General features: G+C 47.7%; 1 long non-coding RNA gene across 1 annotated transcript; it reads right to left on the reverse strand.

Annotated features, from left to right (window-relative positions):
- Positions 1 to 258,920: 258,920 nt before the first annotated feature.
- On the reverse strand, positions 258,921 to 263,599 carry LOC125940576 (uncharacterized). The gene is made up of 3 exons (XR_007463766.1): positions 262,946 to 263,599; positions 260,960 to 261,063; positions 258,921 to 259,355 (listed from the first exon to the last, which is right to left on the reverse strand). It is a non-coding gene; the product is annotated as an uncharacterized LOC125940576 (long non-coding RNA).
- Positions 263,600 to 288,358: the final 24,759 nt, after the last annotated feature.

A 288,358-nucleotide genomic window follows, 5' to 3' on the forward strand; every position in this document is an offset into this window, starting at 1 on the left:
TGCGTGGCATTGAAGTCTCCCCCGATTATGAGCATGTGGTCCCCTGCAATTTTGCTCGCGCGCTGAAAGAGGACCTGAAATGTAGTTTGCGTGTTTCTGGGTGTACTATATACGTTAAGAATAAAACTGACTGTTTAAGCTTTGAATTTGGGATTAACTCTATCATAATGTGTTCGTCTTTGAGATCGGGGCGGACCTCGTGGCGAACATATGCGTACTTCTTGGAGATGAGCGTTCGCTATCCCTCGCGTTCCCACTCGATGGTCCGCTTCAGCGATAGGCACGCAAAACGGGGTCGGCGGTTAGCGTTTCTTGTAAGAGAATTACGGCAGGCCCGATTGTCGCTAGATTGAATGAATTGTTGCAAAGCTGCCTTCCGCTTGGGAAGCTGAAGCAATTCCATTGCCAAATTACAAGTTGCTTGTGTTAGCCATGATTACTGCATAGGGGTTGCGCACGAACCGCCGCGTGCTGTCCTTCTAATATTTTGTAACCGCGCGTGGAGCTCGGTGAGCCTGGAGGGTGTGTGAGTCATATCGGCAGCTCGGTCTCCGCAATGTCTGCGCGGAGGCGGGCGAGTGCCTCCATGAAGTTATACATAGTAACGGGCTCGTCGGCCGGGTCCTCGCCGCGCGACGCTTCGCGGCGCGATTGGCGTTCGGCGAGGTAGTGGGGGCGGGTTCAACGGCCGGAGCGACGGGCGTCGGTGCCTCGACAACGCTTTCTCTCGGCTGCTGCGGTTCGAATAATGCTTTGAATTCTGCGTTTTCTTTGCGCAGAAACGCTAGCTCGCGTTTGAGCTCTTGAATCTCATCTTTCTCATGCTGGGCAAGTTACCTGCGCGCGGAACCGCGAGTCTCACCTTTACCGGGACTCGTCGGCCCAGGTAGGTGTTGCAGTCGGACTCTTGGTGGTGGTAGGCAGGTGCTTCGTCGGTTGACTCGGGGCTGGTTGCTTGGGCGTCGGCTGTTGCTTGGCCGAGCCTCCTTGGGTCTGTTGGTTGTTGTTGCGCCGGCGTCTGCGGCGGCGTCGATGTCGAACGACGTAAGGGATTTGATAGCGATTTCGGCATGTGCGGTCGCCCGTAATATGGGCCTCGCCGCACAACGCGCACTTGGGTGTAACGCACACATGGTCGGGTCCGGTGGGTTTGATACCGCAGTGTTCACAGACTTCTCAATGGAGTAGGGCAGACGTCTTGTCGATGCCCGACTCGGCCGCAGTTGCGGCAGGTGTCGATCTGTCGCTTGTAGAGCGTGCAACGCAGCAGAAGCATGCCGCAGCCGCACATAGTTGGGGACTTTGTGTCCGTCGAAGAGAAGGATGATGGTGGTTGTATCCTTGATTCGTCGTACCCCCATTACGTGGGGTTGTGTGATGAGACGAACAGGCGTTGTAGCTCTGAGTCTGGAAGTCACAGCGTCGACCCCTCGGACTACGCCTCGGCTGGTGGTGCCAGAGGCGACTACGTAAGCGGATACTGGATGCGCTCGCTCCATGAGAACAATTTCTCGTACTTTAGCGTACGCTTCGGCCGTTTGTAAGCTCGACGTGCTGATTACAAAGATATTCTGTGTCGTTAGTGCAAACGATATCTTCCTCTGCCGCCGTTGGCGGAGTCGTGCAGCGAATAGTAGCTTGTAAGAACTTAAGCTTGTTGCACTTACGCACATCCAGTCCACCTCCGGGGCGGACGATGACACGGTGATGATCCGTTGGCAGCGGGGGAGCCGGCTGGCGGCTGCAACCCTCGTCGCAGCTCCGGTTCGCAGGGCGCCAATGCGGGCGCCGGCTGGCTTGCCGGTGGTAGTAGTTGAAGATGTTGCTCGACGTCGAATTGCTTCGATCCCCAGCGCGCTGGCTTCCTCTTGAGTGATTAGTTCTCCCTCCACCATGGCCTCAGGCATGATAGCGGCGCCGCGCGGGACGCGCCGGCGCAGGGGTACGTAGTCGTGTTCAGCACACTTGAGGCCTAGCGAGCGAGGCGAAACGTTGGTCGAAAAAGGAAAAAACTCTGGGTGGCCCGGGCCAAAACTGGTATCCGGGTGTTCCCCTAGACGTAGCGAAAACGTTGGTGACAAATTAGGGAAGATTTCACACAGTAGACCGGCAAAAAGCATATCAGAAGGCGGAGCCGATGCGGAGACGTCCGCTCGTCTCGACGCCCACGACAGTCCGACAGGGGTAAACAGGACTGGTTAAACAGGACAGGACTGAACAGGGCCAAACGGGAGTGGACTAAACGTGGGACAAACTGGTCTGGGCTAAACGGATTCAAACGGGGACCAACTGGTCTGGACTAAACAGGTTCAAACAGGGGCAACAGGTCTGGACTAAACAGGTTCAAACGGGGTCCCGTTCCATAATCCTATTTGATGAAACCCGTTTGAAATCAAATAGGATTTTTTAGTAGGGTCACCTTTACTGAGATAGCAATAACTGAGACAACGTAGGCGTGTTGGCGCCGCGGTCGCTGTGCTGTCCAGGTATCGACGGCGCACGTGCGTGCCCCGCGCTACGAGCAATTAGCAGGCCTCGAGAGACACTAGTGCGCTTGGTTGCAAAAGTGACTACCCTCGCCGACGCACGCTCGCGCTGCACTCAGCGCATCGGCCGGAAGCAGCAGGGCAGTGTTCCGCAGCTTCCCTGCTGGCGTGAGCACAGTTTAGCCATGCTGAATAGTGGCTGCGCACACACCACGCCGTGGTGCATCATGCGCACCACCGGTATGGATTAGCAACGAAAAGGTAAATCTATATTGTCATGGAGATCACCACAGCTCGTAGTTTTTCTTGTGTTCCTCAGCTGTACGAGCCATGTTTGAAACAACCAGACCGTTTTAAGTACGAATCACCTTTAGGGGCACGGGCTGTCGGTGCCCGTTCGCACAAGATCCGTCGTCATCACGCTCAAAAACAAGTGCTCAAAACAGGGTCAAAACAAGTGCAGAATTCAGTAAAACTGCGTCAAAATGAACTAACGTGATGCATAATAATTGAAAGAAACGAATAATCAAGAATTAGGCACATAATTAGCAGAAACTTGTTAAAATCGGTTCCGAAACGCCAGACTGGTACGAGCGCAGCGCAAGTCTTGTTTGCCACCACCCCACAAGCGCTCGATTTGTACAGCGAAGCTGCTAAGGGCTCACCTTTTGATCGTCGTGTCCGGCAATAGAAAAAAAAATTACAGCATCTTCCGTAGGGGAACCCTGAGTAGTATGCGAAGCAGCCATGGGGTCGACTCAAGGTAGTTTTATCAGCTGTATAAACTTGGACATGCAGCAGCACCAGCAACGCGCAGAACTGTAGTCGACGCCGCCGGCGTTTTGCCCGCGTTCGCACCGAACGCGCGCGGCGTTGGTGACTGTTGCCGGTGCCTCTAGGGCGCCTGCCGTCGCGCGCCTTTAACCTAAGCTGCTTCGCATTATCGCGCGCGGAGCCGCAGGTGTTGCCATTCGTTGCGCAATCCGGAGAGGAGCGTCGGAGAGAAGAAGAGGAATGCCGAGAGGAGAGGAGTTGAGACAAGGAGAGGAGGGGGAGGAGGATGCGCATGCGCAGTAGAGATGTGGACGCCGCACGGCGGAGGGAGCAAGGGAGGGAGTGACATAGCCCCGACCACAAGCTGCTTCGCATCTAAAAAAAGTTGCAGTGGCTTAGCTCGGCTATGCCAGGATATACGTAGCGTTAGCAAAGGTTCAGCTGATTATTCTTAGCTTTCCTGGTTGTCTCCTACGCTCAACCGCTAATTGCCAGGCAACTACTTCGGGATCCGATGAGTCAAGCTTCTCCGTTCTTCTGCGCTGTTGAGCATCATTTGCGCTCTCCTTCTCCATGGCTATACCACACTGGCAAACGCCAGTCAGAAGCGCAGCGGCTCCAGCGCAGTGTCAGACGGCGACTGCACAGCGAGCGCGCGCCGCGCCAGTGCGTCTACCACGGCTACGACGTCACCCCTCTGGAATGCGCAGCCCGGCGGCGGTGAGTCGCGCGCGGCGGCGGCGGAGTGCGCGAGAGGTGCCGGCTACGGTCGCTCCGGTGCTCAAGCCGTGTGACATCACTAATCCTTGCGCATGCGCAGCACGGCTCTTGATGTGCCGCGCGAAACGGGCTTGGCTAGGCCACTGTAGCTAACGCTACAAACTCTCTCTGGCCGTATGCTGTATGTGCGAGTAAAAGCGAGCGAGGGCGAGGGACGCGCGCTTTCACGGGGAGCGAATGCACGCCGGAGGCCCGGAGAGCAAACGCGACTTATGTGCGAGTGAAAGCGCGCGATTGCGAGGGACGCGCGTTTTCACGGGGAGCGAACGCACGGCGGAAAGCAAACGCGACTTCCCAGTGGAACGGGAATGGTGGGCGAGGAGGGCATTCAGGCACCCTAGACTCTGCTTGTGCGTGCCCGTTCTTCTTTCGCTCCCACTTACCCCTCCCCGTTGGCGCTGAGCCGTGCTCCCTTAAGGGCTGCAGAAGATAGCGCCAACCTTTCCCTTTTCCTCAAGAACCACTTATCAGATCCCACTGCGGCGCATGCGCGCAACCCTGCCGGCCTCGCCGCCAATTCTCTCTGGGCTCTCGTCCACCTCTCCCCTAACAGTGTCGACAACGGCGTGTAGCCGTTCCTCACGAAGCCAGCGTTCTGACAGCGGCTGTGTGCGGTCACACAAACTACGCGCACAACTATTGTCGACGGCGGCGGCATTTTGCCCGCGTTCGCAACGAACGCGCGCGGCGCTGGTGACGTGTTTATGAAGAGCGTGCCAACCTTTGCCGTACCCTTATGGCGGTGTACCGTAGCGACCATAAGGCCATGGTCCCTGCATGTGGTAACTAAATAAATTAAAACCACCGGATCATATATATTTCTAATTCTTTAATAGTTCAAATAACCAAATACACCATCACATCTTAATAGTCATAATTGGAAATACATAATTCCCACCATATAGTACAGTTTCCCTGGTCTTCCATCTCCACCCCAATGGAAGGGCTGACAGTGTTTGTTATATGTACCAACTCCTGCCACGCCGCCGGATAGTCCGTTTCATGAGCCATTAATGCTTTAGCATTAATACGTAAGTCGTCGTAGCATCGTTGCCGTCGCGACACACACGCACGCACACGCTCGCACGCACGCACACACACACACACACACCCACGCACAAACGCGCTCACGCACACGCACGCACACGCATAGGCTACACGCACACACACGCACGCACAGTTACTTCCTGTAAACGGACATATTGCACCATCCGGTAACCCTTTGCGGGCCCTGCTAGTATCAGCAAAATGCATCGCATTTATTGTAGCAGGGCGTGGGAAATGTATAATTTTCTTCGGTGTTTGTTTCTACAAAAGACCTCACCTTCATGAGAGACCGTGTCTCCTACTGTCGTAATGGCTGTCAGGCGTAAACGATACTACAATAAAGCGAGAGAAAAAAAAATAAAAAAAATCGAAGTTGCCAAGCTGTGTTAACGAAGCCCAACAAGGCAACAGAAAATCATCTGTAGATAACAGCATTTCACTGTCTATTAGCATTTCGGAAGCTCAGTTCGAATTCTTTGCAGAACTTGTTCGGTATGATTGCTTTGTTAGGTTCACCTCCAAAGATGTAAGTACCGTGCAGTACTTGGTGCAGTCAACCGTTAACCATTGCTTTCCCGGGAAAGTCACGCATGCAGTGGCCATCTGTCATGTCATGCGAAGGAAGCGAGGGAGCTGGTGAGAGTGTATAAGAGTGAACAACGTATGGAGGTCGTGAGATATCAAACTCCGGGCGTTATCAAAACCACGAGAAATTACTCTAAAAAAAGGAATCCAGGTTTAATGTGCTTGCTCTCCCAGGGACAGGTGCTTTATTCTTCCGACGGTACGCTGCTGGCAGCGTGACAAAAGAAAGAAAGACCAAAAAGAATCGAGGCAGAAAATAGCGGCCCATCTGAATACATTTTAAGTGCGAAGCCCTTTATGGACCCGGGCTGTCGGCGGGGTCCGTCCCGTGTGATCTGTCGTGATCACGATAAAAAAAACGCTCAAAACAGGGTCGAGACAGTTGCAGAATTCATAAAAAACGCTTCAAAATAAACTCACATGATGCAGAATATTTTGAAAGACCGGAATAATCAAGCATTAGGCGCATTAATTAACAGAAATTAGTTAAAATTGCTTTTATCTTCAGCAAAGCTTTGGCTCCATGTGAATGGTGGTTTGGCTCCATGTACGTGGCGGTTTCCTACCAGTCGTGCCGTAGCACATGCGTCAAAACGGATGATGGATTACTAAACACAAGATAAACAAAGGATAAAGCAAGATAAACAGAAGGAAAACACAAGGTAAAGAAGAGAAACACCGGCGCATCACTGCTTCTCACTTCCCCAGGTTTCACGTGAGGGGAGCTGCATTACCGCTGGACTTGCATTTGCGCTTTCTCTTTGCAGGTTTTCAATGAAGTCTCTTTTAGATGTTTTCATTGGTTGGGGTGGGGTATTCATGCAGCGGTGCAGCTATCACTGCAAGTGGCCCTTTTCGGCAGGAATCCATCATTACAGCAAGTCCGTGCAGTGCAGTGAACGCTTCGGGCTCTGCCAGCCAACGAGAAAAGAGAACCAAGTGAAGGGCGCTCCACTGCGTGCAGATGATCGCCCGACGCCAACCAATTTACAGATTCACGGCAGGATTATTAGCGTGCAGTGGGCGAACCCTGTTCTTTTCTACGGAACGCGATGCCATATAATGACTGGCTGTCAAGATCGAGCTCTATGCTTAGCTGTACTACACTTCATTTGTGAGGCAGAGTATAACCTCGCAAATACTGCTGTGCAAAGAATGCAGGCTTTCACGAAAAGACACGCGCTCTGAAAAACAGTAAAAATAATAAAAAGGTCAAGAAAAAAGTAACAAGTGCGTGAGAGAGAGAGAGAGCGCGCGGTAGTCAATAAGGGCGCTTGTACCTGCCTGGCCTGTAATGAGGTTTAACGTAAATCTGTGAAGCCGTGTCGGAAGCTGAAGAGCTGCCCAACTGTGAACACAGGAAAGACAGCGCGCAATGCACGAATGGCTTAGAAAACGTTAGAAATCGCGTGGCTCATTCCGATCTACCACAGCGATCGTTGCATATTTGACAACCATTAGATTATGCGGTGATGTCAGAGAACAAAAGCCTTCAAGAAATTTGCTTGAACTTGGATTGCGTTCAAATAAAACGTACGAAGGCGCATATATGTGTTCATGACAGATGTAAAGTGTGCAGACTATTATAAATTTATCATGTCACTGAGAAACACATGGATGCTGGATAAAGTGTAACTGCAGAGCGCATTTAATAAACACTGACGCGGCGTAAGTTCGCGACGAGTTCGTGAATTTAAACGGGCAACCATGTAAAAGAACAGTGTAGACGGGAAACTGAGTAGATTTTCTCTGTAGGAAGGCGAAAAGTGAGGCGTGGCGCTATTAGGAAGATTTAGAAAAGGTTTATATAAGATAAGGTTAGATGACATTTAGATAAGGCGCAAGGCGCTTGCGTTCCGCTTCTGTACGCAAGCCGCTTGAGTCTCAGCAGATATGCTTTGCAGGCTACACAAGCCTCTTGCGTCCCTTGAACTAAATTTCTGCGTCCGGCGATGTGGCGTATAGAGCAACACGAGGGAGGCATACGCTGAGCGGGCAGTGCACATGCCCGACCTGCCGAACAAGCCGTCTACTCTAAGTTGGAGGCTGGGCCTGGGCTAGCTGGGTGGAGAATGGGGAGATAGAAGAGAAAAGTTCAACATCATGCGGCCCGTGATGGGGATATTCAGAACTATAGGGCGCGATAATTGCATCGACTGCACCGACTGGCCGCTCGAGGCACTTTGCGTCTATTCGCGGGCTTCTTTCGCACTCAGAGAAACACTTTTATGTATCCCGTATTGAGCAACAGGAAGCTGTATAGGGAGGATTTCATGTTGCTCTACAATTTTCTCATTGCCACTTTCAATCGAAGTCTATTATTTGAGAAGTCGAATAAATAAATAAATAAGACTAATTATGCAATTAGGAGGAATGGAAGAAATAATATGAATATCTCCAAGTGACGCCGAACATTACCTTGGCTCTGTCAAGCTACCTGACTTTTGCATACGTTTAAATCTTGGTGTATAATACTTGAGACACCCTGGATATAATCGGGGATGAACGCACCCCGCAACTCAGTTGCGCATGCTCTGTTTGCATCGGAGGTGAAAGTCTGACCACCGAACAACGAAAATGGGCGACAGAACCCAAGAAAGTTAATCGCTTGAAGAAGAAAAAAGGTGTAGCGCTGACTGAATTGTTTTTTGTGTCACAGTCTGTCCTAACGGCGTCTGGCGGGAAAATAGCGAAGCGGCTGTGGAGAACTTCGCGAAGAAGCATTGCTGTAATATGGTTGCCGTGCAGAACACATCCACGCAACGTCTAACTTAGCATGAAAAATCGAGCACATGTATGTAGTACGTGTGCGCTAGGTCACGTTTCCTTAATATTTGAAGAGAATGCCTTCATTGGCGAGTTACCGCCACTTTCCCGTATGAGGTATATGCTGTTTCGGACGTCTGCTTCCAGCCTATTTCGTGGGCCGATCCCGGCGATAGTGCAGTCCAAATATCAGTGCCACTGGAGCCACCGCGTAAAGTGCCTCTGCGTATGTGGCGCTGCGTATGCGTAACTCGGTTTGTGGTACTAGCTATGTACAACAGGAGCAAGTAGATATGTGATTACTATGATAATGATGGTAATTATGAAGCAGAACATTAGGATTTCGGTGAGGATGATGATGGCGACGACGACAATTTTGACAATGACAATGATGATGATTATGATGATGATAACAAAAAGTGGGTGATTCAGCCTCTAGTTGACGTCGGTCAAACCTCATCGCTCCCAGCGCGGCTCAATATAAACTCTACGGCTAATACACTCCATTCTTACTCCCAACTAGATCAGGAAGACATTGTCTTCCATGGACTTTAACAAGAGCTTGAATCTCGTTCCATATTTTTTTTTTTTTCGTTCAGTCCTTCGTGATTCTGGCGACTCTCTCCTTTTGATTCACAACATTCCATATTATTCTTCCTGGTTAATCGGTATTCATGTTCAATAACCCATCGTCTTAATGTGGTGCAAAAATTTCGCTCAGTGCTGCGTGTTTAAAACATCGGCTCTCTAACGCCACGCTTTTCTTTTTTTCGCGATAGCAATTATACGGTAGCTCGGGTTCGCACCGTCGGCGTTGTTGTGCTGCCATGATATCAACGCGCATGGGCGGACCACGCGTGGAAAGTTATCGCAATACAAGCAAGGCACAAAGCTGCACCCACTCACAAAGCGTCAGGCCTTCGCAAGTCTGCCAAGTTTTATTGCGATAGCAATTATATGGACACTCAAAAGCAGATTTCTGCCGTCGGCGTCGCCGTCGCCGTGAGGTTCCGTATGACGTCATTTGGAGATGAAATCGTCGCCGCGCGCCGAACGCTGTATGTGCGAGTGAAAGGGCGCGAGGGGCGCGTCTTTCACGGGGAGTGAACGCACGGCGGAGAACAAACGCGCGTTCTGCGCCGTGCTCGCTTAAGGGCTGCAGAAGTAGGCGTCTCTTTTCTCCTTTACAATGACCATATATGTAGAGCAAACGCGCCTTCTTCAGACACGCGAGAGTCCGTGGGGGAGGGGGAGGGAAGGGAGCCGACTTTTAGCTGCGGCACCAAGTGCCTATTTATATCAGAGGCTCCAGCAACAGTCACCAACGCCGCACGCATTTTGAGCTGACGCGGGCAAAACGCCGATGGCGTCGACAACAGTTCTGCGTGTTGTTGCTACCAAAGCCGCTCACCTTACTTCGTATGACATTGCTGTGTTGCTATCGCATTCATTGCTTCACCCTTAGGGCGAAACTGTGACATTTTTTGACCACCTCCATTGTAAGGGAAACGTAAATGAAAGTGAGGGAGACCTGCACCACAGAGGTATCCCAGGTTTAAAACAATTAAATAAAAATGAAGAGGGGTATAAACCCAAGACAGGTTTTAGAAAAAAGCCAATTAACAAATAATCTGTCTGCCCTTCCACTGGGGTGGAGATGGAAGGCCAGCAAAGCTGTACTATGGTGGGAATTATGTATATTCAATTATGACTAATAAGATGTGATGGTGTAATTAGTTATTTGAACTATTAAAGAATGAGAAATATATGATACGGTGGTTTTTATTTATTTTGTGACCACAGGGACCATGGCCTTATGGTCGCTACGGTACACAGCCATAGGGTGTACGGCAAAGATTGCCAGTATCTTCGTAAACACGTCACCCACGCCGCGCGCGTTCGTTGCAAACGCGGGCAACACGCCGCCGCCGTCGACAACAGTTCGGCGCGTTGTTTGTGTGACCGCACATTACCGCTGTGAAAATGCTGGCGTGAGCAAGCGTGCCAGCAGCAGCGAGCGCAGGTTCATGCGGTCTATCGCTTCAACAGAAACTGAGCGGCGAAAGCACAGCGCATAAAAAGGTAGGAGCCATGTTACAGACCCCTTTGAGAATATGGTGCGCACGACCGTCTGGAGCCGCGCAGAGTGCAAGTTGCTCGCAGAGCAGAAGCCGCACCCCCTCCCTCCCCCGCTGCCTTCCAGCTGTCCTCCTTTCACGTCGGTGATTGAGTCGCCAGTTCCCCGTCGCTCGTTGCGTTGTTCCTCCGAACGAACGGCACGCGGCCGGGCTGTGCGAGTCGTAAGGGCAACTGATAAGAGCGCTATGGCGATGTCTGCGTGATGGAACGGCTAAACGCTGTTGTCGACACTGTTAGAGGAGAGACGGCCGAGAGCCCAGAGAGAGTCGGTGGCACAGGCAGCCGAGGCCGGCAGAGCTGCGAGCATGCGCCACAGTGGGAGGGTGGGCACGCACACGCACACTCTAGGGTGCCTGGATGCCCTCCTCTTCCACCGCTCCGCTTCCATTGGGAAGTCGGGTTTGCTGTCCGCTGTGTGTTCGCTCTCCGTAAAAGCGCGCGTCCTTCGTCTTCGCGCGCTTTCACTCGCACATACAGCATACGGACAATGACAGTTGTTTTCTACAGCCGGACGTGACCATCGAACAGTGAGCCCTTAACAGCTTCGCTGTAATAGAAAACTGTCCAAGTCGTAGAGACAATTCGCCATGAACAGAGGCCAGGCAGGTTCGGCATGAGGGCAAGCAGGTAACCCAAGTTGGCGAAGCAGCATTGTTATACTCAGCAGTGACGGGACTCTAAGGGCAGAACTGAAGTGAGAGAAACGAAGAGGGAAAGGTAGGCAGGTTAACCAAGGACGTGCCCAGTTGGCTACCCTACACTTGAGGGGGGGAAAGGGAAGAATAGATAAGGAGAGAAAAAAATTGGAGTCAGTCATTCGCAGAACTGAAGGACTGAGGATGAGGGCAATGCCAAATTGATGGATAAAAAGCTGTGTGCAATGCAGAGTGCGGGAGAAACAAAACCGAGAACAAAAGTATACGGGCGTAGGCGCGGAGTGATAGGATAAATGGTGACGTCAAGTATGAGGAATGACGTCACACATTCCGTAAATAGTGTCCTCGGAGCATGGCTCCACCATAGTTGGCACAACCAAGGAAACTATAGAGTCAAAGCTGAAAATGTAGATGAAGTAAAGAAAGAGCAAGAAAAGAAGCGAAAATAAAAAAAAATCCATTACAAAACTAAGAGTATATGAGGATGCAAAAGAAAATGAAATCATGCACTCCAAATGTAAAGGATCAAGAAGAAGCAGGAGGAAAAAAGAAGGAATGGCAGGGAGGTCAATCAGACGCAAGTCCGGTTTGGTACCCTACATGGACGAAGGGGTTTAAAGGGATGAGCATAAGGAAATGAGAGAAAGGGAAGGAGGTACTTTCAGTGTGAACACGTGCGGTTGTCCAACAATTCACAATCGGTCACAGAGGCCAGTCGAGTTCGTGAATCGTAGCAATGCCCGCGTAGCTTTGTAGGCAGGGAAAGTAACTTGATAAGGTGGAAGCTTGGGCGAGTTGGTGAATCAATACCGACATGTGTGTACAGCGCAAGTATCTGGCTGTGATGCAATAGGGGTTCATGTGTGACATTATGCAAAAGTTGTTTTTATCACTTTTTCTCATGTATACAAAGATCAGTTGAAGTCAGCGCCTGTGTCGTGTTCTTCCTTCAGTACTCGTCTTATGCGCTGTGCACACATGTCGACATGGAAATTAAAACATGAAATGAGGCGATAAAGACGTATTAACAGTGGTCTCTTCCGTTGCTCAAGTAATAGTGAATTATAGTGAGCGGGCGTCAATGTAATGTCGCGGTGGTCTTTAAGCAAATCGGCAATCTCTAAGCTCAACGAGAAATGATTAAAGAAATGGTGCAAATCTGTGCATGTTTCACCGCAGGCACAATTACTATGTGGAGATAAATGAAAGTGAAAATAATAAAAAGGCAACCGGGCGTGAGCAGTGATGAGGTGTGCTATTGGTTTTTGTGGCGGGAAAAAGCCCTATATGCCTTGGATATTCGGAACTCATTTGTAGAGTTCTGTGTCCGCGTCATCACGTGACCAAGCGACACTACACTGCGCGTAAGAAGAGGCTGGAAACTTCGTTTTATTGGAACTCGGTGTAGCTAAAATAAAGTGCGATATTCCGCCTGAGGAAGCGGAGTTGGCAATGTTGTCGCCAAGTTCATTGCCGTCAACACCCTTATGCGCGGGCGCACGGCATATTTCGACACGATGCAATGACATATTTGAGAGGAGCAGCTCTTTGATGTCGTGGACGTAGTTGTTATTAGTGGTCAAATTCGCTAATGCGTTAAGTAGCGAGAGACAGTCAGAAGAAATGTGTAGGGGGGTGACATGAGGCAATGTGCGCATGTATGTGAGTGCCCTTAATAGCGTGATAGTTTCGGTAGGTTAGGCGCTGGTGGCCCAATAATCCTGCACCCTCCGACTTTAGTGTAATGGCCATGAGGGTGAAAAAGCACAAAAGCAGAACCAGCAGAGTGATAAATATATGAGCCATCTGTATACACAAATTATGAACAGGTAAGGTCGTCACCACGCGGACCTGATGAAGTAGGAGAGGGTCAAAAGGGAAGCGGAATTTAAGGCTAGAATGAATATTCCAAGGATTGAATGAGTATTGAGTGTCCAAGGGATTGTACGTGGTAGGGCCATAGAAAGTGAGGACTTTAGGGGGGAATGGAGAAAACTGGGCATCTAAATGATCCAATTCAATTACGAAGAGGGAGAGTATGAGCAAGAATCTGTAGGGAGGATGTTCGCGTTGCTCGAAATGGCCCAGTCAGACTGAGTAAGAGAGGGCGCTGTATGGAATTAATTTTAAGTTTGAATTGTGATGTGGGAAAGGTCGGCCGAGGGAAGAATCACCTGACTACATATAAGACGGAGAACAAGAGACAGCGAATAGTGCGTGCGAAAGAACAGCAGTAGACGGGAGGAGAGAAGATCAGATTTGGTGTGAAGATAGGTTAAATGATCGTTGAAGGTGAGATTAGTATCGAAAACAACTCTGGGAATTTTAATGCTGGGTTGTGATTTAAGTGTCGTACAGTTGACACGGACTGTGGGTTGACAGGTTCGTGAGGAGGAGGATGAGTGGCAGTTAGGGAAATACAGGAAGTACGATTTATCGGTGCTAATGGTGACATTAGATGTATGAACCCAAGCAGAGATTAGTCTAAGAGAATGCGAAGGTTTTGATTCGAGCTCTGAGCGGCTGGCGTCCGACATTACGAGCACCGTATCGTCGGCATAGGCCTGAGTGAGCACATCGGTTGGAAAGGATAGTTCCAACAAGCCATAAATTACAATTTTCCACAAAAGTGGGCTGATGGGCGAACCTTGGGGGCTGCTGATGTGGGAGCGGCGGATACTTCGCCGGCCTGCGACCGAAAAGTGACAGTGCAATCGCTGGGGAATGATCGGAGAGAGAGAAACGAGAAGGGAAAGGTAGGGAGGTTAACCAAGGACGTGCCCGGTTGGCTACTCTACGCTTGGGGAGAAGCAAGGGGGAAGAATAGATAAGGAGCGTGAATATAAAAAAATAATAAAGAGTCAGTCATTCACACAGTCAGTCGCAGAGGAAGGTCCATTGTCACAACCACTCATACAGTCCAGTCTCCTTCAAGAAGTGAAGAAGGGCTTTTGTGCCCTTTCGCATGCAAGAATGCGTAAGCCATGGTCCCAGAATCTTTTCCTCTGAGAGCACGCTGCTATCTAACATGCTGAGTTCAGCTTGTAGAATCCGTCGTTGAGCGTCAAAAGCTGGGCAATGACACAGAAGGTGCTCTAGCGTCTCATCGCACGCGCACGAATTGCATGCCGCACTGTTAGCCATTCCTATTAGGAATGAGTAGGCATTTGTAAATCCGACGCCCAATCACACGCGACACAGTAAAGTTGCTTCGCTACGAGAGAGTCCAGGTGGTAGGCGAAGTCGCACTTCAGGGTCGAGAGAGTGCAAGCGTGAGTTGCTGAAACTTGGTGAATTTCATCTTAGCAGTGTGATGTGGCGAGGAAGTGATTGAAGTTGCCGTGCAGCGTCCGCTCTTGAGAGCGGTATAGGCACTCACTGATGTTTTTGATGAGCCGAGCGAGCAGCTTTATCGGCGCTGTCATTGCCGACAATTCCGCAGTGGCTCGGCAACCACTGAAATACAATCTCGTGTCATTTGTCGATCGCGTGGTGATGAGCTTGCCTTATTTCGTACACCCATGACGTAACCCATGACGTAGGACAAACTGCAGAGTTTGTAGGGCTGCTTTCTAATCGCAGAAAATGGCCCAACGATTTGGTGGTTGCTGGAGCACGCAATGGATTGCACCTGGAAGAGCCGCAAGTTCTGCTGCTGTCGACGTGGTGTTGTGAGAGTAACGTGCAAAGAGACAGCGTCCGATGGAAGAACCAGTGCTCCGGTAGAGCTGTTGGAATTGGTGGAGCCGTCCGTGTAAATATGTACTCAGTCAAGATAAGACTCGTGTAGGCAAAGCAAGGGAAAACTGCTTCAGGGCTAAGGGAGAAGATAGTACAAGTTCAGGGGGTAGTTGTGGGATCATAAAAAGTGGAGAACTAACGGGTTCTAGACGCTATCGAAGGTGCCCCCCCGCAGGGGCGTCTGCGTGAGCAGGCCCCTCCCGCGTTTAACCGTCCGTGGCTTTGCCGTGTCCGGGGAAAGGGGGATCCTGGGGTTGAGCCGATGCCGGGTGTTGGACCTTTACGGCCCCTCGGCGGAGGCAACACGCCCCTTTGGCCTCGGCTTCACGTAGACGGCACCCCCGGACTGACCCACCCGGGGGAAATCGGTGGTCGCCTTTTCCTGTCCCTCTCCTCAATCTATTGCTTCCCTATCAACTTTCCTTATCTGTCCCGTCATCTCCTTTCTTCCTACTTTTTCTGTCTCTTCTAGGCGGCTTGGGTTAACCTCGTGCTCTATATCCCACCTTGAGTATGGCGGATTGGGTTATAGCAGCGATGCACGGCTGCTTATGCAAGTCGTTGCTCTATCAAACTTGTAGCGTACCCTTGTTGGGCTCCGTGGTGGGTGGCTGCCATTGCTGCCTGAAGTAACTACATCCAGCATGCACAGAGCATCATTTCCTCTGCTACCCGATCGTACCTGCTGCAAAGCGCGTACGCACCGAAGTCTTCCTGAACTTTTTCGCTCCACGCAAAGAATCTTTCCCACGCTACCACTTCATCCACAGCGACAAATCTGAAAAACCAGTAAGCGTTATTTCACATTTTGAATTGTCTCAAGATCCCTGACAGACACCATTGGACCAGGCTATAAAGCTAGCAAGATGGCAAGCGGTGACCTCCTCCTTGAGGTTCGTGACAAGCTGCAACATGAAAAACTCGCAAATCTCACAACCTTTGCAGACATCCCAATAACAGTGACACCACATCCGGGGCCTGATTTCAGATTCTGACCTCTTAGAACTAATCGAAGCAGAACTGTTGGAAGGTTGGCAAGACCAAAAAGTCATTGAGGTAAAAAGACTAAAAATCAGGCGAGACAACAAAGAAATTCCCACAAAACATCTGATCATTACATTTGCCTCTAGTGTGCTACCAGAAGCACTCGAGACAGGCTATACCAAAATCCGTGTAAGACCATACATTCCCAACCCTCGCCGACGTTTTAAGTGCCAAAAGTACGGCCACGGCCCACAAAGCTGCCGAGGTCAACTCACTTGCGAAAAATGTGGTGACAAAGACCACACTTCCGAAAACTGTTCCGGAACACCCCATTAGTGTGAACTGCGAAGGTGAGCACCCTGCATATTTCCAATCCTGTGAAACCTGGAAAAGAGAAGAAGTAATCACATTGAAAATCAAAGAAAACTTATCGTTTCAGGAAGCGTGAAAACGTGTTTCTGTTTTTCATACCGCAAGGTATGCTGGTGCGGTGCACAAGGGGGCAGCGTCGCCGCAGACTCCGGCATCGGCCCGGCCCACAAACAGTGTGGCTGGGCCACCAGCCCCCTTGGCGAAAGCAGCTGACGCTGCTTCGCCGTCCGCGAAGGGGGGCCCGTCAACCTCCAGGTTGGTGGCCCCATAGGTCTCGTCCGACGTGTCGAGGACTTCACACCCAAAACAGCGCTCTCAAGGGCGCGTGTCCAGCGCCTCACAAGAGGCAATAGACACAACACCTATTCAGACGGCGCAGTCTGCGCCTAAGGAGCGGCGGGATTCTCTCGACCGCTCCAAAAAAGACAAAACTCGCGTCACGGCGCCTGGAAAGGGCCTCGTGAGCTAATCTTAGTCTCTTAAACACACAGCACAAACACTTTTTTCATCATGGAGACACAAATATTACAGTGGAATGTTAGAGGACTCCTTCATAACCTCGACGACATTACAGACCTCCTATACAAATATAATCCAAAATTACTGTGTGTTCAAGAGACGCATTCAGTATACCAGTTTCAGTTCAAGAAACTTTCAGTATACCGCGTATCGTAAAGACCGAGACGACGCTGTTGCGTCGTCCGGTGGTGTAGCAATAGTTGCCGAGAAGTCGGTGGCTTGTCGACATGTGGCCCTTCAGACGGCCCTTGAGGCGGTGTCAGTTCGGGCCATTCTATTTAACAGACTAGTAACTGTCTGTTCCATTTATATACCCCCCAACCAATACCTTGAAAAAACATACTTTTATAACCTCATTGACCAGCTTCCCGAACCTTACATTCTCGTGGGAGATTTTATTGGTCACAACACGTTGTGGAGAGACTCGCGATGCGACGCGAGAGGTCGACTCATTGAAAAATGTTCTTCTGACCTCTGGTGCCTGCCTTTTTAATAAGAAGGAGCCGACCTACTATAACGCCCAACATGATTTGTATTCATCGATAGATCTAGCAATTGGATCTCCTTCTCTTCTGCCTGACCTCGAATGGAATGTCACTAACAATCCCTTTGGAAGTGACCACTTCCCCGTAACTCTAAACTTAATAACGCAGCATGATAATCCTCCCAGTATTCCTCGATGGAAATTAGCATCGGCTGACTGGTAGCATTTTAAAGAATCAACTTATTTACCACGAGATTTTATAAACAATTTTAGTATCGACGATGCTGTTGCATATTTTACTGCTTTTATTATTAATGCTGCTGAAAAGTTTATACCACAAACAAATGGTGGTTCACTTAAAAGACGTGTTCCCTGGTGGAACGAAGTCTGCAGAGAGGCGCGAAAGAGACAGAATAAGGCATGGGGCATATTGCGTACATCGCCAAACGCAGAAAATCTAATTCAATTTAAACACGTTAAATCGTAGGGAAGGCGGACACGACGTCAGGCAAAGAGAGAAAGCTGGGTGAGGTTTCTATCCGGTATAAATTTATACACACCGGAGGCAAAAGTGTGGAACGGCTTAAGGAAGCTAAAGGGGCAACAAATTCATCCGTTGCCTCTGGTGAATGACCAAGCGAATACCTTGCAGGACCAGGCAGACTGTATTGGGGAGCATTTTGAGCGCGTTTCAAGCTCAATCAATTATTCGTAACCCTTTCCTAAATATAAACCGATAGAAGAATGTAAGCAATTCGTACGCAAATGTCGACAGAACGAACCGTATAACCTTCCTTTCAGTATTGCCGAGTTGAGAGCTGCCTTGATCGCATGTAAGAGCTCTGCACCGGGACCAGACAGAGTGATGTATGACATGATTAAGAACGTACACCCCGATACACAACTGCCACTACTCGCACTTTTCAACACTATTTGGGTGGCCGGATATCTTCCGTCCGCATGGAAAGAAGCGACTGTGGTCCCTGTATTGAAGCAAGGTAAAGATCCTTCCTCGGCGGCAGGTTACCGCCCCCCCCCCCCCCCCATAGCTCTCACAAGTTGCGTATGTCAGCTATTTGAAAAAATGGTTAATCGACGACTCGTACATTTCCTTGAACTGAACAAAATGCTTGATCCCTATCAGTGTGGCTTTAGCGAAGGGCGATCCATAACTGATCACCTTGTGCGCATTGAAGGAAATATCCGAGACGCATTTGTACATAAACAGTTTTTCTTATCGGTATTCCTCGATATGGAGAAGGCGTATGACACAACATGGCGTTACGGAATCCTGAGAGACTTGTCGCGAATGGGCATTCATGGCAATATGCTAAGCCTAATAGAAAGCTATTTCTCTTATCGTACCTTCCGTGTCAGAATCGGCAATGCACCCGAGCACACCTCCTTGCCGTGTCAATCGGCAAGGAGGTGTGCTCGGGTGCACACTCTTTATCGTTAAGATGAACACACTCCGTGCCTCATTACCACCGGCTATTTTTATTCCGTCTACGTAGACGACATACACATAGGCTTCAAGTCATGTAACCTCGCAGTGTGCGAGAGACAGGTACAGCAGGGCTTGAACAAGGTGTCCAAGTGGGCAGACGAAAACGGGTTTAAAGTTAACCCCCCAAAAGTTCTTGTGTTCTTTTTACAAGAAAGAGAGGCCTGGTTCCAGATCCTTGTGTTGAACTGTATGGGCAACAAATACCTGTGAACAAAGAACACAAGGTTTTAGGCATCATACTTGACTTAAGGCTAACTTTCATTCCCTACATAAAATATCTCAAAGCAAAATGCCTAAAACAATGAACCTAATGAAGATTCTATCTCACACAACATGGGGCAGCGACAGAAAATGTTTAATGAATCTTTACATGAGCCTCATTAGATCGCGAATGGATTATGGTGCTGTAGTGTATCACTCTGCTTGCCCGAGCGCGCTAAAGATGCTAGATCCCGTTCAACATTTCGGTATTCGCCTGGCCACCGGTGCTTTCAGAACAAGCCCTATTGAAAGCCTATATGTACGATCGAATGAATGGTCACTTCATCTGCAGAGATCATACATGCAGCTTCACATACTTCCTCAAAGTCCACTCTAATCATGAACATCCGTGTTCTAAGACCGTTAACGATTTGACGTGTACTACACTTTTCCATAATCGACCCTCTGTGAGACAGCGTTTTTCACTGCATGTGAGGGAGCTTAGCGTTGAAATGGATGTCCCACTGCTCGAACATCGCATAATGTCTCCAGCTAAGCTGCCACCGCCTTGGGAGTGGAAGCTGATAGAATGCGATATATCTTTTCTAAAAGTTACAAAGTATGCAGCAGACCTCGAAATTCTAATGCATTTCCGTGAACTACAATCTAAGTATTCGTGTACTGAATTCTACACATCGTGTACTGAATTCTACGCATCAAAGTCGCACGCTGGCGTATCTTACGCGGCAATTGGTCCCTCTTTCTCCGAATCGGATGTATTTAACCCTCTCTACTGCAGAAGCCTATGCAGTGCTGTCTGCGGTTAAACACAATAAGAAATTAAAACTACAGAATGCAATAATATTCACGGACTCCTTAAGTGTCGTAAAGGCACTAATATCTATAAGAATACACAAAAATCCTGTTTTTTAGCTTCACACATACTTATGCAATATTTATTGATGTGGTAGACATGTGACAATATGCTGGGTTCCTGGCCATAGGGGCATTGACGGTAATGAGCTAGCAGACCTAGTGGCCACATCAATTACATCTCAAGCTATTATTCTTACCGCTGCTATTCCTGGCACAGATCTCAAGCCTTTTTTGCGAACGAAACTGCGAAACCACTGGCAACGCTTGTGGGACGCCTAAACAAATAATAAACTCCACTTGATTAAGCCACAGTTAGGTTTCTGGCCCTGTGCAACGAAAACACGACGAACTGATGTCCTATTCTGTCGTCTCAGAATAGGACACAGATATGGTACCCACAATTTTCTCTTGACTGGTAACGAGCCTCCAACCTGCGGTCGATGTGGTGAGAGGCTGACCGTCCACCATGTCCTCCTGGAGTGTTGGGAAGCCGAAGCGGAGAGAAGTAAACATTTTCCTCATGCATACAGCTATTGTGTCCCGCTCCATCCCTCCGTGTTTCTTGGGAAAGATCCACTTTTTAAAACCAAAGCAGTCCTCGCTTTTTTAAACGATGTTGTCTTACATGTCATAAGCCCAATAAATTCGTAGCGCATCCTCTCTCCGGAGGATGCCGCTGTGACAGTAGTTCAGTATAGCACCTGCCTCCAGGCCTTTGTGGTTCAAGGGCTCTGTTTAGGCAGTAGTAGTGCTTTTGCCAATTACTACATCTGAAATAATTTGTATATCTTATCACTCTTTTTAATGTATTCTTCATTTCTGTAGTACGCGTCATTAATCATTGTCATAACCTTATTACATGTAGATTTTACGGACTTTACAGCGACTATTTTTAGGCCCCTTTACAGCCACGCCTCAACTAATGTTTTATCCACGCTTCATAATTCACTATTCAAGTACCACTGACACGACATTATCATCGCCTTGGAGCTCTTTGGCCACATCTGGCCCTTGCGCCAATAAACCCCACTAATCAACATCATCGAAGGTGCCTTTGAAGCGCAAGGATATGAGTAAGGCGTAGCGTTCCTTATCCTTGCAGGTGTCGACAGTTTGCCGCAGGTGGTAGAGAGCGACTGCGCACTCTTCGCGTGGGTAAAGCGGAATTGATTTTTATTAAGGTGGGTGGGTGGAATGTGGGAAATAATAAAGACAGGAATTTAGTAAACGTTAAAAAAATTGCCGAATAATGAATTCATAACGATTGGTCAATAGGAAGAAGGAGAGTCGGGAGGGCGGTTGGGTTTCGCAATAAAAATAATACGTCCTTTATCCAATGGGTAGAGAAACGTGATAAATTTAGACACTGATTGAAAAGGAAGGCGAAAAAGGTCGCACGGTAGGTGAAAACAGCTTTTAACAACATGGTCAAAGTGAGCCCATCGAGCTCTGTTGAAGCATTTATATTACCTGAATTACGTGCGTGAGAAATCTGACCACTAGTGAACGGAAGGTCAGTTATTGTATTGTAATAAGGGGTTTGAGTGATAACGCGAAGGCGAGTGTGAAAATCGTCATCCGTTGAGGGTGAGTCCAGTGAAATATGTGCTGTGAGTAAGTAAGTCAGGCACGCTCGACGTAAAACAACCATTGGGAAGGGGGAAAACAGGGGAGCTGATTAGTTACATCAAATGAAAGTTTATCAAATGAAATGCGGAAAGGAAGACCGAAAATGTTGCGATTGGAAAGGTCGGTACAAAGTGATTTAGAGGTAGACGTTTTGGAGCGTCGTAATATTGGCTTTTGAAAGTCTGGCGAAGTAGGGAGTCAGTGGTTCTCTGGAAACGTCGGCCTAAGGCAGGAATGCTCGTTTACGTTCAAGTGGGAGTTCCGCTGTTCACCATGAGTTGTTAGATCGCTGCTGCGGTGTAACCCATCGCGAGTGAGTACGATAAAGGTCGTGAAACGTAAGACAGAACTTTGCGGTCAACGGCGTCAGAGGAATGGAGCGTCGCGGATGCTATCCTGTCGAACGAAGGCGAATGCACGAGCCAATCTGATAGTTTAGAAGTTCATGGTTTTGTCAAACGTTTTCAAGTTTTGGTTTACCTTGGCCGAAAAGTGAAACCTGGATAAACTGATGGTCCGAGAGCGTTTCGCAGTCATCAACTGACCAGCTGAAGCCGCATTTTTATTTATTACAAATACCTACAGCGCCCGAGTTGGGCATTATCGTAGGGGGGTTAATTACAAACATAAAGGTCATATATTGAACTTCAAGAAAAAGAGCATCATATCATTTATGGTATTACAAATACAATAATCGAAATTACAGAGAAAGACAACACATCGAAAAAAAAACTATTCGAGGTTTGACTGACCGTGCGCCGGGTAATGCGTCCTCTCTAGGGCGACCCGAGCCTCTCTGCTCATACAACGAGATATGCAAGCACAATTACTTATCAAGAAGACTTCTGCCTCTGCCGCACTCCTCACTGTGCAGGGCCTAGGCAGTGACTCTCAGACTTCTACAAACCAGCACTTACCCAAGCCCTGCAGCACTGCACACAATGTACCCCGAACAGTTCCCAAGCCCGGACTGCCCCCTGTGTGGTGGTTATGCGGACTTCGAGCATGTCCTGTGGGGCTGCGCATTTGCCGGTCCCCCTTTCACCCAAGAGGAAATGACTGTAGATGCGACAGAGTTCTCAGAACTGCAATGGTATGATTGCAGACACTGCGGCCTGCTGCAGAATTGCACTCAGTGCTCTTCACAGACCCCTCTGTTGTACATATCTCAAGAAATATTGTGGATGGAGATGCATTTTTCTTTTTCTTCTGAAGCACGATGCTTTCAGGTAGACTGCTATCACTGCGGAGTAAAACACAAGCAAACATTCGAAGGGTTGCTCTGATGATCTGATATATCTGATGTGACACTTTAATATTTTGGAGTCACAGGTCAGGCATTTCGCTAGACTATCAGTAAATTTGTATTGAAGAAAATAAACTTTATGTAGGGCGATATACAGGCATTGGTGGCAATAAGAAAACGCACAATGCATCAGCCCACAGCGTTAGAACCACAGCGTTAGGGCCACGATAGTCTAGAAACATTTATTCTTTCTTTGACAGGGCAATACATAGCTGGATTACACAGGACTGCAGTTTCCTTGTCGATATAAGCGGCGAGAAGTTGGAGTGGCGCCCTCTACAAGTGACGTCACGGCCAGGACGGCGCTCGCTCGGCGGCTGTGCGCGCTCGTTCCATTCGTGCATGCTTGGGGTACAGTACTTGGGGTATTGGTGGCTCGAGCCGTACTTATTGAAGGATATGTCGGCTTCTTTTTACTGTCATGCTCGAACGGAAGTCTCTTCTTCAAAAGCGCCAGTCGTGAAAATTTGTGGCGTGGATATCGCAAGCTATGTAGCATTGAAGGGGTCTACTGGTTTTGCAATGCGTATATGCGCAGTGTCTGTCCATAAACTTTGCGTGAAAATAATGTCTGCCATTTCAACTCACGAAGTGATGAATGATGCTCCACAATACACTTAAGATACCCTTAGTGCTTAGCTATGAGAGACACTGTATTTTACAAAAAAGAACAATCTTGGTATTGGTATTTGATGTCAATATTATAAATGCGTGTTAGAAGGAAACTAAGTTATGCGGTGTTACGTGCCAAAACCACAATCTGATAATGAGGCGCGCCGTAGTGGGGGACTCCGGAAATTTGGACCACCTGGGGTTCCTTAACGTGCACCTAAATCTAAGTACATGGGTATTTTCGCATTTCGCCCCCATTAAAATGCGGCTGCCGTGGCCGGGATTCGATCCCGCGATGTTAGAAGGAAACTGCCCAGCGAATCTTTTATGATGATTCTCATTACTATGGTGAGTTGTTCTAGTCAAATATGGCAACTTTATTAATCCGTAAAAGGAAGAGTTAGGCGCGCATTTTGCATGAAAACGTTTGCTAATACTCTCACCGTTCTCTGAAACAGGCACCCAGAAAACGCATCGTTCATGGCCGTTAACACGACGGCGCGTCACGTATTGTACGTATATACTTCACGAATACCATAACAGCAATCACTTGAAAGAACAATTTCGTGGTTAAGATAGAGAGCCTATCAATTGCACGCGAGAAAATGTTTCATAGTGACCTTGAGTTGCCTTTATAGACATCATGGCACAGCCCTTACGCAACTAAATCTACCGACTATGGTTATGGCGAGGCACGCATTATTCGCAAACCCATGAGTTCACTACAACTTCGAATTGAAACCATGAAGCAGTTCTTTAGGCGCCAATTGTAATGCCTAAGGTATACTCGAGGCTATACAGCGCAGCTTGGGCTGCGCTCAAGAGGGAAATTCAAACGCCTTCTACCTCACCATGTCTCAATCCTGCGTTGTTTAAATACACAAACTGAGAACGATTCGCTTCGTGAGTACACAAAAAAGAACCTCACATACCCGCCTCATAGAGAAGACACCACAAGCCTCAAATGAATTCCCTTGATTTTTCATCCCCACAGGGGAATAATGATATCTTCAATAAGCCTCATACTGCTAATGAATGAGGCTTCGGCTTCTTTCTAGCTACAGCCATAAGGTCCAAAAGGCATAGTTCACTAAAACATTTGGGCCGAGCTGCCTGTGTCAGTTCGCCAAACAGACTCGTGATGTCTGTTCCTCAAGAAACAAGCAGCAGTAAATTGCACAAGTGAGTTGAACGTGCAGCACGGAACAGTGAATAAATATTGGTACATTCATTTGCGCATTCTGCAAATAGCTGTTAGCCTCTATTAGCTTTACTTCAAATTACCGCCACTTGAAATTAACCGGGGAAGAACGGCCTAATTTTGAGAAGCAGTTAAAGGAATAAGTGGTCCTCGTGTTACTGCCGAGCGTTTCTGTGAAGAAATGAAAAATGAGATATTATACCATGAGGTACTTGTCATAAGCAAACACGTTTTAATGGGTTAAAGTCTAGGTAAATGTAGCAGTCTTATGTAGCAGACATAGTGCAATGCTCGTTGCAGCAGTTCAGATATGGTATCCTAACTGGATTTTTATGTGCTATATGTTTATGCGTTTATGCTTTTATTAGTCACGTGCTATTTCAGATTTTTCTATTCGTCCCTCAATTTGCAAAGTCTAGATCCGCGCATGAAAAACACGCAATGGGCTGGCTTGAGCTTCTTTGGCTGGCACTGCAGCGTTGCCTTTGAGAAATACATTTTAGTCTAGGAAATAAGCTATTTGAGTAAGTTTGCGCGAATCACGACGTCGTAAAAATGTATTTCAAATGACCGCCATAAGTATACAAGCAGAAGGAACGACAGCGAACAAACGAAAACACTGCAGAAAGCGCCCGGACAACGCCCGAACGGCAGCAGACGACAGGCGCGAGTCCGTGCCCTGACGTCACTCGAGCCGCGCTCGCAGCGCCCCTGTAGGTCGTTCTCGGGGCTAGTAGTAAGCCTCGATAAGTTACCATATGGTTCGATTTCATGCCTGTGCAATATTATGGTGTCAAAGAAAGGTACATGTGTATGTATATATATATATATATATATATATATATATATATATATATTCACGGTTACCCGAAGGATCCCCCGGTGCTTCGCCCACTCATCATCATTCACTTCGTAGATACGCGGACCTTTTTTTTTTTTTTGGTGAGAACGCCACTGCTACAGTACGCAAGGCAGACGCCGGTTCGTGCTACAATGTGCTTGCCTCAGGATTTATGCGTGTTGGTGTGCTCTTTCGTGCGCATTCTCATGTGCTTTTTTGTGTGATCGCAAGTGTGAGCAGCTTGCCTCATGTTTCTTGTGCTTGCGTACGGTTCTTCGGTGTGCGTGCAACTCGAACGCGAGAAGAGATGCTACTGTGAAGTACCACGAATTCCCCTGCGATATACAGCGTCGGGAAGCGTGGCTGAAGAATATCTCTTGCCAAGGGCCGTCAGGGAAAGGAAGCAAGTGGGAGCCAAGCGACAGGTCGCTGGCATGTTCATAGATTTTTACTGAGAATGACTATAAAAAGAACACGAAGATTAGGCTTTTGCTTCGGACTGTGGTCCCGACTGTGTTTCCCGGTTATCCGCAGTACATGCACAAAAATAATATAAGAAACACGGGCAAGATGTAAGATGAGCAGCGCGTAAAAAAAAACGGAGGCAGAAGGTAGAAACGTACACAGAACAAGCGCTTGTCATTTCTGCGTATGTTATTTTGCCACCATTTCCTTCCGCGCTACTGATTTCAAGTCATGCATCTTTACCAACCTGCCCAACCTGCCGCACTCGTCAGATTGCAGAGAACAGAGAGATAGAGGAAAAGTTAAATTCCAGGAGAAAAGGCGTCAGGGCCCTTTGGCCACCATTCTCAGTCTTCGTCTTGAAGAAACACGCAAATCCACTCCCGTATATTCGTAATAGAGTACATCTTTTTATTTCAGGTGAGTCGAGCGGGCAGCCTTTATGAGGAGCATTGAGGTCCACTCTACAAAAGATTGGCACTCCTAGGGCATACGTTTCACATATGTAGGACAATCGGCACTTATAATAACGACTTCAATATTCAACTTCTAATGTGCAACTATAAAATGCGTATTTTACGGCCTCATTAGAGTCACTGACGCGCGTACCAACGCGGCTGTGGAAGCGCTTCTCCGTCAACGGCTGTACCAGAGTAGTAGCGCCAGAGCGGGCGCGATAACTAGGCCCGAGACGCCGTTTCGGTGCCACGAAGCAGGCCGCACCTCTGTTTTTATGTAGCGGCCATGCTCACAGAATCTTAAAGTTTTCAATGACCCCCGCTCGCCACCAACCTTTCAGTCCAACTTTGCCGAAAGCTGGATTAATGGTTCTTTTGCTTCCGTTCCCTTCATCTCATGGAATCGATAAGAACATATATTTAAAGCCACCTCATTATCAGTCTAAGAGACGCGACAATTCCAAGAAAACAAGGGCCTACCAAATTCGAATTAATGTATTTAAATTTTCATTCTTTCCGCGAACAATTGCGGAATGGAATTTGCTCCCGGATGAGATAGTGTCTGCACCCAATTTTTCATCTGCCATAGAGAACTTTACATGAATCTGTTGTAGACAATATTTTCTAGTGTACCGTTTCATGCACTGTGTAGCAAATTTTATAATCGAATAGTCTTTTTTTCGATGTGTTGTCTTTCTCTGTAATTACGATTATTGTATTTGTAACACCATAAATGATATGATGCTGTTTTTCTTGAAGTTCAATATATGACCTTTATGTTTGTAATTAACCCCCCTACGATAATGCCCAACTCGGGCACTGTAGGTATTTGTAATAAATAAAAATGCGGCTACAGCTGGTCAGTTGAGGACTGCGAAACGCTCTCGGACCATAAGTTCATGCAGGTTTCACTTTTCGGCCAAGGTAAACCAAAACTTAAAAACGTTTGACAAAACCATGAACATCTAAACTCTCAGATTGGCTCGTGCATTCGCCTTCGTTCGACAGGATAGCATCCGCGACGCTCCATTCCTCTGACGCCGTTGACCGCAAAGTTCTGTCTTATGTTTCACGACCTTTATCGTACTCACTCGCGATGGGTTATACCGCAGCAGCGATATAACAACTCATGGTGGACAGCCGAACTCCCACTTGAACGTAAACAAGAATTCCTGCCTTACACCGACGTTTCCAGAGAACCACTGACTCCCTACTTCGCCAGACTTTCAAAAGCCAATATTACGACGCTCCAAAACGTCTACCTCTAAATCACTTTGTACCGACCTTTCCAAACGGAACGTTTGCGGTCTTCCTTTCCGTATTTCATTTGATAAACTTTCATTTGATGTAACTAATCAGCTCTCCTGTTTTCCCCCTTCCCAATGGTTGTTTTACGTCGAGCGTGCCTGACTTACTCACAGAACAGATTTCACTGGACTCGCCCTCAACGAATGACGATTTTCACACTCGCCTTCGCGTTATCACTCAAACCCCTTATAACAATACAATAAATGACCTTCCGTTCACTTGTGGCCAAATTTATCACGCACCTAATTCAGGTAATATAAATGCTTCAACAGAGCTTGATAGGCTCACTTTGACCATGTTGTTAAAAGCCCTTTTCACCTACCATGCGAGCTTTTTCGTCTTCCTTTTCAATTAGTGTCTAAATTTATCACGTTTCCCCACACATTGGAGTAAAGGACGTATTATTTTGATTGCAAAACCCAACCTCCCTCCCGACTCTCCTTCTTCCTATTGACTCATCGTTATGAATTCATTATTCGGAAATTTTTTTAACGTTTACTAAATTCCTGCCTTTATTATTTCCCACATTGCACCCACCCACCTTCATAAAAATCAATTCCGCTTTACCCACGGGAAAAGTACGCCCGTCGCTCTCTACCACCTGCGGCAAACTGTCGACACTTTCAAGGATATGGAACGCTACGCCTTACTCACGTCCTCGCACTTCAAAGGCACCTTCGATAGCGTCTGGCACCCGGTAGTTCTCCACTTTTTATGGTCCCACAACTACCCCCTCAACTTGTACTATCTTCTCCCTTAGCCCTGAAGTCTTATCTACACGAGTCTTATCTTGACCGAATACATATTTACACGGACGGTACCACTAATTCCAACAGCTCTACCGGAGCAGTGGTTGTTCCATCGGACGCTGTCTCTTTGCACGTTAAATACTCTCACAACACCACGTCGCAGCAGCAGAACTTGCGGCTCTTCAAGGTGCAATACATTGCGTGCTCCAGCAACCACCAAATCGTTGGGCCATTTTCTGTGATTAGAAAGCAGCCCTACAAACTCTGCAGTTTGTGCTACGTCATGGGTTACAAGAACAGCTAGTGTACGAAATAAGGCAAGCTAATCAACACGCGATCGATAAATGACACGACATTTATCGTGTCATTGTATTTCAGTGGTTGCCGAGCCACTGCGGAATTGTTGGCAACGACAACGCCTATGAAGCTGCTCGCTCGGCTCATGAAAGACATCAGCGAGTGCCTATACCACTCTCAAGAGCGGACGCTTCGCGGCAACTTCAATGACTTGCTCGCCACATCACACTTCTAAGATGGAATTCACCAGGTTTCAGCAACTCACGCTTGCACTCTCTCGACCCTAAATTGCGACTTCGCCTACCACCTGGACTCTCCCGTATCGAAGCAACTTTACTGTGTCGCATGTGGTTGGGCGTCACACTTACAAATTCCTATTCATTCCTAATAGGAATGGCTAATAGTGCGGCATGCAATTCGTGCGGGTGCGATGAGACGCTATAGCACCTTCTGCGTCATTGCCCAGCTTTTGACACTCAACGACGGATTCTACAAGCTGAACACAGCATGTTAGATAGCAGAGTGCTCTCAGAGGAAAAGATTCACCATGGCTTACGCACTCTTGCATACGAAAGGCACAAAAGCTCTTCTTCACTTCTTCAAGGAGACTGGACTGTATGAGCGGTTGTGACAGTGGACCTTCCTCTGCGACTGAGTGTGTGAATGACTGACTCTTTATTATTTCTTTATATTCTCGCTCCTTATCTGTTCTTCCCCCTTCCTTCTCCCGAAGCGTAGAGTAGCCAACCGGGCACGTCCTTGGTTAACCTCCCTACCTTTCCCTTTTCGTTTCTCTCTCTCCGATCATTCCCCAGCGATTGCACTGTCACTTTTCGGTCGCAGGCCGGCAAAGTATCCGTCGCTCCCACATCAGCAGCCCCCAAGGTTCGCCCATCAGCCCACATTTGTGGAAAATTGTAATTCATGGCTTGTTGGAACTACCCTTTCCAACCGATGTGTTCACTCAGGCCTATGCCGACGATACGGTGCTCGTAATGTCGGACGCCAGCCGCTTAGAGCTCGAATAAAAACCTTCGCATTCTCTAAGACTAATCTCTGCTTGGGCTCATATATCTAATGTCACCATTAGCACCGAAAAATCATACTTCCTGTATTTCCCTAACTGCCACTCATCCTCCTCCTCACGCACCTGTCAACCCACAGTCCGTGTCAACTGTGCGACACTTAAATCAGAACCCAGCATTAAAATTCCCAGAGTTGTTTTCGATACTAATCTCACCTTCAACGATAATTTAACTTATCTTCGCACCAAATCTGATCTTCTCTCCTCCCGTCTACTGCTGTTCTTTCGCACGCACTATTCGCTGTCTCCTCTTGTTCTCTGTCTCATTTAAAATCAAGTGCTTCTTCCCTCGGCCGACCTTTCCCATGTCACAATTCAAACTTAAAATTAATTCCATACAGCGCACTCTCTTACTCAGTCTGACTGGGGCATTTCGAGCAACGCGAACATCCTCCCTACAGATTCTTGCTCATACTCTCCCCCTTCCTATTGATTTGGATCATTTAAATACCCAGTATTCTCCATTCGCTCCTAAAGTCCTCACTTTCTATGGCCCCACCACGTACAATCCCTTGGACACTCAATACTCATTCAATCCTTGGAGTATTCATTCTAGCCTTAAATTCAGCTTCCCTTTTGACCCTCTCCTACTTCATCAGGTCCGCGTGGTGACGACCTTACCTGTTCATAATTTGTGTATACAGATGGCTCTTATACTTATCACTCTGCTGGTTCTGCTTTTGTGCTTTTTCACCCTCATGGCCATTACACTAAAGTCGGAGGGTACAGAATTATTGGGCCACCAGCCCCTAAGCTACCGAAACTATCACGCTATTAAGGGCACTCACATACATACGCACCTTAACTCATGCAACCCCACTCCATTTTTATTCGGACTGCCTCTTGCTACTTAACGCATTAGCGAATTTCACCACTAATAACAACTACGTCCACGACATCAAAGAGCTGCTCCTCCCAACTATGTCATTGCATCGCGTCGAAGTATGCCGTGTGCCCGCGCATAAGGGCATTGTCGGCAATGAACTTGGCGACATTGCCAACTCCGCTTCCTCAGGCGGAATATCGCGCTTTATTTTAGCTACACCGAGTTCCATTAAAACTAAGTTTCCCGCGTCTTCTTACGCGCAGTCGAGTGTCGCTTGGTCACGTGATGACGCGGACACAGAACTCTACAAATGAGTTCCGAATATCCAAGGCATACCGGGCTTTTTTCCGCCACAAAAACCAATAGCACACCTCATCACTGCTCAAGCCCGGTTGCCTTTTTATTATTTTCACTTTCATTTATCTCCACATAGTAATTGTGCCTCCGGTGAAACATTCACACATTTGCACCATTTCTTTAATTATTTCCCGTTGAGCTTAGATATTGCCGGTTTGCTTAAAGACCACCGCGACATTACATTGACGCCCGCTCACTATAATTCACTATTACTTGAGCAACGGAAGAGACCACTGTTAATACGTCTTTATCGCCTCATTTCATGTTTTACTTTCCATGTCGACATGTGTGCATAGCGCATAAGACGAGTACTGAAGGAAGAACAAAACACAGGCGCTGACTTCAACTGATCTTTGTTTACATGAGAAAAAGTGCTAAAAAAGCCACTTTTGCATAATGTCACACATGAACCCCTATTGTATCACAGCCAGATACTTGCGCTGTGCACACATGTCGGTGTTGATTCACCAACTCGCCCAACCTTCCACCTTATCAAGTTACTTTCCCTGCCTACAAAGCTACGTGGGCATTGCTACGGTTCACGAACTCTATTGGCCTGTGTGACCGATTGTGAATTGTTGGACAACCGCACGTGTTCACACTGAAAGTACCTTCTTCCGTCTCTCTCATTTCCTTATATTCATCCCTTTAAACCCCTTCGTCCATGTAGGGTACCAAACCGGACGTGCGTCTGATTGACCTCCCTTCATTCCTTCCTTCTTTTTTCCTCCTGCTTCTTCTTGATCCTGTACATTTGGAGTGCATTATTTTATTTTATTTTGCATCCTCATATATTCTTAGTTTCGTAATTTTTTTATTATTTTCTCTGCTTTTCTTGCTCTTTCTTTACTTCATCTATATTTTTAGCTTTGACTCTATAGATTCCTTGGTTGTGCCAACTACGGTGGAGCGATGCTACGAGGACACTATTGACGTAATGTGTGACGTCATTCCTCATACTTGACGTCATCATTTATCCTCTCACTCCGCGCCTACACCCGTATACTTCTGTTCTCGGTTTTGTTTCTCCCGCAATTTGCATTGCACACAGCTTTTTATCAATAAATTTGGCCTTGGCCTAATCCTCAGTTCTTCAGTTCTGCGAATGACTGAGTACAATTTTTTTCTCTCCTTATCTATTCTTCCCTTTCCCCCCTCAAGTGTAGGGTAGCCTACTGAGCACGTCCTTGGTTAACCTCCCTACCTTCCCCTCTTCGTTTCTCTCGCTTCAGTTCTGCCCTTAGAGTCCCGTCACTGCCGAGTATAACAATGCTGCTCCGCCAACCTGGGTTACCTGCCTGCCCCCATGCCGAACCTGCCTGGCCTCTGTTCATGGCGAATTGTCTCGACGACTTGGACAGTTTTCTATTACAGCGAAGCTGTTAAGGGCTCACTGTTCGATGGCCACGTCCGGCTGTAGAAAACAACTGTCATTGGCCGTATGCTGTGTGTGCGAGTGAAAACGCGCGAAGGCGAAGGACGCGCGCTCTTACGGAGCGAACACACAGCGGACAGCAAACCCGACTTCCTAATGGAAGGGGAGCGGTGGACGAGGAGGGCATCGAGGCCCCCTAGACTGTGCGTGCGCGTGCCCACTCTCCCACTGGGGCGCATGGTCGCAGCTCTGCCGGCCTCGGCTGCCTGTACCACCGACTCTCTCTGGGCTCTCGGCCGTCTCTCCCCTAACAGTGTTGACAACAGCGTTTAGCCGTTTCATCATGTAGACATCGCTATAGCGCTCTTATCAGTTGCCCTTACGACTCGCACAGCCCGGCCGCGTGCCGTTCGTTCGGAGGAACAACGCAACGAGCGACAGGGAACTGGCGACTCAATCACCGACGTGAAAGGAGGACAGCGGGAAGGCAGCGGGGGAGGGAGGGGGTGCGGTTTCTGCTCTGCGAGCAACTTGTACTCTGCGCGGCGCCAGATGGTCGTGCGTACCATATCTTCAAAGTGGTCTGTAACACGGCTCCTACCTTTTTATGCGCTGTGCTTTCGCCGCTCAGTTTCTGTTGAAGCGATAGACCGCATGAACCTGCGCTCGCTGCTGCTGGCGCGCTTGCTCACGCCAGCATTTTCACAGCGGTAATGTGCGGTCACACAAACAACGCGCAGAACTGTTGTCGACGGCGGCGGCGTGTTGCCCGCGTTTGCAACGAACGCGCGCGGCGTGGGTGACGTGTTTACGAAGAACTTGTCAACCTTTGCCGTACACCCTATGACTGTGTACCGTAGCGACCATAAGGCCATGGTCCCTGTGGTCACGAAATAAATAAAAACCACCGTATCATATATATTTCTCATTCTTTATTAGTTCAAATAACTAATTACACCATCACATCTTATTAGTCATAATTGAAAATACATAATTCCCACCATAGTACAGCTTCGCTGGCTTTCCATATCCACCCCAGTGGAAGGGCAGACAGATTATTTGTTAATTGGCTTTTTTCTAAAACCTATCTTGGGTTTATACCCCTCTTCATTTTTATTTAATTGTTGTAAACCTGCGATACCTCTGTGGTGCAGGTCTCCCTCACTTTCATTTACGTTTCCCTTACATTCTAGGTGGCCAAAAACTTGCCAGACTTGCGAAGGCTTGACGCTTTGTGAGTGTGTGCGGCTTTGCGCCTTGCTTCTATTACGATAACTTTCCACGCGTGGACCGCCCATGCGCGTTGATATCCTGACAGCACGACAACGCCGACGGTGCGAACCCGAGCTACCGTATAATTGCTATCGCGAAAAAAAGAAAAGCGTGGCGTTACAGAGCCGATGTTTTAAACACGCAGCACTGAGCGAAATTTTTGCACCACATTAAGGCGATGGGTTATTGAACATGAATACCGATTAATCAGGAAGAATAACATGGAATGTTGCGAATCAAAAGGAGGGAGTCGCCAGAATCACGAAAGACTGAAGGTGTCATACGGCTCTTAAGGAAGTGTCCCACTAAGTAGAGCTAAGTTGCACTAAAAAAAAAAAAGATGGAACGAGATTCAAGCTCTTGTTGAAGTCCATGGAAGACAATGTCTTCCTGATCTAGTTGGGAGTAAGAATGGAGTGTATTAGCCGTAGTGTTTATATTGAGCCGCGCTGGGAGCGATGACGTTTTACCGACGTCAACTAGAGGCTGAATCACCCACTTTTTGTTATCATCATCATAATTATCATCATTGTCATTATCAAAATTGTCGTCGTCGCCATCATCATCCTCACCGAAATCCTAATGTTCTGCTTCATAATTACCATCATTATCATAGTAATCACATATCTACTTGCTCCTGTTGTACATAGCTAGTACCACAAACCGAGTTACGCATACGCAGCGCCACATACGCAGAGGCACTTTACGCGGTGGCTCCAGTGGCACTGATATTTGGACTGCACTATCGCCGGGATCGGCCCACGAAATAGGCTGGAAGCAGACGTCCGAAACAGCATATACCTCATACGGGAAAGTGGCGGTAACTCGCCAATGAAGGCATTCTCTTCAAATATTAAGGAAACGTGACCTACCGCACACGTGCTACATACATGTGCTCGATTTTTCATGCTAAGTTAGACGTTGCGTGGATGTGTTCTGCACGGCAACCATAGTACAGCAATGCTTCTTCGCGAAGTTCCCCACAGCCGCTTCTCTATTTTCCCGCCAGACTGTGACACAAAAAACAATTCAGTCAGCGCTACACCTTTTCTCTTCTTCAAGCGATTAACTTTCTTGGGTTCTGTCGCCCATTTTCGTTGTTCGGTGGTCAGACTTTCACCTCCGATGCAAACAGAGCATGCGCAACTGAGTTGCAGGGTGCGTTCATCCCCGATTATATCCAGGGTGTCTCAAGTATTATACACCAAGATTTAAAAGTATGCAGAAGTCAGGTAGCTTGACAGAGCCAAGGTAATGTTCGGCGTCACTTGGAGATATTCATATTATTTCTTCCATTACTCCTAATTGCATAATTAGTCTTATTTATTTATTTATTCGACTTCTCAAATAATAGAATTCGATTGAAAGTGGCAATGAGAAAATTGTAGAGCAACATGAAATCCTCCCTATACAGCTTCCTGTTGCTCAATACGGGCTACATAAAAGTGTTTCTCTGAGTGTGAAAGAAGCCCGCGAATAGACGCAAAGTGCCTCGAGCGGCCAGTCGGTGCTGTCGATGCAATTCTCGCGCCCTATAGTTCTGAATATCCCGACCACGGTCCGCATGATGTTGAACTTTTCTCTTCTATCTCCCTATTCTCCGCCCAGCTAGCCCAGGCCCAGCCTCCAACTTAGAGTAGGCGGCTTGTTCGGCAGGTCGGGCATGTGCACTGCCCGCTCAACTTATGCCTCCCTCGTGTTGCTCTATACGCCACATCGCCGGACGCAGAAGTTTAGTTCAAGGGACGCAAGAGGCTTGTGTAGTCTGCAAAGCATATCTGCTGAGACTCAAGCGGCTTGCGTACAGAAGCGGAACGCAAGCGCCTTGCGCCTTATCTAAATGTCGTCTAACCTTATCTTATATAAACCTTCTCTAAATCTTCCTAATAGCGCCACGCCTCACTTTTCGCCTTCCTATAGAGAAAATCTACTCAGTTTCCCGTCTACACGTTCTTTTACAGAGTTGCGCGTTTAAATTCACGAACTCGTCGCGAACTTACGCCGCGTCAGTGTTTATTAAATGCGCTCTGCAGTTACACTTTATCCAGCATCCATGTGTTTCTCAGTGACATTATAAATTTATAATAGTCTGCACACTTTACATATGTCATGAACACATATATGCACCTTCGTACGTTTTATTTGAACGCAATCCAAGTTCAAGCCAATTTCTTGAAGGCTTTTGTTCTCTGACATCACCGCATAATCTAATGGTTGTCAAATATGCAACGATCGCTGTGGTAGATCGGAATTAGCCACGCGATTTCTAACGTTTTCTAAGCCATTCGTGCATTGCGCGCTGTCTTTCCTGTGTTCACAGTTGGGCAGCTCTTCAGCTTCCGACACGGCTTCACAGATTACGTTAAACCTCATTAACAGGCCAGGCAGGTACAAGCGCCCTTATTGACTACCGCGCGCTCTCTCTCTCTCTCACGCACTTGTTACTTTTTTCTTGACCTTTTTTATTATTTTTTACTGTTTTTCAGAGCGCGTGTCTTTTCGTGAAAACCTGCATTCTTTGCACAGCAGTATTTGCGAGGTTATACTCTGCCTCACAAATGAAGTGTAGTACAGCTAATCATAGAGCTCGATCTTGACAGCCAGTCATTATATGGCATCGCGTTCCGTAGAAAAGAACAGGGTTCGCCCACTGCACGCTAATAATCCTGCCGTGAATCTGTAGATTGGTTGGCGTCGGGCGATCATATACGCACAGTGGAGAGCCCTTCTCTTGGTTCTCGTTTCTCGTTGGCTGGCAGGGCCCGAAGCGTTCACTGCACTGCACGGACTTGCTGTAATGATGGATTCCTGCCGAAAAGGGCCACCTGCAGTGATAGCTGCACCGCTGCATCAATACCCCACCCCAACCAATGAAAACATATATAAGAGACTTCATTAAAAACCTGCAAAGAGAAAGCGCAAATGCAAGTCCAGCGGTAATGCAGCGGTAACCCAACGTGAAACCTGGGGAAGTGAGAAGCAGTGATGCGCCGGTGTTTCTCTTCTTTTTCCTTGTGTTTTCCTTCTGTTTATCTTGCTTTATCCTTTGTTTATCTTGTGTTTAGTAATCCATCATCCGTTTTGACGCATGTGCTACGGCACGACTGGTAGGAAACCGCCACGTACATGGAGCCAAACCACCACTCACATGGAGCCAAAGCTTTCCTGAAGATAAAAGCGATTTTAACTAATTTCTGTTAATTAATGCGCCTAATGCTTGATTATTCCGGTCTTTCAAAATATTCTGCATCATGTGAGTTTATTCTGGAGCGGTTTTTATGAATTCTGCTACTGTCTCGACCCTGTTTTGAGCGTTTTTTTTATCGTGATCACGACAGATCACACGGTACGGACCCCGCCGACAGCCCGGGTCCATAAAGGGCTTCGCACTTAAAATGAATTCAGATGGGCCGCTATTTTCTGCCTCAATTCTTTTTGGTCTTTCTTTCTTTTGTCACGCTGCCAGCAGCGTACTGTCGGAAGAATAAAGCACCTGTCCCTGGGAGAGCAAGCGCATTAAACCTGGATTCCTTTTTTTAGAGTAATTTCTCGTGGTTTTGATAACGCCCGGAGTTTGATATCTCACGACCCCCATACGTTGTTCACTCTTATACACTCTCACCAGCTCCCTCGCTTCCTCCTCATGACATGACAGATGGCCACTGCATGCGTGACTTTCCCGGGAAAGCAATGGTTAACGGTAGACTGCACCAAGTACTGCACGGTACTTACATCTTTGGAGTTGAACCTAACAAAGCAATCATACCGAACAAGTTCTGCAAACAATTCGAACTGAGTTTCCGAATTGCTAATAGACAGTGAAATGCTGTTATCTACAGATGATTTTCTGTTGCCTTGTTGGGCTTCGTTAACACAGCTTGGCAACTTCGATTTTTTTTTCTTTTTTTTTTCTCTCGCTTTATTGTAGTATCGTTTACGCCTGACTGCCATTACGACAGTAGGAGACACGGTCTCTCATGAAGGTGAGGTCTTTTGTAGAAACAAACACCGAAGAAAATTATACGTTTCCCACGCCCTGCTACAATAAATGCGATGCATTTTGCTGATACTAGCAGGTCCCGCAAAGGGTTACCGGATGGTGCAATATGTCCGTTTACAGGAAGTAACTGTGCGTGCGTGTGCGTGAGCGCGTTTGTGCGTGCGTGTGTGCGTGCGCGTATGCATATGCGTGCGTGTGTGTGTGTGCGTGCGTGCGAGCGTGTGCGTGCGTGCGTGTGTGTCGCGACGGCAACGATGCTACGACGACTTACGTATTAATGCTAAAGCATTAATGGCTCATGAAACGGACTATGCGGCGGCGTGGCAGGAGTTGGTACATATAACAAAAACTGTCAACCCTTCCATTGAGGTGGAGATGGAAGACCAGGGAAACTGTACTATATGGTGGGAATTATGTATTTCCAATTATGACTATTAAGATGTGATGGTGTATTTGGTTATTTGAACTATTAAAGAATTAGAAATATATATGATCCGGTGGTTTTAATTTATTTAGTTACCACATGCAGGGACCATGGCCTTATGGTCGCTACGGTACACCGCCATAAGGGTACGGCAAAGGTTGGCACGCTCTTCATAAACACGTCACCAACGCCGCGCGCCTTCGTTGCGAACGCGGGCAAAACGCCGCCGCCGTCGACAATAGTTGTGCGCGTAGTTTGTGTGACCGCACACAACCGCTGTCAGAACGCTGGCTTCGTGAGGAACGGCTACACGCAACACCCTCTAGACTATAAGGCCAGAAGGCTGCCGCCGTGACGTCACGAAGCGGCGGCGGAGGCTGCTCGCCACCGAGCAGTGAACGAACTGCGCGAACATGTTTTTGGTCAAGAAAGCCCAGATATTTTAACATCTTTTTTTCCCGGCCTTATTATCCCGGCCCTATTACGGCCTTATATTTACTGTTCCGTAGTAAGCAGAAATAGATATATGTGATTCATACTTAATGTTAGGGCGAAAACGCGTACTCTTACTTTCCACACATTTCTCACCCCGAGTTGCGCTTGCCAGCAGTTAGGAAACTAATGGTCAGGCATTTAATAAATAAAAGAGCGGAAATCTCATAACAGGTCGCGTGACATTGCGCGCGTCTTAGAAATTAGGATAGGAGACTGATGACATGCTTTCTGAAGAACTTTATTTACAGAAAAGCCACGTCAAGAGCTACTTCTTGCTCAGCGTTTCGAGCTTTCTCTTCTTTGATTTAGAATGGGATTCCAAAATCTTGTCATTCATTCTGCAACAAAAATTTTTCAGAAGAATGTTAGTGCTGCACCATAACACGTACTTCAGCAACAGTTCACAAGAGTGTCCGTCGTCGCAGGCATCGAAATCTGACGACTCGTCGTTGTTTAGTAGCTCCACGGTGAGGTCTGTTACCACCTGGCGCTGGTTTGAGAGCTTTAAAAACACTTCTTGTTTTGACAGTTGCTCCACTACTGCATAATTATGGGCAACAGCATTTACAACAAACATTGTTGGATGAACAAGGCCTTCACGGTCCATGGCTCTGATGAGGTCATAGTGCGTATCAGCGACAGAAACTGAAAGTTCTTTGTTCAGTGTCAACGCTTCTCTGCATTTTTGACACTTGAGCTTCTTCAGTGCTGCATACACAGCATACCCTGCCACGTACACCAACACCGGGATGATGTCCTTCATCTTTGTCAGTGTTTCTTCCGTAACAACAACGTTGCACTTCGGCCGTAAGCTGTTAGCGTTCCCATCAAGGTCTTGCCACTGTTCGTCTTCTTCATTCACACTCCTAGAAGTGGCGACCGTCGGCAGTGTGCTTTGCAAGCGCAGCTTGTTTTCACATTCATACACTTGTCTTATCGACACGTGATAATGAGATCCAGCGAGCTGTCGGTATTTACCGAACCGGTCTTCCAGGCAGTCGGTCTGAATTTTGCCAAGCAACACATAGGATAGCTTCAATTCGTCCAAACAGTACCTGACGATTTCAATGAGCCCTTGAGTTGTTTGGTGAAGGCCAGCATGTGTCTCTTTAGTCAACGTCCCACTGTCGCAATCTTTCGTTCTTTTCTTCCACTCTTCCATCCAGTCCAGGAAGTTGTACAGGAAATGTATTTTGCGATCCTCCACCGAAAACACGGGCTCTAGGAACTCATCTCTCAATCTTGCTCCTTTGGACGGAGTTTTGACGTTCACAACTTTCCGCCTTTTTGCTATTATCTCGATGAACATCGCGGTGCCTTCTACATGGTAGAGATTGTGCTTGTTCCCAATTTCTCGAAGAGCCGGAGGGACGGTTTCGTTTAGCACCTGCAAAGCAAGCTTGACATTCTGCTTTTCGATGTCTGTCGGAAAAAGCGCTTTTCGCGACAGTGTGTAGGCGTGCCTTAGTAGTTGGCCGACCTCGATGTTATACATGTCTACAATAGTACCAAAAGATCCCGAAAGCATGCGCCTTTCCGATGTGGCGCGCTGCTCGAATTCAGGGAAATAGAAACACTGTTTGTGGTTGCGCTGTCTTATCCAGTTGTTTCGGACGCATTTTAAAATGTGCACTGGATCAATCACAAAAAATAAAGGCCTTTTGGGATCGCATGGATGCGGGCTAAACCAAGGAGGACGAATCGCTGATTGGTCCTGACGCGAACTGTTCCATTGTCTTTCGGTTCACTTTATTGTTGTCAGTTACCACACAAATAACTCTGTACCCGATCCTCTCTAGACCACAAATGACCTCCCTGAGCGAGTTGTGCAGCATAATCCCTGTGGCTCCACGTACAGGTACAATATGCGCAACTTCTTTAAAATTACAGCAAATGCTCTGTACCATAAAAACCATGGCGCTGGTAGCTGCCTCAGTGGAGTTCTGCGCTATGCCGGCGATGTTGCCGCCTTTGTAGTCAAAAAAGGGTTTAATGTGGATCTCGTCTAGCATGAGAGTAACAGCGCGTTGACGCTCGTCCAGGTCAGATATCCTAGTCTTCATGTACCGGAGGAAAGTAGAATCTTCATTTTCTAACTGCGGATTCATTCCGTGTGAGGAACATATTGACCTGATAGTCATTGGATGAGGCATTGTGATAGTGCCATAACTGCGCATATATTTGTACGCATGGGGCGATATCGTAAACAGAAGACAGCAAAACACCATGAATTCGGTTGAGTAACGCCTTCGCTCCTTATTCTTAGAAAGCAGCTTCAACAGTTCCGTCAGGAATTGTATTGCATGGCCGTTGTCCTCTTCCGTCGGTGTTGATAGCTTACTGAGCAGAAACGAAATGGCTTCAACAATCTCGTCGGTATGTCTCTTCGTAGGCGAATACGCCACGTTGGTGTCCCAGGCCTCAACACTGTCAAGGAATTCCGTTACAACCCTCTTGCTGCTTGCAGTAGGAGGAACGCAAAAATTGCGCCCCAACTTATTTGTCGGCCTCTTCATGAAGTGGAATGTTGTCGTCAAGTCAGCTTTTACTACAAGCGAGTATTTGATGGAAGGCGCTTCGTCTTCGACGATGTGGAAGAGCAGAAGGCGCTCGCCGCTCTCAATGCAGTGCCAGAAAGTGGACTTTCTGCTTCTGATGTGGGAGGCTATGTCTGAAATGCACTGTACAGTGTCTGCCTCTTGGTCACGGCGAGATGTTTCCGCTGATTCCGCAATGGCTGCCTGGATAGCTGCCGCTTCCAACCGTTTTCGCTTGGAGTCGGGGCTTTCTCTTCTTGCGCACTCTTTAGAAAGGTAAGCCGGGCAACTCAGAAATTTGGATGGAATTACACCTGGCAGAATGCGCTGACTGAGCAATGGTGCAGTCACCGTGCGTCCCGTTTTTTCGTCAATGTACGAAGCCTCTTGTGTTATGTCTTCGGGCGCGAAGTGCAGCTCGCACACCTACAAAAAGAAATAATAATAAATAAATAAAACGAGTTTATCCGCAATCTTTCGGCAAGACGACCAATATTATGTACTATTTGAAGCTGAAACACTGCGTACTTGTGATCGCGCTGTGAAGTATAAGAAAATTCTGCAGGACAACTCACCCGGGAGTACTGCGAAGGAACGAAGCTGTCTCGTGGAATTGCGCGCAGCCATTTTCTGCGCAGCTCGTCGTCTTGCGGAAATCTGAAAACGCGCACTTTGCACGTCGAGTCGTAATTTCCACGGCACTGAGGGACACAACACTTGTTCGGCATAATGAAGTCAATGCACCGCACACAATACAGCACTCACAACGTCGCAAAAACGGGACATTGCACTTAGAGGACCGACATACCTCGTGTGACACCAAGAAGCAAACTGAGATGCATGGTGTGCCACCGCAATACCTGTCCTCCGTCAATGAAAATAGTCCTTCTGACTACAGCGTTTCCCGGCTGAAAGCTAATATTTCACTGAACTATATCTTTCGTATGTTTAACGCAGCTTTGTTTGGCCTTTTGTGTTCCATTATTCAGACAAATGCAGGGAGTGTCTAAATGACTACTAGTGCACGTGCACTGCAGGTGTCTCAATTGGTATCCATCCGCTCCTGACCACGTTTCCTAAAAACGAGTCCCCGGAAAAGCCGGTTTTCCCCGCCGCCGCCGGTTAGTGACGTCAGCACTCGGAATGCAGAGAGCCCTTCGGCCTTTTAGTCTAGAGGGTGTTGCTACACGCCGTTGTCGACACTGTTAGGGGAGAGGCGGACGAGAGCCCAGAGAGAATTGGCGGCGAGGCCGGCAGGGTTGCGGCAATGCGCCGCAGTGGGAGAGCGGGCACGCACACGCAGATTCTAGGCAACACCCTCTAGAAAAATATGTTTTTTTTCTAGAGGGTGTTGGTCTAGGGTGCCTGAATGCCCTCCTCGCCCACCACTCCCGTTCCACTGGGAAGTAGCGTTTGCTTTCCGCCGTGCGTTCGCTCCCCGTGAAAACGCGCGTCCCTCGCCAACGCGCGCTTTCACTCGCACATAAGTCGCGTTTGCTCTCCGGGCCTCCGGCGTGCATTCGCTCCCCGTGAAAGCGCGCGTCCCTCGCCCTCGCTCGCTTTTACTCGCACATACAGCATACGGCCAATGAGAGTTTTGTAGCGTTAGCTACACTGGCCTAGCCAAGCCCGTTTCGCGCGGCACGTCAAGAGCCGTGCTGCGCATGCGCAAGGATCAGTGACGCACTCCGCCGCCGCGCGCGACTCACCGCCGCCGGTCTGCGCATTCCAGAGGAGTGACGTCGTAGCCGTGGTAGACGCACTGGCGCCGGCGCGCGCTCGCTGTGCAGTCGCCGTCTGACACTGCGCTCGAGCCGCTGCGCTTCTGACTGGCGTTTGCCAGTGGGGTATAGCCATGGAGAAGGAGAGCGCAAATGCTGCTCAACAGCGCAGAAGAACGGAGAAGCTTGACTCATCGGATCCCGAACTAGTTGCCTGGCAATTAGCGGTTGAGCGTAGGAGACAACCAGGAAAGCTAAGAATAATCAGCTGAACCTTTGCTAACGCTACGTATATCCTGGCATAGCCGAGCTAAGCCACTGCAACTTTTTTTTTAGATGCGAAGCAGCTTGTGGTCGGGGCTATGCCACTCCCTCCCTTGCTCCCTCCGCCGTGCGGCGTCCACATCTCTACTGCGCATGCGCATCCTCCTCCCCCTCCTCTCCTTGTCTCAACTCCTCTCCTCTCGGCATTCCTCTTCTTCTCTCCGACGCTCCTCTCATCTCCGGATTGCGCAACGAATGGCAACACCTGCGGCTCCGCGCGCGATAATGCGAAGCAGCTTAATTTAAAGGCGCGCGACGGTAGGCGCCCTAGAGGCACCGGCAACAGTCACCAACGCCGCGCGCGTTCGGTGCGAACGCGGGCAAAACGCCGGCGGCGTCGACTACAGTTCTGCGCGTTGCTGGTGCTGCTGCATGTCCAAGTTTATACAGCTGATAAAACTAACTTGAGTCGACCCCATGACTGCCTCGCATACTACTCAGGGTTCCCCTACGGGAAGATGCTGTAGTTTTTTTTTCTATTGCAGGACACGACGATCAAAAGGTGAGCCCTTAGCAGCTTCGCTGTACAAATCGAGCGCTTGTGGGGTGGTGGCAAACAAGACTTGCGCTGCGCTCGTACCAGTCTGGCGTTTCGGAACCGATTTTAACAAGTTTCTGCTAATTATGTGCCTAATTCTTGATTATTCGTTTCTTTCAAATTATTATGCATCACGTTAGTTCATTTTGACGCAGTTTTACTGAATTCTGCACTTGTTTTGACCCTCTTTTGAGCACTTGTTTTTGAGCGTGATGACGACGGATCTTGTGCGACGGGCACCGACAGCCCGTGCCCCTAAAGTGATTCGTACTTAAAACGGTCTTGTTGTTTCAAAACATGGCTCGTACAGCTGAGGAACACAAGAAAACATCGAGCTTGTGGTGATCTCCATGACAATATAGATTTACCTTTTCGTTTGCTAATCCATACTGGTGGTGCGCATGATGCACCACGGCGTGGTTTGCGCGCAGCCGCTATTCAGCATGGCTAACTGTGCTCACGCCAGCAAGGGAAGCTGCTGAACACTGCCCTGCTGCTCCGGCCGATGCGACTGAGTGCAACGCGAGCGTGCGTCGGCGAGGGTATGTCACTTTTCCAACCAAGCGCACTAAGTGTCTCTCGAGGCCTGCTAATTGCTCTGAGCGCGGGGCACGCACGTGCGCCGTCGATACCTGGACAGCACGGCGACCGCGGCGCCAACACGCCTACGTTGTCTCAGTTATTGCTATCTCAGTAAAGGTGACCCTACTAAAAAATCCTATTTGATTTCAAACGGGTTTCATCAATAGGATTATGGAACGGGACCCCGTTTGAACCTGTTTAGTCCAGACCTGTTTGTCCCCGTTTAGTCCACTCCCGTTTGGCCCTGTTCAGTCCTGTCCTGTTTAACCCAGTCCTGTTTACCCCTGTTCGAACCTATTTATTTCCCTATTTGGGCGAGGTTCCGTTAGATGGGTCCGATGTCACTTAACATAAGTCACTCTTTAAATCTATTTGGTGCACTTATGGATTTGAGATCAGCCTTGAACGATTTTTGTGTGGCCTATGAGTGCGCTTGACATGTATGACCAATAAGAGTATGCAACCTGAAAAAGATTGGTAGCTCATTTTCATATGTACAACAAGTATGCAAATGTAATACTTGCAGGTGTACTGCATGCTTTATCATTTGTACTCATCTTACTGCAGTGTTGTGTTTCTGTCATGGTTTCTGCATAAAACAAATGTACAGCAAAGCGTAATTTTAAGTTGGAAAAATGTCGGGTGAAGAGCACTTGTAAAAGAAAGACATAAGTATACTTTACGTATGTTTTTATGTACACCCATTCAAACATTAATACTGAAGCGCTCCAATTTTAAGACTGGGCATGTCGCACATCTGACAAGCATAGTTTATTCGAAATCCTAATGGTACTCTGACAGAAGACCAGGGGAATGTGTTGCTTTGGTGAGAGCTTGCAGGGCACCTGAAAAAGTAAAGAAAAGCCAACAATTTCTTTTCACTTAAGCAACAGGTTCACACAAAGGCAAAAGCAGTTATGTTCACACAGATAAGAATGGGTAAGCATTCAGAACATAGGAGATACTAACAAATCTCATTCTAAGGTAACTGGTTTCAGGCAATTTGGCTACGATTCTAAGGGAACATGCATTACTGTGGTAGAATAAACTGTCACAATTAGCGGGCCACTGAAACAAGTGTTATAATCAAAAAGACAACCTATTCGATTAACAATAGTATTGAAGCAACAGAAGTAGTACAAGCATAAAATGCACATTTAAAAAGCAGCATGGACACGTCAAGCTAATAAATTACTCAGAAGCTACCGTTCTGCCAGCAAAGTAAATATCGTAGTGGAATAGTGGTTTTAGCATCCACCGTGTTTGGCTGGTTTATCCGATATTGATAATTAAGCTAGTTGGTTTGTTAGCAAGATAATGGTGTTTGTAGTAAATGCTGCTTCATTCTACGCCATGATCTCATTGGTAATTCAGACAGAGTGTTCCTCTGACCCCTGACAAAGTGCAATGAGCATGAGAAGGTACCACCTCCTGCTTTTTAACTATATTGCCCGAGAACACTATAATATGGTCGTGCGTCGTCCTGAAGGGAACATCACCTTAGACGACTCTTGCACAGGAGTGTGCTTGGTGCACCTGAGTACTTCTGCCGGTCTCGCTGATTATTGTCCCTTAAAGGCACTAAAATGACGCGCGAGGGACGCTCGCGCAATATAGCTAGAAATGGGGGAGGCTGTACAGCTGGCCTCCAAAACATGCATGCTCATGTTTACGCATAGAGTTGTCAGCTTGCTTATTTCCCGTGCTCTGTGTTTCTGTGTGGACCTGCGTGCTAGGCCATGCCACGGGCTGCTTCGAATGTTTGGTATGTTATTGGTATTTTCTTCATTAACAAGTTCAGAGCCACGATCTTGTAGCAACGCATTGCTACAAGATCATGGCCTGGTGCTGTATCTGTAGCAACGCATTGCTATAGATACAGCACGATTAGAAATGGCATCAGACAACGCATTGCTACATGATCGTGGCCCTGAACTTATTAATGAAGAAAATACCAATAACATACCAAACATTCGGCGCAGCACGCGGTACGGCCTAGCGCACAGATCCACACAGAAACACAGAGCACAGGAAATAAGCAAACTGACAACTCTATGCGTACACATGAGCATGCATGTTGTGGTGCTCAGGTGTACAGCCTCCCGCATTTTTAGCCATATCGTGCGAGCGTCCATCACGCATAATTTTAGCACCTATAAGGCGCAATAATCAGCGAGACATGTAGAAGTACTCTCAGGTGCACCAAGCACTATCCTGTGGAAGAGTCGTCTAATGCGATGTCCCGTTCAGGATGATGCACAACCATATTATAGTGTTCTCATGTAATATAGTTAAAAAGCAGGAGGCAGTACCTTATCATGCTCATTGCATTTTGTCAGGGGTCAGAGAAAAATTCTGCCCGGATTACCAATGGGATCTCTGCCGGCCGTGAACAGTGGATGACAAGAGAGGCATGGAATGAAGCAGAATTTGCTACAAACTTGCGATCTTGCAAATTTTGGAGATATCGCAGCTGCGTACAACGTATGGAAACCTTTGGGTGATAACATTTTCTCTACAGTGTTGCAGTCAAGATTACGAGATATCCGGAGCACAGCACAGAAGCATTGCTAGATAAGAGGTCAAATATACATAAAGTCGATACCGAGCCACGAAAAAATTTTCGACTTAACTGATATATTGAGATATCAGAGTTTGAGTTAACAAGGGTTCAAGGGATAATCCGGAGTACCCTACTACAGCGTGCCTCATAATCATATCGTGGTTTTAGCATGTGAAACTCAAGAATTAAATTTTTTTAGAGCAAACAGTGTATGCATAAGACCAAATGCTAATATATAATATGCTGACAGCAGCTACATAAACAAAAATTTCATACTTTCAAGAAATTGTCGGGTGGTCTGAGCAAAGATCTACTAATGCCAAAATAATGGCCATTAGTTTTAAATGGCCTATTCTGCAATACCGTACTTACATTTAACTCAAATTATACGTGCAGTCTACATACATGGTGCTAACTACAGCTGAAAAAGATTGGCACTATTCCTTGAAGTACTAAGTGCATGGTACTTTTTCACACAATTACAGCAGTTTGCGTTGCGATTGTTAGCCTACGCAAATGGATTTAAAACTTCTTGACGTCCCTGTCCCCTGGACAGGTTCAATAGTCGCATTGTGCATCCTTTCATGAGTTTTTGTCCACAAAGTCATGCAGATAAAAACGTTACCGAGTTTGAACCTGTTAATGCATTCCGTTTCATAATTATGAAATTGTGATCACTGAAAAAAAAGCTCAAGTTGCGGAGCAGAAACAGATTCCAGGGTTACACCATGGCAGCTACACATGTGGACCTTTTCTTTTACTTCAGAAGGAGCTGACTGAACGCATGTTCCACGGTGCAGGTTACTTTCCCCAGCATATCGTGAAGTATCCTGCAGTGTTGAAGTTCAGTCCTTTGCACAAAACAAGCCAAATGTATAAATGGCCGGCTGCGTGACCATGCAAACTTGATGTGTGGGTCAGTTAGCATTAGTATTGCACTGCTCTCAGTGCAAGTGTACCCATATTTAAAAACCACTTGATTGTGGCAAAATATAAGGACCAGAGTGCTTCAGAGATATGTGAAGCTTTCCTCATTCAAATGACGGGGAACCAGTGTGTTAGCTCCCCATAAATAGCATTATTAGACATTGAGACTGCTTATCATCACTGTAAAACAAATTGCGCAAGCCATTCCATGCGCCCTTTTTGTATCTGTGTCAGCAACATGCATTCAGATTGATCTATTCCAACCCTTTCGTTCTTTGCACCATATCGCTGTGCGAGTAAAAAAAAAAACACCGCATACCCACGGCGTGAATGATGATGAGTGGGCGAAGCTCCGGAGGGAATCATCGGTAAACCGTGAATCTTCCGTGTAATTCGCCCAGTCTCGCCGCACTAAATCGAACGAATGACTTCCACCAATGACACGCGCCATATGTGACGTCATTCCTATTTTATAACAGCACCCTTCATTATAATTGCACCATCCCCCACTTAAGGGGACGCTAGCACAAACGCGTTAGAAACGTGCAGTACTCTCTAGTAAGGGGGAGAGGCCACAGCGTCTTACGCAGCCGTTTACACATGCCGGAACGTGCACCGCGTTTGCCGACGCCATCACATGACTGCTGAGAGAGTATAACCCCCGTATTCATAAACGCTCCTCGACTTGAACTTGACTTGTCACCACCTTCAACGCGTTTCGAACGCGCTGCTCAAGGCGGTGGCAAGTCAAGTTCAAGTCGAGGAGCGTTTATGAATACGGGGGTAAGGCGGAGAGGCCACAGCGTCTTACACCAGCTTCTTACACGGGCCGTAACGCGCTAGCACAAACGCGTTAGAAACGCGCAGTCTTTCGTTAATGTTGTGTATTTATTGTCATCGTGGTGCGTGTGTCCATGTGCGCTTCGTGGCGTAGTGATTCTGCTCCTGGACGCCGTGCGGTACAGACGCAGAATGGAGGGCTGCTCGAGAGCTGCGACAGCGGCCGATGTTGGCCGTGGTGCACCGTGCTCTGCGTTGCCCAAGGATTACCGTGTCATCTTGCCTCCGTTACCAACAGGTGAAGGACAAAGGCGCGCAGTTGTATTACACTGCGACGTTACTGGACGCCCGTATAGAATCGACGACTTCCAGAAGCCCTTGAAGCATCCTAGAATAATTCAGCAGGTATTGGTGCATACCAAATGTCTCACGTGTGGCTGCTGAACTTGAAGACAGATGATGCAAAGCAAGCGCTGCTAGACGCCGGACCGCTACTGGTGAAGAATCGGCCGTGCCTCATTATTGACCCTGCACGGGAAGAGCTCAGGATCAAGCTACACTGGGTCGCTTTCGATGTCACTTCTGACACCATACGACGAGCCTTTCGAGAGTATGGTGAGGTAAAGGAAGTCATCAGCGATCGGTGGAATTCGGAGGACTTTGAAGGTGCCGAGTCAACCACTCGTCTCGTGCGTCTTTTTCTGCGTGAGGGTGTCACACCAGACCGCGTCCCGCATCAGATGCGCCTTGGTAGTGGCACTGCGCTTGTGGTTGTACCTGGACGTGCGCCGTTATGCCTTCGTTGCCACAATACTGGACACATCCGACGTGAATGCCGAGTGCCCAGGTGCGCAGCTTGCCGAGTGTTCGGGCATGAGCAGGCTAATTGTACTAGCTCGTACGCCAGAGTTGCCAGCGCAGGCGGAGACGTGGATCGGAGCGAGATGCTCATGGACGAAGAAGCGGAGAGCGTGGCTGCAGTGGCGGCGTCTACCAGCGACGCGGCCACGGCGGTCGCGTCCACCAGAGACGCCGTCTCGCAAGAGAACACGGCCGCAGACGCTCGGGCAGGAGACGTCACTCAGGCAGGCGCATCAACAGTGCAGCACGAAGAAGAGAAAGTTTCGCCAGAACGCACTTCGGAAACAGACTTTTCAAAGCAGCAGCCGCCAACAAGCGTGTCTGGGACTGATGGGAAAACAGATGCACTCAGAACTGCAGCAAGAGAAGCCGTCGCGCCGCTGGGAGACAATGACTCCACGGACGAAGCTGCAATGGACGCCGTGGCAACACCTGCGAAGCGTCGACTCAACGAAGCAGGCAAGACATCAGAAGACACGCGGCTGCGAGCAATGGAGAGGCGTGAGAACGTGCCCGGAACCAAGAAGCCTCGTGTGGCCAGCCAACAGCGGTCGGCGTCGCTTACACGCGGCGGCGGCGGCAAATCGACGCCCTAGGTGTCGACTGGACTGTGGGATACTATACGGCAAGGTATATGGAGGGAACGCCGTAGGCTTGGTCTGGTATCACTCACCAATATGGAGTCCTTGGAGAGGGCGATAAAAATTGCTACACTTAACGTCCGTGGGCTTAGTGCCAAGAGGCGGCAAAATCAACTTTACCGCCTAGGAACGGAGCACGACCTCGATATTGTAGCCATTCAGGAGACCAAAGTGGAGGGAGAGGACCAGACGGAGCGTATGGTGCGTCCTTTTGCGAGACGCTATGAAGTTTGTGTTGCCCATGCGGTAGGCTTGTCTTCGGGGTGCATTTTGTTAATTCGGCAGAGCCTTGGTGCTGTAGTGCAGTCGGTGAATACCTGTGAGTCAGGCCGTTTCATTGTATGTGACTTTTCCCTGTCATCAGAAAATTGGCGTGTAATTTGTCTGTACGCACCAACTAAGGCTCAAGAGCGAAGGGAATTTTTTGAAGAAATTGAGTCATACTTGAAGTGTGAGCGCAGACTAATTTTAGCGGGAGATTTCAATTGTGTCTGTCTGGGCCGTGACAAAACCAGTGGGAAGAAACACAATGATGCGAGTACTGCCGTTTTGAGAGATACGACCGCCGAATTTCATCTAGAAGATGTGGGTGAATGTCTTTGCAGCGAAAAATCTGTCATTTTTACTTACTTTCAGGGTACGAGCAATGCTAGACTTGACAGAGTGAACGTGTCAGCTGAGTTTATTCCTTTGTGTCGGGATTACAGTGTCACACCTGTTGCGTTTAGTGATCAGTGTTTGGTTTCTTTCTGCGTTGGAAAACAAAGAAGGAATAACAAAGTATTTTCTTGGGATCTCTGGAAATTTAATGCAAACTTGCTGGAAGATGACGAGTTCTGTAAGCAGTTTCTCGAGGCTATAGATAAAATAACAACTCAAAACTTAGATAGTTGGGAACATAAATGGGAAGTTTGTAAGCAAACAACTAAATTAAAAGCACTTGAAAGTGCCAGTGTTTTGAGACACGCGGAAAAAGAAATTGAGTCCCGTCTTAGATGGAATCTGCAGCAATTATTGGAAGCGGAATGTACACAACCCGGTTACTTCTCAGAAGACATAAGAAGCATAAAGCAAAAACTTGAGTTGATAGACCAAGAGCGATACAAGGGAGCATTGATTCGTGCCAGAGCTGAGTACTTGTGCACAGGTGAAATGCCAACAAAACGTGCCCTGGGAGTCGAAAAGAAATATGCTTCACAAAATGAAATAACAGAAATAGAGCATAATAGGTCATTGCTTACCAACACGGAAAAAATAGCAAGTTCTTTTTTCGAATATTACAAATTACTGTTTTCTCGTGGTCAAGTTGACGCTGATCGATTCAAAAATGACTTCGTTTCACTGATGCCAACATTAGACGACGAAACCAAGGAAATATTAGAAGTACCCATAACAGTAGATGAGGTTAAGGAGGCGATTGATCATTTAAATAATGGCAAGTCACCGAGGCCGGATGGCTTAGGCGCTGCATTGTACAAGGCGTTTAGGGGGGTTATCGCACCAGTTTTGAGTGAAGTATACAACGAGGCTTATGAGAAAAAACATCTTTCGCCGTCCTTTCTGTCAGCACACACGGTCTTGATACCAAAAACTGAAGACCCAATCAAATTGCGTGATGTTACATCGTATAGACCCATTAGTCTGACAAACATAGATTATAAAATATTAATGAAAGTATTGGCTAACAGGTTGCAGACAGCAATGAAAGATTTAGTCGGTCCGCACCAAACGTGCGGAATAAAAGGAAGGACAATTATTACAAACATACACATAGCACGATCAATCCTTGAATGCTGTGACGCAATGCAACGCAGTGTCGCAATGCTGCAGGTTGACCTTGAGAAGGCATTCGAACGCGTGCCGCATGACTTGCTTCTATCTATACTTGATTATGTGAATATAGGCAATGTGATCAGCGAAGGTGTGTGGATGGATTACGCCGGATGTACAACGAGGCTGATAATAAACAAATCAGTAGGAGAGCGCTTACCGGTACAGCGCTCAATAAGACAAGGGTGCCCGTTATCACCGCTTCTCTTTTGTATATATATTGAACCTTTTTGTCTAAGCGTAATTAGGAACGAATCGATACGAGGATTCAACTTATATAAAGCCGAGGTCAGCCTTCTTGCTTACGCTGATGACATTGCAGTTTTCTGTGTTGATCATGAAAGTGTAATGCACACTGTCAATGCTGTAAAAAGTTTTTGTCAGGCAAGTGGTAGTGCTGTAAACTGGGACAAATGCCTTGGGTTTTGGCATGGGGAATGGGACGTTGCTCCCAGGGTGTTTATGAACATTAAATGGCAAGAAACACCGACAAAATACTTGGGTGTGCCCCTGCAGTACTACTGTGACAGCGAGCCTTATTGGAAAAACAAACAGAAGTGTTTCGCGAAAAAGCACAGAAATAGAAAGGCTGGGATAACTCCAGTTTCGCACGGGCCACGACTTGCAACATATTTCTCGTAAGCAAGCTATGGTATGTAGTGCAGGTCTTACATTGCAGGAGGTTAAATGTACAATAAATGCACAGAGTGTTCGCGGTCTTTATTTGGAGCTCTGTATGGGAAAAAACGAGCCGTACAAATCTGTTTAAAAGAGTGCGTGATGGTGGGCTTGGTTTAGTACATCTGTATGTAAGACAACTTGTCAGTCGATATGTTTTTCTCCGAGATGTAGATGACACGTTTCTCAGAACTATGATTCAACTAAGGCTGGGTAAAGTGCTACCGGAATTTGTTGTGTCTTCGGTCTGTGAGCAAGGACCAGTACGGGGATATCTAAAAGAAGTAGTTACATCTTTCCGTTTCTTATCGGTACGCTTTTCTTTGCAATACTTGACCGAGGTGTCACGTAAGAAACTGTATAAAGACCTCGTTGATGTGTTATTTCCAGTGCCATTGTACCGTGAATTATACTGTGTAGGCCCAGGAAAAGATGTCTTGAAACGCGTTAAAAGGATGCTTGTTGCGCCAGGGGTTAAAACATTTTTTTTAAGTTGCACACGGGAACCTTACCCGTTAAAACATGGTTAGAAGACAGGGGTTTATTTGTTCCATGGGGTACTAACTGTTTATTATGCAAAAAAACCAGAAACCATTCAACACTTGTTTTTAGATTGCTGGAGCGGAGTGTTCTTCTGGGACATCTTACAGAGAACTCTGAAAAAAGAGTTGCCATTAAATCCGCATGGAATCCGTTATCTCTCGGTTGAAAACGATGATGGCGTGCCTTTTGATCTTGTCATGCTCCTGGGCCTGCACAGCCTACGGCGAACGCAGGACGGCTGCACACAATGCAGATATTGATGTGCGACCCGTTCGCGAACATTTTTGTGAATCTGTGTCCCATTTTGTCGAAGTGCAGAAGGTGCAGACGTTTGTACCGGATTGGGTTCCTAGATTGGAACTTTTGTTGCATATGCCGAAATACTGATTACATGTAGTCAGCAAACAGCTGACGGTTCACCGATATAAGATCCTGTTAGTGTGTTCTTCTGCGCTCGTCAGATCTGTGACATACGAGGCAATAAGGAAAAAAAAAGCTTCGTGGCGTAGTGGTTAGCGCCGCGCGTTCGGAAGCGAGGGGTCCCTGGTTCGATTCCGCGCTACGGAGACAACTTTCGGAATTTTTTTTTCATAAAAGTAGACGTGGCAACCTACTACTACTACATACTACAGAGGAGGGACAGACCCACACCCTAAGGAGCTTCGCCCCTAAAACTGGACTTTTTCTTGGTGAAAGAGTGCTAGTTTAACACATAAACTAGCTACACGGCAGTTTGCAATAAAGGAGTATAAGCATCCTCCGGAAACGTGACCATAAATAACAGTGCTAAAAGAGCTGTTTAAAAAAAAAGAACATGAGTGTATCTGTCATAAAGGCCAACTCTTGTGTCTTTTACTTAACATATTTTTCAATACCAATATTGAGGTTCAAGCTAACCATATTATATTACCTTGCCAATGAAGCAAATCACAGTGGTGCTTGACTGTCGTGGGAACAACTAGGATGTCAAGATTGGCACCAATGCGCAGCATAGCATGGTCTGCTTACACTTCATCTCCAGGCCGAGCCATACCTATAGCAGCATTAAAACAAGTGATCTCAGTGCCATAAGAGAAACAATATAGAAAGTGACACTGTGAACAAAGCAACCTTCATTAGGCATCAACAGTTTTTGTGTAAAAGAATTAAATTACATTATGGGGTTTTACATGCCAGAACCAGTCTGATCATGAAGCACGCCGTAGTGAGGGACTCCGGAATAATTTGGACCACCTCGGCTTCTTTAACGTGCGCCTAAATCCAAGTACACAGGTGTTTTCGCATTTCACTCCTTTGGAAAGGCAGCCGCCATGGCCACGATTTCATCCCGAGACCTCAGTGCTTAGAAGCTCAACGCCATAGCCACTAAGCAACCATGGCAGGTATGCAAAAAAAAAGAAAGCATACAGTCAACTCCACAGATCAGGCTAGGTATAAATAAGCAACAGTCAACAAGCTGAACCTTTGCATTATTCCTTTGCATAATGGTTGAGGTAAAAACAATTGCCGAAACATTCCAGATGCACTCAACACGATTTGGAGAAACAGAATATGAGAGTTAAAAATGTTGAAAGGGAAATGTTTAGAGTAGTGCTTTAATGCTGCAATGGTGTTTGTTAGTGCGCCAGTGAGCACAGTATGACTGAGGTAGCTGCTGAAAATAATAGATCCTCGATCGTTATGACTTTTTAGGGACTGATTTGCATGGTTTGTTGCATGCCTCAGGAATTTACTTATTTATTTATAAACATACCTCATAGGCTCCAGTTCGAGTATCGCGTGAGGTGGTAGGAAAAAATTTCTGAACTAAAAAGGAGAACATTCAACAAAAAAGAACTCAAACAAAAGAAGAAAAAAACATACTCTCTCACAATGTGGCTGCAAATCAGGCAGCCAGCTTATAAAAACAAAGCAATTAGAAACAGTTTCATACTGGTAGTGCTTTAGGAGACAGAATGTTAAATTCTGAGCTTCGAACACTTGAAGCCACCTTTTGTGGCCTTTTGTTCTGAGGTCCCGTTCTCTCTAGTATTATGGGAATCAATAACCCCGCTCCCCCCCAATTTTCTAAAAAATGTAATACACAATTAATACAACTTACAGAAATATAATTAAGAACACAGAATTTGCACATGCACGTATGTTAGAAGAGAGAGAAACAGAAGTCTACAAGAATGCGTAATAACAAAGGTAACCAAAGCAGTGCTGCTTTTGTCGGGCAAATCATAGCAAGACATGAAAGGATATGCGTGCCTCACAAGATGTTCTCTAAAAAAATTGTCACAATGCAGTCAGTAGGGAGCACATCATGCATTTCTACAATAGCCTTCAACTACATATAACTCAGAGGAGGCTACTTAAATGAATTGATTAAACTGAAGGTAGGCCAGATTCCAAATATGCGATTCAAGTAGACCGAAACTGCAGGTTATGAATATAGCATATTCATAGCAACAGTGCTGTCATACATGGCAACCTGTGAAGTTTATATTTTGTAAAAATTCTGCAGACAAACATTTTTTATTGGCGAGATAGCACACATTTTTTTAAAGCTTCCTCTCAGCACCCACACTGTTGCATTGATACACACATAATTAACCATTATTTAACTTGAGATATAGCACACAAAGCAGCAGCGAACTTGAAACACCAGAACTGACAACACTGTTTTATATCACAGAGCGCATTTTCAGTGTTCTTGCTGCTGCCGATTTAGACTGTTTAAGAAATTTATCTGAACAAACTCGCCTAAAGCAAGTGCCCCCTCTGGTATACTCCATAGAGATCTTCACGGAAATTCAGGAGAGTTGACAGGTATGAATTATATCAACAAAACCTACAGCTTGTGTAAGTGCAGGGACCGTTTTGTACACACCTTGTCGCAGCATGCAGATCAGATGCTTTGCCGTGCTGTTCCAGCTGCAGAAATGTCTTAGGTTCCTATGCAGTGTAGAGATGCCTCTAGTTCACGAAATCTTGACATCCCTAAACAATAACAAATGTTCAATTTACTGTAATCGCTGCTGAAACTGCAAGCTTGCAAGTTAACAAGATCATGTTACATTCTGAAAAGTCTCATACAACCAACTACACGAAGCTGCATCTGGTTGTGCAAACATCTGATTGTTACATCACGGGCGGTTATTTAACATGAAATGAAGCTGCAGCAAACATAAATCTACTATCAAAAGCTTCACGCCAACGCACATCTGTAGTAAGTGAAATGTGAATTGTACTACGAAGAAAATTCCTTAGCACATGAAAAGTGTTCCAAAATCGAATTTCTTTATGCGGTGGAACAAAAGCATTGTCTCGAAGGACGATGCACTGGAAATTACAAGAACAAACGCCTTGTTTTTCAGCAGAAACAAAAAATTTGATGAAAAAGAAACACTGCTGTTGTAATCTCCGTTTCTGTGAAATAATCAAACATTTACAAACACACGAAAACACACAGGACACCCAACACAAGAAATACAGCCTGTCTGGCGACACTATATGTAGAATTCGCATACAAGCTAAAATCTGGCCATGCGTCAGACACAATCTCGCGCAGCCGTTAGCTGACGTACAGCCTCCCGCATTTTTAACTATAACGCACCAGCATACTATGAAATGGGCGTGCGTCGTCCTGAGAAGAGCAGCTTAGCAGATGACGCTTGCGCTGGAGAGTTCTTTATGCGCATCTGCTTACTTTTGTCGGTCTCGCTAAGTATCGCCGTCGAAGGCGCTAAAATGACCCATGACACTCGCGCAATATAGTTACAAATGCGGAAGGCTGTACTTCTAGAAATACCTATACAGAAATTATGTACACAAGCAGTAACTTTCCTGGTTGAATTCTTTCTTTACCATTCAGGTCAAACAATCACCGGCGCTAGCATACGTTATAGCAGAAAGCAAATACATGATAACGCTCCTGGCAACGTCCAATAAGTTTCAGGAGATTTTTCGTGAAACTGTTCGCTAAATGTGCACTGCGACATGAACAACGAACATTCGAAAAAAAGACATTTATCATTGTGGTCGCTTTAATAATCATCTGGTGATCCGTATAACAATTCACAATTCACGAACCACTGACTACAAAACTGCGCGCAAGCGCCGGACTTACCTTTCTAGGCGTAGTCGGCAAACGCTCCTTCATGTCAGGTCCCGGCGTCGACTGCACGACGATCCTTCCGGCGTAAACATTGTTGAATTGCCGATGAACTACAGCACGTAATACCTCAACAAATTCTTCCGTGCACTGTGATCCGATGCGATATTATCAGAGGCTTTTTCATGAGCCGGGAACAAAGAAAGCGCGAGCGGGCCATAATTACGATAATCGACATCGGCGAACCACACGATACTGCGAGCTACGTTACGCGGTCCCAGGGGCTAAGTGATCATCAAAGCACACAAGGGGCACGACATTTTCTCTCGGCACAGCGTACACACGAATAAACATCCACATCGACCTGCCTCAATGCAGCGCGCACGCACAGCAACAGGGAGCAGCAGCAGAAGACGGGAAAATAATATCATATGCAATTTTACCGGTCATGCCCCTGGGGCAGTGGCAGCGCCTCCTGGGGGGCACCGAAAGCGACCATGCTTTCGTGCTTTCGCCCACTATCGGCCCTTTGGTGACCGCATGTATCGTGACGGCGTAGTATGTGGTAGTTTGTATGGGTGTTCTGTGGCAGTATTTCGATATTATGCGTTCGAGTTCGAGCTCGAGCTCGCTGGCCGCCGGTTCCGTGGCGCGTATATTGCTTTCCGCGGATGATTGCACACGCGAGAGAGAAAAAAAGGAGGGCGAGGACGATGGCGCGACCTTTTTTCGACGACGACGCACGAAAGCAATCGTATGGCTTCTATGAATACGTGGGCTGGAAGCGGGTCTGTCTGGCCTAGTGGTTACGGCGTTTGCACAGAGATCTGGGGTACGCGGGTTCGAATCCCGCTTCGGCTTATGTTTTTTTTTTGCATTACCATTTTCTTTTTTTTTCCTCCCCTCTCTGACGGCGCCGTCGGTTGTGCGCCGGTGCCACGGTGTCACCGTGGCCGGTGCCGGGCGCCGACGCGAAGCGGCTGTCGTTGGGGTGTTGCGGAGCGCTCGCGCGTGTGTGCCAATTTCAAATCGAATTTTACCGTAAATCTGTTCAAGCATTAAATTGCGTGGTATGACTTAATCCAGTACGACAGCTACAAAGGTCCCGTTCTAACTAGTTTTTGTGCCGAGTAGGCCCCTGTGTAGACCTTTTTGGTGCCAGTGGGACCAGTATGAGCCAGTTAACTACCAAACGGATCCCCTGTTTAGACCCACTTCTGTGTCGGAGATTCCTGTTTAAACCTGTCTGCGGGCCAAATAGGCCCCTGTTTTGTGCCAGTGCCCGGTATGAACCAGTTTGTTCGCCAAACGGGGCCCCTGTTTAGACCTATTTGTGTGTGTGTGTGTGGGGGGGGGGGGGTCCTGTTTAAACCTATTTGCAAGCCAAACAGGACCCCGTTCAGACCCGTTTGTGTGTAAACGGGTCCTGTTTACACCTGTTTGTTGACAAACAGGTCCCTGTTAAAACCAGTTTAAACCTGTATAACGCTGTTTGAATTTAAATAGGATTTTTTAGTAGGGGAAGTCTTGATCACTTCATGGGGTTCCGAGCCACAAGTGGCTCTAACATCACTTTAAGAAAGACTACCTACGGCCGCTATATAAAAACGTTACAGGCCTGCGCGGCACACACAGCACAGTCACAGCGTAATCTGGTGGAGCGGCTCAAGAGTAGCTCGAGTTTAGGCACCGCGCACAAGAGTCGCGGCAGTCTGTTCGCCTCGTTTTGACGAGAACGATCTGAACTGTCCGCCCGGCGTTCAGATCGGGCGGACAGTTGGAGATGGGCCCTTACGCCTTTTCTCCTGGAATTTAACTTTTACTCTATCTCTCTGTTCTCTGCAATCTGACAAGTGTGACAGGTTGGGCAGGTTAGTAAAGATGCATGACTTGAAATCAGTAGCCCGTAAAGAAACGGTGGCAAAATAAGATACGCAGAAATGACAAGTGCTTGTTCTGTGTACGTTTCTTACTTTTTCCTCCATTTTTCTCATTTTTTTTTCGCGCTGCTCATCTTAGATCTTGCCCGTGTTTCTGATGGGCATGTCTGTCCCAACAGCTCCACCCACCCCCGCGCTTGGCATGAAACTCACCTTGTTAAATCTCTCGTGCACCCCCCTGCCCCCAAGAAAAATGTTTTGGCTACGTACATGGGTGTACGTTATTAAGTCAGGAATTGGAAACCACACATGAATGTACGTGAACGTGTGGAACATTTATAACTGTATGGGCAGGCGAAAGAAGTGTGAAATTATTCGACGAACACCTTCGCACTTTTACTGCAACTTTATTGTAAATAACGAAGAGCTTGCTTGTTCACAGGCAGAAAACCTTCCTTGACAGAGGCTTATGCGACAGCATCAAAACTCGCTCTACAGTTGCATTTGCATTCCCAACCCAATTCGCTAGAAGAGGCCGCAGCAAATTTTTAAATAATACTTTGAAAAGATCCTCAGTGTAAGCGTGGTCGTTCCTTTCACATAAGAATTGTTGACAGTTAGTGAGATGTGGAAGCAAGGCTGACCTCAGAAGGTGGAACAACTTGCTGCTTTTAGGGGCGAAGCAACTTAGGGCCGAGCCTTGTCCCTCGTAGTTGTCCGTTGTCCGTAGCTCTGGTTTGCATGTATACTATGTATACCAGAGCATGTACATGTGTACTGCACACACGTACAATATATATATATATATATATATATATATATATATATATATATATATATATATATATAATGTCACGAGATGTTCTTGCAAGTCCACAGGGCGTCTGACTGAAGTACAAGAAGACGGAGCAGTCTCCGCTGGCCACCGATCGAGCGCGCACTCCTAGTTCGTCGACTTCCTCTTTCACACTTCACCGTGCCGGCACCGATAATCTCCAGTACAATCACCCCCCGCACAGAAAGAAGCCATCCTGGCGACCTAGGGAAAAGACAGCATCGGTGGGTCGTAACACGGTTTAAGCCGTGCTATATGAACTATTTCGCGCCCTCGGCAACGGCGATCAGAAGACGGCGCGAGCGGCTCGATGACATAGTTCACAGGTGATGCTTGCTGCAGTACATGGTAGGGACCGTGGTAGTTGGACAAAAAGTTAGTGGATTGGCCGGGGGAAGTAGCCGCGACCCGAAGCCAAACAAGCATTCCGGGAGAATAGCGGGCACTAGGAGCGGATGCGTCATGGCGTGATTTTTGGCGCCACTGATCTTGGGTGGTGAACGAGCGGGCTAGTTGGCGACATTCTTCAGCATAAGCAGCTGCTTCTGAAACAGGTGTCACTTCAGAAGCGTCAGGACGGTAGGTGAGAATGGTGTCCAAGAGGCAGGAAGGTTCTCGGCCATAGAGAAGAAAGAAAGGAGAGAAGCCGGTGGTAGTTTGCGGGGCAGAGTTATAGGCGTAAGTGACAAAAGGAAGAACCCGGTCCCAACTGGAGTGATCGCCAGACACATACATGGCAAGCATGTCGCCAAGCGTACGATTCAAATGTTCCGTCATGCCATTAGTTTGTGGATTGTAGGCGGAAGCGGTGCGATGAATGATGTTGCACTCCTTTAGCAGGGCCGCGATGACATTGGAGAGAAAGACGCGCCCACGGTCACTTAATAATTCACGTGGAGCACCGTGTCGCAGAATGAGGTGGCGAAGAAGGAAGCAAGCGACGTCTTTCGCGGTGGACGCTGGCAGCGCAGTTGTTTCGGCGTACCGTGTGAGGTGGTCTACGGCAACAATGATCCACCGGTTACCATCCGGAGTGCTTGGAAGGGGGCCGTAAAGATCAATTCCAACACGGTCGAATGGTCGAGCAGGGCAGGGTAAAGGTTGCAGGGGACCTGCAGAACTCTGAGGAGGGGTATTGCGGCGTTGACACGTAGCGCATGAACGGACGTACTGATGAACGAATCTGTACATGCCTCGCCAGTATAGAATCGAAGACAAAGACGGGAATACGTTTTGAAGACGCCGGCGTGGCCACATTGGGTGTCATCGTGGAAAGCGGCGCAGATGTGTGAGCGCAGGTGACGGGGAATAACGAGCAGCCATCGACGGCCTGTCGGTGAGGTAATTCCGTCGATACAAAAGGTCGTCGCGGATGGCAAAGTGGTGTGCTTGACGACGCACGGCACGTGAGACAGACGCAGGTGAGCGGTGAGACAGGAAGTCCAGCAGTAGAGAGATCCAGGGATCTTTACGCTGCTCGGCCGGCATGTCGTTGAAGCTAAGAGCTGACAAATCGCAGGTGGGAGTTAAGGAGCAAACAGAGGCAGGAGGTAGCGGAGAACGGGATAGGGCGTCGGCATCTATTGCGTCCAGAGCGAAAAATGACACTTATTTCATACTCTTGAAGCCGTAAGGCCCAACGAGCGAGGCGGCCACTGGGATCTTTCAAGGACGATAACCAGCATAAGGCATGGTGATCAGTGACAACGTCAAACTGATGGCCATAAAGATAAGTACGAAATTTGCTGATTGCCCAAACAATCCCCAAACATTCTTTTTCCGTCACAGAATAGTTTGATTCTGCCTTCGTTAGGGTGCGGCTGGCATATGCGACAACGTACTCGTCAAAGCCATCTTTGCGTTGGGCGAGAATGGCGCCAAGTCCGACACCGCTAGCATCCGTATGTATCTCAGTAGGCGCATTTAGGAAGAAGTGGCGCAGTACTGTAGGGCACGTGAGGAGCCGGCGGAGCCTCATAAATGATTCGTCACACTCCGAGTTCCAAGCCGACAGGTCTGACGTGCCATTAAGAAGCTGCGTCAAGGGAGCGATGATCGAGGCAAAATTACGGATGAAACGCCGGAAATAGGAAGACAAACCGATGAAGCTCTGTAGTTCCTTTAGAGTAGTGGGCTTAGGGTACTCAGCAACGGCGCGAAGTTTGGCAGGATCAGGCAGAATTCCCTCTTTGGAGACGACGTGGCCTACGATCGTAAGCTTACGGGCACCAAAATGACATTTTTTTTTCAAATTGAGTTGCAACCCAGCTGACGTGAGACAGGCAAGACTTGCTCAAGGCGGGCGAGATGCGTATCGAAATCGGTAGAAAAGACCACAATGTCGTCTAAGTAGCAAAGGCATGTGTGCCATTTAAGACCCCTGAGAATAGCGTCCATCATTCTCTCGAAAGTTGCAGGCGCGTTGCAAAGGCCGAAATGCATTACATTGAACTCGTATAATCGATCAGGAGTTACAAAAGCCGTTTTTGGACGGTCGGCTTCAGCCATCGGCACTTGCCAGTACCCGGAGCGCAGATCCAGAGAAGAGAAGAACTCAGCTCCCTTTAGGCAATCCAGGGCGTTGTTGATGCGTGGTAGGGGATAAACATCCTTGCGGGTAATCTTGTTGAGTCGGCGGTAATCGACGCAAAACCTGATTGAGCCATCCTTTTTCCGCACCAGCACGACCGGAGACGCCCAAGGACTGTAGGAGGGCTGGATCACACCTCGTTTCAGCATGTCGTCAACGTGTTCGTCAATGACACGGCGCTCGGCTGCGGAAACACGGTATGGACGTTGGCGCAGCGGAACATGGTGACCGGTGTCAATACGGTGAACAACCGTTGTCGTGCGCCCCAAGAAAGGTTGGCCGAGGTCGAAAGAAGCACTAAAACGATCAAGAAGTTCAACAACTTCACTGCGTTGAGCGGCCGTAAGCGCGTCGTCGATGGTATGCAAGAAAACATCGGGGAAACGCGAGGCTGGTGCGGTAGCAGAAGTGATGGCACCGATAGGCAGTGGCGACCTATCGGAAGGTAGGTCAAATGGACTAATGACGTAAACAGTGTCTAGGCGCGCCACACATTCACCGTGTAAGAGAGTTGAAGGACGTGGAAATGGATTGCACGCATAAATAGCAGCGTAACCATCGGTGAGTGTGACGACTGCAAACGGGAGTAGAAGGTTCAGTCGACGCGCACAATCTTCAGATGGTGTAAAAAGAGCTGTCGTGGCGGGGGCAGAGTCACAAGAGACGGGCACCAAGGTGGCAGAAAAAGAAGCGATAATGACGTCAGCGGTGACGATCACTTTAGGAGAACGGTTCAGGAGGTCGACGGTAGTGTCACGGAACGGAGACAAAGCCAGTTGCGCGCGAGCGCAGTCGACAACAGCATGATGTGCGGAAAGGAAGTCCCAACCCAGAATAACGTCATGCGAAGCACGGCATAGAACGACGAATTCTACAAAATATAGTTCATCCTGAATCATAACACGAGCGGTACATGCGGCCGAAGGCTTGACTTGCTGCGAGCTTGCCGTGCGTAGGGAAATATCTGGTACAGGAATCGTTACTTTCTTGAGTTTGCCGCAGAGGTCTTCACTTATGACAGAAACGGCAGCCCCCGTATCGACAAGACCTGTTGTCGGGACGCTTTCCACAAATACTGCGATTTCGTTAGGAGAAGAAAGATGAGGCCTTGAAAATTTCGACGATGGCGCAGTTCTTGCCTCGGGAACTGCGGCTGTCAGTTTTCTTCCTGACCAGAGCTGGAACGGCGAAGCATGGGTGAAAGGGAACGGCGGCGAGGGGAAGGAGACCGACGAGAGTTGAAGGCGGCGCGACGAGAATGCGAGTCCGAGGGATCGGGGATAGAACGATGCGAAGGCTCTTGGGGAAGGTAGCCGAGGTTCGGCGTGTCACAACGAAAATAAAGTCCACGGCTGCGACAGAAACGCGCAACATGTCCCAGAATACCGCATGCGAAACACATAGCGCGGTTGTCCGGAGTATGCCAAGGGTTAAGAGAAGGTCCGGAAGGCGATAAGGGCACGTGAACCGGGCGTACCGGAAGTGGCCACGAGTAGAAACTAGCGGCGGGTCTGGCGGTAGTAGGCATCGGACGCGGAGGAGGTCGGTTGAGAGCGGCAGCGTAAGTCAGAGGCGCAGTCACAGGCGGAGACGCCTGTGACTGCGCCTCTGAGGGTCTCGGTGAAAGCTGACCAGGTTGTAAATTCGGCTTCGTGGTTTCTAAACCACAGATTTGCCACATCAGTCAGATAAAAGATGACGTTGGTCAGCTTGTCGCGATCAACCCACTTGTTATGCGCGCTAACGCGGTCATACTCTCAAGTCAGTCCTCCACGTCGTTATCGTCGGTACCGCTGAAGATGGCAGGGTCGCGCTGACGTACCGCACCAGAACACACAACAGCCGGGGGGTGGGAGCGGATTGCGAAGGGCCGGCGTCGTCGGTCATTGTGGCCGCAGATGGCAACGTACGGCTGCGGAGCTCCAGGTCGGGGAAGACGTTAACCCAGCACCTCCACCAAATGTCACGGGATGTTCTTGCAAGTGCACAGGGCGTCTGACTGAAGTACAAGAAGACGGAGCAGTCTCAGCTGGACACCGATCGAGCGCGCACTCCTAGTTCGTGGACTTCCTCTGTCACACTTCACCGTGCCGGCACCGATAATCTCCAGTACAATCTATATATATATATATATATATATATATATATATATATATATATATATGTGTGTGTGTGTGTGTGTGTGTGTACATGTACAGTATATCCGGAGTATTCCGGAGAACTCTTCCGGAGTTTTGCCCGAATGATCCCCCGGTGCTTCGCCCACTCATCATCATTCACTTCAGTGGATATGCTGTGTTTTTTTCTGACATCGTCTGCCTTCATGACGCGATGAACAAAGCTGCAGGAGAGCTTGCGATGCCCGACCACTTCCATTCGTGGGTACGCCAAACCTCCATTGTCCGTCTTTTTGATGAGACCGTGGAGTGGTCCTGTTGCTTCTGGTGTTTGCAGCAGGGCATTGCATGTACTGCGGATAACCGGAAAACACAGTCGGGACCCCAGTCGGAAGCAAAAGCCTAATCTTCGTGTTCTTTTTATCGTCATTCTCAGTAAAATGTAATCACCACACCAGCGACCTGTCACTTGGCTCCAACTTGCTTCCTTTCCCTGACGGCCCTTGGCGAGGAATATTCTTCTGTCACGCTTCCCGACGCTGTATATCGCAGGGGAATTCGTGGTACTTCACAGTAGCGTCTCTTCTAGCGTTCCAGTTGCACAGCGGCACACAACAGTTTCGCGGCATCACACCGCTAGTAAAAACCACCTGCCACACACGCGCACACCAAAGAACCGCGCGGCATCAGGTAAGCTGCTCACACACACGACCATACAAAAAAGCACAAGAGAAAGCGCACGAAAAAGCACACCAACACGCATTAATCCTGAGGCAACCAGGCTGTAGCACGAACCGGCGTCTGCCTTGCGTACCGTAGCAGTGGCGTCCTCACCAAAAACAGCGGCCGCAACTGTCAACTCAGCCGAGACCCGCTCCCCCATTCACGGCGACGCGACGCAGCAGACCGCACCTTTTTTAGATGCGAAGCAGCTTATGGTCGGGGCTATGTCCCTCCCTCCGCCGTGCAGCGTCCACACCCCTACTGCGCATGCGCAAGTTCCGGCTTCCGGAAGCCGGAAGCAGGCTTCTGCTTCCGGTTCCGCTTCTGTTTCCACTTCCGGTTCCTCTTCCGGTTCCGGAAGCCAGATTCCGGCTTCCGGAGAACGCTTCCGGCGTTTTGCCCGAATGATCCCCCGGTGCTTCGCCTACTCATCATCATTCGCTTCGTTCTCTCATTCTCCTTACGCAACGCCATGATGAGTGCCACAGACAGCACCAGCGTCAACGCCAGTGTCAGCGCCGTGGACAGCGCCGCGGAGAAGAGGGCTCGAGCCGCTGCCACGAAACGGCAGCGGTGACAGGCCGATCTGAAAACTAATGGGAACTTGAGTCGACTCCATGGCTGCTTCGCATACTACTCAGGATTCCCCTACTTGAAGATGGCGTAATTTTTTAAAAGACGATAGTCTTTCTTGGGGAACTTAAACGCTGAAAATTTGGTCTGTCTGTCTGTCTGTCTGTCTGTCTTTCTGTTTGTCTGTCTGTCAACCGATTCAGCCAGCCGGCCAAAGTTGGACCACTTGCTTACCGCCCACACTACTTAAACTGGTACGGCTGTTCATACTTGTGAACGTTATCGATCAAAAAGTAAATATTACGCATATCTGAGGCGCAACATCACTAGGTAAATACATAGATACGTAACTCTAAAGACCCTAGTTTCTTAAGCTGCGCTGAAAATGCCATGCTATGCGCGCCAACGAACGACGTCTGCCACGAAGGGAGGGAACCCTCTGCACAAGCTCGTGTTTCCCCGAATGCGCGCCGACGAGCGCCCTCTGCCATGGAGGAAGGACACCCTCTGCACAAGCTCATGTTTCCCGATGTATTGCCAGATGGCGTCGCCATCTACATCCAAGAAATGGGACACATTGCCCTCTGCACGACCCGCGCCGACCTAATCTTTGACAACTCTATGGATCCTAGTGTTGATGCTCGCCATATAGGTGACATCTGCGCAGTTTACATGCGCCTAGAGTGCACGCCACTGCTAGTGGTAGCTGTGTATGTGTCGCCCGGCCACACTCACGAGGCCATCAAGGCGTTCCTCCGAACGCGCCTTTGGGCCCATTCGAAGCTGCCTGCTCAGAAACAACATTTCGAGGGCACCCACCGCACGCTTGCGGACATGCCAATGATAATCACTGGCGATTTCAACGTCAACTTGCGTAATGGCCAAAACCAATGGCTACCAAACTTCATGCGTGACCTCTTCGGCATGAGCTTGGCAAGCGAAAGCGAAGTGCCTACAACCCGGTTTGGAACGGCTCTCGACCACGTCTTCCTACGCGGGCTAAAGAACGTGGAAGTACTGAAGTACGCCTCCTACTTCAGCGTACAAAGACCTCTGCTCTGCTTGGTTGCCAATGCGTCGGACGACGAGGGATGTCATGGTGACACTCAGTGTGCCAGTGGTACCAGTGCCACTGTGGAACGGGATCGTGCCTCACACCCTGGCGTCACCGGAGACGGGAAGGCGTCTACTTCGGCGCACCAGTAGTACATGCGCACAGCCATTGACCCTTCCACGCAATAAAATACATTCATGTCTCACAAATGGTTCTTCTTTGCAAACTATCATGCTATACAGTATACCGAAACATTGCTGACATATCGTGGAGGTACGAACACATGGCATGCCAGCAGTGATAATGCGGTAAAATGAAATCTGTTCAAACAAACCTCCATTGCATTTATCATGCCAGGTACGGAAATGGTACGAGAACAGCATCACGGGTGGCCGCGGATCAGACCAGCACTCATGTAGTACGGCCGGCAGTTGGCCGCGGATCAGACCAGCACTCATGTAGTACGGCCGGCAGAAGACTATCGTCTTTCGACGACATTTGCAGCGAAGCACGCAGATACGCGGCCATTTTTTTATGTAGAGGCCGTGGACTGGCTCAAGCAGTGCTTAGTTTAGGCAGGTAAATGTAACAAATTGAGCATTTAGTATTTTGCTTCGCTGTTGTTATAGACATTGGTTTAAAAGACGCCTGCCTGAGACATATACTTCCGTAAATATTCCTGATTCTTTCGAGACGGGTTTATGTTCATAAAATATTTAATCGAGAACTTCAGATGTCGCCAGAGTGATATTGCAGGTTCCTTAATGTGGCGTGCACGAATGATCGCTTGTTAAGCTTTGGCTCCATTGGCAGCAATGGGTGAACAGGATAAGCGCGACCTACTGCCCACGTACTGTAATAATGTGCGCGATATTCCATCGTTAAGTTAGACGTTCAGTGGAAGTGTGGGCAGCAATATGCCAATGCCTCTCTGAGTAGACGGGTTGCCGGGCAGGTCGGACAGGTGCACGACCCGCTCGGCTTGCCTGCCTCATGTTCCTCTATACGCCACGCCACCGGCCGGAGAGAGACAACTTTAGATCAAGGGATGCAAGAGGCTTGCGTAGCCTTCATGGCATAGCCTGCATGGTTGGCTTCTGCTGAGACTCCAGCGCCTTGCATATGCAAGCGGAACGCAAGCCCCTTGCGTCTTATCTCAATGTTGTCAAACCTTATCTTATCTAAACCCTATCTAAATCTCCTTAATAGCGCCATGCCTCTCGCTTCACTCCTGTACAGAGAAAAGCCACTCAGTTTCCCGTCCTTGTCTCTTTAAAGGTATCGCGCTTAAATTTACGAATTAATCGCGAACCACTCCGCATCAGTGTTTATTTAATGCGCTCACCAGTTACTCTTTATCAAGGATCCATGTGTTTCTCAGTGACGTTGGAAATTTATAATACTCTGTACATTTTACACCTGCCGTGAACGCACATGCGCCTTATTTTTTAAACATACATATTTAAACTTATGAAACACCATTCCAGCGCAAAAATAAACACGGCCGAGATGAGAAAGACAACAAGAACGCCGGTTGTTGTTGTCTTTTTCTTATCATCTATGTGTATTTGTGCGCTGGAATGATGTTTGATAATGCTCATAACAACCAACTAGCCCAGCTGGCCGCGCTTAGCATATTTAAACGTTCACTCTGTCATAAGCCTGCCATCACTTTGGAACCAACGCAGACACTCACGCTACCTACCCTCACCTGTACACGCAACAAATCGGATGTTCTTTTTCTCCACAAATTGATACATAGAAAAATCTGCCGGTCGGACCTGCTTTCTAATGTGAGCTTTTGCTTTCCGCAGAAATGCACAAGGACACAGCGCGCCTTTCAGCCTTCCTTTCAGCCTTCCGGCACAGGCCGGGCCCGGGGCATTCGGGTAAGCCCGAGCCCATGCAGTGCTCTAAACCCTCTGTCTAGAATACATGCGACATATAACGCCCATTGAGATTGCCTGGACATCTTCATACCCAATTTTAATATTTCTCTGAAAGGAGTTGCAGACGTGTTCCGATAAGTGAATAAAAACTCTCATCTGTTGTATGTTCCGTCATTTCTTGTTCTCTTCTGTTTCTATACTTTTACTTGGTATGCTCTTCATATACGCATTTTATGCCCTTTTATAATCTGCATCGGGAAATAATTAAAGTGCAATGTTTTTCTTGTGCATTGCTTTTGCCGAGTGCGCCAGCACCAAGACACCCAAGGATGTTCCTGGGTACTTAATAAACGCAATTGATTGACTGATTTATTGATTGATTGTCCTGCACAGTTCCGCAAGTTGTAGACAACTATCTGTCTTCCTCAACTCGAATATGCGTTGGTCTTCTGGAATGGCATTTCTAGGTACAACAGTGACGTTATCGATCGGGTCCAGAAAAGGTTTCTAAGCATATACATTGTATAATCACTGCTTTGCTAACACGGACACTAGACCATGCTCTAGCACTATTTGATTATTGACATTGCCCTTACTTCGCAGCCGACGTAATCACTCAGACCATCTGTTTCATTTCAAACTCCTTCACGCTATGCTCATGTGTCCATAACTCTTCAATTGTATCATGTTTCGTATTCCGCGCAAGATCACCAGAGTACACAGACGTTTCCATGTTCCGGCCTGTCACCACCAACACCCAACCGTTACGAATCTGTGACGCGATCCTGCGTGACCAATCCTGAATCGTTTCTTGTCCTTTCGCCGATGTGAGCACGTGTCTTCCCGCAGAAAGTGTCGGCTGCGATTGAGTCGTTCGCTACTGGAATAGGAATAAGCCCCGTTTACATGAATGCGACAGTGGCGCATCGCATTTGCAAGCGCATGTGGGAAAGGCGATGCGACGCCGTTTACATGTAGCGACGGTGTCGTTAGAGGCCCCCCTCGGCTCTCGCTTGCTTCTCGGTAGCGTCTTCGCGGTTGTCATCGAAGGTATAGGCACCGGGCGGCCGTCGTAAGGCGCCAGCGGCGCGCCGGCGATTTGCTGGCGAACAGCGCCGCGAACGGCAGCTGTCAGAGCACTGGCATGTGAAGCAGACGACGGGACGACGGCGCTCGGTGCTTCCAGTGATTTGGCACTCCGGTTTTTAGGGGCTGACGCACCGGAAAACGCATTTTCGTGTGTCTGCTTTTGAGAAAGGTAGTCACTTGTACGAAGCAGATCACATTCGTGGCATCAGGTAGTATATAAAGCAGAAAACGAGCGCAAATTGCGATGCAAATGCACCATGCACGCGAACGGAGCTCACAGCGGCAAGCCATGACGTGGAACTCCAGCAGTTATATTCCAGATGTTATTTTGCTGTGCGAGTTAACATTGTCGCGTATTTAATCATGTAAATAGGCGAAGAACACAAAAATTATGGCCAGAAAAAAAAGGAGACATACGTCTTCCTTATTCTGTTTCTTGAGCTGCTTCGCCGATCGTACATGTGTCAGTAAGTTCCCGTTCTCTGTCCGTTGTAGTTCTTTTATCTTTGCAATGCTTCCCCAGTCTTAATTGATCATAAACTAGTCCAATCTTCAGTAACGGCCGTTTTTATATAGCTTAGCGCGACGGCAGCCGTCGGTGGCGGCGAGTGTGAACACGCCTCTGCGTTGGCGTTGGCAGTCGATGCACAGCACAGTCATGTGCCGGACGCAACCAGAGTTGGGAATTGTTACGAAGGAAAATGTACATTAAAAGGAAGACTGATACACTGATAAGATGGCAAAATGACGACAAATCTGAGTGTTCGCCTTCGGTTCCCAAGCTCCGGAGCCGTTACACTGCGGAGGCGAAGACAGGCAAGTGGGACACGAAGCTCTTGCGTATGAACGGCTCTTTTATTAGCGTTAGAACAACTAGACTATAGCAAATCAGCGTCGGAAATGTACAGTGCCCAGCGATTGAAGCGCTGGCAGCGCGCGGCTGCCGCCGTTTTTTTTTTTTCGCGCCACAGGTGCGCGCCGTGGGACCAAATGCACTCATAATGCGTTACGAAGGTTCTCGCTTTCACTCTACACCACAATGCATCAGTTTGGTGTTTTGCATCAGTCAGTGCAAAAAGCGCTGGCGACCATGCGATTCGAGTATAGCGTTTCAATTGCTGAGCATTGATCGCGCTGCTGCCTATATACAGACCGCACATATACAGACTTTCCGCCTGAAAACGGATGTCGCGATGAACAACGATTAAAATGAATGGCCTAACCAACTTCAGTCATGTTTCAGTAACTGTTGGTGCATCCAAAAACGCAAGATGTTTGATCAGATTTGGTTTCACGGCAGCGCCACCTGCGCGCGGCCCGGCCGCCACATGCCATTACTTTCGCGACGCCGCCGCATGAAGGCGCCACCGGTCCAAATTCATCCCTCGCCCAGTCCCTATTGTTAGACGCCCCCGCCTCCGTTCTCCCCTCTCAGTAGCGTCGCCTCTCAGTAGCTTCACGGTTGACATCGAAGGTCTTGTTAGGCGCCCCCGCCTCCGCTATCGACGATCCTGCGTTTACATGCTCCGCGAGAGTCGACTAGCCCCGTAAATCTACCTCGCCTGGCGCATTACCGCTGTTTACATGAATGCGATACGCTAGAAATGCGATGCGATGGGACACTGTCGCATTCATGTAAACGGGGCTTATATAGACTAGAATTCAGAGCCGTTCTCCGGAGCAGCCATTTTTACGTGACGGTGCCGCGGTGCGAGCATTGGCTGTGGACAGCGGGCACCGCGAAACGCTGAACTGGCGGAAGCAGAAATGGTGGCAATGAATTGTTTTCAAGCGGACCGTTGACGCTTAAAATTGTTAAGTGCATTTCATTTCACTTCCGCATTATGTACTCATGACGAACGCAGGAGAACACGCGTGGGATAGAGGGCACGCTTGACTTTTCTAAAGTTTCGCGGTATCGTTGTCGCAATGAGGGCCACTCATTTTTGTTTGCGGAAGACGTATGCATTGGTTTCCGCGCGTCGTAAAGCGAGATATTTTGCTAGATTAAGTGCTCTGGGAAGTGCCAGTCATGGTGCAAGATAATTAGCGCCAATAAGCATGCTACAGCTGTACGAAACTTCGCTATGCGCTCTTACAGAGCCTTTGCAGTGACATGGCACTGTGCTGTGACGAAGCTTTAGTTGACAAAAGTAAAACAAGGTATAAAACTAGATTTTATTGCGCAATTGTATGACACTTAAACTGGATTTCTGCCGTCGGCGTCGCCGTCGTCGTCGCCGTGAGGTTCCGTACAGATTCCGAGGGCGATAAAATCGTCGCCGCGCGCCGTATATATGCGCGAGCAAAAGCGCGCGCGGGGGGGGGGGGGGGACGCGCGCGCTATCACGGAGAGCGAACGCACGGCCGAAAGCAGACGCGACCGTCGCGCGAAAGGCCGTCGGGGTATGGGAGAGAGGGAGGCGGGGCGACGCTGTGCTCCGGCACCAAAGGCGTATCTTGCAATCGGGCGTAAGGGGAACTTGCCCCTCTATCTCCCACGCGAAAGCAACAAAGCGGTAAGGCAGCGCGGGAGGGAGGGGGGGGGGCAGCTTCTACTCTGCCAACAACTCCGTTCGTACTTTGCCCGGCTGTGGCCGTCGCCCGCACGGTCTCTTATCGCCACACGGCTCTGACCTTTGTATGCGCTTGGCATCCGCCACTCAGTTTCCCTTGAAGCAATAGACCGCACGAACCTTGCCCGCTACGGCGGCTGCGATTGCTGCCAGCGTTTTGACAGTCCTTGTGTGCGGTCATTCAATGTGATCTATTCATGTTTGCTTGTGCTCGCTGACACCACGCTTGTTAATTCAGTTAGTAAGCGGATGTGTCGAAGTTTATGCAGCCGATAAAACTACTAGCCCTACTTCGAATAGCTCTCTACTAATTTGCTATCGCAAGTGATGCTTCGCCTTTCGGGCGAAACTGCGACTTTTTTATTCTTACCTCGAAAAACTTATCCAAAGAGTGTAGCGGTTCTCAAAATGCGTTTTACACCTCGTGTAATGTTATTGAGTGAAGGATGCTATGAAAGTAACAATGTTGCCGCGAAGCACTGTTTCTTTTCTTTTGCACCACCTCTGAAAGCTTCTCCAACAGCCTCGTTGGCTAAGCGTTACGACACCAAAGCGCGCTTGCTTGAACTTGGGCAACCCTTCTGCCATGCAACAATAATCATGATCTGGTTTCCTAGCGTTACATTTCTTGCAAACTGATCGCTCGGCGCCGCCGCGTTGGTGCAGTGCATGGTAACGGTGTTCGGCTGCTGACGCGAAAGACGCGGATTCGATCCCGGCCGCGGCAGTCGCATTTCAACGGAGGCGGAATCCTAGAAGCCCGTGTACTGTGAGATGTCAGTGCACGTTAAGGAGCCACATTTGGCAGAAATTTCCAGGACCGTCCACTAGGGCGTGCATAATAATCACATGGTGGTTTTGGCACGTAAAACCCCAGTAGTTATTAAGACGAAACTTTTATGTGTCTCATGCGGAGGTGCCCTTTAAAGAGTTGGCAATGGCCTTGTAGAAAACCCGGAGTCGCCGCGGATAGCAAAAAAAAAAAAATGTAACGTGGCCCTATAGAAATGCATATACGTGATTTCGTGTGGCGCACACCTCCATACCCAAGGCCGGGATATGCGGGTATGCGGAACAGGGGGTTTTACATGTAGCGAAAGCCAATCATTTGGCAATGTAATGTGCAACTTAATGTATAACTCAATGGATGACTACATTTGCACCAGACTTTCGCCTTGAAGTGTTACAAAAAGTGTAACGCCGAGCAGAATTTTTTAAAATTGGCGCTTGCCACATTCCTATCAAGAATGCCGACGACGGCACAATGCCGCCCTGATGAGTAGCTTTTGTACATCGTTGCCACTCACTCAAACCGTGAGTAGCAATGACACAAACAAACGCCACGCACAAATAAACACAGGCAAGTCCACCGATTCCCGCACTGCACGCCGAGAGGTGGCGCCTGGTGTCGAGAGAGAGCGCCCGCAGCCTGCATGAGAGGGTAAAATAATCTGGTCTATAGACCTTATTACGGTGGCTAGATGGGTAGGTGTGCCGACCGGTGCGTCTGGAGCGTAGTTCATCGCTTCTCCGCGTCATGACGCAAAATTGGCGCTGCGGTCAGTAGAACGGTTGCGCAGCGCGCGTCGTCTGCTACAGGTGGCAGGCGGCGAGCAAGAAAAAAGCAAAATAAAAATAAAGCCGGTATTGGAATAGTTCTATGTCGTCTGTTCGTGTCAGTTTCAAAGGCGAAGAGCTCCAGGTGTCTTGTACTGTTCGCAAATTCCTAATCGATGTGGAATGTTCCAGGTCGGAAGAATGACCGACGAGATTTGCGGCGGCATTGCTCCACCAAAGAAAACCACCAAGGAGACTAACTGCTTCTCTCCCAACTGCAAGTCGGACTGTAAATTTCTGAGAAAGACAGCGGAAATATGACACCGGAAATGTTCGCCCCGGGCTGCTGAGTAGGTTGCTCAGTATCGGCGACGTTAATGAGCAAGCGGTACACCGAAAAGCGTACGTCGATGAGCTCCTCGATCGAAATTGGAAACTTGCAAGCCGCACATGAGGTGCTCAGCGCCTGCGACATCGAGCACCGCTGCGCTAGTACAGGTAAAAGGAAAGTAACCCTAGGCTTACATTCTATATAGCAGGTTATGTAGCAAGGAAGTTCCTGCATAGAAGCAAGTGCTCTGATTGCTCAGGGTTATTACTGAATTCAACAGAATAAGTAGGTCAGGGCAGTCGCTCCCTTCTGAAGCGGTAAAAAAACTGGTAGCATCGCTCGAAGACGCCTTCACGCTGTTCTTCAGTTTAAATGACTTACGAAGGAACAGTATCGCCGACTTTGCATCCTTTCTGCAGCTAAATCATCCGAATTTGATCGGCTGTGAGCGGTACAAGAGCTCACAAACGGTGTTGTGAAGTTCTATTCAATTACACGCCTTTACTTGTCAAGGGCAAGAGCATGGCACACGAAAGCAACAGGGAGAAAAGGAAGCACCTGAAGCGGAGGCGTGTGCTGTAAATAATGTTATGATGTGGTGGGCCAAAGTTGCGACCTTGTTGGCTCTAGGCTACTTATGTTGGTGCGTCTGCTGACTGAAGTTACGAGAGCTTTTCTTGTATTTTAAATATATTCATGAATCTAGCCCAAGACATATTGCTTTCTTTTATTGCAACCAAACAGCGAACCATATGCACTAACCAACACAATTCGTCTCGTAAAAATTTAAATACCGTAACTATAAGGGAGGAATAAATACAATAGCTGCATTTCTCGAAATTGAAGCATTAGACCTCACTAAATATCACGTAAACACGTGTACATATAGCGTATAAAACCATTGCAGTATTGTGTTATGCATGGAAAAAATGCATCTACGTCTTTAATGCAATGGTCTGGAGCGCTGCGTTTATACCAATATATGTGACCAATCGCCATCCTAGAAAATTGACTTCAGCATATTGTGTCTTCTGACAGGACGACAGTAACAAATTCCCCATTCTGGCTTCGCCTACACTCCTAAAAACGACATTATACAACGCGTACTTCAAAGCTAGAGCAGAGGGAGCGATACTATCAAATACGCTGTTCGTCAACACAGCGCAACCGACGTTGCGCGCGGCTGAACCGTTATACTGTCCGCAGCGCCACTTCTGCGTCATGATGCGGAGAAGTGATGAACTACGCTCGGTCGGCACACCTACCCATCTAGCCACTGTTACAGGCACTGTACCACCGTAACCTTTTCACAAACCAACGTTTCAGTAGCGCCATTGCCCGACACGGGCGACGTCTAGTTGCAGAACATGTTATGCCGCCATTCTCGACTGTGAGCCTTGCGAGAGCAGGCCGGCCGCACTGCGGTTGTGTTATCCTCGCCGAGCATCATTAACAGCGAAGCTGTTTAGGCCAGCCGTAATTTGTGGTGCGTAGCCGAGGTAACCATGGCAACCCGGAGGAGGAGGAGACCGCGTGCATGAGCACGCAGCATCCTCGTCGCCAGCTCCCTGCTTTCCCGACCCCTTCCTCTCTTCTCTCCGCGGCACCCTGAGCCAGGAGAAAAAAGAAAGCTTGCACTAGGCCGCGCAAAGGTCAAGACTGGTATCGAGCGGCTAAGCCTTCAACGCGTTCAGCGTCGGCAAGCTGCAGCGTTCTTTGCACTGTACCAAACTTGGTTACCCTGCCTGCGTTTGTGGCATGCCAGGAGGGCTGTCGCTCGTATACGCCCACGTAGCGCTAGTCACGCGAAATGTCGCGAAAGGGAAGGTACCTCCATCTTTTTTTAATATACTGCACCACAGTCATTTATTCAACTTTGTGTTGAAATATACAAAATGTGGCCACCCAGTGAGACAGCCAGCAGGATTGGCAAAAAATAAGATGCAGATCCAATTCACTTGCTTGAATCGACATCAGGCGAAGCTTTCACACAACTGTCAGTTAAAGTCCACGAAACTAACTACAGTGTGTACTGTTGTCCTTATTTCATCCGATGCAACACGTACTCATATACAATGTTTGCTTATGCACCGCACAGATCACATAATGTAATGTATATATAGCTCGGTGAACTCACTCAGAACGTCGGCTATGACTTCGAAATAACCATGAGTCTGAGTTCGTGTGAGCCTGGCTGAGTAGAATTCTTTGTGAATACGAGTAAGAGTAAGCTGGATTGAGTAAACTTTTAGGGAATATTGTCACGTGGTAGCCAGGACAAGCTCATTTGAGTATAATTTTGGTGAATATGAGTCAAAGCAAGCTCAGCTAAGTAGATTTTTTGGGAATATGACTCAGTGCAAGCTCGCCTGAGTAGAATTTTGATGAATATAAGTCAGATCAAGCTCATCTGAGTATAATTTTGGTGAATGAGTCCGAGCAAGCTCGGCTAAGTAGATTTTTGGCAAATATGATTCAATGCAACCTCGCCTGAGTAGAATCTTTGTGAACATGAGTCGGAGCAAGCTCGGTCGTGTATAATTTTGATGAATATGAGTGAGAGCAAGCTCAGCTAAGTAGATTTTCTGTGAACATGACTCAGTGAAAGCTCACCTGAGTAAAATTTTGATGAATGAGTCAGAGCAAGCTCGGCTGAGTAGATTTTTGGTGAATATGACTCAATGCAACCTCGCCTGAGTAGAATCTTTGTGAATATGAGCCAGAGCAAGCCCGGCCGAGTATTATTTTGGTGAATATGAGTCAAAGCAAGCTCGGCTAAGTAAATTTTTTGCGAATATGACTCAGTGCAAGCTCGCCTGAGAAGAATTTTGATGAATGTGTCATAGCAAGCACGGCTGAGTAGATTTTTGGTGAATATGACTCAGTGCAAGCTCGCCTCAATAGAATTTTGATGAATATAAGTCACAGCAAGCTCATCTGAGTATAATTTTGGTGAATATGAGTCAGACCAAGCTCGGCTTAGTAGATTTTTTGTGAATATAACTCTGTACAAGCTCGCCTGAGTACAATTTTGATGAACGAGTCAGAGCAAGCTCGGCCATGTAGATTTTTGCTGAATATGACTCAATGCATCCTCGCCTGAGTACAATCTTTGTTAATATGAGTCAGAGCAAGCTCGGATAAGTAGAATTTTGGTGAATATGACTCTGAGCAAGCTCGGCTGAGTAATGATGGGATATGGTTATACGAGTTTATGCAGTAATACATGCAATTGCAGACTCACTAGCAACATTGCGTCCATCTTAATGGGCATGACCTATGCCTCGTGATCAGTCTGCACAAGAACCACTCACACTTGAAAATATGCTCTCATTCACAGGAAGGAATGCAACCGGCTGACTTCACTGCACAAGTTTGACCTGTTTTTGTTTAATGTGTTATCTACTGCTTATAAAAACAAGGTGTTTGCCTGCGTTTCTCATTATTGCATGGGTTTTACAGTAAGTAGAGACAGAGAAGCAAGAAAAGGCAGGGATGTCTATGGCGAACTAGTTTTTTGAGAAAGTATTCTCAAAAAACGATATATTACAACCAGCATAAACGAAAGTAATTCGATGCTCTGAAGTAAGCGAAATATGCAATTACCTTTAATGTGAGGGTTAATACAGATGCAATAAGGATACGAAGTCTGCAACACATTGAAGGTTTGTTGGTTTTTGTGCAGGAGAAAAATGATACATCAGACAATGAAAAAAAGCTGTTTAAATATTGCTTCGAAAAGAAATTGGCAAGACTGTTTATTCCCAGTCAAAGCGTTAAATATGGTATTGTAGAACATTCATTACGATATATAGTTTGCACGTTCGCTTTGCGAGCTCGATAAGCAGTCGCGTCTGGCAGCGGAAGTAACAGAACCTTGAAATTAGATAGTTCATTGGGAAAATTGCGCATGAGAGCCCAAACCAACCGAATGCAAATAAATGGTCGCGCGTATAGCGTGACCTATTGACCATAGCATTTCTCCGTAGTTGCATATTCTTTAAATTGTTCCGTCCGTAAAATCATACCGCGCTGCAGCTGTGGCGTTTTCGTATATAGCGAGTAGTTTCTACAACCAGAAAATCGGGACGACATTTGAAGGCCATGCCTTCCCATGAGGAACACTTCGTAGTATTTACCAACTCGCAGCGCGTGTGACTAACGGGGAGTCACGCAGAAGTACGTACTATCAGCACCCGAAGCCAACCTAAAAAAAACGTCGCGTGATAAGCAACGTAGCGTGTCAACAAACGCATAGAAATCAGAGAACCGAATCTGACCTACGAGTTTTTATCTGCACTGTTCGCGTGTCGGTGCTGATGTTACGTACCGATTGCGCAAATCAAGGTTCCACTCAATTAGTTGCACTGTTCAAGGCTTGTTGAGCCAATATTCGTCGAGAAAAAAGTATCTATAAACGTTGCGTTGAGCGACCGCCGCCATTTTACAAAACAGACCGAGAGATAGCTCTCGGCTCAATTTCGACTGAAGATCGCAGCGATCGCTGCGACCAACCGGTTGGTCGCAGCCGGTTGGTCGCAGCCAGTTGGTCGGTTGGTCGCAGCCGAAAATCGCAGAATCGGCCCTGCGACTGCGATTTACGTAGCATGCGACGGAAATCGCACTTCCGGTGCGATGAAAGTCGCACCATGTGAAACGGCCTTAACACGTTTGATCCGTTTGTGCGTACAGAACTTTCGTCGCAGAGGTCAGACAATGGCAGTCAGAGCACGCTGGAAAGAAAAATATATATATATATATATATATATATATATATATATATAAGCGCAACGCATTCTTCCACGTGACCCGGATAGGCCAACGGGGGAGCGGAGGAGGCTGGGGTGACAGGAGGCGGCGAGGAGGAAACGCCGACGAGAGCGCGGTTGCGGCAAGATCTAAAATGGCGCTACTTTTATAGATAGAGGGGTTTCAGGTGAGATCGCTGGATAATAGCTGGGTCCCACAGGATGAGACGCTGGTTACCCTGCTATGACGCTTGGCGCACTGGTGTGCGCTGTACACGTGCTGGTTGTCGATAGAGTTTGCTGGCTCATACTGGTAACTGCGACACTTGCGTTTCTGCCACACTGCTTCCAGTACGCAATGCGTTTGCTGAGTATTAAATCCTTGATACAATTTTATGGGCAGGTACGTACTAATCTCCTGTCCTTAATAACCAATAATTTGGGACCATAAATGTCTGTTTCGTGTCGGCGGTGCTGCAGCTTGGAATAAAGGTGCGCAATACTTAAAGTCAGGAGGGGCCCCGGCCCCCTCTCCATTTCTGAAGAAGGGGCTACCCCCCCCCCCCCTTAGCAGGTCAACTTTAGCACTGCGGTACCAATTTGATAAGTGCTGGAAGTGATTTTATTACGAGTGGTGCCTTGTGCGGGAAAATTCTAACCCTCAAACTTTTCTATTATTGCTTTACTTTGCAATAAATCAGCTCATGCGAAATTAGTAAAACCAAGAAAGCACGTATTCTCGTACTGCTGCTTGCATGACCCCAAAACAATGTACATGACGGCCATCCTTGTTCGACTAAGGTTCTTGGTACAGAATACTCTTTCATGAGTCACCTACGCGTAAAGCTACCTGCTCGTGAATTTGTGAGGATTCACGTTTGTTTATTTAAAAAAATTAAATTATGAGGCTTTATGTCCCAAAACCACTATCTTATTATGAGGCACGCCGTAGTTTGGGACTCCGGAAATTTGGACCACCTGGGGTTCTTTAACATGCACCTAAATATAAGTACACGGGTGATTTCGCATTTCGCCCCCATCGAAAAGCGGTTGGTTTATGCAGGTTACCAGTTAACTTTCATTCCATTATTTGTGCATTATGAGTGCAGTGTTATACGAAAGACGCATGCACATTGTCCACTTATATATATATATATATGGCTTTGCGTCACAAAAGAGCGCATAATCACGCGCCCTGAATAACTCAAGTCACTAGGGAACCAAGACGGCCCCGCAGCAGCTTCGACAGACGGAGAGAGCGCATACGCCGCAGACAACCAGCGCGATCAACGAACACTAGAAGCTTCGAGCAGATACTCTAAGGTTACGGCATCAAGAGAGAGGAGAGAGAGAGAGCGCGCGCCAGAAGACCCTTTCAGACAGCGAGTCGAGAGAGAGAAAGAGAGAGAGCGAGGCAGTACTACGGCGTCAGTGGGCGCCTACGGATGAGTCACCACCCTGCCTCAACGACACTCCGACGGCCGTGGTCTAAAACGCGAGAAATATCTAGAAGATTCGCAGGCTTTGTTATTGCTACGGGAGCACGACTCCGTCGGAAGGTTCTAGAAGTGCCGGCTAAGGCAATAAAAGCTCCGTGCGGGAATCAGAAGTGGTATCAGACCGCGCCGGTGAAGAGATTTGACGTGAAGACTGACCCTATGCGGAAGAAGGAGATCCCCTGGCAAGCTAGTCGACGAGTTCATCGAGCGTCTGCATTTCCGGAAGTTCCTTCTTCGAGATTTGCCTCGAGCTACGCCGACATCGTCTGGCTCAAGGCCAGCACAGGTGAGTACGAGCGGACACTTTGTGTTCATATTCATTCTGTATTGTAGGTGTTGGACTCTTAGTGCTTGTCGTTAATTAGTTTTCTTTGTTTTGTTAACACCCATCTGATTTGTATTGTGTTCGTGCCTAGCCGAAGTGTGTATGTGTGTATGTAGCTGCCTTGTTTGAAGAATGTATTTTGTTGTTTGGAAAACTGTGGGCTCTGACTCGGTCTTTGGACCATAACCGGAGTTCACTGGCGCACCAGAGGGCCCCTTATTAATTTTCCGAGCTTTCTTGGAGTTATTTTCCGAAGCTGATAGGTCTGCTTTGGAATTTTCTTGGGATGAGTAGCTCAGATGGTTGAATCCTTGTGGTTGTTTTTTTATATTAAAACGCTCTCTGTTGTTTCTATGTTAAAAAAATAGATACGCTAGCCAGACACCGCGTATTTCGGCTCTAGAGATGCATTTCACACCAGTAGCCCGCACCCAGCGCCTCCCAGTATGCCACGCCTTGCCAACGTCCCAGTATCCAGCGCGCGACACTGGGCCCATAATCAGGCAAGGCATTGGGACTGCATACTTAGTTTTGCAATAGGGATTACACGACTATAGACAGTAATTACAGGCAAGTTTCACTAATTAGAAGGTTGGAGGGTGATTCAAATTCTCATTAAAGTCGATGGCAGACAGTGTCTTCCTGGTCGAGTTGGGGGCATGAATGTAGTGTGTGAGCCGTACAATTTATCGTGAGCCGCGCTGGAAGCGGCGACGTTTGACCAACATCAACTAGAGGCTGAATTGCCTTGCAACATTTTGTCATCAGTTATCATCACCATTATCATTATTGTCGCCGTTGCCATCATCATCATCAGCGAATTTCTAATCGTCCCCTTCTTCATAATTAGCATCATTATCATAATTATCACATACCCGCTTGCCTCAGTAATAGATACCCATATATCCACTTGCTCCAGTCGTACATACAGATTTCATCGCTAAGTTCGATGTTGAGTGAAAGTGTTCTCCACGGCAACAATATTAGAGCAGTGCTTCTTCCCGACGATCTCCACAGCAGCTCTCCCATATTCAAGTAAGACGCCGTTAGGACAGAGTGTGTCAGAAAAAAGAATCCAGTCAGCGCTACGCATTGCCGATGTCTAGCCGATGTCTCGGGCCAAGAACAGCGACCTGATATTCTTTATAAGGTGGCACTGGTCAAAGGCAACGAACAGCCTTCGGGCAGGATCTTCAGGATGCTTTATAGAATGCTCTAGTTTCCCATTGCAAAGCAGCTCCAAAGCAAGGACATTAATTTTATGGTTGTCTGTGACTATGCGTGCTACCAAGAATCCGGCTGTCTCCACTTCCTTTAGTACATAATTCATCAGTGTGAACAGCTGCTGGCCAGTGCAGTTCTTCGTGAAAAAATACCCCACAGGTATTCGAATGCGCACAGAGAGTCCCGTCAAAACAAAGCACAACAATGAATTTGCCAGGACTGGTTCACCTTTCGTTGGAGTTCCAAAATCCTGACCCAAGTCAACTTCTCCAACAAAGGTGTCTGTTTGCTTGTTGTATTGGAGGCGTTGTCGTATCCTCATTTCGTCAACAACGAGTGAGCACACTTTTGCTTGCTGTGGCTGCGTGGTCAGATTTTCCAGTTCTGCTTTGAGACGCTCTTTCACAAGACTTGTGAATCCCACTTCACCAGTCGTCACTCCCAGAAACCTCTGCAAGGTCGCTCGGCTTGGAAGCTTCAGGAGATTCTTACTTCTTATGAATTCATAAGCTTTTGCTGATAAATTTCTTAAGACAATGCAGTTACGAACTGTAACTTCTGAGTATGTAGGTCTGACTTTGGAGAAATTAGTCACCTGGTCAACAAGGATGCAGGCTCCTACATGTTTTTCTTGTGCTGCTTCAAGTACTTTGACAAAAGCAGTCAAATTGCAATCTTCTTTTAGTTGCTTGACTTCTTCTTTGTATTTATCGACAGTTTGTCGCAGCCGCTGTATCTGTCCCTTTAAATCGCGCTCCTTACGTCGCAATTTCCGGCGTTCCAAAACCGAAATGCTGCTGCGAACTTGAGTGGCTTGGTGTTTCAAGATAGGTTCAGTAGTAGCATGCACCTCAGCTTGCTCTGGAAGGCCGAAACACTCAAGTTCTGTGGTACCTGGATAGCTAAAACTTGGGGAAGGTCCGTCCCGGCGTACCGAGTCTTCGTCAGCTCCAACAAAAAGGCTGGTTGATGTCCGTTTCTTGAGAGGCCGTGTAGCAGCGATGTCAACAGCGACCGCCCGTTTCCTCACAGCCGCATCGCCCCGAGATTTCTTCGGCTTCGGTTGCATGTATTCAGGGTAGTCGTCAAAAACGCTGGGAGTTGCTCCCCTCTTGAGTTTCCTTGTTTTACATCCTTCTTTGTAGTCCGTGGGTAGAAAATGACGGCTACACACAACCGAGTAAAGTGATGTCGTATTCGGCGTCCAGTCTTTCCTAGCGATGGCTTTTAACCAAGGTGCTCTCGCTTCACTGTCGCTAGGAATCTCGTGAAACGAAATGCCAGGTAACTTACGTTTACCATCCGAATTGCACTTTGGAACACCACAGTAGGCCATGGCATCACGAGAACAAATAAAAATCTCCAGTCGCGGCAGCACAACACACGTTTTGACAAACAAGCTTGTGGCGAATTCCGTGCACACTACCCAGGGCTGGTGGCGCCACCTTGTGGGAAACAGCGTCAGCCGGCTAGCGAGAGCGGACGGTGGCTACGCCGCCATCGAGCAGTCATAGAAAGTATATAGGAGGTTATGGGCTGACACACGGAGAGCGCGCGTTCCAATACGCACTTCGTCCTTCTCGTTCCAGCGGCCGGCAGCCGCACGTGCCAGCCTATCTCGCGTCATTTCTCCCTTCTCAGAAACGACCGTCCCGGTCGGCTCGTTAAAATAAAGTGCATAAGGTGGCAAGACAGCTCTAATGGCAAATGTGGTCACAGAGAACAAAGGACAACCACAACAGTGCGTAGGACGGCGAAGAGTTTGAAAGCTGCACTTCACTCGCGGGTGTAGTACGGCTTCATCCGTACTACTTGTACAACTTCGGGGCGGGGACGTCGTCGGCTCAAGCGAGGATCAACACTTTGGGGCACGATCTCGTAATTCACATCTCTAAGCCGGCGCACAACCTCGTATGGTCTGAAGGATCATCGCAATACTTTCTCCGAGAGCCCATGGAGACGGACAGGTGTCCACACCCACACGTGGTCAATGGGGTTGTACTGGACATTCCGTCGGCTCTGGCTGTAACGACTGGCGTCGGCACTCTGCTGGCTGCGGATACGGTTCCGAGCAAGCTGGCGAGCTTCCTCTGCTTTCTCGATAAAGTCATCAGCGCCCTCGCTTGCCGTGGTACCGTCGTCTACTGGAAGCATGGCGTCTAAAAGTGTCGTGACGCGACGTCCATAGACAAGTTCAAATGAGGTGAGCTGGGTGGTCTCCTGCACAGCTGTATGATAGGCAAATGTCACGTATGGCAGAATTTCGTCCCATGTCTTGTGCTCTACATCAACATACATCGAGAGCATATCGGCCAGTCTTCTGTTTAGGCGTTCTGTCAATTTGTTAGTTTGCGGTTGATAAGCCGTGGTTTTCCGATGGTTGCTGTGCGTCAACGTGAAGACTTCTTGTATTAAATAAGCAGTAAATGCTGCACCGGATCAGTAATGAGGACAGCGGGTGCTCCATGACGCAGTACAATGTTGAGGACGAAAAACTTTGCGACTTCAGCAGCGGTTGCCCGGGGTGCAGCTTTCGTCTCGGCGAAAGTCGGCTTAGGTAGTCGGTTGCGATGATTATCCATTTGTTTTCCGAAGATGACGTAGGGAACTGACCTAGCAGATCTATGCTTACTTGTTGGAACGGCACTGGAGGTGGTTCCAGAGGTCGGAGCAGACCGGCGGGCTTGACGGGTGCTACTTTACGCAGCTGGCAGTCAGGACAGGTTTTCACATAGTGCTGAACAGACGAGAATAGCCGTGGCCAGTATTATCGCTGGCGTATGCGCGCTAGTGTCCTGGTGAAGCCTAAGCGTCCGGCACAGGGGTCTTCGTGACATGCCTGCAAAACTTCGTGGCGCAGGGCCGTAGGGACGATGAGAAGGAACGTTTCCTGACTATTATCAAAGTTTTTCTAGTAAAGTACATTGCTCCGCTGGCAGTACGACGTCAGCCCTCGTGACCGCGGACGCGGGATAACAACGTCACCTCCTTGAAGGTACTGGATAAGAGCATTTACGGAAGAATAAAATTGGGTTGTAGTGTATAGGGCAGGCATTGCCAAATCCTGACTGGGAGCTTACCACTGTCGTTGAAAACAAAAGTGTACAGTCATTGCATTCTACCGGTGCTGACATATGGGGTAGAAACTTGAAGGTTAACAAAGAAGCTTGAGAACAAGTTAAGGACCGCACAAACAGCAATGGAACGAAAAATGTTAGGCCTAACGTTAAGAAACAGTAAGAGAGCGGTTGTGGATCAGAGAGCAAACAGGGATAGCTAATATTCTAATTGACATTAAGAGAAAAAAGTCGAGCTGGGCAGGCCATGTAATGTGTAGGATGGATAACCGGTAGACCATTAGAGTTACAGAATGGATACCAAGAGAAGGGAAGCACTGTCGAGGACGGCAGAAAAGGAGGTGGGGTGATTAAGTGAGGAAATTTGCAGGTGCAAGTTGTAATAAGCTAGCGCAAGAAAGGGGTAATTGGACATAGCTGGGAGAGGCCTTCGTCCTGCAGTGGATATAAATATAGACTGATGATATATATATATTATATATATATATATATATATATTACAGAGAGAAAGAGTGAGAAAGGGGGCGGGTGAAGGAGTGGAAACAGTGGTAGTTGCCGGTAGAGAACACACGCACATGCGCCGTCGATATTGGACAGCACGGCAGTGGCGGCTACTGTCATTAATGAGAAGTCTTGGTCACTTCACGGGGTTTGGACCCCTGAGTAGATCTCTCAACACTTTAACAAACAGTAGCTCAAAGAGTGCTTATTCAGGCAGATAAATGTGACAAACTGCCTCATTTAGTATTTTGCTTCGCTGTTGTTACAGACATTACTTTTTTAAAAAGACGCGTGCCTGCAACAAATATTTGCACAAATATTCTTAACTGTTTCGAAATGTGGTTATGTTCCTAAAACATTCCGTCGAGTCCTTCCTATATTGCCAGAGTGATATTGCAGGTTCCTTAATGTGGCATGCACGAACGATCGCTCCGTAAGCGTTGGCACCATTGGCAGTCTGATGCACTCGACTCCAGCAGCGTATTAGATGCAAGTGCGTTATTAATGTTGCGGTGGCTGTAGGCCTGCCGGTCTTGCGAAGGACTATCGCTTTAAGCGTGCAGCCGTGTACCTCGCTTTTAATGTCACAAGTTTCCATGCGTTGACCGCACATCTGAGCCGTTGTCATGACAGCACGATAACGCCGACGGTGCTAACCTTAGTGACCGTATATTTACGATCGCAAAAAATAAAAATAAAAGCGTGGCATTACATCGTGCAGCACTGAGCGAAATTTTTTCACCAAATTAAGGCGCTGAGTTGTTAAACATGGATAGCGATATATCAGGAATAATAATATGGAATATGGAGGGGACCCTAAATAAAGCAACCACACGGAGCGTGTTCTGCAAACAATTCAAACTGAGCTTCTGAATTTCTAGCAGAAATTGAAATGCTGTTTTCTACAGGTGTCGTTCTGTGGCCTCGTTGGTCTAGGTAAAAACAACTTGGTATCTTACTCTTTTTTCGCTTTGTTGTGATATTTTACGCCTGACAGCAAGTGCGACAGTAGAAGACACTGTAACTGCTGAAGGTGATGTCTCTTGCAGGAACAAAGAATGTAGACAATTATACAGTTCCCACGCCCAGCAAGAAAATATGCGAAGAATTTTGCTGATAGCTGGCCATCTAGCATCGTTTAGGGTCTATAGCAAAATAACGACGTTGATTAGATCCGGACCCAGACGTCTGACTCGTTCATCATCTGGCAGCAACCGAGCGAGTCAGACGTCCGGGTCCAGGTTGTTTTGATACAAGTTGGTACTCGAACCTGCCTTATCGTCTGTCCCTCGCGTTCCGGCAATGGAGCAACTCCGCACCAAGGGCGGCTTCGTCCGGAGGGCCATCACCAAGGCCATTCTACGATCGACGCCCTGCTCCCAGATGAGGCCGCCCCTGTGCATGTGCTGCATCAGCACCTCGAGCTGGTCTTGGCGAAGCAGGCCGAGCTCCTCGAGTTCGACCGCGCAATACAATATACGCTCACAGATGCAGACGTGGAAGCAGACCAGACCACATCTTTTGAGTACTAACAAAAGGTTAGCTTCACCAAGACAAGCGTGCGCCTCGCAACTGAGCCGCGTCCACCGATTCTTCTTGGTCCTACCACGCAACTTCCCGCTCCACTGTACCCAGCGGCCCCTTCCGCCGCGCCCAGTGTTGCCGGCGACGTCTTTCTCCCGCGTTGCCCTGCCAAAGCTGCACATCGCGAGCTTTTCGGGGGAGCGACATGACTGGCAAGCTTTTTGGGACCAGTACCAGGCAAGCATTCACGGCAAACACTCGCTATTGAAGATAGGCAAATTTCAATATCTGCTGACGTACCTCTCCGGGTCAGCTAAGATAGCTATTCAGGGTATCCGCCTTGCCGAGGCAAACTACGATGTCGCCATGAAGGTACTGTCTGACCGGTTCAGCCGCCGCGACATGCTGGTCGATGACCATCTGGACCACCTACTCGAAATGGCACCTATTCGTAGTTCCGCCGATCTAAACAAGCTTGGAGATCTCTATGACGAGATCACGTTCCGCACCAGCGCACTGGAGGGCCTTGGCGTTTCACCAGATGAGTATACTGCTGTTCAGCGACGCGTCATCATGAAGGCCTTACCACCTGACCTTGGTATCCTGTACCGTCAGCGGCTGCAGCAGGCTTCTTCGTCGAACCACGATGACACGGCAGCGATTACAGAAGACAAGTCCAAGCTAGTAAAACATGTTTTGACTTTCCTGCGCTTTCAAGTCGAGGCGAGGGAGGAAAGCAATTTCGGCAAAGACAGCTTATGTGCAAGCCAGCGGCTTCATCGACGTGAATCGTGACCTATGGAGCTAAACCCGCCCTATGCAGCGGCTATATCAATTGAAGTAAGAACGCCGTACACACTAATAAAAAAGAGTATCGTTTACTCTTTTCGCGGAGTCTGGTCTCGCCACATGTATGACACACTTTGGGGGAGACAACCGAACTCTCTTTTGCCAGAGAGTCCCAAGACTATCTGTGATGTATACAAGGTGGTTACTTAACTCCTCACGCAATAGTCACGCACACTCTTTTCTGGTAATCCCCTGGACCCTTTCAGGAGGGTTGCAAGACTACTGTTGACGGAGTCTGTTAACTCTTTTAGATGAGTGAGATGACTGAAGATAAAGGGTCACATGACTACTGTTGAGGGAGTCTGTTAACTATTATAGATGAGTGAAGAGAAAGGGTCCCATGCCTACTTCTGAATGAGCCAGGTAACTGTTCTTGACGAGTCTGATGACTCCGTTAGTGTGCGTCGCATTACGCATGGTGCAGGACTCTTGCAAATAGAGTAAACTAACTAATCCATTCAGGTCATTCGACTCTTGGCTGGCAGTGTCGAGCCGCTTTTCAAAATGAGTAAAAACATTTGCTGACACTGCAATGTCACTATTGTGAAAAAACAACATAGAATAATAACGAATCCATGCTAATCTGCTAAGAAGCATGTGGCAGGTTAGCAACAAAAAGTGAATATTTCAACACTTTGTTGTTGTCTTCTGGAAGCGTCAAATGTCTCATTCAGCAGAGAATCACCATGTACACAATACAGTTTTCTTTACTATTAAACTGGAATCAATGGCCGACCAAGCAAACATTTTTAAAGAAACACCCAATATGCACCTTGCAGCTGTATGTGTATGACACAGCAATGTCACTCTGAGCCATAATGACACCCCAAAATAGTATGTCACTCCTGAAAAAGTTAGTTCACCCCAACACAAGTCATAAAGTTATAATATGTCAATAGGTTCTTAAGCTAAACCTATTTCACTGTTCTCACATGCGTATTTTTATTTAGAACTTAATTTAACCTCCTATGCAAATAAAGTACACATAAATATAACGAAGGACTACACTGGTGCAAAAAGGAGAACCAGATAATGAAGTGCAATAAGAACAACATTCCAACTTAGATTTCCTAATCTATGTATTACAAAATGCAGACATCAACAGGTTGGCAATCGATAATCCAATTTAACAGTAAAAACAGCTGTCTTACCGTATGGTACTCTTGTTGGCACTTTTCCCACACAACTCATGCATGTTTCTTAGCTTGAATTGAAAACTGATCTGAAAAACACCATATTAAAAAGTTGTGCATCAATTTTATTCTTTCAAACAATCTGCAACAATGCATAAAAACTTCACTCACAATATTGCAGATAACATAGAGCAATGTTTAAGCTAAACTTTTATTTACAATGACAAATATTTTTTAGCTAAGTTTTTTAAGACACCAACAATTTCACTGATTGCAATAAGCACTAATACAAGACTTGCCATAAACCAAACACGCTGGCAAAATATGTAGCACAGGCAGCTGTATTTTGTTACGACAAAGATAGCGCATGAATGACGAGGATAAGGAAGGAAGCAGACCAGGTGATAACTAAACTTTACCGAGCTACACACATGCAGCTGTAACAACACAATACACATTGTGCATGAAGAGCCAAAAGACACATACAGAGAGTGGAGACGTGAGGAAGGCTTCTTCTACTCATCACATGTCACCCTGTAAGAGCATATTAGGTACAGGTTGTAATCTACCCTAAATAAATGCATTAAGTTACATTAGGTGCCACCCTTTGCATGTCACTCATATAAAGTTCTCGTGAGTTTTCTTTTTCTGATTTTTAACTGACTGATTCTAAATGACTGAGTTACGTAAAGCCTACCTATGGCTTGGCACATATTGAACAAATGGGTTTAACACTAATTTTTAATTCTTTTGTCTTTGTGATGTGAATTCTTTTGTCTTTTGTCTTTGTGAAAAGACTACCACTGTAGTCTTTTGTACAGTGAAAACATCCACACAATGCACAGTAGGCAGCCAAGTGTGAATATCTGTTTTTGATTTCTACCTTTCTCTGGTGTCCCCTTAAGGTAACTTTGGTGCGATGGCTAGTCTACTCAACATATGCATTCCCACACAATAGGAGCAGCTGATAAGCCACATTAATGGTGCATGAAATAAAACATTTTCTGTGCTGAACTTTCCACTTCCGCTCCTATCTATAGTGACTTTATGCTTTGTTGTGTACTCTAGCAAATAGGCTACGCAATTCATTTGATGCCGAAAGCAACTCTCACACCATAGGTGGATGTCACAATCTGTAAAAATTGTATACAAACTTTTGAATATACAGCTTGTTATCTTTATCTTTTCGTCTACCTTTAACTTTGGCCAGTTTGCTACTTTTGCAGGTGCAGACAGGCCATTGCACCAATGCTAAGCTAAGAAAACACCAGAGCAAGGTAGAAAGAAAGAACAAATATTCATAATTTGGGTGCCCTACTGTGCAATGGGTGAATATGTTTCAATGTACGACAAAACGACTTGGTAGATAAACATAACACCAAACATACGAAAATTAAACGTGAAGCCTGCGATATTAGTAACCGGGAAAGTTATGTGTATATTAACTTTCGTGACTCGAAGTGATGAGGAAACAATCTTTAGAATATGCGTCGAGGCAACCTACATCACTCATGCTCACAAAGAAAACATAATAAAGACAAGCAAGATCACAAGATCTTCACACTTGCAACAGTAAAATTAAGACACCTCACATAACTGATTTATGTATTTACTGACGATAAATTACATCTGACAAATAATCTGCTCTTAAAAGATGACACTCAACGAGTAAAAGCCTTGGGTGGTCATTACTTTTTATCTGTGGTGTTCAGCTCTTCTGAGCACATGCACATTGTATGGTACAGCTGCTTGGATGTAGCTGGGCACAGTTGTGAGTCAACGCCAATCCTATTATGGTCCTACAGTATCATCGTTATAATTTATAATAACAAATAGCCTAACTATCTGGACTATCAACAGTATTTTAAACAAGACATACTGACAGATTTCACTATACATTGCTAAGGAGGCGAGTGCATCATTTCAGATTTCAAGAAACAGTTGTGGGGCAGAAAAAATGCTGAATACAAAAAATGTACGGATGACTAGTACCTGGATAATTAAATACAATGTACTAGCTCTTTCTGCAATGAATATCTCTACTACCAAGAATCATAGGCTGAAAAAATAATTGGCAAGTATTTACAAAACTGACAGAGATTACAAGTGCGTGATAATTGCCAATGCCTTCTTAAACAAGATCACAATAATTAAAGTAGAATAACTTCAGCAAATAAACAACTTTAGAAGAATGCTGACAATGCACTATTGAGGCTAGTCAGTGCTGAACGTATGGCTAGTTGGTAAGAGAACTCAGACTGGCAGCCCTGAAATAGTTGTTACCACACGTGGTGGAGCATGCTTTGCTGTTTCAGATATTACTTTGCCACAAAGCCTTTTGTAAGCCCTGTAGCACGATTTTGTGTGGAACAGAAATGTGTTCTCTCATTGCTTTTGGAGATGTGTTTCTGAGAACTGGCACTAGTCTATTTCTTACAAAGCAAAAATTCTTGAGTACTGCCATTGTAATGCCTGACACTGCTATAAATTTTTATCAGCAAGAACTGCCACACTGTCTTGAAGCAGTTATGTTCAATAATTACAAGCAGTTTACACTGAAACACTCAGTACAAAACACAAAACAAAGATGTGGATTCAACATAAATGTCGAACAAAGTGATAGTCTTATCTGCCTTTCAGGGAACTTTTTCCCCTTGTTAGGGCACATTCACAAAATTTTTAGTATTGTACTTCTGGAGAATGCAGGAAAACTCAGTGCTTAAGAGCAGCCCATGAAGACAGCCCGGAGTTTCTTAGACAAGAGAACTTGCCTTCAACTTTGAAGGCAAGTGCACTTGTCTAAGCGACTCTGGGCTGTCTTCCCAGCTGTTTTATAGGTGAGTATAGCAAGGGGCGCGTTTTCTTTAATAAATCTTGTGTTCAAGGCAGATGCTACTCGAAATGTTTTTAAAATTTTTTTGCACTAGAGGCTTGAAAATTAAGCCAACTAGAGAGTTCTTCAAGCCGATTTCATATATGTTATTTTTTAGCTGCTACATTTCTTCAGTTATGTCTTAAACAATGGCACAATGTACAGTGATCTTTGCGGGCACTTCCTTCTGTATAAAATTTTCGCAAAAAGCATTGTGCAAACTTAGTCTTTGTAGATGGCAAAGTGCCGATATCTATCCAAATAACATGCAAACTTAGTGGGACTAGGCAAGTAAAGCTCAGTACACTGTGATTATTTTTCCCAGTCCCATGAGAATAACCTTGTGCCCTTACAATTGTCCGATACTAACGAAATTTGGCATACATGCTTTTCAAGATATGTAGAATGCTAATATCTACTTGAAATTGCAATGTAATGCGTAGGATGGATAACCGGTGGGCCATTAGAGTTACAGAATGGATACCAAGAGAAGGGAAGTGCAGTCGAGGATGGCAAAAAACTAGATGGGGCGATGAACTTAGGAAATTTGCAGGCGCAAGTTGGAATCAGCTAGTGCAAGACAGGAGTAATTGGAGATTACAGCGATTTATGTCCACTGCTTTCATCCTGCAGTGGACATAAATATAGACTAATGACGATGCATTTTTTGTATAGTTTCCGTAATTTTACATTCTGTTTGGATAGATATCGGCACTTTGTGGTCTACAATGAGCTAAATAAGATACAGCACGATGATTCTTGTGAAACTATTATAGACAATAAAGTGGCCGCAGATACTTTGCCATTGTGTAGGACAAACTAAAACAATATAGCAGCTACACAAAAACCACTGACCTATTTAAAATCTACAAAACTCTATGCAGCAGTTTGTTTTCAAATTTCTCGCAGAAATAATTTTAAAAATTTGCTTCGAGGAGCATTTCCCCTCAATAAGTGGCTGCCAATGTATTCAGCCAAAGCGTTAGACAATGCCTTCAGGCAGACCGTAGGGAGCTTTAGAAATAGTACACCAAAGCGTAAGCCCCATGCCCTACTTGCATTCCTTTGTTCTTTCTTGCATTCTGTTCTATGCCACCATTTGAATCCCTTAACATTTAGTGCGCAAAACTTAAACACCCCATTAATACATAGAATTTCAAGCCTGTAAAGGCATGGTGAGCAAATGAGTGCCATCAACTGTGTTGACAATAAACAAATATTTGTTCTCACATTAGTGAAGCCAGTCATACAAAATATACAACAAATTTGGAAATGAATTCCGAAAGAACCTTGCTGATTGTCAAATTGGTGTCATGAACAAGATATTTTCATGTTTATGATTCTTACTTTAATTCACTTCCCTCTAGTACAGGGACTCTGGCCTAGAATCCTTAATGTAGTAGACTAACCCATGCCTGGAAGGCAATATTTAAATCTGAAATAAAGACATACATCCCGCCACCACCTGTCGTTGCTATGTCATCAGAAGAAGCATGTATCTATGTATCTATGGGCATATAGTTTCTAAAATAATTTTTACATGAGTTGTACCATAACTCTTGCATTCATAAATTCTGAAAATTAGGAAATATATTTGTCATTCAAAGCACTGCTGTAAACCTTCATGCTCGAGAAATGCATTACTCATAAGGTGTAACACAACCAATCTCTGCATGAAACCTACAATACCGTTGGCATTCTTAAATGTGGCAAGCCCATTTGCCACGCTGACGAATGCCAAGGGTATCATGGGTTTCATGCCTCAAACTTTGTCCACAAGTGCCACTGGTATCATTGCAGGGAAAGGAAGTCACATCTTTTATGATGGGCAGCCAGGTTTCCATACTTTAATAGTGTTTTCTTTTTCACGCTTATGTTCTTTCCTTTTTTCAAAAATAATGGGTGCTTGAAATAAGTGCCCAATGTTCCTCTTCAATTTATCCTGCCATAGCGCCCTAGTTAAGTTAAAATTTTTTAACCTTCTACAGTGCTGCATTTTAATAAATGAACAAAACATGACGTAAGTCAGCATTTTAGCCTTATGCGTTACAAGAGTTAAAAACCTATCAATTACATACACCAGTGCAAAATAACTACTAGAAACTGGGCATAAATACAGTTATAATACAACGAAATGATGCTAAGAATTCCAAGAAAAAGGAAATATTAAAAAGTGGGTACTAAAAACACATAAATTATAAAAGGAGTATTTGCTAAGAATTTTAAGGAGCAAATAGAATGTTAAGCTCAGGAAACACTCCACGCCAATATTTGCTTATGGTTCGATAAGTGGTCACAGCTGGCGATGCTGTTTGGATAGATGGCAGCCGAGCTACAGCTGTGTGTTAGGTGAAACATGTAGAGGGGTCACCAAGTCTTGAATGCTGGGGCACAACAGGTTGCCTTGATCCCTGGCATCATCTGACATCAACGCGTAGAGTCTGGTTATATATGTCCTTTCCAAGAGGCCTGGCTCAAGTGTGTGGCGCAGCTTGGGTAGAATTTCGCGGAAACCTGGAAAACAGAAACCACATCTATAAGCACCAAAATATTCTTCACCATAGGACAAATCTGAAGCTTACCATCTATGATGGTAAGCTAATAATGAAAATTGACACAGGCCACCAGACTGAAGGTAAATAAATGTGCAAAAAGTATAAATAAATGTGAGGAACTACTTGTAGGATGGAATGCTTGTCATCTTGTCTTGCGTGTATCAATAATTGCACCTTAACGTAATGTCAAAGGTACCTTACTTGGCCTTCCGTATGCCGCATTTCTATACGAAGCATGCCAACTGTCCCAACCTGGCGCTTGACCATTTGGGATTTCCTTTTGAAAAATTGGAGGCCCTTCAATATAAGAACAAATCATCATTTGATGAAATATTTCATGGTGAAACATTTTTTTTACTGGCGTAAGTTCTATGTGAGTCTTGTGCTAAGGTACCAAAAGGCATAGCCAAGGTACCGGTTCATTCAATATGAGAGCAGAACAAATTTTTCTCATGAGAATGAAGAGGTCTTACACATAAAATTGTATTCCTTGAGCATTGGCCATTGTTCAATTTATTATGGGCCGTTAAAACGGGCAAAATGGCCCATTCTTTATTTTCAGAGAAATGGCTTCTATCAAAAGCTGTCCACTAGCTTGGTCCAAAGGCTCAGGACATGTGCTGAGTACACAAAATGGTTTCAGAATTACATATCTTATGCAGAAGTGCACAAAGATGAGGATGACCTTGCAGAAAACTCAGTTATGGTAACTCAGTAACTCCGCAGGTTTAACAATGAAGCGGTCCTAGGAAAAATATGCCAAATACCATATCGGAGAGCACATTGTATTGCTTTCAAATTGGTGAAGCTTTATCAACAAAGTTTTTGTGTTAAGCAAGAAAAAAATTGTATAAGTGGTCCCACTAGTATCAAAATGTACATCGTGGTTCGTCTAATCCACATAGCCTTTTGGTGGCTAAAGCAAATTGCGTGGACTTGAGCATTGCTGCACCAATAGTGAGGCATCTAAACTACATGGAAGGTAATTCATTGCCGAGTGCAAACAAGTTGCTTCAGTCAAGAAGACGGTGCTGGATTACATGTATCTACCTGCATCTTGCTGTCTGCCGTCGGCCTGCTTGGCATCATATCTAAGGCTGTCAAATCTCTAGTGGACGCAGTCGCGACAGGGTAGTGGCGGAGGGCAGGAGCAGGAGCCGCCAAGTTGTACCTGCAACAAATTTGCACAAATGTTCGAAGTTCTACTATGTCGTAATTTACAAAAATACAGCAGTTGCTTGTGTAACATGGTTACCAATACAAATCAAGGTAAACAGTTAGGTCGTACAACACAATTAGAACCCCGACAAAAACGAAGACACAATTATGTATATGAAAATGCCAGCAAAGACAAAAAAGAGTGTGCAACTCGAACCTGAGCTCACACCATGAAGTGATGTGCCTGTCAACTGCAAGCCTGCCATCTTAAAATGTCAATGTATAATTTTAACCTGCATTATTCAAAGTTCAACGTCTCTTGACATAAGTAGATCATCAAGCTACTTCAATAAACAAATTTCTATGGTCATTTAGGCAGTAAAGTGCTAGGTGCGAATGAAGCTGGCCAACCGGGTAGTGAAGAATAACAGTGTGCTTCTCTAAATCTTATTTTTGTTTTTCCGCCTGCGTCTTGGCTCTAGCATTAGAATAAAGAAAAATTTTCACACTCTTGACATTTCACACTGCCAATTTTTATTCCATAACGCATAATACTTGAGCATGATCAACAATGGTTCCTTTTAACAGTAAATTGTGGTAGAACAAGCAATGCAGCGGGAGCCAACGCGTCGACAAGAGGACTTGTCTCCTACTCCTTCTTCAAACATTGGCTCCAGCAATGCTTCTTGTTCTATGGCTCTTCATCATTTGAAGAATCCCTCTTCCTGTGTGTGTACGTATGTCTTTTCAATGTTGTGTAAATGAAATTGGAATAAAAGAGAATTAGTAAACGTACCTGACGAGAAATTTTGGCTTGTTGGTAGATAACGACAGAGAAACTGCGCAACATTGAGAAACGGACAAATGAGGCTTGTGTCTTGTCTCCTCCAGCCATGTCTCGTCCTTGAGAGATAACTCTGTCTCTATGTAAACGTATTGCCGTTTGCACAATAATACTAAAATGAATGACAGGAATGAGGACAAAAAGTTACACCAAATAGCATGAGACTGCTAAGGAGAAATTCCAAAGTGCCTGTGCGATTTCTCACCCATAACGTGCTGGATAATATGGCTACTTCCTGTGGCTGTTGCGGCTTCTTCAATACCTAAAATAAAATACATTTCAAAATGAGAAAAATATGCGGGAAAACAGCAGTAGAGTAGGAGATAACACAGCATTTTCTGCATGAAGGTGAACTAATCTCTTACACATGACAGACGAAATTTTTAAAAATTAAATTAGTAAAAAAGTACACCACACCTCCTTATATTTCATTCAACACTGTCAGAGTAAAATAATACCAAGAATTCTACTTTTACAATAAAATATCCTACAGCGATTAAGCCAACTACAGCTGTATTTCAAATTTTTACACGTATATTACAATAGCCAAGACAGGTTTAACCTGGGTGTGTTCATATGCAGCTCACTGGGAGGTACAACTTTGAAATGAACTCACTTCTGCTTGCCGAATATACAAATACAAATATACTAACATAAAATAAAAATGAAAGGACCCTTTTTTCCATAAAACACAAGACACAAAATAGGAAATCCAGTAATAATATTACAAATTCACCACAGAACACACCTCGCTTTTGAAACCCTAGTAAGTTTCACTATATAAAGGTTGCAGCAAAGTCATGCTTTAAATAGTAAGTGAAAATAAAGATTACTTGAGAAATAATACATTCTATATCGGTTTAGATTGTTAGCTAATGTTTCTGACCTGCAGCCAAAAAGACATTAAATTTATTTTGTTTGAATGCTCATACAGCATTGTAGTGATTTTATTGTTATCGGTAATGTAAGTACCTGAAGCGCTAGCGAATCTTCAAGATACACAAGCTGTCTTCAATGTTTTCGCCGACTTGTCTTCGGCAGCGAATGTCACACTCGCGCTACTATTTTTTTCTACACTTCAAGCTATGCAGTACTTGTTATTCTGCGGATTTTTCAATGCGACAGGCCGCTCATTACTAGGATCGATAAAAACGGTGTTTCTTCTAGCAGTACACCTCTGTTATAATATGAAATGCTCTCCTGAAGCCTCCTTCCGCCACTAGTATTTTCGCATGCATCCGCGCGCATATGTCTGTAACTGCCAGGAGAAACGCCGCGAAAAATGTAGCCAAACCGGAAGGGCCGAGCACGCGCCGTTTGTAAACTCCAACAAAAGCTTATATACTCATCTGAGGCGGTAAGGAAAAAATGGCACAATCACTTCATGCTGGCAGGCTTTCATATGCATCTGGCCGTCTTTGTGCGTTACTATCTCTCACATCACAATGAAAGACAACGCAGTGCAGACCACAACACTTCGGGTGCTTGCCACGGTCCGGTGAGCTGTACTTGTTCGATGTCGGCAAAGACGATATCGGCGACACGCTGCTGCTGGCCGTCCTTGTCGTCGCAATCACGTAGCACGGAAAGAAGTTCCCACCGTAACTTGCGGTAACGTTCGGTTGCAGCCACCCCTAACGCAGTGATTTCAGAGCCATTAAAAGACGGCAGCGTGCTCGCACATGATGCAACACAACTACAAAATGGCGCCAGGCTTTTGATGGCTTCGGCTTTGGATCACTTTGGGGCCGCACGGCACATGCACTAGTTTCGGTTTTCTTTCCTCGCGTTGAAAAAATATTGTTTTGCTCACTGATAATTTTTCTTCACGTAAATAATGTTGACGAATGAAACAGCCGTGAATTTACGTTATTGACGTTTATATGTGATAGCGACTATATGGACACAACCGGTGAAATTTATCTGTTGGCGTTGCCGCGAGCTTACGTATGAAGTCCAGGTGCGATAAGATGCTATAAGAAGTCTATTTTGCCTTCACTGTCCCTAAACCCCAATGCTTTGAAAAAATCAGCCCCGTTGCCCCGTTGCTTTGCACTGTAGGGTTAAGCCCTTTACAGAAAAGTATGAGGTCAGAGCGCGGCAGCGCCACACTTCGGTAAACAAGTGAACGTAGAGCCTCCGAGATCTACATTCGCTTCTAGAAAATGCTGTTCGCAAAAGCACAGCCTTCTATATTTAATTTTGTTACGCCGAGGAAGTCGTAGCTGGAAAGAAGGCCGGTATTTAAACAGCATTTATTAAGTTCAAAGTGCCTGGGTGTGCTGTCTTTTTTATAAAGCATATGCATGGATTTTAGGTGAACCATGTGCGAACTATTGCTGGCGGACACGAGCCAATCAGCGCTCAGCCCATGCACCTCTGCTCCGTCTGCTTGCAATGGCGGACGGCCTTCCGGCAGCTGCGAGAACCACCGAGGCCAAATTTGTGATCACCGCCCATATACACGCTTCTTATGGCGCCAAGTGTCGTGTTTTAGAGAATATGTGACCTCATCTTGAATCGCTGGAACCATATTTCCTCGTAGCGTAAGGAATAAACACGACAAAACGTGCCGATGGCTTGCATGCTGCGGCAGCTGGAGCTTCGGTCGAAGTGAAACAGGCGTACTGCTTGCATGCACGCGTAAACACACAAATATGGCCATGTTCCGTTCATAAATTTCACTACTCAGCCAACTGACAATTAAAAATTATTGAGTTGTGCGCCAACGTAAGCAATTACGGGATCCGCGCTGCCGTACTTAAACAGCCTGCGAATGTCAACACAGCAATCACACGCAGTTTTGAGAAGACAGGCATTTTTAGCAGCGAATTTGTTAGTGAGCGAATTCACGTTTTGAATTTGTTAGTGAGCGAATTTCAGCGTGTAATTTGCGGAGAGTTGAAAAGGAACGGTCGCTTGACAAAGTAGAAGTCCGAAAAAGCATGAATTCAAAGTTCTCCCTTTTGGTTTGTGCTCCGCCCCAGCCACGTTTCAAAGGCTAGTGGATACTGTTCTCTCAGACGTTAAGTAGAAGACTTGCCTAGTTTACCTAGACGATGTGAGTGTTTATTATGCCACATTGGGTGGACATCTCAGACGGCTACGGTAAGTTCTTCAAGCCATACGGTCCGCTGGGCTTACTTTAAAACCTGAAAAGTGTCACTTTGGCTACAGTTGTTGGGCCACGTTGTGAGTCACACAGGTGTCAGACCTGATCCTGAGAAAATCGCAGCTGTCGCATAGTTTTCAAGGCCTACGGACAAGAGGGTAGTCAGACGCTTCGTGGGCCTATGCGCATATTACGGGCGATTTCTTGCGGGTTTGGCACGCATCGCCTCACCACTCACCTGCCTAACCAGAGAAGATGTCTTGTTTGTGTGGGGCGAGGAGCAGGAAGCGGCATTTAACGAGTTGCAGCACCGTCTAGAAACTCCACCTGTTTGCACACTTTGACGTCGATGCGCCCACAATGATCCAGACCGATGCCAGCAACGTTGGTCTAGGCGCCGTCCTTGTTCAGCGTCAAGGCGGCGCTGAGCGAGTCATCGCTTACGCGACTAGAACACTGTCACGTGCCGAGTCAAACTACTCCACCGCAGAGAAGGAATGCTTGGCTGTAGTATGGGCAGTTACCGAGTTCCGCCCGTACATATACGGCCGCCCATTTCAAGTCATAAGTGACCACCATTCTCTCTGTTGGTTGACCAACAAGAAAGATCCATCTGCGCGTTTGTCACGCTGGAGCCTACGGCTTCAAAAGTATGACATGACAGTGGTCTATAAATCGGGGAACGCAGCACTTAGATGTTGACTGCATTTCCAAGTCACCGATCGAGTCGTCAGGCGGAGATGATGACGAATCCACAGGTTTTTTAGGAGTTGGTGATGCGGCCACCATCTCTCAACGACAGCAAGAGGACCAGGAGCTCGCTTCACTAATTGATTTCTTAGAAGGCCGCACCCCATACAAGCCTGGATTGTTCTCATGGGACCTATCATCATTCTGCATACGCAACAGTGTTCTTTTTAGAAAGACCTTCTCTTCAACAGGGAGCAGATATCTACTAGTTGTCCCTAAAACTCTCCGCACTGAAATATTGCAGGCCTGTCACGATGAAGCTACCTCAGGCCACCTAGGGTACGCAGGAACATTAGCACGGGTCAAAGAGAAGTACTACTGCCCACGGCTCGCAGCACAGGTGAAGTACTACGTTCGAACCTGCCTTGACAGCCAGCGACAAAAAGTGCCACCTGCGAAACCTGCCGGACTATTACATCCCGTTCCAGTGCCGGAAACGCCCTTTGCAGAAATTGGGATGGACCTTTTGGGCCCATTCGCAATATCTGCCGCCGGAAATAAGTGGATCATGGTTGCGACAGACTACCTCACGCGAACATGCTTTTATAAAGGGGGAATGATGTTGGCTGACTTTTGCATGCACTAACATGCCTTTAAAGTTTCTGTAGTGACGATCTATACTGAACACTGTAGGCACAGACGGGAAGTGTATAGGGAGCTTCGATATCGGCCACGATGACGTCATGACGTTGACATATCAGGATATGGTTTTATTGCTGCTACACACAATTGGTTGAATATGTACAAGCACAAGGGCTTTTCACATCCCGACCATTCACTGCATTACTGAACTAATAAAACCCATGAGTGAAGGAATTCAAGCCGTGTTGAAGTCAATCGCCGTCAATCCTCTAGCGCATGCTCCTGAAGTTTACCTCTCACTTCTCGCGTTAGTTTTCACACTCAATTATTTAGAATTCGATTGTATTCACGGCCTACAAACTTACATACAAGTACTAAAGAAAAGCGTTTCCGGATGTACCAAGGGTTACCAATCGTCACTACAGAAACTTTAAAGGCATGTTAGTGCATGCAAAAGTCAGCCAACATCATTCCCCCTTTATAAAAGCATGTTCTCGACCCAGGTGCAAAACCTCCAGGCATATGCAGAGACCAAGGCAAGTCCGAGCAGCACAGCAGCCGAGTGCGCACAGTTCTTCATCGAAAACGCCGTCATGAGGCACGGTACTCCAGCGGTCATCGTAACCGACAGGGGAACCGCGTTCATGGCTGCAACTTTTGCAAACTGTACTCACGCTCAGTGGCACGGCACACATCAGGACGACAGCATATCACCTGCAAAGCAATGGACTTACGGAGCACCTCAACAGGGCTCTCGCAGAGATGCTGTGTATGTATGTCGATGTGGAGCACAAGAATTGGGACCAAATATTACACTACGTCACGTTTGCTTATAATACCGCTTGGCAAGAAACAACAAGAATGTCGCCATTCAGTCTTCTCCACGGTCGAGAAGTCAGTACAATGCTGGACGCTATGCTGCCTCATGATTCCAGCGATTCTGAAACCGACGCCACTGATTTTACAGAGTGCGCCGAAGAAGCAAGACAGCTCGCGCGCGTTGGCATAACTAGCCAGCAAGACCGTGATGCCCGACGTTACAATCAACACCATCGATGCGTCGTCTACCAGCCCGGCCAAGGAGTCTGGGCTTGGACTCCAGTACGCCGCCGGGGCCTCGCGGAGAAACTTCTACGCCGACACTTCGGACTATACAAGGTTCTACGACGCCTTAGCGACGTCAACTACGAAGTCCTTCTTGACAGCCCATCCTGCTCCAGGTGCCGTCGGGACCTGCCTAAGACTGTGCACGTGGTGCGCATGAAACCTTATTTTTCTGAATGACATGGGCACTCTCTGGTTTGTTGATCACCGGGTGCTACCCGTCCAGCATCGGGACGATGCTCCTTCTGAAGGGGGGCAAATGCCGTGACGCTATTTGTGCCCAAGCACGCTGACGAGGAAGACGACGACCTCGAGCGTGCAAGCGAGGTGATAGAGAAGAACAAGCTTGAACTGAGCGCTTGTTCCTAATTGTCTCAATTAAATACCGCTCTCCGCTCTTGTCTCCAGTGAGCCGTGACAATATGCTGTCTTCGGCACACCATATATAGGTACAATTCTTCTAATAGGGAGAGAAGGTTAGGTGGGTGGGTGGGTGAGGTAATGAGCGTGAGTGTGTTAGCAGCCAGGGTGTAGAATTGAAAACAAAGATAACGCGCTATGATATTCGGTGGAAGAATTTGGGGCAGCGCCGCGTGTTAGCCGGTTGACGTGTCATTGTAGGTTCCGCTTTTCGTGGAAGGGGCCTGGACAACGGGGAGGGAGGGGGGGGGAGGTATCTGCTCCGCTTGAGGTCAGTAAACTATTGTGTCAGAAAGACAAAATTAAAGTCGCGGCAGAAAAAATGGTGCTCGAGACAAAAAGGACAAAACTATAAATAAAACAGTGATAGGAATGAGTGAAAGGGAAGGAAGGTTGGAATATTATTGACAATCGAATTACAATAAAAAAAAGAAAACTAAGCAGCTCAATGAAACCTAAGTGATGTTGCCTATGCTTTAAAGTTTAGCATAGCGAAGCGATTCTAATACTCCCTTTGAATTGTTCATGCCTATTGGTTGCAATATCTTGAACTCTGAATGAGGTACGATTCTCCATATTTTCTGCCTCGCGCCGAACGGAAATTGGCTTGTAGTATGTAGAGTTAAGTTCATCAAAGTTATGACCTGTTTGATTGAAATAGTCGGCGTTGGTTTTGGGAAGCTCTTTTGCTATGTCGGCGCGATTTCCGTCCTGACGATCACTGATTGTCCCGTTTCGACAATGTATTGTTTTTTTACAGAAGGAACACTCAAGAATATGTATTACACCGGAACTAGTGCAAGTAAAGCTAGTTTTCCCTTCGTGTTTACAGCTAGTTGCTGTGCTTTTACCTTTAAGGTCACTTTGAAGGTGCCTGGAGGTTTTGCACCTGGGTCGAGAACATGCTTTTATAAAGGGGGAATGATGTTGGCTGACTTTTGCATGCACTAACATGCCTTTAAAGTTTCTGTAGTGACGATTGGTAACCCTTGGTACATCCGGAAACGCTTTTCTTTAGTACTTGTATGTAAGTTTGTAGGCCGTGAATACAATCGAATTCTAAATAATTGAGTGTGAAAACTAACGCGAGAAGTGAGAGGTAAACTTCAGGAGCATGCGCTAGAGGATTGACGGCGATTGCCTTCAACACGGCTTGAATTCCTTCACTCATGGGTTTTATTAGTTCAGTAATGCAGTGAATGGTCGGGATGTGAAAAGCCCTTGTGCTTGTACATATTCAACCAATTGTGTGTAGCAGCAGTAAAACCATATCCTGATATGTCAACGTCATGACGTCATCGTGGCCGATATCGAAGCTCCCATATACACTTCCCGTCTGTGCCTACAGTGTTCAGTATAGATTCGACTTCCTCGTGTGTGTGCTTAATTAAGAGTTGATATTGACACGCGTATACATGTTTATCTTTCACCGGTGGTCGCTTTCCACCGGCTAACAAATGTTAAACGTTATCGCTCGGCGCAGGACGCGCATGCATCGGAAGCTTCTCGAACGTTATCGATGCTTCTATCCGTCGTCTGTGGTCCCCGAGGCTCATATAATCTGATTGTATGAGCGACGCGAATTGTCTAGAACTTCATGGAAGACATGCGGGCACCAGGGATTAATCTGGAACCTTCGAAACTCACGTATAAAAGCCAACGCGTTTCGCCGCAGATCATATTTTCGCCGATCGCCGACTGTGTTCGCCGCTATCGTTGTGCTTTGAATGTAGCTTGCTTTTGTGGGCACAGGTTCGCCCAATAAAGAACCAGTTTCGTCATACACAGTTTTACGACTGTTTACTTTAGCGTCACTACTATATACGTGACATCTGATGGAGGTGCTTTTGTGTTCATGCACTGAACGCCTCCGCAAAGCCGCGACCCAAGCCCGAAACCGGAGGACGAGACCAACGTTGCCAAGGACCAGTGAGCTAGCCGTAGGCAGCAAGGACTTTTGCCAGAATACGGACTTCTTCTCGACAAGACCACAGCGATCAAGGCCACGTTGACGACCGCAATGGCAGCCCCAGCATCCTCCATCCTGCTGCAACAACCTCGGGAGCCACCGACGTTCCGTGGATTACCGGCTGAAGACCCTGAAACCTGGCTGGAGACATACGAGAGGACCGCGACGTTCAACAAATGGAGCGACGAAGACAAGCTACGCCATGTCTATTTTTCGTTGGATGACGCTAGTCGAACCTCGTTTGAGAACAGAGACCACCCTGGTGACGTGGGACCTATTTCGTGAGAACTTTGTGAGGACCTTCACGAGTGTCGTGCGCAAGGAAAAGGCCGAAGTTCTCCTAGAAGCCCCGGTGCAACTGCCCAACGAGAATGTCAAGATTTTCATGGAGCAGATTATTCGCCTGTTCAAGCATGCCGACCCCAACATGCCAGACGAGAAAAAAGTTCGCTTCTTGATGAGGGGTGTCAAGCAAGAGCTCTTCACCGGATTGATACGCAACCCGCCCAAGACTTGCTAAATTTGTTTCCAAGGCCACAACAATTGAGAAGACACTCGACATGCGGACAAGGCAATATAACCGCCTAACACTGGTCGCGAACAACACCGACGGTCAAGCACTTGGCCGCGACGACCTGCGCGAGACCACCAGAGCAGTTGTTCGCGAGGAACTGCAAAAGTTCTTTCCCAGATCGCAGCCGCAAGTGGCATCAATCGCCGATATTCTCAAAGAAGAAGTTCAGCGCTCACTAGGAGTTCCCAATGTGCAGCCGCAATCGCCGCAACCCCAGCTGGAAGCGATGACCTACGCCGCCGTCGCCCATAGTCAAGCCCCCCCCCCCGCGCTCACGCCAGGGCCCCGTAACGCCGCAGTTCCGTCGTCCACTGCCGCCACCGCCAGCTCGCCCGCCCGTGGCCCAGCACAGCTACCAGAGGAAGACAGACATTTGGCGCTCCCCGACCTCCTTCCGCTCTGCTATCACTGCGGGGAAGCCGGCCATGTCTACCGCCGATGCCCATACCGCGAGCTGGGCCTAGGAGGGTTCGCCGTCAACGCGCCCCGTCCACAGCTTGGCGAGTGACCACGTAACATCATTGACTACCTTGCCGCAGCCCAGCGGCAACCACGACGACCCTCACGCTCGCCGTCACCAGGCCACTACATCTCGCCGCATCACCGGCTGCATGCCGGCCCAACGCGGTGCCGATCTCCCAGCCCTTACCCGGGAAACTAAAAGCAGCAACCGATGGAGGTGCGGTTGCTGCACGACGCAATGCCGAAGATCCTCCGCTGCCGACGACGGCGACGATTTGCGAATCATCACGACGAGATATCAGCACGCCGCCTAGCAACAGCCTTGACAACACATCGCCGCCCAAAGAAGACCTTCCGACGCGACGTAGCAGCTGCAGAGCAAGCCGACGCAGCCGTGATCCGACGCCCCGAATTAACCGCAACGCCAGACGCCGGTCTACCGATCTAGACGTGCTAATTGATGGTCATAACGTCACCGTTTTCCTCGACACTGGCGCCGACTATTCCGTATTCAGTGGCGCGTTCGCCGCCAAGTTGAAGAAGGTGAAGAAGGCCTGGCCAGGACCCGATATCCGTGCAGCGGGCGGCCACCTAATAACGCCGGCTGGAATCTGCACAGCGCGAGTCATGGCAAAGAACCGCACTTACCCGGCGAGCTCCGTAATCCTTCAGCACTGCTCTAGGGATGTCATCCTAGGCATGGACTTTCTAATCCAACACGGTGCAGTCATCGACTTACGGTCAGAGTCGATAACGCTTTCAACGCACAAAGCGACACCACCGGATACAAACATCAGTTACCATGCCTTGAATGTGCTTAAAGAACAAGTCACCGTTCCACCTCGCTCCAGCGTAATGATTTCCGTCGGTACCGAAGTGCCTGCAGACATGGAGGGCGTCATCGAGGGCGATCATCACTTACTGCTCGACCGTGAAATTTGCGTAGCTAGAGGCATAGCAGAGCTACGTGAAGGGAAAGCAAAAGTGATGCTCACGAACTTCAGCCACGAATACTTACACATTAACAAAGGCACCACGGTCGCCTACATCGACGGAATAGTACGAGCCAGCAGTGCTTTCGCCATCACGGATTCTAGTGCACCTGTAACGACGTCCGTAGTACCTGAAGCAACTTTCGACGTCCATCAGAACCTTCCCAGGCATAAGAAAGAACAGCTAAAAGCTCTGCTCCTGCAATACAAGGACTGCTTCTCGTCGTCGTCAAAAGTTCGACAAACCCCTGTCGCCAAGCACCGCAACATAACCGACGAATATGTCCGCCCACTCCGTCAGAGCCCATACCGAGTTTCGGCGCGCGAACGCGAAGCCGTAAAAGGCAACAAGTCGACGAAATGCTACGCGACAACATCATCCAGCCCTCCAAGAGTCCGTGGTCGTCCCCTGTGGTGTTAGTGAACAAGAAGGAAGGAACCCTACGTTTCTGCGTTGATTACCGTCGCCTCAATAAAATCACGAAGAAGGACCTATACCCTCTGCCACGTTTTGACGACGCCTTGGATCGACTCTACAACGCAAAGTATTTTTCGTCATGGACCTCAAAACCGGCTACTGGCAAATCGGAGTCGACGAGAGGGACCGGGAGAAGACTGCCTTTATAACACCAGATGGACTGTTCGAGTTCAAGGTCATGCCCTTTGGTCTTTGTTCGGCACCTGCGACTTTCCAACGCGTCATGGATACAGTACTAGCAGGCTTGAAGTGGCAGACTTGCCTCGTCTGCTAGGACGACTTCGTTGTGTTTGCCTCAAGCTTCGAAGAATACCTGCGGCGCCTTGAAACTGTTCTTCAAGCAATCAAGACATCCGGACTCACGTTGAAGCCAGAAAAGTGCTGCTTCGCATACGAGGAGCTCTTGTTTTTGGTCCACGTCATCAACAAGTCTGGAGGGCGCCCTGACCCTCAGACAACTAGGGTCATGTCTGACTTTCCTCCGCCCGCCGACAAGAAGGCCGTGCGTAAGTTTCTTGGACTGTGCGCCTATTATAGGTGCTTCGTCAAGGACTTTTCACGGATCGCTGACCCACTGACGTACCTCACGAAGGCCGACGTCGAGTTCAAGTGGGAGACGCCGCAAGTCGAAGCATTTGAAGAACTGAAGCGACGCCTGCAATCGCCGTCAATACTTGCGCATTTCGCCCAAAACGCTGATACCGAAGTACACACCGACGCAAGCAGCGTAGGACTCGGCGCCGTGCTTGTGCAGAGGACTGACGGACTAGAAAGGGTTGTAAGTTACGCTAGCCGGTCGCTGTCGCAGGCGGAAGCGAATTATTCCACAACAGAAAAGGAGTGCCTCGCCATCATCTGGGCTACATCAAAGTTTCGACCCTACTTCTATGGCAGGCCCTTCAAAGTTGTGAGCGACCATCACGCCTTGTGTTGGCTAGCTAACTTCAAGGATCCTTCAGGTCGCCTCGCACGATGGAGTCTGAGACTTCAAGCATTCGACATCACCGTCGTTTACAAGTCCGGGCGAAAGCATTCTGACGCCGACTGCTTGTCTCGCGCCCCCGTCGAACCGCCACCACAGGATGACCAGGATGACGACACTTTCTTAGGACCCATCAGCGCCGACGAATTCGCCGAACAGCGAGCCGACCCGGACCTAAGGAGCCTTGTAGACTACCTGAAAGGCAATACCGTCATTGTGCCGGAGGTGTTCAGGCGAGGATTGGCGTCGTTTTTCTTGGAAAACGACATTCTCCTAAAGAAGAACTTCTCGCCACTCCGAGCCAACTACCTCCTCGTGGCACCCTCAGAATTGCATCCATAGGTTCTGCAAGCCCTCCATGACGACCCAACGGCTGGACACCTCCGTTTTTCCCGCACGCTCGCGAGGATACAAGAAAAATACTACTGGCCTGGCCTTTCTGCCGACGTCGCCCATTACGTAAGGACAAGCCGAGACTGTCAGCAACGCAAAACACCGCCGACAAGGCCAGCCGGACTTCTACAGCCGATCGAGCCACCTCGCCGACCGTGGCAGCACATCGGGATGGACTTACTGAGGCCTTTTCCGACGTCGACGTCGGGGAATAAATGGATCGTCGTAGCTACGGACTATTTCGCCCGATACGCCGAAACAAAAGCCTTGCCCAAAGGCAGTGCCGCTGAGGTAGCCCGATTCGTTGTTGAGAACATCCTCCTGCGTCACGGTGCCCCAGAAGTCCTCATCACTGACAGAGGCACGGCCTTTACGGCAGAACTAACTCAAGCCATCCTGCGATACAGCTAGACAAGCCATCGCCGGACCACCGCCTACCACCCGCAGACGAATAGCCTCACGGAGCGCCTAAATAAGACCATCGCCGACATGCTGGCAATGTACGTCGACGTCGACCACAAGACGTGGGATGCCATCCTGCCGTACGTGACCTTCGCATACAACACGGCCGTGCAAGAAACGACGCACATGGCGCCGTTCAACCTGGTCTACGGATGGAACCCGGCAGCGACGCTTGACGCCATGCTACCGGACGTCACCGACGAAGAAAATCTCGACGTTGCCACCTATTTGCAGCGTGCCGAAGAAGGTAGACAGCTCGCCCGCTTGCACATAAAGAACCAGCAGAGGACCGAGAGCCGACACAACAATCTTCGACGACGCTACGTCGAGTACCTGACCGGCGATCGTGTTTGGGTCTGGACTCCGATACGCCGACGAGGACTTAGCGAGAAACAGTTACGTCGCTATTTCGGACCCTATAAGATCATCCGACGTATTGCCGCACTGGACTATGAGGTCGTGCCAGACGGCATTTCGCAATCACAGCGACGCCTCGCACGTCCTGAAGTCATCCACGTGGTGCTTCTTAAGCCTTTCTACGCCCGCTGACGAGCTTAGGTACTTTGTTACTTTGTTATTTTCTTTCTTTATTACGCGTCGTTTAGTTTTAGCTTTCGCGTTTGTTTGTAGCATCGGGACGATGCTTTTTAAGGGGAGGGTATTGACACGTATACATGTTTATCTTTCACCGGTGGCCGCTTTCCACCGGCTAACAAATGTTGATCGTTATCGCTCGGCGGAGGACGCGCCTGCATCGGAAGCTTCTCGAACGTTATCTATGCTTCTATCCGTCGTCTGTGGTCACCGACGCTCATGTAATCTGATTGTATGAGCGACGCGAATTGTCTAGAACTTCCTGGAAGACACGCGGGCTCCAGGGAATAATCTGGAACTTTCGATGACTCACGCATAAAAGCCGACGCGTTTCGCCGCAGATCAGATTTTCGACGATCGCCGACTGTGTTCGCCGCTATCGTTGCGCTTTGAGTGTAGCTTGCTTTTGTGGGCACAGGTTCGCCCAATAAACAGGCAGTTTCGTCATACACAGTTTTACGACTGTTTACTTCAGCGTCACTACTACGTGACAATATGTTATGCCTAGTGCACAAGCGCGGCTGTTTTACAGCATCTCCCACATCTGCATTCCGCGAGTTAGGTTGAGCATCTAGATTTTGTAGCTTTTATTGCAAGTATTCTGAACTGCCGCGTAATTTCTCGACACGTTTTATGTAGTCGTTCTTCTTTAAATTGGTCTGTTCAGAAATCAGACTTTCGACCTTGTGTAAAGTGAAGTAAGTGTTCGCAATCTGACACGAATGCTCGAGTCAAGGACACAAATAAAAAATAAAGATGACTATCGCTATTTGCTCCTCTATTCTCAATCCCCCCCCCCCCCCCTGCCCCTACAAACTTAGACAAGTCCCCCAATTTCGATTCCTGGGGAAACCTCTGCCGGCGGTTCTGTAGTTACAACGTCATGCGCGTCGGAGGTGCCGGTGCCTGCAGCAGCGGTTGCCACAGATGCATGGGATGTGCGGTGACTGCGGTGGCGCTTGTGTCGACGTAGTGTGGTGTCGTATGAAAAACATTTATGACTTCATAATGCATGCAGCCCTTGTATGCAGACCATGTATGCAGCCTAGACTGCTTCGCTGTAATCCATCTCCACTTGCCACGCGTTAGTAACGCTATAGAACGAGGACGAAGAAGTGTTGTTGGCTGCTGCGGCCAAAACAGTAAACAGGCGTTCGCTCGGAACTAACTGCCTGCCTTTTCCTCTCGCGACAAACTGGTGGAGGTGCGGGGTACACATACGCCCTATGCCTGCTGGTGATGATGATGATATATGGATTTTATTGGCGCAAGGGCCAGGGCTGGCCAAAGAGCGCCAAGAAAGATAGTATGAAGTAGCCTATGAAGTGGTAAATGGCAGATGGTGATTGCACATTATAGAGGCCTAAAACATACGCTGTAAATGGCGTGAAATATATAGACACTAAAATAATGAGAATGACAAGTGATATGGGCTATGATCATAAAACATATTCTATGTCTGAGTAATACAATTAAATGTGGCAACCCAATGGCACAGCTGCCTCACCAGAGCCCTTGAGCACAAGGGACCAGAGGCCTGTGCCTTGCAGTACTGCTATCGCAGCTGCACCCTCTATAGAGAGGGCGTGCTACAAATCTCTAGGGCTAATAATGTGCAACACAACATCGTTTAAAAAATTAAGCACCGCTTTAGGCCCGAAGAATGGTTCTGCGCCAAGGAACAGTGCGGGATGGAGGGGGATACACTGCTGGTAAGCTTGAGGAAAATGCTTTTTTCGTTCAGGTTCTGCTTCCCGACACTCCACCAAGACGTGGAGGACGGTCAGCCTCTCGCCACATCTACCACAGCTGGGAGGTTCAGCACCAGTTAAAAGATAAGAATGGGTACCATAGGTGTGCCCTATTCTCAGTCGGCAAAAGAGCACATCACATCGTCGTGACTTTGATAGTGATGACCAATTTCCTAACTTGGGTTTGATTGCGTGCAGCTTGTTCAAGCATTCGGCATCCCACAAGTGTTGCCAATAGCTCCTGAGCTTTTTACAAAGGAACGGCTTCAGGTCTGTGGCTGGGACTCCTATGGACAAATTGCTAACTTTCGTTACCATGGCTTTAGCCATTTCATCTACTAGCACATTTCCCTCGATGCCTCTGTGCCCAGGCACCCAGCATAATACAACATGTTGGTTAGACATATAGGTTGTGCAGAGCAGTGCGTAAAGGTCATTGATTATAGGATTTTTGCGTTTCTGTAGTGATTTTAAAGCTTTCACTACACTTAGGGAGTCTGTGAATATAATCGCTTTTGGAAGGTGTGTTTTTCTAATATGTTTCACAGCCGCCATCACTGCATAGGCTTCTGCAGTGAAGATGCTGGTTTCGCGGTGCAGGACGTCGGATTCTGAAAATGATGGACCAGCAGCTGCATATGAGACGCCGGAGTGTGACTTCGATGCGTCTGTGTAGAATTGTGGGCAAGAGTACTTGCCCTGGAGCTCAAGGAAGTGCATACGAATGTGTACTTCTGAAGCGTGTTTAGTGATCTCTTCAAATGACAAGTCACAGACTATCTCCTGCCACAGCCATAGCGAAAGCGGCGTTGCTGGAGCCATTATTTCATGTGTAGGGAGCGGAATACCCATGTCCTCGCTCAATTTCCTTACACGCAGTGAAAAGGGCTGTCTCACCGAAGGTCGGTTGCGAAAAAGTGTACTAGATGTTGTATCGTTTATCGTAGAATAGCATGGATGTTCACAGTTCGAGAATACTTTCAGAAAGTATAAGAAACTAGAGTATGTCCTCTGCAGATCAAGAGACCACACATTTGATTCTACATAGAGACTCTGTATGGAACTTGTTCTGAAGGCACCGGTCGCGAGGCGGATACCTAAATGGTGCACAGGATCTAGCATCTTCAGGGCGCTGGGTGAAGCAGATTGGTAGACTACAGCACCGTAGTCTAAACGCGAGCATATAAGGCTTTTGTGCAGAGTCATGAGGCACTTCCTGTCACTACACCACGTTGTGTGCGACAGGATTTTAAGGATATTTAGTGTTCTTAGGCATTTACTTTTAATGTACTTTATGTGAGAAATGAAGGTGAGCTTTGAGTCTAGTATGATACCTAAGAATTTGTGTTCTTTATTCACAGGTACGCGTTCTCCATGGAGTTCAATAATTGGCTCTGGGACCAAGCATCTTTTCCTTGTAAACAGGACACAGGAGCTCTTTTGGGGATTGAACTTAAATCCATTCTCATTAGCCCACTTAGACAGTTTGTTCAGGCCTAGCTGAACTTGTCGCTCACAGATGGACAGGTTACATGACTTGAATCCTATCTGGACGTCATCAACATATGCACAATAAAATAGACTTCGTGGTATACAGGAGCGCAATGAATTCATTTTAACAATAAAAAGGGTGCAACTAAGGACGCCACCCTGAGGCACTCCGGTTTCCTGCACAAATTGCCTTGACAAAGTGTTTCCAATTCTAACACGGAATGTCCGGTTAGAAAGGCAGCTTTCAATTAAGCTAAACATGTTTCCACGGATTCCCATTTCGGAAAGGTCTCTTAATATTCCGTAACGCCAGGTAGTGTCGTATGCTTTTTCCATATCGAGGAATACCGATAGAAAGAATTGTTTATGAATGAAGGCATCACTAATAATGCCCTCAATGCGTACGAGATGGTCAGTCGTCGACCGGCCTTCCCTAAAGCCACACTGGCACGCATCAAGTAGTTTGTTCTATTCCAGAAAATGCAGAAGACGGCAATTAACCATTTTTTCGAAGAGCTTACAAAGGCAACTCGTAAGCTCTATTGGACGGTAGCTTGTTACAAAGGAGCGATCTTTACCCTGCTTTAGAACTGGAACAACAATACCTTCTTTCCATGCAGCTGGAAGGTACCCGGCAGTAAACATTTTATTAAAAAGTACTAGGAGCGTCCTTAATGTGTCTGTGTGGAAGTTTTTAATCATGTCATACATGAGTCTGTCGGCCCCCGGGGCAGAGCTTTTGCACACGTTCAAAGAAGCTTTAACTCAGCGATAGTAAAAGGAAGGTTATAAGCGTTGTTCTGTGTGCACTTACGGTCGAGTGGCTTGCGTTCAGCTATCTGTTTGTGTTTAAGAAATGATTCGGAGTACTGGGTCGGGCTAGACACACGCTCAAAGTGTTCACCAAGAGCGTTCGCCTGGTCCTCCAAGCCGTTCCCTTGTTCATTGACAAGCGGTAATGGAAGGGTTTCCTGCCCCTTTAGCCTTCTAAGGCCATTCCATACTTTAGACTCTTGTGTGTAAGATGTTATGCCAGACAGAAACCTCTCCTAGCTAGCCCTCCTTGCCTGTCGCCGCGTCCGTCTACCCTGTGATTTTACCAGTTTAAATTCTATGAGATTTTCCGCAGTCGGGAAGCGACGCAGTACACCCTATGCTTTGTTCTGTTTCTTTCGTGCCAGTCTGCACTCCTCATTCCACCAGGGGACCCGTCTTTTACATGAGAGACCTTTTGTTTGTGGAATGAATTTTTCGGCTGCGTCAATTATAAAACCAGTAAAATAAGCTACAGCGTCTTCAATACTAAAATTATTCATAAAATCTTGTGATAAGCATGTTGACTCTTTGAAACTTTTCCAATCAGCCGACGGTATTTTCCAACGGGGGGCGTGGGGTGGACTGTCATGTTCCTGTAATAAGTTAAGCATTACAGGAAAGTGGTCACTCCCAAATGTGTTCTTGACAACATTCCAGTCTATGTAAGGAAGGAGGCTCGCAGTGCCGATCGCTAAATCTATAGACGAATATGAATTGTTATGGATATTGTAATAGGTGGGCTCTTTTTTATTAAAGAGGCACACACCAGATGTTACCAAAAAGTTTTCTATAAGTCGACCCCTGGCATCACACCGGGAGTCTCCCCATAAAGTGCTGTGAGCGTTAAAATCACCAGTTATAATATAGGGCTCCGGGAGCTGGTCAATCAGCTTGTAGAAATCGGTTTTGCTAAGTTGGTAATGAGGCGGTATGTAAATGCAACGGATTGTTATTAATTTGTTAAAGAGAATTGCTCGCACAGACACCGCCTCAAGGGGCGTCTGAAGAGAAAGGTTCTGGCAAGGAACAGACTTATCTACAGTTACTGCTACTCCACCGGACGGGGTAACAGCGTCGTCACGGTCCCTCCGGAAGATAGCATATTGCCTGAGGAAGTTTCTTTGTTGGGGTTTCAAATGCGTTTCCTGAACACACAGCACTTTTGGCTTATATTTATGGAGGAGTTCTGTGATATCGTCGAGATTGTGGAGAAGTCCTCTCACATTCCATTGTAGGATCTGTGTATCCATTTGTATAGTGTTTTATGCTGTGTGTTCAAGAATGCAGTGTTAGCTCACGGGCCTTTTCCAGGCGCCGTGACACGAGATTTTTCTTTTTTGGAGCGGTCGATTGAATCGCGCCGCTCCTTAGGCGCTGGCTGCGCCCTGACACTCGGTGTTGTGTCCATGTCCTCTTGCGAGGCGCTGGACACGCGCTCTGGCGAGCGGTTAGTTTGACGTGAAGGCCTCGTCTCGAGGGACGAGACCTTGGAGGCCACCAGCCCGGAGGTCGATGGCCCCTTGTTCTGAGATGGCGGAGCAACGCTAGCTGCAGCCGCCGAGGGGGCGGATGGCGTCACCGCCGGCTCACTACGCGTGTGCCAGACAGCCGCCGGGGGCCGTTGTGGCGCTGCCCCCTGACGCGCCACTTCGGCAAAGCTGGTTTTCGGCAGGTACGATACCCGCCTGCGTGCCTCCTTGAAAGTTATGTTTTCCTTTACCTTAATTGTCACTATTTCTTTTTCTTTTTTCCAGGATGGGCACGACCGCGAGTATGCGGCGTGCTCCCCATCACAGTTAACACAATGTAGAGAACTTTCACAAGACTCAGAGGAGTGTTCATGACCACTGCATTTCGCACAAGTTTGGCGGCCTCGGCAGTTCTGGGAACTATGGCCGAACCGCTGGCATTTGAAACATCGAAGAGGATTTGGCACGTATGGCCTAACACGAAGCTTGATGTACCCGGCCTCAATGGACTCGGACAGAACACTTGAGTTGAAAGTAAGTATTAGATGCTTGTTCTGGAGTTCTTTGCCATCTCGCCTCATTTTAATCCGTTTAACATTGATGACATTTTGGTCACTGAAACCCTCAAGGAGTTCAGCCTCACTCAGCTTCAACAGATCATCATCTGAGATAACGCCACGGGTGGTATTCATAGTACGGTGTGGGGTTACTGTTAATTGGGCATTTCCAAATGAATCTAGATTGGGCAATTTCTCGTATTGTTTGAGATCACGGAGTTCCAAGAGGAGATCCCCGCTTGTCATCCTGGATGCTTTATAGCCTGGTCTAAAAATAACAGTCAAAGTCTTTGACACAAGAAAAGGTGAAATCGTCCGCACTGGATTGTCTGGTTTTTCTGAGTGGATCACATGAAATCGGGGGGAGTTCTGTATTTGGCGTCCAAAAAACTGGAAAACATCTTCGGTGCGCCCTCGTTTCAGACGGCGATCAGGGAGTGGGGGGAAAGAACTTGCCATACGTATAGGTGAATGTTCGGCAGCGGCACCAGCCACCCACCATGGAGCCCAACGAGGGGACGCTGCAATACCTGGGAAAGATTGGTCCTGCAAACGCCAGCTGTACGCCACTACTATAACCAAATATGGAATATCCAAGGTTGGCTACCCACACAAGGTTAACCCTAGCTGCCTGGGAAAACGGAAGTAAAAGGAAGTGAAAAGAAGACAGGATAGATTGAAAGTGAGAGAGAAAGACGAAGATTAAAGAGGAGGACAGGAAAAGGCAACTGCCGATTTCCCCTGGGTGGGTCAGCCCAGGGGTGCCGTCTATGCGAAGCAGAGGCCGAAGAGGTGTGTTGCCTCTGCAGGGGGGCCTTAAAGGTCCGAACACCCGGCATCGGCTCAACCCCCAGGATCCCCCTTTCCCCAGACACGGCTCAGCCGCGCACGGCTACACGCGGGAGGGTCCGACCCTCATGGGCTCGGGTCCGTGGTGGCGCAACTCACCAAACGCCTGCTTGCGCAGACGCCCCTGCGGGGATGCCTGCTGGTCCTGAACCAGAAGCTACCAACGCCAGTACCTCAGAGACTGCAGAAATCCATCGAAGCAGCCGTCGCCTCCAAGGCCTTCCACCGCAGTACAGTCCCCTGGCAAACTCTGCGAGGAAGATGGCAACAATAACCGCAAGCCAAACCGAGGAGATCCCAAATGCTGCTGTACCTTGCATTGTCAACGCGCCTCGCACGCCTAACCCGTTCCACGGCGACGCCTTTGAGGACGTAGAAGACTGGTTAGACCATTTCGACCGGGTCGCCACCTTTACTGACTGGGATGATCGCCGTAAGTTGAAGAATGTCTACTTTTCCCTTTTAGACGCGGCAAGGGTATGGTACGAGAACCACGAAGCTTCGTTTACCAGCTGGCAGGAGTTTTACCGCCTGCTTCGTGACGCCTTCAGTACCCCCGAAAGGAAAGAAAGAGCCGAACAGGCACTATCTTCCAGGTTCCAAATGCCGAACGAAACCGTCGCCATGTTCGTGGAAGACATGACACGATTGTTCCGTCGGGCCGACCCACTAATGACAGAAGATAAGAAGGTGCGCATGTTAATGCGAGGCGTAAAAGAACAGCTTTTCGCGGGCCTCGTGCGCAATCCTCCTACAACGGTGTCTCAGTTCGTCCGTGAGGCAACAGTCATGGAGCGCATGCTTCGGCAGCGGCTATCGCAGTATGAACGCCAGACCACCATGACTGCGGCATGCTCGCTTGTACCTGCAAGAGATGACAGGGAGTCCCTTACCGAACTAATACGGCAGGTTGTTCGAGAGAACTCCAGAGGTATTACGGATCGGCACCTCCGAGTGCCACGGCTCTTACGGACGTCATTCGGGAGGAAATCAGGCAGGTGGTTCATCCCTCGCCACCAACGCGAACCGAACCTCCCACGCTCTCGTACGCCGATGCTCTTCGGGTTTCTACGCCGTAGACGGCCCGTTTCCCGCATCCACCTACAGGGCCTCCTCGACGCTTCCCAAGCCCAAGCCACCGCACGACTCTCCAATCAGACTTTCGTCCTGGTCCGCGGAAGTCAACGGTATGGCGCGCTCCCGACAACAGTCCGTTGTGTTATCACTGTGGGGAGGCTGGACACTTCTATCGCGACTGCCATTACCGACCGATTGGTTTGCGGGGATACCATCCGGACGCCCGTTGCCCGCGCTATGGCGAACGCCCACAGGAAATCGAGGAGTACATGGAAAACAACCGTCTTCCTCCTGTCCTTCAGCGAAGACAGTCGCGGTCGCCGTCACCTCGTCGGCACACATCACCAAACCGCGCTCGAACCGCCTTTGATTCCACTGGAGTCACCGGCGGAATCCCGCGCCGGGGAAACTGAAAACGGCGACCTCCGGGGGTGAGGCCGCTGTCATGCGAACCGTGAAATATCCTCCGCCGACGCCACCCCCTCGCGACGTACCGCTGACGCCTTCCTTCGAAACCGCTAAAAGAGCTTCTGCTGTTATTACTGTTTCCGTCGACTGTTATCCGGTGACTGCACTTGTCGATACGGGAGCTGATTACTCGGTTATGTGTCCCTCGCTGGCCAATCGGTTACGCAAAGTGCTGACAGCGTGGGACGGCCCACATCTGGTCAAGGCTGGAGGACACCTCGTGTCACCCATTGGACGATGCACCGCCAGACTTACAATTTATACTTCGACCTTCGTAGCGTCTTTCCTTGTGCTGCCCAAGTGTTCTCGACTGGTGATATTGGGCATGGATTTTCTTCAGGAATATGGGGCGATCATTAATCTGCGTGACTTGTTCGTGACTTTTTCGAAGAATGTTTCTTCGGATTCTGATGTTAAGGATGAACATCATCGCGCGGTTTACGCGTGGTCGATGACTGCGTAACGTTACCGCCTCGAAGTAGCATCTTCGTCCTTGTTGAGTGCCCTCAAGACCACCTAGATATGGGCATCGCCGAAGGTAACCTCGCCATTTTGCTGGATCGAGAAGTCGGCGTCGCACGAGGTCTCGTAGAGCTCCAAAATAGGCAAACCACGATCCTAGTTACTAACTTCAGCGCCGAATACAAGCACTTTGCGAAGCATACCACCATTGCCTACTTTGAAACAGTGGACGAGTCCAACGCATGTGCTTCGGTAACGACAATTTCGATGCAGGAAAACAGCGATGTGGACTTGACCAGTCACATCAACGTCAATCCACAGCTGAAACAACCCCAACAGGAGAGGCTCCTCAGCCTACTATCATCATTTAACGACTGTTTTGCCACCACCTCGAAGGTCAAGCAGACTCCTCTAACCAAGCACACAATCATCACTGAACCGACCGTCCAACCTGTTCGCCAACACGCTTACCATGTGTCACAGAGAGAACAGGATGCTATTCGTCATCAAGTTAAGCAAATGCTGGATGATGATGTCATTCAACCATCGACAAGTCCTTGGGCATCACCTGTTGTACTAGTTAAGAAGTAAGACGGTTCACTACGATTCTGTGTAGATTATCGCAAACTGAACAAGATCACGAAAAAGGACGTTTATCCACTTCCTCGGATTGCCGGCTCCTTGGATCGTCTGCGGCATGCCCGTTACTTTTCTTCAATGGATCTACGTAGCGGGTACTGGCAGATTGAAGTTGACGAACGGGACCGGGAAAAAACGGCGTTTATAACACCGGACGGGTTCTATGAATTTAAGGTCCTCCCTTTTGGACTGTGCTCCGCTCCGGCCACATTTCAACGCATGATGGACACAGTTTTATCCGACCTCAAGTGGCACTCGTGTTTAGTCTACTTAGACGATGTAGTTGTTTTTTCAACCACGTTTGAGCAGCACATCGAGAGGCTTGAGGCTGTTCTTCAGGCCATCCGCACCGCAGGCCTGTCTCTGAAGCGCGAAAAATGTCACTTCGGATACGAGGAGCTTAAATTTCTGGGTCATATTGTCGGCAACACCGGTATTCGCCCTGACCCTGACAAAGCCACGGCAGTTCGTTTGTTCCCGATACCGAAGACAAATCACGATGTACGCCGATTTCTAGGGCTTTGTGCTTATTACCGCCGTTTTGTGCCAAATTTTTCTGAGATTTCCGAACCTTTGCAACGACTCATCAAGAACGACGTGACATTTATTTGGGGCCCGGTTCAATCCGACGCTTTCCACGACCTTCAACGACGTCTACAGGCACCACCGATCCTTGGTCATTTTGACACAGAGGCCGACACAGAAGTGCATACTGATGCTAGCAACGTTGGTCTCGGAGCCACACTCGTACAATTTCAAGCTGGTGTTGAGCGCGTTATTGCCTATGCCAGCCGCACGTTGTCTGCTGCTGAAAAAAACTACTCAGCAACTGAAAAAGAATGTCTGGCGGTCGTGTGGGCTATCCAGAAGTTCCGGCCATACTTGTACAGACGCGCCTTCCGAGTCGTCAGCGATCACCACTCTCTCTATTGGCTAGCGAATCTCAAGGATCCTTCGGGACGTCTCGCAAGATGGAGCCTTCGGCTACAGGAATTTGACATGAAAATTGTCTATAAGTCTGGTCAGAAACACACCGACGCCGATTCCCTCTCCCGCGCCCCCGTCGAACCCGCACCAACAAATACTGACGAGGACTGCGGTTTTCTTTGTAGTCTTCCATCTCCAAACCTAGCTCAACAGCAACGCCAGGATTCAGAGCTGCAACCCCTGATTGAATACCTTGAACGACGCCGCCAACAACCCCCGCGGCAGTTCGCGCGTCACGTGTCCTCTTCCTGCCTACGCAGCGACATCCTCTACAAGCGGAACTTTCATCCCACGGAAACCGTTTTATTGCGATAGCAATTATATGGACACTCAAAAGCAGATTTCTGCCGTCGGCGTCGCCGTCGCCGTCGCTGTCGCCGTCGCCGTGAGGTTCCGTATGACGTCAATGGAGATGAAATCGTCGCCGCGCGCCGCCGAACGCTGTATATGCGAGTGAAAGGGCGCGAGGGACGCGCGCTTTCACGGGGAGTGAACGCACGGCGGAGAACAAACGCGCGTTCTGCGCTGTGCTCCCTTAAGGGCTGCAGAAGTAGGCGTCTCCTTCCTCCTCTACAATCACCATATATGTAGAGTAAACGTACCTTCTTCCGACGCGCGAAAGGCTGTGGGGGAGGGGGGGAGGGGCAGGGAAGGGAGGTGACGTTTAGCTGCGGCACCAAGTGCCTATTTATATCAGAGGCTCCGGCAACAGTCACCAACGCCGCACGCATTTTGAGCGAACGCGGGCAAAACGCCGGCGGCGTCGACAACAGTTCTGCGTGTTGCCGGTGCTGCTGCAAGTCCAAGTTTATACAGCTGATAAAGCTGCTATCATTACTCCGTATAGCTCTCTTCAAATTTGCTATCGCAATTGATGCTTCGCCTTTCAGGTGAAACTGCGACAACTTTTTCTACTCGTTGTTCCCGCTTCTCTCCGCGACGACATTTTACGTGCATGCCACGACGAACCCACGTCCGGGCATCTTGGTTTCACGCGTACTCTGGCAAGGATCAAGAAGAAGTACTACTGGCGAAAACTCACAAAAAGCATGAAGCAGTACGTCCGAACTTGTCGTGATTGCCAACGTCGCAAAGTTCCACCAATGAAACCAGCCGGTCTGCTTCAGCCTGTACGACCTCCTTGCTCACCTTTTGAACAGGTCGGGATGGATTTACTCGGCCCGTTTCCCAAGTCTTCAGCTGATAAGCGCTGGATTTTTGTCGCCACCGATTACTTGACCAGATATTGCGAAACCCAAGCCGTTCAACGAGCTACTGCTTCGGATGTGGCCAACTTCTTCGTCAAAAATATCGTCCTGCGACATGGTGCACCAGCTGTCGTCATCACAGACCGTGGTACGGCCTTCACCGCGCAGTTGGTCAGAGATATTCTGCAGCTGAGTGGTACAACGCACCGTACGGCAACTGCGTATACCAATGGGTTGACTGAGCGTCTCAACAAAACGATTGCAGATATGCTTTCCATGGATGTCGCCACGGATCACAAGAATTGGGACGAACTGCTCCCGTATGTGACATTTGCGTATAACACTGCACTTCAAGAAACCACTGGGTTTCCTCCTTTTCGTTTGGTCTATGGACGCGACGTCGTTACTATGCTCGACGTGATGCTTCCACCAACTTCGTCTGATACGACCGCCTCAGATACAGACGCTTTTGTTCAGCGTGCTGAAGCAGCGCGGCAGCTTGCACGGCAACGAATTCTATCTCGGCAAAGTCAAGACGCTCGTCGATACAACATACGCCACCGAGTCGTAACATACAAGCCAGGAGATCTCGTGTGGATTTGGACCCCTATACGTCTACGAGCCCGCTCAGAAAAATTATTGCGCCGTTACTTTGGGCCCTACATAGTTCTTCATCGCATAAGTCAACTACGAAGTTGTCCCAGCAGAATCATCGCACCAATCGCGTAGCCCACGCTCCTCCGACATTGTTCACGTCTCCAGGATGAAGCCCTACCACTCGCGCTGACGCCAGTTCACAAACTTTGTGGAGCGGTGCCTGTGCTCACGTCCGTTGTCTTTTTCATTTCTTTTATTTTCTCCCTGTGGTATTTAACCCGTCACCCAATTTCGTGGCTTAACTTTCATTGTTCTTTCGTGCAGCGGCATCGAGACGATGCCTCTTTTTTTTTTTGGAGGGAGGGGTAATGCCACGCGTTAGTAACGCTAGAGAACGAAGACGAAGAAGTGTTGGCTGCTGCGGCCAAAACAGTAAACTCCGTCTCGCTGATTACACTCCAATATTTCTTGCAGAATTTCTGGCAGTTATTCTTGCCATCCGAAAATTGGGTCCACATAATTCTAAGGTAATAGTTGTTACAGATGCGCTTTCGGTCTGTACACATTTAACTTCCAATGATCAGTCACACCTACTGAGTATATTTTCGACTCTTGCCCCAGAAAATTTATCCGAAGTCCGCTTTGTCTGGGTCCCCGGACATAGTGGAATCTTTTTAAATGAATCAGCTGACTCGCTCGCTTCGACATCACTAAATGGTCCGGTCATAAATATTCTTCCTGATTTCTCTTTTATAACAGGAGCTAGATTTAAACGCCTTTTATTGCTGAGTTGCCATGACTCGTCCATACTTTCTTCAGACGATTTTCAACATTTAAAATTTCGGTGGAACACGAGCAAGTGCCTTTCACGCCAATGTGAGGTGACGCTGTCAACTTTCGCTGCAGAGTTCCCCGCCTAAATTTTTATCTTCATAGATCCGGTTTATCAATCACTGATCTCTGCTCGTTTTGTAATCAACCGGAGACTATTGACCATTTCTTTCTTTCTTGCCACCGCTTCTCCTCCCTCCGTAGAATGTTTCTGTTATTTCCAAGCAGTAATCTGGGTTTGTCACTTACAACGCCAAACATTTTGTCTTTTGGGGCCTGTCAATTAGGCACAAGTCAGGGCTCTATGATCACTGCTGTTCACAAATTTATTGAAGCATCCGGAAGGTTACGCTGCTAGGGCACCGACCGTGGGACATGTTACCTTGTTATTTTTGTAGTTAGTTTTCTCTTAATTTTTATTAAGTTAATTTCAGTATAGGACATCTTAAAATCTGTGTTAAGGAGTTACCAAAATCTTCATTTTGATTATTCACCTTTACCATTTTGTTCGTTGTTAGGTGCATGTTTTATTTTATCCAGTGTGGCCAATCCCCCTCGTGGGTACGAGCCATGTTTTGAGGCAACAACAACAACAACAACAGTAAACAGCCGTTCGCTCCGAACTGACTGCCTGCCTTTTCCTCTCGCGACAATATGAATGTCGCGGCCCCACGAATCTTTTATACAAACAAGAGCTTAATCATAATTAGGTATGAAGAGGCATGCTAAGTATGAATGTCTTAGGATTGCCACTCGATCTTTACAATATTCTGAAGCACTAAAGGAAATGTTGAGCGAAAGTAAGAATAATACTTAGAGCCGGCAAGGGGGTTACTCATTACGACTTGCAGGCAGTGATGCTCTGTTCATTTGGCTCCATTGCGGATGTGCTCAGCGTGTGGCTGACATCAGGATGTTTATTATAATAATCGTAAAAAAAGCTCCGTCGCATGCCCCCGCGCGAGGGACACGTGTAAATGCAGAGCATAGTGGGGTTCCGTGTGGTGGTGGTGGTATGGGTTGTGAGAGAAGAGAGAATCGTAAGTAGGCAACTTAAAGTTGTTACGCCGACGGTTGATGTTGACGTCGATGGCCGCGTCTTCGGGTACCCTCCGGGGCAGCTGGAGCACGACCTCGGGGACCTCGATCGGCACGTTGACCACCTGCCCCCTGATGCCGTACTGCCCCGTCGCCCGCGTCAACCGCCGGATGCTCATGAACGGCAGTCGAGGCGAGATCAGCCGTTCTTCCACCGCGTTGAGTTCCGGCAGGTGCGCAGGACGCGGAGGGTACCTGTAGCCGTAGGCGACGCACATCGAAGGGACGACGCCGCGGACCAGCGAGTCCTTGCACGAGGCGCACACCACGAACGCCCGGAACCGTTCCAGCGAAGCGGCGTCCGCGTCGTCGATGTTGCTGACGACGGGGATGACGCGCGCCAACGCGACGGTGCCGTCCAGGCATCCGCCGCCGTTGTTGCCGTTGTTGTTGCCGGTGCCGTTGTCGCAGCCGCCGTTGACGACGAAGCCGCTGAACCCGTCGTTATCGTTGACGCCGTCGCTGACGTTATCGCCGGTGTTGTCGGGCTTGTTGTTGGCGGCGTCGACGACGAACGCGCTCCAAAGAACCCGCATGGCGTTCGTGCGATGCGCCGCGTTACGCATGTTGCCGACCATGGTTAAGTTGTTGTCGAACCACAGCCGGTCGCACACGTCGCAGCTGTGCCCGAAGCTCCGGTCCAGGAACTCGCGTTTGAAGTGCGCGTCGGCACCCCCAAAATCCCGTTGACGTTGCCCGACGGCTTTCCGCACCAGCGCCCTCCGGGGCGACGGGCTCCGCGGCGGCGGCGGCAGCGGCCTCCAGACGACGACGCTTGCTCGCCGCCGCCTCTCGTTCCCGTACGCCGGGATCCGCGGCCCGACGCTGACGTGTCGCAGCCGCGTGTCGTTCTCGACTCGAAGGGTCCGCGGCCCGACGCTGACGCCTGCCCGCAGCTTCTCGTGCACGCTGCTCGGGATCCGCTTGTCGACGTTGACGCCTGGCCGCGGATTCTCGTTCACGAAGTTCGGCGTCGGCAGTACGCTTACGACGCTTGCGTTCGGCGTCGGCAGCGCGCCGCCTCGCCGCCTTGTCTTCTGCCGACGTTGACGCCTGGCCGCGGATTCTCGTTCACGAAGTTCGGCGTCGGCAGTACGCTTACGACGCTTGCGTTCGGCGTCGGCAGCGCGCCGCCTCGCCGCCTTGTCTTCTGCCGCCGTCGACGAAGACGATGGTACGATGTCTTGAACTGGTGCTTCAGCGCTGATGTTGGATTGCGTCTAGGTACTAGTTGAAGGTCTTGCTTCCATCGCTTATCAACTGCGACCGCCGACGAACACAAGAGAATAGAGCGCAGGAGTTGACGAGTGGAGCACAGAACACCCATACAAACTTAGAGAAGGGAAACTGTACCTTCCACAGTGCAACGGAAATAAGCGTAGCGGTGGCGTTGTGAACTAAAGTATGCGACCGAGAGATGGCGGTGGCAGAATCGAAACTAACATCATCATCATTACGTAGTGAGCAATATGGCCGCTACGGTAGCGGTTCGCAGGGCTGGTCGCGCTGCTCGCTCGCTGGTTTTGGACGTTTTGTTACCGCTTTCGGGGCGGTATTCGTGTGTACTGTACTATAACATGACCACAGATATCTGTATATGTCGCCAGGTGACCGAGAGGCCTCAACTGGCAATAAAACACTTCAAACAAGTAAGCTTACATTGTTTATTGTCAATGGTGAATGAGGCAGTACATGCTCACAATTTTCGTACAGCTCAGGTGGACTTAATGTTGTCCGTCACCGAGTTTACAACATACAGAAACACAGATAACCATCTATTTAACGGAACGCAAAGCTGAAATCGAGCGAAGTTTTGTCATCGTGTTCGGCGTGCCGTAAAGCAGGGCGAACGAAGGTTCAGACAGTGATATGTACGCTGAGCTGCCCTCGTACTTGTATTACGTGCAGTGCTGCTTGACGTTTTACATTCTCTGCGTTCGACGATTTCAGCTAGAGTAAAGAAAGGAACATAAAAAATGCTCGGCAAAAATGTACTGTCAGCAAGGTAAGTTCGAGCTGCAATGTCCCATTGCTCTCGTAGCACGAAGTGTAGGAGGAGGGGGAGCGTTATGCTAAATTTTACACCACATATTTTCTGCTCTGGATATTCTGCTGCACATTTAGTGCTCAGGTGCGGCAGTAAAGGCTTTGACACAAGTGGAGTACTCGTAGGGAAACCAAGGAACGTTATAGAGACAGCAGTGCTTAGAAGGACTTCTAGAAATATTGTGTGAATAAACAAGGACACTAAATCAACATATAAGCAAGCCCAATTAATGCTCACAGATCCTTGGAAAATGGAATTTGTGGTTTCATGTTGAAAAAGCATCTCGGTATATGTATTCAAACAGGGCAAAGAGGTTGCAAGGAGATGAACACTTCAGTTGAGTAACAGGTGAGCAAGGGAAGCCTCAGCTTGGAGCCAGCGTTTCACCAAGCAAACATAATTGTGAGGGTCGAGACGAAGACAAGTTCCCACGCTGAGGTTTCCCGTGCTCGTCCACTGTTGATTAGCTGAATGTTAAGCTGAATTTATTCTGCGAGTACATTTCAAAATCTTTTCGGGAGCACACTGCGCTCAGGTTTGTCATCTGCTGTTTGAAGAGAAACAATATTTGTTTTTAGTGATTTCTCAAGTTTGTGAAGTGTGAAATAGGCTGTCCGGTTGTGTGAGCTTGCCTTTTCTAGATATCTCTTATGGTGCAGTACTAGCCTAGTTATTGATTTCATGCAAACTGTATATGAGCCTCTTTTAGTAAACAAATGTAAAATAATGCGTATTTCCAGATCTAATTCTAATCCTAGCACTTGCCATGTTAACGTTCCCTTAGATTTTGTCATGCCATATAAATATATCGGTGTAAACGTTACAAATAACTTAAATTGGACCATTAATATAGAGTGCATCATTAGCAATGCTAATCACATGCTCGGGTACTTATGGCACAACTTTTCCAAAGCACTGTCTACTTTAGAACTACAGCTTTACAAGACTAATTCGCTCGAAACTTGAATATGCATCTGCAATACGGGATGCCAGTCGCGTTAATCTTATTACTTCACTTGAACTAGTACACAGTAACTCTACTCGTTTCATTATTTCTAATTATAACCGTACCGCAAGTATAACTTCAATGTAAACTAGTCTAGCACTCATTCCACTCGCTAATCGCCGCAAATTCGGCCATCTTTTGCTATTTCACAAAATTTTTTATCGCACCACACTTCATGACGACTTCATACTGCGGCCTCAGTGCATTTCAAATTGCGTCGATCATCGCAGTAAGGTAGGAATTGATTCATGTAACACGAAGTCTTTCTTTCATGCCCCGTACATCTCAGAAATGTAACCAACAAGTATCGTAGCCATCACAGATAACAAACTTTTTGCAAAACATTAGCTAACATTGTATAATCAGGAGAATCATTATGTTACAAGAACTCACTGCATTTGTTGGTTTTACTCTACTACTTTGTAACCACTCCCCTCTTTAATGCCAGGTGGCCCTGAGGGTACTTTAAACAAGAAATAAAATGAAGAGTGACTGCCAGAGTTTCAGTCAACATGAAGTGTCATTTCCTTAAAATTGCATTAGGCACTTTTGATCATTTTAAAATTCTTTGCATTTTCATGTAACAAAGTATCGTTGTGAGGGAGCATGTGATACTTCATGGTACTAATGCCTGTCAAATTGATTTGCAAAGAGCAGATGACAGAGTTTGTGCATTAGCAAGTAGGAGCTTGCTACATTGTTTCTGTTCTGGTCGTCACGGCTATAATGACTGGAAAAGAAACAAGTTGGGACTCAACATGTTACTTCCCCTATTGTCATAAAACGCCCTTAAAAGCAACTAAGCTTGTATGTCAAACCCGCTTTGTATGTCAAACCCGTATGTCAAACCCAACCCGCTTTATATTCCTAGCGCGCGCGTTAGAGGAAGAGCGGGTGGAGAGAGGGCGCGCTATCACGCCAGAACCTGCTGTTGCTACGGTGCTTGCAGGGCCGGAGCGCGACTCAACTACGCCGCTTCGCGCGCTGCACATGTGCTGCAAGCGTGATGCGGGAGAGGAGTGGGGGAGAGGGCGCACCTGTGCTCGAGCTGTTGCGGACGGACGGCGCACGCTACATGTGAGTTAAAGAAATGCTCTGCATTTAAAACTGTCAGCCACGGAGTGGGGATGGAAGTCTAGCGAAGCGGTACTATGGTGGGAATTATGTATTTCCAATTATGACTATTAAGATGTGATGGCGTAATTGGTTATTTGAACTAATAAAGAATGAGAAATACATATGATGACCCGGTGGGTTTCATTTATTTAGTCACGGACCATGGCCTTATGGTCGCTACGGTACGCCGCCATAAGGTGTACGGCAAAGGTTGGCACGTTCTTAATAAACGCGTCACCAACGCCGCGCGCCTGCGGTGGGAACGCAGGCAAAACGCCGCCGCCGTCGACAACAGTTTTGCGCTTTGTTTGTGTGAACCCATACAACCGCTGTCAAAACGCTGGCTGCCTGACGAAAAGGCTAAACGCCGTCGTGTCGATTGTTAGGGGAGAGGCGGGCGAGAGCCCAGAGAGTGTCGGCATAGAGAAAGGAATTGTGTCGGCGACACAGGTGGCAGATGCCGGCAGGGCTGCGCGCATGCGCCGCAATTGGAAAGCGGGCACGCACACGCACAGTCTAGGGTGCCTCGATGCCCTCCTCGCCCACTGCTCCCCTTCCACTGTGAAGTCGCTTTTGCTCCCTGCCGTGCGTGCGCTCCCCGTGAAAGCCCGCGACGCTCGCCCTCGCGCGATTCAACTTGCACATACAACATACGAGCAATGGGAGTTCTTTTTCTATTGCCGGAAGCGACCAACGAAGAGTGAGCCCTTAACAGCTTCGCTGTAAAGGTTTCCGCCCCCAGGAAGTGGATCCATCAAGGTGGGGAAGGGTAAAGGAGGAGGTTAGTGCAAATATTATGCATCATTTTTTTACTCTTCTAGAAATTGAAGTAACGACTGGAATATGAGGCGCCGTCTCTAGGGGGGACCAGTGGGAAGGCGCCAGTCGTACAAATCCTAAGGCCTCAGAGTAGGGGGGAGGGGGGCTATCGCTTTTCCCCGGGGCTCGGCGAGAGCTGAGCAGCCCCAGAGTATATGATACTGATCCAAAGTGAGTAGCGCGCAAACGCCGGCAACGCCGCCGGCAAACGTTGCGGCGGTTGCTAGGCAACGGCTCTGCTCCCGTTGTAGCCACCGACGAAAGCGATACGGCGGCAATACGGCGAGTGTAGCTCTCGCTACAAAATGTATGATTTCATAATGTGTGCAGCCCTTGTATGCAGACCTTGCATGCAGCTTAAACTGCTTGGCTAGTAATCCGTCCCCATATGAATGTGGCGGCCCCACGCACTTTTTGTACAAACAAGAGCTTAATCATAATTAGGTATGAAGAGACATGCTAAGAACGAATTTCTTAGGATTGCCACTCGAGCTTTACAATATTCTCAAGCACTTAAGGAAAAGTTGAGCGAAAGTAAGAATAATACTTAGAGCTGGCAAGGGGGTTACTCATTATGACTGGCGGGCAGTGATGCAGTACATTTGGCTCCAGTGCGATGGAGATGAATTGATTGTTGTTGTGAGAAGGTTTATTAAAATAATCATAAAAACCTTGCACTCGTCCGCGCAACGCTTGGAACAGCGAAGCGGGGCGATCGTAGCCGAGCATTTTCCGGTAGTGCGCGCGAACTTTTCATGCTATTACTCACGAATTTGAAAATTTGTTTTCGCTCGTCTCGGACTTACGACCGTCACTGCGCGTTGCATAGCGCAGCTTGCAACACCGACCCCGCGTTCCAATGTCGACACTGCGTTCCAGGAGACCCGTTCCGTGAATGCGTCTCTCGCTCGCTCTCAGAGCGCGCAAAACCTCTTCAACTCGCAGAGAACGAGCGTACGAACGCGCCAGCTGTGGACGAAGACGACGACGCTCGAACGCAATCATATGGTTCGCATAAATGCATGCTCTGCAGGAGTGGCTGTATAGCCTAGTTTACACTGAAGGACGGAGTCTCTGCCAGTAATCTGCCTCACCTATTGAGCATATACGGACAACAGTGTCTCGTCTTGGTTCCTGGCCGACCACCACTTTTCCTACGGTGCAACAGAGTCGGGCATATCCGGCGACATTGTAGGACACCACGCTGCAGTAACTGTCACCGCTACGGTCACATAGCAGATGCATGCGTAGGCACCTACGCTGACAAACTTCGTGGAAATAGACCAGCTGTGGATGAGACCATCACCGATCATCTAATGGATGTGAGTGAGGTTGTGGATGCAACGGGTGAAACACCCGCTGAAGCTCATCGACAGGGAGAGACAAAGCCTTCATCGGCGGACGATAGCCTTAGCCCGAAGTCTGCCGCTGTGGAGGACACTCAGTTGCCTGACGACGAACCAACTATGTCATTCGCTGAATTACCACCAGTTCAAGACCGCACGCCATCAGTGGAATCTGAATCGATGTGTGAGGCTACTAAGAAGCGTCCAGCGCCAGCTGACAACCCATCGCCCGCGGGAAAGGAGGCCCCGGTTCCCAAAGTGTCAAAGTTGACGAAACCGCTCCGGGGAACGCCTACACCCGCAGATATTGACCCTTTTCGCGGAGCAGTTTGTCTTAGAGAAACGAGATGGCGCTCACGGCGGCGCGCCATACCTCTCCTCAGCGACCGCGCACGAATACTAAACCATTACCGCTTCTACCTTGCTTCTGTGCGATCAGCTGTCGGAAATGCAATTGAGTTTTCGCTAACACACTGTGCTCCAATCATGGTAGATGGAATCATGTGAATTGAAGACGTGTGCAGTAGTTGGCTGCAAAAATAATGACTGTCATGTTAAGGAATAGAATGAATCTGTATGGCCAAGTTCGCGGACCGCTGCTGCAACTGTCCGAGCGTGTTACCGGTACTACGTGATGTACGGCTTTCCTCGAGGATACAGAAATTTGCTCATCCACCAGCCTTGTATCGTTAACATTCAAAGAAAGGGCTTCATCCCCAGAACGTCGGCAAGAGTGAGTACCACTCGTTAAACAATGACAAAGGGAGTAGCGCCACTTCCTGTCATTGTAAGTTTCACGCACGTTATCTATACACATCAATCCCGGGCACGGCGGCTGCATTTCGATGGGGGCGAAATGCGAAAACACCCGTGTATTTAGGTTTAGGTGCATGTTAAAGAACCACAGGTGGTCCACATTTCCGGAGTCCCCCACTACGGCGTGCCTCATAATCAGATCGTGGTTTTGGCATGTATAACCCCATGATTAATTAATTATTATCTATACACATCTGTCCCAAATGGCAGGAAAACTTACGCCCATTCTATCGCCGACGTATCAAGAATAAGTGAATGGACGCATACTTGAATATATGCGCACTGTGTACGCACAATAAATGACGGACTACACCTATGGCGCACGAATGGTCGAAGCTGAATGTTTCGTGACGGTCCACACGAGTAAGCGAGTTACTAGCTGTAATATATATTTGCTACAAGGTATTACAATGTACAATACAGCTACGTTTCAAGCCTTGTGCGTAGCAAGAACAAATCTATAGGAACTGAGCACACCCGCGAGCGATTAGGCAGAAACTGACAAGCCACTGCTTCAAAATATTTGCCGAATATAGAACAAAAAGCAAAACACACTAATCCGGACTGAATTTATAATCGGAAAGCTTGGAATACATATTTAGCCCCGCTTTTAGAATAAGCACCATATACGCTGCTTGCGCCGTTCGGACATAGCTTAATCAGCTCCGAAAGCGCTTTTGCGTGTTCTCTGAAGCTGTGATTAAAGCTTCGTGTCGTCCACCTAGTCACCGTCTACAATATCTCCGAAAACAGAGGTTTTCTAAGCCGCGCCGGCGTCATACACTTTCATTGTAAACAAGGAGGCAACGGAGGCAGTTGAGGCAAGCAATGCAAGTCCAGCAATCTGGGACATCGACTACTGCGGTGAAGCCGACCCTGGGGCGATGCGGTCGGCGTAACTCTATGGGCAGCATTTTTTTAAAAATCGATTGCTGAGCAATGGGTCGTTTTTCGCGATTTGCACTTTAGGCACTCAATCCTGACAACGTTCTCAAGCTATATGTCGAGTGTAGTTTCATTCCGCCGGCTGTATTTTTTTCCTGGAGCACTTTTGTAGACCCATTTAAAATGCATGGGGTGATTTTTAAAACGTCATTTGCAGCACAGTAAAAACTAATCCGCTAATTGCACTGTAGTGGCACATACTGTAGGTCTCTCTGTATATGTAGGTCCAGTTTGGTTTTATTCCGCTGGCTGGATTTTTTTCCTGGGGCGATTTTGTTTGGCTACTATGCGGCAAAGCATCTTTACAGGGGCAAAAGATTCGTCCGCCATTGAATTGATGGCAAAGAGCTTGTGGACCATGCTAAAAATGGACACGAATGTGCAGCTGTGATGCATATTTGCGCCCTGGCGTATAAGGAAAGATGATGGTGTCAGATTCTGCAAGAAGGAGCGGGCCAAATGGCTTTATGGAGTGCCATCGAAGCACTAAGAACGGCTGCGCGTGCCCCTTTTTCTCAAGTTTCGGCGCATGGTAAAGTGTTTCATTTGGTATTTAGAAAGATAAGGTATTTAGAAAGATTTACTATTACGCAAATTTTAACACAAAAGGACATCGCCAAATAGAGCACTTGTTACTTGTGTTTACTTGACAGCGCAATGTGCCAACAATGCGAAGGCTTGTATTATCAGTGTAAAAAAAATTGAAAGGGAAAACTTATGATCTATAGAACGCGTGACGGAACGAAATAAAGAGGAAAAGAGAGTCCCCGTGTTACAGCGAAAATCAGCAGCTTCGTCTCGATTAATAAACGATGCCATTTTAGTTTTAAATGCATAAGCATTTCTATGCCTACCAAATGAGAAATTTGGCCGTCCGTCACGTAAGACGAATGCAATGGCTCATAACCACGTAAGGCAGAGGCTACAAGCGCTCAGCGAAGTGAAGCGAACAGCGCATACATTCATTGAGGTCACCCATACAATGCACAGAACAGCACATATTTCAATAAAGAACAAGTTCAAAACAAGCATCCGAACCATGAATAAAACATTGCATGCTCCCCTCACCAATTGTAGTGGTAGTTTAACAGCTTAGCTGGACATCCAGGTTGATAAGGACCGATAATAGTTGATAAGGGTCGGATCGTGTTCGATAAGGTTGATAACGATCGATAAGGGTTAATAAGGGTTTATGCTGGTCGAATCAAATTTCATAACATTGATAATGACACCGGGCTGCGTGGCGATTAACAAGCGGCACAATGCTTGTGCATACTTAGGCAACTTCCAGAGGAGTTTCTGCGTGATTTCTTTTTTCAGTTCGGAAGTATAACTAAAATAACCCGTGCCTGTTAAGTGCACGCAAATCTCGCACGTTATACGCGAAGGCAAGGTTGTGAAGGTTTGAGAAAGTGGAACCGCAACCGCTGAACTACACCGGGTCAATTGTTGTAGGGCCTGCTGTGAGCCACAAGCTTGCTTAGCTGCGCAAATAGGTAATCGCTTGACAATACTTCTCGGAGCCCCGACTTGTCGGGAATATTTCCTCTCGTAAGATGACTCTTACGATGTCCTCGTAGCGCAACAAAACACTGGTCTGACAGTCGTTCGGACATGAATAACCCGATTACGGGCTTTTAAATGCTGTCGCACCAAATCGCTTGGAAATCCGAATAAAACATACAATGCGTTTGTTTCTCCACAAAGTCAGTCATAGTGTGGGGAAACAAGCTTCTAGTTTATGGCAGCGGTAATTCCCGTACACAACTTTTTTTTTTTGTGAAAGCAATTATATGTACACTCCAGGCGCATTTACGCCGACGTCATCCGCGTCTCCTTCGCTGTCGCCGCGATGGTCTGTGTGAAGTCCGAGTGCGATAACATCGCGGCCGGATGCCGTATGTTGCCGGTGCGAGTGGAAGCGTGCCAGATTCATCTGAGAAGCCTGGTGGCTCAATCTCGAAGGTTATGAAAAACGGCGCTATGTATTGTGGGTATTACACGGACAAACAAGTGCACGCAGGGTAACGTTTAACATCAACTCACCACTCTCTCATTGCAATAAATGCTGAAGAAATTAAACATTAACTGTTAACATCACCGCGTACTATCGTCAGTCAAAGCAAACAGCAGAGAAAGCTTCGCTTACTCTCTTCCCACACTGACTCGGATCCACATAATTTTATTGCGATTGCAAATATATGGACACTCCAGGCACATTTACGCCGTCGTCGTCGACGTGATGTTTCGTATAATGTCCAAGTGCGATAACATCGTGGTCACGCGCCGTATGGTGTGGGTAAAGTGAAAGCGTGAGAGGGTGAGCAGAGAATGGTTGCTCAGTCTCGCGTGCGCAAAGGAGGAATGCGGGGAAAAAGCGCTTCGTCTTCCATCGCGCGCAAGGCCGCAGGGAAAGTGGGGGACGTTTTACTCCCGTGGTGGCTACGTATGACGTGGGTGAGCGCGGCCACGCGGCCTCGATCGAGAAAGCGATCTGCGCTGGGTACAAAGTCTAAACGGGCCGATGGCTGGGGCCCTATAACGTAAAGCTATTCCAATCTGTTTTCCTTCAAATCTCCTGATGTACAATTTACGTAACCGCCAACGCACGCATCGGGCGGTGACTCGCAGCGTTGTTTGAGAAGGCTATTGAAACGCTCTCCTATTTTATAGGAGGTCACTGTTGTTTGCTTTCAAAAGGAATAGCATTGCCTAACTTGGCATATATTTCTTACCTGATTGGCTGACCAAGGGCGATGAGCACGCCGAACTGTAGGCGGTAAGGTGGGGCCGGGCTAGCGCAGTGAAAGTAGATAACCTGTTGAGGAGGGTGTTGCCGGCGTCTGCGTTTGCCCTGCTTCTTCTTACTTAGCTTTCGGTGTCTGCTAGAAAATCACGTCGGCGTGCAACGGAAACGTGACACTGCAGCTCAAACGAATCTTCAGTGAAGAAAATTTGACATAGCGATGTCGTTTACGTGCTGAAAGGACTCGACAACCATATAATGTCACGCAAAATTTTTAATATAGGCAAATTAATCCATTCGCCACGGCAGCTCCGACTAGCCAGTGCCAGAGCGATCGGCGGGTACCCACCTTCTATTCAGGTCGGAACGGGGCAGTGTCCGGCTATTAAAAAGAAAATGAAGTTTTGATCGGCGTAATAATGCATGTTTAATGCGTACACGCCACTTTGACGCAGTGATTTTTCATGGTTTTTGGACGTCAGGTGACAGACAGGCGAAGTGGACGCAGCCCGAAAACTTTTGACCAATTGCGGATGGCTGATGGTAAAAAGGCATAGAATCGAAAAATAATATTTTTCTGTTGTTCGGTCTCACATGCATAATTAGTGTGCACACGTCATATAACAGTGAGTAGCTCTCGCGGTTTTTTAACAGCGGAGCTGTTTAAGCCGAGCGTAGTCCGTAACCTGCGAACAGAAATTGTGGGCCTATCCTGGCGGTAGTGCAGAAAGGGTAAAAGTGCAATGACACATACCTCTGTGAACTGGCGAAGCTGGTTAAGTCTAGCTAAGCATGGTTGGGACTACTTAAGCTTAGTCTGTCATCAATAGACAATTGATAGTCAACCAGCAGCTAATCGATAATCGATAAATGATCAATAAATTCCGGAATGTGCTGGGGATGACTTGGTAGTGCTTAGGCTAGCCCAAAAGCCAGGCCAAGCTAAGTGCCCATCAGCTCCGCTTTCTCTGTAGCATTGCGCCTCCCGTGCAAGCTCCGCTAATATTTTTCCTTTAGGTTGCGTGAAAGACAACTGAAGTTGGGCAATCATGGAGGCCTGATTGCAAAAATAGAATAGAAGTAGTTTGGAATAGCTTTTCGTTAAAGCGCCCCTGATGCCTTCGTGTGCGGTGTATTCTCGGCGCAATTAGTTCGCGTTGAAGCTAGAACTAGCACGATGGACAATTAGCTCGCTGTTGCTGCCGCTCTCCCCCACGCCATCATTTTGACAGCAAGTGTCCGCGCTTATCGAGAGAGATGTGTTCGTGTGTGATTGTGCGCGCGTGACTACGTGCAGGTTAATTTAGTTAGTAAGCGAATTTTTACAGCAGTTTATGCAGCTGATAAAACGCCTAACCTTAGTTTGCACAGCTGTCTAATAAATTTCTGTCGCAATCAGTGATTCGCCTGTCGGGCGAAATAGACCTTATTGGTAATATTATCTGTAGTTAATATTATTATTACTTATTACGCTCAAGCCAGGCGCAATAGACATACAAGTTTCGAATACAGGCGCAGTTCTGTCTTATTGCGACTGAGTGCCGATAATTTTTTTCGAGTAAATGGGGCACAGCGTGTCGTTTACAAAAAGCAGCTTGGTGTCTGCCACTGCGGATACGGTGGCATAGACATGTTGTAAATCCGGTTTTCTATTGGATGGCGCAAATCAGCACACAGAAAGAGAATTTCGGGTGGTGGGTCGATTCCTTGTTGGAAAAATGGATATATTTACTCGCGCAAGCCGTAGCTTTAAAATTGAATTCAAAGTACAAGTGCCCAAAAATGGTGGTATTAGGTAGTGTGCGCTCTTTCCCGTCTCTTGTTGTTTTCTTCCTCAATACATTAACATAACGTCACTGTCTCGTTCGACGGAAACACCTAAACATTTTTGCAGTAGGTAGAGTCATCTGCGTTCGGTGTTCTTGGAAGTAGTCCCCTTCCGAGGTGATCAAAAAGCGCAGTGCTACTTCATCTTTCTTTTCCTTTTATTAAACGTGCGACATTTAACGGTCGTGCGCGAAGGCGAGTATTACAAGCTTTTGCGCTGTAGTCGTTTTTTGTTGAGAGTTGCACACGTGGCTCCACTCTCGTGCGGCCGAGACATGGACTGTCAGGGTATGGTCATTTATCGGACAGTGTCAGGGCTACTACTTTGTTTTCTCGCCAAAAAACCGTCCCACCCCCCTACTCGGTCAAATAAAAGTTATAACCTTACCACAAAAAAGACAAATTGGCTTTGTGCTTTTGAAAGCGGATAGTGACAGTCTATCAACTCTCTGTCTTTGGATCTTAGTGCTTGGGTTCTTCTAGCCCATGCTGCGCAAGAAAAAAGTCGGCAGAAAATTTTTTTTCTGGTTACAATAAGCATTCTCAATATGAAGTTGTTAAAATTTTCGACAGTATTCGTCTTTTCCCGCAATGCGACGTGTGTGGCGGCGCTGTGTAGAGCTTCGGGAAAAAAACGGTCAAATACGATATTCAGCAGCTGATTGATGCACTCTCGTTAAAGGCTAAAAGCTTTTTGAGTGGCATGACACAATTTACACGCCCTCACGTTGTCATTTTCTTGGCACATGAAAAATTTGTGCTCTCCAAATGAATGTTCAATGGTGTAAGTGCTGCATTGATTTGCTTCCTTTATTTAATCTACTAACCTTGAAAATGCCGCTAGTCAGACATAATAGAGCACAGAGAAAAGGCAGAACTGCATGCGGCATGGTCTTATCCTTACAATAAATTCGCTAACGAGACAGATCATGAATCCAACTACAAAATGATATCTCGCACCAAAGAAATGAGGGAAAACCACTAGGACACACTAAGTTCGACAATCTTATTGTTAACAGGTGATTCAAGGGTCACGCAAATCGACAACTGTTGCATATGACGGCGTGCATACGACTAGGCCATCAATAGAATAACATGACTTTAGTGAACCAAGAACCAATATGCAGGCCATGCGGTAAAACGTTATTATAGCAACACATTTTCAGCATTGTTCGTACAACTCAACGCTTGAAGCCTGTGTATATTTGCGGCGGTACGTATATGTTTTACTGCTGCTTGGCCCACTTTGGTTATTAGCCAGCGTAACAACGTGACTAAATTTCGCCTCATCGCACGCACATTTAAGCCTTCTTGAAAACAGAACCAGGACGATTCAGTCACTGGAACAACCTTTCATTTATTTTTCACACAGTCCCATATTCGCTCGAGGAGGATTATAGCGGGGTATATACGCATTAAAGCTTTTTTTCAAAGTAACATTAAAACAAGTGATACCCAAACCAAACAACATCTAAAACAGAGAAACAAAGCACCAGGGGCCGAATTCACAAAGCTTTTCGATCGTAAGTGCTGCAGCACGATTGGTTGACACCTGCTTCTGCGAACAGTTTTAGCGTGAGAACGTTTTTGTGAATCCGAATACAGTAGTCACAATGAGCCTGAAAGAAAGATATATTGAAATTAAAGGCGTGTAAAATTTTATACGTTACCAGGAATTTGGGACATCGCCGAACAGCGCCTCTAGCGGCCGCCTCGGCAAACATACGCGTTTTCTATGGGAGAGCCTCGTTTTTTCCAAATAACTAATCATAGAAGCCATCTTTTAAAATATTCCCGTGGAAATAGGCTCTAGGCGCTTAGCCCGAAATACCATGTAAGTGGTACCATTACTTACGGCATAAAACCCGTTCCAAATTGCGGGCGAAGTTTCAAGTATGGGAGTCTATTGAAAAGCCAAAATTTTGGAGGCTTTCTTGGCCAGTAAAAAGCAATTTGCGATGAACCTATCGCATCGATTGACGTATTCCTGGGGATTTATCAACTTCAATGAATCAGCTTTCAGTTAGTTGCAGCAGCAGCTCTTGAAATGGCAAAGAAGTCGTTCCAAAATCGCAGTTTTCATAACAAGGTCGCGGAATTTATTTTGGTACATACATAAACCTAGTTTTCGCCAACAGCAGCGCTTCGAAACGGTAGCCGAGCGTGTTCGACCACAGATCAAGATCACTGATAACAAGATCGTGAGTTCGCAGGTTCGAAGCCAGCTGCGCCGCACTTCTTCTTATCACTTTGTCGCTGCTTAGTTTGGCGGCTTTCCGCCAGATGGCATATTCCGACATGCAGGTCATTTGGTTACGGTTCTTGTTTGGTTTCTTTCAACTGTACCAACGTCTTCGTAAAAAAATAGCTGGCTGGTTTCGAGAACATGCGAACGTGCTTCCAAACATCTTTTGCACTTTAGGTATATTGTATTTTGGAGAATAAACCCAGGTAACGTGTTTTGTCAGTTCATTTCTTTCTTAATGTGAATATTTATGAAGACATTACTAAGAAATATTTTGCCTTTTCAGCTATGTCTTGGGAAAGGCGTGTTTGTGCGACTCTTGTGCGGCTTGAAACGTACCACAAAAATAAATAGCGTCCAGTCTGTGCAATTAAAAGACACAGAAGTAGAAAAGTTGATTGTAGCCCCAGACCTAGTATTTTTACAAATGAATACAGTTGAAGCTATTTGACTGAGTATATTTGCATTATATCAAAACAGAATTTTTGCGTATACCTGATCTTCGGTGCAAATGAAGGCTGTCCGAATATTATTGCACAAGCTTGTTTGCTTAGTACAAATCAGTACCTCGAAACATAAACATTCTACCCTAAATATGCCGCGCACGTGGCTTATCATTTGAACCATTTCCATATACCTTCACAAAATTCCAGAAATACTAAAGGTCTTCATATCATTTTACCCTTTTACCACAACTTACGCAGAGGAGTATTCGAAATTATGCGAAAAGACTCTGGGACGTGTTAATGTAGCCTGTCGTGTAAAAATAGAGAACGACTCCAATCACAGACCACACCCTTTTGGAGTTATGCCCACAAAGTTGTGCAAGAAGACACTGCGTTCGACTACAATTACCGAAGTTGCCATATAGCATTCTGCTGTTCTGCTCTTCACTAACTCTATTGCTGAATCAGGTCACAGCACCAGGATATAATTACTGGTTCAATTCTTTAATAATTCTGTGAGAATATTCTCCTACCCTAAATTTACCATGTTTGAACAATTGAAGAAACATGAGAAAGGACCGTGAGGATTTGCAGAAATGTTCCTTTATTAGAATCGTTGATGACCCATATCGGTACGGTCGTTTTGTCATGACCACGCCAGCGTGCCCTGAGCATCATTTATCATTTTGTCTACTGCCTATAAATAAAATACAAAAGTGTCGTTCCTTGTGTGTGAGTAGCACAATGGCAGCTGAACCTTTCATATGGTCCCACTAAGCCAAACCTTCCCTTTACCGTCATGGTGCCACAGGACATGTCAATTTCACACTTGATTTTCGCCCTTTCACCTTCCTAGAAAGCATAGGGAGGTACACAAGACGAACAGGCGAAGTTTTGAAGTTGTCCTGAGATTTTAGTAAAATTTCATAGGGCAATGTTATTATCGTTCACTTGTTTACAAATTTATTACACCTCATTGGTGACCATAATGACGTACTACATAGTAGTTTAGTTCTTATACTTAATACATCATGTCTGAGATGGCTGCCCTGAAAATTAACCAGGTGTAAGCATTGCATGACGTTGGCTGGAAGGCCATTCATTAAAAAATGTGTGCAGAATAAAGAAAATACAGGTGTTCAATGGCACAGTCACCGTCAAAAGTTTACGCGGCCGAGATTCTGCGAATAAGTTCATTTTCAACGCAGCTACGCCCGCAGCCAGTAAAGGTGTGCAAAACTTCTGTTTACCCTAGACCAGTATACGCTGTAAATCCGAATACCACGATGCGTGCCTCAGGCGTAGAAATATATTTTTTCAGCTTCAGGCGTGCGAAAGCTTTGGACGCTGACTATACGTTCTGAAGGCCAGGCTGCTTTTTAGCCTATACGTGATGACAAGCGCCGAGCTCTTGATGATGGAATATTAGAGCGTAGAATTGTACAACTTGTGCAAGGTCAGGTGACTTCACGACGCAAACCTAGCGATAGAAGCTCAGCATGCTTTTTGTTTATTAACACTGAAGATAAATGAATAGTCAGAGTAAATTAATGTTACTGTCCGTTTCTGGACAGACACGAGTGTAATGCATACGTTCTATATCACTGAAGGTTCCATGCTAATTCCATACAGGGCATTCATATTCGAATTTTGGCCTGTCTTCCGCCTACCGCAACTTTAGCAATGAGAAGAGGTAGGCAATTGCTTCTTGGGATGTAGCCGAGGCCATGGTAGATGTGACTAGTAATGCGGTATATATGTGAGTAGGCTGACTGGGATTATTACATGAAGCACGCCAACGTACCTAGGTTAAGTCACGGTGGAAATTACAGAGCCCTTTATTGTATATATGTTGAAGTCATGTGAGAGTATCTCTGCTAAAAAGTAATAAGTTTAATAATATGACGACTGAATAGCCTTCTGTTAAGCTGTTGGTAAAAATACTGTGTACGAAGTTCTATTGTGGTTTAAACTGCAACGTTACCAGCGTTTCCAAAAGAAAGTGACTACAAGTCCATCATTCTCGGGCGTTCATTTCACCTAGGTACCACCTCCTGACTCGTGACCTTTATATTTTTAAATCTGCCCCGATGACGTAAGTTACGTTGGGAAAAAAATAAATACCCTTTCTAAAGAATGAACCATCACAGTTTCCCGACAAAGCGCGGTACGTTGGCGCAAGTCGTCATGTGTGATCACGATAAGAACGACAGCCTGTCGTTAAAAATGACTTGTCACTCCCCGGTTTTTCTTTTTTTGTCAAGGACGCGACTAACCCGTAGAAGGGTAATCCCGACCTTGGCATGATGCTTGCGACTTTTCTGGTTCCGGACGAGCGCGTTCTTTGTGTATAATTCAGGCGCCCGGCATCGAAAGGCTTACACCTTTGAACAGCGAAAGGCTTTCAGTTACTTCGGTAGCTCCACGGAAAGCGTGGACAATCAGTCCACTTTCAGCACAAGCGCTCTGAACCAAAGCACATATTTGAGAGAAAGGAGATCCTATATTACCCATAGCGAGAAATGTATCCACAAATTACACCTCATTATACCGATGTGTTTATGAGCCGCACTCTGGTGCCTGTGTTCCGTATTATGACAAAAAATATAGTTTGTGCAGTGTCAGTAGCCTAAACGTAAAACAGGAAATTGAAGTCATCACAAAGACTTTCATATATCATCAATTGCAAGAAAAAAATTGAAACTGTACTTCATAATACTCGCAATGCAAACTTTGAAGCATGTGATTCATTTCAATTTCCTATCTGTTCCGACCCGCCGTGGTTTCAGAGTGGCTATGGTGTTGGGTTGCTGAGCACGAGGTCGCGGGATAGAATCCCGGCCACGGCGGCCGCATTTCGATGTGGGCGAAATGTGAAAACACCCGTGTACTTAGATTTAGGTGCACGGTAAAGAACCCCAGGTGGTCCAAATTATTCCGGAGTCCCTAACTACGGCGTGCCTCATAATCAGATCGTGGTTTTGGCACGTAAAAGCCTATAATTTAATGTAATTTTTTAACCTAGATGTTGCTAATCGTAGTGGTTAAGGGGAAATAAACATGCACTCTTAGCGCGCGCAGAAACTACGCCGGTTTCTAGCGAGGAGAGCTTCGCGCCGTGACGCAGCAGACCCCTTCTAGCATTGAAAGTGCAGCATGCTGCCGGCGGAAGTATACGGGCGGTGGGGTGCAACTCGGATGTGGCGGGGGCTGCCGTTGCAACGCGAGGATAATTGGATGTGACGGACGTTCGCGCCGAAGATTAAAAAGATTATTGATATTAAAGCGATAGCTGTGCACTATGACGTAGCCAAACATGGCGGGTTTTAATGGTGGATCATGAACGCTATCACAGAGAAGGTTTACTGCAAAGACTTATATGGCGGGTAGAGGTGCGGTGGGGTTTAAAGCGATAGCCCTGTGGCGGCCCATGCGCAAAAAAAATTGTACCTTAAGTATCCTTAGGTGATTTGATTGCGAAAGCATTATGACTTCTCTTAGTCCTTACCAATAAAGACTTCTTAAGTATTACAACCTGTTTGCGATCCTTCCTTCGCTTTCTTTTCTCTGCGTTCATTAATCACCAGACCACAACCATTCAGAACTCATCGCCAAGTAGCTACGAGTTAATATGGTGATCCACTTTATTCCACCTTAACCAAATTTATTTCATTGTAATTTAGTTTACTTCACCTTAATTCACTTGACTCCAGCTTAAGTCACCCTACTCTAACTTGTAATTTTAATTAACTTCACTGTAATTCACCTTAATTCACAATAACCACCCATAATTACTCTTAATTAACGCTGTCATACCATTTCCTATCTTCTCTATTACTACTGATCTCATTCAAGACGCTGATGACGTCACACTAACTTTTGATACCACTCGTTGTAGGACGACGCCGGCTTTTCTACCTCACCGCATATGTAGTCCTTTCGCATTAATGACTACTGTAGACGACAACGGTCCGTCTGCACGGCACAGAGTAAGCAGCTTTCGCATTTTCATTGCGATTTGCGCAGCCCCGGTGCGCGGCGTCCCGTCATGCTCAGAGTTGCTACGGATAGTTCTTGCTCGGCGGCGAGGGTGAGCGTGTGTACTGATCGAGTGCACGCGATAGGAATGAGACCACTGCTCCGGCCTAAGCGGCCAGGGGCGCGATCTTGTACGCGTTCCAAAATGGAACGTAGGCGGTCCGTTCCATCGAGCCGCACACGATTGGTCAATTTGATCATCACGGTTCAAATTCACCAATCGTGTGCGGCTCACGGTTCAAATTGACCAATCGTGTGCGGCTCGATGGAACGGACCGCCTCCGTTCCATTTTGGAACGCGTACAAGATTGCGCCCCTGATGTGCTTCCTGACGCCGTGGTGGGAACGCGCCTTTGCCGATACGGATGGCACAAGAGCTGAAGCAAGTGGTATACCGACGTTGCTTCCGCCATGTTCTCTGCTCTGTGCCGAGTAGAACGACTTAAGTCACTTGTCACGGCGTGACGACGCTCGGCCAACGGCGGTGCCGGTGGCGCGACGAAAAGAGAGGCCCTGCGTATACAGGGGCACTATCCCTCACTAGTACACGGGAGCCCAAGCCCAGAGTCCACTAAAGTTTGCTTAAGAGATTTAATAGTGGAGATGTGGTTTATGGTAAATGAAAAAAAATAATAATCACGGTAAGTAAGCCAGAGAATGTTGATTCCATTGTCAATCTGCATCAAATCGACAGATTTAACACATGAAAACTTTTCTATATACGCAATGGAACATTCGCATCACTTATGCTAAAACCCTGCGTTGGATCTCATGTAAAGCTTTCATTGTTGTTGTACTGCCTCTATAATATTTATTAATAATAATGTAATAGTAGTAGCAGTAGGGGTAGTAGTAGCAGTAGTAGCACTGATGGGGCTTCAGACCCCCCCCCCCCCCCCCCGCGAAATTATTTCGTGCTGGCATGCACCGCCGACCAAAACAACCACCGGCGCCGGGAATCATTCTCGATTTTGTCTACAATGTCTTTTTCACGCTCGAACAGACATTTCGGCACGCACATTGCGAACTCGGGCTGGCTTTCGTGGCAACGCCCTTGCACCTGGAGTCACGTAACGCAAGGAGCCCCATCCGAGCACAAACTTTCAAGGGCTTTTCGATAGCGAGCGGACGCGTTGCGGCATCTCGCAGCGGCCGCGGAATTCAATTCCGAAACTTTATAGGTATAAAGTTCTCATAAACTTATGACGCGAAAGGTGCACTGACATTTCCAAAGGCGTGCTTTAGATTTTCAATTCTGGAACTCTATGGGTTTAATGTTCTTATAAACTTGAGCTAACATGCGCGCACTGGAGCCCTCGTGTCCAAGCCGTTTCAGAAATGGAAGCCCGCGCTCGCAATCTTCCACACGCACGAAAATACTAAATATGACCGTGACTGCCAGCTGGCAGCTGATAATTTTCTCCAAACAATTTCAGGAAGGGCGGCCGATGTGGTCAATCAGCTGGACCAGGGCAGGCAAAGTAAAATAAAAGAAAACAGAAGAAAGTTAACGGCCTATTATTGAGGCGGTTATTTTTTGCGGACGACAAAGTCTGGCTCTCCGTGGCCATAGGGACAGTGGTCCTATGGATTTAGGCAAATCCCCTCTGAAAATATTGGTATTTTCAGAGCGCTTCTTCACTTGCGAGCTGATTCTGGAGATACATATTTGAAGAACCATTTGGATGTTGCCCCAGTAATACCTCGGATTTAAGCCCAGATGTACAAAACCAAATTATAGAAATTTGTGGTGAAATTATCAATGAAAGCCTAGATGCAAAAGTAAATGGTGCAGGCTGCTTCTCCATATTTGCTGACGAAACGACGGATATTGCCGGTATCCAACAGTTTACTGTTTGTGCAAGGGACCTAAACAAGGATGCCAACGACATCGAAGAAGTACATTTAGGTTTTAGCACCGGAACAGATGCCCTCTCTCATTGCGACAGCAGGTTCTATGTAAATGTGTAGAAACGGCTTCAGATTCTAGTCACCCTTCTAGTGACCACTTCAAGCGCAGACAGTATATTTTTAACATGAGCTTACTAAAAAACTACCTGCGCTCTACAATGTCTGAAGAACACATGGTTAGGCAGGCGCTTATAAACGTCGACAGAGACGTCGGCATCAACGTGTCCGAAGTCATTGACCGCTTCACTAAACTTCCCCGCCGAGTGAAGCTTGTCCTTTAGATAGCGAAGCGGCAAAAATCAATGCAAGTAAAAGTTCTGTTCCTTCAGTTCCACAAACTCGTAATTATGAAAACGTATGACTGTTCATTAGTTTCTAGAACCGCAGAAATTTTCGCCGTTTATTAAAACAGTTAGCATCATGATCAAAATTATGGTGTGAAAACGAAAATTAGGAGGACATCAATTACCAATTTTTACCGACCTTGCTTATTGAAAGCCCGGCCCTCGCGGCGTTTGCCAACAAACACACTCGGATATTGGGTAGTTTAACTTGCCGCGTCATCTGTGGCTTTCGTTTGTTTTTTTTTTCCTTTTTAGCTACCCGCTTTCACTTCTTTTTTGAGCCGAAGCAATACCCTTCCTTAATTTTGGGTGCAGAAAATTTGTCGCCGCACTGCAGGCAGTTAAATTGCACATTTTCGTACTGATTTCTGCATTATTCCTCTATTATCTACCCATATGGTGCTGTCACCACCGCCGCATGGCCCAAGTACATATCACGACTTACTTTCAGACATAGCGCAAAAATGTAGTCACAGCACCCACGAAGACACGACAGACGCGGACGAGCGCTACTACCAACAGTTTATTTCAGTCAAGAAACCCTCCGATTTATAAGGTGAACCACGTACACCAGTGTCACGCCCCTTTCCCATGCGAGGTGATAAAAAGAAATCTAAAAAAGTTAACAGTACTATCTGCCTCAGGCAACAGAGTTCAAATAGTTCTGTTCGGCACTGTGCAAAAGAATTGACACTTCGCTTATACAAATATATGAGTTCTTGTGGATGTAGAATGCTTCTAGAGCCACTCGAGCCGTGTAGTTTGTTGATTTGCCTAAGATAGTGGCCTCATAAAATCGTGCCTCGCAACCATCCGTAATGATGTGGACAACCAAATGTGCACACTTGTCCTCTTTTTTCTTAACTTTTAGCGCTTGCTCCCTGAGCCGGTCGTTTATGCACCGTTCGGTTTGGCCGATGTACACCTTCCCGCACAACAAGGGGACGGAGTATACCACTCCTGTCGCTCACACCACGAAGCGGCTATCATGGCTGGTTTGGCAACCTCCTTTCCTGTCACCGCAAATTCGAGGGAAGAGCCTGGATAGCTTATTAGGAGCCGTGAAGACCACAGGAATACGATGCCTGTTCGCGACCTTCTTCAGGTTGTGCGAGACCTGGGCCGGTATTTTCTACCGATGCCTTTAAATTAATAATGCCTTTTCGCGCTTATCGCGCTTTGTCAGCGGTCAGAGCGACGGTCCGCTCGCGTTATCAACGTTGATATCGTGAGCGGACCGTCGCTCTGACCACTGACAAAGCGCGATAAGCGCGAAAAGGCATCATTACTTTAAAGGCATCGCTACAAAATACCGGCCCTGATGCATATAAGGCATGGCTACGGGTCTCGCCATCCATCGCTGGGTCTCAGCCCTTTCCGCTCCAGCTCTGTTTTTTACCCTCTGCAGGATAGACTCGGCCACCGCAAAAACAAGCAACAGAGGGAATCCCGCTGCTAGAAGGCGACCAATCTGATTGTCAAAGCTATGCTGCATTGAATGCGGGCATGACTTACGGAGCGCAGCATCCAGACATTGTAATGCGATGCCCCTTTTTACTATTTTAGGGTGGGCAGAGTCAAAAGGCAGGGGACACTTCTTAACCCGTGGGAAGTACTCTCAGCAAACATGGCCTAGACTAAATTTTAGCCTGAGATCCAGGAATTGTAACCCCTCAGTTCCAAGCAATTCATGAGTGAAACTCAAACCCTGCCCAGCTTGAATAAAAACATCTAAAATACTCCCAGGCGTAGTGAAACCGTCCTCTTTCTTTAAACGAATTAAAAAGTCATCGACGTACCAAAACACTTTGAATACCTTACCCCATTAAAAGCCAAATCAAGCGCGCTGTCAATCTCAGCTAAAGATATGTCGCATAGAATCGGAGCCACGCAAGACCCAATACACACTCCTCTACGTTGCAGAAAAGGCTGCTCGTTAAAAATAATAAATGTTACACTAAGATAAAATTCTAAAAGCGTTAAATTATGAACCGACAAGCAAGTGGAGTTTTGGAAATCGCATTCCCCACTCTGTTCAATGCACTTCCTAACAGCAACTAAAAGCTTATCATGAGGTACTGAATAAAACAACTCCTCAACGTCGACAGACAAGCCATAATCTATACTCTCGTTGTGCTTCACATATTCAGTGACTTCTTCAGATTTCCTCACGCCGCAAGGATCAAGAACCGTGAGTCACTTAAGGCTCCTCAGTAAAAACTAACATTCTTTTGCCAAGCCCCCCCCCCCTCCCCCTTCGCTCACAATGGTTCTGAAAGGAACATCTACCTTATTTGTTTTTGCAGAAAAGAAAACCTTCAGACTGTTCCCCTTACTATTTCTAATATTTCACTAGCAAGAGGATTCCATTCCAAGTCCTTAATAAATTTGAGGAACTTAGGCTTAACCCTCACAGCACTTTTCTAAACAGCCACAAAGTTCTAGTGCACTGCCGCTTGGGCTTTTTCATTAAACATGCCTTTCGGCATCACAACAAATCCACCTTCCTTGTCAGCTTCTAGGAGAACCAAACTGTTCTGCCAAACTGAAAGTAACTATGTTAAACCAACTAGCCCAACAGGCGGTCCTTCCGAAACATATCACGATTTCTGCGATCATAGTTTTGTTCTTGCCTGGATCGTCTGTCTTTCTATGCGTAAAGCTACTACTTTGTGTGACTGCGCAACATGTCTGTTTGTCTTGTTTGACGCATTACATAGAGTGACGTTTGCTTAAATTCGTGATTTATTGAATACTTATACATATATTTAAACATCTTGTTGCGAGGCTTTGTGTATACAAACAGTGCATTTTGTTACCAGTGACACTTTTGTGCCCTTTATCAACTTGTATCTTCGCACTTGTATATTCCATTCTATTTTCGCATTTCTAATGTACATCTTGCAGAACTCCTGCTTCTTATATGCACTCACTGTTGCGACTATATTATCGGTGTAATTACAATACACGACCGGTAACAACTGCTCATGCGCAATCTATTGCAACGAAGGACAGCGTCATTGAGGTTTTTCCCTGGCCGTTGCATATGTACAGTCACGAGCAAAAGTTTGTGGACCAAAGGTATGGTATGATGGTATGATAAAACTTTATTACGGTCCCTCGGAACGAGCGTCAGCACGTAGCGGGTCGCTCCACACGTCGGTACAGAAAGGCCGAGCCTCTCTGCTGCCACGATGTTATTTTTTTTCTTTCGCAGCCTGGGCATTCCGGCTGAAATCAAGAGCGGAAGCCTACGTGCGCGTGTTGGACCAATACAACGTATTAAGCCAATTCGGGGCCGCGCAGCTGCGCTTGAATATATTTAAATCTTTTGCTGATGTCATGGTCTCCAAACTTCTGCTCGCGACTGTACAAAAAAGTAAACAAGGTTCTTGAATGACAAAGATTTATCAAAATATTTGTGCTCAACTTGTTCTTTTCATGGCCTTTACGTTTTTTACACCAGCTGTATGCACTGCTTTGCTGGTTTCGAACTGATTTAGTTCTAAAGTACGTGTGATATTTGCTTTACTTATTAAATGGACAAAAAAAAGCAAACGCCGAAGCATTGATATCAGTTATTTATGCCACAATTTTTGGGACATACGAATATATTCTTTTGTGAAAAAATACATATTTCACTTGACAGTTAATTAGCATTCAGTATATAGTTCGTTCGCAGCCTCTAATATACAATGACATTGTCAATGGCAATGCAGTTATTATTGATGTATTTGATCCCTCGACAAATTCTATAAGGAGGAGGCCGCGCTGCAACGTGAGCCTCCCCTCTCCGAACAAAATTTCTGGCTATGCCACTGTGTAGTGAAGCAGGTCTTTGAATCCTAACCAGTTACAGATGATTTTCTGCATTTACACCCGTCGCTTACCAAGAGCGCAGAAAAGGTGTTCGGCTGAAATGTAGCAAATTTTCTTTACAAAGCCAATTAATTTACTTTGTTCACAGGAACCTCCCTGAGAAAACTGACGTCAATCCGAGCATTTGTTGACGTGATTTTACTCTTTGCGGCGTCGCCCATTTTCGTTACAGTGCGGTTTCGCCAAGGTCACTGCCAATGGCACCGAAAATATAGCCATGCACCTAAGGCTTTCGCCCTCGAAAAACAATTTCCGTGGCAGTGAACATAGCTCTACCAGGCACCTGCACGCAAATGCGCAAATGGACTCGTAAACTGAGGCCAACCGACATTAAGGGTGTCAATCATGCGACTGCATATCCTTAAACATGCACCCATCGCAACCATTTAGCAAGCTTACATTATTGTTTTAGCATCAGCTTTCGAGAAATGAGGCGACAAAAGGGCATTTTTGCTTTTTTTTATTCGATCGGACAAAAAGTTGGACGAGGAAAAGATGGACGGAAAAGGGAGGGGGGGGGGGGGCGGAGGCCGCTCTTTAAAGATTCTGCACCCGCTTTCTCGAAGCGGGGCTGAGCCTCTAAACGCGTATCAATAGCAGCAAAACTGCTGATTCACAGTAGACTAGCTGGCCGCTCGTCTTATACGCGCGGCGGTTATCAGATCAGCCATTCCTGACTCGCGCTCGTCCATGCTCGACGGTGAAAGCTGTTGGCGTGGTCATTTTTTTTCTTTTTTCTTTTATTGTTAAAACGTGTATTCTGTGATCGTCCAGTACACTTCGTGCGTCATTGCGCGAATTTCGAATCTTAAAAGTCCGTACGCCACGTAGTGTAAAAACTGTGAACTAAACGCGATGTCCGGAATTGCTGGGGTTGGATGCGTCACCACGTGATCAAACATGGCAGCGCCCACGGGATCTCCGCGAAAAGGGTCAATATCATGTGTTGAAGTGCAGCAAAAGGTCGCCAGTGCATCACCTCATCAAAAAGGGAGTGATGCACCCCTAGAGCAGCGTGTGAACGCTGCACCAACATAGGGAGTCATGGCGGGCGCTCTTCCCTTCCACTTTGGTACTTTAAATGTCCGTGGCTTACGCAGTACGCGACGGCAAGTTCAACTCCTTTGTTTGCTACGCAATAGGAAATTAGATATTGCTGCTATCCAAGAAACAAAGATTTAATCCGATGAAAACACAGAAGTAGCTCTAACTCCATTTCTATCTGACTATAATGTTTGTGTAAGCTATTCAATAGGAGTTTCCGCTGGTTGTATGTTATTCGTTAGAAGACAATTAGAATGTGATGTGCTGCATTTGTTCACAGATAGGGAAGGGCACCTAATATGGTGTGATATTGATATCAGTGGTATTAGCTTTAGATTTGTGTGTGTTTGTGCTCCGAACAAGCTACGTGAACGAGAGTGTTTCTTTTTATCTCTAGGACATCATATGTCTACTGATCGTGCATTGGTCCTTTTTGGGGACTTTAATTGTGTATGTAATGTGCAAGATCGTACGTCATTGAGGCTGAGACGTGATCCAAGTGGTGATGCGTTGCAACACCTGATGTGTGATTATCAGCTTGTGGACATTGGGGAACATGAAAAAGCGGGGTGTCGCTACACGCATTTCCAAAGTATCTCGCATGCAAGGCTTGATCAAATTTATGTTTCGCTTAGCGTCCTATCTCTTATTCATGGTTACACTGTGCAGCCTGTGTTCTTTAGTGACCATTGCCTAGTCTCAGCATCTTTTGGTAGTCGTCGATACCAAAGCCGGCGTATGTGCTGGGAGTTGCGGAAATTTAATAACCAACTAATTTCGTGTGAGTGCTTCCTAAAGCGTGTTACCGAGCTCATCTGTCATGCCGCAAGGACTTGCCTCTTTTTGCTGTGTGGGAATTAATCAAACAGGAAGTTAAACTAATAGCTATCGAAGAATCATCAATATCGGCCTTTGAAGAAAAGAATAATTACAAAGAATTGTATAGACTTCTGAGGGAATTACATGAGCTTGAATGTCTACATGCGGGTGAATGTATTGATGATATTCATAACACCAAGGCGCAGTTAGAAGATTTGTACACAGAAAAATACAGAGGTGCACTAGTGCCTGTGCGAGCGCAGCGTTTTCTGGAAGAACAGCCATGCAGTAGGCCCCTCGGTGATGAGCGCCGACACGCGCTGTCTAAACAAATCCTAGATATAGACTATGGTGGAATCGTTGTGAATGAGCCGACCCTAATAACTAAAGTGTTTTTTTAACATTACCAAAAATTATTTCGAAGCCATAAGCCATTGAATACAGGTGTGTTTAACACCAAATTTGTATTGTTGCTGCCTCAGTTAAATCAGGATGATTATGATTATACAAATGATGACATTGATATTAATGAGATAACTGTATACATAGATTTATTAGCGAAACGCAAGACGCCCGGCCCTGATGGCCTTAGTGCCGAATTTTATCAGTGTTTTCGTCCCCATTATTACTTCAGGTGTAATGTGAGGCCTTGGAGGCAGGGTACCTACCTGCCACAATGTACGAGGGGTACACTGCCCTAATAGACAAAAGCAATGATGAAACTAAATTACAAAAAGTGGACGGATACCGGCCTATTTCCTTATGCAATGTGGATTATAACATTTTTGCAAGAGTATTAGCTGACCGTTCACAAGTCGTGATAAGATCTGTGGTAGGTGACCATCAAAGATGTGGCATCAGAGGTCGGTCCATTGAGACCAACATTCATGTTGCGAGATCGGTGCTAGAGTGTGTAGCTGAGGGGATTGGACAGGTAGTAATGGTGCAGTTACGCTAAGGCGTTCGACAGGGTAAATGACTCGTTCCTGTTTAGTGTACTAGAGCACATAAATGTCGGATCCCGATTCCTTAAAGGTGTCAAAATATGTTATGCTAATGGTTCAACGAGGTTGATAGTGAATGGTTCTCTTTCCGATCCGATTAAGCTTTTATCATCAGTAAGACAAGGCTGCCCTTTGTCACCACTTCTCTTCTGCCTGTATTTGGAGCCACTTTGTATGAGCATCCTCAAAGAAGAAAATTTCCAAGGGTTTAAACTGCCGTCGAGTGAGATTCGGGTTCTTGCATATGCAGACGACGTCGCCTTTTTTGTACTGACAAAAGGAGTGTAAAGACTGCTCTCGCAATTACAGAAGAAGAACTTTGTGCGGCTTCTGGTGATAGCATTAACTTTGAAAAAAGTTCAGGTTTTTGGTTTCGACTATGGGCCACAATGCCATCACATTACGCAGGAATTCAATGGAAAAAGATCTGCGCTATTTAGGTGTACCTCTCTCACAGTATAGAAATAGCAACAGTCATGGGTCGGGAGAAGTAGAAAAAATACAAAGTAAAGGGAATTCATGGCGAGGACGGAATTAGTCAATGTTCAGTCGCTCTGAAGTGGGCAACGTGTTCTTAGTTTCCCGTCTCATGTATGTGCTGCAAGTACTGCACTGCTCAAGACTTCGTATTCAGGCACTGCATCGCGTATTTGCAACATTTAATTGGAGGTTGAGTTGCGAATCGATGCGGCGCGGTAATCTGTTCGTCCCTCTTGCAAGAGGTGGTCTAGGATTAGTCCATCTCTTCGTCAGGCAAATTGTTTCTCGTCCGTTTTTCTTTCGAGACAGTGACCATCCTTTTTTGCGTGAAATGTTACAGCTCCGATTACTTCATTATCTTCCTGATATAGTAGTGTCATAAGATGTCAAAGATGTCACACAGGCTCCTTGGGGCTTTCTCAAGGAGGTCATTGATTCATTCCTGTTCTTGAAAGTTAGGTTCAGCCTCGAGTACATTTTCACTGCGAGTCGAAAAGCAATTTCTGCTGCACTGGTTGATTCGATTTTCCCAGATCCTTTGTATCCTGCACCTTATTTATATCAGCTATATCAGGATGTACTTAGGCGGGTCCGTAAAATGTGTATACCTCTTGGAGCTAAAACATTTTTCTTTAAATTGCATACGGAAACACTTCCTGTTCAAACCTGGTTGAACGCGACGGGCTGCTTCGTGCCATGGTTCACGAACTGTCGACTGTGTCCACGTGCTAAAACCATAGATCACTGTTTTATAGACTGTACGGATGCTATATTTTTTGGGACATTCACTAACGGACGCTTAAAAAGGACATTGACATTACTCCATACGCAATTAGGTTCCTACCGTTTAAGTTTACTGGCGGTCCTCTCTATGACATGTTCATAGTACTGGGTTTGTATAGCCTATGGAGAGCTGGAATGTGTGATCGCCATGCCGAAAGCCCGCGATCTACAAGATCATTCTTTCAAGAAAGTGCAGCTTATATAAGAAGTGTCTACGCTGCGCAGGAACATCCGCCGGACTGGATGCACTTTTTGGACGCATGTGTGTGTTTGCCCGAGTTTTAAGTGTGTAGCGATGTCCGCACTGTAATATACCTTCAGCTTTATTTTCCATGCACTAATGAAAAAAATAGTGGCTGTATAGCCTAGTGGTTACGATACTCGCGTTAGGACCGGGAGTATGCGGGTTCGAATCCCGCCTCGGCATGAAAGTTTCTTTTCTTTCTTGGCAGTTTCCTTGCTACGCACCACAAATTACGGCTGGCTTAATCAGCTTCGCTGTTAAAAGTTTCCGCCATCAGGAAGTGGATCCATCAGGGTGGGGAGAGGGGTAAAGGAGGAGGTTAGTGCAAATATTATGCATAATTTTTGACTGCTCTAGAAATTGAAGTAACGACTGGAATATGAGGCGCCGTCTCTCGGGGGTCCCAGTGGGACGGCGCCAGTTGAACAAATCCTGAAGCCTCAGAGTACGGGGGAGGGTGGCTATCGCTTTTCTCCGGTGCTCGGCGAGAGCCCAGCAGCCACACATTATATGCTGCTGATCCAGCAGCTGGTTCCCTGGACAGGAGTGGCAAGTGGCTGATTGCCAGGTCTGGAGGCGTGTCATGGTGCGGCGGGCTGGTCTCACGGCTGTCTCCGTGACGATGGGCCGCAGGCGTGTGGCTTCAGCACGGGTAAACTTCCCCGGCAGTGGTGTAGGACTTTCCGGGAGCGCGGCCCTCCGAGCCGCCTTAACCTCTGCGAGGACTGTGTCCGGGTCGATGGGGCAGCGTCTCTGAGGGGCAGGTGTGAACTTCAATAATTTTCCTTTTAGGTTCGGTTGTTGGTTCCCATGGCCCCTCAGCGATAAAAACGCTGTAACAGTGCAACAACATTTCACTTTTGGAATCTAGCCATGTCGCGGGTACCTGAAGAAGAAATAGCAGTTTCCTACATCACGTAAAGCCACCCACAAACACCTACGCGCAACAATAAAGGGACATTAAAGGCAAATATTAAGTCACGCAATAGGGATAGAAAATTCGCGAGAACGTCTAAGGAGTCAATGTTATAACGAACAGAGATTTATTATTCCAGAAATTGAGGTAAATGCAGGACACGATCTGCGACTCCCCCGCGACGTTCAGGTATACTAGCCCCAGGACGAAGGCACTCCTAGTTATAATTATGTCACGAATGCTCAACCATTCGTAATAAGAAGATAATTACATTGAATAATAAGGCGGAGTAAAATGCTAGTTGTCCAGTTATATGCGATGTGTGGAAAATATATGTCATAGCCCTTGTCCTTGACAACGACGCGGGCGGTCGAAAGATGTCGCTCTCGCTCGACGCCGGCGTCGCCCGCGCTTTCGCGTTTGAGTAGTTTCGCTATCACTTACTGCTGCGCTCAACCTCGCCCGCTCCCCCCGATTTAAAGGCTCGGTAAAATCACACAAACTTCATGTAACAGTGACCTTGCTACGCCCTCGTGAATGCGGGGGCTTCCCGAACGGTCCACGCCGCTGGACCAAGAGCAGCTACAGTGTCTCGGTTTTGCCAACGCAAAGCGTTTGCATGTTGCGCAAAAAACCGTAGCGCCGTCTGTCGGGCGCCGTTTTACTCGCTCAACGGTGGTGATGGCGTATGCAACGCCACCACCACCGGCCCAGAGCGGTTAGATTTGCATTTCGCTAAAGGTCATCATCATCATCAGCCTATACTCATGTCCACTGCAGGACGAAGGCCTCGCCCTGCGATCTCCAATCACCTTTCTCTTGCGCTAGCTGATTCCAACTTGCGCTTGCAAATTTCCTAACTTCATCACCCCACCAAGTTTTCTGCCGTCCTCGACTGCGCTTGGCTAAAGGTATGCCAACCCTTCAGACGTAATTTTCTTTTATGCAAGACGACCACGCTGTGAGGTTTTTGGAATTGTATTTTAACACTCCACGTCGACTTAGTATTTGCCTTTAGTGTCCCTTTAACATGGCACTAAGAGAGCCACGGAGAAGCGGATATCACACCTAAGTTACTGAAGGTCGATTTTTCGGAGTACGGTCCCTTCTTTCTACGGTCCACAGCCACAGCCTTTCACGTGTGGCCCACAGCCTTTCGGTCCGTACGGTACGGTCCACAGCCTTTCATAATGGTAGAATCAATAACAAACATGATCAAAATATATATGCACGAATGAACAACAGCTCTCTAATTCACTGCGAACTATATGGTGGGTGTTAGTCCTTCTCATTAGTCTACTAACAAAATTCGTTATAGCATCAACGGATGCGCGAAACTGCGCGGCAAGCTCATCACGTCACGCCTCCAAACATGAAAAGCGCCCCTGATGGGTTCTTCTGATGAACTGCACCAATACTTGTGGTAGTAAACTAAAATGGCCCCAGCCTAATTAAGAGCGCGCAAGCAATAACCGTTTGTTCTATTACCCTCTAACAAAAAATGCTAAGCCGTCTATGTGCTGAAAAGCTTGCTTCTGTTTGTGCATATCGACTACGCAGGCTGTTAAGCTGTAGACAAAACCAGCCGGAAAATGTTCCAGCAAATGAAGCGCGCTTTCCCGTAACGCCTTCTCGGGCGCTCTGTCGCCTGCGTTTAGTGAGCTGTACATCACAACAAAGCAAGAGTGGCGCACTCCAGTGCTGTAGCAGACGACGCGAAGCACCTCCCCTAGGTCCCTGAGCGCATGCGCCGCTTCACTTCGATGCGCGGCCGAACCGGACGCACTGGCGCTCCGCGGAGTGCGACCACGCTGAGCCGTGTTCACCTTAACAGTGGACGACCCTGTACGTCTGAAGAAGTTCATCGATGAAGCTCTGAAACTGTGTTTTGGAAAGTTAATAGCAAGGGTGATGTAGATAGAAGTAATTGTGACCACCTTACCAAACAGCATTGCTCGGACAGCAACTCCTTCAAAGGTAGTTCGGAGTTTTAATTGCTGACAAGCAACACCTTTATCAACTATTATTTCGACACCACCCGACAAGGCGAGGCCGTTGTTGCGTCTTCGCGGACAGTGGCATATTGCGGTAGGAAGTTGGTTTTCGTTGATTGTAAGCTTGATTCCTGAAGACACATCACGTTTGGACTGAATTTACGAATGAGTCGTTAACATCCTCCGGACTGTGAAGACGTCGTCTCAAGTTGCTTTCTGTATCCATTGTTGTGTATCCATTGTTTTATTTATCTCTTTGTTTTGTACATCCATAACGAGAAATGAGCTAGTGTTCTTTGTCTAGAGAATAAAAGTTACCTTAAGGCCCCTGTGCCAGCTCCGTAATGCGAGGTTTCTCATTTAGGAGCGGTTGAGAGATACCCACCGCTCCTTAGGCGCTCCCGGTGCCGTCTGGCTGGAAGCTGTGTCTATCGCCTCTTCCGGCTCGCTGGACACCCGCTCGTTCGAGCAGTTTGTTTGCTTTGAAGACCTCGGCTTGAGGAACGAGAAACTTGAGTCCACCAGCCCGTTCCAGGATGGACAGGACCGCGAGTATGTGGTGTGCTCCGCATCACAGTTCACACAGTGGAGCGTATTTTCACATGATTCAGAGGACTGCTCACTATGACGGCATCTTGGCACAAGTTTGACGACCTCGGCAGTTCCGTGAACTGTGGCCAAATAGCTGGCATTTGAGGCATCGCAGATAGTTTGGGACATACGGTCTGACCCGAATCTTAACGTACCCTGTTTGTATTAGATGCTTTGTATTATGTAAGTATTAGGTGCGTTATCTTGATCTCTGCCGTCGCGCCTTAACATAATTCGTTTAACATTGATTACTGTTTGTTCGCTAGAGTATTTAATAGTTGAACTTCTGTCAGCTCCATCTTTCGGGTGTTCATCGCGCGGTGCTAGGATGTTGTCGCTGGGATGTACCCGAATGCCATGAGGTTGGCAGCTTCTTATGTTGTTTCTCATCGCGCAGTTCCAAAAGATCATCGCTGGCCATCTTCGATCCTTTGTAGGCTGCCCCAAATACTTTAGTAGAGCATCTTGAAACTAGGAAAGGTGAGATCACACTCACGGTCTTTTCGGTTTTATCACCATGGATAACGTAGAATGGGGGCAAGCTTTCTGTTTGCTGCTAAAAAAATAGCGCAGCTTGCACTAGTGGCGCAAGGCTAAAGAAACAGCGGCGCTGATCGGTACCTAGCTTATTCTAGCCTTACGGGTTATGTTCTTTGCGGAATTTATTGATTGTTTATCGATTATCGATTACCGATTTATTTAACTATTATAATCCTCAGGGCCAAAGGCATTAAAGAGGGGAGTGGGTTACAGCAAATGAAGGTAAAAAAATAATATGAGCAGTTAGAAGTACAATGGCTTCTGATCGTACAGTTTTAGCTAGGGTTGAAACGTCATAAAAATTTGTAGCAAAGTAACGCAGTAAAGCGGTAAATACAAAATGCACTTAGGTTACAAATATATCGTAGGAAAAATGCTTCGATTACACAATGTTAGCTAAAGCGGCTCGAAGCCTGTGGTTATCGGGAATGGATACGACTTCAGCAGGCAGGTTGTTCCACTCCGTGGATGACCGAAGGAAAAGTGACTGCACAAAATTTTAGTGTAACATGATTCGAGACCTACCTTATAACGATGGTTGATTCGAGGCGATACGTATCATGGCTGAACAATGAGATCATTGCGGAGTGTTGAATGGTGGTATAGCTTGTGAAAAAGAACTAAACGTGAGATTTTGCGACGAGAAAAAGTGGACTAAGTGAAAGGTTAGTTTTCATGGCAGACAAACGTAGAGTTCTATTGTAAATACGTAAGATGAAACGAACTCAATTACTTTGAACGAGTTCTAATGAATTATTTATAATATTTGATTAGTGGCAGGATCCCAAACAGCGCATGCATATTCTAGTTTCGCATGTATAAGGGTAGTATAAAGAAGCATTTTTTAAGATCAAGGGGCAGTTGAAAAGTTACGGCGCAGGAAGCCAAGCATGTGGTTAGCATTGCTAGTTACGTAGTCGGTATGGGCATTCCGAGATAAGTTAGCAGACATGCACACTTAGGTATTTGTAAAAGTTAGTCATTTCCAAGGGAACATTATTTAGGTAATATGTATGCATTCTGTTAGGTATTCCGGATACATGCATCACATTACATTGGCGAACGTTTAGTTCCATTATCCAATTGTTGCATCAATTAGCTACAGTAGTTAGATCAGACTGCAGGTGGTTAGGATCTTCTGCATTAGTTATTTCACGAAAAATAACAAAATCACCAGCAAATACGAGAATGTTAGATGATAGAGAGGAAGGGAAGTCGTTAATATAAAGGAGAAACAAAAGAGGCCCGTGCACTGAACCTTGTGTTACACCGGAAGTAACGCTTCGGAGTGGTGAGTTATGACCGTTTGCGGTTACAAATTGAGTGCGATTACATAGGAAGCATTCAATACACTTCAGAATGTTTGTGACAAGGTTCAGCTGACTTAGTTTATAAAGTAAAAGCTTAAGACAGACATTATGAAATGTTTTAGCGCAGTCTAACAAAATGCAATCTGCAAATGATGAACGACCGAGAATACGATGTAATTTATGCGTAATTTATGCGTAAGTTTCACATGAAAATGTTTTTCAATAATCCATGCTGAGCTGGTGTGAAAAATGCATTTGATTCAAGGAAGTTAACAAGATATTTGAAAATTATATGTTCGAGCAACTTACAGCAAGTACTTGAGACTGAGATGGGGCGTTAAGTTGGCTGTTATATTTTTGTTTCCTGACTTATGCAGTGGGAACCACCTTCCCGATTTTCCATTGGCTAGGTTGCGCAGACGTATCCTGTGACTGCTGAAAAAATTTTTGTTGGGATAACAGAACTAACGGCTTTCGTATTTTTTAGAGGTTTTGCGTTAATACAGACGTAACCAGGCGATGAGTGTTGATTCACGGAATCAATTAGTTTTGCAACGCCAGAAATTTCAACTATCACTGCAGGCATAACTGCGCAATCGTACTGGCGAGTAGCAGGTAGGCGGTCATTGCAGGAAACGGAAATATTTTGCACGAATGTCATTAAGGGAGGCAGCGCACTGTTCGTTAGGTACATGGATGCCCAAAGGGTTTCCAGAGTTATGTGAGCATTACTCAAGGGCTTAGTTACACTCCAAAAGTTTTTGGAGGGTAACTAATCCAAAATCCAAAAACTAGTCCAAAAAAAGATTTAGCGTTCTTTAGTGCTGTTACGTACCTGTCGAATGCGGACTTATAAGCAGACAAGCGTGTGTCATTTGGCGAGTGTTTTGCAGACAGATATAGGCGTTTTTTGCGGTTATATAGGCGTTTTAGATGGGCATTTAACCAAGCAGTATCAGAATTGGAGGTAATGATGTTAGATGGGATGTACAGCCCTCATCTTTAGGAAAGGGAAGACGTGAGCGCGTGGCAGATAGCCTTGAAGCCCACATGTGGCGCGGCGTCGCGGCTAGACGTGAAACGAATAGGAGAGAGTGGTGCCGTTCTTTTTACTGCCTACACCCCTTCTGGTTGTTTTCCTTCTTTTTTTTGAGTTCATGCCGTTATGGCAGACGACCGGGCAAGAGCGCTTTGTTCGTAACTTATAGCGCGACCACGGCATCGAATCATCCTGAATTAATCGGCGCAAACTACGACAACAGCTGAACCTGCGTAGATCTGTTATGTCTGTCTTGCGTTTTGTGCTGCTGTAAAGGAACGCCGTATAACAGATGTAAATGGTGTCCCAACTACCATGCAAAAGATTTAAAAATATGCAAACGTCAAGTAGCTGGACAGAACAAAGGTAATGTCGCTTGGAGATACTAAGATTATTTTTTGCATTCCGCCTAATTACATCATTAGTCTTAGTTAATTAATTAGTTTCTGGAGCAATATGAAAAACTCCTGATACACCTTTCTGTTGCTCAATACGAGCTACATAAAAGTGTCTTTTCCGAGCGTGATAGAAGCCCGCGAACACACGCAAAGGGCGTCGAGCGGCCGGTCACCCGACATCTTCACGTGGGATAATAAGCGCTCTTGTTATATGATTTTGACGTGATAGCGTTAAGGGCCCCCTGTCGCAGAAAATCTGGCGTCGGCGTCGTTGTTTGCGTCCGTGGCGGAAAAAATCCCCAACCACCCCTACTGCACAGGCCCTACGCGTGGCGCAAGGTGTTAGCGAAGGATAGGGAGTTAAATGCAAGCGCTGTTTTAACATGCATGTACGCTCCCTAGCGAAGGAGAAAATCATCCCTAACCACCCCGATCGCGCAGGCCCTCCACATGGAGTGCCTTTATCATAGGGCTAGTACCTGAGTGTCGCGGGGGAATCATAAACCGTGCTCAGCATTAATCTCAATTTCTCGATTATGAAGGTCTTTGTTCGCCAAAATATTGACGGCTTAGACGTTCTCGTGCATTAACCTATAACTTTATAATGACTTAATATTTGCCTTTAGTGTCTCTTTAATGTCGCTCGTAGGTGTCCGTGGATCGCTTTACGTGATGTAGGAAACTGCTCTTTCGTTTTCCGGTACCCGCGACGAGGCTAGTTTCCAGAGTTTCACAGACAACATGAAATGCTCTTGCACTGCCACGCTGGTTTTATCGCCGAGGGGCCATGGGAACCAGTAACCGAAGCATAAAGGAAAACAACGATATCAACCCAAGTATTTCTGAAATGGCGCCAAACGAAACTGTGCATCAGTACTTGGAAGTCATAAAGTGTAACCACTTGTCTGCTCTAAGTATTAATCCTAATTTCCCTCAATTTTTCGTTCTGTGTTTAAGAATATTGTACAGTTCGATTGTAAATCCTAAGAAAATTATTCTTAGCATGTCTCTTCATACCTAGTTATGGTTAAGCTCTTGTTTATAAAAAAAAAAAAAGCTGGGGCTGGATTACCATGAAGCTGTTTAGGCTGCATGGATGGGCTGCATACATTATGAAATGATACATTTCTACGTGCAAAGCACCTTATGCACCCGGGCTGTTGTCGTCTCCTGTCGTCGTCGTAGTCACGGTAAGCAAGGGGCTCGCGCTCGCGCTCGGCACGCACTCGTCCCACTGCTCCCGCGTTCGTCGTCGTCGTCGTCTTCCACAGCTGGCTACCTTGCCGCTCATCATTCCTGCGTAGAATGTCACTTCTCTTCTGTCGTCGCTATGGGGAGGCCACGTTTACGGGTTTATGAGCCATTGCTTAAGGTAGTATGAGCCCATTAGCGGTGCATGACTGCATGCTTCGCACTTCCCTAGGTTTCACGTTAGTGGAGCTGCACTTAACTCAATGGGTCATTTGAAACTTAAGCATCAAATGTAAGTCACCGCTCAAACCAAGCCTACGACTTAACTCGTGCTAACTTTAGTAATAAAAACTCAAACAGTAAGAAAAGCGTCCGTAAGGACAAACTTTTCTTTTTTTTAAAGACGATAGCTTTTCTTGGGCTACCGAAACACGAAAAACTTTGTCTGTCACTCGGAATCAACCGCCCGGCCAAAACCAAGCAGTTAAAGGCATGCTTGCTACTAGCACTGGTTGCACGGGGCCATACACGTCAACATTATACAGCGTAGAGGAAAGCTCAGGCCTATTTGAGGCAAAATATGTGTCCATAACCGTGATCCGCAGCGTTCATTTAATTAATACACATTGCACTGGTTTTCGCGTTTGTAAGTGAAAAATGAACGCGTTAATAATGGTGTGAGTAGCCTGCTTACTAAATATGCATAAACGGAAACAAGCTTCTCAGCACGAGCATGAGCAGCAACGGAACCAGCTGTGGAAGAAGACGACGGCGACGAATGCGGGAGCAGTGGCAGTAGTAGCGCGTGCCGAGCACGAACACAAGCGGAACCTGAGGGGCGCCAACGAGCCAACTGCGGAAGAAGACGACGACACTCTAGCCAATGTTAATGATGATAATTTTCATCGTCTTCTTCTTCCACAGCTGGCTCCGTTGCCGCTCATCATTCCAGCGTACAATTTCACTTTTCTGTCGTCTTAATGGGGAAGCCGCGTTTACGGGGGTATGAGCCATTTCTTAAGGGGTATGAGCCATTCATTGTCTTACGTAACGGACCGCGGCTGTGCACGCGGCCTGCTCTTCTGTGGTTAGAACGTCATGTGCGTCGGTGGTACCGGCACGGCTGCAGCAGCGGTTGCGGCAGATGCGTGGGAGGTGAGGTGGCCGCGGCGGCGATTGCGTCGACGTTGTGTGGTGCTGTATGAAAAATGTGCCGCATATCTGCTCGTTTCGCTGCAAACGACGTCTTCTGCCGCGTCTAATACAGAACACCCTCTGTTCTCCCCCACCCACCCCTCTCTTCTCCCGCTCCCACCCCTCACGTCAGTGATCTGGAATGACCTCTGTCTCTGAACTCTGCAACACTAGAGGCGCGGAAAGACAGCCCGGCAAGGAACACAGTGCCCGTGAAGTTAACAGTCATCCCTGCTCGCCCTTAATATTACACCCACCAATGATTCCCAAAAATTATATTTGGCACGCGGGCCACATAAGCGTCTGGTGCGCACAGTCATTAACAGCTACGGGAAGGCTAGAGGAGAAGACGCGTGCTCTCCTTTCCATTGGCGTTTGATTACATGACCTACAACTAACCCGAATATTGAGCGAGTGGAAAGATAAGGCCCATCAAGCCGCTATCCTTTTCGACTCACTGTTACGTGCTTTTTCCCGCACCCACAGTGTATGGGCCGCTCAATTATAAAGCTTTTGGGTTTAATACCGAACGTCACGGTGACGACAAAAGCGAACATTTGCCTAGAGTGTCGACACAATTGTATTCGCCATAAAGCGGGAAATAGAAAAATTGTGCGAGCAATAGAAAGTTCTTAGAAAGGATATACATACATACATACATACATACATACATACATACATACATACATACATGCATGCATGCATGCATACATACATACATACATACATACATACATACATACATACATACATACATACATACATACATACATACATACATACGTACGTACATACATACATAGGTAGGTTTCGAAAGCTGGTCGGGCCACAACCCCCTTCCCCCCCACTCGAAAAATGAAAGCTTACCGCCTATGGCATAGCGTCTCTTCGATACCACATTTAACGCGTTCATTTTTCATTCACACACGGAAAAACCAGTGCAATGTGTATTCTTAATTGAATGAACACTGTGGATCACGGTTATGTACATATATTTTGCCTCAAAATGCCTGAGGTTTCCGTTCCTCTGTGTGATGTTGACGTGTATGGCCCCGTGCCACTAGCGCTAGTAGCAAGCATGCCTTTAACTGCAGGGTTTTGGCCTGGTGGTTGAATCAAGTGACAGACAGTTTTTCGTGTTTAGGTAGCCCAAGAAAGGCTATCGTTGAAGGAAATCAAGCCTCCCGTTCCATAGGAAAAGGGTTTATTATGAATAAACCGAGAAACGACTCCGTGGGTATAGCTGCTGTTGCGCGTGGGCCCAAGCACGAGAGCTTCGTCCTCTTCTTTGTCGTGCTTGTTCCAACAAACTGCCCCGCGCGCAGAAGTTCACAAAAAGTTTGATTCCAGGGGGTACAGGTGTTGAACGACCCGTTTAACGGTAGATCCGCCCGGTAGTCTCAAGGTAAAGGTTCTTGTCTTGCATTCCCTTCCTTTATGGAGCTCCTCTATTCGAACAATGCTCCATAGTTGCCGGGGCTTGTTGGGCTCTTGTAAAAGGACGAGGTCACCTTTCTTAATTCTGTCGAACGGTTTCGTTGACTTGGAGCTTGACATTGTTCCTAACTCCGAGAGGTATTCTTTGGACCAACGTTCCCAGAAAGTTCTTCGAGTTTTTTCTCGTTGTTCCCACATAGGTAGTATATGGCGACCATCGGCTGTGATCTCGCCGTGTGTTAGGTCGGGAATTGCAGATATTCGCCTTCCAATGAGAAAGTGAGTCGGGGAGATGGGTTCCAGATCACGATAGTCGCTATAAACGTATGTGATTGGCCGGGAATTGATCACAGCTTCTACTTCAGTTAAAGTTGTTTGTAGCTGTTTCTCCGTAAGATGTCCCTTGCCGATGCACTTCTTCAACGTCAGCTTGACCGACCGGATAAGTCTCTCGTAAAAACCGCCCCACCACGGTGCATGATCGGCGATCAATTTCCATTTTATGTGATGGTTCGCGATGAAGTTACAAACTTCTTCGTTTCTAAATGACTACCACAATCTCGAAAGCTCTCTCTTGCTCTTCTTGAAGGCTAAGGCGTTGTCGGAATATATAACAGAAGGAAGTCCCCGCCACGACACAAAGCGTCGGAAAACGTTGAGAAATCTTGTGGCAGTCGTGTCTTCTACTAGTTCGAGGTGAACAGCTTTAATCACGGCGCACGTGAACAGGCAAATATACACTTTGGCGTAGTCATTTCGATGTTTAACGTAGAGGGGACGGGCAAAATCTAGTCCTGTTACTTGAAAGGCTTCCGAAGCGGTTACTCTTTCAGGTGGTAACGGTGCAGTCACTTCGGAGAAAGCTTTGATGTTGTAACGTTGGCACACGATGCACCCTCTGATGACCTTCTTGACTAGCCGCCGTCCTCGTAATATCCAAAATCTTTCCCTTATTTGTACAAGTGTATCCCGAACTCCTGCATGAAGAAGTTGCCGATGGTGCTGCATGACGAGGAGCTCGCAGTAATAGTGGTTCTTTGGTAAGACGATTGGATGTTTTTCATCGTATGATTTCTTACTGTATTGTAGGCGTCCTGCGACTCGAAGAACTCCATTGTCGAGGAAGCATGTCACGTCCCGCAGTATAGAATCCTTTATATGTGGAGCTCCTTTGGAGACGCGGTCAATTTCAGGAGAAAAGGCTGAGCTTTGAACCTTCTTTATCCAGTATAGTTCGCCGACTTGTACTTCCTCTGCATTCAGGGCTCCCCGGGACACACTTTTCCGCTTCAACTTCGAGGTAAATCGCAGTATCCAAGCTGTAGCACGGTGTAGTCGAGTAAGAGAGCTGTAGTTGTGAATGTCCATAATAGGTGGTTCGGTTTGCATGGTGACTTGCAAGCATGGTACCCGATGAGTACGCTCCTCCGTGACACTCGGTGGAAGATCAGTTGAGTTCGGTCTACGGTGTGGTGGCCATTCATTCTCTTTACAAGTAAGCCAATGGAGTCCTGTCCACCAGGCTGAGTTTGTTGTCAATTCACGGGCCGAAACTCCTCTTGTCAAAAAATCAGCAGGATTTTGCTTTGCAGGGTAGTGTCTCCACAATGGGATGTCCGTTTTACTCTGAATCTCCGTTACCCTATGGCGAATGAAGCCTTTCCATCTCTTAGGATCGCCGGTAATCCAGTACAGTGCTATCATTGAGTCAGTCCAAAACTGCACTGATGTAATGTCCTCGGATAGCTCTTGACGCACGTACTCGTAGATTCGTGCTGAGACGAGACAGGCTAGTAGTTCGAGTCAGGCAATGCTTGTATCTTTCATTGGGGCCAACCCTGGACTTGCACAAGACTATCGTTGAGCTTTTGTCGTTCGTACTGCCTGCTGTGCAAATGTAGCAAACGGCACCGTAGGCTGATTTACTGGCGTCAGCGAAAAAATGGAGTACGTATTTGTCGCCAAGCCCATGTTCGCCCTCTCGGTAGTACCGAGGAATTTCAATGTCACAGAGCTGTGGAAGTTCATTGCACCAACTCTTCCATTCGTGTAGAGCGTCCAGTGGCAAAGGTTCTTCCCAGTCAACGCCTTTTCTGCAAAGGTTTTGAAAACATATCTTCATCCTTATTGTAAAAGGAGTCAGCATACCGAGAGGGTCGTATAGGCGAGAGGTCGTTTGTAGCATGAACCGCTTGGTATCAGTTCTTTGTTGAACAAACTCTATAGCGTTTCCCGGACTAAACGACAGTACGTCGGTGTCAGGATACCATACCAATCCCAGGACTTTCAGTACTTCTGTCAGTTGTTCGAGAGGTAACTCCGGAGGTTGCGTCGATTGTGTGTCAAGAACACGTGGGTCGTTCGAAGCCCACTTGTGTAGCTTCATAGAGGCACTTGCGAATATCTCAGTGGCTTCTGACCGCAGTCTGGACGCGTCTTCAACGGATTCCGCTCCTGTTAAAATGTCATCAACGTATATATGGAACCCCACAGCCCTTTTGTAGTTTCGGGGGTAAGCAGACGACGCTTGATCCAGATGATAGTCGCCGCCAAAAGAAAGGGACTACAGGACATGCCGAATGGTACTCTGGTCATACGCCAGATGCCAACGTTAGACAACGGTTGATCTGGCTTGGGTGATTTCTCCAACCACAGGTAGCGCAAAGCGTCTCGGTCTGTGCTGGTGATGCTTATTTGCAGAAACGCTTTTTCGATGTCTTCTACTAAAGCAATGCGATGCTTTCTAAAGCGAAGTAGCAGTCCTATGAGATCGGCATTAAGGTTTGGTTCGGAGTACAGGCTGTCGTTGAGCGAGAGCTCTCCTTTTTCATGGGAAGAAGCATCGAAGACCACCCTTACTCTTGTAGTACGGTCCTCGCGGATTACTGCATGGTGTGGCATATAATACACTAGGTTTTCTGTATTATCGTCAGTGACCTTCTCGGCTACACCATCGTTAGCGCATTTACGTATGGCAGCATCATATTCTTGCAGAAGTTGAGGGCATCGGCGTACCTTTCGAAGAAGTAGATTTAAACGCATCTGTGCGTTTTCTCGATTGTTGTGGTTGAGAATTGTCGGGTTCCATGGAAGGTGAAACTACGTAGCGACGATTCTCCATCTTGACTGTGCTTTTGAAGAAGTCCAAAACTGTGTCTCCATCCTGTGTCTTGTTATGTCCCTCTGGTTTAATCCCCATAATTTCTAGGTCCCAGTAATTATCTGTGGTGATCTTAAATTCTTCCACTGCCGCTTTCAGTACTATTGTCTCGTTGCAGTGTGTGACGGTAACACAAGAGGCTACTGGTCCGTGCAGAGTCCAGCCTAAGGATGTCTCGACAGCTTTAAGTCCGTTCTCCCGATTCCGTACGTTGCCCATGACAAATGACCAGTAATAGTCACTGCCGATTAAGACATCGACAGCTTTTGGGCTTTCAGGTTGATCATTATCGGTGAAGTAATTACCTTGGTGCTCGAGCTTGTCAGTAAATTCTCCACTCGGTCGCGGAATGGATTGGTCGCAGATCTTGGTCGCGACGAGCGCTTCGATCAACAGTCTCTTGCAACTATGCACTGAACTCAGAGCGATAGACACTCGTCGGAAAGTCTTCTCGTCATGATGCCCTCCAAAATGTCCTACCGTAAGACACTCGCGATCGAGAACTTTACAATTAAGTTTCTCAGCCAATTGCTCGGTCACAAAAGTGGGCTGGCTGCCTCCATCCAATAAAACGTGAACCAGCATTTTACTATCCCGGCCGGCTGCCCAAGCAACAGCTGTTTGGAGGTATATGAGCTGTTTGGACGTGCCAGTTCCAGTAATCTCGAGTTGTACCTGTTTAGGGAATGTCTGGGGTCCGGCGGTCGATTTCATCAACCTTGGATCACACATTGTTTCCCCATGGCGCCGATTGCACTTTCCACATTTTACCTTTCTTATGCAATTTTTCGCTACTTGATGCTCCAGGGTACAACGGAAGCAGCGACGTGTACCTAGAAGGCGTTTTTTCTTTTCCTCGAGAGGAATTGCCGAGTCGCACTGCTCTGTAGAATGGGTCGTCGATTCGCAGAAAAAGCAGTCCTTTTTTGACGAACGGGTTTAGTGGATGAGATCAAGACTCTGTGGTTGAGCGTTGATGGAACGGCTGTTTCGTTAAGGATAAAGGTCCCGATGGGGATGTCGCGGTAGTGCGAAATTCTTTAACTTCGCTCTTCAACGCATCCTCTTGTACAGAAACATTCAGGACTGTTCGTTCGCGAGACTCTATTTCTGTTTGAATAAAAAGCAGCAAAGACTTAATGCTCGCCTTCTGTTGCTGGATGCGCTGTGCTTGTTCGCCAGTGTTTCCAGCTCCTCCCCTTTCCTCGGAACTCTGGCGTGCGATGGTCTTGTTGAAATCTAGGACAATATCGTGAGGAAGCGATTTCAGGAGAATGGAGTAGAGCATTGAAGAATAATTATCTTCCGATATCCAGAGAGTCTTGAGGGAACGTGTCTGGGACTGCACAGTGTCGTAGAGGCTTCGAAGGCCACGAAGGTCATTGGGGGATCGAACGGGTTGCAAGTCGATGAGTCGCTGCATGTGATCCTGAATGATCAAGTCGTCCTTAGCAAAGCGCCGCTTTAGAATGTCCAGGGCATCACTGTAGCAGCTCGCAGTTGCTGGAAGTCCCGCGATCGCCAATGCCGCGTCACTGGTCAAGACTGAGCGTAGATAGGTGAACTTGTCGACGTCGGTGAGGCCACCGTTGTTGTGGATCACTTGGTTGACCTGTTCCCAAAAAGGTGGCCACATTGATGATCGACCACTGAACTTTATAAGTTCGATCTTCGGAAGATGAACACCGGGTTGCATCGTGCGTTGAACGGGTTCGTTTGACGTCGACGGTGACGTACGATTGAGTGATTCCTGAAGCTGACGTATACGGTATTTGAGCTTCGCGGACGTCGCGGTGGCTCGATCATTGTAGTCGACAACCCGATCAAACTCTGCTTCAGCTTCCGTAGCAGAAAGCAGAGGTACGATGTCGGAGTCAGTTGCCCTCAAGTCGGTGTGAAGATGATTGAGGCGTTCGCTAAGGATGCAAAGCTGCTCTTCCGTAGTACTGTCTTGGCTAAGCGTTGATTCGATGCCGTTAATAAGCCGCGTTAGCTGCGATCTCTCGGCTTTGCGTTTGAGCTTGAGCGGTTCCATGCTTTTGACTCCGCGGTGAGCAGCCAAACGTCAGTACGATGAATTGGTAGGCCGGAAGGCGATTACCTAGGTACCATCGATGTGGTTTGCTGGTCCGATGAGTTTCGGCACCACTTGAAGGAAATCAAGCCTCCCGTTCCATAGGAAAAGGGTTTATTATGAATAAACCAAGAAACGACTCCGTGGGTATAGCTGCTGTTGCGCGTGAGCCCAAGCACCAGAGCTTCGTCCTCTTCTTTGTCGTGCTTGTTCCAACAATCGTATTTAAAAAAAGGAAATCTTTGTCCATTATGGACGCCTTTCGTACTTTTTGAGTTTTTATTATTACAGTTAGCACGAGTTAAGCCATAGGCTTGGTTTGCGCAGGGAATTACATTTTATGCGCAAGTGTCAAATGACCCATTGAGCGAAATGCAGCGCCACTAACGGGAAACCTGGAGAGGTGCGTAGCATGCAGTCATGCACCGCTAATGGGCTCATACTACCTTAAGCAATGGCTCATAAACGCGCAAACGCGGCCTCCCTATTGCGACGACAGAAGAGAAGTGACATTCTACGCTGGAATGATGAGCAGCAACGCAGCCAGCTGTGGAAGACGACGACGACGACGAATGCGGGAGCAGTGGCACGAGCGCGTGCCGAGCGCGAGCACGAGCAGCTTCCTTACCGTGACTAGGACGACAGAAGACAAAAACAACCCGGGCGCGTAAGGTGCTTCGCACCTTATGCGCCCGGGCTGTATGAGAAATGTATGATTTCATAATGTATGCAGCCCATGTAGGCAACCTGAACAGCTTCGATTTTAATCTAGCCCCATATGAATGTTGCGACACCAACAATTTTTGTACAAACAAGAGCTTAACCATTATTAGGTATGAAGAGACAAGCTAAGAATCAATTTCTTAAGATTGCCACTCGTACTTTACAATATTCTCAAGCACAGAAGGAAAAATTGACGGAGACTAAGAATAACACTTAGAGCAGACAAGGGAGTTAGACTTTATGACTTGCAGGTAGTGATGCGCTGTTTCGTTTGGCTCCATTGCAGAAATAATCGGGTCGACATTAGGTTCCTTTTTGGTTCGGTTCCTGGTTCCTATTTCTTATCGGCGATAAAACCAGTGTGACAGTGCAAGACCATTTCATTTCGCTGGTGAAACTCCGGAAACTAGCCTCGTCGCGGGTACCGGAAAACGAAAGAGGCGTTTCTTGCATCACGTAAATCGATGCACGGACACCTACAAGCGACATTAAAGGGACACTAAAGGCAAATAATAAGTCATGCTAAAGTTATACATAAATGCAAGAGAACGTCTAAGCCGTCAATATTTTTGCGAACAGAGAGAGAGAGAGAGGTTTATTTGAAGAAAGGCAGAGAGGTTGGCTTGAGCGTTAATTTTCTCTGGCCTGCTACTCTACACTGGGGAAGGGGGGGGGAGGGCAAAATAGCGATGAATGATGATGTGATAAGGAGGTGCGTATATACATGTCCATCCCGTTGGGGTCATACTAGAGTCGTGCATCGTGTCCAGTGGCTTGAAGGAAGGCTAAAGTCGCTTCGATGACCACAGCTGCGCTTGAAGCGTCAGGCCAAGGACCTAATACAATCTCGTCAGATGTTGGTCATTTAGTCACTCGTTGAATAGTGGAATTGAGGCTCTGGAATTCTCGCGCGTACGCTGGGCATGAGCAAAATATGTGCTCAAGTGTTTCTGGCACATGGCAGTGATCGCAGTTGGGACCAGTGTCACTGCAGCCGATGATATGCCTATAACGCCTCGCGAGTGCAACACCAAGACGAAACCAGTGTAACATATTTGTTATGCTCCTCTTCAGTTTATGAGGCATGCGGAACTTCATTTCTGGGTCCCATTTGGGCAGTCGCCTGTGTTGTCGTTTAGGATTGGTCCAGTACTCACGTGTAGAGTTCCGCATAACGCACCGAAGCAGGGCATTCGCGTCTGTTCGTGAGAACGCAATGCTTACTTCTTTGTCATTTGTGAATCAGGTCACTGACCAAGGTCAAAATGAAAATAAAATGACGTTTCGGGACCCGTACGTATTCCTTGTTCAGAATGGAATGGCGGCTGTGCAAAATGTTCTTAAGTAGTGTTGAGCGCATGACTCAAAGTCCGGGAGTACACGTGATTTAAAGTGCCAGATGATCTGTAATAGCATTACTTGTCCTTTGAATTATTAGCGATTCAAGATTGAGCCCTGTCATCACGTTCTTCTCTGCGGCCACGATGCGTGCGTTGTCCCAGTTTATCTCGTGGCCCGTCTTCTAAGCGTGCTCTGCGAGGGCATTTGTCACTGTGTGGCCTTTGGCGACATCATTATTGTGCTGCTTGAGGCTCCTGCAGAAATTTCCGCTTTCACCGATGTACACAGATTCACAATCGGCGCACGGAATTTTGTAAACCACGCCAGGGAAACGCTCCCGAGGGAGAGGATCCTACACGTTCATCAAGTCACCTTTGAGTTTGCTCGCTGGCACATGGGCGATCTATACACCATGTTTCCTAAGGACACGCGCTAGAGCCTCGCTCACCCCTCAAATGTACGGGACAGTGGCGCGCTTTTTTCTTGATGCTTCAGCATCCATGGCTTGCCTTTCTGTAGGCTTATTCTTCATCAGGGATTTCGTTGTCTTCCGAATAAAATGCCTGGGGTACCCATTCCTCGTTAGTTCGCCTTCAATGATCTCAAGCTCTTCTTGCAGGCTGCTTGTAACGGAATAGGTGCGACAGGCCCGTTCAAATGAAGAACGCACCACTGAGCGTTTGTGGACCGTCAGATGAACCGACTCAAAGCCGAGGTATCAGCCAGAGTGAGTTGGCTTTCGGTACACGCTGAAGCTGAGGCCGGAGGGAGCCCGTTTTACCAGTGCCTCCAAGAAAGGCAGGTATCCGTCTTTTTCTTCTTCCGCCGTAAACTTGAAGGACGGTTCGACGCCATTTAGGCAGTCAAGGAAACGTTGCATGTCCTTCTTGTCTATGACGCCGAAGCAATCATCAACGTATCTCAAGAAGACTTTTGGTCTGGGCTGAAATGACTCCAAGGCCTTGGCTTCAAGTGCTTCCATAGTCAAGTTTGCCGTCCTGACTGAAACGGATGCTCCCATAGCGGTACCGAAAACTTGCTTGTAGAGTGCGCAATTGTATGAGAAGTACGCGTTAGACAAGCAAAACCGTAATAAGGCGCAGAGCTCAGTGACGTCCCACGACGTGCGATCTTGCAATGTCGGGTCACCGTGGAGCAAGCGTCTCGAGGTTTCTACGGCAAGATCGACCGGAATGCTTGTGAACAGAAAGCATACCTCGAACGACACGATTAATTCGTCTTCATCCACGCTGATGCATTTCACCTTACTTATTAAGTCGCTTGTGTTCCGGAGGGGAGTTTCCGTCTTACCGGCGACGGGAGCTAGGATCCTATGAATATACCGTGAGAGGCGGTTCAGGGGCGACCTCGTGAATTCGACGATGGGCCTAAGAGGCGTCTCGTTCTTGTGGATTTCTGGCAATCCGTAGATGGCGGGAGCAGAACCATTCGTGCTGAGAAGTTGATAGTATATCCTCCTCTCTGAAGCCGGACGTCCCAGGAAGATGTCCGATAGAAGCCTTTGCAAGCATGTTTGAACTTTCGGGGTCGGATCCTTGTCAACCTTGGCGTACGTCGTGGTGTCCTCAAGTATCTTCTCCATTTTCGACTGGTATGCCGAACGGTCGAGCACCACCGTGACGTTACCCTTGTCGGCAGGGAGAACGGCAGTCCTCTTGTTCTGGCGTAAGACCTTGACCGCTTTTCGCTCGTCTTCTGAGAGAGCTTAATCAGCGCCAGACTTTCGAATCCTAGAGAGTGTACCTATTGCTCTTGTGCGGATTTCGTCTTGCATATCTTTTTCAACAAGGCCTATCGCACCTTCGACCGTGCACACGACCTTTCGGTTGTCTTGTTGCTTGTCTTGTTTAAAGTTAAGGTCTCAACCTAGAACTTTCTCTTCCGCAGTAGTAAGCTTGTAGGAAGACATGTTCCTGACCTCGAAGCTGGGTGCCGATTGTTTCAGGCCTTTTTCCAGCAAGGCATTCAGCTTCCTCTCTTGTGACACTTCCTGCTTTACCATTGCTCGTCGCGTTTCCTGGTTGGAAACAAGGTGTGCCAGTGTCACTGCAGCCGATGATATGCGTATAACGTCTCGTGAGTGCAACACCAAGACGAATCCGGTGTAACATACTAGTCATGCTCCTCTTCAGTTTATGAGGCATGCGGAACTTCATTTCTGGGTCCCATTTGTGCAGTTTCCTGTGTCGTCGATGAGGATTGGTCCAGTACTCAAGTGTAGAGTTCCGCATAACGCACCGAAGCCGGGCATTCGTTTCTGTTCGTGAGAACGCGATGCTTACTTCTGGCGCATTATTTACAGCTATTTTAGCTTCAGCATCTGCTTCTTCATTTCCTATCATGCCACAGTGTGCAGATATCCACTGAAAGGTGACGTGGTGGCCGCTTTTGGTCACAATGTCGAGAAGCTCTGCGATTGCTAGAGCTAAAATATAATAAGAGCCTTGTCTCATAACGCACTCAATGGCTTGAAGAGCGGGTTTGGCGTCGCAAAATAAAGTCCGTATGCGAGGAGGCTCTCTTGCAAGGAATCGTATTGCCTCGAGGATAGCAACAAGTTCTGCGGCAGTTGAAGTGGTCTTGTGGTCTAATTTAAGCCGTCGAGCGATGGACATTTGCGGAATGACCAAGGCTGCGGCGGAGGCACATGGCGTAACAGAGCCATTGGTGTACACGTGTGAAGTACCACTGTATGCTGTAAAAATGTGCAATAGGGTACGTTGCTTAAGGCCAATGGATGAAATACAGCATTTCCTCGTGATTCCAGAGACTTGAAGTTTAACAAGCGGCTTAGGGAGGACCCATGCAGGTGCTCCAGGAATGCATGGGGTGTAGAATCTAAACGGCAGAATGTTCTCATGACGCAATATAGTTCTTGAAAAAGTGAAGTTTGGGTGTGTGGCAGGGAGTGTTGATAGGGGATGTTGCCTATGTCGTGTTAACAAGCGTAGGTGCACAAGAAGAGCTTCGCAGAGCCTATATACGTTGATGTTACGAGCCCGAGGTTCCGCGATGGTTCCATTGGTTGAGGTGCAGCGTGGCAGGCCCAAGCACTTGCGCAATCCTTGAGCTTGTATGCTCTTTAACGTCCGCACACAGCTGGGTCTCATGTTCGAGAGTACCGGCATGCTGTATCTTATATAGCCTACGAATAGGGCTTGGTACAATTGAAGAAGAGACGATTCCGACGTGCCCCATCTTACACCTGCCACCACCCGAAGCACAAGGACAAAACTGTTCAGTTTTGACTTCACTGCAGTGATGTGCCTTGACCAGTATAGTTCACGGTCGATGGTTACACCAAAGAACTTCTGGTGTGTTACATAAGGTATCGCTGTTCTTTTAACGACTGCCGGGTATTTAGTCATTTGTTTACGCGGGATGGCAAGCACTTCACATTTTTCAATTGAAAGTGTGAGGCCTTGATGTCGTAAGTACGTGGCTGTAATTGTCATTGCACGTTGCACACGCGCACGCAGTTGTCGACGCGTAGCTCCAGATGCCCACATGCATATGTCATCGGCATATGCGCTAATCTTTACCATGTTGGGGTGCTCAGACGCAAGTCCAATCAATGTCACATTGAAGAGAGTTGGACTGAGAACTCCTCCTTGGGGAACACCGCGGTGAATATTATATTGGCCGGTGTCCCCATCGCTTGTCGACATATATACGGTACCGCCATTGAGGTAACTAACGATCCAATTATATAGTCGGCCACCAATGCCAAAATCGTCTAGCGCATCAAGGATTACATAATGCAGAACATTGTCATAGGCGCCCTTAATGTCAAGGAATACTGCCCCCACTAATGTGCGTCGACTTCTTTCTTGTACAAAATCGCAGATCAAGTTGACCACACCGTCAATGGCAGATCGGCCTCCTTTAAACCCATGCATAATTTGGGGGAAGTAGTTATTGCCTTCTAAGAACCACTTTCACCTGGAGAGTAACATCCTTTCCATTACTTTGCCGACGCAGCTGGCTAAGGCGATCGGCCTGTGGGAGGAAAGTTGATTAAGGCACTTCCCTGGTTTGAGCACTGCAATATAGCGGCTGCATTTTCAATTGGCAAGAACTTTTCCTGATTCCCATCAGATGTAACAAGAGGACAACAGGATATGTCGTGCTTCTGTGCCAAGATGACGGAGTGCAGCGTACGTGATTCCGTCTGGACCTGGAGCCGATGAGCGTCGGGAGACAGAAATTGCAGCGTCAAGTTCTTGCGTCGTAAAAAGCACCTCGAGACGCTCATCAGGGGACGGGGGCGCAATGGTGGTAAGAGCTTCAATTTCGGTATTAGAGGTAGCCAACACAAGTTTGCAGTAGTCATTGGCCATCTCCAATTCGTTCCGGCCTTGATGTAGAACCATGGTACGGAATGGGTGGCTTTGTTGTGGACTCGTCTGCAGACTTCGTACTAACCGCCAGATCTTAGATAAAGGCTGTCTTGGGTCCAGAGAGCCGCAGAACATCCGCCACCGCTGCCTGTCAAGCTTGTCGAGATGCCTAAGAACGTGTCGTTGTGCTCGGTGACTGACTGAACGGTCTGACGGATACTTCGTTCTTCTGTATCGTCGTTCTGCGCGGTGGCGGATTGCACGAAGGGCCTCGCATTGTGAATCGATCGCTGATCTGCGCATCGGTAAGTTAACTTGTCTCATTGTGTCACGCAGAGAAGTAGCAATGATGTCCTCAACCTCGGATGGTGTAGGCGTTCACTGACATCTGGTTTTGATAGATGCCTTAAATAAAGTCCAGTCTGTATGGCGTGTGCATCGTGAGGCTGAGCGGCGGAACCAGCTAAATTTAACGTAGGTTGGGAGGCGGTCACTTCCATGAGCTTCTACATCCGTGGACCAAGATGCAGTTGACAGAAGGCTTCTGGACACAAAAGTAAGGTCAAAGCATCTGTAATAAGTTCCACGTATGAATGTAGGTGACCATTCGTTGAGCACGCTTAGTTCCTGATTACATGTTAGGTCGGCCAAATCTCTGCCACGACAGTTCAGTGCAGCGCTACCCCATAGGGGATGATGTGCGTTAAAGTCACCAATCACAACGTGCGGACCTCTTGCGGTTTGTAGCACAGACATCAGGTAGGAGCAGTCAATTTTCACTCTTGGATGGATGTATCCAACAATTAACGAGAATGTTCGCCTTTTATGTGTTATAGTCAGCATACGTAATCATTGGTAGTATGCGACGTGATGTCATGTCTAAAGTACGTCAGATCGCCGCGTATACACACTAGTACTTTGCTTGCACGTCGGTCGCTGCGAGACTATTCCTGGATATACCCAGAGATACGGAACATGGAACCCATGTTTGGCTCACATATAACAATAACTGCAAATTGGTGCTTAAACACCCACTGTCTGAAATCCGACAGACGACCACGCAGACCTCTAGCATAACAAGCGACTGACGTATGCGTTCCTCAAACATCATTGCCATATTCGCTTATTGAAGAACCACTAGAAGTGACTCCAACACCTCAAGTAGCTGTACGGCAGCCTTAGCAGCCGGGCTGTTCAGGTTGCCAAGGATCTTGCGCATTGAACCCATCAAATTTTTTAACATAGCCTTGACGTCAACGTCATCCGTCTTTCGGTTCTCTTCATTGCAAGCAGCAGCGCTGTGCGACGGGGGCGTACATGTGAGTCTCGATGGTAACAATGGCCATTCTGCCTCCGATGTATTCGGGGCTAATGACTGGTGACGTTGCACTTTTGTGTTCTGTAAAGGCATTGAAGTACGCATGTCTTCTTTTCTGGCCGGCAAGATCGGGCGAGGAGGTGATGAAGACGGTACTTTGGGGTTGGTTTTTCTACTTGATGAGCGCTGCTGCCTCGTCTGCGTCGGTTGTCGTGAACGACGCCTACAGCGCTGGACAGCCCTTGCAGCTTCTCTGTGTGTGGAACGGTCTCTAACCATATTCTTCATAATACTTATTTCGTTCATCATTTTGGGACATTCCTTTGATGTAGCATCATGGGCGCCCGAACAGTTCGGACATTTTGCAGCAACGCTGCAGTTACCATGTTCGTGAGATCCACCACATCGTTTGCATGTTACCACACCCTTGCAAACTGCACTTAGATGCCAAATTTTACGCATTTATGACATTGTAGGGGCCTCGGTGCGTAAGGACGTACCGAATGCCTCAAGTATCTTGACTACCTCAAGTACACCTTGACGTGTGTAGGCAAGGTCTCCGACTGAAACACTACTTTCACACATCAGGACCGGCCAAATCGGTGAATGAAAAGTACTTTGAGCCGACGATGAGAGCAATTTTTCAAGGCTGTAGTCAGGAATCTCTTCGTCCACATCGTAGATGACGCCTGTTGTAGTTTCCTTGTCATACGCGGATAATGCGCGGACTGGAATATTGCCCAACTTAACAACTGCTTTTAGTGTGTCCAGTATGGTATTTACATTGACTTCCACAGAAAGCATGTTCTTTTGAGCATTTATACGTATCTCTTCAACTTGGCCAGGGGCGACAAGTTCAAAATACTCCGTCAAGCTCTGCCTATTCAGAGAGTTCAAGATGTCTGTCATCGTCGTCGGAACATACGAGATTGTGCATGATCGCATGCCACTCGCCTTTTTCGGTGGCTGTCGACCGGTTGGTGATGTCCCTCTGATCTTCCCCTTCAAACGGCGGCTTGAGACAACGGTGAAGTCGCTATCCGAGACCATATCTTCAGTGGAATAGCCATTGGAAGTATCAATGTCGACCACGCTGGGGCCGAAGCGTTCCCCCAGTGTTCTTGTCTCTGATTGCAGAAATCTCGAGAAAATCACATGAATACACTGAGAGATCGGAGCTGAGGCAGATCGCTACGATCACTTCTTCCTCGCTCGCGAACAGAGATTTCATAATCGAGAAATTGAGATAAGTGCAGGGCACGGTTTGTGAATCCCCCGCGACATTGGGGTACTAGCCTGATGACGAAGGCACTCCTCATCACAATTCTGTCATTAATGCTCAGCCATTCGTAATAAATGGATAATTATAATGTATATTAAGACGGAATAAAATGCCAGTTGTCCAGTTATATCCCATTTGTAGAATAAAAAATTGCCCTCACGCTTGACAACGACGCGGGTGGTAGAAAGGTTTCGTTTTCTCTCGACACCGGCGCCACCCGTGCTTTCGCGTTTCAGTAGTTTCACTATCACATAGTGCTGCGCTCGTTTTGCTGGCTGGCTGAAAAAAATCACCACCGCTTCTACTCCGTAAAGATAGTCGAACTGCGAAACTGTGTTATAGTTGCACCGAATGTCACACCATGCAAGTCTAACTTCCCAAGTAGTCTATATTGTAAAAGCTTTTGTTTCACCATTCTTTCACCCCATTTTCACTTTTGCGTGCTTCGCATGGTGATCATGATTTAAAGAAAAGGTACTGGCCTGCCGCGTCAGGCGAGCTGCAATGGGAACGAGCGTCCGAGCCGTAGTAGCACTCGCGTCCGCTCGGCTGGCCCGAACGATGCTACTTGTGGTAGTTGTGACGCGTCGGCGTTCACGGGCGACGCCATTCCTCACGCTTTTTTACGACGTTTCCAAAAAAGAGTACTTGACCAACGCTCCGTATATACATTCAACGCTAAGGCGAACTCCTCTCACACCTCACTCCTCCGCTGACATACTTTTTCCGACACCGCCATTGGTTGGCGTGCCTCACGCTCGCACCCTCCAACGCGAGCATTTTACGGCGAGACTTACGTCAACCCCCTCCCCGTTCTCCTTTTCATCTTCACGCTATCACAGCATTCTCACAGGGAGAAATGGGTCAGTCCAACGCCTTTCCCCTTATTGAGCTATTCTTTTCGAAGGTACGTCTCGGCAGTCACGACAAGACAGTGTCGAGTGTCTACATCCGTCCACAATCGACGTGGGACCCCACTAGTCTCGTCCAGCTGGTTGTGCGCCTCGGCGGGCAGGCAGTCGTGTGCGGAGGCTTTAACGCCCATCACAAAAGACTGGGAAAGTCGCCGCTGCTCCCGCCGAGGCAAAGCCCTTACCGAGGCTATCAACCGATCGGGTCTGCTCATCCTCAACAGCGGAGGAGCCACCTACGTCTGTCGTGGAGTGAGAACAGCCATCGACCTCACACTCACCACAGAGCGGTGCTCCTACGCCTGGGCCACAGCTGCAGACACATGGGGATCGGACCATTTTCCCATTGCGATCAGCCCGGTGTCTGGGTGCAGGCCACGGTCAAGAACATTCCACATCACAGACTGGTCCCTGTTCAGGAAGAACTGGGACCAGTCGATGGCTTTGACTTCTTGAGTGCCATCGCTAAGTGCGCACAGGCAGCCACTGTTGAGTGCTCTGCCCAACCACATACCCCTGCTCCAGACCGGTATCTGCTGAACATTCGTGCCTCCAGACGCCGTGCCGAGCGCAGATCAATCCTGACGGGTAAGGCAGAGCACTGGAGCGACTACAGACGGGTGGATGCCTGCTGCAGACGGCAGGCCCGGCGCAGGAGGAGCCAGAGTTGAAGCAGCATCTGCTCCTCCATCGAGGACAGGTGCCGGGGCCCCCTGGCCTGGCGAGTCCTAAAATCTCTCACCAACAGGAGGACGAGCCGCCAACCGGTCCTTGCCGTGACCATCATGCTGGGGATCAGTGAAAAGGCTCTCGCGGAGCTTCTGGTAGACCGCTTTGCTCCCCCTGTTCCCCAGCCTGCTGCCATCCTGCCGGTCGGACTGCCCCTGTCGACCAGCCTACCTCCCTTCAATGCCTCCACCCAGAGTGGGCATGTCGCCAGGTGGCCACTATGTGCGACGAGCCACTGACACTTCACGAACTCGAGGAAGCTCTACGGAGAGGTAAGCGTCGCAGAGCACCAGGAGCTTCCGGAGTCACAACGCAGATGCTCCAGAACCTGGCCGCCAGCGACCCGCAGCGCCTGCTCGACTGATCCAATGAGATCTGGCGGTCAGGGCAGCTGCCCGAGTCCTGGCGCACAGAGATCGTGGGCCCCATCCTGAAGGCCAGGAAGCCGGCCGGGGACCTGACACTCTACCGGCCGGTCTCCCTCACTTCTGCTGCCTGCAAGGTGATGGAGCCCATTGCTCTCGTCCGGCTGGACTGGGTGGCTCGCGCCAAGGGCTTCCTGGCCGACCAACACACAGGCTTCTGGTGCCAACGATCCACCACAGGCTCCATCGCGAACGGGGTCTCCACACTGGAGGAAGCCGAGGCCCACGTTGACGTCGTGCTCTTAGTGCTCATCGACATCAAGGGGGCTTTGGACGGCCTGCCCCATCCAGTCATCCAGCAGGCCCTGGACCTCCTCGGCATTGGCGGAAACCTGCGGCGCTTCATCACCTCGTTCTTGAAGGAACGCACCCTCCAGGTACGCGTGGGCAAAACAAAGAGCACTCCTCGCGCAGTGGCTGCAGGCGTCCCGCAGGGGTTAGTGGTGAGCCCCTTCTTGTTCCACCTGGCCTTGGCTCGGCTGCCTGGCGCCCTTCCGATCGACCCTCGCTTTCCCGTCCCGTGCTCAATCTACGCAGATGACATCGCCCTGTGGGTTTGAGGGTGACCGCAGTCCCTCCGCAGTGCGCGCAAGGCCCTGCAGAGAGCCTTGGACACTGCGGCAGCCTACACAAGCTGCATCGGCCTGGACATCTCCGCCAAGAAGACGGAGGCCATGTTGCTCCACCCGAGAGCAGCCGCTCGTAGCCATGCTGCCCCGCTGCACCTGGAGCATGTCGGCATCTCCTGGAGCACGGTATTCACGTACCTTGGGCTGCGACATGTGGATCGCCTCTACCATGCTGCAGACGGCGGTGGCTTGTTACCCGCCTGCGCCCTTCTTCGCAGCTGGGGCGGCTGTTCTGCCTGTACGAGAATAGGAAACCCCCCGGCAAACACAGTGCAGCTGCCCCCACCCCAGAGACCTCCAATCTCCATCACCATGGAACTATCGGGCGTCACCAAGCGGCGCTCCCCGACCTGTGCACCGCAGCAGACGGCGGCCTCCCTCCTCCACGAGGACCTTGAGGGCCACCTGCAGGTCCTCGTCGACAGCTCGATCGTTCCCGGCACAGGCTCATCGACCGCAGCGTGCATGGCACCTGCCCGGCGGAGGAGTAAGCAGTGTCGCCTCCCAGCACATGCGAGCACAACTGCAGCGGAGATAGCAGGTCTCCACCTCGCCGTCGACCTGATCACGGAGGAACCCTCAGATACACCAGCAGCCATCTGCTGCAAATGGAAGGCAGATCTCCTGGGCCTACAGAGGCCGGAAAGGGCGAGTCGGGGGGTCGCCCTCCTCTTAACACGACTGGCGGCACTTCAGGATGCAGGTTTCCCGGAAGCCCTTCACTGGATTCCTGCTCATGTAGGCATCCCGGACAACGAGGAGGCTGATGCCCTGGCCAAGAGTATCCACCACGGCGACGTCCCCCTGAGTACAGCAGTCACAGCCGCGGACTTCACCAGGCACCGGCTGCAGCGGCACCTCCAGGCGTCCCATCCCGACAAGCGCGTGTCTCTGGGACACCCCCACAACATCTCCCACAGCGCGGCCTTGCACGGAGGGAGACCTCGCTCCTGCTCCGGCTGCGGATTGGCTGCTGCTGGACAGCAGCACAGCGTCACCGGCTTGAACTCATCGTCTCGCCTGCCTGCGCCTCCGGCGGTGAGCCAGAGATGCTGGAGTACCTCCTGCTGGCCTGCCCGGCGCAGAGCCAGCCCCGTGGACTGCTCCTACAGGAGTTCCGCCGCCTCGGACTTCCTACCGCGCGACAGGAGGATATCCTCCCCCCCCCCCCCCCGAAACCACATCTCGGCCCTGCTCAGCGTAGTTGAGCACCTTGAATCGTCAGGACTCTCTACAACCCTCTAACAACCCCAGCACACGTGGGTAGCCGAAAGGCTACCTGCCTGCCGATTTGCTTCGCTCCTGCCATGGCGACATTTACACCCTTTCCCCTCCTTTCTACTTGCTCTCCCACTCTCCCCTCCCCGTTGGCGCTGAGCCTTGCTCTCCCAAGGGCTGCAGAAGATAGCGCCAACCTTCCCCTTTCGAACAAACCACTTAGTGGCCAGCTAGTCCATTGGCCCCTTTTCAGCGACGTCCTACAACGACGGCACATGGTCCGCGTAAACAGCTTCGCTGTAAAATCACCAATACTATAAGAAGCAGTGAATGCCACGTCCATGTGATGTCGGGGGATTCCCGAACGGTCCACGCCGCTTGACCAAGAGGAGCTGCTGCGGCTCGGTTTCTTCAAGGCCGCGCGTTTGCATTTTGCGCGAGCAGACCAGCGCCGTCTGCCGGGATCCAATTTACTCACTCACGGGTGGTGGCGGCGTATGCAGGGTGCGACTGTTTTCACAACAAATCCGCGCAGGGGCGGGGCCTCGCCTCGATGACGTATCACCATTTTCTTTTTTTTTTCTTCCTCTCTGTTTGGCGGCGTTCCGCCGTTGGAACGGACAACACGCTGGGCTGGTGGTGACTAGGCAAAACACTGTGGCTTCTGCTAAGAGATCGATGGTATTCCTAAATGAACGCATCACTGTTTTGATGGCCTAAATATATTCTCATTATCAGGAAGGGAGCAGTCTACCTCACTGGAGCAGTATTTTTTAATTGGGGGGTTGCTACGCTGCGCGCTGCAACACCCCAACGACCGCCGCTTCGCGTCGGCACCCGGCACCGCCGCTGCCGCCGCGGCATCGGGGTATAACCGACCGCACCGCCAAACAGAGAGGCAAAAAAGAGAAAATGGTGATATCATGAAAAAAAGCTTCTTGACAAGGCGGGAATTGACCCCGCGTGCCCCCTCTCTCAAAGCGAGCGTCGTAACCTCTAAACGAGACAGCCACACTTCCAGAGAATGCATCCATGCGAACCATATGATTGCGTTCGAGCGTCGCTACGTCATCGAAGCGAGGCTCCGCCCATGCCCGTATTTGTTGTGAAAACAGTCCACACGCGTATGCAACGATACCACTCCGACGCTCGGGAGCGGTTCGAATTGAATTTCGCTAAAGGTATGCGGACCCTCCAGACGCGATTTTCTCTTGGACTAAGTCCTTTCTTGGCACGAAACAAGCGCTGGAAGGTTTCTTGTATTCTACTTTAGCACTCCACGTGCGTCGACTTTGTATTTGCCTTTAGTGTTCTTTTAACATGACAATAATGGAGCCGCAGAGAAGCGGATATCACTCAGTTACTTAGCGTAGATTTGTCGAAGTACTGTATTTTAGCCCTTCATAATGGTAGAATCAATGACAAACATGATGAAAATATATATGCACGAAAGAACAACCGCTCTATAATTTCTTGTGAAATTTATGGCGAGTGTTGGTCCTTTTTATTAGTCAACAAACAAAATTCGTTATAGCAACAACGGATGCGCGAAACTGCGCGTTAGGCGCATCACGTCATCACTCCAATCATGAAAAGCGTTCCGGTGCCAGCTCCGTAATGCGAGGTTTCTCATTTTGGAGAGATCTAGAGATTCGCATCGCTCCTTGTCGCTCCCGTCTGGCTGGAAGATGTGTCTATCGCCTCTTGCGGCATACTAGGCGCCAACTCTTTCGAGCAGTTTGTTTGCCTTGAAGGGCTTGTCACGGGGGATGAAATCCTTGAGGGACGATCGAGGTCCGTTTGTCGATGTGTACTTCTCTTTAGAGGGGGAGGTGCGCTACATGCAGCCGCCAAGGGGGCAGATGGCGTCACCGCAGGCTCAGTGTGTGTGCCGCACAGCCGTTGATGGATGGGTGGATGGATGGATGCTTTGAGCGTCCCTTTTGAAACGAGATGGTGGGTTGCGCCCCAAGCTCGTGTTATTATTTTGTCTAATGTCCTAACTTCATTTTTGAGAAACAGATAAATATAAAGATTTCCAAGCATCAAACGTTTTGAACCATTACTGGGAACTCTGTTTCTGTACACCTCCGTTATTTGTGGTCTCCCTACTTTTCTGCCACCAGACCTCCAACCGCCTAAACTCTATAGCGGACATTGTTACTTTGCACCTTGCTATCCCTGAACCCAAGGGCTTCAAGAAGGTCAGAGGAGCCTAGACTTGCAGCTGGGTAGTTTTGTTCACATTCTAATAAAACATGCTCCACCATTTCCCTAGCTTTACCACAGCTAGCTCATGCGTCTTCGTCCTTGGTGTACCTCGCCTTATAACTGCGCGTTCTAAGGCATCGTGATCTAGCTCCGAAAAGTAAGGATCTTCCCTTTGAGTTATCATAAATTGTTTCTTTACCGATTTTGTTTTTTCCTTTGAGGTAGTTAGTCATTGCAAGTTTCGTTTCCATTGCCGCCACCCATAACCTTGTCGCAGCCTCCCTCACTTTGCGTTTGACGTTCTTTGTTGCCGTGTTGCTGGTCATACCGGTGGCGTATTCGCTGGTAAGGTTCCTAGTTCTTTTCCTCCACTGAAAGCCGTTGTGGCGCTGCCACCTGGCGAACCACGTGCACAACGACCGCCAGGGGGCAACGCTATACAAAAACAGAGACAAAAATGCTACAGAAGAAACATGTATAGCATAGCTGAATAAATCAAGCAGGCTCTTCCTGTCCCCACCCCACTTCGAATGCGATCCCAATAAATCTTGCCATTAAAGCTGCTCTTTGTTAGTTATGATCCCCCCTTCGTGCCTCCCTGATTGATATATTAAGCGAAGCTTTATAGACTCACAAATGTCGACGGTGGTGGTGGTGGTGGTGGCGGTGTCGTGCTGAGAAGTGGGCCGATTCTACGCAGCCCCAACCTCGAAGAACACTTATGGGCTGTACAACGGGCCCGCGACGCGGCGGAGAGGCTCGATCGGCCTCTCTGTCCCGACGTGGGAGCGGGACGATAGAGCAGAACGGGTCCAAGCTCAATGGCATATACCAGGGGCAAAAAGAAAGAGAAACAGAGAAAAAAGGAGAAAAAAGAGAGACAGAAAGAAACAGAGAGAGGAAGGAAGAAAGAGAGAAAAAGAGGGAAAAGAGAAAGAAAGTGAACGGGAGAGAGAGAGCACAAAGAACAAAGAGAGAGAGAGAACAAATAGAGAGAGAGCTAGGAAGAGAAAGAAAAAAGGGAGAGAAAAGAGAGAAGGAGAGAAAGAAAGAAAGATAGAGAGGAAAGAGAGAAAAACAGAAGGACAGAGCGAAATATAAATAGAGAAAGAGAAAGAAAGGAACAAAGAAAATCATCAGGAAGGTCAGATACACACATGACAAGCTTTTAAGCGAAGCTTTATAAGCTCACAAGTATCGGCGGCGGTGGTGGTGCTGTCACGCTGAAAAGTGGATCGATCCTGGCGATAATGCAGAAAGGGTCCAGGCTCAATGGCACATACCAGGTACAAAAAAGAAAGAGAGGAAGAAAGAAAGAGAGATAAACAAATGAAGAGAGAGAGAAAGAGAAAGAGAGCGAGAGAAAGTAAGAAGTGAAGCGGAGGTCGAAGATGTGTGTGGCCTCCGCGGAGGGGCGATATTGATCCACACACCCGGCATCGGCTCAAGCCCCAGGATCTCCTTTTACTTGGACACGGCTAAACGCGAGACGTTCCAACCACCGTGTGCTCGGGCCCGTGGTGTCGCAACACACCAAACGCCTGCTGACGCAGACGCCCCTGCGGGGAACTTATTAATTGCATTTCGCTTTATTATGCTAGTGATCTCCCCCTCTTCGAGAAAAACAGTTCAACGATTAAAATTGCACTATACTTGATACATGTAACTTTTAATGTAATGACCGATATGTTTTTTCTCCACGTCGAAGCAGTTCCTTGCTACGTACAGAACAAAAAAAAAACGTGGCGTTTCGTATCGTGCTCTGTGAAGAAGTTTTCTTTTGAAAAACATGGCACATCCAGAAAAAACAGGCAGATCCCACGTCCCGTGGGAATCGAAGTGTGCTTGTAGCCTACCAAGTTATGGAAACGACCATAAGAGCACCAAGACTTAGGTGGCGGTTTTATGACCTACACGACACGCATGCCATGACATGCATGTCTTGAGTCCTCAGGGGTCCGTTTAGCCACGCTTAAAGGGACCCCTTTTCAGCCTGTTCCTTCACTTACTACCACACCCAAACCCATTCCACTGGTTTTTCAGTGTTGATCTTTTTTCGCTGAGTCATTGTCATTTCTGCTGAGTCATGCTCATTACTATGACTTCTACCATTATGCTTTAGCGTTTCCTTCACTTAGTACCCACGTCAGAAACCATTTCTGTGGTTCTTGAGTGTTAAAATTTTTTGCTGAGTCATTGTCATTTTTGATGAGTGAAGCTCACGACTACGTCTTCTACCATCATATTATAGCCTTTTCCTTCACTTATTTTTTACGTCCGAACCCATTTCAGTGGTTCTCGAGCTTAAATTATTTTTGCTGAGTCATGCTCATGGCTACGGCTTCTACCACCATCGTTTAGTGTTTATTTCACTTAGCAAGCACGTCAGAACTCATTTCAGTGGCTTTTGAGTGTTATTCTTAGTTGCTGGGTCATTGTAATTTTTGCTCAGTCATGCTCATGACTATCACTTCTACCATCATTCTTTAGTGTTTCCTTCACTTACTACTCACGTACCGAACCAATTTCAGTGCTTTTTGAGTGTTAATATTTTTTTCGCTGGATCATTGCCATTTTAAGCAGCCTGTTTCATGACCTATATGACACGCATGTCACGAAATTCATGTCATGACCTATCATTTATGTTCGCCATACAATGTTGTCATACTATGCCAATTTTGGTAGCTACCAATTTAACGAAACTGCCATGAGAGCACCAAGACGTAGGCAGCTGTTTCATGAGCTACATTGCCATCCATGTCATGATATTCATGTCATAACCTATCATTTATGTTCGTCAAATACTCTTGTCATACTTTGCCAATTTTCGTAAATGCAAAGTTAACGGCACGACCACGAGAGCACCAACATGGAGGCAGCTAGATAGACAGATTGATAGATAGATAGATAGATCCATCCTACCTTTGTATGCGCTGTGCCTTTCGCCTTTCAGTTTCTGTTGAAGCTATAGACCGCACGAGCCTTCGCTCGCTACTGCGCCGCGCTTGCTCAAGCTAGCGTTCTGACAGCGGTTGTCTGCGGTCATCGAGTGGGATCTATTCATGTTTGCTTCTGCGCGCTGACACCATGTTTGTTAATTCAGTTAGTAGGCGAATGTGCCCAAGTTTGCAGCAGCCGATAAAACTACTATCCTTACTTCGTATAGCTCTCTACTAATTTGCTATAGCAATTGGTGCTTCTCCTCTCGGGCAAAACTACGACTTTTTTTTTATCTGCAAGAATTGCTATGCTTACCTAACGAGAAAACATGTGCGTGCGTCCGTCCATCGTTCCCGTAAGACTGATCGCTTTCAAGATATATGCCCGCGCGTCTCTCAACACGGAGCTGCGAAAACACAGCGCGCAGAGCTATCAGCAGTCGTCACTCTCTGTCCGCATCGCAGACCGCTTTCAACAGACGCTCCGCGCGGCCGTACCAGAGTATGTTTGATCGGTCCGTGCCGTCGCCGTAGTCATTTGATAACGGTTCATAATGGTTGGACGTGGATGGCGAGCCGGAAGCGCCCTTCCTTTGACGCGCGAGAGGCAACGGGGTTGGGGGGAGGCGAGGGATGTGGAGCGCTTTGACTCAAGCAGCGGCTGCTTACGGCGCAGCCACGCCACGGCTCTCGACCGAAACTGCAACCTTTCTATTTATTTATTCATTTTAGCCGCCGGCCCAGATGCATTATAGGGGGAGTTGTACTCATGTAGAAACACATGACTACATGTCTGCTTTGATGGATGGATGAAGAACTTTATTAGGGTCCTTTAGGGCGCGCGCTAGCGCGCAGTTGGCCGCTCCCACGTCGGGACAGAGAGGCCGATCGAGCCTCTCCGCCGCGTCGCGGGCCCGTTGTACAGCCCATAAGTGTTCTTCGAGGTTGGGGCTGCGTAGAACCGCATCACAACGTGAAGTGTTGCTGTCATCGCCGCGTAACGCGGTACACCGCCAGAACATGTGAGGTAAGCTCGCTATGTCATTGCATAGTGCACATGCATTTGTTGTCTGAATTTCGGGGTACATTTTGTGAAGAAGCAGTGGGTTTGGGTATGCCCCCGTCAGTGGAAGCCTTAGTGTTAAAGCCTGAGGTCTATAGAGTTTACAATGTGGGAGGGGGTAGATCCTACGAGCCAAGTAAAAGTGCTTAGTAATTTCGTTGTAAGAAGAAGGAGAGTCCCGATTTTCAGTATCCCCAACGTCACGCTGTTAGTTACTTGTAGCTTCCGCGGTTGATAATCCCTCGCGCAGCATTTTGTGCCGACTCATTAAGGTTGGGCGGGGCACCCTCGGTCTGTCCCATGTGGGCTGGAAACCAGATCACTGTGTGTGGCTTGATCTGTTTTCTTCCTAGTATCTCTAGGGCCAGATCGGATATGGTTCCTTTGGCAAATGCCCGAACGGCTGATCTCGAGTCACTGTAGATTGATGTCCTCTTGTCGTCCAATAAGGCCATCTCTATTGCTGCCTGCTCTGCGATCTCAGAGGACGGTCGTCCGAATCGAGATTGCGCTCGTTACTTTACTTTCATGGTCTACGCTAACCGCAGCGAAGGCCTGTCCGTCGGCGTAGCGCACTGCGTCTACGAAACTGGTCTCCGAAGCCCGTTCACGAGCCTTTTCCAGGAGGGACTTCGCGCGCGCCCGACGTCTTCCCACGTTGTGCTCCGGATGGACGTATCATGGGATCGGAGCGTCAATGATGCGGTGCCGCTGCTCTCGAGGGATGCTGCAGAACTTTGTTTTTATACTACTGTGGGGGGAACGCCCAGCTCCTGCCGGATGTGTCTTGCAGATTGTGTAGTAGATAGTCGGACGAGCTCGGCCCTCTCCTGCGCTTCCGCCAATTCCTCTAGCGTGTTATGCATGTCGAGTTGAAGTAAGCTTTCCGTGTGTGTGTATATGGAGAGGCCGAGAGCTCTCTTGATTGCCCTCCTGATTAATGCGTTGAGCTTATCCCGCTCCGATCTATGGCAGTTGTGCATGGCCGCGACGTAATTGAAATGGAAAGCAAGTAATTGAAATTGAAAGCATTTACCAATCTCACGAGGTTGTCTTCTCCGAGGCCTTGCTGCTGGTTGGCCACTGTTTGCTTTGATAGATTCCTGTTTATACAATACTATGTAGAGTAATACAAAGGCAGGGAGCGACTAACGAGAAACAATATGTTTAACAAATTAACGGAAGTATGGATACGGACTCTTTTATTAAGGACCCGGAAATACAGTATCTGAAGCAATGCGAAACTCGAAGGGACCAGCAGTTGACGTCACTGATTCGGAAACGTAGTTCCAGTCCTGAGACACCAGGGGTATGAACAATTGGGAGCAGGTTCGCATTATAGGTAATATACTGTTACGCGAAGGACGAGTCAGTAAGGCGAGCAACTATTTACCGGTTAGATTCACAGCGCCAGCCCAGCTCGTTCTTCCTCTTCTTTTCTCGAGTGATGGCGCCCATGCGCCTCGTTCAAACAATCAAATACCACACGCGTGTAGCATAATCCCCCAGCGGCAGAAGCGACGTCCCGGAGCGTCTAAATGTCATCACTGGGAGGGTTATCTTGTTTCAGTCGTGTAACGTGCATGATATCGCTGGAGTGGGAAGCAGATGGAGCGTCAGGGGCGATCTCGTAGGTGACGGGAGTCACGGCACGAAGCTCTCGGTAGGGGCCTGTGTAACAAGACAGGAGTTTTTCTGACAGGCCGACCTGACGCGACGGAGACCATTGAAGCACCGAAGAACCAGGCCGGAAGTGCACGTCTCGGTGTCGCCGGTCGTACAAACGCCTTTGACTCTCTTGGGAGTTCAGAAGGCGGTCACGGGCTATTTCCCTTGTATGGGCAGCGCAGGCGACGGCATCAAGTGCATATTCACTGGTGGGTGCCGCGTGAACAGGGAGGGTTGTGTCGAGCGGCAATGCTGGTTCTCGGCCGAACAGAAGGAAAAATGGGGAATAGCCGGCTGTGTCGTGGCGCGAGGAATTATATGCAAAGGTGACAAACGGTAGAGTGAAGTCCCAGTCAGTGTGGTCTGAAGAGACATACTTCGTGAGCATGTCTGTGAGAGTGCGATTAAGACGCTCCGTGAGGCTATTTGTTTGCGGATGGTATGACGTGGATAGCTTGTGCCTCGTGGCACAGGACTGCAGGATGTTCTGTGAGATGTTGTCGCGGAGCTCCATGTAATAAAATCACGTTGCGTAGAAGAAAATCGGCAACATCTGTGGCGCAGCTTGTAGGGAGCGCTCGGGTGATGGCGTAGCGCGTGGCGTAATCTGTGACCACAGCGATCCACCTGTTCCCAGATGTAGAAAAGGAAAAGGACCAAGTAAATCTAAACCAACCCGAAAAAATGGCTCCACGGGAATGTCGATTGCTTGAAGGTACCCAGCAGGGAGCGTGGATGGTGTCTTGCGTCGCTGGCATTTCTCACACGCAGCTATGTATCTTCGAACGGAGCGAGCAAGCCCTGGCCAAAAGAAGCGTCGGCGGATCCGGTCGTAGGTACGTGACACACCGAGGTGACCGGCAGTGGGGAGGTCGTGAAGTTCGTGGAGAAAAGCCGAGCGAAGGTGTTTAGCGATCACAAGGAGTAATGCTGCGCCGTCGGGGTGAACGTTGTGGCGGTAGAGTACACCATCTTGAAGTGTGAATAAGCGAAGTGAACTGTCGGCAAGTGGCGATTCCAGGCGGTCAATGATGATACGCAAGGACGGGTCACGGCGCTGCTCATCGGCGACATGGACCAGTGGAAAAACAGAGAGAACGCAGGCGTTGGTGTCAGGCTCAGACGTAGAGGTCTGGTCTTTGACTGGGTAGCGAGAGAGGCAATCTGCGTCCTGGTGTTGGCGTCCCGACTTGTACGTCACTGTGTAGGGATATTCTTGTAGTCGGAGAGCCCAATGACCAAGCCGGCCAGTAGGGTCCTTGAGCGACGAAAGCCAACACAGCGCATGATGGTCTGTGATTACTGAGAAGGGCTTGCCATATAAATATGGGCGGAACCTTGAACCAGCCCAGACGAGAGCAAGACATTCGCGCTCGGTAAGCGAATAGTTGCGCTCTGCAGTTGTCAGGAGCCGGCTAGCGTGTGTCGGTGTTGGCGTTACGCTAAGACGGCGCCGATCTCATAACCACTGGCATCGCTTTGGACCTCGGTGGGTGCGGACAGGTCAAGTGGGCCAAGATCGGTGGATTGGTCAGAATTCTGATAAGGCGTGAAAATTCGGCAGCCTGAGGGGAACCCCACATAAAAGGCACGGCTTTCTTCAGAACTTCAGTGAGTCGTCGAGCGATTGCTGCGAAATCTTTCACGAATCGTCTGAAATAAGAACAGAGCCCCACAAAACTCCGGACGTCTTTGACAGGCTGAGGTACAGGAAAAGCCGTTACTGCTTGAACCTTCTCCGGGTTGGGTTGTACTCCGGAAGAACCGACGAGATGGCCGAGCACTGTAATCTGTCGGCGCCCTAAGTGGCACTTCGATGAGTTTAATTGGTGCCCAGCCTTGCAGAACACGTCAAGGATGGCTGCGACGCGCTCAAGGTGCGTCGCAAATGTACGAGAAAAGACAAGGACGTTGTCGAGGTAACAAAGGCAAGTTGACCATTTGAAACATTGAAGCAGAGAGTCCATCATCCGTTCGAGCGTGGCGGGGGCATTGCATAACCCGAACGGCATAACCTTAAATTGGTAGAGGCCATCTGGAGTGACGAAAGCGATCTTTTTTGGTCTGGCTCATCGACGGAAATCTGCCAATAACCAGATCGATGGTCAATGGACGAAAAGTATTTGGCACCGTGAAGACAATCAAGAGCGTCGTCAATTAGTGGTAAAGGGTAAAGGTCCTTTTTAGTGATTCGGTTTTAGGAACTCAGAAACGCCACGTGCCATCTTTATTTTTGACGAGCACGACCGGCGAAGCCCAAGAACTCGACGAGGGCTCAACAACGCCTTTGGCGAGCATCTTGTTTACTTCCTGCTGAATAACTTGCCGCTCTGCCGTGGACGCACGATATGGTCGGCGGTGAATGAGAACAGCATCACCAGTGTTTATACCACGCTTAACAAGGGACGTCTGACCAAGTGGGCGATTGTCAGTGTCAAATATGCCGCGGTAGGAAAGCAAAAGGCGATATAGGGCGGCTGCTTGGTCAGGGGCGAGGTCCGGAGCGACCATGGGACGTAATGGGCCGTCGAGGTTCAAGGCATCCTGCGGGTAATCAGGAGGATCTGGAGACGCGTCGGCTGCAAAAGCAGTGACGTGGTCGTCTGTCACTGATCGGAGCGTGGCCACCGCTATGCCTTCAGGTAACACTTGCTTCGTCAAGCCAAAATTGATAACGGGGAGACACATCCGATTAGCGTCAAGGGTAACGACGGAGTGTGGCACAGAGATGTCGCGCGCCAGGAGGACATCACGAATAGGCGCGACGACATAGTCGCCATCAGGCACGGCTGCCGTTGAGGCCAATTCGACGAAGGTTAGGGCTTTTGGAGGTAACCGAACAAACGCTGTAGTGCAGAGGGTGTTCGGCTGTTCGGGGCGAACGTCGGAAAGAAGAGGAAGCTCGAGGCACAGCGTACCGGTGGAGCAGTCGATGAGGGCAGAATGCGTCGTCAGAAAGTCGAGTCCGAAGATGAGGTCATGAGGGCAACTGGTCAGCACGGTGAACAGGACTGGAACTTGGCGGCCAGCATTTCCTACGCGAGCAGTGCACGTACCCCTGACGGCAACAGTGGCGCCATTAGCGACGCGTACGGCTCGAGTGATGGCAGGCGTAAGCATTTTTTGAGGCGACGACATAGATTAGCGCTCATTATGGACACTTGGGCTCCAGTATCAATCAATGCCTTAAACGGAACACCATCCACGTCTACTTGAATTAGGTTCGCGTTCGTGAGGAGCGTCAACGAAGGATTTGGACAGGACGAACGTGATGCAGCAATACGATTTCAATCTTTTGTGCACGATCTAAACGAGGTGAAATGGACGTCGGTGGAAGAATAAGGTCGCTCTGTAGAATGAGATTGTAGCTCTTCTTGTACAGCGGAGCTGTTAGAACCTCGCTATAATGACCATGCCGTCGTCCGCAGCTTCGCCGAGTTGGGGGAGAGAGAGTGAAAGCAGGGTATAAAAATAGCATCACACAGCATAGCAAATGCGAGGTGGAGAGGAGAAGTGAAGCAGGTGGTAGTGCGACGCGTTGAGCTGTTGCCGACGCCGATCGCGTTTCCGCCCGTACGCGCCGAACGCACCGGTGTCCATGACTGCAGCCGATGCCTCTGGCGGCGGCTCGGCAGGTTTCGACCAGAGAAGTGGGGGGGGGGGGGGGGGTATTCTGTGAGAGTCCACCTAGTGGACCGTCCACTTCGGCTGTCACCAATGGCGGCCCCTTCACGAGCGCGAAGGCGACTGGCAGGCACCTTCGCGCTCGTGAAGCTGCAGCCAATGGCGACAGCCGAAGTGGACAGTCCACTAGGTGGACTCTTACAGAATACCTCCCCAGGACACTCGTCGCTTCCTAAAGACTGAAGCGATAGCTATTGAAGCTGCAACCAAGCGTTGCAGAAGAGAAAATCCAAAGTTTAGATTGCGGGAAGCCGAAAGTTCGCGTAGGCGAGGAAGCCTAGCAAAAGTTAGACTAAGTGTATGATTTGCCACTACTTTACTAGGTTTTCCCCAGCTCTGGTCTCCGGTGTTCGCGATAGCAGAGCCACGCGTAATTTTTTTGTGTTGTTGCGAAACGCATAGAGGTGAGTATATTTGCGACCGCAAGAGAGGGCAGCAAGCTGTAAAGATAGATAACTTGTTTTTCATACTGCCGGCGAATTTCCGCTCCACAAGAACAACTTTTGGTGAATCCGCATAATTCGTAATTTTGGACGTAGTTTATCAAGCACTTTTTGTAGTCTCAATCAGAGTGTAGGTGCTCGGCTACAGCCGTATGGAAATATATGCGAAGCTGCCCTTGATTATTTATGGAAAAAATAAGATTACTTTCCTAATGTTCTATTTCAACACTTCTATACCATATTTGCCAGACATAACTTTCCTTCATCAAATTATCATCTATAAAAACCGAAAAGACCGCGAAATATCTGAGATTCCCTTTACTACATCGCATTTATGCAAGACACTGGTCCGATTGACGAATGGTGACGCATTCTTGACCTGGAAAGAGACGCACAGGTGGAGAATTTGACGGTCACGGGTTTGTACCACGCCGCGTTGTACAGGCGCGGAAGGTCGAACTTACACACTGCATAAAATATGAAATGAGGCGCTGGCATTACACGAAAGAAACATTGATTATTTGATTCTCACATTGCTTACTGCTAAGACGCCACTGCATAGTTAGATAAGAGACTTACTCTATGCATCAAACTCTTGTAGATATACTCTGAATTCGCGAGTAGGCGAAGAATTCTCACAGCTACATTGAAAAACATCATCCAGAAAACTAGTCCGAGGACGATGTTTGCTTTAGACAACAGACAGGCATAAGACGTGAAACAATGGCTCCAATTTCAGCAATGTGTCTTATGTATGCTTCCCTTGACTGCAATAATATCGTAAGCTATGGGAGATGTCCTTCTTTCTTTAAACCGCATCATGAGGCCGTGTTGGCGTCGGCTGAGAGTGAGAGAGAGATTGTGGTTGTGACGAGGAAGATGCGCGGCTTCGGCTACACCTTTTCACACTGAACTGCTGTATACTAAATCTGAAAGAATAAGGAGGAGGAAGATAACATATGGCATGCGCAGATAGCTGCGCCGCGCCCGCGCGTATCACCTTGAGAGACACGTGGCACAAGCACGTACGGTCTCGCGTGACGTCAAGACCGGCGCGCACGACTGGCCCCGTGTAGTCGGGCATTGCACAGCCTTGCTGGCCAAAATCATGCATCAGGCGAGCAGGGTGAACGAGGGTCGCTCGTATAAAGAGCTACGAAGAAACAAAGATTGGACATGAGCCGCCATGGTTAATAAGGATAAGAGAGACGCTGGCTAACACTCCCCAAGTCAGACTGCACACATACACGAATACTCAGGAATGTGGATGTGGGAACAGCCGCCGCTGTAACCCGCTTGGTGGAGCAACGCACGCGTAATGCGGAGGTTGTCGGTTCGACTCCGGCCGGCAGCAAGTTGTTTTCTTAGTCCATATACATCTCATTTCACTGTTCCAATACTACGCTTCGATAAAAACTACAAATAATTACCCTTGTGCTTCGCTTGGCTTCGTATGAAGTTACATCGAGCAACAGCGCAAGAGACGGGACAGACCGAAGCAACCAGGCAGAAGACATTCCCATATCTGGAAAGCGATCGTCTTACCGGAAGGACGGACGGACACACGGACAGTTTTCGCGTTGGGTAAGCATAGAAATGCTTACGCAAGTTGTGAACTCTGCCGTTCGTAAACATTAACATTGCACGTTGCTAAATGTTGCGTACGTTTACAATAAACGTGGTTGTAAGCATCGCTATGGTACAGCCTTTATTACCCACTTTTCGCTACATATATTGATATAGTTGCGTTTGATCTGCTTTATTTATTTTATTTTATTTATGAATACTGCAACCCTAACATAGGGTTTTAGCAGGGTGGGTATACATTTTCTAAATGTACAAAACGGCAAAACAAATAAATATAAAACAAGTAAGGCGAGTACATGCTTTCAGACAAGACAACGGTTTGCAATAAACCGGCATAAGGGCATATAATGAAATCAGCGCTACATTCAAGCTGATCACGAGTGGAGAATCGCTACAGTGATTGAAATAAACAGCAGGAGCACATGTAATAGAATTCAGACACTCACTACTGGAGCAGTGCAGCAAAAAGGTTCAAGGATGACTGTGAAACAACTTCGTTACTAAGATTATTCCATTCTGTAATTGTCGTAGGGAAAAACGAATACTTGAATGTGTTATTACGGGTGGAGAATGGGGTTATTGTAAAGGCATGCCTCTGCCTTGTGGCATATCCTGTGGAGAAATGAAGTATATGTGATAAGTCTAACTTAAAATAACCTTTAACTAACTGAAAGAAAAATTTCAATCTCAATACTTTATTTCTTTGTGTAGGTGTTGGGAGGTTGGCTTTTGCTAATAAACATGTTATTGAAGAACGGCCGAAACTGTTATAAATAAATCTAACAGCTCTCTTTTGAATTTTTTCCATTTCGCTTATATTTTTTCTAGTGTTAGGGTACCAAATTATGGATGCATAATCTAAAGTAGGTTGAACAATTGCCTTAAATGCAATAAGGCGAACGGCGGGAGTGGAGAGCTTGAGAGCTCGTCTAAGATAAAAAAGTTTGTAATAGCACGAGCTTATTACAGTGTTAATATGTCTCGTCCAGTTAAGGTCATTCGAAATCCAAAGACCAAGGTACTTATAGTGTTGTACCTCCTGCAAAAAAACATTATTGGCTGAATATGCGAAATGAAGAGGGTTAAGTTTGTGAGAAATTTTCATGAAAACAGTCTTTTTAAATTTAACTGACATCTGCCATTTATTGCACCGACGAATGACCTTTTGAAATGCATCATTTAAATGAATCTGGTCTTTATGGTTTTCTACTTCTGAGTACAGGATGCAGTCATCCGCATATAATTTGACTTTTACAGGTATTTCATGTGATATATCATTTATAAACAACAAAAAGAGAAGGGGCCCGAGCACGGAGCTTTGGGGGACACCCGAGTCAACCGGTACTGTACGAGAACAATGATCATTGAAAAAGACGTACTGTTTTCGATTCGAAAGATAACCGGAAATCCAATTTAGAAGCTGGGTATTTTTAAGAATTAAATCCAATTTGAAGAGTAATTTATTGTGAGAGACCGTATCGAAAGATTTAGCAAAATCCATAAAAATTGCATCTACCGGTTTTCCGGAATTTATAGATAGTGCGAAATCATGAACTGTAGTTACCAGCTGGGTAGAAGTAGAAAATCCTTTCCTGAATCCATGTTGTGAACCTGACAAAATATTGTGCTTATCTAGGAATTCTGAAATATGCTTATGTATTATATTGTCACGTAGTAGTGACGGTAGAGAAAACAGTCGCAAAACTGTGTATGACGAAACTGGTTGTTTATTGGGCGAACCTGTGCCCACAAAAGCAAGCTACACTCAAAGCACAACGATAGCGGCGAACACAGTCGGCGATCGTCGAAAATCTGATCAGCGGCGAAACGCGTCGGCTTTTATACCTGAGTCATCGAAGGTTCTAGATTAATCCCTGATGCCCGCGTGTCTTCCAGAAAGTTCTAGAGAATTCGCGTCAGTCATGCAATCAGATAACATAAGCGTCGGTGAAAACAGGCAATGGAAAGAAGCATCGATAACGTTCTAGAAACTTCCGATACAGGCGCGTCCTGCGCCGAGCGATAACGTTTAACATTTGTTAGCTGGTGGAAAGCGGCCACCGGTGAAAGATAAACATCTATACGTGTCAATATGCTCAAGTAGTTTACAGGAAGTTGAAATTAATGAGATCGGCCGATAGTTAGCAACACAATGGGGATTTCCACTCTTATGTAGGGGCTTCACTTTAGAAGTTACCCAGTCATCCGGAACTTGACCATCTTTGAGAGATTTAGAAAAGAGAATTGTTAGGTACTTTAAAACCCATTGTGCATAGCGTTTTAAGAACTCATTCGGTACTCCATCAGAACCTGAAGAGTTTTTAACATCAAGTTTCAAAAGCAAATTCAAAACTCCCTCTTCCCTTATGACAACATCCGATAGGGGTGAGCTTGACACATCAAATGTTTCCAGGACTCCGTTATCCCTTATAAAAACAGATTTAAAATGTTCATTGAAAGCATTAGAAATGACAGAGGACTCACTAGTTTCTACACCGTCAATTTCAAAAACGTCAGTGGTCACAGTATTAGGCGAAATTAAACTCCAGAACCTCTCGGGAGACGAAGACATGAGACTCGGAAGTTGTTGGCCGTAATAGCGTTCCCTGTCAGACAATACATTTGCTTTCACTTGAGAAGCAAGTTCAGAAATTCTTTGCTGGAGAATACTTACGTCTTTAGAGTACCGTCTTTGATTTTTTAAACGTTTGAGCCGTCTTCGCAACTGCAACGTTTCCCGAGAAATCCAGGGGTTCTTTCCTTTCGATTTTTTTACAATGCGTGGAACAAATCTATCAATACACTCATTTATAATGTCCTTGAAACCCTTCCACAAATAATGAATATCAGTAGTGCAACTCGAAAAAGAATCAAATTCAAACGACAGTAAGTCCAATATCGAAGTGTCATCTGCTCGTGAAAAGTTTGGGAACGAGACCCTCTTGCAATTTTTCTTTAAAACAACATCAGAAAGCGTAAGTATCACTGCCTGATGATCAGATATTCCAGGGAGAACAGAGCAGCTAGCTTGAGCAGAGATTGAGCCACTAATGAAAAACAGATCTAGAATTGAACAAGAGTTTGCCTGTATTCGAGTGAATTCATCAACGATTTGCATTAAGTCAAACGAAAACGCTATATCAATCATTTTTTCACCAATTTTATAGTTAGGTTGTTGCAAAGAGAAAGATGGCCAATTAACATGTGGTAAATTAAAATCTCCAGCTATTAACATGCGCGACAAGGTAGTTGTGTAATTCATCCAGAACATCCATGGAGGAATTGGGTGGGCTATAAATAGCTCCAATGACATACCTGGTCTTTCCGTAATACGCTTTGCAAAATATGCCTTCTAAATTACGTATGTCATGCATTTTTGTAATTTGCAATGACTGTCTAAACAGGATCGCCACCCCACCACCTCTACTCCCACGGTCATTCCGATACACACGGTAGCCCCGTGGAACAAATTCACTATCAAGTATGTTATCGTGCAACCATGTTTCGGTTAGGATAGCAATATGGGGGCTATAGGCCAGGAGGGTTCCTTCTAATTCTGCGGTTTTGTTAATAACACTTCTACAGTTTATATTTAGTATTTTAAGCGACTGAATGCTGCACTTGTTCCGTCATTTTGCATTCTTCTTTACCTTAACACGTGCATTTTTCGCTTCATCCCAACTAAACAAGTTCCCATCCACACTCAGTCGATTATAGAGAAGCTTTACTTTAGCACCGTTCTCTCTCTTTTTCGGAACTTTTCCACAGATTTCTGCGTGCCTCACGAACCTATATAGCTTATATATTTAATGTACAAGAAAGACGCTGGGGCATGTTTAGCATTTTTTTTTGTCGCACAATGCATGTCAAGTCGCACTGTGGGTCTAGGAAGTGGATTAAGATGGACGTGGTAGATGCAGCGAGTTATATAAATTGTACGTGTACACCGTTCTTCAATGGTATTAGAGTTGCATGCCGAAACGAATGAGCGGGGGCCACAAGCGTGACGCAGTTTGTCCATCTTGTTACGCAAATATCATTAAGATTCTGCCACGTAAGCGTTGCCGTTACGGGCAATTGGCTCGTCAGCGCTTCGGGGCAATACTGGTCTGGTATTGGGGAAAATACGGCCGGGAGGATCTCACGGGCGAAAATCCTCATATATAGGCAGGTGACTCCTGCAATTCTTCCCGCATGTTGCTGTGACCGTTCCTGACGTCACCAGGTTTCTTTTTATGTAGAACGAACTCTTTTTTATGCACTACTCCTTAAACCCACTTTTCGCTACATATATTGATATACTTGCGTTTGATCTGCTTATATATTTAATGTACAAGAAAAACGCTGGGGCATGTTTAGCATTTTTTTTTGGTCGCACAATGCATGTCAAGTCGCCCGGATACTCAAAAGATTATGAATAAGAACAATGGTGACAATATACTCATTAGTTTATAGTGCGTTATTCGCTGTCGCAAAAAAGTTACATTTTCTGGTTGGAAAAGTGGCGCGAAGGACATACTTAGCAACAGAGACTGGAAAAGGAATGAGAATGGTGCTTGCAGGCAAACCGACAGAAAACTCCATTTAGGAGCCACCGAAAAGAAACTATAACTGAGTTTTATTGTTTCAAAGTATTCTTTCGATAGGGCATCTTGGTTCCTTTTTTCCAGAAAACGACAATTATTATGGATAAAACGAAAGCCCAAACTGTATTTTCTAAAAATTCGAGCTGAAATCTTAGCGCGTGTTTTTTTCTTGCATTATATAGGGTCGAGTTGGCGAAATAAAATATATCCTAACATCTCGAATTAGCACTGTGCTCGTAGCAAACTGCACCGCATGGTATTTCTTTTAGAGTAAAGGTGGCTATGGCTAGGATGTGGGGTTTTGTGGCGTCCGCAAGGAAAAACTGTCATCATCAGATATGGCTCGAGCGTAGTCGTAGTCTGCTTCCACAGCTGGCTGGGTTGCCGCTAATAATCCCAGCGTAGAATTTCACTTCTCTTCCGTTGTCGTAAATGGGAGCTAGGCAGCGTTTACGGGGGGGGGGGGGAAGGGGGGGGGGTTATCGGCGATTGCTTAAAGGGCAACTCCGGCGATTTTTCGATGTCAACGGATATCGCTGAAATTCGCTGGGTCTGTTCCTCTGAATACCTGCGTCATGTCATAAAAAAGCAGGCTTGAGAGTTGCACACATTTTTTACAACTGAATTGCATTTATTGCCTCGAGCACCCTAACTTACCTCCTCCTCAGTTATAGGCCACATTGTGTATGACGTCAGGAATGGTCCGCACAGAGCATGCCGGGATCATGCAGACGACAGCGACGAGAGCGTGTAGAAGTCGACGTTCGTGAGTTAGTGCATGGCGTGAGATGTTGCTGTCGCGTAAAGTTGCATTCCCTGTGGACGGGCAAGTGATGCGGGGTGGCAAGCGGTGTTGCGTTGTTGGCTGCACGAACTTCAGCCCTCGCCATCCGCAAACACAGTTTGAGCCGATGCCGATCGCGTTCGCCGAGGTTAAGCCTATCACAGTGGCAGAGTTCGTGCGTCTGCTGCTGGCGGACCACACCCACTGATATGAAGCTAATTAAGCTATTAGGATGAGGAAAGCTGCTTGTGTAGTTCAGTTTTGACCATACGAATTTGAAATAAACCATTTCTCATTTCGTACAGTGCACACGCAAAAAGCTAGAAGCGACAACACGACGCGCAATCAACATCCGTGTACGTTGCCGTTCTCGAATGCGGCCAGTCGCACTCGCCGGCGCTTCCCTAAATGAATTGTGACTACGCAAATCCATGGGTGTATTATTACCTATTGTTATGCTGACTCATTATTTAGCTTACGAGGTGCACTGTTTGCCTCGTATCCCAAATGGGCAGCAAGCGGAGGCCCCTTCGATATAGCATGCGTAAACAACCGTCTCTTTCAGCTGCCAACGATGTCATACTTCATGACATCGGCGTTTCCGCGAGAAAACTATACATTCTCTAAATGAACGATCATACGCGCAATGTCCTAATCTATGTCTACTTTACGGAACACTAATTGTGCGCATGAAGAGAATACGAAGAATGATAAGCAGGCTGCACAACGCTTCCCTACTACGGTCTCCCGCTCGCTGTTTCCGAAGGTGTGTGGTCGCACGTATCAGCGTGACCCAGAGTGATGTAACGGTGCTTACATGCGCAAGCTCTACGTGTTTTGATATGTTCTGACATTAATTGATGTCATCGATGAGCGGCTACCTCAAGCGAACGACGTATGAGCGGTCGATGTACCTGCCGATGTAAACAAATGCACCGGTGGCGCTTTGGACTGTCGGCGGCGTTCTTGTGGGATACTGATACGGAACGTCGTGCTCCACATCTTACAGTGAGCATGCGAAGCGGTTCCCTGAGAGGGGTAGAACACCTAAAATAGCAAGCAGCACGTATATCAGTGGTTAGGGCTACCCTTGGTCTTCATGTCGCAGCGCGATATGTTACGCATGGGTGCTGGCTATATTGGTGGAGGACGGCGATTCGTGGCTATTGAATTCTTCTGAATCATAACTGTGACTGTTTGACAGATCCGAATAGGTGGTGCAGCTTATATGCAATGTCACCCGAAGGTCCGGCGCGGTCACAAATAACTGAGCGTCTGCTCTTCGCCGGTTTCGTTCGCCCCGCGGGCGAGACCGGCATGCGTTGCGCGCCTTCCCCGCCGGGGATACATTCGTGACGTCACACGCAGAGGTTCGCTCGGCTGCTTGCTCAGGTTTTGGTTTGGTTTTTGCTCTTTTTTGCTTTTTTTAAAATTATTTTCCAATTTGCGGAACAATTCTCCCATCAGGTGCGTCACAGGAGGGTCTCGGGAACCTAAATATTTTATTTGCTCGACATGGTCAAAACATCGCCGGAGTTGCCCTTTAAGGGTGTATGATCCATTCAGTGCATGTCTTACGTGACCGTCGGATTTGTTAACCGAGGCGATACGCGAATGTGTGTACCCACCTATCGTCACAGTGACCACCGATTAAGACGACAAGTTTATTCGTACCTTTGTTCAGCATTTAGTGTCCTCTCTGTGTCGTGCGCTAAACAGCTTCGCTGGTCCTCCGCCTTCACAGAGTGAAATGGGTCATGAATTTTCTTAATATTTTTTTTAACGCAAGAGCGTCAAATGCCCCATCGATCGGAAAAGTCGGCGTCTGAAGCAGTCAAACAGCTCCTAAAGGGTCGACCCATTGGCTACGACGCCACGCCCAGAGCGGGCCTCGACAAATTTATATTGGCTGGGATGCCATATGTCACGGGCGCGCATCGACGGAGCAGAGTGGCGAAAGAGAACACCTGATGCCGCACCTGTGTCAGGTGTTGCGTCAGGGGAGAGGGAATAGCCGCGACCGCACGTCACCCTCGCTCTCGAAAGCCGGCGCGTGGTCCGTATCTCTCTTTGACCCCCTCCGGGCTTAGCTGATTGCTGCGTGCGCCAGCCGGCCTTGGTGGCCGCTGCTGCTTTCTCGGACCCTCGTTGCGCAGGACGTCGGTGGCATGCGACGTTGGCCCCGCAGGCTGCTGCTGCTTGCTGGCTCTGGCAGCACGTACCGCTACGGTACATTACTCGAAGCGCAAAACTCGAATTACCGCTCAGCGGCGTTCAACTTGACATTGATGCTCTTGCATTCACAAGCCATAAGCATTGTCTAGGTGTCCTAGGATTTTTTTTCAGGACTACTCGTGCAAGAATTACGCATTTGATTCAAGTGTTCCTAACATAAAGTATGGTGAAGACGGCAAACTCAAGAGAAAGAAACATAATTTGAACAATTTTGTAGACAGTAAACTTCGCCAGAGGATACAAATAATGCCAAAATCCGCGACGTCTTGGCAAACTAGCTTCGGAACTGCTGGCGAACGTCGCCGCCCACTTTATTTGGCGACTTTTATGCCTTGCGAAGTTTCCTGTCCGCGTAAAATGCTGGCTGTTTGGCCGTTGCAGTCGTGATCATCATCATCAGCCTATATTTATTTCACTGCAAGACGAAGGCCTCTCCTCGCGATCTCCAATTACCCCTGTCTTACGCCAGGTGATTCCAACTTGCGCTGCAAATTTCCTTACTTCATCCCCCCACGTAGTTTTCCGCCGTCTTCGACTGCGCTTCCCTTCTTTTGGTATTCATTCTGTTATTCTAATGGTCCACCGGTTATCTATTTTACGCATTACGTGGCTTGCCCAGCTCCATTTTTACCTTCTTAATGCCAACTAGAATGTCGGTTATCTCTGTTCACTTTCTGATCTACCCCACTCTCTTCCTGTCTCTTAACGTTAGGCCTACCATTTTTCGTTCTATCGCCCTTTGTGCGGTCCTTAACTTGTTCTCGAGCTTCTTTGTTAACCTCCAAGTTTCTGCCTCTTATGTTAGGACTGGTAGAATGGAATGATTGTACGCTTTTCGTTTCAACGACAGTGTTAAGCTCCCAGTTATGATTTGGTAATGCCTGCCGTATGCACTCCAACCCAATTTTATTCTCCTGTAAATTTCTTTCTCATGATCAGGTTCCCCTGTGAGTAACTGAACTAGATAAACGTACACTTTTACAGACTCTAGAGGCTGACTGGTGATCCTGAATTCTTGTTTCCTTGCCAGGGTATTATCCTTGTCTTCTGCATATTAATCTTCAATCTCACTCCTACACTTTCTCGGTTAAGGTCCTCAATCATTTGTTGTAATTCGTCCCCATTGTTGCTGAATAGGACAATGTCATCTGCAAACCGAAGGTTGCTGAGATATTCGCCGTTGATCCTCACTTCTAAGCCTTCCCAATCTGAGAGCTTGAATACTTCTACTAAGCATGCAGTCAATAGGATTGGAGAGACTGTCTCCTTGCCTGACCCCTTTCCTGAAAGGTAGCTTTATACTTTTTTTGTGGAGAACCAAAGTAGCTGTGGAATCCTTGAATATATTTGCCAAGATAATCACGTAGATTCACATGAGCCATCGAAGGTTCCAAGGTAATCCCTGGTACCCTCCTGTCTTCCAGAAAGTACTAGACAGTTCGTGTCGCTCATACAATCAGATTACATAAGCGTCGGTGACAACAGACAACGGACAGAAGCATCGACAACGTTCGAGAAACTTCCGATACATGCAGGGGCGTCCTGCGCCGAGCGCTAACGGTTAACATGTTTGAGCCGGTGACAAGTGGTGCACGGTGAAATATAAAAAAGTGCACGTCCCAATACACACACACACACACACACACACACACACACACACACCATATATATATATATATATATATATATATATATATTGTAATCAAGATGAAGAGATGCACTTGGGCTCGAGCGCTAGGGGGCGAACGTGGGGAAGAGGGCGACGAAGGAGACAATAGAACAGCCTGCCGCGACTGCGTAGACATGTAACTATGAGGCTGCGACGAGTCGGGAAGCATCTCCCTGCCACGATCCGCGGACAGGTCGGGCTCTCGGAGTGGTAGCATCGGTGCCTTCTATATGTATTAACCATCCGCATAGAAATCCTATGCTGTATACGAAGCTACACGGAGCTAGAACGCCAACGCGAACACTTAAAGCGCATGGCATTGCTATGCGTGCATTCACTCTGCGAAAGGTCGTCTGTTACGCTCAAGCGGTGTAGGCGGCGCCCCGGTCGAGGGAGGAGCGCGAAAGAGAGGAGAAACGAGGAGGAGGCAAGGCGGAGAAGAGTTTTGCTACTTTTTATATAGAGGTGTTTTAGACAGGCGTGCATGGTCCAGCCACCTATTGGCGCAGATGTTAACCAGGCAAATACACAGCTAATATTCCTGTAAGCAAGTTTAAAATTTTACATACAAAAAGACAACGTGTTCAAGGTTACGCTCCTGCCGAAAATTTGAGCCAGCAGCAAAGTAGACAAATTTGGCTACTGCTATATTAGCTGTGCGTTCGGCTGAGCTTTATGCCGCCAGGTGGCTGCACCATGCAAGCAGTTCACGTTTGCGCCTCCGTACATAACGTAAAACGTGGTAAAACGGCCAGTGCACTTGCGATTGCGTTTACCTGAATACCGGACACGCTTAACTCTATTGTGGCAATCCTTCGTCGTGAAGTGTCGGCCGTAAACGCATAGTTGCTGGTGCCGTTTGGATACCGAAAGTCGGATGCGCAGCAGCCACCCCGCTCGTCTGCTGCCTTGCAGCGGGGCATGATGTCGCAGCTTGACATGTGGCCGATCGCTACGTTTGTAACCCACAACGCAACAAGGGCACACCGTGGTGCTCGCGAAAAGAAAGAAGACCAACACTGACCGCGCAGCTCTCGTCAACATGGAGCACGTTTTAACACAAGCAGACGGCACTTGCTGTGGGCCGGAAGTGCTTTCAGTGTAGTGATACATGTCGTTGTGCATTCTCTTTCTGTTACTTTCTTTTTATAGAAACAAATTAACTAACATCTAAACTATTAGGAACAACATTTTTTCACCATAATGTTGGAAATATTATCGATGACGTGCCCTGGGTAGCCAATCGGATAGCCGGCACTAATGACTTGTTATGGTCAAATCGCGTCACTTGGTCACAAAACAGCTGATTGGCGTGTGGCGATCGGTAGCAATGTACCTTTTTAAAACCTTATAGTAAATTACACGATTTACGTGGAGCGCTTAGATGCGTCAATTATAGATCAGAAGGACCTACTCTAACGACCCAATACGTTTGCACAAAATCGTCAAAATCGTTTCAGGGTCCCTTTAAGTCCTTTTTTACTTTGGAGAGCTTACCTATTGCTTGCATTGGTGCCTGACCTCCCACTTCAATTGCTGCTTTTAGATCAACCTAGTTACGGTTTCATTCATTACCTCTATGTTGTCTTCATCTTCCTGTTCTAAAGCTGCATATTTGTTTGTGAACACCAGCCTGAATTGGTCTGCTTTTAGCCTTACTGCGTCTAGGTTGGCCTCTTTCTTCTTGACTAATTTTATTCTTTCACTCTTCAAATTGGGATAAATCATAGACCTCACTAACCTATGGTCACTGCACTTTACCCTACCTAACACTTCTACATCCTGAACTATGCTGGGATCGGCAGAGAGTATGAAGCCTATTTCATTCCTTGTTTCTCGATTAGGGCTTTTCCAGGTCCACTTCCTGTTGCTTCGCTTCCAGAAGAAGGTATTCATCATTCGGAGCCTATTCTTTTCCGCGAATTCGACAAACATCTCTCCTCTTGCATTCCTAGAATCGATGTCATAGTTGCGAATTACTTGCTCACCAAACTGATTTTCCCCCACTTTTGCATTGAAGTCGCCCATGACTACAGTACACTGAGTTTGCACCTTTCTCATTGCTAATTCAACATCTTCATAAAACTGTTCAATTTCTTCATCATCGAGACTGGAGGTTGGGGTGTAGGCTTCTACTACCTTCATTCTAGACCTCCTATTCAGCTTTATTACGACGACTGATACTCTCTCATTAATGCTGTTGAATTCATAAATGTTGCCCGCAATGTCCTAATGGCCTAGAAGTCCTACCACGAATTCTCTCTTATCTGGAAGAGCTCTTTAGAAGAGGACGTGGCCTTTAGTCAGCGCTGTATAAGTCTCACCACTTCTAACCTCACTAATGCTAATATTATCCCAGGCAATGCCTGATAATTCCTCAAATAGCCCTGCTCAGCTAGCCTCACTCGAGAGAGTGCGTGTGTTGCACGTTGCCACGTTCAGTTTCCAGTGGCGGCCTGTCCGGACCTAGAGATTCTTAACACCTTCTGCCGCCCGCGTCGGAGGTCTGACCGCCGCCTTGATCAGGTGCTCTGCTGCGGCTGAGGACTGTGGGCCATGGGTTTATTTTAGGAGTCATTAGGGAGGTAGTGGCCGAATACTGCACCAGGGAGGCCAATCCTGTTCTGGTGACGTAGGGACTTTGTTGAAACTTAGTGGCCTTCCTAATTTAGTTGCCCCTGGACTAGTATATCTCCACTAGCTCTCAGCGATATTTCTTGCCGGTGTCAGGCGCCACTCTATGTCTGAAAATGTAGTAGACTGGAGAAGGATTCGAACTTAGTGCCTTCAGATTACTATGGTATAAAAATATATTCGAACAGAACACTACACGTCTATGCATAAAACACAAAAATCCACCTAACTTCTTTGCAGAATGACACTAAATAATTTCTAATTGAAATGTCATATGTTCGTGCACTACATCCATTATTAACGCACGTGATAGTCTCGTTGACTTCACGGATGTACTATCAGACTGGCTCTCAATACTCAGAAATACACAATAATAAGTAAAAAAATGTAAACATTAGGAAAGGGACTTACTGACGGCAGTGGAGAGCTGATTGTTGGGCTGGATGTCAGTATTGTTATGTGTATGAGAATTCAGGTGGGATTTTCTTCATTTTTATCTGCTGTACACTCTTTCTTTACCATAGTGCTCGTCGTCTCCTAGTGTATAAATGTTGCGTTAAAAACTATTTTCTCATGCCTTGATCATGGCAGTCTTATTGTTTCTTGTCCCATGAAGTTTTCAGCTGCAGTGCTTCTGAAGTATAATGCAAAGCTATATTCCCGATTTTATGTCACTCTTATAAGGAGGGTACGTTCATGCTCCTGGAGACAGACCCATTGTTGTGAGATGTTTCTTGGTAGTATCCTTACATTTTATGCCTTTATTTTTTCATGATGAAAAGGCTGCTGTAAATTTATTTATTTTTGCTGCTATGTATGCCATATTGTTTTCCCAATGACTTAGTCGTCTAGTGATCCTGGTAATTGCGATTTATAAATTGGAAAACTAGAAATTCCCCTTACCTTTTTTGTCATGCCTAGTTACGGAAGCTGTGCTTTGGGTTCGGTCAAAATAATTAGGATCGTTGTTTTCAAAAGCTTGTCGCCTTATCAAATTTCGCACAGTGTTCAGAATCATAATGAATTGTACAGAGTGAACCCTCGATCGTGATTATGTTGTTATCTTGCTTGTGCAGGAAGCAAGCTTCCAGCATAGCCATGTGCTGCACTTATTGGTCAAGATGCTCCGACAGTGGAGTCCCTGTTCCTCGTGGTTAACCGTGCACCGTATTCTCGCTTTTATGAAAGCTAAAGGTGATTTGCTGCATAAATTATGTTTTTACAGCTGAAACGTGTACACTTTTTTCAGTTTTGAATCAGCTTATATACGCGGCTTATTTAATTTATACTGTTTGATACAATCATTTCTTGCTGGAAAATATTAAGCGTGATGTGTAAAGTGTACTTATTCATGACTGGCTGTTGCGTGACTGCCTTTGTTTAAAAAATTTGAACTCGCAAATTCGAAGCTTCATTCAGTAACCAGAGTATGGCTGATATCCTAAACATTTGCTCATTTTTGTGCTCCCATGCCACAAGCCCTAATCTTGCATTACCACACCAAGTACAAATAATTTAAAAATTGCCAATGTATTTTGACTGGCTTCATCCAACTATTGTGGTCATCAGAGTACATTAATGAACAGTGTTTTTTACAGTGGCCCTATTGATACTGCACTTTGCTCCTAAACAGTAGTATATGATGAATATTTCGGCATTTGTTTTTGCAGTAGAAAAAGAACCCATTTTCAAGCGACATATTTATAACACACCATGCGGCGCGTTTGCATCACAAAAATATAAAGAAACCCAAATATTATTGCAAAATCTGCTACACAGCAGTTTTAGCCCACAGAACTCGCCTATTCACATAGGCAAAAATTATTTAGGTGCAAAGCAGTGATCCTGTTGAGTAAAAATTCATAATAACGATCTTGGCTCAAGGCTCATTGAAAGCAAGTTCATCTGCAGAAAATATTGTTTTAGTCTGTCAAAAATGTTTGCCAGTCAAGCTTTACATCGGCGATCCAAATGAACTTTTCAGTATGCTTTGACATGACATTTGTGTACAAAACAACAGGTGCGTTTCTTGTCGTGTGCTGGCTCTGCATTTCGTGTACTTCTGTACTTGACATTTGCCATATAGCACTTTTTTTCACGGCCATAAAAACATGAATTTTGTTCTTGCAGTTTAATACAAAAATGTATTATTTTATGTGGTACGATACACTTCAAGGTAAACTCACACTCTTTCAATATTACCGTATCGTTTCTCCTTATATAAGAACAAATTTGATCAGTTCTTGTGTTAAAAACATGCGTCTGTAGGAAATGTATTTTCTTGTATTTACAAATGTGTTTGGTGATTGCGCATATCTTGGTTATTGCTGTTGTAAAGTAAAGAACAGGGGGACAGAGAGACAGCACCCGTTAACTGGGCTGGCTGTTCTATGTTCTCTTCGTCGTCTTCCCCCTCAGTCCGCGCCCGCCGTCCGGCCGTGCGATTCTCAGTGCGTCTTTCTCTTCATTACATTATTTCTGTATATCAGGTACTCCGTATTCTGGCATGGAATATATATGTTTATATTTCCTTGAAAATTCAGTATCATATGTCTTGCCAGTCTGCATTACATATTATACGAATCTGGAAATCGTAATAACCATTAGTGTATAGATATACACGCTCAGAATTATAGAATTACTACGTTGCATTTGTGCAGTGAAGACAGGTTTGAACCTGAATTACTAATATTGTGAGCGCTAACTGTGCAGTTCATCATCGTCTTCATGTGTATATACCCATTCTCATAATCATCATCATTTTGTCGGGTTGGTGTTCGTGGGCTGTCTCGCGCTGTGTGACAATAGAAGAGCTCTGCCTTCGTCCCGGGCGTAGTCTCACAAGTGGTGGAGCGTGCGTTCGTCCTCTTGCTCTACCGGTCACCCCTGGAGCTCCGCTCTGGTCGACGGTTGTGCTCGCCAACACCAGTCATGGCACAAACCACCGCATCCACTGCTGCTACCACCTCAGCTCCGCCAGCTGGGCCTATTTGGTCCGTCACCGCGCCGCAACGCGACCCTCAGGTTTTTTCTGGATTTCGCGGCGAAGACGTGGAAGACTGGCTTGACCAGTACGACAGGGTGAGCGCTTGCAACCATTGGGACGAGTCACACAAGCTCCGCTATGTTGCCTTCTACCTGGGGCAGGTCGCCCAAACTTGGGTTTTTCAACCATAAGCGCGACTTCCCTGATTGGCCAGCATTTACTGCGCAGCTGCGACAGATATTTGGCACATCTGCTGGGCGCTCCGAAGTAGCGTAACAGGAGCTCGCTACCCGCATCCAGGGAGCCGACGAATCCTATACCTCTTACATTGAAGACGTTTTGGCTCTCTGCCGTCGCGCTCAGAGTGACATGCCCGAAGGGGAGCGTATCCGCCATATCCTGAAGGGCATCAACTCCATTGCCTTTAACGCTCTTGTAGACCAGAGCCCCACTTCAGTTACTGACATCATCACGACATGCCAACGCCTTGCCACGATCTGCGCATTTCGTCTCCCACGCGCCTCCTGCGACGCTCACCTTACCGACAACGACGAGTGGCGAGCGCTCATCCGCATCATTGTGCGAGAGGAGCTTCACGGCCATGAAGTCCGTCCAGCAAAACCGCCATTGCCTCTCTGCGCGTTCCTCCTCCCAATTTGCGCGAGATCATCAAAGAAGAACTGGCATCCATGCCAACTGTCACACATGCCCGGTCCTCTGCGCCTGTTTGTGCACCTCCTTACGCCGAGATTGCTTCACGGCCTGCGGTCCCAGTTCCATCTGCACCTGCCACCGTTGTCTGCGACCACCTGACCTGGATGGCAGCGAAGGCGCCCGTGCAACCATACGACTCTACCTGGCGCCCTTCCCGCCCAGTATGTTTCTACTGTGGCATACGTGGTCACATCTCTCGTTTCTGCCGCCGGCGCCAGCATGATGAACGACGTGGCTATTCCGCCTATGAGAGAGACTATGTGCCCAGATCGGATGCCTACGTTCCAGGACCCTATGTATCCTCATCACGTCGCTCGCCCTCACCTCCGTTGTCCCAAAACATGTCCCGGTATTCTCGCTCACCCCGTCGTCGTTCCCCGTCTCCGTTCCGCCGTACTTCATCGCCCCTGCGTCCTGCCTCCACTTCTTTCGACAACCATCCGGAAAACTAGACGCTGCAGTTTTTGGAGGAGAAACTGCTTGTTTGCGAACTGTCCCAATTCCACCTGCTTGCCCGACTAATTTACTCGCTGTTTGTGTGGAAGGTGTTTCTGTCGACGCTCTTATTGACACTGGTGCCGCCATTTCTGTTATTCATCGCGCACTATGCTTCCGTCTGCGAAAAGTGCAAACTCCGTATGTTGGTCCGGTCTTACGTGGCGCCAATGACAGTCCGATTTACCCTACTGGACAGTGTACTGCTCGTGTTCTCATCGACGGAATTCGCCATCATATTCAGTTTACTGTGCTTCCGTCGTGCGCTCATCCGATCATCTTAGGCTGGGATTTCTTGTCAGCCGCATCTGCTGTCATTTCGTGCGGACAACCACTTATAAATATTACGGACACCGAGCTCTGTGACGCTTCCGATTCCTCGCCGCCCCACCTTGTCACAGCGGCAGATTTTGTTCTTCCACCCGGCCAAGCCCGCATTCTCACCATTAGATCTAGCGAAATTATCGACGGCGACGCAGTGGTTTCCCCTTCTCAGCGCTGCGTTTTTCGGGGAATCGCCATCGCTTCTTGTCTAGTGCGTTTCTCACGCGGCTGCGCCAGTCTGACTGCCTACAACAAGACGTCAGAGCCACTTCTGCTGCCAGAGGGGTCCACTGTTGCCATGCTCATCGACGCAGCACCAGTATGTGTCGTCACTGCTTCGCCTGTTTCCTCCTTCGCCGAGTGTACGCCCACGGACGGTTCACCCAGTGCTCTCCGGGCCACTGTGAGTTCAGATCTGAGCCCAACTCAGACTGATGCCTTGCTGACCATCTTAAGGAAACACCAACCTTGCTTTGACGTGTGTTCGGATGGCTTGGGTAAAACAACCGTGGCCGCTCATCACATCGAAAGCGACGGATCCCACGTCATTCGTCGCCGCCCTTACCGTGTTTCAGTCTGCTGAACGGAAAATTATAGAAGACCAAGTCAACGACATGCTCGCACGGAACGTTATAAGGCCTTCAGCAAGCCCTTGGTCGTCTCCTGTTGTCCTAGTTAAAAAAAGGATGGTTCGGTACGCTTTTGCGTTGATTATAGGGCACTAAACAAAATTACCCGTAAGGACGTATATCCCATGCCCCGTATTGACGATGCTTTGGATACCTTACAAGGTGCCGAATACTTTTCAAGCCTCGACTTGCGTTCTGGATATTGGCAGATCCCGATGCATGAACCTCACAAAGAGAAGACGCCTTTGCAACACCTGATGGCCTTTTCGAATTTAACGTAATGCCTTTTGGTCTGTGCAATGCGCCAGCCACATTTGAACGAATGATTGACACCGTACTACGCGGTCTCAAATGGAAAACCTGCCTATGTTACCTGGACGACATTGTCATCTTTTCGTCCAGCTTCTCCCAGCACCTAGAACGTTTAGACGACGTTCTCACGTGTCTAGCCAAGGCCGGTCTCCAGCTCAATACTAAGAAGTGTCGATTTCCGAGCCGCAGTATCAAAGTATTAGGTCACGTGGTCAGCAAGCACGGCGTTGAGCCAGATCCCGACAAGGTCTCTGCTGTACAGCATTTCCCAACACCAACCACACCTAAAGACCTTCGCAGCTTTCTCGGATTAGCGTCGTACTTCCGCCGCTTTGTCCGTGGCTTCGCGACTATCGCAGCTCCTCTTCATAAACTCCTGACCACGACCACACCCTTTACCTGGACGGATGAATGCGAAGCCGCCTTTCAGACCCTCAAGCGATGCCTCACATCAGGGCCAGTGCTTCGTCACTTTGATCCCACAGCCTCTACTATCCTCCACACTGACGCAAGTGGGCATGGAATAGGCGCTGTCCTACTGCAGCAGAATCACGCGTCTGAAGAGCAAGTCGTGGCCTACGCGAGTCGTACTCTTTCTCCTGCTGAGCGAAACTATACTATCACCGAACAAGAATGCCTCGCCATCGTATGGTCCATACAAAAGTTTCGCCCCTATTTATATGGCCGCCAATTCACAATTGTGACTGACCACCATGCTCTGTGTTGGTTGTCCTCCCTGAAGAATTTGTCCGGACGCCTCGGCCGTTCGGTTCTGCGTTTGCAGGAGTACGACTACACTGTCACATATAGGTCTGGCAGGCAACATAAAGATGCTGACGCTTTGTCTCGTTGCCCGCTGTCGCCACATGCCCCTGCTTTCACCTTCCCTCCATTCGGCACCGCCCAGCCAATCGACCACAACCATGGCCCCGGTACGGTTCGTGACCTCGGTCGACATTCTGTCCTCAGAAGACCTCGCCTCCCTGCAACGGGCAGATACGTACTACCGCACAATTATCGACCGGCTCACTGGCTTATCCCGTCCTCCCAACAGCCGCTTAAGACGACAACTGGCACGCTTTAAACTTCATGATGGCTCATTATTGCGGCAAGTTTACTACACTACCAGTCACCGATGGGTCCCAGTCGTCCCTCGCTCACTTCGACTGCAAATTTTACAAGCTTTTCAGCGACGATGCAACGGCTGGCCACTTAGGATTTCATAAAACCTACGACCGCATTAAGACTCGCTGTTTCTGGCCTGGCCTATCTACTAGTGTTGCCAAGTACGTCAGTTCGTGTGCGTCATGCCAACATCGAAAACGTTCGACCTCTCTTCCCGCCGGCCCTTTACAACCATTGCCGTGCCCGTCCGTTCCCTTTGAATTCGTGGGCATCGACTTATACGGACCCCTTCCGCTTACACCCGCGGGTCACCGCTGGATTGTCACCGCCGTGGACCATCTCACTCGCTACGCTGAGACGGCAGCTCTGATCCTTCTGGTGCGGCCTCTGAGGTCGCCGAGTTTGTCCTGCAAGCCATTATCTTCCGCCACGGTGCGCCTCGTGTTCTTCTAAGTGACTGTGGCAAGACCTTTCTTTTTCATGTTCTTGCTGAAGTCCTGCAAGCCTCAAACACCATTCATAAGACCACCTCTGCATACTATCCCCAGACCAACGGTCTTACCGAGCGTTTCCATCGAACTCTGTCCGACATGATCTCCATGTACGTGAAACCCGGTCACACAAACTGGGACACTATACTTCCTTTCGTCACGTTTGCATATAATACTGCCGTTCAACGCACAACAAAATACAGCCCCTTTTTTCTCGTGTACGGCCGTGCACCGTCTTTTCTTTTGGACACCAGCTTTCTCTCTACGCCTTCTGTTCCATCCCCATCTCTACCAGAGGAGTTCGCCGCCCGCGTCGCCCACTGCCGCGAAATTGCGCGCGCCCACACCGCGACCATTCAGGACAAGAGGAAAGTCCGTTGTGATGCGACCCGTCGTGTCATTTCGTTCCGACCAGGCGACGAAGTGCTCCTGTGGACACCTGTTCGAGTGCCAGGGCTCTGTGAAAAATTTCTTCACAGGTATCGCGGCCCATATACCGTGCTTGAAAGAACATCTGCCGTGAACTATCGCGTAGCTCCTGTTACCTCGGTTACTGACCGCCGTTGCCGCAGCACTAAAATTGTTCACATCTCTCGCCTGAAGCCGTATCTTCGGCTTTCCGACCGTTTCTGGCCTTACCGGCCGCTTTCGTGAGGGGGGGAAGTTAGTGTGAGCGCTAACTGTGCAGTTCATCATCGTCTTCATGTGTATATACCCATCCTCATAATCATCATCATTTTGTCGGGTTAGTGTTCGTGGGCTGTCACGCGCTGTGTGACAATAGAAGATCTCTGCCTTCGTCCCGGGCGTCGTCTCACAATATTTATTGTTATCCACACGTACAAATGTTGTGTATGGCCATCGAAGCGTCAAATTCAGCTATCGGATGCAGTGTTTCGTGGCTGAACACACATGAGAGTTACGAGTGCATCGCTCTAAATAGTCGTATTTCAAGGCGTCTACATCCGATCCAGCATTCCATGGAATGTAGAAATAAAAGGGTGTACACCCTTCCAACACCAATGAATATGGGTGTTAATGTTTACTAGCACACTAATATCCTAATTTATTTTTGCTATCGTTGCTATCATAGCACCCTTAAGGGTGCTATGATAGCAACCCAACTGTAGGGTGTAGGCAACAGCACTTTTGGGGTGTCCGTCAGGCGACCAACTGATTTACACCCTTAAGGGCGTTAAAATGCTTAGTGCGTGTCAGCTTCACAGATCGCTTTCAACGTGCGCTCCCTGCGACTGTGCCAGAGTACGCTTGATCAGTCCGTGCCGCCACGAGAGTCCTTTAAAAACGGTTCATAATGGTTCCACACGGATACACAAGGCGCTAAATAGTGATAACGGTTTATGACGATCAGAACGTCATAAGCGCACCTGGTGCCGCCATCTGCAGTGCTTTGCTTGCGTTATCAATGCACCTAGCGCCTCCGTCCGCACCAGTTTGCGCCGCCGCAGCGCTGTCGCTTGTACTGGCCGGAACAAGTGTCATAACCCTGATAATCACACTGGACACCTTGGAGATGAGCAAGCTGCACAACGCTTACGCATACTTAGATAACACCCAGAGTAATTCCTGTTAATTTTTACAGCGTAAGATGTTATGGGCTCATTCCAATAGCCGTTTCTGGTGGCGATAATGCCGCCGCCGGCCCGTAGCCGCTCCTGCGGGAAATGCGAAAAAAAGTACCCGCTATTCGTCGGGATCGAACCCAGGCCCGCTGCGTGGGAGTCAAATACTTTACCACTGAGCCACGCAAATGCTTGCTATCAGGCAAAAGAAAATTCCCGTTATACGCGTCCTGCGCCTCAGCGCCTGCGTGCCTAGGCAGGCGCGCAGGCGCAGACGTCCCGAGCCTCCGCCAGTATGGTGGCGCCATCTAGTTTGCGTGCCTACAACCGCCGCGTGCGACGAGATGCGATTCAGACGCGATACGATTCAGACGAGGCGCGCAATCAGCGCTAACCCGATGTTAGATGTGCGCCACGTATTCTGGATACCTCTTCGGTACACGTTATGGCGTCTCCTCGCAAGGTACGAACCGCTGCTCAAGAAGCGAATCGTAGAGCTACGTGCGCGGCTTCAACCAGGCATCATCGGTCTCAGCAGACTGCTGTCAGAGAGCATTACAGCCGCAGCTCGCCGTCGCCGGGCGGACAGTTCAGATCGTTCTCGCCAAAATCGAGACGAAGACACTTTGCCACGAAGACCTTGGTGTGCGTGGTGCCGAAATTGGAGCTACTCTTGCGCCGCTCAAGCAGCTTACGCTGTGACTCTACTGCGTGTGCCGCGCAGGCCTATGACTTTTTAGTTGTTTTTTTCGTTCTGTGAGGTTAAGCATACCGACACCTCCACTGAGCCTACCGAGCAGAAATGAAGACCAAGACGATGACGACGGCTACGACATCGAATACGAGGTAGGCTGTAATATTAATAAAGCGAAAACTTTACTAACCTAGTCGAGCCGAGTTTCGCCGTCGCCAGCAAATTGACCTTCATTTGACCGCACCTACGCCGGAGCCTCGGCAACGAATCACGTGACTCGCCGCGCTGAGCTCCGCCACCACCGCCGCCGGCATGGCGCATACGCTGACCACGTGACTCGCAGTGCGCCTGGCTAAGAAGAAGGGGGGCGTTCAACTCCAACAGCGGCTGCTCAAGGCGCAAGGCGCATATCTTGAAAGCGATCTGCCACGTGGAAACATTACGCGCCTGCGCGGGCCTCATCTAGTGCCCGTAGGTTCGTATGCACATGATTTCGTCGTTTATTTCGCGTTGAAGCTAGAGACGGCACGATGGTCAATTCACTCACTGCTGCTGCTACGTCACCTCAGAAGACTCTGGCGTTTTGACAGCGAGTTTCCGCGGTCATCGAGCGAGATGTGTTCATGTTTACCTGTGTACGCGTGACAGCGTACGCGTGCTTCACAATTTAGTTAGTAAGCCAATCTTTACAAGTTGATACAGCCGATAAAACTACTATCCTTAGTTCATAAAGTGGTCTACTAATTTGTTCTCGCAATCGATGCTTCGCCTTTGGGCGAAACTGATACCTTTCTATTTATTTATTCATTTTACCAGCCGGGCTAGATGCATTATAGGGGGAGTGGTACTGATGTAGAAACACATTATTACTTGTCAGCTTCGATAAATTCCTTTAATGCAATATTATGTAGAGTAATACAAGGATGGTAGCGACTAACGAGAAACAAAATGGTTAACAAGTTTACGCAAGTATGGATACGGACTCCTTTCTTAGTTTCCGCAAATGCACAATCTGAAGCAATGAGAAACTGGAACGGACCAGGAGTCGACGTGTGAATAATTCAGAAAGGTGGTAGCACTCCTGAGAGGACCGGGTTATGAAAATTTGGGAGCAAGTTTCCATTATAGGCATGATACGATTTCAATCTTTTGTGCACGATCTAAACGAGGGGAAATGTATATGGGTGGGAAAATACGGTCGCCTTGTAGATTGGGAGTGTAGGCTTTCTTCATTTCTATTTTGTGGTTGTTGCGGAACGCACAGAGATAAGTATGTTTGCGACGACAGTCGAGAAAAGCAAGTGGTAAAGATTGTTGACTAGTTTTTCATCCTGCCGGCGAGTTTGCGCTTCACAAGAACGACTTTTGGTGAATTCGCTGCCGTTGTGATATTGGACTGAATTTACTTAGTACTTTTGAAGCCTCAATCGGAGCCTAGGTGCTCGGATACAGCCATATGGAAACATATGCGAAGCTGTCCTTATCTAGGGGAAAAAGATTATTTTCCTAATGTTCTATTTCAACACTTCTATGCCATACTTCCCAGACATAAATCTTCTTCATCAAATTATATATACGCGTAAATACCGAAAAAAGCTTGAAATATGCGAGATTCCCTTTAACACATCGTATTTCTGCAACAGACTGGCCGGAATGGCTAATAGTGACACATTCTTGACGTGGAATTTTAACGTGGAATTGTAAGGTGGAAAATTTAACGTCCATGGTTTCTAACGCGCCGCGTTGTACAGTTGCGTAAAGTCGAACTGCACAATGCGTCAAATGTGATATGCGCTGGCGTCATACGAAAGCAATTTTGATTATTTCCTTCACACATTGCCTACTGCTAAGGTGCCTGCAGTGCACAGTTAGATAAAAGCATTACTCTCTGCCTCACAACCTTGCAGGTATGCGTTTCATTCGAGATGTCCGTGACGCATTCTGAAAGCTACATTGAAAAACATCATCCAGGAAAGTAGTCCGAGGACGGTGTTTACTTTAGACAACACAAAGGTAAAGACATGAAACTTTGGCTTCAATGACAGTTCGTATAGGAATTCCCCCCTGTACATCCTTTAACCGGGGTAATATTGTAACCTAATGAACAATGTCTATCCTTCCTAAAATCGGATCATGGGGCCATGTTGGCCTTGGCTGCCCCTTTTCACACAGAACTGCTGCATACTAAATCTGAAAGAAGGAGCAGGAACCAAACATATCTGACATGCGCAGATAGTCGCACCCCGCCCGTGGCTATGACCTCGAGAGACGCGTGGGGCAAGCGCGCACGGTTTTGCAGAATCGTGACGCCAAGAAAGACGCGAACGACGGGCCCGGTGTAGTCGGGCATTGCATAGCGTGGCGGGCCAAAATTATGCATCAGGCGAGCAGGGTGAACGAGGGTCGCTTGAATGAAGGGCTACAAACAAACAATAGACATTAGCCGCCATGGTTAATAAGAATAAGAATGGCGCTGGCTAACACTCCCTAAGTCAGACTTCACACATACACGAATACTCATGAATGAGGATGTGGGAATAGCCGCCGCTGTAACTCACTTGGTGGAGCAACGCACGTGTTATGCGGAGGTTGCGGGTTCAGCTCACTCCGGCAGCAAGTTGTTTGGTTTGTCAATTTTCATTTCGTTTCACCGTGACAATACTAAACTTCATTAAAACATCAAATAATTGCCATTGTGCTTCGCTTGGCTTCATGAACTGTTCGCGTCGTACGAAGTTAAATCGATCAATAGCCCAAGAAACCGGACAGACAGAAGGGAAACTGTCAGTCCTGTCTCTTCCGCGGTTGTTTTACCTTCGTGATGTACCTAGCAGACAAAGATGGCATTTTGTAATAGATTCATCTAGTTACGACTAACAAATATCCTATTCTTCGGTCCGCCTTCTTCTAATTTAAACAAACAGGCCAACTCGTCAAGTCGAAAGTACCTCGGGTAGTCAATATTCTTTAATTTAGTTATTAAGTGAATGTTTACAAGTTCTTATGGCCGATGAAACAACTGTACTTACTTCGTACAACAATCTACTAATTTACTAACTCAATCGATGATTCGTGTTTAGGGCGCAACTGCGACATCATTTTGTCGACCATCGCAAGATAAAGTTGAAAAAATTAACGCATGTTTGTTGAAGTTAAAAACTCATTCACCATGTTTATTTTTCTTGCTAAAAACTTTCGAGAATTCTGGCGAAAATTTATTGCTCTTGCCTAGTTGAGGTAGAACACACCATGCAGTCGACATTTTCTTTCAAAAGCATGTTGTATTATCCAGACATTCAGTGTGCAAGACAAGGAAGTGGTGTGCCCGCAAAAATTGCCAATTTATCAAATATTTTGAAGCCCTTGATCCAGCATGCCCGAATTGCGGCGCCGCTTGTACGTTAGACCACATGCTCTGGCAGTGCCCCTCATTACAGGGTCCTCAACGCACAACCGAAGAGGAATGGAGCTCAATGCTCAGTAGCTCAGAACTTCCACATCAACTCAGGGCCGTCCAGAGGGCCCGCGACGCGGCGGTGAGGCTCGGCCTACCCGTCCCGACGTGGGAGCGGCCCGCTGCTCTACCGCCTTGAGCGGCAGCGCTCCTCAGGACCTATATAAAGTTCTCTGTCTGTCTGTCTATCAAATATTTGAATATTTTGAGTGGTTTTGGCACCAGCAAAAGCGAATAAGATTGCAAATTCAATTTTTTCCGATACACAATAACATCCAGACGCCACTAATTATAGAATAGTAGCCTGGTTGAAATAGTATAGCCGAAAAATATTTGCAGCTTTGGAGGTTCAGCAGAGCACTTGAAAAAAAAAGTGTAACTTTATTATTATTATTATCTTGCAAGAAGCTTCGTGTTCAACGTCAAAAACGTTGCTTTGGTGTTTAGCCAAAAAATATCCGTTGTACAAAAATACATAGCCCTACGTATCTGCTGTACACGTGAGAAGTTACAAAAACGGTATTCTGTTTTAAACTTGAAAAAATATTTGTTGAAATCTTCGTGCGTGGATCGCGCAAATAGCAAACTTATACGAAGCCTTCGCGTTACGAGGAGAAATTGTTAATAAAATAAGCACGATGGATTATGTAACAAACTCTGACTAGATTTCTGTATCAATACGAAGACAAACGCCCCGTCATGCACCGCAGCTTTAACTCATAGTATTGTTTCTGAATGAATGAATGAATTATGGGGTTTTACGTGCCAAAACCACGATCTGATTATGAGGCACGCCGTAGTAGGGGACTCCGGAAATTTCGACCACCTGGGGTTCTTTATCGTGCACCTAAATCTAAGTACACGGGTGTTTTCGCATTTCGCCCCCATCGAAATGCGGCCGCCGTGGCCGGGATTCGATCCCGCGACCTCGTGCTCAGCAGCCCAACACCATAGCCACTGAGCAACCACGGCGGGTATAGTATTGTTTTCTTTCCATGAATGCGATAAGTTGACGTCAACCGCGTCTGAGTAGATCAGCCTGGACAGGGTACATATATATGAATTTAGTAGCCAATCATGTTCAAGCTGTCGAACAGCGGCAACGTGCAACAACAGAAGACTTTGTTCATGCTCGTGTAGGCTTTCTGTTGTATAGATAGGAAAGTGTTTTCTACGTGCATCGTCTCATGACAGTCTCTGGATTCCAGAACAGGGGTAAGTGTACTGCTCCCTGTAGGCCGTATGTATATCGCACTGCATTGCAGAGCGACATAGCTATAAAATTTATTTGCAAAAACAGCATCAGCGCTCTTTCGGGTTTTCTTGCATCTATTTTGGTGCGAATATTTCTATAATTAACGGCATGAAACGCACCTTGCTCATTGAAAGATATTCATTCATCGTTTAAAGAAAGCTTGTAATTTTTTTAATTAAGTATCGGTGGCCCATAACCGACAGGAGGTTGGGATGAAGTATTTAGAAAGTTTAAAAACGCTATGAAAGCTTTCAATAGACCGTTCGTAGACTCTATTAACATTTTATAAAACATCTTCATTCAGGCTTACTAGAAGTTTTTGTAAGGTCTTGCGCCGTACGCACCAGTTTGTGTCGCCGCAGCACTGTCGTTTGTACTGGCCGGATCAAGGGTCATAACACTGATAATGACACCGGGCTGCGTGGAGATGAGCAAGTGGCACAATGCTTGCGCATACTTGGCCAATTCCCAGAGGAATTTCTGCGTTAATTGCTATTTTTGTTTTCTTTTCTGTAAGTGTAAGCATACCACCACCTCCATTGAGCCCACCGAGCCGAAATAAAGAGCAAGGCGATGACGACGGCTATGACATAAAACATGATGTAGGCTATAATTTTCCTGATTATTGGTATTTTTTTCTATAGCGGTTATATGGGCACTCCAAGCACAATAGTACCGTTGCCGTGGACGTCGCTGCAAGTTTCCTTATAAAATCAAAACAGGGTAAAACCGTCGCCGGGCGCCGCACACTGTATGAGCGAATGAAAGCTTGCGGGGGTCAGCCGACGATCGCGGTTCAATCTCACGCGCGCGAGAAAGGAAGGCGGGAAGGAAACTTACGAAGACTAGTGGAAGACTAAAGGAAGAGAAACGAAGAAGCACGCTTCCTCTGTAACCTGCGAGACACGGGTGGGGGGGAGGGGACGAGGGAGGGAGGGAGGCGGCCTGGGCGTTCTATTTCGGCGGCTCCTGCTTGCGGCGCGGGCGCCGTATCTTGAAAGCCATCTGCGACGTGCAAAAAGTGCGCGCCCGTGCGGGCCTCACCTTCAAAGTGATCTTAGATGTGGCCAAAGTGCAACTAGGGCCGGCAGCTTCGTATGCGCTGTGCTTTCGACGTTTAGTTCGCGTAAAAACGACAGACGGCTCGATCATCAATTCGCTTGCTGCTGCTGCCGCGGCTCCACAGTCCAGCATTTTGACAGTGCGATTCCGCGGTCATCGAGCGAGATTCGTTCATGTTTACTTGTGCTCGCGTGACACCATGCTTGTTAATTTAGTTAGTAAGCGAATTTTTACTAGTTTATACGGTCGATAGTTCGTATAGTTGTCTATTAATTTGTTATTGCAATCCATGCTTCGCTTTTCGGGCGAAAAAGCGACCTTTCTTTTTATTTATTTATTTTACCCGCCCTGCCGTTTGTACTATAGAGGGAGTGGTACTCATGTAGAAACACATGATTACATGCAGGTTTCTATAGATTCCTGCTAATACAATATTAGGTAGAGTAATACAAAGCCAGGGGGCGACTAACTAGGAACAAAATGTTTAACAAGTTAACACAACTGTGGATACGGATTACTCTTTGAGTTACATCAATACCTCCCACCAGAATCAGAAGAGCAGCAGCGCTAATGCAACAACAGTACAACTGCCACAATACACTGGAATCCCCAACCAAGAACTGGACGCCGACATCTCGGAGGCAGAGGTCGGCGCCGCGCTCCACAAGCTGCGTACAACATCGGCGCCCGGCCCCGACGGTGTGACCAACAAGACGCTGCGAAACCTCGATTCAAAGTCGGTGGGGGCCATCACCAAGTACATGAACGAATGCTGGAAATCCGGACAATTACCCCCGGAATGGAAGCACGCCAGAGTCGCCTTTATACAGAAACCTGGCAAGAAACTCGACCTCGGAAATCTTCGACCCATATCCCTAACCTCTTGCTTGGGCAAGCTAATGGAACACGTCGTGTTCTGCCGTCTACAAAACTACACGGAAGAGCACAACCTACTTCCCCCCACTATGCTAGGCTTCCGAGCACACCTATCCACCCAGGATGCCCTCATCGAACTGCACCATGATCTCCTCGGACCAGAGAGTGGTACAAGCACCAAAGCCTCACTCGGCCTAGACCTTCGCAAAGCATTTGATAACGTGAAGCACACTGCCATAGTAAACAGCTTGGCCGAGTTGCAACCGGGAGAACGCACGTACAATTACTTATGCGCTTTTCTATGCAACCGTACGGTCGAACTCTCGGTGGGCAATCTAGTCTCCAAGCCGATCAAACTCGGAGATCGCGGCACTCCTCAAGGAGCAGTTTTATCACCTTTCTTATTTAATCTCGCAATGAAGTTGCTACCATCCAAACTCGACACGATACCCGGCCTGCGACACACTCTCTATGCCGACGACATTACGCTCTGGACGACCACGGGATCCGACGGACAAATCGAAGAGACCCTCCAGAAGGCAGCCGACACAGTCGTGCATCATGTGACTGACGCTGGTTTAGAGTGCTCGCACAGCAAATCAGAGATACTAATACTGCGACCCCCAGACCGGCGCAGAATAAAAACCCCACTACCCAACATTAACGTGTACGTCAACAACACTGCAATACCTCACGTGGATTATATGAGGGTCCTGGGCCTTTTTGTACAAAAGAATCGCCACAACAACTTCACCATTGATCGTCTCACCATAGCAGTGAATCAGACGGTCCATTTAATCACCTGAGTGAGGGCATGCAAGCAAGGTATGAATGAGAAGGAACTACTCCAAATCATCCACTCCTTTGTCATCTCAAGGCTCACCTACGCCCTTCCCTACCTACATCTACTCCAAATTGAAAAAGCAAAACTGGACCGACTCATTCGCAAAGTGTACAAATCTGCGCTGCGGCTCATCCGTACCACCCCTACCGAGCATCTCCTAAGCCTAGGGTTGCACAATACCATGGAAGAACTTCTAGAAGCACACCGCATGGCGCACATTCACCGACTACAGGGAAGCAAGACAGGCTGTTGGATCCTGGACCGCATCGGGAACAGAGTGTCTCCAACGCACAACGATCCTGCCACCGTTCCCCCCAACATCAGAAAAAGGTTCATCATCAAGCCACTGCCAAAGAACATGCTGGCAGGTCATCACGACGGCAGACGAAAAGCGAGAGCTCAAGCCCTGCACAAAACCCAAGGGTCCAACTCCGAAGCAGCATACGTTGACGCTGCTCAGTATTCCTTGCCACATAACACGTACGTAATTAGCGTAATTAGCGTCCCCAAGATAATCAACAAGAATAACAACCAATTTACTCCCCGAGCAACACCAATACGGACGGCCTGTTCTGTGCGTGCCCTCAACTCGGCGGAGGCAGAAGAGGCGGCCATTGCCCTCGCTGCAGCAGCCGGATTTACAACTATAATCAGCGACTCAAAGACCGCCATATCCAACTTTGCACGTGGAATCGTGGCCCCAGCCACACTACGACTACTGCATCCCCTACTCTCCCATAAACAACAAGATAGTGAAGAAGAACCCACCCCAATTGAATTGATATGGGTCCCGGCTCACGCAGGGAACCCGGGAACGAGGCGGCCCACCAGTGTGCTCCAGGATTCGTCAGCCGAGCGGTGGGTCCCGTCTCTGACCCAGGGGACCTGGTCAGCGAGCCACTGACCAAATGCCACGAAATTGCCCAATACTACCACCTCTCAAGACGGACAAAACCCCCACCTCATCCCAAGCTCACCAAGGGACAAGAAGTCACCTGGCGCCGACTCCAAACGCACTCCTTTCCCAGCCCACAAATATACGCACATTTTTACCCTGACTTGACAGACCCACACTGCTCATTATGTGGGTCCATAGCCTCCTTAAATCATATTCTCTGGGACTGCAGAGATCTCCCCCCACCAGATCTCCTGGCCGCTCCCTCGCCTGAAGCGTGGGAAGCGACACTCATGAACCCGAACCTGGAGGTTCAACTTCGGGCCATCAAAAGAGCTGAGGAGGTGGCTGTAAGGCACCACCTGGTAGCCACCCCTCACTAAGCAAATTAACAAAATAAAGTTGTTTCCTCCTCCTTTGAGTTACCCGGAAATGCAGTATTTGAAGCAATGCGAAACTGGAAGGGACCAGGAGTTTGAGTCAATCATTCAGAAATGTGGTACCACTCTTGAGAGAAGCGGGTTATCAATAAGGGGGAGCAGGTTCGCATTGTAGGCATGATACGACTTCAATCTTTTGATCACGCTCTAAACGAGGTGAAATGCACATCGGGGCAAAGGTCGCCATGTAGAGTGGGAGTGCAGGTCCTGTAATTATTTTAGTTTTTGTGTATTTTTGTTGTTGCGAAACGCACAGAGATAAGTATATTTGCGACGACAGGAGAGGGAAGCAAGCTGTAAAGACTAATAACTTGTTTTTCATACTGCCGGCGATTTTCCGCTCCAGAAAAACAACTTTTGGTGAATTCGCTGCCTTCGTGATTTTGGACTGAGTTTATGTAGCACTTTTGCAGTCTCAATCGGAGCGTAGGTGCTCGGTTACAATCATATGGATACAAATGCGTCGCTATCCTTGATCATCTAGGGAGAGAGAGAGAGAGATAAATAAACTTATTTTCTGAAACGGTAAGCCGAGTCGGGACCCGTTTCACCCCAGGTGGGAGAATTCCTTATTCCAGGAGCCCTCTGGCTTGGGCTGCCTCCTTGGCCCAGGCGACAAGACTGCGTTGGTCGTGCAGGTCATAAGAGGAAAGCTTCGCCTCCCACGTTTCAGTGGTGGTATAGAAGTGTGCTGAGTTAGGGTGCTCTTCTTGTCTTGTGCCGTCTTGTTGAGATTGTGAGCTGGGGTCTGGGGATGTGTCACGCAGTGGGCCATCCTGGACCATGTGTTGCAGGGTGTCTGGGATGTCACAGTGGGTGCATGTGTATGAGTACTGCGCAGGATAGAGTCTGTGCATGATTATTCCGTGTACATAGGTGTTTGTCTGTAGGCGGCGGAGGATGACTTCTTCCTCTTTGCTCAGCTTCTTGTGTGGTGATGGGTACGTTCTTCTGCTGAGTCGGTGGTGTTGCAGAAGCTCCGAGTATTTTAGGGCGATGCCATCAACGTTGGTGGCCGGCCTCGTGTGGGATGGCAGGAAAGCCCGGCTGCTTTGCTCGCGGGCAGCGGCGTGTGCCGCCTCATTTCCTGTCACGCCCTGATGTCCTGGAATCCAGTTGATGTAGGTGTCGGGGAGCGGGGTGCGTGCGATATGATTTTGAATTATCTTGAGTGCGGTTTCTGATATGCGCCCTTTTTGATAGTTGCGAGCTGCTGCTTGGGAATCATTGAGGATTACGGCTACTTCAGGGCAAGTTGTTATCGCCAGAGCAATTGCCGTTTCCTCTGCACTCTCGGTGGCTCTTGCCCGGATGATGACAGCGGCGAGTTCTTTGCCTTGGTGATCCGTGACACTTAGGGCGAAGGCGTTTCGTTTAATATACCGGGCGGAATCGGTGTACCTCGTGTCAGTGTTTGTCGCTTATTTCTTGCTGAGTGTGCGGATTCTGCTTTGCCGACGCTCCTTATGGTAAGTTGGTTGCATATGGCGCGGTATGCGCGCAACGCTGATACACTCACAGAGTGCGGATGGGATTCATGCTTTCTGGTCTGTTTCGGCAATGTACCTTTGACTGTAGTTGAGATAGCGCAAAACTTCACGTCCGGTGGGTGTGAGCTTGAGCCGCTCTAGTTGGCTGATTTTATGAGCATCGGAGAGCTCTTCCCACGTATTGTGGACGACGAGCTTGAGGAGTTTCTCCGTTGATGCCGTGGGTGGGAGGGTCAAGGCTACTTTGATTGCCTTTCGAATGATGACATTCAGTTTTATGATTTCAGCTAGCTTGAGTGTCATGGAGGGGGTGCCATAAATGATACGGCTAGTTAGGAGCGCTTGAATAATCCTTAGCGTGTCTTCCTCCTTAAGTCCGCTTATGTGGTTTGTTATCCTCTTGACGAAGTGCGTAACTTGTGACAGTGTACGTTGGACACGTGGGAGAGTGGCCGCTCCTGATGCGTCCTTGTAGATGTGAAGACCAGTACGCGAAGAGAGTCGACTCTAGGGATTTTGGTTCCGTTGAGGGAGACGCTAGGATCGGGTTCGATATAGTTGGGCGGTCGTCCTCGCGTCCATGCTCTGAGCACGAGAAGCTCCGACTTTTCGGCTGCGCATTGGCGACCGAAGTCTCGGAGGTAGTTTTCGATGGTATCGATGACTTCTTGTAGACTGCGTTCTCGTTGTTCAGTAGTAGGTGCTTTGGTCCACAGTGTGATGTCGTCGGTGTAAATGGCATGACATAGGTTTGGGATGGAATTAAGTTGTTTTGGCACCTTGATCATTGCGATGTTGAAAAGGAGTCGTGAAATCACTGATCCTTGTGGAGTTCCTTTGTTGGGTAGCCGAAATTTATCTCTGCGGAGATTGCAGACGCCTACTGTTGCGGTTCTGTGTGTCAAAAAGCTGGAGATGTAGTTATAGATCCAGGCTCCACAGCCTGTATCATCGAGGTTGCGGAGGATGGCTTCGTGGCTTACGTTGTCGAATGCGCCCTTTACCTTGATTGCCAGGATTGATGATTTGCATGTGCGATCAAGGTAGTCGAGCAGGTCTTCCTTGATGAGCAGGAGTACATCCTGAGTGGACAAATGCTGTAGGAATCCGAACATGGTGTGCGGCAAATTTCCGTTGTCCTCGAGGTATGGGGTTAACCGGTCGTGCACCATGTGCTCGAGGAGTTTGCCCACGCAGGACGTGACGGAGATGGGACGGAGGTTTTCGATGCGAAGGGGTTTGTTGGGTTTGAGGATCATGGTGACCTCCGAATGCTTCCAGGCTGCTTGTATGTCCCCCTTTTCCCAGCAGTCGCTGTAGTACTGGATCAGTGCTGTTGCGGCCAATTGTGGGAGGTTGTGCAGGAGCTTATTAGTGACTCTGTCCTGGCCGGGACTAGTGTTTCTAGCGAGTTTGGCTAAGGCTGCGTGGAGCTCTGCTTGCGTGAATGGTCAATCAAGGTCTGGGTTTGGTGCGCCGTCGTACGCCTTGCCTCTCGCCGACGAAGTGGGCTTGTCGCTGCTAAGTTTCTGCTGAAGTTCACGAAGGAGATCGTGCTCCGATCCAGCGTGGTTGTCGATTAGTCTTCGCAGATCTTGCCGTTGTTGCCTTTTGGTGCGGTCGGTAGCTAAGAGAGCGCGTAGGAGGAGCCAGGTTTTCTTGGTGCTGAGTGTTCCTTGTAGGGTGTCACAAAAGATGTGCCAATTTTGCCTGATGAGTTGCTCCGCGTAATCTTTGGCTTGTATGGTGAGAAGGGCGATTCGTTGCTTAAGTTTTCTATTAGGTTTCTGCCTTTTCCACCTCCCCAGGAGACTGCTTTTGGTCTCCCAGAGATGAAGGAGATGCGGGTCGACTGTGGGGCTGTTGGTGCTTAGTTGGATGTTCTTGGTGTGGTGTTCTGCGGTGATGAGAAGGCCCTTGAGCCAATGGCCGATGTCGTCGATTGTTGTGTTGCCGCTGAGATTGTCTCTGAAGGACTTCCAGTCTGTTAGTCTGGCAACTCCAGTCTTCATTTGTTTCCGGTTGTGGGCGATGTCACGTTGGAGAAGCTGGTGGTCGCTTCCGAGCGTCTCCGAGAGTCGGCTCCACTCGGCCCAGAGGAAGTTCGATGTGAATGTTAAGTCCGGGTTTGTGTCCCTGGAGACACTGTTGCCGACTCTCGTGGCCTGTTTGTTAGGTTTGGTTCGTTACAGAGGGTCAGCCTGTGTTGTTGGACAGTATCGTGTACGCGGGCTCCCTTCTTGGTGGTATTTGGATACGCCCATGCTGTATGTGGGGCGTTGAAATCTGCCATGATGACAACTTGATGGTCTTTCGTGCGTTTCCAGAGTTCACGAATAAAGTGGTCAAATTCCGGAAGTTGGTCCCGAGGAGGACAGTATATGCTGACGATAAAGAGGATTTGCTGCGTTTTTCTGTCTGGTAGGATCTCCACTACTCCACTAGGGTGTGCTCGACGGGGATGTCTTCTATTTCATGTTCTTGCGTTGTGAGAGTTTTCCTCGTTAGGATGGCTGTGCGTTGGGTTTGTGTATGAGCGGTGTATCCTTGAAGTCGAACATTGCGGGTGTTGGTCTCCTGTAGCGCAGTGACATCGGGGTGGTCCTGTTTGACGAATTCTTGTATGTTTGCATAGCGGGGCGGAAGGACCGACAGTTCCATTGCCAGATGCGCAGGGGTTTTTGCGGGAACTTTGTTGTTGTGTTTTTAGGTGTCGCCTACATTAGGCTCTTCAGTTTCACAGGCCGAGTCACGGTTGGGTGAGATCGAGCGGGATGCATTGTGACTGTTCGTGCGAGCCATCTTTCTGCCCTGCTCGATGGCGTTGAGAAGGCGGTCGAGGTAGCACTTGGTGATGTAATTGTTCTTTGCGTGTGCTATGAAGTTGTTGACCTGGGCTGTTAAGCCGGTCACCTGGCTTGTGAGAGCGGTTACTTGATTTGCGAGGGAGGCGACTTGCGTGGTAAGGGTTGCAATGTTCTCGACGATAGGCTTGGTGGTGTTTTTGATCATGGCGAGGGTGTTCTCTGTAAAGACATCCTCGAAAACCACGAGGTGCTTCTGAACTCTATCTTCGATCGTGGCATCAATTGCCTCCGTGGTTAGAGTTGTAGATGGCTGCTTCCTTCCATGTTCGTATTCTTTGCATCTTTGGAGTAGTCTGTCTATAAGGCTTTGTTGATTTAGCAGTTTGCTCTCGAGGGCTCTTACGGCTACCGCTTCTGCCGATTCGACGCTGGCGCTGCCGGAGCTGCCGACCGCTTCGGCGTAATTCACGCGTTTTCGGGAACGCGACCACGACCGCGATCTTGATCGTGATCTTTACATGTATCTGCTACTTCTTGTGGTGCTACTGGTGGTGTTACTTGAGTTGGAGGCGTGTCCATTGGCAGCGCCTAGTTCAGGGAAGTCGTCGCGGTTGGAGCTCCCTCGACTGTCTCGTTCTTGGATCCGGTTTTGCCATTGCTGTCTTACTTGGTAAGGTGGTGGGTTAGGCTTGAGCTTTTTTTGCAGTCTTTCCCGGCTGTTTCATGTCCTTCTGCACAAATCTTGCACGTGGATTGGCAGTCATGCTCTGAGGGTTGGTTTGTTTTGCCACATTTGTAACAGAAATTTGGGGTTGGTTTTGGGCAAACATCTTGGCGATGTCCGAGGTTGCCACAGGTTCGGCAGTATTGAACTGACTTGCTACCGGTAGGGCTTGCATCGGTAGTCACCACTCTGATAAATGAGGCTGTAGGGAACGTGTGGGCCCTCAAAATAGATGACCACCACTGTAGACTGTCCAAGCATGCGGGTGTTGAGTACTGTATAGCGTGCTGGCACTCGGATTCCATCCATTAGCTCCGCACTGCAGGTCCCAGGCGTGATGCCGTAGATAACGCCTTTTGCTAACATCTTCGGGTAGACGCAAGTTCGCTTTCACGTTGTAAATGCTGCCTCCAAGTTGTACGTTACTGATCTTGGCCAAGTTTTGAGCGTAGGTCTTGTTGGCTGTACTTGCAATAATGAGGTTTTCTTCTTTTTGCATTTTTACGCGGACTTCGTCGTGGAATTCTTTTCGCATTATACCGCTGGCTCTTCCGACTGAGTGAGTGACTGCGACAAGTGACCAGTTGGCGAGTTCAAGGCCAGCTTGTGGGCGGTAGACGATCTTGATGTCGTCCAAAGGTAGGGACGGCATTCTAGGTTTGCGCGGCGGTGGCGGCGTGGCTAAGTGTTGTGTGGACTGGGTGACTGCGGGAGCTTTGATGCGCGTGGTTTCCTTGTTGCCTTTCCTTTCCCATGTCAGCCATTGGTCGTTGAGGTCTATAGTTCTGCCGCTGTTCTTGTCATAGGTCCAAGATCGCGTGACGTTGGCTAGTTCCGCTGAGTCTGTTTGCATTACGCTCGTTTCTTCTTGTCGTTCGCTTGACGTCGCGCCCATCGCGGGTGTTTATTGGCTCATTTCAAGTATTGGCTATCAGCCGCAGTGCCGGCGAGCACCGAGCCCCTTCCCCGGCGCGCAGTGTTGCGCGTGCAGCCGTGAGCGCTGTCGGCCTCCTCTCCCGTGCACCGTGTGGCTCTTGCACGTGCGTCGGCGCTTCTCCACGGCAGGCCGGTGTGGTCTCGCGCGGCGTTAGGCTTTGCAAAACGGGAGGTGGTCGGTGAAGTTGAAGCTCACAATCTTGACGAAAAACGCACTCACTTTTAAAATAGGTGGTATTCGCTGATTCCTTGTAGCTTGCCGAATCTCTCGGGGCGAAATGAAAGGGGTGAGCGGCCTATTCCGTAGAAATGAGCGCAAGACACAGGAGCCCATGTGAGGCACGTTGGTACTCCACGGCCCCCTAGCGGAGAGCCTCGATAATCTAGGGAAAACAAGAAAACAATATTCTTTTCTTAATGTTCTATTGCAACGCTTCTAACCATATTTCCCAGACGTAAACCTTCTTCATCAAATTATCATGTATAAATGCCGAAAAGAACTCGAAATATGTGAGATTCCCAATACCACATCGTATTTCTGCGAGACATTGGGCGGACTGACTAATGGTGACACATTCGTGACATGGAAAGATACGCCGATGTCGAGAATTTGGCGTTGCGTTGTACAGGTACTGAAGGCCGAACTGCACACTGCGTAAAATATGAAATGAGGCTGGCATCACACGCGTTTACTTCGCACATTGCTTACTGCTAAGCGGCCAGTGCATAGTTAGATAAAAGACTAACTCTGTGCATGAAATTCTTGCAGGTATTCTCTTAATTCTCGAGTCCGCGACGCATTCTGAAAGCTACACTGAAAAATATAATCCAGAAAACTAGTGTTAGGACGATGTGCGCTTTAGACAACAGACAGGCATGAGACTTGAAAGAATAGCGCCAGTTAAAGAAGTCCCTCCATCTCTAAGCCGGATCATGAGGCCACGTTGGGACTGAACTGCTGCATATATGCTAAATATGAAAGAATAAGGAGGCGGAATAAAAAATCTGGCATGGGCAGATAGTCGTGCCGCGCCCGCGCGTATCACCTCGACAGACATGTGGCATAAGCGCGTACGGCCTCGCGCGACGCCATGACAGGCGCGAACAACGGGCCCCTTATAGTCGAGCATTGCACAGCGTTGCGACCCCCAATCATGTATTAAGCCAGCAGGGTGAACGAGGGTCGCTCGTATAAAGGGCGTATAAAGTGGACAACAGCCGCCGGAAAACAGGCACCGCTGTAACTCACTTGGTAGAGAAACGCAAGCGTAATAATCACACTATGGCTCTGGCACGCCGAACCCCCGGATATATATATATATATATATATATATACTGAGAGAGAGAGAGCTAGAGAGCGAGTGATGAGACAGGTCATCTGTCGTCCGCGAACAGCCTGCGTCTGTCGTACACGAACAACTCACGAACTGGCTCGTTGGCGCCTCGCGCAACCGCGCGAACGCGCTCTTGCCCGTGCTCACGCGTTCGTCGTCTCTTTCCCCAATTGGCTCCGTTGCCGATCATATTCCAGCGTGGAATTTCACTTCTCTTCTGTCGTCGTAATGGAGAGGCCACGTTTACGGGGGTATTAGCCATTGCTTAAGGGTGCATGGGCCATTTATTGCCAAGAAACTCATCATCACTGTCATCAAGTATCATCATCAGCAATGGCTCGAGTATTGTCGTTGTCTTCCAGAGCTGGCTCGGTAGCGCCCCTGGCGCAACCACTCGAACGCGCCCATGAGCCACTCCAATATTCCAAATGGCTCATGACCGGCTTGATAGCGAAGTGTCCCATGAACATCATAGCCATTCAGGTAAGGACAGATTAAGCGCTGAGCAGTATTTCCTCCGGCGTTTGAAGTCAGGAATTTCTTGTTTTAGTTATCTTCAGCATCGAGGATGCGCACGCTTTTATTTGACACAGCACGCCGTGTTCCTGAAAAATCTTTTTTTCTTACAGAACGGTGATGTTGTGTTTCCACAGGAAAACAATTGTGTACTCCATGGCTTGCAATGCAACACGCTTTTGTCCCGTGTGGATCCCTATACGTCCCTAATATTTAGACGGCCCTCCAATAGATGGCGTGCTTGTCGCTGGTGTTCGGCAGCCCTGCCATTGTAAAATATACGGCTCTGCGGTCGCGCTGTTATGAGCAACTGGACACAGCTGCAATACGCTTTCATGGTCTGTATGTATGTATGTATGTATGTATGTATGTATGTATGTATATATGTATGTATGTATGTATGTATGTATGTATGCATGTGTGTGTGTTTGTATGTGTGTATGTATGTATGTATGCATGTATGTATGTATGCATGTGTGTGCGTTTGTATGTATGTGTGTATGTATGTATGCATGTATGAATGTATGTATGTATGTATGTATGTATGTATGCATGCATGCATGCATGCATGTATGTATGTATGTATGTATGCATGTATGTATGTATGTATGTATTTTCCAAGAATGTTTAGGCAACGGTGAGGGGTGGTAGCCCTGTTGGTGAGACACAAAGAGCCCTTGAGAGCATTGAACCGTGACTATTGCTTTGGTACATCATCATCATCATCAGCCTATATTTTATGTCCACTGCAGGACGAAGGCCTCTCCCTGCGATCTCCAATTACCCCGGTCTTGCGCTAGCGTATTCCAACTTGCGCCTGCAAATTTCCTAACTTCATCATCCCATCTGGTTTTCTGCCGACCTCGACTGCGCTTCCCTTCTCTTGGTATACATTCTGTAACCCTAATGGTCCACCGGTTATCCATCCTACGCATTACATGGCCTGCCCAGCTCCATTTCTTCCGCTTAATGTCAACTAGAATATCGGCTATCCCCGTTTGTTCTCTGATCCACGCCGCTCTCTTCCTGTCTCTTAACGTTACTCCTAAGATTTTTCGTTCCATCGGTCTTTGTGCGGTCCTTGACTTCTTCTCGAGCTTCTTTGTTAACCTCCAAGTTTCTGCCCCATATGTTAGCACCGGTAGAATGCAATGATTGTACACTTTTATTTTCAACGACAGTGGTAAGCTCCCAGTCAGGATTTGGTAATACCTGCCGTATGCACTCCAACCCAATTTTATTCTTCTGTAAATTTCTTTCTCGTTATCAGGGTCCCCTGTGAGTAATTGACCTAGATAAACGTACACCTTTCCAGACTCTAGAGGCTGACTGGCGATCCTGAATTCTTGTTCCCTTGCCAGGCTATTGAACATTATCTTTGTCTTCTGCATATTCATCTTCAACCCAATTCTTACACTTTCTCGATTAAGGTCCTCAATCATTTGTTGTAATTCGCCTCCATTGTTGCTGAATAGGACAATGTCATCTGCAAACCGAAGGTTGCTGACATATTCGTTGTTGATCCTCACTCCTAAACCTTCCCAGTCTAAGAGCTTGAATACTTCTTCTAAGCATGCAGTGAATAGCATTGGAGAGATTGTGTCTCCTTGCCTGACCCCTTTCTTGATAGGTATCCTTCTACTATTCTTGTGGAGAACCAAGGTAGCTGTAGAATTCTTGTAGATGTTTGCTAAGATATTCACGTATGCCTCCTGTACTGTTTGATTACGCAATGCCTCTATGACTGCTGGTATCTCTACTGATTCAAATGCCTTTTCATAATCTATGAAAGCCATGTAGGGAGGTTGATTGTACTCCGCAGATTTCTCGATTACCTGATTTATGACATGGATATGATCCATCGTACAATATCCCTTCCTGAAGCCAGCCTGTTCTCTTGGTTGGCTGAAGTCAAGTGTTGCCCTGATTCTATTGGAAATTATCTTGGTGAATATTTTATACAATACTGAAAGCAAGCTGATGGGTCTATAATTCTTCAGTTCTTTAACGTCTCCCTTCTTATGGATTAGTATAATGTTGGCGTTCTTCCAGCTTTCTGGTACACATGAAGTTGTGAGGCATTGCGTGTAAATGGCCGCAAGCTTTTCAAGCATGATATCTCCTCCATCTTTGATTAAATCTACTGTTATTCCATCTTCTCCAGCAGCTTTTCCCCTGGTCATGTCTTTCAAGGCCCTTCTAGCTTCAGCGCTAGTTATAGAAGGAGCCTCTGTATCCGGTTCATCACTATTTTGAATGAAAGTAGCTTGGCTGTTTTGGGCACTGTACAGGTCAGTACAGAATTCTTGCGCTGCTTTTACTATGTCATCGAAATTGCTGATGATATTACCATGCTTATCTTTCAGTGCATACATCTTGCCTTGTCCTATGCCAAGCTTTCTTCTTACTGATTTAATGCTGCGTCCATAATTTACGGCTTCCTCAATCATTCCCACGTTATAATTTCGAATATCCCTTACTTTTTTCTTGTTGATTAGTTTTGACAGTTCAGCGAATTCTATCTGATCTCTTGAGTTAGACAGTTTCATCTTATGTCGTTTCTTTATTAGGTCCTTTGTTTCTTGGGAGAGCTTACCTACTGGTTGCCTTGGTGCCCTACCTCCCACTTCAATTGCTGCTTCTGAGATCAACCTAGTTACGGTTTCATTCATTACCTCTATGTTGTCTTTATCTTCCTTTTCTAAAGCTGAATATTTGTTTGCAAGCACCAGCCTGAATTGGTCTGCTTTTACCCTTACTGCCTCTAGGTTGGCCTGTTTCCTCTTGACTAATTTCACTCTCTCTTCAAATTGAGAGAACTCCTAGACCTCACTAACCTATGGTCACTGCATTTAACCTTACCTAACACTTCTACATCCTGCACTATGCTTGGATCGGCAGAGAGTATGAAATCTATTTCATTCCTTGTTTCTCCATTAGGGCTTTTCCAGGTCCACTTCCTGTTGCTGCTTTTCCTGAAGAAGGTATTCATTATTCGGAGCCTATTCCTTTCCGCGAATTCTACTAACATCTCTCCTCTTGCATTCCGAGAATCGATGGCGTAGTTTCCACTTGCTTGCTCACAAACCTGCCTTTTCCCCAGTTTTGCATTGAAGTCGCCCATGACTAAAGTATACTGAGTTTGCACCTTTCTCATTGCTAGTTCAACATCTTCATAAAACTGTTCTATTTCTTCATCATCGTGACTAGATGTTGGGGCATAGGCTTGTACTACCTTCATTTTGTACCTCCGATTCAGCTTTATTACGACGACTGCTACCCTCTCATTAATGCTGTAGAATTCATCAATGTTGCCCGCTATGTTGTTATGCACTACAAATCCTACGGCGGATTCTTTCTTATCTGGAAGACCTCTGTAGCAGAGGACGTGGCCGTTAGTCAGCACTGTGTAAGCCTCACCAGTTCTTCTAACCTCACTTAGGCCAATAATATCCCATGAAATGCCTGATAATTCTTCAAATAGTCCTGCTAAGCTAGCCTCACTCGAGAGGGTGCGCGTGTTGAACGTTGCCAGGTTCAGTTTCCATTGGCGGCCTGTCTTGACCCAGAGATTCTTAGCACCCTCTGCCGCGTAGCAGGTCTGACCGCCGCCTTGGTCAGGTGCTCCGCAGCCACTGGGAACTGAGGGCCATGGGTTAATTGTCGGAGTCATGAGGGTGGTAGTGGCCGAATACTGCACCAGGGAGGCCAATTCCTGTTCTGGTGAGGGAGTGACTTTGATGAAGCTTAGTGGGCCTTCCTAGTTTGGTACATGCTTTGGTACATGTAAGTGTAAAATGCATCCTTCTGCCGCCGCTCCAATGGAAGTTGATGTCCCCACGTTGCTTGTTCCTTATGTTGCTTTTCATGTACGCGTAGCGCACTCTCCCCTGCACTTGAAGGAGGAGGAGGTGCGGAATAAGAAAGAGCGTTGTGTATAGTCGCTAATGTATACGAGGAGGCAAAAGGGCAAGTTTTGACTTATGACAAAATAAGGGAACAATGGGAGTACTGGTGTGTGGTGATTTCAAGCAGTGGGGATAACCGAAAAGAGGAAAGAATTTACGGGTATAAGTAGGTGGCGGACAATCCAGTGTGCCTGGTTCGCACAGAAAGCAGCAACTGTTTAAATAATCTCTCTGGATTTCCAAAGTGAGGAAGTGCGGACTGGTGACACGAGTACCTGGGCAAGGAAAATGAGTTCTATCGATCTATGTTTCGTGACGAACACAAATGAAAACTGATAGGACAGAGAATGCATCGATGTATGCCCAGGGAACAAAAAGGAAAGGAACAGAGTATAAACTGCACAAGTTAGAAAAATTCTTTAAATAATAAATAAAGGAAGGGTTAACTAGGTGTGACACTAAATCATAAGGCTAGGCTTGTGAGAAAATGCAGAGACATATGCATCTAAATGAGACAAGTAAATCAATGTCGGAGTTTAGAACAGCCTGGGCTTAACCAGGTGTAAAAGTATAAGAATATAATCATAAAAAGTAAAAACAAGATAACGAAACACAGGCGCATTGAGCCGCTGTTCCATACTGCTCCGTCCCAGTGAAGGAGGCAGATGCGTGCCACCTAATATGGACATGTCCAGGCTTACAATCGGAACGAGATCGCCGATAAGAAAATTTATGTAATTAGTAAAGCGAACTAATTCGCCACGCTAAACGCGCAAATATAGCTGTAGAATATAAATTCTTTTTTCAACAATGAGATTTAAATTATGTATTATACAGTCAAACTTTTTTTTCCTGAGATGGAAAACAGAGCCAGTCACATCTCATCCACAAGTCAAGTACACTCAGGCAAGAGGTACAAATGCTCACTTAGGAGCTCTTGGCTGTATTCGATATTCTAACCACACAAATACGCGTATAACCAGTAGCCCCGGCTAATATAACCGTCTGATCTTTTTATGGGCATACACAGATTGCCTTGAGAGAAGTGGGAAAACTGAACCGTGGTTGTAGTTCCACTGCATGGAAGAATATGTGGCATCTTAGTGCGGTCGTTCCCACCGACGCTCATGTAGCCACGTGGATTGTTTGTGCACCAGAAACACCGCTGGGGTTTGTACGACACGCCTACGCGACATTTGGCGAGCTGAACGAGGCACCTTGTTTAAATTTCAGACAAACAGGGGAAATGATATTGATGGTGTATATACATAGGTCAAAATTTCTGGGTCAACTACGGCCTTCGGTGTCATTTATTGATCCAAGAGCTCCACAGAGTGATGAGATTTAAGAGGGCCGTTTGAAATGTCTATCTTTTTTTAATTGCGATAAAGACTTGCCCTTAGGCATAATTCTTTATGCGTATTATATGTGTGCTGTGATGCCTGTGCTGTGTATGAATTGAAGCAGTGTTTTGTGAAATCTGTTATCATGTATCCCGCGTTTAACTGGCTGTGACAATGTAGCTGAGGCCGGCTCGCAGTAGGAGACGCGAGCGTTCCGATTGTAAGCGTAGACATGTCCATGTTAGGTGGCACGCATCTGCCTCCTTCACTGGGACGGAGCAGTATGTACAAGTATCACCCAGTGGTAAATGTGACCTGTTCCACGTTGAGATCACAGCCGGTGTACGGGCCAGCCCGGCCCGAAGCCTTCTATGCACAACTTCCTCCGCCCTAGTAAGGTGAAAGGGAAGGGAGTAGACACACGGTGGGATAAGAGCGCGAGTGTCATGCTGGAGAACATTTTTACGAGCTCGGATTGAGTTAAGGGGCTGAGGTGGGAGGGGAATAGACCAAAGATCGGAATTAGGAGGGCAGTGTGCCTGCTTGTCAGCAGCAATGTGGTGAGGGTTCGCCGCATGGCCTTGAATCCAGTGTACCTTGACGCAAGTAGCTGTTTTACTGTCCATAGCATGTATCGCCTAGCACATTTCCATCGCCTTGTCAACCTCCTTGAGTTCTTGAATAGCCGCTAGAGAATCAGTGAAGATATCTAGTTGTTTGATTGTAGGCAGCTTAGATGTGACATCTTGCAGAGCGTCGTGAATGGCTTCAAGTTCCATTACTAGAGCGCTGAATTCCGTAGATAAATAACGCTGGTGACCGCTGAAGTAAATTATGCGTAGTACTGAGGAATGATGTCTTCCCACCGTCTGGTAGGATAAGAGCATCCGTATTGACTTGGCTGTTGTTAACACATGATGCATCGGATGGTATACAGTGTTCGTCAATATTAACTGTTGCATCGCTGCGTCGTAATTTCGTTGGCTTATTGTGATGCTGATGAATTCCCTAGGAGGCATCGGATAGGACTGATTGTCAAGTTCTCGAAACAATTATTTCTTGCCAACCTTTTCAGGCGTAGGTGTTAATTACCAGAGTCCTTTTATCCACATCATTTGAGGTTTCTTTTGATTTGCCTCACCCTTTTCACTTAAAGTTTTATGTAGTGTTCTCACTAAGTGTTTTCTTGTTACCACCCTAAAACCCTGCACCTCTTTGCAAAAGTTCTGCGCTGACAAAGGTTATTGGAAGGAACTAGGGAAGAAGGTGACCTTCTGAATGATCGCAAAGGCGAGCTCCGTCACATCAAGGGAATGTTCTCTGCTTTTTGAAGTGAACACACCTGATTTTGGAACAAGGGCACTTTCGTAGAGTGCGAGAAATACCTCGACCCTTATCACATTAGTGTTTCTTGCAGTGCACAGTCAGTGATTCAAACTAGTCAGGTGCTCATTACTATTACATGTCATTGTGCGAGCGCCTCAACGCTATATATTTCTTCATAATAATACAAAGAAAAGTTCTCGTGTTTTTCACCAATATCTGGGACCAGTATGTTTTGTGTGTGTACGCATACCACGCGTTTCTGCGAAGCCTTAAGTGAATTTCTCAAAGGGTGAATGCTTGGTAGAACGTTGTTGAAACCAGAAAAAAATTACTTTAGTGCGCTAATCGTAGGACGAAATAAGGCGTCAGGACCGAAGCGCACACTAACAACCAACTGTATTCCTCAGATGGAGGGAATGTAAGTACAATGGAGAGGGGGGAGGCAAGATCAACCGAGTAGGGAGCGAAATTACTGCATAAGCAGAGGTGCAAGAAATCGCATCATCTCAAGAGATATTGATATTCATTATCTTATAAGTTAATGCAAGGCGCACTCACACACTTATTTTGTCCAGCGCTGAGAATAAGATGAGCCTTGTGAATTTCATGTGCCCATTTGGCACTTTATTTCTCCACAACTTGGTAATCGCCAAAACTAGGGGTGCACTCGCACTTTGAAGAGTAACTGGCCAGGTGGCTGCCTACAGACCCATGCATCAAGTTGGCCTACTCTCTTAGGCAATCGTTAGTACGTCGCCCTGTCAGACCGACGTAGCACTAACGCCGGATAACGAAATGCGGTAGGCAACTCTCATGGTATATAGCATTTCACATTATTTTTTCAATTTTGCTTCTCACAGCCAGGACCGGAAGTGCAATCTGAGTTTACGAGGCCTACAAAGGGACCCTAGCTTATTCCGTGCTATATAAGTAGAAGCTTGACACCTGCTTGTCCAACAATTCTTTTTATTCGGTCCGACACCTAACCAAAAGAAGGTATTGCAGACATCTTCGCCTCGAGTTAATCCTCAAAGAAGATTGTTTTCCACTTCCTTTTTAAAATCTGCAAGAAGTGATTCCGCTACGCCTGAGAGCAGGTCGTCAGTGAAACGTGCAGCATTTAGTCTTCCAACTTGGCATTGAAAACTGGTTTTATACTGGCGATGGTAAGACCTTGAAAGCGATGTCTTCATGCATGCGTTTGCTATCCCCCGCCTAATAGGCTTCGAATGTGCGGTAACTGGAAAAGATCAGAATTTTTCTAGAGCGAGAGGCATATTTCCAACAAACATATTTCGGCATGAACAAAAATTCTAAATCTAAAAACCTCAGCTTAGTGTTCACACAAACCTCTATTCTTAATTCCAGGTTACTCAAGAAAAAATGTTAAAAGCTTTCCACATTCTGCCGGGTTTCACACTGCTCTGCACGAAATATGACCAAACAAATTTCAACATAGCGGAATACCCTAGAGTAATTTAGCTCACCAAGGTCAGCATTGAGGCACCTGTCATAACCAGCTAATAACATATCACTGAGGACTGGGGCCAAACACGACCGAATGCACACACACTGATTTTGAATGAACCAATATCAACTCAACCAACTCACCCAAACCAGAGTTGCTTCGTCTTGACAGTTTTCATAAAAACGCGCTAAAGACGAACATGAAAAAAAACACACATACGGCAGGACAGGCGCTCAGCTTCCAACTGGCGTTTATTTCCAACGATCATCTATTTTATTCATCGCATCCAATACTATACTAATCACCGGAACAATTACACCAACAGTACTTTAGATGTTGTTTATGAGATGCCCTTAGATTGTTGGCGCGTTTGTACAGCACAAACTGGCCAATGCTTCAAAGACAGGACTAGACAGCACAACAATGACGTTAGAAAAGGATACGGTAGCCACTTCGGGTGAACACTGCAAAAAAAGGCACATGCACACCCATGCTAGCTAGGAAAGAAAAAAACAAAAAACAGAACGCGAGATAGTTGAAGCGTATTTTATAAGGAAAGCGAGTGAAAAGTGTGTCAGCTGTCAGACTTTGGCGTCGCTGGAAAAAAATGAAATTTCTTTCCAGGTGTCTAGGAACGTGAACTGATTGACCATACAACCTTATTTATTGAACTGATTGACTTATGCATTCTTTGTATGATGATGCGTGCAAGATGAACCTGATGTGCAGTACATTGAATAGATGATCGTTTGAAATAAGCGCCAGTTGGAAAATCAACACCAGTCTTGTCATTTGTGTTCCTTCTGCCTCTGTATTTAGAGCGTTCTTGTAGTAAATGTGGATGATCCAATTGTCTTTCCATAAGAAGAACGACGACAGTCATGCACTGTTTTATGATTGCAAATTAGAGTTCAGTAGCATGACGTGAGGCTACTTTGGTGTAGTTTTTATGTTCAATTAAAGCACGTTCCGTAAATCAAATTGTTCACCAATATGGCCACGCCATATTGATGAACTGATCATGGCGTCTTCGATCAAACTGCGTTCGATAAAGCGTCATTGCATGAAACTTCATGCAAACGACTGGTTCCTCACGATTTTCAGTATATTTCAACTGGCAGAATATCAGATCCCCGTGTACCCTGTATTAAGTGCAAAAGTGACAAAACAGTAATGAAAAGCACCCCCCCCCCCCACCTAGTCCAAACACACCTCTGAACATGTGACAAGATTCACGTGGTCACGCCAGCGCTCTTGTGGATTGGGCCTTCTCGGGTTCAATTTACAGTAAGATATATGTAAATAGTCGCATTTGACCTGACTTTTTAACACCTTGAATCACCTTGATTTATTTTTGTTTTGTTTAAAAATACCGAGTTTGATAATAGTGAGTAAATTTCGCGTCATCCAAACAACGCTCCTTTGCGCAGTAAGACTGAGATAGACTTTTCATATGAGGCAGTTAGGCGATATACGTTCAAGCGCTAACGATAGCGAAAAGTGTTTGCAGTAAACGCGGTGATACACGCTGCTCCGGATGCGCGCTCAGTTTTCCATTTCCATCCACAGGCACAAAAATGCCATAGTAATTCCAGGGAGGGTTTCAATGCTTTGGTTGCCCGGATATTATTATGAGGGATCAACAACATGTCCTGCAAATAGGAAAGCCACAGCAGTCATGACACCGGTCAATGGCGAACAAAGCTGTGCCCAAAAAAACTTCGTCTACATTTTGCATATTTATTTATTACCAAACAGATTTGGGCACCTTGTCCTTTTTTTGTCGTCCGTTATCAGGTTTGCGAAATACCCATATATGCTTGACGACATTACACGGCTGTACCAGGAGTTTAGGAGTGTGCAGGGTGCGTTAGGACGAAAGAATTGACTCGTAATCCTGGCCCTGTGAAAGTTTATGTGCAGTGAGTATGTTGAAAACCACCACTACAACTGCTCAGGTTGGTATGAAATGCTCTATGGCCTTAGGGTAACAGTAGTAGTGCTATTTTACAGCAATGGGAGTAATGATAATTTTAACAGCTCCACAGTGCGCATAGTGGTGCTGCAAAAGAATAAAATCATTTAGTAGACTGGGTAATTTATATGCGAAAGAATAGGGACATCACTCCCCATGTCGCAAGCTGCCGTTGCCGCGGCAGCTTGCGCAACAGTACTCTTTACCGGGAAGCGCTACGTACTTCGCATTGTTTTCAGGAGCACCTTATCATATATGTGGTTCGGATGCTTGTTTTGACCTTGGTCTTTACTGAAACGTATTCTGTTATGTACGTTGTATGCGCGATTCTAAAGAATGTAGGCACTCTTCGTTTCACTTTCTCAGTGCTTGTAGCCTCTGCCTTACGGCGGTATGAGTCATTGCTAATGATAGTTTTCTTTCGACGTTACGCCACGAAGAAATCCCTGAATTCTATCCATATACAGCTTCGCTGTAAAAATACGTTACAGTACACTAAAAGCGCGCCCAGCTTGCCATTTCCATTCACAGGCTCAATGTTGGCACAGTCATTCCAGGGAGCGTTTCTATTGTTTGGTTGCCCATATGTGATCATGAGGGGCCAACAACATTTCGTGTAAATAAGAAAGCACCAGCAGTCATGACCTCCTCGTATTCTAGGAAACCTGGCTTGGATAACAGACAGACCAACAATGGGTCAAAGAAGGTGACCAACTATACTGTGACTGAAAAATAATGCTTAGTCATCGTACGGGCCCTTAGCAAGCTCCGCCCTTAGTTGTACGGCCGCCCGTTTGACGTCGTCACAGATCATCACGCCCTTTGTTGGCTATCAAATTTGAAAGACCCATGTGGCCGCCTTGCCCGATGGGCTCTTCTACTTCAAGAGTTTGACATCAACGTCGTCTACCACTCTGGCCGCAAGCACTCGGATGCTGATGATCTGTCACGGTCTCCTCTGCCTACCGACCTTAGTTGCCTGTCAACACTAACACCCATCGTCTCGACTCTCACCATCGACAGAATTGCTTCAGAGCAGTGCCACGACCCCTGTATAGCGGCCCTCCTCGACCTACTTTCTGACACGCTCACGCTGCTAGCCTTTCGCGCACTCCGCCACCAAGCTGTTCACTTCACCATTCGCGACGACCTTCGGCACCGACGCAACTACGCATCTGTCGGCCCCAATGGCTACTCGTCATACCGCGCAGCCTGCGCTCCACTACCTGCACATACTTTCACGTTGACCCGCTGTGCGCCCACGCTGGAGTCTTGAAAACATATGAACGACTTCGTCAGCGCTACTACGGGCGAGGAATGTTTACATACGTCCGCAAATTCGTTCGCTCATGTACGGAATGCCAACGTCGGAAATCTGCGCCTTGCCGTTCAGCTGGAGCTTTGCAGCCCCTTCCCTATTCCGCCCGAGTGGGCATTGATCTCTATGGTCCGCTACCTATGACACCCGCCGGTAACCGCTGGATCATCGTCGCCGTCGATCATCTTACGCGATATGCTGAAACTGCGCCACTACCTGCCGCCACGGCGCGTGACGTCGCCTCCTTCCTCCTCCGCTGTTTCATCCTCCGTCATGGCCCAGCTCGTGAACTTCTCAGCGAGAGAGGGCGCGTCTTTTTGTCTGAAGTTGTCGAAGCTCTCCGGGCTCAGTGCCACGTTATTCATAGGACAAGCACCGCCTACCACCCCAAGACGAATGGACTCACGGAACGCTTCAAACGGACCCTGGATGACATGCTGGCCGCGTACGTCGCATCTGACCGCACATATTGGGACCTTATCCTAGCATTTGTTACGTTCGCCTACAACACTGCAACCCAGACTACCACTGGCTTTTCTCCCTACTTTTTGCTCTACGGCCGTCACCCATCCTACACCGTGGACGCCCTGCTATCCTACCAGCCCGATGCTTCTGAGTGTGTGCCCATTTCGACTGCAGCACGTCATGCAGAGGAGTCTCGCAAGTTAGCGCGCCACTTCACCACCGCTGAGCAACAGCGCCAGAAAAGGCTCCATGACCCTCACTGTGAGCAACCTGTCTTCTCTCCCGGCGACCTCGTCTGGCTGTCAGTACCTGCGCATGCTCCTGGCCTCTTCAAAACTTCCTCCCCGCTTCGATGGACCTTATCGCATTGTCCAGCGCACGTCTGCGGTGAATTACGTAATCGAACCACTGGCACCCCCCCCCCCCCCCTCTGACCTCCGTGGTCGTGGACGTGACATTGTTCACGTCGATCGCCTTAAGCTTTACCGTGAGCCGCACGTGATCACTACTGTTTGATCCGCCAGGATGGCTGCTTTTTCTCCCGGGGGTGATTGTGATGAAGAATACGTACAACATGCTCTGCAGATGATGCACACCACCAACAGTAGCAGGATCGTGATCGCTCCGCAAAAGCCGACGCCGAAGTTACGGCTAAGAGCGCTGCCCGACGTAACTGTTTAGCCGCCCGTTCTGCGCCAGTATATCCGAAGGATCTACATCTACACCCGTATCACTAAACCTCATTTCAATGTAAATAAAACAAAGAAATTAGTGTCGGGGTTCAGAGCAGCCTTGTCCTAAACAGGTCAAGAACTGCAAAAATATAATCATGAAAAGTAAGAACAAGTTAACAAAACACAGGCACTATGAGCCACTACCACATGTCAAAGTGATAAAGAAATGCCTGTGATTAGAAAGCGAACTCATTAACGAGCTCATTATGCACGGCTATACAAGTCACAAACATATAGCTGTGGAGTGTAATTTTTGTTTCAACACTGACATTGAAATTTTTGAATACACAGTCAAACTTTAGGTGTCCCGGAAATGGAAAATAGAGCGAGTCGTATCTCATCCACAACTCTAATACACTCCAACCAACAGGTAGAAATGCTTATGAAGAAGTTCTTTATTGTATTCGCTATGCTAATAACACAACTATGACCGGTCTCCCTGGTTAATATAACAATGTGATCTTTTGATGGACATAAACACATTTCCTTGATAGAAGTGGCACAATCGAACCATGGCTGTAATTCCAATGGATGGAAAGATATGTCGCATCTTGGTGCGGACATTCCCACCGACGTCGATGCAACCACGTGGATTATACGTGCACCAGCGACACCGCGGGGGCCTGTACGATGCGCCCACGACACACTTGGTGAGCTGAACGAGGTACCTTGTTTATAGTTAAGACACAACAGGGAGGTGTTCCCGATAATGTATACACGTAGACACCAAATTTCTGCGTCAAGTACGGTATAATAAATAAATGATCAATAACTGATCCAAGCACTTCACTGAGTCATGAGATTTAAGAGGGAAGTACAATACATCTGCACTGGCGGAAGTAGACAATAAAAAAATAAGATAAAACTCACTACCCAGAACTAAATTCTTTATTCGAGTTCTCGAAAGAACTCCATCTTGCCCACCTTTCAGAAGTAGGTTTTAATTACCGGCAACAGAAACACTCGATGGAAGTGGTCGAAAGGAGCAGGTTCGCATGAAATTAGGTGCGAATCTGAGTAAGGCCACACAATTTTGCTCTCTTTTAAGAACGGCCTAATTGAATACGAAATAGGATTCGAATCTAGCAAGAAACATTTCGTGAAGACGAATAATGGAAAGCGATTAAAAGACACCGCTGCAGCCGACACAGGGCAGAAATTCCACCATCAGATCATACCTCATTCGCTCGGAAAAACACTTTTATGTAGCACGTATCAAGCAACAGAAAGCTGTATCGCGAGTTTTTCATGTTGCTCAACAACTTTCTCACCCGCACTTTTCATCTAATTATGATAATTGAGAAGTTGAATATTTAAGAATAAATACCTAATTAGGCAGAACGCAAGAAATAATGTATCTCAAAGCGACGGCAAACATTGTTTTGTTTCTGTCCAGATACGTGGCACTTGCATATTATTATTGTTTGGCTGAAGTGAACTGAAACACCCTGTTTAGATGGCAGGAAACATAACACGCCACAAAGTTGCAGACACCTGGTTATTTCTTTTATTTAAGCGAATGCGTTTCCATGCGTGTTGGTTTGCAAGAAATTGTGAAACAAGGACCAGCGTGGAGATGAACACCGTCAAACTTGACGGGACCATGCACTGACGTAATACTTATGTAGCGCCCACCGACACTGCTAAGCGGGAACGCTAAGGTCAGCGCTCTCGGCCGGCGCCTTGGGGCCGGCTGCGACTGGCGAGAAAAATAAAGTTGGGCGGCGCGTGCCAGCGGCGCAAGCACGGCACGCGCTAGTCCGTTCTGAAAGCCTGCCGAGCTGGTCCTCTTGTTCTGGCGCTCCGCTGCGACCCCTCGGTTCCCGACAGTGGTGACTCCGGCCTAAGAGATTACCGACCCCAGCAACCTCCCGCTCTCAGGTAACCTTCCGCCTGACGCTACCTCGTGCCCACGTGACGTCGCAGCTCTACAGCTCCGCCTACCCACGTTCTGGCGCCACAACCCGCAGGTTTGGTTCGCCCAGGTCGAAGCCACCTTCGATCTGCACCACATCACCTCGGAGACTTCGCGGTTTCGCCACTTACTTTGCAACCTGTCTCCTCTAGTGGCTCAGGAAGTGGCGGACGTTATCGCTGCACCTTTGAGTGATGCCCCATACCAGCAACTGAAGCAGAGCATTTTAGAACGTACCACGGCGTCTAAGAGTGCGCGCATCCAGCAGCTGCTTACCTCCGAGGGCCTTGGAGATCGCCGCCCTTCCCAGCTGCTCAACAGCATGCGACAGCTCCTGGGCACAAGCAACGTCGACTCGAACAGTGTGCTGTTGAGGGAGCTCTTCCTGCAGCGCTTACCACAGTCCACCCGCCTTGTCTTGGCCGCTACAGAAGACTTGACCTTCGACCGCCTCGCCCATCTCGCTGATCGAATCCATGACGCGACTTCTCCTTCAGTCGCCGCCCTCTCTTCAACGCCACAGTCCTCAACCATGGCCCGCTTAGAGTCCCGGATCGACCAGCTCGCCGTTTCCATCGACGCCCTTCGGACGTCCTCCCATGAACAGCGTGGCTCCACCTCATGTCCCAGCCGCCGTCCTTCTTCCCCGACCAGTCGCCGCTCGCGCAGTCCTCGACGCTCGCCGATCTGCTGGTACTATCGCATTCTGAAAGCCTGCCGAGCTGGTCCTCTTGTTCTGGCGCTCCGCTGCGACCCCTCGGTTCCCGACACTTACTTTTGTGGCAAAATTACCTATTGCATGCTGATGCAAAAAAATTAATGGAACGACCTTGGTTCGTCGCCCTCTTTGCCATTCTATATTACAAAAGTGGTGTCTTCCTCGGAACTGATTCCATGGTGACATGCCTTGCTACTCACCTGCCGCTGTTGTTAAATTCTGGTATCTGCCGTGAGACAATTAGTTGTAAAGTTCGGAAGCAAAATACTGGCAATGATTTACCAGCATTGTGTTTTGCCCATCGGAGGCGCTTTTCACATATAATTACTGAGTTCCACACAATAAGGCTACCATGTCTCCTTTCGCGCCCTTTAAGTTATGCTAAAGTAAAGAGGGAGAGAGAGAGAGATAGAGAAAGAGAGTTACAATAACCTCAGGCGGAAAAAACAACACAAGTCCCTCTAAGTGGTTCATTTGAGAAAGAAAGGGTTGGCGCTATCTTCCACAGCCCTTGATGGAGCACGGCTCAGCGCCAACGGGGAGGGGAAAGTGGGAGAGAAAGGAGATAGGAGAGGAAAGGGTGTAAATGTCGCCATGGCAGGAACGAAGCAAATCGGCAGGCAGGAACGCGGTCACGCCATCCGGTGGTAGGGGCCTTGTCAGCTGGCGTGTGGCCTGGTGTGGTCAACCAGTCCAAGGCCGTGGGGCAGGGCTTGAGGGCCTGCGGTGAAAGGAGCCAGCAGCTATCCATGTGTGCTGGGGGTTTTAAAGAATTGTTGAGAGCCCTGACGAGTCCAGGTACTCAACTACGCTGAGCAGGGCCGAGAGGTGGTGTCAGCGGGGGAAGAGGATGTCCTCCGGTCGCGCGGTAGGAAGTCCAAGGCGGCGGAACTCCTGCAGGAGCAGTGCACGGGGTTGGTTGTGCGCCAGGCAGGCCAGCAGGAGGTGATCCACTGTCTCTGGCTCACCGCAGAACGCGCAGGCAGGCGAGGCGGCGAGGTCACGCCGATGGCGCCGTGCTGCTGTCCAGCAGCAGCCAATTCTCAGCCGAAGCAGGAGAGCGGTCTCCCTCCGTGCAGGGCCGCGCTGCGGGAGTTGCCGTGGGGGGTGTCCCATGGACACGCGCCCGTCGGGATGGGATGCCTGGATGTGCCGCTGCAGCCGGTGACTGGTAAAATCCCGCGGCTGTTACTGCCGTACTCAAGGGGACGTCACCGTGGTGGGCACTCTTGCCTAGGGCATCAGCCTCCTCGTTGCCCGGGATGCCTACATGAGCAGGGAGCCAGTGCAGGGACAAGGGGCAACCTGCATCCTGAACGGCCGCCAGTCGCGTTGAGAGAAGGGCGACCCCCAGGCTCGCCCTCTGCAGGCTCAGGAGAGCTGCCGTGGAATCGCAGAAGATGGCTGCTGGTGTCTCGGGGGTATCTCCGTGAGCAGGTCGACGGCGAGGTGGAGGCCTCCTATCTCCGCTGCAGTGGAGCTCGCATGTGCTGGGAGGCGACACTGCTTACTCCTCCGCAGGGCAGGTGCGATGCACGCCGCCGTCGATGAGCCTGTGTCGGGGACCACCGAGCCGTCGACGAAGACCTGCAGGTGGCCCTCAGGTTCTTCGTGGAGGAGAGAGGCCGCCGTCTGCTGCAGTGCGCAGGTCGGCGATCGCTGCCTAGTGACGCCTGGTAGCTCGGTGGTGATGGCGATTGGAAGTCTCTGCGGTGGGGGCAGCTGCACTGTGTTGGGTGGGGGTTCCCGATCACCTCCTCGTACAGGCAGCACAGCCGCCCCATCTGCGAGGAAGGCCGTGAGCGCAAGCGGGTCAGCAGGCCACCGCCGTCTGCAGCATGGTGGAGTCGATCCACATGTCGTAGACCCTGCTGCAGGAGCAGCGGCGACAGGGGCCACGCTCCGGCCTCGGGCAGGGTGGCAGCGACCTGCGAGTTGCGCGGAACACCTAGGCAGAGCCGCACTGCTGCCCGGTGTTGCAGCTCCAGCTTTTTCAGGCGGGGTGGGGGTAGCGCCACCAGTGGGAGGGCGTACCGCAGGCATGAGGTGGCTGTTGCATCAAAGAGCTGTAAAACTAACCTGGTTGTGCAGCCTTGTCCGCGGGTGAGAAGCTGCGAGCCGGCCTTGCGGACCCGGGGTACCTGTGCGTACAGGCCCTTGGCAGCAGGTAGCCATGTGAGCCGATGGTCGATGCGCAGCCCAAGGTACGTGACTGCTGTGCTCCAGGGATCTCGATATCCTCCAGGTGCAGCCGGGCAACTTGGCGGCGAGCGGCTGCTCGCGGGTGGAGCAACATGGCCTCCGTGTTCTTGGCCCAGATGTCCAGGCCGATGCTGCTCACGTAGGCTGCTGCAGTGTCCAAGGCTCTCTGCAGAGCCTTGCGTGTGCTGCGAAGGCACTGCGGTCGGCCTCGAACCCACAGGCCGATGTCATCTGCATAGATTGAGGACTCGACAGGAAAGCGAGGGTCGATCGGCATGGGGGCAGGCAGTCGAGCCAAGGACATGTTGAACAAGAAGGGGCTCACCACTGACGCCTGCACTATACTGCACGAGCAAACTCTTTGCTTTGCCCACACGTACCTGGAGGGTGCGTTCCTTCCAGAACGACGCGATGAAGCGCCGCAGGTTTCCCACAATGCGGAGGAGGAGGTTTCCCACAATACCGACCGAAATCTATAATAATAACAGAAGTCATATGAGAACGTGTTTGCGTACTCATCGTTACAATGACCACCGATCAAGACAATAAATGTTTTCGTAAATTTGTGCGAAATTCTGTGTCACCTGTGCTTCGTGTGCTAAACAGCTTCTCTCGGCATCCATATAGTGGAATAGCTCATGAATGTTTTTCTAGAAGACCTATATGGCATTTATGAAATGCTGGATCAAGGCATAGATCCTCATCTTGGTACATTCAACAACCTGGATGTCTTGAAATTTCAATAACTCTACTAATTATATCATCCTGAAATTTCGTTACTCTATGTATCTTATTGTGACGGGACGAACAATAGCAGCAAACAGAAGCACGGCTTTCAAGATTTCGGTTGGTGTGCCATGGTGGTCGCAGTGCATCGTCGTCGACCGCTTCGGAGCTCCGTCGTCTGGCGAGAATACCCCGCACCACCACCAATGTGTGACACGATGTGAAATAGATGAAAACAGAAGTGCGGTTTATAAACAGACTATTTACAGACTTGTTGAAGATGGCTGAACATGCGCAAAGTCCCGGCGATTGTCGTCTTCATTAATCTCAATATAATTTCCTTTTTTTCTGGGAGAACACTGAAACTCTCCGTTTAATTCAACCAGTGACACGTCCTTTGCCCATGGATATTCAAGCAAATAATCACAGCCCGCGCAACAAAATAACGGGGCCTTTGTGCGAAATGTTGTTTATTATTGACCCGACGGCCGACGCACTGAATGCAATAAACCATCTCACATCCTTTGCGCATGACCACGTGAAGTGTGTGCTGTGACGTTGCATCAACCCACAGCGTGGGAATGCGACTGAGCTCAATGAGTTCCGCTGCGTCTTAAAGACAAACAGTCGTCTTATCAGAGAAACAACTGCAGAGGTGGTGACAGAAGACTCAGAACCCGCTTTTAAAGCGCAACTCTTAAGCGGCCGTTTCTGGTTTGAGAGTCGGCGTCCATAGACGTAGCTGAGTGAACACGCTCGTGCCACATAGGGCTCGCGCGTTTGTCGTGTTCTTTCGCAGATGACTCCAATGCCACTCATCATGCCAGCGTTCCCAGAGTGCCCCTCCCTTTGTGAAGGCGCTGACGGCACTGGCCCACTGCCAGTAGGAGCGGTGATTTCGGTCTCAAGTGTCGCGAAATTATAATACGTATACAGATGCGCTGAAATGTCGCATTAGGGGGTGTCGTAATCGTCTGAATTTTTTTTATTGCGATAGCAATTATATGGACACTCCAAAGCAGATTTCTGCCGTCGGCGTCGCCGTCGCCGTTGCCGTCGCCGTGAGGTTCCGTATGACGTCAATGGAGATGAAATCGTCGCCGCGCGCCGCCGAACGCTGTATGTGCGAGTGAAAGGGCGCGAGGGACGCGCGCTTTCACGGGGAGTGAACGCACGGCGGAGAACAAACGCGCGTTCTTTGCCGTGCTCCCTTAAGGGCTGCAGAAGTAGGCGTCTCTTTCCTCCTTTACAATCACCATATTATTGCGATAGCAATTATATGGACACTCAAAAGCAGATTTCTGCCGTCGGCGTCGCCGTCGCCGTCGCCGTGAGGTTCCGTATGACGTCAATGGAGATGAAATCGTGGCCGCGCGCCGCCGAACGCTGTATGTGCGAGTGAAAGGGCGCGAGGGACGCGCGCTTTCACCGGGAGTGAACGCACAGCGGAGAACAAACGCGCGTTCTGTGCCGTGCTCCCTTAAGGGCTGCAGAAGTAGGCGTCTCTTTCCTCCTTTACAATCACCATATATGTAGAGCAAACGCGCCTTCTTCCGATGCGCGAGAGGCCGTGGGGGAGGGGGGGAAGGAGGAGGGAAGGGAGGCGACGTTTAGCTGCGGCACCAAGTGCCTATTTATATCAGAGGCTCCGGCAACAGTCACCAACGCCGCACGCATTTTGAGCGAACGCGGGCAAAATGCCGACGGCGTCGACAACAGTTCGGCGCGTTGCCGGTGCTGCTGCATGTCCAAGTTTATACAGCTGATAAAGCTAATATCATTACTCCGTATATCTCTCTACAAATTTGCTATCGCAATTGATGCTTCACCTTTCAGGTGAAACTGCGACAACTTTATGTAGAGCATACGCGCCTTCTTCTGACGCACGAAAGGCCGTGGGCGGGGGGGGGAGGGGGAGGGAAGGGAGGGGACGTTTAGCTGCGGCACCAAGTACCTATTTATATCAGAGGCTCCGGCAACAGTCACCAACGCCGCACGCATTTTGTGCGAACGTGGGCAAAACGCCGACGGCGTCGACAACAGTTCTGCGTGTTGCCGGTGCTGCTGCATGTCCAAGTTTATACAGCTGATAAAGCTACTATCATTACTCCGTATAGCTCTCTACAAATTTGCTATCGCAATTGATGCTTCGCCTTTCAGGTGAAACTGCGACAACTTTTTTCATTTATCGCTTTCGAGGAGATTTGTTTCTTTTTGTCTTCTGTAATTTGTTCCGTAAATACGTAGATACATGCTTATTAAATTTCCTCATCGAGATCCAGCCCTCTTTCAGCACGCAACAGCGACTCTGGCTTAGAGAGTGTCAGACGATTTCGGGCCACCATCCTCGCAAAAATGAGATCCTTGTTTACGACCCAATGCAACGATCTGGTTACCAGGGACACCATAGTAGGGCGCTCCGGGTCAATTGCGACCACCTGTGGTTTTCCTAACCTGTACTCAATTCACGGTACACGAGTGTTTGTGCACTTCACCACCATCGAAATGCGGCTGCCACGGCCACGATTGGATCCCCCGCCTCGCGCTTCGCAGCGGTACGCCATAGCCACTTAGCCAGCACAGCGGAAACCATCCTCGAATCGAACCTTGGTATCGGTTTTGATTACATATTTGTCCGAACGTGAGAATAAGCATAGGTTGCCGTGTTTCTATAGTGAAAAGTGCTGTTCAGCGACAATTTTTTTATATTCCCATGCAGTGTTCGTCGATTTTTTCCGCGGCATACAAGAAATTGAACACAGTTTAAGAAATTGTGCAGAACCTTCTGTCTTCACCAGGGCAATGAAGAATAGTATAAAGCTACAATTGGGTCACAACTTCTCATTCTCTCACAAATTATGCACAAATGTCCTTTTTTTGCGCTAAGGCAACTAAGGTAGGCGACGCGAGTGCTAGTGTGCTACGATAACAGCGCTGCCTTTCAGGGTGGGGACGCCTTTTCATTCAGTCCGCGCCGCCCTTCAAAAGCGCCTACACTTTGCTGGTTCTCTCTTGCATGGTTGTGTACTGCTGTGGTTGCTTGCCGGACGCATTTCTTTATTGTGTTTTCTGCTAGGTGTGGGTGTGTGCGTACCTGTAGCTGATGCCCAAGGCTATTTACAATTTATTTACACGGAAGCCAACGGAGGCCAAGATGGCGACCCTATATCAAGCGGGAACACGTCGCCTTCCTCCTCTTCAGTGCAGTCACACTGTGGCGGCTGATCCGTATCATCACCCCCGGCAGTTGAAGCACCATTCCGGTGCGTAAGCTACACATCCGTGGTAGGTAAGTAGGTAGGTGCAACTTTATTCGACAAAAGGTGTCGTTCAAGGGGGGAGGTAGTGCTCGTGCTCTGCGCGGTGAAGAAGATGTTCAGGGTGATATGCCCGGGAGAGAGATAAATAAAATGAGAGCGAGAGAGACACAGACGTATTCACGGAGCAGGTCTGCTGGAACGCGTTGTCGGCATTGCAACGCAGTGGAAAGCGGTGTGCGCATTTCGGCCAGCTTCGCTGTGTCTTGAGCTTTGCGTGGCCTAGTGCAAGCTTTCGCTTTTTTTTTGCGTACCGGCCAGATCAAAATGTGGCCGTCGTTGGTGGAAATTGAATCGGATACCTCGTGCTCGGCATCAGACATCCGTTTGTACCCTAAGGAGTGATATCGAATTGCGTGAGTCAAGTGAACACGTTCTGGCTCGCCGGAGACAGTCATGCCTACTTGGTCCCTTTCTACTTAGTTTTTTTTTCTTTCTTTTACTCAGGCTACTACGCTCAAGAAGTTCCGTGCACCCACAGCCACTGGCACTTCCCGAGTTTAAGGTCAGTTGCACCGTCTCCACAAAGTCGTTGACATTGAAGTTCAACTCTCTTGTGCAACTGCATTGGGTAACCATGTTATAAAGGGGGAGAGAGAAATGTTGTTGAGTTATAGAGAGGTTAGCCCAGCGACAGGCTTGCAATGCGGCGTCAGGTGGGATGATAAGAGTGACAAGAGAAATGTAGTGAAAGAAAAACAGCAATGCGTGTTCACACACACACACACACACACACACACACATATATATATATATATATATATATATATATATATATACGCACATACAAAGACACACTCACATAAATACACGCATGTTAATCTGCATGCACAAAAGTGATTTTGGCAACCTCAGTGAGTCCTCAATACCGCAGGAAAGCTAAAAACGCCTCGTCAGAGCCCAGTTCGAAGCTACGATCTCGGTCAGACGTCAACAGCTCCCCTTGTCGGATAGACCGCAGTCCATAATGTCGTAAATCGCAATACTTGCGCCAACGGGAGGATCACGAAAGGAGTGCGCACATTTGCAGGACAGCGCTTATATGCGTGTGTACCTTTTGCTGTCGTCCCGTCGGCGCAAGGCTTGTCATTTACATTACCGAACCGACAAACACAGCAAGGTGTGGACGTTTAGGCTCGTGTAGAATTATCGGTACGTGCTCTTGTTTTCTGAGGCGCTGAGAGTGTTCGGGGAGACGGCAGCTAGCAGTCTTGGACGAGAAAAGACTGCACCTGTCCTTTTTTTCCACTGTAATTTAGGTGCTCTGGTGTCACAAAAATATAAATTCTGAACATTGCAGGCGCATAATCAGAGATGTTCACTGACCACGCAAGGACGACAGAGATCGCACACAAGAACAACAGATAATGACCAAGTGGTGCAGATAGGTGCGCAATCAAAAATAGTGTCCGTGTAGCCTACCTGAAGAAGCGCTTGAGAGCCATTTGGCACTTCTCGAATTCCTTGTCTAATGTGAACATCAGCCAAGAGAGCAGCAGGCAGCGTGTCTCAACCAGAGCAGGTCAGGCAATCTCGAGCTCGCGCCTCCCGGAAGACTGGCGATGTGTCTGCTGACGCCGGGCATTCGTCTTCACTACAATCACCCCCCATGGAAAAAGGAGCCATCATGGCGACTCATAGTGAACATAGAATCACGGGGTCGTAATACGGCTTCAGGCGTTGTACGTGGCCGGTTTCACGACCACGACAGCGTTGGTCCGTAGGTGGTGTGACCGGCTCGACAATATAGTTCACAGGCGATATCTGCTCTACAACGCAGATATCACCTTGATATCTGCGTTGGTTGGTCTTCGGGTGCCATGGGGATTTGCCAATAGCCGGACGGTAGGGTACTTGATATTTCGAGACAAGCTTGGATGACAGGCCAGCAGGAACGGCATGAACCCAAAGCCACACAAGGGAGTCTGGAAGAAAGTGACAATGCGGGTGATCATTGTCACGTCGAGATTTCTGTTGCCATTGGTCGACGGCTGTAATAGAACGGGTGAGCTGACGGCATTCTTCGGCGTGGCGGGCAACTTCAGAGATGGGCGTACATTCGGATGAATCAAGTGTGTACGGAAGAATGGTGTCGAGGGTAGTCGAAGGTTCGCGGCCATACAAGAGGAAGAATGGGGAGACGTTTGTGGTCGCCTGTGGCGCAGTGTTGTAGGCGAACGTGATGAATGGCAAAATGAGGGTCCCAATCAGTGTGATCAGAGGCGACGTATCTGGAGAGCATGTCGCCAAGGGTGCGGTTAAATGTTTCCGTCAGACCATTAGTTTGAGGATGGTAGGCGGTGGTGGTGCGATGAACGATGCGACATTCAGCAAGGGGCGCGTTTACGACTTCGGAAAGGAAGACACGTCCTCTATCACTAAAAAGTTCGCGAGGTGCACCGTGACGGAGAATAAAGTTTTTCAGGAGGAAGGATGCTATATCACGAGCGGTGGCAGCAGGCAGAGCGGCTGTTTCTGCGTATCGCGTCAAATGGTCGATGGCGACGACTATCCAGCGGTTTCCGGAAGCCGTGCCGGGAAGGGGTCCATACTGGTCAATGCCAATGCGATCGGAGGGCCTCGCAGGACACGGGATTGGCTGGAGTGGACCGGAAACATGCTGAGCAGGAAGCTTGCGGCATTGGCACTGAGGGCACGACCGAATGTACTTGCACACAAAGGTGTACATGCCGCGCCAATAAAACGTGGAGCGAAGCCGGGTGTACGTCTTGAAGACACCCGCATGGGCATACTGCTGGTCAGTATGGAAAAGCAGAACATATTTCGCCACGAAGATGTCGAGGTACGACCAGCAACCACTTGCGGACGTCAGAGACGTAATTCCGGCGATAGATAAGTCCATCCCGAATTTCGAAGTGGGATGCTTGACGGCGCAAAGCTCGAGAAGGTGGAGGAGCAGTCGACGCATTTGAAAGAAAGCGGATAAGAGCACTAATCCAGGCATGTTTGCGTTGCAACGAAGCCATGTCGCAGCCTGCTGGGAACGAAAGTACTTGGTCAACGGCAGAGAGGCACCCTTACAAAAAATTCTAGTAACGTTCAATTAAATTTTTTTAGACAAATGTTACTAAAACCTATGAACGGTCTATTGAAAGTTCTCAAACCGTTTTTAAACTTCCTAAGTACTTCATACCAACATCTAGTCGACTATTGGCCACCGAGATTCAATTAAAATTTCATTTACAAACTTTCTTAAAACGATGAATGAACATCCTTCAAACATTAAAAGCAGGGCGTCTTTTTACTTCTTAGAAACATCCTAGCAACTTTTTTTCTTCTTTTTGCCGTTCGCCTTAGAAACATACTTGTAACTTTTTTCCAACTTTCTGTTGCTTGACCTAGAAACTTCCTAGTAACTTTTTTCCTACTTTTTGCTGTTCGCCCTAGAAACATCCTTGTAACTTTTTCCCAACTTTCTGTTGCTTGACCTAGAAACATCCTAGTAACTTTTTTCCTACTTTTTGCTGTTCACCCTAGAAACATCCTTGTAACGTTCTTTCAACTTTCTGTTGCTTGCTCTAGAAACATTCTTGTAGCTTTTTTCCAACTTTCTGTTGCTCGCCCTAGAAACATCCTGGTGGCATTTATCGACTTTTTCCAGCATTTTTTAAAAATTGTCTGGTAGTGCTCTGATGCAACCTTGAACATATAAAAGTATGTACCTGTTAGTGAAACACACCAATCTTTTCAAACACTGATGTTTATTTTCCAACCCTTTCATACATGCCCTAAGAAGCCACAAGCAAGCAGTGACTATAATGTGGTCTGGATATCTCCCGTGTTCTTGATATCCCTCTTGCTGCAAGCCTAAAGGAGGAAAAATGCAATAATAGTTAGCCTTATGAATTGTATCTGGTCAAGATAGCATGATGCAGTCATCCACAAGAATTTGACTTCGAATGACATACAATCAAAACGAAGATTTCAACTGACTGCCTTGCCACACATACTTAGAATGGCATTCACACCTCTGGGGTGCAAAGCTTCTTTTTGGGCGACGTCCTTGTGGGTATTGGAACGCCACCCAAAAAGTGACTGAAGCATTGCTGAAGCAAAACTGCTGCACATAATATGCATGTGTTACATGTAGGAATCGTACACTTGTATAAAGTAGCTGTAAATCAGTTGCAGTAAAGATACTCAAAGTTTTTAGAATGGCTTCAGCGAGATATGCCGAACTCAATAAATGTGATGACATGCATAAAGCACTTTTTGCCTAAACCATGTCTTTAGGTGGTAGAAAACATTTTTATAGACCCTCTAGTGCGCATTATTCACAGTTTCAAAACTCAATTTGCTAAAACCACAACAAATTATTATATTAAAAAGTGACTATTTCAATATTTCCACCAAGTGCAGGGCAGCTTGAGCATGAAGCAAGGTTCCTTGTGACATCTCAGTAAATCCGAGGTAGTGAGCATGTGGTACCACAAACCACAGATGCACACATGTTCTGGGCAGTAGTCAGCACTGTTACCATGTCACTGGAAGCTTGTGTATTAGGCAGCTGACAAGTAATATGAAAGAAAAGGTAAAAAAGATTGTTTGCATTTCAGATAAGTGACAGCAAAGAACAAGCTTTATCCAATGTCAACTGGAGAAGGGCAGAGACACGCTGAAAAAAATGCCAATGTAAAGGCGAACGCTCAGTGTTCAGCTGCACTGTCCTGGCTTGCTACTGCCCGCAGAAAAAAAAGTGCCAATGTAACGGCGAACACTCAGCATTCAGCTGCACTGTCGTGGTGGCTTGCAACTACTGCGCTGTGCGGATTGTTGTGATTTAGCAGTTTGCGTTACCACCTCAAATTTCTGTAAAATACAAAGGAGACCAGCTTCCTGCTTGAAGCCAACCTGCACTTCGGGTGCATATTGAACTTGTCACATTAAAAGGTTATTGGTTAGTTATATGCTTGAGGAATTACCTTCTCATACTGTGGCTAGGGATTCAGCAGCTACCTAATAAAGACGAAAATCTTGCTGTTTGTATGCTCATTTTAGGAGATGAAGTACGGTACGCAATACATAAGTGTGAGCGATTAGAGGGAACAATATAGGTGCACAGGCAATAGTGTGAGAAGTGAGCTTCACAATACTCCATAATAAAAATGACAAAAAGATACACATCTCGAGACCTCATGCTTCTCAACGATTATCTTAAAAAGGCAAACTGACTAGATTAATATACAGTCTGTACAGAGTTTATCATGCAGTTACTCAAGTCAGGGTTATATTTAGCTCAGAGGAGGCTAGTTAAAGATAAGTTCATTAAACTGAGCGCCCCCCAGATGACCAAAAGTGATATGCAAGTGATTAGCCACTAGAAATCATGAAAATGGCACACACAGTAAAATGATTGCATATTACAGAAACATATCCTACAACACACAATGCAATGACAGTTTTGTACGCACCTTTGTAAAAGCACGCAGATCAGGTGCTTTATAGTGGTGCTCTCCAGCTTGCAGCAGTGCTGCAGGTTCCTGTGGGATGCCTCCAGAATCCGCACAGCCTTCAACTGCAATGAATAATTTATTGCAATGTGAATCTGGAAACCTGTCATATCAGTGTAATACTGAATTGCAAAGAGCCTCACACTAGCAGCTACATTAATGCGCGTCTCGTACGAATCTTTCCATTATATCTCAGGAGGTTACACAGTTATGTTGTAACAAGTGAGATTCCATGCGGAAATGCAGCAAACATAAGACTACCAGAAAAATCACCGAAACTCAAATATGTAATAAAGCAAAAGAGCATTGGATTATGAAAAAATATATTGAGCACATGAAAAGTCTTTTGAACCCTAGGCCGTGTTTGTTTAGCGATGATATTCCTTCTTGCTCTTCGTCAGTGGTTTGACCGACGCGCCGCCCGTGTTATGAACTGGAATAGCCGGCCGTTCACAGTGGGTGGTAAGAGTGACGTAGGATAGAGCGCAAAGTAGCGCCACGAAATCGCAGCCCTTACTTTATTACTACAAGGCACAGTCATTACCTATGACTGGAAGAGCTGGCATACTGTTCTTTAGATGAATATGTATATATAGTAAAAGCCAGCGTCTGATTGGGATGTCTCGATTAAAAAGAAACCTCGTCATTGCAATATCTGCGTATATCTGCCTTGCAATATAGAACACGACAGGTTCTATAGTTCAATATAGAATACAGACAGGTTCTCGCGATGCGGGCTTTGAAAGTGAACTGTAAACAAAAAAGTCTTCATACAAGCTAATATGTGCGCAAGCGTCAAATATAGCTATCCTGTGCCAACGCGTGAAGCCCATGACACATCGACGTATACACACCTGCAGTGTACTCGCGGAAATGCTTAAATATGGAATAATTTTCTGCCGGGAAACTACCCAACAGTAACTTGCAGTGTTTCCATAATTGTGTTCCCATTCAGTCAGAGCTGTTGCGTTTGCGCACCGCTTATCAGCCGGCGCCCAAGTCTGGCTCATCTGTTCCGGACGATAATCTGTTTCGCGCATGTGCGCTGATATGTTTTCACTCGCCCTTTGATCACGGCGTTCCTTTATAAAGGACTGCGGATCACGCCGTTGGCGCTTCTTTTTGTACACCTTCTTTCGGCAAGCATGCCGCATTAAAAGTACTATCGTGAGCAATATGAGCTCGAACACGGGAGCGCGTGGAAAATAGCCTCAAAACCTAGATAGCGTCATACGTGGATGGCGCTGCCGAAACCGGAGGTGAAAGGAGGGGCGCTCTTCCGCTAACTGTTGGCTCTCCCGCTTCGCTAGCGTACAAAACAAAATGATAAAAGTGGCGTATCCGAACGCTCAGCCAACACCGCCTAGATTTAATACAAGCATGACCTGTGCATTATGGAAGTCTACGTCACAGCCGATATCTCAGCAGCTGCAGAGCTTGATGGGTCATTTGATGTAGCTGTGCGCGTTGATGTGAATTGATATCACCGCTAGCGGCCAGTGACATGCTACAAGCTACCGTTTTGCAGCAATGATATCGAGGCGGGAGTGTGAACAGCCAGCGGAAGCGCGGCGCCCTTTCCGATTTGTTTCCAAAAGCGGCCACTGCAAATCGGCCGATGTAGGGTTCGAGGCTATTTTCCACGCGCTCGCGTGTTCGAGCTCATATTGCTCACGATAGTACGTTCTTCCTTCTCCCGGCGTCTTCTTCTCCCGGCTTGGAACCCAACTCGGCCAAACGTAACAGAGCAATCAGACGGGGTAGCATACTTCACAGGAAAATGCAAGTACGCGATAACATCAACAGAAGCTTTCGTAAAATTGCTTACTATATGTGCACCAGAAACATGGACCACTTACGCTCAGAATGTGCTCTGCTCTTGTTACACAAAGCTCATTACATGAACCATAAGCTACAACAACGCGCACAAGCGCCAAACTTGCTTACCTTTCAAGACGTAGTCAACAAACGCTCTTTCGTCTCACGGGTACCGTGGCACCAACTCTCTTTCGGGCGCAAACACTGTAGAGCTGCCGATGAACTACAGCACCACGAATGCACAACCTACAACAAATTCTTCCATACAATGAGATGAAGCCCCAGTACCAGGCTTTTCACGAGAGAGCGCAGGCAGGCGGAAACAAAGGCAGCTTGGACGGGCGCAGTAAGACACTGTTGACACTGGCGTATCGCACGAAACCCACGGCGAACAACGGCATTTCACGAGTCCAGAGGTTGTGCGATGGTTAATGCACACGATAAGAAGCACATTTTGCCTAGGCACTTCTAATATAAAATTCAACTACCACCTCACTGCAACGAGCACTCGCGCACAGCCAACGTGGTCCATGCACTACAGCAACTTGGATTGGATTGGATTAATTGGCAGCAAAACACTGCAGCAGCGCCACACTGCGGTTAACGAAAAGGAACCTGCCTCCCTGATTCGCATCGCTTCAGGAGCATAGCCTTCGAGATTCGCATTTGTCACTCAAGGGAAGTCGTAGCTGAAGCATGAGCCAATCCACCCGCCGCCCGTTCGGCTCCGTCTGCTTGAAATGACGGACGGTCTACGGGCTAATATGACACTTACCGAGCAGATATCCGTGGTCACCGCCCATATACACGTTAATTATGGCGTCAAGTGTGGTGTTTTCGAGAATATGTGCTCTCATCTTGAATTGATGAGACGATATTTCCTCTTAGCGTCAGGAATAAAGGTAACAAAACGTGGCGATGGCTGGCGTGCTACAGCAGCTGAAGCTTCGGCTGAAGTGCAACAGGCGTACTGCTTGCACGCAAGCGCAAACAAACAGATACGGCCATGCCAGGTACACAACTGACTACTCAGTAAACTGACAATCGTAAATTATTCACTTCTGTGCCCAAGCAAGCATTTACGGAATCCTTGCTGCCGTACGAATCCCGCCAATATATCAACACAACAATCACCCGCAGTTTTGAAAAGAAAGGCTCTTTTAACAGTGACCGCAGGTACTGCATTTGCGAAAGTTTTGTGTATAGTTTGCATAAAATCGTAAAGGAAAGGTTTCTTAAGAAGCCGAATTCCGAAAAAAGGTAAGCGTCGTGAAAACAAATAAATGGCCTTACGACATGTCAGAAAGTATAGGCATTGTATAGTTCCTGCTGGTGCTACTATAATACGTGGAGTAGTGGTAGCGTCTCTGCCTCACACGCAGAAGTCCCGGGTTCGAGTACCAGTCAGTCAGTGTACAACTACCTTTTTTTTTGAAGTAGGAAAACGTTATATACAATTTCACTGGGGCAGGCTAAGATATTTTACCTTAGCTACTGCTAATTATATATGCACGCGTAATAACAAAAATTATTCTGTCTCCTCGCTTTCTCTTAAACTGCAGGAAGCAATTATCAGTATGACACTTAGTTTATTCGTACTAATTATTGTATTACCGATATTGCATGTTATGCTTCTTTATTGCAGTGCTAAATGAGCAAATGAATGAAACAAATACAATTGTTATAATTTTCTTTACACAAAAGTAAAGACAGAGCCTACCAACTTTCCTTAAACTTTCTTTAAACTTTCTTCAAACGAACTTGCTTCAAGCGAAAACAAGAACGGAGCCTATCAACTTTCTTTAATGGTGCTTTAAACAAGCTTTCTTGAAACGAAAATAAAAACAGAGCCTACTAACTTTTTTAAAGCTTTCTTTGAACAAACTTCGTACAAACAAAAGGTAAAAGACAGCCTACCAACTTTCTTAAACCTTTCTTTAAAGAAACTTTCTTTCAACCGAAGTCAAAACAGAGCCTACCAACTTTCTTTTAAAAACTTCCTACAAACGAAAGTTAAAACAGAGCCTAACAATTTCCTTTAAACTTTCTTTAAACAAACTTTCTTCAGACCGAAGTAAAGACAGACCCTACCAACTTTCTTGTAAGATGTGTTAATAGAAAGTAAAAGTACATAGAGTGTTACTAAAGTTGATAGAAAGTTGGTAAGAGTTCTAAAGAAAGTAAGGAAGTATTTTTGTATGGGCAGGCATCGCTTTCGGTTGAGACAGGTGAACGGGGAAGCGCGTCGGCATCGGTGTGGTGGCAGCCAGACCTGTAGAAAACGCTCACGTCGAAATCTTGCACCCGCAAAGCCCAGCGAGCTAATCGACCTGACTGGTCGTTCAACGTGGGCAGCCAACAAAGTGCATGGTGGTCTGTAATCACGTCGAAGGGGCGGCCATAGAGGTAGGGTCGAAATTCACCAAGTGCCCAGATTATGCCCAACCATTCCTTCTCCGTAACGGAATAATTCTTCTCGGCTTTGGTGCAGGTGCAGCTTGCGTCTGCAAAGACGCACTCGTCGAATACAGATTTGCGCTGCGCGAGCACAGCGCCGAGTCCAACACCGCTCGCGTCGGTGTGTACTCCGGTCGGGGCTGTCGGGTCGAAGTGACGCAGTATAGGGGGGGAGGTCATTAGACTACGCAACTCTTGGAAGGCATCGTCACAAGCGGACGACCAGGCGTAATCGTTCAAGTCGCTCCGTAGAAGCTCATTCAAAGGAGCGGTGATGGACGCAAAATTCCGAATGAAGCGGCGAAAGTAAGAACGCAGGCCAAGGAAGCTGAGAAGTTCTCTTATGGAGGAAGGTTTGGGAAAATCAGCAACTGCACGGAGCTTGGCGGCGTCAGGAAAAATACCGTGTTTGTATACTACATGGCCAAGGATGGTGAGCTGACTTGCGCCAAAGTGGCATTTCTTCAGGTTGAGCTGAAGGCCGGTTGCAGTTAGGCACTGTAACACTTCCTCCAGCCTACAGAGACGGGTGGCAAAATCGGGCGATAAAATAACCACATCATCTAAGTAGCACAGGCACGTTTTTCACTTGAGACCACGCAAAAGGTTGTCCATCATACGCTCAAATGTTGTGGGGGCGTTGCAAAGCCCGAAAGGCATGACACAGAATTCATATAGGCCATCTGGTGTTACAAAGGCCGTTTTTGGTTGGTCTTCGGGTGCCATGGGGACTTGCCAATAGCCGCTGCGTAAGTCGATAGAAGAGAAGAACTCCGCGCCTTGGAGACATTCAAGAGCGTCGTCAATTATCGGAAGAGGGTAAACATCTTTACGAGTTATTTTGTTAAGACGACGGCAATCGACACAGAATCGAATCGATTCATCCTTCTTAACAAGAACAACTGGAGATGCCCAGGGGCTATCCGAAGGCTGAATGACGGCGCGCTTTAACATGTGAGCTATTTGGTCGACGATAACACGGCGCTCTGTCGCGGATACACGATATGGTCTTTGTCGCATTGGCTCACTGGTACCCGTGTCGATGCGCTGACAAACAGTTAACGTGCGGCCCAAGGGAACATGCTGGCTGTCGAAAGACGAATGGAACTTGTCGAGAAGGCGTAGAAGCTGGGCGCGTTGGGAAATAGTCAACGTATCGGCGATGGAGCTATGTAAAATATCGGGTGAAGTTGGCTCCTGCGCAGGGTTACAGGTCACTCCGGCGACCTCATGAGTGGCGATGGAACCAGTGGGCATGTCAATGATGGCAGCAGGGTCAACACACCGGGCACGGCCAACGCACTCCCCACGAAGCAAAGTGAGAGGACAGGACAATCTGTTGGCGATGAGCACTCTGCTGACGCCGGCATGAACGTCCAAAAGGGCGAAAGGCAGCGGGGAGCATTTGCGACGAACGAAAATTGCAGATGGCGAAAAAGTGCGATGGCATCAGCAACAATGTTGCATGACACTGTGGCAAGGGCACATGAGTGCGGTGGAATTGTGAAGTCTTCGGCAACAAATACTTTATCTTCAGGTTCACGCGCGTCAAGGAGAGGGACATGACACAGCGTTTGAAGTTCCACTTCAGCACGAGAACAGTTAGTGACGGCCTTATTAGCGGAAAGGAACTCCCAGCCCAAAATGACATCGTGGGAACAAGAACACAGCACCGAAAATTCGACATTATAGAGGAGGCCGTTGATCACAACGCGAGCAGTACACACAGCGGCAGGCTTGATGCGGTCGGCGCTGGCAGTACGAAGTGATACGTTTGACAGTGGCAAGAAGAAGTAGTTTATTGATGTGAAAATGTAGAGAGGTCGGCAAAGTTTGGCACTAATAACTGAAACTGCGGCGCCAGTGTCAACGAAGGCGAGTACAGTGACGCCGTCCACAAATACATCAATAACATTAGTCGGAGAAGGGAGAGGCCTTGGTCTGTTCGTGTGTGACGCAGTTCTTGCCTCTGGAACTACGGCGATTAGTTTTCCCGTTCTGGCGTAGAAGGACGACGACGCATCGGCGAAAGCGAGCGGCGTCGAGGCGATGGCGAACGGCGGTCAACAAAAGGGCGGTGGTCCGAGTAGGAAGACATCTGGCCAGGCTTCTGAGACGCGGAGGACGACCGCGGTACGGTGAAACGTATATTGCCGAAGCTGCGGCGGTAGGATGTTGCGTGGCGACGGCAAAATTGTGCAACGTGGCCAGGTAGACCACACGCAAAACATATTGGCCGGTTGTCAGGGGTGCGCCATTGTTCATTGTTGTGTGGGTACTGCGGCTGAACGAAGTGAGGGGCTGGGCGCAGTGGCACAACTGATGGGAATGGCGCAAAGGTCTGCGGTGGTGGCCGCGCGAGAGCCTCGGCATAGCTGAGAGGTACAGTCGCCTCGGGAAAAGCAACGGGAGTCGGTACCGACGGAGTCTCGTGGGCAAAGGGAGAGCTGTGCTAACTGGCTCATGGATGAGCTAGCGAAGGTTGGCCGGCAAAGGCGAGGGTGGTGGCGTGGTTGAAGACAGCAGCGAAAGCTGACGAGCGACCTCAGCACAGACGAACTCCTTTATCTGGCAAAGCAGAGAGTCCATCTCAGGATCCGCAGTCATGCTCGCGAGGGTTTCGTCGGACACAGGTGGGCGCCGCATGAGAAGGCGCTGTCTGCAGAGCTCGTTGAAGCTCTGGCAAAGCTCAATGACCTGAGAAACAGTGCCTGGGTTTTTGGAAAGCAGCATATGAAAGGCATCGTCGCAAATGCCTTTCATTGTGTGACGCACCCTGTCCGCCTCCGCCAACGTCGGGTTGACACGCCGGCAGAGGTCGACGATGTCCTCTATGTAGGTGGTGAACGTTTCACCAGTTTCTTGGGATCGGCTTCGTAGGCGTTGTTCAGCGCGAAGTTTGCGCACGCCAGGGCGGCAGGAAATTCAATTCAATTCAATTCAAATTTATTTCTAAAACAAATTTGGTGGTTGACAGGGCTAAAAGCTGCGGTCTGCAGCTTGACAGAGGCCCGGACACCATATTCAAGGCAGGGCTTGACCTCGACGTGCATGTCGAGCCATTAAACAAAAACATACAAAACAGAAAATACTAGTTCATCAGAATAAGAATACACTATAGGGGTAAGAATACACAATACTAGATATATTACTATAAAATTTTAAAAAAATGATTTATATACGAAGAAAAAATATATAAAAGGTCGAATATAATGAAAGGGGAAAATAACACATACATATATATATACACACACACACATATATACACATATACGTGTGATTTCACATATGCATACACACATACACATATAATACATCAGGAAAAGATATTGCAATCTGAAACACCACAGCGTCAAATACAAGCAGACACAGGATGATTTAGCTTCTGTTAAAAAAAAGAATTGCTAATGTATGTAGCTTCACGACAAAAGTGGTAGGTATGATCTAAGAAAAGAGCTGATGTAGTAATGCTAGTGTGGGCTTCGCTATATGTTCGTATTTATTGAGGATTACCGGAAGATTATATTTCAAAGACTGAAGCTTGTAAAAAGTACGGAAACGTGGTATAAGCCAAAAGTCAGGACAACGTGTACGAACATTGGTATATTGCTGAAGCAGTGCTATTGTGGTAATAAAATTTTTAAAAGTAGGTGAAGACAGATAGAATGAACGCAGAACACGAAATTCATACATATGTTGTATTTGCATAATGTTGTACAACTTAAAATAATATTCTGTGGAAGCTAAATAATCGATATTTGCGATATTGCGAACAACTTTCTTTTGTAATAAACAAATCCTTGTAATATTTCTTTGTGTAGTGGTCAACCATACGAGACTACAGTAGTTAATATGAGAAGCGAACAGCGCATAATAAATCTGTTTTTTTTGCTTCCACTGGGAGAATTGCACGGCAACGAGATAGAGCTCCTGTGGTCATTGAAAGTTTTTTGCATAAGTTGTCAAAAGGCGAATCCCATGAGAGATTTGAGCTGAATGTTACTCCGAGAATTTTATATTCATTAACGATTTCTATCCTGTGCCCGTCGCAGTATATATTCTGTTCTAAATTAATTACTTTATTTTTTGCACGGAAGAAAAGTACCTTGGTTTTAGCTGGGTTAATTTTGAGGCAGTTCGAATGTGACCAAAATACGAGTTTCTCAAGAACGTGATTACATCTTGACGCTAGGTCGGCTTCATCAGTTCCGGAGAGTAGAATAGTGCTATCATCGGCATATATGATAAATTTTGAGCTTGCGTCAATACCTACAATATCGTTTGTATATACATTAAACAAAAGAGGACCTAAAATACTGCCTTGGGGCACACCACATTTTATATGGAGGGGAGATGAATGGTAATTGCCAATGTACACACACTGAGTCCTATTGGCCAAGTACGAACGAAGTAGTTCGAGCTGCTTACCACGAACCCCGTAGTACGAGAGTTTTAGTATCAGTATGTTATGGTTAAGTGAATCGAATGCTTTACTGTAATCAACGAAAAGACCAAGAGTTATATGTTTATTTTCGATGTTTTGTAGCACACTTTCTTTAAGAGTTAATAAAGCTGTTTCAGTAGAGCGTCCTTTCCTAAAGCCAAACTGCGCGTCGGAAAGAAGATTTATTTTGTCAAAGAAGTTAGTCAGTCGAGAAAACAATATCTTTTCTAAGCCTTTAGAAAAAATTGGTACAACAGATATTGGCCTATAATTTGTTGTCTCATTTTTATTGCCCCCTTTGTAAATGACTGTTACCTTGGATCGTTTCAGTGCGTCAGGAATTTGACCTGATTGGATAGCGAGATTGAATATGTGAGTGAGCGCAGGCGCAATGCATTCGATAACATATTTTATGGGCTTTATTTGTAGGTTATCTATATCTAAAGCCTTGCTGTTCCGTAGACCTAGAAATGTTCGATAAACTTCAGCTTCACTTATATCATGCAGAGCAAAGCTCTCAGCAGGGCAATTGTTGGACGGTCTGATAACCTGTAGGTTACTATCTGGAAGAGCGTGTTTTAGAAACGCTTGGTTAAAATGATCAACAAGCGCCTGACCAACTATTTCACGGTTATTGTGCGTTAACTTCGAGGGCGTTTCCGTTTTACTTTCGCGACCGAGAACCCTATTTAGCACTTTCCATGCGGCGTCAGGTTGCTGTTTCTTTATATCAGAAAACAACCGCTGATAATATCCCAACTTTGCCGACCTAAGCTCGGCGTTCAAACATCTGCGATACCGGTTTTGAAGCTAGCCCACGTGCGTAGGTTGGCTTCGTGGCTTTTGAACCACAGCTTGGCGACACGCGATAAATAGAAGATCGCATTGCCGTGCTTGAGGGGATCATCCCATTTGTAGGTGTTGCTGGCGCGCTCATGCGATTCCAGCCAATCTTCAACTGTTTCCAGCCAATCTTCAAATCAAAACTGTTTTGGGTTCATACCCCTTTTCATTTATGTTTCATTGGTTCAAACCTGCGATACCTGTGGTGGTGCGGGTTTCCCTCATTTTTATTTAGGTTGTTTTTACGGAACGAGGGACACAAAAAATAGCCAATCTTCAACGTCTTTCTCGTCGGTGCCGCTGAATACGTCAGGATCCCGCTGACGCTGGGCACCGGTACATACGATGGCTGGAGTAACCGGTGGGGATGTCGGGCTGAGGTCGTCAGGCATGACGGACGGCAGAGTTCGGGTGCGTAATTCCAGGTTGGGGGGAAAACCGCAGCACCTCCACCAGAATCTAATGTGAATACAGGCCAGAGAGCAGCAGGCAGCGTGTCTCAACCAGAGCAGGTCAGGCAATCTCGAGCTCGCGCCTCCCGGACGACTGGCGACGTGTCTGCTGACGCCGGGCATTCATCTTCACTACATATGGAAGAAAAACATGGGCTTCGCCAGTTCACCTGAAGCAGCATGCGAGGCCTGTCGCCAGGCTAACATGTCCCAGGATACTTTTAATCTCTCACTGTCCCAATCTCCCTTCACAGCATTCTTTCAGTTCCGGCCTGACTTAGTTCTCACACCTCGATCACTCTCAATACTAAACTTCTGAGCCAATTTACATTGCACTTCTATTTAAAGAAAGGTGTTATATCTATACGAATAGGTATTGTCAGAAAAAAATTCCGAATAATAATGGAAAATGAATTGGAAATTATCTCAATAACAAGATACTGGAAACAGCTGCAAAGAACGAAAGAACCCGCAGCGTCCCACATTACTGAAGCGACAGTGTGTGGGCTATATCTATCAAAGTGCGTTAGGAGGCGTGTGACAGTGACCGCTTCTAAAGCATTCAGGTGTTTTCTAAATAGGTCCTCTAAAATATTATTACGATACCATCTAGAGATGCTAAAGAGACGGGCCTTGCACGTTCCGTACGGCGTTACGTCGCCGCTTGTGAGCTTTGCCAACGACGCAAGAAGCCTTCCCAGCTCCCCGCTGGTTACCTGCAGCCGCTCGACATCCCTGCCGAACCCTTCCATCGTGTCGGCTTAGACCTTCTCGGCCCATTTCCGGAATCTGCATCAGGAAACAAATGGGTTGCCGTCGCTGCGGACTACGCGACCCGCTACGCCATAACACGCGCTCTTCCGACCAGTTACGCTACTGATGTTGCGGACTTCCTCCTACACGATATCATTTTGATGCATGGTGCTCCGCGTCAAATGCTCACCGACCGTGGCCGTACGTTTTTGTCCAAAGTAATTGACGACATCATGCGTGCCTGCTCAATACAGCACAAAATTACCACCTCCTACCACCCACAAACGAACGGCCTCACTGAACGTTTGAACCGCACCCTTACAGACATGCTATCCAAATACGTTTCAGCCGACCACCGTGACTGGGACCTGGCTCTACCTTACGTTACCTTTGCGTACAACTCTTCCCGTCTTGAAACTGCTGGATTTCCCCCGTTTTATCTCTTGTATGGCCGAGAACCGACGCTACCACTAGACACTGTGCTTCCGTCCACCAACCACCATGGCTTCAACTAGCGATTATGCCCGTGATGCAATCGCCCGTGCTGACCATGCTCGTCAACTTGCGCGTGCTCGTCTGGAAGTGTCCCAAGACAAACAGAAGCAACGCTACGACCTCCGTCACTGTGATGTGCGTTTTGCGCCCGGCACCCTCGTGTTGCTTTGGTCACCATCGCGTAAAGTGGGCCTTTGTGAAAAACTGCTCTCCTGTTACATAGGCCCATATCGCGTGCTCCGCCAAGTGACCGATGTCACATATGAAATCGTTCTAGCCACGCCCTCTACGTCCTCCGCTGGGACAACCAGTGATATTGTCCACGTCGCCCGACTCAAACCCTACACCTCTCCAAGCGCCTTGGATATTTAACAGCACCGTGACGGTGCTTTCGCCGCCGGGGGGTAGTATTACGATACCATCTAGAGATGCTAAAGAGACGAGCCGCCGCGAGAAAGACGATGAAGTGTGTCTGGGCTTTTGGCTCGAGCAAGGTGTCGGCCTGGCGGTTTTGGTTCCAGTGTAAATATATTGTAAATAGCTTCTTTCGTGTGTGTCTTTCCACACGTAACAATATTATTGTAATTAGTCTTTGCAACCCTCTTGTAGGAGAAAATATAGTTTAATTAGGACATTAAACATCCTAACCAATAAATGAGCAAGTTGACGAAATATACATCTAACGTGACATTGTCTTTGCTTACTTTAAACATACGTAAGGTTAATAGAATATCAATATCTGTTTTTGTTGTGGAGTCGCAGTTCTGTAAATGAATGTTTAAATCTCACATTTATTTGTAGTTTTCATGAGTTCTTTTTGTTTAATAATTGGGGTTGTAATTAAAGTTCTCATACCAACAGATACTGCATTGCAACACGCGATAAACTGCTTTCCATTTCTCTACTTGGTTTTTAAAGATTTATAGTTTTCAAACATTTATGATTTTTTAGAGTTATCTTACAGGAAATTCGTGGTTTCGCCACGACTCTAATTGTTTTGATCATTCACATTGTGGCAGAACCGGTGATTCTTATTAAATTCACCGCCTGAGGCACGGAGCAGTGGGGGCCTCCTGATTATTTCTTGTACGTGTGGTTCATTGACGTGCACCCATTTCATGACAGATAAACCTTCCTACTTTACGGCCCCATCCAATGGAACGAGACCACCGTAGTACACATCGCACCCACGACCTCGCGCTCAGCGCCCCAACACCGTAACCACTAAGCTATCACGGCAGATAAATGGGGATCCGGCTGCATTGTTTCTTTAAAACAAGACCGCCTCCTTACCTGAAATACCGACGTAACCTTCAACGGATAAAGAACTGGCAGAAAGACGTAGACGATAAAGGGCGTGGTGAATGCCAGGGCAACGATGTTCAAAACAAAGTGCAAGCCGTAGGCGTACTGATGTGCCGACAAGCTGACCACGCCGACACCCGTTGCGACCGATGCCAGCATGGACAAAGAAAGGGACCACGCAGGGAGGCGGCGACCACCCAGGAAGACTTCTTCGTTTTTCAGTCGAGAGTGAGTGGAAGTAGGGCTCCTTCGGTCAGTCCATCTCACTGAATAGTACAGGCCAAGGGAGAAGCTGAACGCCGTGAGAAGTCAGAACACTGCATAGTCGTCTGGGTGAAACCCCATTGCAGATGACCCGCTTTTGGGGCAGAACTCGAACCTCGTGGCTTGTTCGGTCACGACAGTCTGCGTGGTAACAACAGAAATCGGTATTTAAATGATTTGTCTCAGTTTATCCAGAAAACAAAATAATAAAAGAATGCTGTAAACATAAAGAAAACGTTTCAGGTAAATAAAACTCAATACGAACTTCCTGTGCGCATGCAACATAGTCTGTTGGTAGCCTATAGTCTGGTACAACTTTTCTAGAAGGCCGCCGGGTTTGGCCCTCATAGACGGATGCACACGAGCCTCCACCAATGGGCGCGCACTCTGAACTGGCGTCATTAGCCGGACTGTCGGTCACCCTGCCGCCAAAGAATGAGGCCGCCCGCGCTTCGAACTGGGCGGAGTCGCGTTAGCTGAGTGCGCCTGCCCGTCGTCAGAGTGAATTCCAAAACTATTTCTGATGGTATATTATACCGGGAATATTACTGCGAGATTACGATGCAGCATTCGTGCCTCGTGCGTTTGTTCTGAGTCGTTATCTTGTGACGAAAGATTGCAGTGAGCATCAGTTACGCTGCGCTGTGCTTCGTCTGAAAACAGTATCCCGCGGCGACAAGCCGCTTCAAAAAAACATCATGTGTGCTTGTTCTATGGTGTTTTGTCTTTCTCCAAGGTGACGTTACAACGAGGAGAGTTTTCCAGATTCTGGTACCTCCTGTGAGTTGCGGGTGTGTTCGTGCACTGTGTCGCTGTGGTTTTCGTCGGACGGAGTGAAGTGATCTAGGAAATCCATTCCTAAAAGAAGTGAGGAAAGCCTATGCGGATGAAACAAACCTACGAGTGTCTCAATAAAAAAAAACTGCGAAAGCGAACTCCAATTCCAAGACTCGTTGCTGCTATCTCGGCGCGCAAACCATCGTTGAAAGCAGGGTTATAAGGTAGCCGAGCGTTTTGCAGCGTAGTTCGAGCGTTGTGTAACACCATCGTTTGATTGCTGTGCACCAATGCAAACAATAAGTGACTAACACGCGCTGCTTCAGTGAATGTCGTTGAATTAGTAATGGTCAGAAGTTTGGTCACAGTCTTTGCTTCTTTAATGCTAGCCCGACTACACAGTCGTATAAAATTATGACCGTTCAGTTGATGTCTTTAGAAGGAAGCTTGGCATATATTCGCGTCGATTTATGGCTTATTACTCGTTGCTCCGTGCACGCGCCAGCTGTAGAATGCCTGCTACGACCAAGTCAAGTATACGTTGTGCTCCCAACGCTCGATACGCTTTCCCACAACACAGCTCTGCACTGCTTTTCAATTATCGCGATATATTGCTACTAAAAATTCTCATGACAATTGTAAGGCCACAGCGCAAAAAAAAGACATACCACATTGCAGGCACAGCAGCTTGTGAACTGATTCCTAATTACTGCGCGTATATGTATATTTTTTATTCGCCCATTTTTTTCTACTTCACATTTTCTTTGTCTTCGAGCTCGCGTTTGCTCTGCGTGTACGTGAATATTTGTGTGCTTCCGTGCGTGTTCGTGTTTATTCTTATTTCTGTTTTTTATTTTACATTTTTATTTGCTTTGTAAATTTTCTTTCAGCTACGTCTTGTCACACCATTTCAATAACTCGTGTAATTCATTGCATCAAGTCGTGTGAATAGCAAGGCTGGTCTCTTCGATCTCATTAAAGCCTTTCTCTCCCGTCTACCTAGTCTTCTCCATCTGCCTTCTCGCTGTGGTTTCTCCTACTAATGTGTCCTTGCTTCTTGTGTGGCTGCCGCAATGGGATTAACCTGCTTGCACAAAAGAAAGTTCTATCAATTACGGCAACAGAAAAGTTTACAGATATATTATGTTAAAAGCATCACGTGGGTTGCACAGCAACTTCACTTCTTACCACTGTTCATTTTGTTCATGTGTTTATGTATCAGTGCATGCGACAGCTCGCCAGAAGTGCACATGAAAGGGTACCATATTGTGAAACGACACCTTGATATTTTTTCCTTCTTGTTCACGCTTCCCGTATTAGTAAACAGACAGTATCGGTGCCCATAACATATGATGGTACACCTTTTCAACACGTATAAAATTATGCTCTGGGGGGTCATTTACTGTTTGACGCTTTCATCACTAAAATGACCTTTTCCAGTCTGCAAAGCAGCCCAGCAAAGCAGTGCACTGAGAGCTTTTGCAACTTTCACCATTTATTACTTCACCTATTTCCTTGTTTAAGCCTGACAGTCGCTTTGCCTACGACTTGTGCAATGAACAAGCTGCCTCAATAAAACACGTTCAGCGTTACTCAGAATATTCCAGTAAGAAACAACAAAAAATGCTGGAAAAATTATTCAGGGTTATTAATTTTGCTAGCATTCGCGTTATTTGCCCTACTCAGATAAAAAAAGTAAAGAATGGCTAGGACATGACTTTGATTTGAAGTGCAGACTGTTACGATGTCTTTCAAGCGTACCTCGACTACTGCTATTTCACCACGGGGTTTGTCAAGTTCGACGCTGCCTGCCCAAACGAGTGCATTGGGCCTCTCTGAGCTCACGATGTTTACTAATTGTTCTGTTATTTGCCATTACTTGCCTCAGCCAGATAACCAAAATAAACAATGCAACCACATGAATGTCCTTTGCCGTGCAAGCTCCTAACATTGGCTGTCAGGTTCGCGTTGATTGAGCTATTTCACCAACAGTGACTACAAAATGACTGCGATTTGAAGTTCACAGTGCTAGCGGTGTCTTTCAAAGGTGCCCCGATCACTGCTAGTTGTTCACTACGGTCCAGTCAAGCCTGTTGATGGCTGCCCGAATGAGTATTTTGGGCCTCTATAAGCTCACGATATTTATTAATTGTTCTGTTATTCGCATTACTTGCCTGAGCCAGAGAACCAAAATAAACAATGCAACTACATGAATGTCCTTTGCCGTGCAAGCTGCTAACAGTGGCTGTCAGGTTCACGTTGATTCAGCTATTTCACCAACAACGACTACGACATGCCAGCGATTGGAATTCCACAGTGCTAACGGTTTCTTTCAAGCGTGCCCCGACCACTGCTAGTTGTTCACCACGGGGCCTGTCAAGCCTGTTGATGGCTGCCCGAATGAGTATTTTGGGCCTCTATTAGCTCACGATATTTAATAATTGTTCTATTATTCACATTACTCGCCTGAGTCAGAGAACCAAAATAAACAATGCAACCACATGAATGTCCTTGCCGTGCAAGCTGCTAACAGTGGCTGTCAGGTTCGCATTGATTGCTGCTACTTCATCAACAATGACTGCGACATGACTGCGATTTGAAGTCCACACTGCTAACGGAGTGGACTGGACCAAATTTCAGTCTCTCATGGAAGAGCACTGTCAAGACAACATTTCACATCGTTTGGAAGAGACTATCAAGAGCGCAGTACAAGATACTATGTGTACTCTCACATGCTCTTCGAAGCTAACGGAATTTGATATAGAATTAGAACGACTTCGAGCAATTCATCGACGTGCTGAACGAAGGTACCGCCGCACGCATGCAATGGATGATTTACGGACCGCCAGACGCATCCAAAATAAGATCCAGCGCCGGTTAGCTAAGCTGGAATCACAACGCTGGGCTGCGTTTTGTGAGTCTCTAAACCCTCGCAAGCCTTTATCGCAATTGTGGAGGACGGTACGAGGTCTCTGGACACTGCCCGTGCAGCGGTTTCCATTCAAGGCCCTAGCCCTTTCACAACAGCAACCGGATATTGACGTAGCAGAAGAGTTCTGCGCCAGATTATCCGGCCAACTCGCTTCTCCCAACAATTTTCCGCCTTCAAGTAGCTCTCCAGCACCGCGAGATCAACGCATGGATCTACCTTTTTCAATCCATGAACTTAAGGCAGCACTAGCTTTGTGTGGACGCACATCGACTCTAGGACCTGATGGCATTTCTTACAGAGGCCTACGTCATCTGGGTGAGCGCGCAAGCATTGTTCTCCTAGGGCTCTGCAATGAATCTTGGCGAGATGGCACGCTCCCGATAAGCTGAAAAACCAGTCGCCTGGTTCCACTACTGAAGCCTGGCAAATCGCCTTTGGAGCTCTCATCGTATCGCCCCATCGCTTTGGCTAGTTGTGTGGGCAAAGTAATGGAGAGAATGATCCTAGGACGCCTGGAGTGGTACCTAGAGTACCACAACATTTACCCAGAGGCTATGACGGGCTTTCGCCGTGGTCGATCATCGATAGATAACGTCGTCGACCTAGTCACCTACAGTTCAGCACGAAAAATGCCGAAAGCGTCTTTGCGCTTCCTTGTTTCTCGACATGAAAGGGGCGTATGACAACATTACACATGAAGCCATACTTACAGCTCTCGAAGAGGTAGGTGTGGGCGGCCGGATCTTTCAATGGATGCGCGACTAACTCTCCATGCGATCCTTTTTCGTGAACACTGAGGACGGCCACACCTCTCTACATTACAGCTACCGCGGCGTCCGCCAGGGCGGTGTCCTCATGCCCTGTGCTGTTTAATCAGACTTTCCTTTCTCTCCTTAAGCACCTGCCAAGCACAGTTCAGCTATCAATGTATGCGGATGACATCTGCGTTTGGACGTCTGCAGTAACACGCCTACAACTGCGTGCGAAGATCCAGAAAGCCGCATCTCAGACTGCTATTTACCTTCGGAATCGAGGTCTGGAAATATCATCTGAGAGATGCGCACTTGTGGCATTTACACGGAAGCCCTTGGCGAACTACAGCGTATTGATAAATGGCCAAAGAATACCCTACATTCGATCTTACAAGTTTCTAGACGTTATAATTGACAGAGACATGTCATGGAGCCATCATGTTTCATACATGAAGAAGCGGTTAACAGGCATCTGACACCTGTTCAAGTTCTTCACTGGAAAGACATGGGGAATGTCCACAAGTGCTATGCTGCAACTATACAATGTGCTGTTTCTTGGCTTCCTGCGGTACAGCTTGCCAGCCTTAACTAACGTCAACAAAACGAGTCTGCGCACCATACAAAGTGTTCAAGCACAAGCGCTCCGCATTTGCCTAGGCCTACCTCGGAGTGCATTCACAGTGGCGACTATAGCAATTGCTGGAGACCACCTCGCCAAGACTCACATTGAGGTTGAAGCATTAAGGACACATATACGACATCTTGCCCGGACTCCCCACCACCACCTGGCATCTCTGCCAGCGGACAGACAACGTACCTCTTTCTGCCAAACAATAGACACGCATGGTGAATCATTACCAACTTGCTTCACTCCTGCCGCAAGACCTTCGATTCCTCCGTGGTGCCTTACCCAGCCAAATATCAACCTGACAATACCTGGCATCCAGAAAAAAGCAGAGCTGTCATCACCAGCCCTTAAACAGCTCGCCTTACTCCTGTTGTACGAGAAGTACCAAGACTCTGCCCATATATACACCGACGGCTCCGTCCTGCCGAACAGCTCTAGCGCGGCAGTGGTGATACCAACGATGGGTACAACTATTAAATTCAAGACGTCTCACGTCACAACATCGACGGCAGCAGAGCTCGCAGCACTTTGTGCCGCGCTGCAATTCATTAGTGATCAAGTGACACACAAATGGACAAGTTTCTCCGACTCAAAGGCGGCTCTGCAGTCTCTACTATCACCTTTACGCCGCGGTCCACACGAGCAGCTGGTCTTTGAGATTGCCGAGGCAATACACAATCTAACTGAGATAGGGCAAGAAATAACTTTTCAGTGGCTTCCAAGTCACTGTGGAATTATCGGCAATGAACGGGCCGATCAAGCTGCCCGCACAGCTCATAAAGAAGATCACAAATGACCCATTCCACTTTCTAGGACTGACGCTGCACGGAAGCTCTGCGTGCTCGCTCGCCAACGCACAAGGTCACAATGGAATGAATCGCACTTCATGCATGCTCGCTTATACTCTCTGGACCCAACCCTAAGCCTTCGAGTACCATCAAGGCTTCGCGGAGGAGACGCAACACTTTTGTGCAGATTATGGTTGGGCGTTGCGTTTACCAACGCCTATGCGTTCCGCATAGGAATGGCCGACAGCGCAGCCTGGGACCACTGCGGCAATGAAGAATCAATTGTACATATTTTGTGCGACTGCCCGCAGTACAGTGCGCAACGACATTCTCTTACCAACGCGTTCAACCAATTGGACGACCGGCCTCTGTCAGAAGAAAAAATTCCCCACCACAGACTGGACCCAACGTCACAGAAGGAGGCCGTGCAGGCGCTTCTGCGCTTCTTGCGAGCCACCGGCCTATCTGACCGACTGTGATTCGAACGCTCTTCCGGTGCAACGAAACAATCGCACACCTTCTTTGTGAGTGCCCTCGTTTTAACCCGCAGAGAGCAGCCACGATAGGTCAACTAGAAAAACGATTAATAACGCAAATCAACATCTTTGTAAACTGGCCTACACGAACAACAGCGCGAGCCACCTTGAAGGCACTGCTGCGTTATTTAAAAGACACCGAACTCAGTGACAAATTGTGACTCTACACTATGTGACGTAGGATGGGACGTTGACACTATTCAACACTAGAACGCCTTCGCAGACTGCGTGACAATGCCCACAGAAACAGTTCTGTTTTGTGTGTGTGTGTGTTTTTTTTTCTTTCCTTTTTTCCCCTTTTTTGTACTTATTTTTTTTCTCTCTCTCACCTGTCGAATCCCTTTACCCCTCCCCCGGTACAGGGTAGCCAACCGGAGCTAATGTCTGGTTAACCTCCCTGTCTTTCCTTTACCTTTTTTCACTCTTTTTTTTCAAGCGTGCCCCGACCACTCCTAGTTGTTCTCCACGGGGCCTGTCAAGCCTCTTGATGGCTGCCCGAAGGAGTATTTTGAGCCTAAGCTCACGATGTTTAATAATTATTCTGGTATTCGCATTACTTGCCTGAGCCAGATAACAAAAATAAACAACGCAACCACATGAATGTCCCTTGCCGTCCAAGGTGCTAACAGTGGCTGTCAGTTTCGCATTGATTGAGCTATTTCACCAACAATGACGACGACATGACTGCGATTTGAAGTCCACACTGCTAACGGTGTCTTTCAAGCGTGCTAGGACCACTGCTAGTTGTTCACAACGGGGCCTGTCAAGCCTGTTGATGGCTGCCCGAATGAGTATTTTGGGCCTAAGCTCACGGTGTTTAATAATTATTCTGGTATTCGCATTAGTTGCCTGAGCCAGATAACTAAAATAAACAATGCAACCACATGAATGTCCTTTGCCGTGCAAGCTGCTAACAGTGGCTGTCAGGTTCGCGTTGATTGAGCTATATCACCAACAATGACGACGACATGACTGCGATTTCAAGTCCACACTGCCCCCACACTGGTGTTCGTGTTTCGGTATGTATACATATATATATATATATATATATAGATATATTTATCGCGTTTCGTTATGTATACATACACCAAGCCCGTTATATTAGGGGCACAGGCTTGGGTAGAATGATTTATATTTCTTCTTTTAACCCCAGCCTAATCTATGTGTATGCACACTTGTCATCACCATTCCTCCGTCAACAGGCATCATACATCGCTCTCGCCCTCTTGACAACATATAGCAGGCATATAAGCATCGGTATCCTCCTAATTTTGTGCTGGCAGTTCGGCATATATGCCGAACTGCCAGCAAAGGCTCACAGGCTATAGTTCACAGGCTATAGCCTGTGAGCAGCGTGGTAGGCATCGGTAGAACACGAAAGTGAAACGTGTCTTCACAGAAGCTGTTGCATGTTTGCTTCGTGAACTAACGGTTAACTGCCGTGAAAGGTGCACGATTGGCGGGTCGGCGACTATGTTATAGGTTCTCTTTGCGCACCTTCGCGAGTGGCGCCCTGCTGCCCAGTCCCTGCGGAGAAGGTAGAAGCATTTCGGTCCGGCTCTGCAGTGTTTTGGGCAGCCAGTTGAGTTGCGATGCGCTCAGCTTCAAGAATGCGAGTGGCCGAGTTCGCAGTGTGCGCCGCGAACGCGCGAGGGCGTTCTGCTTCACCGTGGTTTGTCTCTCGCCGGACCAAAGCGAAAAAAATAAACATAAATACCCCAGAAAGTTGATGGGAAAACGGCTCCACGGTAGCTCAATTGTGAGAGCATCGCACGCGTAATGCGAAAACGTGTGTTCGTTCCCCACCTACGGACAGTTGTTTTGTCATCCACTTTATTGTTAATATATAATTTTCTTCAATTGAATTAGTAAGTACAAGTGATGTCCTCTATGTTGTCCTTGGTTTCATTGTTTGTTGGCTTCTTATGATATGATTAATAAAAATCGGGCCCCTCGGTTCCCTTTCTTCTCGTTCATTATATAACGAGGGCTCGAATCCGGCAACATTGATGCCTTCAGGTAGCATATGTGGGTTTATTGACCAGTTGCCACCACCCAAAAGATCACGTGCTCGTGACACCTGTGGCAAAAAGAATATTCCACATCCGCCCCTAGGTTTGTGGGTGGTGGCACTGGCTAACACTCCCAGGGTGAGTTCTAGTTGTAAAAAAACAAAAAAAAAACATAAGTACCCGAGAAAGTGGATGGGAAAACGGCTCCGCGGTAGCTCAATAGTGAGAGCATCGCACGGGTAATGCGAACCGTGGGTTCGTTCCCCACCTGCGGACAGTTGTTTTTTTATCCACTTTTATTTCGGTTAATTTATTGGTTTGTTTATATGAAATAATAAGGCTATGTGATTTCCCCTATGTTGTCCTTGGCGTCATTGTTTGTTTGCATCTTATGAGATGAATAATAAAAATTGGGCCACGCGGTTCCCATTCTTCTCGTTCATGTATATATATATATAAATATATATATATATACATATATTGTAACGTCCTGGTCAAAAGAAGAAGAGAAGGTGAAGAGAGAGAAGAAGAAGAGGATCGAATGAAATCCGTAAACAGTTGATCAGTCTCGGATCCTTTATTTTACATTTGGCGCAGCCCGACAGGATGTGGATAGAAGTACGAGTTGGTACTACTACAGCGGGACAACCGTATGTCACGTCATACCAAGCCGAAGATGAAGAAAAAGTCGAAGTCCAAGAGGCAGCGACGTCACCAAGCCTGCTCCAGTTCATCGTAAGTAAGGCTAAAGTCACCGAGGCAGATCTCGTCAGCCGAAGTACGTGGAAGATTAATATCAAAATGTCCGACTATGAAAAGCACTTCAGACAGTTATCAAGTAGCAAGCCCTTTCAAAATGATAATAGCCAGGACATTGCTATGCTTATGGAGCGGATGTTGAAAGTGCAGGCGTCTCAAATTGAGCAACATGGACAATTGCTTGCTATGCTAACAGAGACTCTGCGCGCTAACAATGGTCCCAAAGCTGAATTAGTTAAGCCGGACATGTTCAATGGGACGACGGCGTCAGCAACCACTTGGTTGAAGTTCTTTGAATATGCTTGTGAAAAGAACTGCTGGTTGACGTCACAGGATAAAGTGCAAAATATGAGACTATTTCTTGTACAGAATGCCAAGAAATGGTATGAGCTCCGCATAACAGACCATCCGGACGACGCCTGGGATCACTGGAGAGCAAGTGTTATCTCCGCTTTTAATCAGAACCCGGTCGACCGATGGGACAAAGCTATATTTTTCAAACAACGCTCAAGTTCACTAATTGACTATTTCTACGAGAAGAGACGGCTGTTGCTGTTAGCAGATCCTACTTTGCCTGAGTCGTATTTTGTACCGTTAGTCATCCACGGTATCACAAAGGAATGCCAAAGGCAAGTGCAAATAAGGTCGCCTAAGACAGTTGAAGACCTACTGGGGTGTCTTAAGGACGTTTACCATGAAGCCCCTGGGCCCGTTGCGCAGCACAATTGGATCCATCCAGCCAGGGTTCATCCGGATAATACAGCGACAGCAATGACAGCATCTACCAGAAGCGCAGCTTCTGACTATTTCCCTAGCAACCGAGACGTCAAGGAGACAAAAAACGAATAAACGTGGGTGCACAGCCCCACCCGTGTAACCAAAACGAGGCTGTCTACTTCATTCGATCAAACGTTTTACGAACGGCACTGCTTATTAACGGAAAAGAAGTAAGTGCCCTAGTCGACACAGGAGCTTCAGTAAGTCTGATTAATCAAACCATGGTAAAAGCAGATGACATGCGACAAGGTAAAGTGGTAACGGTTAAGAGCTACGATTGATCATCTCGAACACTGCACACTTGGACAAGAGTCAGTATACATTTGGCTGGGGAGGACTTCACAGTAGAAGCGCTGGTTATGCGTGATGTCGAATTCTTGTTTATACTGTCAAGACCCGACATCAAGAAGCTACGAATGAACATTTCTTGGAAAGATGAAGTGACTTTAGACTCCCTGGTTTCAAATGTCCAGACACCGCCACAGATGAGGACTGCCAAATGCGCTAATGACATATGGACAATTTTTCCCGAACTTATATGCCTCGATACATATCCACCTGCAGCTTCTGTACCCGAAGTGCCTTTTGAACTCCGCGACACGACTATTGTACGGAAGAGAGCCTACATGATTTCTCATGAAAAGAAAGTATGGCTGAAACAAGAGCTACAACAAATGCTGAACGCTGAAATAATAAGGCCCTCAACGTCACCTTTTATGTCTCCTATAACTATTGTTCCCAAAGAAGATGGTTCACTGCGGCTTTGTACTGATTATCGGCAAATCAACACCCAAACAGAACTGTATCCATTCCCTATGCCTTTGATTGACGACATCATTAATGATACGGGAGGATGCCAATGGTTCTCACGAATCGATTTGTGCAAAGGTTACTGGCAGGTACCTCTCCAGGAAAAATCTAAGAAGTACACGGCATTTATGACACCATTTGATATATATGAATACAACCGTCTGCCATCCGGTTGGAAGAACTCGGGTGCTTGGTTTCAGCGCATGATGAACGGGGTACTTAAAGATTTCATCGGAGATTTCTGCAATGTTTATGTCGATGACATCATTATTTACTCCCGTACCGAGGAAGAGCACTGTTCCCACGTCTCTCAAATACTAGAAGCGTTGAGCAAATCACAACTAAAAATAAACAAGAAGAAAAGTGAATTCTTTCAGAGAAAGGAGGTGTTCCTTGGCAGAGTCCTGGACGGCTTCACGAAGACGCCAAGGAACAGTCCGTCCAACGAATCAAGGAAATGCGTAAGCCCTACGATGTTCACTCCCTGCGTGTATTATTGGGATTGGCAGAACATTTTCGGGCGTTCATTAAAGACTTTGCGGCGATATCCAGGTGTCTTACAAGGCTCACTCAAAAGGAAGTTCCCTTTCTGTGGAGCGACGAGTGCGACCGTGCATATGAAGAACTGGTGCGCGCAATATCTTCAGATCCAATCTTGATATTACCTGATTTCGCCAAACCCTTCGAACTCTGCACTGACGCGTCCAATTATGGCACAGGAGCAGTGTTATACCAACGAGATTCCAGCCAAGACAGAAGCCACCAGTTAAAGGTCATTGGCTATTACTCCTACACCTTTTCAAAAGCGGAAGTAAATTACACCACCACGGAAAAGGAGGCCCTAGCAGTAGTGTTAGCGTTACGATATTTCAGGAATTATTTGGAGGGCCGTCGGTTCAAGCTTTTCACGGACAATCAGGCTTTGACATACCTTCTGAGCCTTACACAACCGAAGGGAAGAGTGGCAAGATGGATTAGCGAAATTCAGCAGTTCACGTTTGATGTTAGCCACAGACCTGGTGAAAAGCTACCTGACGCGGACGCGTTAACAAGGTTGCACATACCACCAATAAACAACGACCAAGGGGCACACGTCGCTAGTGTATCGGAAGATACTGAATAACTAAAATTAATCGACGGAAAGTTTGTTGTACCTCAAAGCTGCATATCCAAAATATTGCGGCTCTATCATGACAGTCCATACTCAGGGGGGCATGATGGCTTTTGGCGGACTTACTGGAAGATTCAGAAACGTTTTACGTGGAAGAACATGAAAGCCGATGTAGAGAATTATGTCAAGACCTGTCATCAATGTCAGACTATCAAAGCCAAGTTCCGCCCAAAAAGAAACCAAATGGTCATTCCTTTGTATTCAGATGTCGCCTTCGAAGTCGTCCATCTCGATTTCGCTGAAATCAAAAAGAAAGGGGAGGGTGTGCGCCGGACTCAGTCTTTTATAGTGGCTGTTGACCAGTGCGCACGTATGGCGGCGGCCAAGCCCGGAAAAGAAGATGCAAACAGTGTGATGGCACTGATGGAAAGAGAGGCACTTTAGACACACCAAGGTGATTGTGTCTGATAATGGACCTGCATTCCGCAGCGAGAGGCTCCGTCGGTGGGCAGCAGAAAAGGGTATCACTTTGAGATAACTTTGCTACAATAGCAGCTCCTCTACATAAGCTCCTGGTCACCGGCGCCTCTTTCACATGGTCCGAAGACTGTGAGTCGGCATTTCAAGCCCTTAAGAAACATCTCACTTCCGTACCGGTGCTTCGCCATTTTGATGAGAGGGCACCCACTATACTCCACACTGACGCAAGTGCGCAAGGCATCGGAGCAGTGCTCCTGCAACGCGGTGCCGCGTCTAAAGAGCAGGTTGTGGCGTATGCCAGCCGGACCCTCTCGCCATCTGAACGGAACTACACGATCACAGAGCAGGAATGCCTGGCTATTGTTTGGTCCATTCAGAAGTTTCGCCCGTATCTCTACGGTCAACACTTCACCATCATCACCGACCATAATGCTCTGTGTTGGCTGTCATCTATGAAGAGCGTGTCAGGACGCCTGGGACGCTGGATACTGCGCTTACAAGAACATGATTTCACGATAACGTACCGGTCTGGCAAATGTCATCATGATGAAGACGCACTGTCTCGATGCCCGCTTTCGCCTTCTGTGGATCGTGTGCAATCACCGTCTCTACCACGTCGCTCTGACGCACCGCCTGCCTCCTACCAGCTTACGCTAATGTCACTGGATCAAGCTCAGCTTTCTTCACGCTCCGATTTAACTTCCCTTCAGCACGCAGCCTCCTACTGTCCAACTCTTATTGATCGCCTTCGCGGCCTAACTAAACCACCCAACAGCCGCTTGCGACTCCAGCTTCAACAATTTCGCCTTCAAGATGGGGTGCTTGATCGTTATATTTATCAACCTACGGGTAACGAGTGGGTCCCAGTCATACCTCGCTGCCTTCGTCTTCGAGTTTTAGAAGCATTTCATGATGACGTTGCCACCGGCCACTTAGGCTTGCACAAGACCTACGACCGCATCAAGACCCGCTGCTTCTGCCCTGGATTGTCCACAACGGTAGCCAAATACGTTGCCTCGTGTACGTTGTGTCAGCAGCGTAAACGCTCCACATCCCCTCCTGCCGGTTTTCTTCAACATCTGCCATGTCCGACCGAACCTTTCGAGTTCGTTGGAATTGACTTATACGGTCCCTTGCCGTTGACGCCCTTCGGTCACCGCTGGATCGTCACTGCGGTAGACCACTTAACAAGATACGCCGAGACTGCGCCTCTTCGATGTGGTGCTGCTTCTGAGGTTGTTGACTTTTTCTTGCAATCCGTAGTTTTGCGCCATGGTGCTCCTCGCGTTCTTTTGTCTGATCGGGGCAAAACCTTCGCGTCCCACGTCCTCGAGGAAGTCTTGCGGGAGAATAATACGAAGCATAAAACACTTCTACATATCACCCGCAAACCAACGGCCTTACTGAACGCTTCCACCGAACGTTCTCTGACACGATTTCTCTGTACTTACGTCCTGACCACACAAACTGGGACAACATCCTTCCTTTTGTTACAGTCGCTTATAATACTGCGACACAACGAACTACCGGTTACTGCCCTTTCTTCCTCGTGTATGGACGATCTGCCTCCTCCGTCTTCGACACTGATTTCTTTTTCTCTCCTGCTTCGCCTAACACCTCCCTTCCAGAAGAGTTTGCAGCTCGAGTCGCGTATTGCCGTGAAATTGCTCGTCGCAACACCGCCGCTACCCAACAAGAAAGAAAACGGCGCTGCGACAGTAAACGCCGCGACATCACCTTCCATCCTGGAGACCAAGTCCTCCTATGGACGCCGGTTTGAACCCCTGGACTTTGCGAGAAATTTATTCACTGGTACATTGCGCCCTACACAGTCCTACAACAAACTTCTGCAGTGAACTATCTAGTCAATCCACTTCACTCCGTCGCGGACCACCGTCGTCGTAGTGCCGAAATTGTTCACGTCTCCCGCATGAAGCACTTTATTCTCCGTTCAGCCGATCTTTAGAATGCGGCCAGGTTGGCCGCATTCTAAAGGAATGATGATAGCCATCATCATCCCTGTTTGTCTTATTCTTCGTGTTCGAGCCTGGGCGGTGCCTGTGGAATAAACGGGTCCGCCAGTGTTGCCTGTCCTGGTCGTCGTCGGTCTTTCAATATAGATATATATGCAGGATGTATTTTGTCGGATCCGGTGTTTAATAATTAA

The sequence above is a fragment of the Dermacentor silvarum genome, chromosome 10 (assembly GCF_013339745.2).
Source record: "Dermacentor silvarum isolate Dsil-2018 chromosome 10, BIME_Dsil_1.4, whole genome shotgun sequence".
NCBI lineage: Eukaryota > Metazoa > Arthropoda > Arachnida > Ixodida > Ixodidae > Dermacentor > Dermacentor silvarum.